The 271,101-nt window shown below is 47.4% G+C and overlaps 8 protein-coding genes across 18 annotated transcripts; 5 read left to right on the forward strand and 3 right to left on the reverse strand.

The window, feature by feature from the left end:
* The first annotated feature begins 4,711 nt into the window (after positions 1-4,711).
* On the forward strand, positions 4,712-17,363 carry LSM14B (LSM family member 14B). Of its 4 annotated transcripts, none has more exons than XM_063350438.1 (10): positions 4,713-4,986; positions 9,533-9,696; positions 10,053-10,188; positions 10,656-10,772; positions 12,584-12,754; positions 12,879-12,959; positions 13,990-14,151; positions 14,331-14,484; positions 15,490-15,669; positions 16,035-17,363. In XM_063350438.1, exons 1-9 carry the CDS (start codon positions 4,866-4,868, stop codon positions 15,659-15,661), a joined length of 1,278 nt encoding a protein of 425 aa, XP_063206508.1. In that variant the 5' UTR covers positions 4,713-4,865; the 3' UTR covers positions 15,662-15,669; positions 16,035-17,363. The 4 variants fall into 4 exon arrangements, with proteins under 4 accessions (XP_063206510.1, XP_063206511.1, XP_063206508.1 ...); XM_063350439.1 differs by having other exon boundaries at positions 12,882-12,959; XM_063350440.1 differs by lacking the exon at positions 10,656-10,772 and having other exon boundaries at positions 4,712-4,986.
* Positions 17,364-19,624: 2,261 nt separating this feature from the next.
* On the reverse strand, positions 19,625-25,782 carry PSMA7 (proteasome 20S subunit alpha 7). Its single transcript, XM_063350444.1, has 7 exons — positions 25,554-25,782; positions 24,015-24,141; positions 22,524-22,648; positions 21,356-21,478; positions 20,822-20,941; positions 20,218-20,280; positions 19,625-19,975 (listed from the first exon to the last, which is right to left on the reverse strand). Exons 1-7 carry the CDS (start codon positions 25,647-25,649, stop codon positions 19,883-19,885), a joined length of 747 nt encoding a protein of 248 aa, XP_063206514.1. The 5' UTR covers positions 25,650-25,782; the 3' UTR covers positions 19,625-19,882.
* A 53-nt stretch (positions 25,783-25,835) lies between these two features.
* Positions 25,836-43,308, forward strand: SS18L1 (SS18L1 subunit of BAF chromatin remodeling complex). Of its 2 annotated transcripts, XM_063350442.1 has the most exons (11): positions 25,836-26,381; positions 29,917-29,993; positions 31,276-31,360; positions 32,178-32,322; positions 35,966-36,163; positions 37,153-37,317; positions 38,231-38,332; positions 38,735-38,827; positions 39,226-39,345; positions 40,841-40,968; positions 41,171-43,308. In XM_063350442.1, the coding sequence occupies exons 1-11, from the start codon at positions 26,313-26,315 to the stop codon at positions 41,195-41,197; spliced, it is 1,209 nt and encodes a 402-aa protein (XP_063206512.1). In that variant the 5' UTR covers positions 25,836-26,312; the 3' UTR covers positions 41,198-43,308. The 2 variants fall into 2 exon arrangements, with proteins under 2 accessions (XP_063206512.1, XP_063206513.1); XM_063350443.1 differs by lacking the exons at positions 29,917-29,993; positions 31,276-31,360.
* Positions 43,309-44,118: 810 nt separating this feature from the next.
* On the forward strand, positions 44,119-55,463 carry MTG2 (mitochondrial ribosome associated GTPase 2). Its single transcript, XM_063350068.1, has 6 exons — positions 44,119-44,406; positions 46,109-46,256; positions 46,886-47,001; positions 47,642-47,860; positions 49,343-49,481; positions 49,857-55,463. The coding sequence occupies exons 1-6, from the start codon at positions 44,149-44,151 to the stop codon at positions 50,249-50,251; spliced, it is 1,275 nt and encodes a 424-aa protein (XP_063206138.1). The 5' UTR covers positions 44,119-44,148; the 3' UTR covers positions 50,252-55,463.
* An 8,309-nt stretch (positions 55,464-63,772) lies between these two features.
* On the reverse strand, positions 63,773-68,051 carry HRH3 (histamine receptor H3). Its single transcript, XM_063350069.1, has 3 exons — positions 67,797-68,051; positions 67,330-67,496; positions 63,773-66,420 (listed from the first exon to the last, which is right to left on the reverse strand). The coding sequence occupies exons 1-3, from the start codon at positions 68,005-68,007 to the stop codon at positions 65,536-65,538; spliced, it is 1,263 nt and encodes a 420-aa protein (XP_063206139.1). The 5' UTR covers positions 68,008-68,051; the 3' UTR covers positions 63,773-65,535.
* Positions 68,052-94,305: 26,254 nt separating this feature from the next.
* OSBPL2 (oxysterol binding protein like 2) lies at positions 94,306-131,952 on the forward strand. 3 transcript variants are annotated; one of them, XM_063350014.1, is made up of 15 exons: positions 94,306-94,384; positions 95,126-95,234; positions 108,369-108,533; positions 115,406-115,553; positions 115,801-115,876; positions 117,609-117,743; positions 118,313-118,410; positions 119,125-119,307; positions 122,118-122,225; positions 123,547-123,636; positions 124,172-124,295; positions 126,198-126,326; positions 127,069-127,192; positions 127,878-127,968; positions 129,197-131,952. In XM_063350014.1, exons 3-15 carry the CDS (start codon positions 108,497-108,499, stop codon positions 129,297-129,299), a joined length of 1,446 nt encoding a protein of 481 aa, XP_063206084.1. In that variant the 5' UTR covers positions 94,306-94,384; positions 95,126-95,234; positions 108,369-108,496; the 3' UTR covers positions 129,300-131,952. The 3 variants fall into 3 exon arrangements, with proteins under 3 accessions (XP_063206084.1, XP_063206086.1, XP_063206085.1); XM_063350015.1 differs by lacking the exon at positions 94,306-94,384 and adding an exon at positions 94,481-94,670; XM_063350016.1 differs by lacking the exon at positions 95,126-95,234 and having other exon boundaries at positions 94,334-94,384.
* A 1,036-nt stretch (positions 131,953-132,988) lies between these two features.
* On the forward strand, positions 132,989-140,671 carry ADRM1 (ADRM1 26S proteasome ubiquitin receptor). 3 transcript variants are annotated; one of them, XM_063350018.1, is made up of 10 exons: positions 132,989-133,089; positions 133,909-134,119; positions 134,374-134,490; positions 134,570-134,693; positions 135,119-135,205; positions 137,444-137,525; positions 137,749-137,978; positions 138,292-138,449; positions 139,389-139,491; positions 140,448-140,671. In XM_063350018.1, exons 2-10 carry the CDS (start codon positions 133,910-133,912, stop codon positions 140,552-140,554), a joined length of 1,218 nt encoding a protein of 405 aa, XP_063206088.1. In that variant the 5' UTR covers positions 132,989-133,089; position 133,909; the 3' UTR covers positions 140,555-140,671. The 3 variants fall into 3 exon arrangements, with proteins under 3 accessions (XP_063206088.1, XP_063206090.1, XP_063206089.1); XM_063350019.1 differs by lacking the exon at positions 132,989-133,089 and adding an exon at positions 133,176-133,800; XM_063350020.1 differs by lacking the exon at positions 135,119-135,205.
* A 652-nt stretch (positions 140,672-141,323) lies between these two features.
* On the reverse strand, positions 141,324-234,433 carry LAMA5 (laminin subunit alpha 5). 3 transcript variants are annotated; one of them, XM_063350011.1, is made up of 81 exons: positions 234,054-234,433; positions 227,855-228,007; positions 193,719-193,836; positions 189,780-189,898; positions 189,360-189,530; positions 188,786-188,883; positions 183,786-183,901; positions 182,733-182,851; positions 181,858-181,948; positions 180,954-181,088; positions 180,433-180,495; positions 179,047-179,187; positions 178,543-178,680; positions 178,158-178,292; positions 177,528-177,662; positions 175,445-175,582; positions 175,189-175,241; positions 174,900-174,999; positions 174,332-174,384; positions 173,815-173,920; positions 173,046-173,145; positions 172,690-172,846; positions 170,840-170,978; positions 167,937-168,079; positions 167,730-167,836; positions 166,858-167,011; positions 166,346-166,506; positions 165,674-165,782; positions 165,058-165,155; positions 164,311-164,512; positions 163,782-163,908; positions 163,454-163,593; positions 162,496-162,611; positions 162,008-162,219; positions 161,580-161,784; positions 161,208-161,352; positions 160,516-160,656; positions 159,962-160,123; positions 159,679-159,780; positions 159,508-159,591; positions 159,024-159,254; positions 158,338-158,451; positions 157,907-158,034; positions 157,596-157,676; positions 156,932-157,146; positions 156,278-156,378; positions 155,626-155,806; positions 155,202-155,345; positions 154,973-155,124; positions 154,781-154,891; positions 153,647-153,758; positions 152,932-153,102; positions 151,854-152,050; positions 151,645-151,761; positions 151,413-151,567; positions 151,042-151,183; positions 150,634-150,736; positions 150,436-150,549; positions 150,136-150,315; positions 149,622-149,764; positions 149,198-149,383; positions 148,775-148,911; positions 148,218-148,371; positions 147,944-148,077; positions 147,657-147,819; positions 147,086-147,217; positions 146,723-146,874; positions 146,211-146,343; positions 145,791-145,931; positions 145,436-145,566; positions 145,186-145,353; positions 144,956-145,088; positions 144,665-144,822; positions 144,359-144,545; positions 143,931-144,083; positions 143,650-143,809; positions 143,412-143,542; positions 143,226-143,316; positions 142,697-142,816; positions 142,413-142,567; positions 141,324-141,855 (listed from the first exon to the last, which is right to left on the reverse strand). In XM_063350011.1, the coding sequence occupies exons 1-80, from the start codon at positions 234,336-234,338 to the stop codon at positions 142,413-142,415; spliced, it is 11,082 nt and encodes a 3,693-aa protein (XP_063206081.1). In that variant the 5' UTR covers positions 234,339-234,433; the 3' UTR covers positions 141,324-141,855. The 3 variants fall into 3 exon arrangements, with proteins under 3 accessions (XP_063206081.1, XP_063206083.1, XP_063206082.1); XM_063350013.1 differs by lacking the exon at positions 170,840-170,978 and adding an exon at positions 170,430-170,559 and having other exon boundaries at positions 141,324-142,567; XM_063350012.1 differs by having other exon boundaries at positions 141,324-142,567; positions 164,311-164,509.
* Positions 234,434-271,101: the final 36,668 nt, after the last annotated feature.

The raw sequence follows: 271,101 nt of genomic DNA on the forward strand, positions 1-271,101 counted from the left end.
CTGTCTTTCCCTGTAGAAAATGATTGATTTATCAGGAAAAAGAGTAAACTGACTACAGTATGAAAAATGGTATTGAATGCATACATGGAACAAGCAAATAAAGATATACTCTTTTAATGTGAGTGTATTTACAATAAAGCTGGTTAAAAAGTATCGATTAAGCGCCTGTTAAATCTCATAGGTAATTCAAAATGTTACTTTTTAAATCCCTATAGGTAAAGCTTAATCTCAGATACTGACACCATATTTTATAATGACTGTGTATCTGTACAAAATAAGTACTTTGTTTTCATCCAAACTCAGGCAAAAATTTCATCCTCTTACATTTATATTTCATACAGTTAGATCATTCAAATAACAAGCAATGCCCATATCGTGGTCTTACTTTGACACTCACAAACTCTGGGGGTCTGGATAAGAAGTTTAAACTCTCTGCCATCGCATCCTTATTGGTAAAATATATTTTATCTTGGCTGTGCAACACACTTGGACTGCTGAGAAATGCAATGGAATAATGCAGATTTATGCCAGTTCCAATAAGTACACAGTTGAGGTACTAATTAAGAAAGCCAATCCCACACAAGCCTAAAACTACGACATTTTATAAAATATTTCATTTAAATCCAGGACTTAAACTGACTTTAAATTTGATATATGGGGGTGGAATGAAAGATGTCAAAATTGAAATGTCTGAGGCATAGACTCAAGACTGAGAAAAAGAGAAAAAGAGAAAGGGGAGAGAGGACAGTATTATATGTGTTAAAATCTCTCTATTTCTGGAATAAAAAAGAAAACAACACCTATTGTTTTGAGGGAATTTCTTTCAGAAGAGATACCCCTTTTCCTGAGATATAAGACAAACTAATGTAATGAAGCACTATTTGTAACATACATCATTGTAACTCTTTTTCTTAGACTGTAGGAAATGGAGAAACTAATTGTATAAAGTACACATTATCTAAATAAAAGTTACTGAATTTTCAGTTTTTTTCTGCTTATTCATGTTTCTTTTTTTTTAATTTCCTTATTTCTTTTTCCTTCCCTCCCTCTTCCTTTTATTTTAGTTTCCTTCAGTTGGCTTTACATATTTTTTTTAATTTTTCTACTTCCTCTGCTTTTCTTTATTTAGAATAAAAACACATAGATGGATTTTTTTTCCCCTTCTCATCTTTCCTGCATCTTTTTAGTTCTTCCATCTTTTTCTATTCCCTCCTTCATTCCTGGGCTCTTTTCTACTACTCATTCCCTGCACCACTATGGAATCACGTTCTGTACTTGGTGACCTTACCCTCCTTCCCTCCAGCTACCACATTTTTCTTTGAAACTACTGGTATGTTTCTAACTTTTCTTCCTCCAGGGCTCACATGTTTCTCTCCCTTCCTTTGTATCATTTATTTGGCTTGCCACACCCAAATTCAAATCTGTTCCACTTTCACCTCCATTTTCCATGCTAGTCTCTCTTCTCTGCTCTTCCCTCTGCCTTTCGAGACCCTAGTCTTCCCTGTGCCACCTCTGGTATTTTTTCCCCCATCCAACTCCTAGAATTTCAATTCAACCACTGCTACCATTAGCTGCCATTTTCCTCAGCAGCTGCACATGTCTCACTAATTCCTACTGCCACCGACTGCAAACATATCCTGCTGTCCCCAGGTGCAAGAGGTGACGATTTAGCAGCCAGTGCCTGGCTCACTTCTTACGACAGTTGGAACTTGTTACAGACATCTTTCCAACAGCTGCCCTCTGCCATTAACTCTGCCAGATGTCACTTCAGCTCACATTGCCATGGACACAGCCATCAGCCACCACATAAGTGCTCTCTCACCATCATTCTCTTCTAACTGCTATGAAATGTCTTTAGATATATCCATGGTGAGCACACCAAATGCCACTAGTAGCACTCCAACTGCCATGGGAGTCGTCTTAGCTCTGGCAACATAGGATTTCCTGTAAATGAACTAGCTAGGTAGTGACATACTCTGACTGTACCCTACCTCCAGTCTCCAAAGACCACGGTGACCAGTGGTCCAAAATGCTGCTCTGTGAAAGCTGTGTCAGCTGCTATCATGAGGTGCAACTCTGCTAAGTTTTTTCCTAGTACCACAACAAACTGCAATCGGCTTCTTCATATGAAGTCAAATATTCCCTCTTCATATGAGGGATGGCCAGGATCGCACACTTGCCATGGATTAACACAGCAAAAGATGCTCTTTCATTCCCCCTTTCAACACTTAATGGATGAAGAACTGTATTTTTTAACAAAGCAAATAACACTAATAGGGCAGTTAAAATGTGAGGTGTCATATTTCTTCTTGCTGATCACTTGTTATCTCTGACTGTTGTCAAACAAAATATATTGAGGAAATTCATTACAATAAGAGGATCTCCCAGAGGCAGGCGGAGTTATGGCTATGATGATTGTAACTAAAATTCCTTATATTTGCGTATCTGTCCTTACCAATGTAGAGTTTATGCCACTCCGGTGTATTCTTCTTTTTCCACATTGCTTTAAGTAGTTTTCTTGCGGGACCCATGCTGCTGTATGGGTACGTGATCATCCCTTATCTTTCCTGGTATTTAAAAAAAAGTGAAAGGATAAAACAATCATAATATGTTTTACTGAATACAGAACAAAATACTGGAACTAGAGGTGCTTATGATTCAGTGACATTTTGATGTGCACAAAAAAAATAAATTAGTTGGACTGAAAAACCTGGAGGACCATCTACCATTTCTAGAAAATATTTTAAGAGTGGACATAAGGAATATCAAGTTAAACATATTGTGGAGCTGGAGAATATAAACAAAAAGAGGAAGCACTGCTTCTCTATCTTTGGTTGCATTGCTTGTACTGACATAATTTTTCCCATTCAAAATAATTATTTGTGACTGCCCCTGAACTGAGCATTTTATTATTATTATTATCATTATTTCTCACCATATTTTTTCTCCATTTGAACTTTTCCACATTCTTAAACTAGATATTCCTCATACAGGGGAGCTAGATGAGCTTTTTTCATCAGGGAAGTTTCTAACCAGTAATTTGCCCACTAAAGGGTACTGTTTACTGCAGGAAAAAAGGAATCTTTTCTTGCTCTGTATAGGTTACACTTAAGCCTGAGCTAAAAATCTAAACAGATTGACTTTAAGGGCTTTCTTATTCAAAAATACTGTTTACCCAATCAATATATATGAAATAAATTATTTTTTTAGCAGCTCTCTCCATGCTAGAACAATGAAAATTTAGCAAGAGAAAGACTGCACTTGTGTGTCCGTAAGAAAGAGTCAGAAGGAAGGCGTCTTCCCTGTTCAGCTAGGGAGATCTGCTCTCCGGGCTGTATAAACAGCATGAAGAGCAGCACCATAAAATACGTAAGGTCACGGGGCAGACAGCTTGGGGCATTTGGAGAACAGCTCTCTGAGCCATGGTGTGCAAGGAAGCAGGTTGTCCTGACACGGGGATAAACCTGTGGACTGCATACCACTGTGTCGCTGTTGTCACTGATGGAACCAAGGCATGGCTGCGTACAGCTCCAGCAAAGCTCTTTACATGTAGACAATAGCTCCTGCTGTATTGTTTTGGTTTTGTATTGTTGTTGTATTGCTTCGTTGTTGTATTGTCGCTGTTGTATCACTGATGGAAGACACGAAACCAAGGCATGGGTGCGTGCAGCTCCTGCAAACCTCTTTACATTTAGACAATGGCTCCTGCTGTACGGTATTGTTGTCCAGCTGCTGGTTTTGAATCTTATTCATTTGCGTCACACACATTAGTGAGATTTGTGCACTCTGACCTGCTGCCCCAAATGTAACGGCCCTGCCTGATCCCCATCCACCCTCAGGTTGGTTAGTGGCTGCACCTCCTGTGACCATGTCTGCCAGATGCTACCGGTTGTCTCTCATTGACCCGCAGATGGCTGGGGAGCTGGGGGAGTCCCAGGAGACGCCGCACTGAAAGATTCATTCTCCAGCTGCGGCCTAGCATTGTGGTGCCTCTGCCGCCATGCGACTGGCCGCCATCGGCGCGCGGGGCACATCCCCTCTTGCCTGCTGAACAAAGGCAGGGTGTGCGCCTCGCCGGGCGGGCCCCAAGGCCTATTCCAGCAGGGAGCCAGGCTCCTCAACCGCCACCGAACCGAAGAGAGAAGGGGCTCGGGCGGGAGGCAGCCATCCCTCTTCTTGTCAGAGCGCTGCCGAGGCGTGAGGCAGGCTGGGAGCTTTGGAGCCGCCTCTGCTGCACACCCTTGGGGGACCGGCGGGGAGCGGGCTGAGGTGAGGCGGCGGGCGGCTCCGGGGGCCAGGAAAGGCCTCCTCAGCGCCCGCCTTGGCGTGGCGGGGGGGCGATCACTCCCCCGACCCCCTCCGCGTTATGTGACAAAACCTCTCCGAACGGGGTGCGCGGCGGTGACACACGGCACGACCCTGTCAGCGGCGCGGCTCCGCCGCCGCCCGCCCCGCCCCGCCCCGCCCCGCTCCCCTCCCCTCCCCTCAGCCGCGACAGCGCGGGAAGGGCGCGAGCGCCCGCCCCGCCCCGCCCCGCCCCGCCCGCAGCGCACGTGGCACCCGCGCCTGGGCTGATCACGTGACGCGGGCTTCCCCCCTCCTCTTCACCCCCCCCTTCCCTCCGCGTCTGACCCCGTCTCCCGTCTGGTCAATAGCGGGCGGCGGCGGCGCATGCGCGGCTGGGTCGCAGCACGCCCCCGCCCTGCCCCCCCCAGCCCGTCTCCCTCCGCCCTATATAAGGCGGGCGCGGCGGGGCTCCCGGCTCCGCAGTGTGCGTGGGCGGGCGCGCGGTTCCGCGCGGCGGTGCGGCCACCCGCGCGGCCTCCTCGTCCCTCCGCCCCTCAGCCCGGCCCAGCGCCGCAGCCATGAGTTCGGGGACCCCCTACATCGGCAGCAAGATCAGCCTGATCTCTAAGGCGCAGATCCGCTATGAGGGCATCCTCTACACCATCGACACCGAGAACTCCACCGTGGCGCTGGCCAAGGGTGAGGCAGCGCGGCGGCGGGGGGGGTGTCGGGCCTAGGCTGGTTCTGGCGCCGCGGGCCGCCGCTCGCTGAGGGGACGCGGGGGGGCCGCCCCGCCGCCTCCCTTCCTTGAACAATGAGCCCGGCCTGTGCGAGCTGCGGCCGGAGCCCGCCCGCCCTGACGGGCCGCGGCGGGGGCCCCGCGGTGCAGCGAGCCGGGTGGCGGCGGGGCCGGAGCCCCTGTGCCTCCGGCGCTGCTGGCTTTCCGTGAGTCAGCACTCGAGAGGCCGCTCCGTGAGGCGGGGACGAGCAGGGGCCGTGGCCGGGACTCGCTGGGCCTCCCCGGCGGGGCGGACAGGGCCTGGGATGCTGAGGAGCCCTTGGCTTTGACGGGACGTTAAGCAGCGCCCTGGAGAGGAATGCTGGCTCCTCTTGCTGTTGTTAGAGCCAGGAAGGTGATGGTCTGCATCCCGGTTCGTGGTTTGGTTCCCTGCTCCGGTCTATCCATGGATGCATGGCGGTGTCTCGGTGCTTGGCTTGAGCGGGGCCGCAGGCCAGCGCTGGGGAAAGCAGAGTTGCTGTTGATGTGTCTTTGTTCTTTTCGTGGTCGATAACTGGACCCTGCGCAGGTAAGGAGGGCGAGGGCTGGTGCAGAGCTGGGGGGTACCTGCACGTGGGGCTGGCGCTCCCCACCTTGCAGGCTGCTCGTCGACGATTTGCATCTTGTTTCCCCGTAGAAATAGTGATCTTTATCTTCTACTTAAATGGTGTCATTTGGATTCAGTTGTCAGCTGTACTGGGAACTCCTGTATTTACTCTCAGAAAAACTTGTCCTGTCTTGTTTAGACTCTCAAATAGGATCTTATTTCTGTACTGCCTTGAATGTCCAGCTTGGCTCCTCCAGCTAATGTGCATCAGCTTTTTCTTTCCCTGCGTTTTGTCCTTCCCTGTTCTGGGAAGTTCACACCTTCTTCATTGCCTTCAGCAACCCATCAGGATTGTCCACAAAACAAACATCTTTTGTTTTGAAAGACTGTCTGCTGGCACGAGACATTGACTTGCCCGATGCTCAATCATCCTCAAGGTATCCTGTGCCACAGTATTTATTCAGTATGATGTTTATGTGATGCTGGACATGAGTATTTGACACCTATTAGTGTGTACTCTAAAATTAAAAATGTGAGTTTCCACAAATTCACTTTTTTCTAGGGGATGTAGTTGTTTATTTAAGTGTACAAATGGAGCTATTTATGTTGGTCTTTCACTCAAAGTAGTTGAGAGGTTGCAGGATAGATGCAACTTCTTTACTGTATGTGCAGGAAGGTCTTTACCCAGCAGCAAGTAGAAATGGTTTTTGACATAATTCTGGCTCCCACATAGCACTTGCTACTTCAGAGCTCGAGTGGTGCGTTTCAGAGGCAGATGTGATTAAAGTGCTTTATGATGTGAGAAAGTACATGCTCCGTATAAGATTTCTGGTTGTTCTTGTATTTATTGGTCTCTTAGTGTTCAGTCTTGATGAACTGGAATGCTTAAGAAGTAGTTGTTACAATAGACAATGTATTTTTCCCTGCTTAAAGTGCTGCTCTATAAACTTTATAGTACAAACCCTGCTTTTCATTTTAGTTCAGAGGATTTTTTAAAATTAGAGACTGTATATCAAAATTAATGTCAGAATTATGAACATAGCAACAATGTTGAAGTTGGTGACAGCAATATCAACCCTGTGCTTAGCGGGCACGGTGGTTTAAAACACTTGATCGCTGAAGTGTTAGAAGAACCATGAATTACTGACATGTAGTTGAAGCTGTCCAGATAGCTAGTAAATTATTATTAAGCCCTAGATGCCACGGTTTAAGGCTCATACAACTTCAGTATGTAATTTAAGTGCTATTCACTTTAGTTTTTGTCATCCAAGTGATATAAAGAAAAATTTAGGTTGAAAGAGACCTCAGGAAGGAATCTGATTCAGGGTCTTACTTGAAGCAGGGCTAACTTCAATTGATTTGTGTTTGGTTGCTGTTAAATCTCAACACATGCACAATACCTTAAATGCTGGATAAGGAGATTCCACGTGCTTAATTAAGCACTGCAAGAAAGTTGTCTGTCTTGTTAGATGCTAAAATTAAATTGCAAACAAAATAATTTTAAACCCATTACTGTCCTGTTGGCAGTGAACACCAGTAACTTACCCTTCAGTAGCAGTCTGAAGAAACTGGAGTTTTTGAGCAAGGAATATCCACATAAGCTCTGCTTTCCAGACATCCAGGCACTCTTGTTAGGCTTCCTGACCCTTCAGAGGTCGAGCTCAACTGAGCCCCACACATGAGTACAAACTGTATTGGAAAGCACCAGCTGCAGTGCCATGTGGGATTGATTTCCTTGTCATCTGTAAACAATAGTCACTGTAACTCTTCATGGGAGACAGTCCTTCGGACCTCCACAGAAACTTAAAGCTGTACTTTGAGATGTGCCAGAAACCATTAAACACTTCAAATGCAGGGGCAGGCATGGTCATCTCGTAGAGCCCTTCCAAATGCCTCACTGATGTTTTGTGTACAACAAGGACATAGTTTTCCAGCTTTTCAGTTAGAAAATTTGGGACCAGCCAACTGAGAGGCTGCCTGGGCAGCTTTGGGTTTTGCAGGTCATGCATTTCTCCATGTGGAAGCTGCCAGGCTGATGCCGGTGCTCAGAGAGGATGTGGTGCCTTCCAAGCCGTGGGATTCTGCAGTAGTCCCTGCATAACTAGTATGTCTTGCCATGAGCTGTGTGCTGTAATAATCTAATCTTGAGCAGGGATATCAGCAGTATGGTTCATGTCTAAAAGGCCACGAGCATTGCCTTCAATTTATAATGTGTTTCTAGTTGACTAGGTTACAGCTGTAATATGATCAAACAGCAGCTGGAGTTCTAAAATAACTTGGAGAGGTTGTATACCCTAGGAACTAATGGAAGACAGTCGTTCAAAGGAAGCGACTGGCAGCTTGTCCTTGCACCAGTTAAGACTCCCTTCCAGTCAGGTATAAGCTGAGGCGCTAAACTTTGATGGGGACAAAGTTTGGCACTGACCTGCTGTACCCAGAGCTTACTGCTCCTCTCAGCTGACAGGCACATTGAGCAGAGGTGAGGACTGCTTGCAGGGCTAACTGCTGCTTGGTGGGAGGAAGCACCTGGACACAGCTTTTCATCTCTAAGATCAGGACTCTTGATGAGTAGCTCATCAATGCTCCTAATAAGTTAGTAGAACTACTAATTATAGTATAGTATACCAGGGATGGTCAGCACTGGGGTTGAGTGGATCCCCTTTTTGCTGCCCTTTTTCTGGAGAAGCTGTGGTGCCCCCTGTCCCCTATCATCCATGTGACAGGGCTGGCTGTGCTCATATCTTTCCAGCTGTGCCGTGGGAGTGGCAGATGGCTGGCACATCACCACAGACTGTGACATGGCAGGTGCTTGTGAAAGGCCTGTTAAGGATGTAATTTGTAAAGGTACTGCAGGAATCGTGGTGTGTCCTGGCAGAGAGACTGAGTACTTCTGTGGTAACTTGTTAGAAATTGATGCAACTATAATACAGAATTCTTCTGTGGCCTGAAAGCATTCATCAAACCAGTATGTGCTGGTGCTTATCTGAACTGGCAAAGATCCACAAAGACAGAAGACAACTAGGCTTGTAAACTTGATGAACTTCTGTAACTTGAAAAAAATCTCTGTGTGTAAACCATGCCCATTCTCTAGCCCATTTCAAGCTTTCACATGTCAGCATCTGATGTAACTGCTACCTGTTTTCCTGCACTAGCAACCCAGTAGGTCTGAGTCTGACCTTTTCCTGTTTAATGGCTCAAATTAATTTATGCTTTTACCTAATAGCTTCCACGCAGTGAATTGCAGCTTTTTTCCCACTCTAAGGTGGAACATCACCGGTTAGTACCAGCTCAAGTGTTGAGATAGCTGGGAGTCAGTAAAGCCTCATTAGGCACTGAGGTTTTGGATTTATCACTAAAAGCTTGTTTTGTAGTCAGTGGATATTAATCATAAAACTAGTGGTGTGCAGTAGAGATAGAATTCTAATTGGAAGTTCTTGTCATTGATAAAACTTTACCTCTATGTCTGTAATAAATATATGAAACCCAAGGTGCAAATTCAAGCTCTAAAGCCTTCTAAGATTTTTTTCCCCTGCTGCTTCAGGGACCTCTCGTGTGGTCTGCTGCAGTGGCAGTTGTCTCAAGCTGAATGCTTACAGAGGACAGGGGCTGGGGAGGGAAGGGGAATATGGCAGTACTGCACTGTGGGGAAGCCCTCAGTTTTGGAGTAGGATTCTTCACTCCAGCTGGTCTATGGTCTTTACCTTCACAGCTTGATGTAAACAAAACTGTTTATGCAGGCTGCTGAAAGAGTTGGCATTTGAGTGAACAGATGTGTGCGCTAAGGAGATTCAGGGTTCTGAAGGTAACCTTTTTTTTGTTGTTACTTTTGGCAAGTATTAGAAGAGTACTTTTTAATTGCGTAAATAACTTCATGCTGCAGTGGTAATACTGGACTAATAGTAATCTTTCCTATACTACAGTGCGATCCTTTGGTACTGAAGACCGGCCCACAGACAGACCTGCTCCTCCGAGAGAAGAAATCTATGAATACATTATTTTTCGAGGGAGTGACATCAAAGACATCACTGTCTGTGAACCTCCAAAAGCTCAACATACTCTGCCACAAGATCCTGCCATTGTTCAAGTAAGTTAGCCTGAAGTGTTGATAGAAAGCTATGATAAAACATTGGTGATGAAAGACTTAATTTTGTTATAAACTTATAAAAACGAAGGCCAGTAAGTGTCATGAGGAATCTTCAGATTGAAGCATCCTGAATCTCATTGTAATGTTTAAAATAGCAGCAGCGTTAAAGACTTCAGTCAACAAAAGCCAGAGCTAGTTTACCTAGCTGAGAATACAGGAAAATCGTAAAGAGGTAAACTAACCCTTCTCAGTATTTACTTAAGCTTTAATAATGCTGTACATGAAGTAGAGAATCTCTGCCAAAGCAAGCTGACTTCGGGACACTGTAAATGGAAATGTACTTTGTCTTGTTACAGTCTTCACTGGGCTCTGCCTCTACATCATCCTTTCAGCCACATGTGCCTTACAGCCCGTTTAGAGGTATGCCACCTTACAGCCAGCTTGCTGCCAGCTCTTTACTTAGCCAGCAGTATGCAGCTTCGTTAGGTTTAGGTAAGTAAAAACTTTACTTGCTAGAATCAAGGTACAGTTCTTGTATGCAACTACTGTGAAACTGAATAACAGTAACTAGTATTGAATTCCTTGCCAAGTGTCAGGCTGCCACAAGCAGTGAATAAGTAGTTAACAACTTTGTGCAATGATCTTGTTGCAAGGAGGCCTGCCTTTCACTTACATGCACACACAGATGCACACACAAGAAAGAAACTAACTAAATAGCTAAAGTTTCTTTCTGCAAGTAATCTGAATACCTAACAGTCAAGGCCAGTTCATTTCTAACCTAACATACCTTACATACAGATCACATGTAAAAAACTTGTATTCCCAGAGAGGACTGTAAATACACTGCTCTAATGCTGTTCCAGAGATTCTTGTATCTCTTTCCAAGTCCTTCAGATGTTTCACTACCTTGTATCTTATCCATATATCTTTGCTTTCTCTTCTTCCCTCTATCTCTTCAGAGAAATTGGTAAGCCCTCCAGCATCAGCAGCTGCTTCCAGCCCTAGTTCTTCTCCGTCTCCACAACCTGTTTCAGAGCCTGACATGTCTTCAGAGCCCCATCAGCTCTCTTCCAAGGGTAACAGCAGTTTGAGGACTCCAAATATTTGGAAGAACTGCATGGCACTTGCAAACACTCTGTTCTTGTTAACCCCTCCTAGAATGATAGTACTTATATGGGTAATGCTAGTAGAATTGGTTTGTTCTCAGCTGGTTTTGCCGTTCGTTACATGAAGTATTCCTCCTGTCCTAGAAGTATCAATTAGAGAGACAGGAGAAAGACAAAGTACAGGACAGCGGATCCTCTTGTGTAAGTATCACGAGAGGGCTGAGTTTTAGGGATGGTGATGCGCTGCATCATATCCAGGACCATGTGTTGCCCTAGAGACTGGGCGAGGAATCAATTAGTCTTTCCTGGAAAGACAAGCACACTGCTAATATTGTGGGTGGCCTTGCTGTTAGAGACATAGGCTAATAGAACATTCAGGAGTATTGCTGTAATTGAGGAAATATCAGGATAGATTTCATGCATGATGGGGCAGAGTACCTTGTCAAGACTCCCAGTTAGTAAAGCATGACTAACGGTAAACAATTTCCGAGTTGTGGTAAGCTGAGATAACAGTTCTGGGTGCTTGCTTCTGTGTGTAAAAACTTTTAAAGGAGGTTGAGTAGAGATACTAGACTGACCATCCTCAGAGCAGAGAGACCAGGTGCAGCCTGCATTTAAACATGGTAATTAGTTTCATCTGTTTTTAACTTAAGCATGTATGCTTGTGTTGGCATGAAACTGTTTTTACTTACTCTCTGGTTTTGGCCATCTATCTGTACATACTTTCTCAATATTCTGGCTAAGCTTTGAAACTTTCTTATGTTAAACTTGCACAGCAGCTTTGTCCTCCTGAATAATCCTTAGGATATGTCTGTCTTCCTTGCAAGTTTTCCAGGTGTACATTAACTGGGAACCTGCATGATGTTACCTACTGGGTATATCTCATGTGGACTTGGGTGACCCAGAAGTGTCAGTGGCTTGGTTTGTGTGTACTCTTCAGCTTTTCACTTTTCTTGCTCTTAAGATATATTCAGTTAAAATTCGCTTCCAAGCAGTTCTTATGCATAACTACATAAACCTGTAGTACTCCAAAACTTCTAATTAAATCTAGAATGCAGTGTTTCTTCTGAGTACTGAAGACTGTCACTTTTTTATATAATTGGTGTAAGGTATACCAAACCATGAAAAGTATTTACATGTTTTGTAGTGTGAATAAATAAGCCTGGATGGAAGAGCAACAGAAGTCTTGGTAACACTTTGGCCTTGACCAAGAAGGAATTTAAAAGGGTAACTTTGAGATCCTGGTCTGGTTTCAGGTTTTCTTTGTCTGCAAGCTAACAATAAGCAATGAAGTTGAAGGACTTCTAAAAGCGGCTTACAAAACGGGATGTAGTTGAGGTGGTTAAGCTTTTGCTGCAAAACTTGTTTGACAAAGTGGGGAATCTTTCTTGAGCAGTTTCAAAACAGTGGATTTTTGCTTCAGATTTAAAGTATCGTGTAAAGTAAAATCCTGCATAACCAAGGATACATCTAGAAATTGGATTTTTGGTATAAATTGTCTTAAGAGACTGACCTGGCTTGCTTATCTAATGTGTGTCTAATTTGGTTTAAGAAATAAATGGGTAAATTTCCTGATTTTAAGGCTCTGGATTTGAGAGCTGAGACTTGTATGGCAGTAGTGCCTTACCTAGTGTATATGCAATTTAAACATAGTGTGTAATGATAAACACTCAAGGCTTTGAGTAATTCCTGACAAAACGGTTTCTCCATAGAAGTGGGTAGGGTTTGAATAGTGTTGGCACATTTTCGGAGAGGCACTTAGTCATTGGGATTTCTTCCAGGTGCTGGCTTTCCTTCTGTGCACCCAGTCCGCAAAAGCCCCATGGTAGAGCAGGCTGTTCAGACTGGCCCAGTTGACAACATGAATTCACAAAAGCCTCCCCCAGTGAAAGTAACTCCAGGGGTTCAGCGCAATGGACGGCAGGTTCCACAGGGCAACAGTAAGACAAATGGTATGTGTGCATCGCTGCTTCTTTAAAGTGCTGCTTGGACGCATCCTTCAAAGATGCATAGCAAGACTACACTGTTCTGGTTTTCTTCTTGTGCTCCTCTAGTAAATTTATCCTTCTTGTTCAGTAGATACAGTTCAGGCAGCACCTGTGCAAACCCAAGGACAGGTGAATGATGAAAACAGAAGACCTCAGAGGAGAAGATCAGGTAGGCTAACCTGACACTCAACAGTCAACTTTGCCTATAAAGGCAAATATTGTACATTTTGGTGAAGGATTATTGGACAGAAGATTGAGAGCAAAGTAAAGCTTGATAAGGCTTTGGGCACCTGGAGATGCTTCCGTAATAAAACAGGTTCTGGAGTCACAGAAGGGGGCGGGGGGGGGCAGAATTCTAGTGTCTTTTCTAGAAACTTAAAGATACGTTATACAAATTGATGCTATGAGTTGGCAGCAGCAGCTAGATTTCTCTGAAACCTGAAGTATTTTTACGGGGAAGGGCAGCCTATTTAAGAATTTCCAGAGCTCTTACAAATGAGAGGAACTGGAGCTCTCGCTTCCATAGAGCCAGAGGTCTTCTCTCGAGACTGCAGTTTAAGCGCAGGTCAAAAGAAAGTGAAATTAAATTCAAACATATTTCTGCCCAAGCAAAATGAGAAAAGGCAGGAAACAACTTCAGGCGCTCAGGTTGTCAAATTCATTTGCCTGAGGGCAGCACTGTAGAAGGGGTTATAGCTTTTCTGAAAAGGAGGTGATAGCTCCTCAGTTGGAAACCAAAAACTTGACAAAGGACAAGCTCCCTTTGTGGGTAGATGAGCCTTGGGCGGATTTTCTGAAACCAGTGACCTGTGCCTCTTTGCCATCGTGACGGGTTTGGAGGCTTATTACAGTAACATGCTTGCAGATGACTAGCAGACAGAAAAGATACTTTTCCCCGCTTCCCTCAGCTTTTCTTGGTACGGTGCTTGTTCTGATTTCCTCTCCTCACACTGGAAGGAACCTTGGGTGTACTCTGTTTAATGGTAAGACTGACATCCAGGAATGCTTTTCAGAAAGGTGAAGTGTTGCTGTAATATTTCTTCTACAGCCACGTTCAGAGGGTACTTTCAAAGAGGTGTGGGCTAACCACAGATGGGAAGCCAGAAACTCCCGAGTTCTAACCCTGGTTTCCTCTGGTCTTGAGCAAGTCATTTAACCTCCCTGTGCGTTACCAAGTGTTTCAACTCTCCTGCTTTCAGGAAACAGGAGAACCAGAAACCGTTCTAGAGGACAAAACAGACCAACTACTGTGAAGGAAAATACAATAAAGTTTGAAGGTGACTTTGACTTTGAAAGTGCAAATGCACAATTCAACAGAGAGGAACTTGATAAAGAATTCAAGAAGAAACTAAACTTTAAAGGTTTGTGACTTCGTTAAATATGAATCGCTGAGCTAGTAGTAAACACTGCATAGACAAACTCGTTCTGAGAAACTGCGTGATTACATGTGGCAGCATCTCAAATCTTGTTTGAGGGAGCAAGAGAACAGATGGCTCTTCAGTATGCATCAAGGAAGTGTAATACGTTTTATTATCTTCAGATGACAAATCAGAGACGGGGGAAGAAAAAGGGGACCCTGGAGTGGCAACTCAAAACAATGACGGTAATGCAGAGGAGGACCTTCTGGGACCCAACTGCTATTATGATAAATCCAAGTCTTTCTTTGACAACATTTCTTCAGAACTGAAATCTAGGTGAGTATTTTCTAAAAGGTTGCTTTTTTTTTTTTCAAATGCAATTCTATGCCTAAAGAATTCAAGATGTAATCTGTCACATGGTTTAATTCTCTTAAAAATATCTTAGAATGCAAGAAAGTCAGCAAAATGGTCTTTAGAAGGGAGTATTGCCACGTATTTGATGGCTCATGAGTGACACTAATCAAGCTTCATGTAGCAGGATCAAACCAAAAGCAAGGATTGTAGCTGATAGCGATACACTTGCCTAAACTGATACAGGAATTTCCAGTTCTGTTTCCCAGTACTGACTTTGAACACATTGATTTTAAACAAATTTCTTATCTCACTTGTGGGAGGAGGCACCGGGGTCATGCTGTGCTGAAGATGGTGCAACTTGCAGACAGGAGTGAGCAAAGCCTGGTGTTTGGGCAGAGAGGAGGTCAGGGCTGTCTGTGGAAATGCATTAAATTAAATGTTGGGAATATTAAAAGAAAGCTTCATCTTCTGCTGCTGACACTGATGTTATCAACTGCCTGGTGAAGGCAGACATCCCTTTCGTGTCAGTATGGGAAATTCCCTTGGTAATGGGAATTTCTGCTTCCCTTTAGCAAGGCTCTCTTCCCAGTGCTGGCTGTACAGCCTCCGGGCAAGGCAGGCTCTGCTGTAGCTGCCTGCTGAGCCTCAGTCGCGACAGGGCTTCCTGGGTTCCTGGAGAGGCTTCACTAAAGCTGGGAGTTCGTAGTTTACAAAAAACAAGACGGGGTTTGAAATGCCACTGTGACCACGTTCAACCCTTTTCTAGCCCTATCTTTAGTTTTCCAGTATGAGGGTAGCTTACAAAAGCCAACAGCTGTCGCTTTCAAATCCATGCTTAGCAGAGGAATTGAGTTGCTGCAGCGTACACATGCTCACTTCGCTCTTGTTGCAGTTTAGTTCACCAAAATAGGGTGCTTGCAACTTCCTACCTAAATGAGTTGGTGGCTATTTAATGTTTCTATTGAATCTGAGTGCGGCCTTGTTCAGTTCTAGGCGTACCACATGGGCTGAAGAAAGGAAGCTCAATACAGAGACATTTGGAGTGTCTGGACGGTTCCTTCGTGGCCGCAGTTTTCGTGGGGGATTTCGAGGTGGAAGGGGTAGCGGAGCAGCGAGGCGAAACCAAACCACTCACAGAGCTGGTACTGGCAGAGTGTAACTTCAGAGGTGAGTTTTTTAGCAAGAATAAATACTGTCTGTGGGCCAGGCTTGTCTCTTATTCCCTGCCTGAACTGTCTTTGCAACCTCTTTTGCTCTCCAGTCTCATGGATATGTAAGAACTGTTCCTTACGGTATCTGGTCTGTCTGTTGAAGTCCGTAGAAGGAAATATGAGTGGTTTTAACGTGTTGATTGTTCTGTGGATTTCTCGGGCTACGCTTCTGCCTGTGAAAGCAAGAGCTGCTTGCCTGAGCTGAGGCTCTAGCTAAACTTCTATCATGTTGATACATGGGTGTGAACTTTGCTGCTTTTCTCTTTCTTGGGGGAAGATCCCCGTGATATCAAACCTAATTCTACCTCTCTTCCTGAATAGGTTCTAACATCTCTCCTGAGAGGATGAAACTGTATATAGAAAGAAAACAACCAACTGCTGCACTAATGTCGGAAAATGGTTCATATTGTTTACTGTCTCAGCTCAAGTGACAGAACTTCATGTACTACTGCTTATATTCTGGACTTATTTTTGGACCAGCAGCTGTCAGCTGGAATATTCTTTGGAAGAGGGAATGTGTTCAGGGGTACCTTCTTCAGGGTGTCTTTTTTGTTTATGTGTTTTTTTTTTTTAAGTGCAGACTAACTTACATGGTTCTTCTTTCTGGGTCTCTCAAAGGCTGCTATAGTCTAAGCTTAAAGTCAGACTCCTTTTCTGAACCCTGAAGAAGATTAATCATGGTATTTTAACATGGAACCAAAGCTCACTTGAAATAAACCAGCTCTAATTTGTTTGTTTGGGTAACCAAATGGATTCTGTGGTGCTGCTGGTCTCACTGGTCTCGGCAGCAGGTGTGAAGTAGCACTTGGTATCTGGAAGGATGGATTCCTGGTGCTGAGGAGTTGTGTATATTGTCACTTGGGAATACTGGATTGTTGATCATGTAGTAGTGTAAATGACTGTACAGCTGTTTGTCGGCTGGCGCTAACGTGGAGGTGCTGAGGCTGGCGCAGAACCGGGGCCCTCCCTTGAGCGGAAGGGTGCTGGGCGTTCCTCGGAGGCCTGGAGTGCCTCACTGGGTCAGGGCGGCGTCGGGGGACAGGAGCGGCAAGTGCTCCCCTCACGCGCTTGGAATAAAGAGTTTTTGGCAGTAGTTGACTGTCTGGGAAGGGGATCCGAAGCTCTGACTTCTTTGCCTCAGCTTGTACCTCGTGTGTCGGTAGTCCCAAAGGCAAACAGTTCTCTGTACACTAGTAGACTGTGGTGGAACACTATGGAATGTTTTCATTAAACTAGGGATGGGAGTCCATGTAATGAAGCTTAACAGATGGGCATGTTTAATTTGTTTCCTCTGTACCCCCCATACTGTAAATAGTTTAGTTGTTTTTTTTCTTTTGTTTTTAAAAATCTGTATGTGGGGAGAGGGGCTGGGAGGGGGGTTTATATTTGTTTGCATGACTAAGTGGGTTAAATTGCTATAGGCATGTGTCCCTTTTTTGGTTGGTAGGGAATTTTGTCAAAAAAGCACCTTGATGACCGAACCCCTTACATAGCTAGAAGTTTTTAGTTATGCATTGACCTAGGTTACTGTAAAAGCTTGGATTTATTTTTGTAGGACTTTATTGCTAAGAATTAGAACATAGCAGTGGGGCTGCTCTTTGGGGTAATGTAAATTGTAATTATAATAAACATGTAAATGTTTGATGTTTCCCTCCTGCTTTGTTCTGTATGTAGCTCACTACCATCAGCCCATACAACTTTTCGGATGCCTGTTCCTCACAGGGCTCAAACTCAAGTCAAGGAAAACTGTGCTGCAGAGTTCTGCCTGGCCTGGGGAGAATCCAGGCACTGAACCCTGAATCCAGACACCGACCCCTCGTCACTGTTACCTGGGTTCTCTGCTCCGGCTCTGGCTGAGGAATCGGCCTTGTGAGTGTTGCCGTTGCCCTGAGCTTACCTCCCTGTGCCCGCCTGGCGCAGCCCCAGTCCCGCAGCTGGCGGGGCTGAACTGGAGCTGGTTTTGGGTGAAACGCTGCTGCTTTGGTAGCCACAAATGCCTTCAGTGTCTGGGCTCATCCCAGCACAACAGGGCGGGTGCTGAAACGGCTTCCCTGGAAGCTGCTGCCAGCCTCTCACTTCTCTGCTGGCAAAACAGCCAGCGGGACGCTAGGTGTGAAGATGGAATTGCACGGCCGGAGTCAGCTGACTTGTCTGGGGCGGCTGTGGCAAAAAGAGAAATCACGGTTAACTGCCGTATAATGATGCTGTTTTATCTATTTTTAAGGCAGTAATTCCCCTTGTTGCTACAGCAAAGCCTCAGCTCTGATACAAGAGACACAGTTGTTGCTGAAGCCACTGTGCTTTGCTGAGCCCTGTCCCCTTCCAGGGGGGAGCTGAGGAACAGGGGGGAACCAAACAGGACTGATAAATGAAACACCCCCCTATTCCAGCAGCTCCCTCTCGAGCTGCTGTGCTCTGAGGCTTTCCTGAGCAGGAGGCGGCAGCGCTGCAGCTTTCCCATCCTTGGTGCCCCAGTGATGCTCTGCCCATGCTGTGCTTTGCTGTAAACAGCACAGTGGTGGCCCTGGAGGCCAGGGAGCGGGTGAGAGTCCCTGCGGGGCTGGAGCTGCTGCCTGGCACAGTCCAGCTGAGGGTGGCTCGGGGGGGTGCGGGATGTCCCAGGGAGGTGACAGAGACACTTTCAGTCCTTGCTCTGCTGCTGGTGGGTCTTGCTTTACACCTGTAAAACCAGGTGTTCTTAATAGCAGAGTGGAGAGCTGCTTTCAGGGGTCAAAGCAGGATAGAAATAGGGAAACGGAGGCTGCTCTGACATGGGGAAAGGCAGCACACCTGGTGAAGTGACCAGCTTCCCCTTTCCCTGGGAGCTGCCCTTAGGAGGACAGAGGGGATGGACAAAGCCTTTTATTGTGCTTAGGGGTTGTACTGAAGAGAAACAAAGTGCCAGGAGCAAAATAAAATAAAAAAAAACAACCATTTTTTTTTGACATGGAGATGGGTAATAAGGGGCTGGTGCCTGCCCTGTGCAGCAGGACCAGCCTCAGCCCCAGACAGGTATCTGGCTCCCACCCCTGTCCCATTCCACCTTCTCGGTGTCACAGGGGCCCCTGGAGCATGGGCTGCTGTCCCCGGAGCACTTGGGAGGGTGACAGCAGACTAATCAGCCGGAGAGAGCTTTTCTATGGGCAAACTGGACACGGGAGATGCCACAATGCATAAAATGCCCTATTCCCAGTCACATCTCCTGGAGGGTAGTTCTAAAGCATTTGAGCAGTTGTCACCTGACACCTTCACATTTGTGTATTTCTAAGTTTATTGTATTGCACATGTTGATGTCTATAGTGAGTTGATGGCACAGGGCAGATCCTGCCTCGAGAGCAACATGACACGGGTGCAGAGCAGGTCTCTACATCCCTCACTGCACCCGAGCCGGCTCCTGCTGAGGAGTGGAGAGAACGGGCTCAGGCCATTGCTGGGATGGGGAGCAGCCAACAGGCTCGACCAGGAACTGAGTTAAACCCGACTCTGATGGGTAAGATGTACAAGAGGGTAAATAGACAAGGAGAAGGTGGAGTAGAGCGTTAGAGTTCAGCTGTGTCATATGTAACATTCATCATAATTATGTTTAGTATTAGGAAGCACTATAAATCCCGCAGTGGGCAATCGCAACAGCAGCACTTCATTCTGAGCCAATGGACGGTGCAGGGTCTGGGGCAGCATTGTGCCGTGACAACACACTGCAACAGGCAGCTCTCCTGTGACATCCCCCCCTGCCACGCACCTGGCCAGGCCCAGCCCCTCACATTTCAAGATGACAGGCAAAAAGCGTAATTCCATATTTGTTATGACGCAACCCTTGAGACATCTACTTCCAAAAAAAAAAAAAAAAAGAGAAAAGAGACACTAACACATGGGAGAGGGTGGAAGAAAATCATTAAACAAACTGAAGTGTCCCAGGAAAAAAATGTAAGTCTCTGTCCTTTAATGGGTCAGCGCTGCTGTTTTGTAGCCAGCCAAATCATCCTAGGCAATTAAAATCTAAGGAACAGACAGATTTTTCTAAAATAACAGTTTTAAAAAAAAAACTCGGTAGGTTTTTATTGTAGGTCTCAAGAGGGCACAGTATGAGTAAGTGGAATGCCTACATGTCTATACAGAACAACCCATCACTTCCATTAAAAAGAAGCAGCTAAGCCATTGAATGAAATCCATCATGATGTCTTCTTCTGTTTTTTCTTTTCGTTTTCTTCCTTTTCTTTTTCAATTTCAGCAACGTACTTCTCAATTTCTTCAGGGTTTAGGATCTAAAACAGAGACACGGGTGACCCTCCATATACTGATACAACTTAAGAGGCTTTTATTTAAGCAATTCTAGTTCTGACGTGGACAAAGTTAAACTGGTGCTTATCCAGGCACAGGCACCTTGTGCAGACACACAACATTCCACAATAAAGACAAGTATCTGTGACACGAAGGGCTGGAAGGTGCTGCACATCAACAGGGACAGTATCAGCGCAAGAGGGGAAAAGCAGAGCCAAGCCCTTACCTTCAGCGGCTGCTCTCGCCTCATCACCGCCAGCTCGATGTTCTTCCCTCCAGACTGCACAACCTTAACAGGAGTCAGACGTAGGCATTAGCAGTGTCTCCATTAATTAATTCTACCAAACCCCTTTCAGGTCTTCTGAGAAGAGATACGGATGAGAGGTATTTTGCTCAGTAGCTCTAAGCTCTCGACTCTCAAAATAAGGGTCTTCCTCCTGGCATCAGCGCGCTCGGTGGCTGGCGAGGAACACCTCGCTTCCACCAGCTGACTTTGGGTATTTTCTGTATCTTACACTTCAATACAGAAGCAAAATATTCTGCATATGGTTTAGCACATCTTTGGTGCGTTTGTTTTAACGGCCAGAACTGAAGTCTGTTTTTCTCCCCAGACAACTGTTAGTAAATTCTGTGTGAGCTGTGGAAACTGTTACTGAAATATTCTGAACCTCGAATTTAATCCTGCACCCCCGGCCTACACTGGCCAGTTTTCATGGATCCTTTCATAGCGCTCTTCTGTGACACGCAGGAAGATCTTCCCGTACTCACGTTTCAGAAGTTAACGCAGAAATACAGTGACAAGTCACACGAGGGATCTGAAACAGACTCACCTCGAGAAGAGCCTTGATGACAAGTTTAATAGTCAGATCATCTGTTTCAATGGCTTCATCAGTATAGTTCTTCTCCAGGAATTCCCGCACAGATTTGGCTCCTCTGCCAATGGCATTAGCCTGGAAACATCGAGGGGGGAAAAAAGGTAACAAATGGAAGTTTAGAAAATACTTCATTTACAGAACAAGTGAGAAATACAAGTTGTGCAATTACAGGATCTGAAACCATTTTGTGATCACCATGTGTTTCTCAGGAGACTGAATGTGGTACTTCCCACACGTCACACAAAAAGACAGTTGTCAGGCACAGGTGGTGGGCTGGGGTTTTTTGGGGGGAAAAGAGGACAAGATTTCCCAAGTAAAGCTGAACTGCAGACTGCCACTCTCAGTAAATTTGATCATTAAGGATCTGTGCAGCTGTGAGCCAGCACCATCTGGGCAGCGAGATCTCATTTCTACACCAGCCCCTCTCTAAAGGGGACGTCAACTCACAAATACTTCATTCCATCTCCACAAGAGAGAGAACCAGCTCACCTTCCATGCGTGGTATGTACCAGAGGGATCGGTCTGGTACAGCCGCGGGGTTCCATCAAAGTCAAATCCCACAATAAGAGCAGAGATACCAAAAGGTCTGCGGCCGTTGCTTTGTGTGTACCTCTGCTCAGAAAGAAGAGACGCTCATTTCAGAAGCAGTTTTTAGAGCGGAAAGCAACCACTGTAGAGATTACAACCAGAAGAGCCACCAGAAATATTTCTAGCAGGCTCTCTTCCCCCCTGAACACAAAGGCAGTTTTCAGCAATGATTTGCAACAATTCCATCCGAAAGCACGGCCTCGGCGGTGGCAAATCCCGTGTTACAGCCCTCTGCTGCCACGGGGTCAGCAGTCGCTGCCACCTCCCGCACCAGAAGCGCCCGGGAACGGGGAGGCCGGCCACCAGCAGCATCCCCGCGGCAGGAGACCGCGCGAGACTCGTGGTTTGTACGTTTTAGAGAAATGGTCAGTGTGCCAGAATGAAAGACCCAAATGTGAGATTACTGTAAAGGAAAAAGCTGAAACTTTGGAACATGGTAGAGTGCTCTGGCAGGCTAGTGACGATTACCAGAACCACACCATTATCATCATCACTGCACTAACACGTGTCTGTGCGTAAGTAAATTAGACTTTTTCTAGTCCCCACGAGTTGCTGAAAATCAGTTTAATACACCGTCAAATTAATAATTTTATCACAGAATGCAGATGGGCATATTTTGACCCTGTAATTCATTTTAAATTCATGAATATCAGATGTAAATACATTAAGTACTGCAGTGATTTGCTCCCCTCTTGCCCCTCCCTGCAATGGCTCAGTAGGAGGGAAAACGAACAGGAGCCACCAAGGTTTTGACAGTAACACAGCACCATTGTTTTGAGAGTGAATTAGAGCTGTAGATTGGCAGAGTGTTCCCGATGGTATCACAAATGTAGTTGTGCAGTCCTTACAAGTAATCATTAATTTCTTCATCATTGGGAAGAAAACCAAACAGTAATCAATCCTCCTTTTCTATTACTACATCCCTATTTCCAGTAAACACCCACAACGTGTTCTGTTATGCTGATTTTTACCACCTGAGTAGAACAAGGCCTGGACAGACGTTTCACAAACAGTTTGAAGCGCTCTTCATCAGGACGTATTTTAAGCCTCTCTGTGTGGTCCAACGTACCTGTTTCAGACTGGCAATGTAGCGCGTGATGTACTCCACGGTGACAGGATCCTCCACGGTAAGTCTGTGGCTTTGACACTCCACACGAGCTCGATTTATAACTATTCTGGCATCAGCTGTCAGCCCTGAAACACCAGTGAATTCTCAGATTCATGCTCTGTACCGTACGCACAAATAAATCAGCTGGTCGTGCCCCAAAAGCCTCACGAGGTCAGTGTCAGCAGCAATGGAAAAAGCATATGAGCAATCACGCTTTCCCAGGTTTGCTGAGCAAGAATAGCATTTTTAAGGCAACAGAAAGAAGCTAATGTACCCAAATAACTACATGGTTTAGTTTCCAGCTTTCACATTTGTGAGGTAGATAGTACACACAATTCTGAACCAGGAATATTCCTGACAGCATTCCATCTAACAGCAAATTAGCAAAGCCATCTCAGCTCTCGCACACGCTGGGCTTATTTCGTGTGCTGCCCCCCCAACCATAAGCCAGCTTTATCTGCACAGCAAATCTTGTCTAGTTGAGGAGGCTGCAGCAGCATGGTATTAGTTAACAAAAATGAGTATGACCCTTTAAAAAAAAATTAAAAGAAACTTATTTCTTATTTTATTTTGTGGCTTATGATGCCATTTTCAGTTTACAGCCTTGTTTCCATTAGAGAACTTTTCTTCGAGCTTGTGAAGCCACCTGCACGTATCGCAACCCTCAGCTAAGGCAGCAAAGCCGCACACTAAATCTAAAATCCATTGGTTTTGCCCGTTGATTCAGCTCTCCCCTTAGAGCACTGACACAAGGATTCTAAACTACTTGGAGAGAGGAGAAACCTTCTGAAATATATTTTCTCTCCACTTACATCTTTCTTTTAACTTTCACGCTTCCCGTTCAAGCTTTGAACAATCAAAATTAAAGCGTTTGGAACAGGAAGAATGTGGAACTAGAATATTTATACTTCAAATCCAGAGATGTTCATTCAGAAAGAGTCTTCTGAACTAGAACAGAAAAGATTTTTCTTTGTTTTATGCAAGACTGCAAAATGTAGCTTTTTTGGCTTGATGCATGTGGAAAAACGTCCCCATAACTGACAAATGTCTCTTACACTCCTATAATATGTATTCATAATATGTATTTTATATATAATATATAAAATGTAAATATTTAATTTTAAATACATAAAATATCTTAAGTAACTTTATATATATATAAGTTTATATATATATTTAAACAGGTGCCAATGAGTTCTCAGTCTTCATCACATTAAACCTAGAGGCCCTTAGTAACTTTAACACGTTATTTCCTCTCATTAGATCATTGTCCCTCTATGTATTTATCCATACAGCAGGCTACTCTTATTTAAAAAAGAATAAGCAACCATGGAAATACACGCCCTCCCTGCAGTCCTCAGCAGTTATGCTAAGAATTTTATGTTCTCAGAATCCATAAACATACCCACAGGTGCTCCAATAACTGCGCAAACCCCTGAAGGAGTCACATACCTGCAAAAGCCATGCAGACATTGTCATCCAGGGCACAGATCTTCCGTACGGTTCTTTCATCCTGAAGTTTTGCCACAGACTTCTTTTCCACACCAAGAACAACAATATCCTTCCCTCTTACTCCAACCTTCAACACATTAAAAGAAGAAAAAAAAAAAAAAAGTTAAGCTAGGCCCAAAAAGACTAGTATCTGCAAACTTCACTGAAATGAGTAAGAAAATACAAACAAACACAAAAACCTCACACTGTAAATATTTTTTCAACTTGAAGTCAATATTTTATTTCCTATTGCCACAACCTGGACAAAGAACTGATGGAACAAAAATTGTGTCAGATTCCAGGGTGCAGTTTCATAATCATAGTACTGCAATTTAAATCCACGTGGCTCCCAAGAGATATATTCCCACTCCTCCTACCAACTGCGTTTCCCCAACTCTCTCCAACTCTAGCATTCGCGTTTCCGCAGCCACAGAAGCAGGATCAACAACAAAACTACCTCTGCAACTACTCCACGGGGATTGCTCAAGTCAGAACTGAAGATCAGACCAAGTAAAACCTAGAAGCAGCCTGTCAGTAGCTTGCTGCCTTAATATCCTAATTCATACTTTGAGTATACCTTTTCCAACATCAGGGGGGAAAAAACTGTTGACCTTTCACACTCATTCCCACTGCTTCTCGTAGGGGGATGGGAATCATCTTTTCTTAGGGGGTGGCCCTGCTCTTAAGTGTGTGACGGGTGTTTCCAAAAAAACTGAGCTCAAACAACTACTCAACAAGAGACAAGACAGATATAGATTACACAGCACATAAGCTCTGCTTTTACAGTGTTTCTGATTTCTGAAAAAAAGAAAAAAAAAGAAAAAAAAAGGGCCTATTTAGCACTAAGTCTTGTTACATTTATTCCCGCCCCAAAGGCAGTAAATTTTCTTCCAGGTACTGTGTTATTTGGGAATTAATAGGTTTTTTTTTTCTCTCCCCCAAAATGAAAACCCCTTAATTGAGCAAAAGCTCGGGACGGCTGGCAGCGAGGAGCCGGGAAGTTGCTTCTACACGGCTTTACCGACGCGGTTCCCGATCCCCTGGGATCCGCACCCGGCCCCGGCGGAGCGAGGCGGCCGAGGGCCACCGCTGTCCCCTCGGGGGACGGACACCCGGGGCCCTGCGGGCCCGCAGCCTGACGGGGCTCCGGCACCCACCGCTGCTGGGCCTCAACGCATCAAACCCCGACATTCCCCCCCAAAACCCACGGTACCGGCCCGAAACGGAGCCCGAGCCGCACAGGCAGCTCGCCACTGGCCCTGAGGAAAGCGGTGCGGCTCCAGACCCGGTGTCCTGCCTCAACACCGCGGCCTCGGGCTCCCCTCCGGCAGCGGGGAGGCTCCCCGCGGCGTGACGAGCCGCCCCGCGCCGCCAGCCCGGCCCCGCGCCTGCCGCGGGCCCGGCCAGCCAGACAGCACGGCGAGGGGCGGGCGCCATGCCGGGCCTTCCCTCAGCCGGCCGCGCCGCCGCCCCCCGGCCGCCCACCCCGCGCTCACTCACCGCGGTGGAGCCCTTCTTCACCGCCTCCTGGGCGTACTCCACCTGGAAGAGGTGCCCGTCCGGCGAGAAGACGGTGATGGCCCGGTCGTAGCTCATGGCTGCCGCCCGTGCGTCCCCACGGGGCCGGAACCAGCCGCCTCCCTCAAAACAGCACACTCATCCCCCGCCCGCCGCTTCCGGCGCCCGCCGCCATTCCGGCCGCACGCCGACGGCGCCCCCTGCGCCAACTCCGTACGCTGCACCCCAGAGCCCGCCGCGGAGGGGCGGGGCCTCACGTACGCTCTTGGCGTACAGAGGCCGCCTTACGCACCCGTCGCACCCACCCCCTTCCCTTGGCGTACAGGGCGGCCGCCCTACGCAATTGGCGCAGCCGGCGCAGCTGGCGGCAGAGGCAGGAGCCGTCGCTCGCCTGCGACAGGAAGCCCCGCGGCCGGGACGCACCATGTGCGGCGGGCGGGGAGAGGCGGCGGGACCGGCAGCGGCCGCCCCCCGCCCGCTTCCCGCCCCCCCCGCCGCCCCGCCCCGAGCCGGCGGAGCGGGGAGGGTGGAGCAGCGGGGCCGGGGCGGGCGGCGGCACGGGGCCGGGGGCCGGCGGCGGGGCGCAGATCGTACCATCTGCGGCGGCTCCCCCCGCGCACTGCGGCGGGGCTGAGCGCGGCCAGAGCGGGCAGATAATAACAATATTATCGCAGCCGGGAACACATATGTGATAGGCACGTTAAAAAAAAAAAAAAAACAAAACAAAAAACCCAAACCACCATGTCGGTTGCCTTTGCTTCTGCTCGCCCAAGAGGCAAAGGGGAGGTCACCCAGCAAACTATCCAGAAGGTAAAAAAGCATGCTTTTCTACCCAGGATTTTGAGGTTTATTCCGCCGCCGGTGCTGCCGCCGGGAGGCCGGGGCGGGCGGAGCGGAGGCGGAATGGCGAGGGCTGCGGAGACGGCCGGCCGGAGAGAGAGAGAGGTGGGGGAAGGAGGAGGAGGAGGAGGAAGTGGAACAAAGCGGAGGTGCGAAGAGAGCGCGGAGGAGCCGGGGCTGAGGCCGCGCTGGCACCTCGTCCCTGCGGGGCGCGGAGGGGAGACGCCGCCCGAGACGCGCCGGGACCCGCAGCCGCACGGTTACCGTGCGGTGGGTGGCATGCCGGCTTCTGCCCCCCCCCCGCCAGATCCAGCCTAAAAAAAAACCGAATTAAAATAAAATCTTGAATTTGCAAGGGTTTTCTTTTGTATCGGGATGCAGAATTTTACTCTCTGCGAAGATAGAGGGAGCACCAGTCGCTGGTGCTGTATTTTTCATACACTGTTATCATCATTATTGTTGATATTTATTGATGTTCAATGGCAAACAAAGGCTTTGAGAGATTTCTCCCCTGTGGGGGCCAAAGCCGGGTTTCCTGGTTGGGAAGGGGTCATTCCAATGGCAAGGACCGTGCACACCCCGATAACCCTTCCTGGCTCCGGCAGAGGGTCGCGGTCAGCGGGGAAGAGGCTGGAAATGTCAATAAAGAACATGCATGTTTTTACTTTGCCCGCTACTTGTCATTTGTACATGGTGTTCTTGCGTGCTCCCCACCGCATGGGTGCTGCGTGTCGTGCGGGGGCAGCGAGGGGTGCATGTTCTCCGTGGCCCCTTCGGAAATAGCGACGGGTGAAGAAGTGCCGTTGCTGGTACCGCAGTTAACCATCATCGGGGGGTTGGAGCCAAACCAGCATCTGGTGCCAATTTATGCCTTCTAGGGAAAAAAAACCCAGTGGCAGACTGTGACAGGACGGAGATTAAGACAGGACAGACCGCTGTAGGAGAGACTGAAGAGATGACCTGAATCTCAGGAGACTGTGGAAACTAATCCCATTTTGTGTAGCTCTTGCAGCACATGTAATATTGTGAACCACTTAATTTTAAATACTAAAATATTTCAGACTCAGTGGGTAAGTTTTTCTCTAGCCTCCGGATTGGTTGAGGTTAGGACAGAATTTCATAATTCATCTACTTTGTACTTAAAACCGTGACTGTATCCACAGACAAAGGGCAGCCAGGGTATCTCCAGTTTGATTTTCAAGGACTCCCCTTTTTGCATATTCATGAACTTTATGGAATCTTCAAAGTGTTATTTCTTTACCAATAACGTGCGGAACCATTTCCCATCGCGGGTGCATTTGCTGGGATGTTGCTTCAGGGCTGTTGGCAGCGGTTTTGGCAGCAGTGATGCCGAGGAAGAGACTTGAGGTGCAGTGACGGGATGGGCTCTGTGGGCACGGATGGCGCTGGGGCAGCGAGGGAAGGAGCAGGGGCTGGGCAAACGACCCAAAAAATCCTCATAAAGTGGGCTTTTTAGAACACGTGCCAATTTCATTGAAAAACAAGATTATTTTTATTTGCATTCATAATATATAGGCAGCTTGTTTTTATTTATTAACTCAATTCTGATAGTCTTTCAAAGCTGTTATTATTCCAGTACCGACTATTCCTCACATGGAGGTGAGGAACTCACGTTAGAACTTCTGACAAGAGAGCAGTGATGGTGGGGCTTTGAGACAGTTCATCAAATAGCATTTGCAGGGCAGGAAACTTCAGTTTCTTCTGTGTAATGGAGATCAGAACTCAGTTCTTTTTCCCAAGTTAGGAAAAGAGCTATTCCCCATTCCTTTTTCAGTAAGTAAAATGTTATTCGGCTAATTGTAGAAGCATATCCCTTTCCTGATGAAGATATCTGTAATATTGCTTGGACTCTTGCTGCTGAGTACACATCTTAACTGAATGTGAAGATACTGTCAGTGGTATCTGTTGTGGAAATAGAAGAGGATGGATTTATATTCTTTGCTAATTCTATATACAGAATTTCCACTGAGACAGGTGAAAATTCTGTACGACAATGAGTACTGAGCATGAAACAAAGAGCTGCACCATGCATCAGGCGGGAGTACTTTCTCTTAAAATTATACGCTGCACCCGGGTTGCCATGTGAGCGTAGGCAGACAGGAGGAACATGGACTCCTGCCTGACAGAGTGGCGACGTCCCCTGCCAGCACTGGAGAGCAGGGGGCCGACATGCCCAGGCAGCCACAGCATCGTCCCCTCTCCTCGGCCCCCCGCCACCGTGGGTCCCACCAGTCAGAGTCTGTCATGGACTGAGGCATCCACAAAGTTCAGACCAACTTGCGAATTCCAAGGCAGAAGCAGGAGAAGCCGAGTTCTCTCAGGGAGTGACTTGCTAGATTGCAGGTGCATCAGAAACACTCTTCTACTCCTTTTTTCCATCATCTAGCCCTTGTTGCTATCTGAATGGGTCAAGAATTTGCTCTGATTAGAACACATACCTACATGGATTAATTCACATTCAACTCATAAACATGTTTCTCAACTCTTTCCTGAAGAGTTCTCTCCTGACAACCCAGTGGCTGAAAGGCCCAATCTTGCAAGCACTTAATAGCAATGGTACCCACAGACTGTACTGTGGAGGGAGTTTTTGCCAGAAGCAAACCTAAATTTGTAAATACTGTTGTTATTTTTCCATTCATTCACCTGCAGAAAGCTTGCCGCATTCACGAGAAAGCTGGGGGAAAGAGACAAACTATTGTATTTGAAATCTGAAAACAAATCAAAGGATATTTTAAGCTTTTAATTGTATTATGAGTCCATTAAACAAAGGTCAGTGGTCATTTTGTCCAGCAGCCCTGATTTCCTTGGAACAAGTCAGTCACTAGAATTTATTGAACGACACTAAGCTAGCAGCCACTGATACACATAAATTAACTGATATATAGTAACTCGGTGTTTTCATTTTAAGTCCTCCATGTATTAGAACTGAACTATCCCAAAGGGCACATTGGGGTATAATTCTCTTTAATGTGGTTTCAGTAGATCCAGTAATGCAAATTTTATACGTCACCAAGCTCGGTAGTCTGCACACACTACTCCTATGCAGGAAAACTAGTAGGTTTAAATTGCTTGCCAGTATAGTTCTTATTTGAAAGTAGGCATGTTAGTAAAATCTGAGGTTTTGGAAAGGGTTGGGCGGTGGTTTTGAATGAGGCGGCGGTATTTCATAGTGAAAGCGTTTTCCTTCTGCAGCATAAAAATCTATCTGCCATTTAAGGAGCAGAAAAGGTAAGTTCATTCGTTCTTCCATATTGCGTATTTCAACTAAGTCCTTTAAAGATAACAGTTCATAAGGGAAAGACTTGAAAAGCACAATCGTGTGGCTCAATAGAGTCACGTGTAGGTACTTTGTAATGTCCCAAGGCAACAAAACTGCACAAAATACCACCCACTGCCAAGAAGGGTGAATGTGGAGTATCACATAAACATGGGACTTAATACGATTCTCATAGTAACGTGTTTTGATCGTATTTCTTTTATGCAGATGCTAGATGAAAATCACCACCTAATACAGTGTATTATGGATTATCAGAGCAAGGGGAAAACTGCAGAATGTACTCAGTGAGTATTGCGAGTTTTGGAGTATGTCAGAAAATCTTGGTGTCCTCAAGAACAGTGCTACGAACAGTTCTGCTCACTGATCACTGAGAAAATAGCTGGACTGTTTTTTTAGATTCACTTGTATTAAGAAATGTATGTTGTTCTTGGCACAGAGGTTTTTTTCTGAAGCATTTGAGTATTTAGTATTTACAATATTTTTAACAGATCATTTATTAAAATAATTACAAACAATTATGGTTATTGGACCACTTGCTCTGTGCAGATTCATTAAATAAAAGTAGAATCAGGTACTAAGGTAATAACGCATTTTCATCAGAAAGTAGTTCAATGTTAAGGATCAGCCATGTGGTTATACATGGTTAAAACACTATGCATGTAGACATAGGAGTTTGTAGCATTGCTTATTATTCCTAATCGTGAAAGCAAGATACTTTTATAAACTCGAGGCATAAAATCTCAGTCAGGAAGAATAGCCAATCTGTCCCATGAAAGATCAGGTTACGGGGCCAAACCTAGAAAGCCGTACTTTCAAAAAAACGGTCTAAACAAGATACCTTTTTTTAGAGAAGTCATGTCACCATTCTAGTTTCATTTTTCCCACTTCCCAGCCATTTTCCCCTTCTCAGAAGAAAACTCATGCTAAAAAGCATCTTTTCTTGCTTTCTTGGAACCCTCCCTGTTTCCAAAAGTTTGACTCTTCCCTTCGCTGAGTAGCGCAGCTGTTTGCTTTTGGATGCCCTCCTGTTCTTTATTAGGAGCTTTTCCAGTTCATCGAGAACTGTGAAGGAGCACAAATGGTTCTGGTGGTGCTTACTTGAGTAAACACTCCAGTTAGAGTACTCTTGAAAAAAACCTTGTTCTTCTCAGCTTGCTGGCAGGGCAAACAGGTTTTGGTTTTTTTGGAGTTCTGGAATTTCATTACTACTAGGATCGTTGTTAAACAGAGGAAGAAGTGGCTAATTGTTCAAGCAGCTGCCCGGGTGTCAGTACTCAAAGAGTGAGGTCCTGGCTTCACAGTTCAAAGTGCTTTCAAAGAGAGTGTATTCCACCTCTCCCTTCCCCCAAGCTTCCCCATTTGTAAAAGAGGTGTTGAACACACCGATCCTTGATGAAAAGTATGACAGCACAGAGACAGGTCATTCCTATTGCTATTTATTATGACAGATGAAAAGTGGGCTAATGTAAGTACTCGTTTTTAAATAGAAAAAAAGAAAAAGATACAGGTTTGGAATTTTCTGTATTGTTAACCCTTTCCAAATAAGCTTTACTCCTTATTCTGTAGATACCAACAAATCTTGCACAGAAACCTGGTTTACTTGGCAACAATAGCAGATTCTAACCAGAATATGCAGTCCTTGCTTCCTGCTGTAAGTACCAGTGCTGCCATCAGATACATTTACTAAGCCAGAGGGAAATGGTCTTTGATTCTGTTACTGATCACTGTCTATAAACCATTTTTTAGTATTATTTTTTAGTAAAACCTTTGGAGCGGTCAAGTAGACCACTAAACAAAGGTTACTTTTACTGTGTTTAAAACACATTATTTGGGACATTTGTGTTAATCTCTGTCTCCATAGCTCAAGTTCTATATACTACAAATGGTGCAGTGGTACAGATACGATTGGGCTCCATTTGTTCCAGATTCATTATTCTTTACCTATTCATTGTATTCTTTACTCAGGAAAAAATGCCACTATTTTATGTCAAAAATCTAATTCAGCATCTGGGCATTGGTTTGTCTTTAAACATTGTGTTATTCTTGCTAAATGGATTGATTTTGGAGGTATCCCATAAAATACAGCAGAGCTTTATGCTTGGCAGAGGTCATTTGTCAACACACTTGTGTATCGTCTTTGCTCATGCATACCCCCTCAGCAGTTAGGTTCTGACCAGCACAAAATGAAATTCATGTAAGTATGGAAGAACGGGCACAGAAGCCAGACTCTATTCTAAGCACAATTTTAAGATCTCCTCTGTGCTGCCTGTCGGCTTCTCAGTGTGGTGCCGACTGTCATTCACGCAGTAGTCACACGAAGAAAGGTTTATGCAAGCAAGCCCAAAAAGTGAAGGAAGCACATATTTAGTTGAGGCAGTTTTTAGTCATAGTCAGGCTAATTTGGGGGTTATTATTTTTCTAATTAAAACCTAACCAAAAATGTGCTTCTCCTCTTTTGTTATTTGCAGCCACCAACGCAAAACATAAACTTGGGCCCCGGAGGAATGACTCAGAGTGCATCCAACCAATCTCTCCATTCACAGAGCAATCTCAGTGATGCCATTGGGACGGGCCTTCCTCCTTCCTCGCTCATGCAGAGTCAGATTAGCAATGGTGAGCTCCGGTCCCCTTTGTGCTGCTTTGCTGTTGCTTGGCAACAAAATCATTAATGCAGAATATACTTACAGAGCTGTAAAAGACCTCTCCTAACTCACCTTTCAGGCATATGGGGATTTCAGGCACATGCTGAAATCATCACAAAATGGCTACAGTCAGTAATGATGTTGGCTTCTGCAAGGACTCCAATCTGCATAGTATTTCTAGGGGAGAAATTAAAAACATTTTTTAAAAAACGCATAATGAAAATCACCAAGTAAAGATGCATCCAAGTTTTTAGTAAGAAAAATTATATATTGTCATATTTTTCTCTTGGAAGTGGTGAGGTTGGCCAGGGTAAAATGGAATTGCTTGCATGACTAACCGCACAACCGAGCCTTTAGATTGCAAAGATCTTCCATGGTACATGCCTTCTTAAAAATAATTTGGTGTTGCATCAGTCTTTGTCCTCTACAGAAGCTTGCAGAGATTGTACTACATAGCCAAAGAGTTTGCACAGAGATTTCATGTGAATAAGATAACACGCTTTGTCTATTTGTTTCTTTTGGTCGTGCAACTGAAAAGAAACTAATTGAAAGACAATTTTTTATTTTTTTTACTCTGTGCATTGTATAGTATGAATAATGTGTTTATTTATTTGGTAGTTCATAGTTATTTTGTCAGTTCTTGTTTCTGTGGGTCTTTCCCAGAGTGACAGAGAGAGAAAACAGTTTCTATAAATAGAAATACCTGATTGTAAAATCACAGACCTTGGTGGGGGGACTCAAGAGCAGATACAAGCCATGAAATTACTTCTGACTTTTTAAAAATCTATTTGTGGTCAAGCTGATAGTACCTTTTAAACTAATGGATGAGGTACCTCCTTTGAACAGTTACAGCTTGTAAAATGAACTTATTAATTTAACTGGGCCTTCTTTCTGAAAGATTTATTACCTAGTATAAGTATTATAATAAGTCAGTCAAAACATTGTTTTGTTTTACTAAGAATCTATATTTTCAGTGTTATTGTTGCTGGTTTCTTATCTGCCCCCTACCCTCCAGTTGTTGATAGTAATGTAGTGCTGATGGAAAGAACCAGACGGGCAGTCCTGAAGACTCGAGTCATGGCAGAACAGGAGCAGCCAGGGCTCTTCCCCTCACGTTGCCCCAGCCCAGTGCTAAAACCCAGCCTGAATTGGGGGGTCTCAGGGTGGTTCACTCTCTGCCCAATCACTGAGACTCTGTCACCTACATAATGCCAGGTATTTTATCATGAAAATGTCAGTCCACTGTAAGCCAGGCTGAGGACACAGCTGCACTTCAAAACGAAGGTGTGACTGAGGACACAGCCTAGGTGACAGCAGCAGTGATGGCATATGCTCCGCTGCCAGTCCCTGCTGTGAGATGGGACCTGCACACTCTGGGGCTTGGGGACGCTCCGTGGTTCCCAGCCTCTGCTGCTACTGTCTCTGTGCCACCCAGAATCAAGTTAGCACAACGATACTAGATGACACTGCAGTCTGGATGTGTAAATAGACTTTGAGACTGAGAAATTATTTCACATCAGTCAACAATTGCTGGACAGTGTTTTTTGGAAATCAGGAGTAAATATGCACAAACAATTCAAATACATATAGGGCTCTAGTGCTTGTGAAAATTTCTCATCTAATGGCAATAGAGATGAAAGTCTGTAATGAACAGGTGCAGCTTTGTAAGAGAGGGAAGAACAGGGAAGAAGCCATAGAAACTACTACATTCTATTCTTTATTGTCCTCAGTCAGGACCTTACAGGCATCACCTCTGCAGGACAGTAGCTAGGTAATTCCCTACACACGCTGTAACTCTCCATAGTGGCAGCTGTCTCAATTGTAATGATAATTCTGTTGATGGGGACAAGCTAAAAAACAACCCAACCCACTGAGATTTCAAGTAGTCCACCATCCACAAGCCAGTGATTCTTCATGGCACAGCCCTGCAGGGAAACCCAATAGATTATTCCATGAACCAACCAGGGAAACTCAGCTGCCTCCAGATAGAATTGGGCCCAACTGAGAATTTTAACTGTTCGGAAATCATGAATGAGGCCTTTCAAAGAATAATCCAACTGCCTTAGGTTCATGAAAGTATGAAAGAGGTTCAGTGCTTTGTATTTATCTTACTGTTTTAGTGTTTTTATCTAAACACTTTTGGTCATGCTTTCATATTTTCCCTTACAAACATAAAGTAGCCGAAGCTTTTTTTTTTTTTTTTTTGCTTTGAAGAAGGCCAAGATTCTCTTAAGTTTTCCCACGCAAACAGGGCAAGGTTTACCAACACTTGCTTCACTCCATCTCTCGCTCAAAGCAGCTGCTAGCTCCATTCAAACACCAGGTGGTCTTGTGTTGCACAAGAAGTATCAGCTTTGCAAGACATACAAAAACTGGAGCAAAACACAGGGCGAGATCTCTGTTCTGGTATATTGACCTGGCTCTGCTGAATTAAGTAGAGCTGACTCTTTATCTCGTGTTGAAAATGCTGCTTGTATCTCTCCATCAGAGGAAAATATAATAATCTACAGCAAATTTTCTCATTTTGATGTCTATAAATACCATTAAGAGTAATTAATGAGGCTTGTACTAAGAGAATTAGACACGTTTTTCAGAGGCTGTAGATACACTTAATAACTGTGAATTAAGATATCATTATCTAAACATCACAACATAATTCCGTGTCTTCTGGAGATTCTGCATGTCTTCCATTCTACCTAAATTAATTTAGATTGACAACAATACAGCTGAATTCAGATAGACAACAATACACATTATCACAATTTAGACAGTAACAATACACAATGAAAACAACTTTCCAAAACTCATTCACAAAAGTATTAACAGCAACAAACAACAAAAAATAAGAGCCAGACTCTCCCCAATTTTAGTTACCCAACAGCAATAGAATTTTAAAAAATAAGCGTACTGACAGGTAAGCAGGCTAATACAAACTCAGAGTATAATTGTAGCAGTCTGATGATTAAATATGGTGATTTTGGAAAGGGAATACAGGGATTATTATGGTAACTTGGAAAATTTATCTTCCGAAAGTCTGAGGAGCCAAGTCAAACTTCAGGAGAGGGAGAGACGAGGTTGTCCTCTGAGGAGAGGGTCCATCGGCACTTCACAAGCCCCAGCTGAGAAGGTTGGTTGGTTATAAAGGAACTGATGGGTGCAGCAATGTGTGAAGTCTCAGTCTTCCCATTGTCACCATCTGTGTGAGGTGGGAAGAGGAATCACCAGCAGGACAGGAGGAAGGAAAGGACAAATTTGCGAAGGCTGGGTTGTTTCCAGAGTCCATGTATTTTCTGAAGTATCTGTAATTACTGGCATTTGTTAATTCTGCTGCCTGCGAGGAACTGGTTGTAGGGTATTGCTGCTGGTTTTGTTCTTCCTGTCTGCAATTCTGTACAGCCTGGATCTGGCTGCCAGGAAGAGGGGGATCACTCTAACTGTGCAGTAGGCAGTTTTAATTTGCCTGTAGATAACAGAGAATTTTAATAATGAGGATTTTTTTTATTTTGTTTTGCCTTATCATAAGGTATTTTAGAAAGGCCGTGAGGGCTTTAATGCTCACTGTACGTTGCCAATAATAGCACAGATTTTCTTGTTGCTCTCTTTAATTTTTCTAGGTCCTAATCACGTGTCTATGCAGCAGTCAGGCCAGAACACTATGCCCACGACCTCTCTGAGTATGACTGTCAGCAGTCATGGAACTGGGCCTGGTTATAGCCATACAGTGCCTGCATCTCAGAATGTGCCAATGCAAGGCCAGGGGTCAATAGGCAATTATGTCTCTCGAACAAACATCAACATGCAGTCTAATCCAGGTAAACTCCCTCTTCCTCCTTCTGGGCCAACTTGACTTTTCAGTGACCTCAGAGGTTTACCACACATGAATTTGTTCTGTAAATATTTTCTGTAGACAGCGACAAACATACAAGAGGAGCAGACAGCTTTAAGACATCTCTGAATTTCAAGGTGCCAGGCACCAGTGTAAGTCAGAACAGTTTCAGACTTGCTTTAATTTACACGGACTTGCTATGGTTAGCGATGAGTTGGGGAAAAGAGAGCTAGCTCAAAGTGCAGCAGCACGATCTGATAGCCCCTGGTAGCAAATCCCTCAGCCGTGGGAGGGATCGGAGAAGCACCTTTATCCTAGCTGAAATGGCCCGCTGAAGAGCATTACACATTTACTCTTTGTACATTACTACCCCTTTTTTGTTATTTTATCGATACTTCACACTGCTTGCAGGGTATAGAGAGACTAGCTGACAACTTGGAATTGATCTCTTAATTTGCAAAAATGTTTGCTACTGAGTATTGAATGGGATGCCCAATGCTTAATAATTCTTTCCGACAATATGAAATTTAGGGATCAAAGAAATCCTAGAATGTCAGTTTATTTAAACTGTGTAATCATCAGGTATATAATAAGATGGAAGTAGAAGAAAGAGTTGATTAGAAAAGAAATGCAGCCAGGAGGTAGAGAGGAACAAGCATCAGTTCTTACGTCTTTCTTTAATCCTACTGTGATAATGATTACATTATTTTAAATAAACTAATAGTAATCAAGTCTAGATGTATTTTTAAATGTGTGACTGAAGCAAATGGCAAGAACTGACCATATAATAACATCCTTTCTGGATTACAGTGCAGAAGAGTTAAATACATGGAGTAGGAAAACATCTCCCCCTGTGGAAAATTCACAGAATTATCAGGATGCATGTTAGTTGAAGGTTTTAACTTGCTTCCAAAGAGAGTAGGGAGAGAACTATCACATCCTTTTAGAAAACAGTGTTTTCCATGTACATTGTAGTCTCCATGATGCACCAGCAAGCAGCAACGTCGCATTACAACTCGGCGCAAGGAGGCAGCCAGCATTACCAGGGGCAGTCCTCCATTGCCATGATGAGCCAGAGCAACCAGGGCAACAGCATGATGGGTCAGCGACCAATGGGCCCTTACAGAGCTTCACAGCAAGGTAAAATCTGTTACTAGATTATTGATGTAATTATTATTAGATTGATGATATGCAGTCTGTCCTGTGGGGTAAGTCAGTCAACAAAATTTCCAAGTCACGTTTATGAGCAGGGAATCTCATCTGGGAACAGAGGAAATCTCGAATGGTGGAAGTATCATGACAATCAGATGAACTTTAATCTATTTTCAAGATTTATCTATTTAATTATTTCAGGTGTTTAGAAAAATAATTCTGTCTAAAAGGGACCATATATCTCTAAAGAAAAGATGAACAATTTGACATACAGCTCACTCAAGCCACTGGGAATCTTTTCAGTTCTTTCAAATGGTATTGGATCAGCCGTAACATGGCACAGTTAACAAGGAACACATTTCTGCAAAGAAGATATAGTTTGCCAGCAATTAGTACGAAAAATTAGGCCAAGGAAAGGAAAACACCAGAGGATAACTACCATGCTCTAAGACCTCTCTGGAAAAAGTTCTAAGAGGTAATAAAGCTGCTAGACTGATTCTAACATAAACTGAATTTTGCTAAGAAAAAATTAATACATTAATTAAAATATATTTAATTCTGTCTGTGCTCTTGAGCATGGAATATATTCCTGTGCTTTCTAATAACTCCAATTAGTAGATGAAATGTAGACATTACTTTCGGTATTGCCGGAGAAGTGAATGGTTTTAGGACATGTTACCAACCGTTGTGTAATTTCAGTTTCAGCCAGCTTGTTCTGAGAATACAAATTTATTTCCTTTTTCTAGTGAGCAAAACATCTTTGAAACTGCTCTCAACATACATAGCTTGTTTACTTATCCTGATGTAAACACTGTTTTCTTTAAAAAAAAATCAGATAAGAAAAAAACATCCCTTAGGAGCGTACGGGCTCAGTTTGCTCTCTCTTGTCTTTGCCTCGCAGGTTCCTCGCAGCAGTACATGGGTCAGGAAGAATATTACAGTGAACAGTACAGTCATGGACAAGGCTCTTCAGAACCTATGAATCAGCAATATTATCCAGATGGTAATTCCTCTGAGCTGTAGTCACTGTAATACTGCTGAAGTGTAGACCAGCATGACTGCCACATGCAAGGACGTGGCAAATCCATTAAGATTCATTTCATTTAAATGCTAGAAAATTCTAATGCCAGGGCATGAGAGCCTGGTACACAAACACACACATCACCACATCCTGCTATCCAAACTGCTTCAAAAGGAGCACAAAGCCAAGTTTGGATTTGTAAATGCAAGAGATTTATTTATAGGTATGGTTTTCCTTGACATGTATTCAACTTTCTATCTAAGGGGTCTGTACTTCCTCTTAGCCTCATCTCTGTGTATAAGCAGCTTCATAATATATGTATTCAACAATATATCTCTAGTAATATTAATAATGTACCTGATAAATCTTTGCAATTCCTTGTAGGACATGGTGATTATGCCTATCAGCAGTCATCCTATACTGAGCAGAGCTATGACAGGTCGTTTGACGACTCTACACAACATTATTATGAAGGAGGTAGGAAAATGCACTGGCAATCTTTGTAAAGCAAAGCTCTAATCCCCTAAAATACTAATGAAATGCTTACAAAAATGTAAAATATGACTTGCAATTTCTCTGCGACTCTGTGTTTTTCTTCTGAAACACTTCTGGGCTAAAAAAAATCCTTTGGGGAACAGGTTGCTTGTTTGCCTGTTTAGTGATGTGTATAAATAAACAACTCTCTCCTGTTCAAAACAACTAAAAATCACTGAAGAAATAAACTCATCATGACAGGCAAAATGTAAACATCTGTTTCTGAAGAGTACTCATCTATGAGTTCCAGACCAAGGCTTCTTTGTTTTCCTATGATTTGCATGTACAGTGAAATACCTGCTTCATCTCTAACCAAACTATTTCAATTTTTCCCTCTTTAGGAAATTCTCAGTACAGCCAGCAGCAGGCAGGGTACCAACAGGGAGCTGCACAACAGCAAACATATTCCCAGCAGCAATACCCAAATCAACAAAGTTACCCAGGACAACAGCAAGGATATGGTAAGAAAACTGTCACTGACCAGTCACGTTTTTGCAATACTTCGTCCTGACGCCTCCATTGCCAAGCTAAAATTACGCTGTAAACTATTTCCTTGATTAACCCTGGACATCCACGTACCAAAACTAGCCACAGAGCATAGCATGAAAGGGGACTCTGGGCAGTAAGATACGTTAGTATAGCACTGCCTTCCATACTGTTATGTTAGCATCTTGCATCCCACTGTCTTTGGAAAGAAAGCCAGAAAGTTAGAAAACACGCTTTTGCCTCATGTTGACTTCCTGTTAAGTGACGGCAAGAGGTGACTGCCTGGATTCTCAGGCCTCCTACACATGTAATAGTTCTGAACTGACATGAAAAAATAACATCAACAATCCAGAGAATCATTACTCTCTCACTTAGATTTCTTGCAACATCATCGGGGTTTTGTTCCTTGGTGAGGGACTGAGGTGAAAGGAAAAAAGTAGAAGTGCTTTGAACAGGCTTTTGAACCCTTCAGGTCACCAGGGGCGGAGTTGCCCACTGTCATCAAAAGAATCTGAGTCTGATGGCTGTCTGAGTTTTCTGACCAATTGGAGGCAGCTTGTATGTATCCTCAGCCTTTAGGAGAAAGAAACCATTTCGGGTTATTTAGTACAAAAACAGGGTCTGGAGAGATTGGAATAATCTGAATCCTAGCTTCAAGGCAAGGGATTTCTGGTGGATTTCCCAGATGTGGTATTGACCTTGAACTGGCAATGTTAACCAAACTTGATAAATTGATGTCGATATAAACAGCAAACGCATTCTCGAAATGTAAGTTCTCGTGAAGTAGAACCTACATGCCTAAAAATTTAATTAAATTATTAACACCTGACTCTGCAGTACTAGTAGTTTGGACTACTCAAACTAGGCATACTCCGTGAAATGAAACACGAAATTCAGTTTATGATGTTAAAATCTGGCCTCCTCTTTTTAAAGGTTCTCCTTCACAAAAATCCACCAATAATGCTAAAAAGTGCACACAGCAGTCTATATACAGTCCCAAATAAAAGGAAATCAATATCCTTGTGCAGTTGTGTGTCTGATTTACATGGGTTTTAAAAGCATCTCTATACGCAAGAAATTGCTTATGTTCTGCCTGGTCAGCAGTGCTTATGGTGGCACAGCCTCAGTAAATAAGTTAAACGTGCAATTGTTACTAAAATAAAGGCCAGGTAGCTTGCATATAGGTAATAATTGAATTGTGCCAATACAGATTTCAGGGAGACAAATCACTTAAAAGTGTATCACATTTTCTGCACAAAGCTTAAAACCTGAAGTTTACACTGCTGCAACTAGATCATTATTAGCATTAACACTTTCTAGTGTAAAGCTTGAGGGGAGGTTGAGGCAAAATTTACTCACAGTTCATACTTGCAGAGCTTACGTTGTTCCTAGCATGTTTTACATTATGTTAACCATAAGAATTCCCCCTAGCAAACCAAGCCTTATTAATAGATTTCACTGCCTTCTCAGGTCCTGCACAGGGAGCCTCTTCACAGTATTCCAGCTACCAACAGGGACAGGGGCAGCAATACGGAAGTTACAGAGCTTCTCAGACAGGCCCATCCGCTCAGCAACAGAGGCCTTATGGCTATGAGCAGGTAAGTTGTCTAAACCTCTGCTATGAAAAAGCAGATTTAGCTGTTAGCTCCACATATAAATCTATCTGATAATTTGGTGGAGGCATATTGGTGATACTTCAGTGGGTCTTTCAAAATTCATAGACCAAAAGAAATTGTCTAACTCATTGTTTGTAAACTCTGATATATTATCCTCCAACATTTTTATTTCTCTTTTTTATAGGGACAATATGGAAATTATCAGCAATAAGAGAATACGATCCTGTGTCAGATTCATTTCAATAGTATCTCCATCTTTTGAACTGGATGTACAGGCAGTTTTGATTAATTGTAATATGTTGGTTACCCCTTAGCACAAAGCAGCGTCTGTATGTGAACAGTGTTCATTTCATGCTGGATATGAAGCAGTGCACTACTGGTAACAAGACAATGCTTTAATGGTTTGATATTTGGTAGTGTGTATAGTACTGTATGTTGATACAATGCAGAAGTTTTTTCATTTACCCCCCACCCCACCCCATTCTTGATGTTTCTAAATAGCTTTAGGATCATTTGATCACAGTTGTGCCCATTCTGGAAAACAGCCAGGTTATTCTGCAGTCTGGCTCAATACAAAGCCATTCAGTCATATCTCAGTCCAGACGAAGTATCCCGTGGTAAGTTATCGATCATTTTTAACTGAATGCATTGAAGATTACCTGCCAGCCTCTGAAATCCATGGCTCTTAACTTTACTTCGTAAGAATAAGGGGATGGATACATTCCTTAGGTGAAGACAGTTCTATGCTGTATGATAAAAAATAAAATTAACTGCAATTTCTGTAATACCTACCTATCTACCCAAGTCTTATAATTCAGTAATCTGCATAAATCCACATTTCTGTTGTAAAAGGTACAGAAAGAGGATCAAAACCTATATTCAAGGAAATGTTAATCACAAGCAGCACCTTTTATATATCCATGTAAACTAAAGTATTTTTATTGTGGAAAGAAAAATAGAAGAGAACTCTGAAATTTGCAGTGTCAGCCTACTAGATGTCAATATTGCTTCATATTGTGCTTAGCTGAGAAAAACATCTGGCAAAACTCGTCTTAAAAACACTACTCCAAATTTTATAACTCACATATACATTTTCATGCCAAATTTTGCAAGCAGGTGGCTGGCATCCTTCTTTATTTCTGATTCTTCCATTGCCCCTGCTCAGATTTTCCAGCAAGCATTGTAACCATAAATATTGTCAAATCTCTTGGTTGACTGTTCTCACAGCTCACCATCACTTTTATTTTTCTCTTGTAGCTTGACAGAAATAGGTCAGAAGTAAAAGGAAAAAAATCCATCTTTATTGCAGATAAGCAAGTAAATTCAGCTTTAATTGTGAAACAATATTATGCATATAGAGAGGGGAACTATTAATGGGGTCAACCAGTGAAAGAATACCTATAGAGGGAGAATTTAGAAATAAAAACTAGTGGTATGTAAAAGCCAGTATGAACAATGTAAGTCACTTCAACTCAGTTTTATATGTTCTTATAAAGTGTTGAAAAAAGCACTTGTAAAGTGCTTATAGAAGTGCTGAACAAAATACGAAACTTCTCTGAGGCAAAAGGCTAGGATGACTATACTCCATAAGCATTTTTTAATACGCGATTAACTGCAAATTTACAATATAGAGTAAATACATCCTCTGTAGGATTTTCTCCTTTTCTTTGTCTGAAATGGTGTATTTATGGGATTTCAAGTTCTAGTACTTTATATTTTGAAAAACCGAGACCACCAGGAAAACAGATCTCTCAATTCATTATTTTTTTTTCTATAGAGGAAAGTCTTTAACTGGACAGATGAAGAGTTTACTATTAAATGTTGTCCAAGCACTGCCCTTGCTACATTAACAATTTAAATTACTGATGAAAATAGAAGACCTTTTTTTTTATCAGTTCACATTTCTCTCATCTTCCCTGCTGGTGTTTTCATATAAGTAAGTACTCTCAAATAGCAAGGAACAGAAAGGAAGTAAGATTGGGTTTTTTTACAATAAATTAATAATACAGGTAGTCAGAAGAATGCAATATTGCTCTTTGCCAGCATAGAATTATGCCTTTTTATGTGGTTTTTGAAAGTGATGAAATACTTTTGAGAGAATATGAACAACACTTAAAATGAAACAGCAACATTACATCAATCTGAAATGTCTTACATTAAGAACTTCTTGAATGTTGTGTATATAATGTATTTGAAAGAGCACTTTGAAATAGTTTGTACATTTATTTCCTAATTTATACATGACTTTTGGTGTTAATATTTATAATTGTTAATAACAAAATGTTTATTTAATGTGTTGTCCATTTTTATGTATTAATGTGGAAACAAAGTGATGCCAGCATTTTGACCTCTTCCATTAGTTGTATCATTTTCTGTTTTGTAATACAGAATGCTTGAAAATTGTTTAGGTTAAAAATTATCTGAAAACAAAGTTGGTGGTACTTTTCTTATGACACGGACTTTTGAATGGAAACAACAGACAAGGGGAGATTCCTTTGAGCTGCACCCTCTCCCCAACTTTTCTGATACATTTCATAGATAATTACATATGATGAAAGCTGGTCTCAGCTTTCCAGTTATTTGATGTGTGAAGATCAGACGCTGTGTGTGCGCAGAGTGGGTGTGTGTACGTAAGAGCTCACCTCACAGCGCGGAGGGGGAGGCATACGGCAGGTGGACTGATGGCACAGGGCTCCTCCAGGGCCGAGGGAGACACCTCAAGGGGCTGAGGGGTAGACTGTCTTCTCAAGCAGCCGAGGGAGACACCTCAAGAGGCAGAGACCCCTGTGGGTCAGTGACAGAGCTCCACGGGCGGCACTGTGTTACCTCAGATGCCGCAGCCAGCTCCAGGCCCAGCTTCGACTTCGAGCGCTGCTAAGACCGCGGCAGGCAGGACACTCAGCAGGCCCCTGAGAGTCAGGGATCCCAAACCCGGCTCCCCGTACCGCTCTTCTACTCATCCCTCGCGGGTACCACAGACTTTGTGCGTACCGCGGCGCCCGGGATCGACGCTAGTCCTGCAGCGGCGGCTGTGAGGCACGACGACGGCCCCGCTGCCTGAGGGGAAGCCGGGCGCAGCTTCCCGCGCTTTCTCCACAGCGACGCGACTGCGCCTGCGCGCGGCCGGGGGCGGGGCGGTCGGTCCCGGCGGCTGCCGGCGCCATGCTGCCGCCGTGCCGGGCCCTGCTGGCCGCCCGGGCCTTGCCGGCTGCTGTCAGCGGCATGTTGCCACTGTGCCGGGCCCTCCCGGCAGCTGCCGGGGCCGTGCGGGGTGGCTGGGCCCCGTGGAGGCCGGCCCTCCTCCATCTCCTCAGGCCGGTGCCGGCGGGGGGCCGGCAGCCGACTTTCTCCACAAGCTGCGCGAAGTTCTCAAAGAACAGGCGGCTGAGGCAAAAAAGAGTCATTTCGGAAAGGAAACTGGTAAGTCCTGAAGTAAACGAGCTGTCGGTGGGCAGCGGGGTTACCTTGCTGGGCGGTAACCTGCCAGGCGCCTCAGAGAACAGCTTACCCGCCCCTTCCTGTGCTCTCCTGACAGCCATCGCGTATGTGCTCCTGATGTGAGGGACTGTTTTTCTAAAATGGGATTAGGTTTGTGAACAGTGAGGAAATAAGTCTGTCGTGTGTCGTTCCCGGTGTTCGGAGAGGCCGTAGGAGCCGTACGGGTGCCCTGAGCCGCGGCTGGAAGCACCCATAGGTCGGGAAAGTAGAGGGTCCTGTGTAGATTTAAAGCTAAAATACCGTTTTGTTTCTCACGGGCTTTATAGTCTTACACAGTAGCCGGCTGCCAAACAGACAGTGCTTTATGTCAGAGAAACTGCAAGGTCCTAGAACTTTTTCTTCATAGTCTTTTTGCGCGTTTAGGGAAAACCTTATTTTCTAATGATCAATAAATTACTTCCCATGTAAAGCGATAGTTTCCTGTCTCGCCGTGTGGGGGTGCCAAATACTTTTCTAAAAGAGGCTTTTTAAGAAATTACTGGCCGTAGTATAACTTTAATAATCAAGAGTTAAGGTTGGTTTGTTTTTTTTTCAGTTTCTCATTTTGGTATCATAATACTAATAAGACTTTTTCTCCCTCCAATACTGTTTGGGCTATTTAATTGAAGTGACCCTTCTCATTCTCATTATGAAGTCCCCTAGTAATTGACAGAATTTGAATGTTACCACAGTCAAGGTCATGCTTTCTCTTTTCATTCTTGATACATAAACAATTTCAGCTGCCTGTATGAATGTATTTCTCTAATACCTTCCCTTGGGGATTTCCTCCCAATTCCTGGAGATAGGTAAATATCATCAAACCTTGCTGACAGAAAAGCTGAAACATAGTGCAGCATAATTAGTTGCCAGAAGTAAGGTATTTAGAAGTTAGTGTCAGAAATAGAGCTAAGATCTGGAATTCTCTTGATACTGTATTTTTTTAGCTCTTGAGCAACAGGTTGTGGCATATGTTAAGAATTCCTGTGCTTACTTTGTTTGCAGATACTTTATATTCTTTGTCTTTAATACTTTTTTTGATTGTTGGAAGGTTGAAGTTTGCCTTGATTTCATCAGCTGTTATAGAAAGTGTGAGTCTGTGTGAGAATATCTCTGCCATACATGTACTATGTCTTTTCTGCAAATTCCAGTTCAATTTAAAGAAGGAAAATGTTTATGTGTATAATTTTTTTAAATTTTTGTTTTCATGAGTAGGAACACAGTTACTGAGAGACTTTTGCTTATCGTGTGGTAGCCCTCTTGAGCTACCTGTCAGCATTATATAAATTTATTAAAAGGATACTTTTCCTGTTATTAGTTCCCTGAATGTGAATTTGGCACTTTAGGCATCTGACCTGCTGCATTAGGTTATATCGACATAGCCTCAGGGAGGTACCTTTAAGGGGGTTCCTAAAAATACTTGAAAAATTAAATCTGTTTTTCTTTAATATTATACTTAGTATGCTGTATTTATGTGATCTGTGAATGACAGCAGAGTTCTGATTTCTTTATTTTTTTTGCGGTTGAATGGAACTCATTGTGATATAGCAGGTCTGCATATTACTGAGTTTTGCATAACAGTCAACTTGTTGGAAGGTGACTCTTGATAAACTGTACTTAAAGGGTACAAAACCCATCCTTGTTACAGACACGCTATTTCGTGGATCACCGTAAAGTGCGTGTGGTTGGAGGACAAGGAGGAGGAGGGGGTCATTCTTTTTATAGTGAACCCAGAAAAATATTTGGAGGTCCTGATGGTGGAAATGGAGGTGATGGGGGTCATGTAATTTTGAAAGGTAAGAGTCACTAAATCTGTTTTGTTTTTTGTTGTTTTATCACTTAGCACCTCACCCCCCAGCAAAAACAATCCCACAGCACACTGTATGTATGGTGGGAACTGGTAAATGTCAAAAATGTTAAAATGGTTCTTTCTGTGTAAGATGTCTTTACTTTTTAAGCTTTGTCCTGAGCTGTGGTAACAGGGACAGAAATGACACTGACAGCCTTAGAAAGCATTTTGAAAATCAAGATATTTTGCAGACATTTTAGTGGCAGGTGCATGACTATGTTGTGATAAGGCTAGGATCTGATCAAATTTTACTCTTGAGATGGATAAAGCTGCGTCTGCCACCACCCTGCTGCAAAATCTTCTAATTTAGCAAATGAATTTTCCAGAGTATTTTGGAATGGTTGATTTTGGAATTACCACATAATGAAGCGCATGGTTAATAAACCTAAGTAAGGGCAGATAAACTTCATCACGACTTACATTAAGATTAGTTTTCCCTGATATGTTATTGTTAGACAGTAAATAGGATATGCATTCATGCAACGTTCAGAAAGGGAAAGAACAGTCAAAAGGTTGTTCTTCTCTGCCTGTTGTACTAACACAATGAGTTTAAAATATGCGTATTTTGCTTTACAGCTGACCGGCAAATGAAATCACTTTCTTCAGTCCTCCCCTTCTATCAGGGTTTTCATGGAGAGAAAGGAAGAAGCAAAAACTGTTACGGAGCTAATGGTGCATACATGTATGTTAAAGTAGGTAAACTTAGGTTGTGTGCTAGTGTGTTAGCTTTGTATTAACATGGCTGATTTTCAAGCTGGATGACCTTATTGTGAGAAAATCTCGTGCTTTTTTTCAGGGAGCCTTGTGTGCTGTCTCTGCTGAGATAGCGCTGGTTGGCACACAGGCAGGTCAAGCTGCTTTAAGTTGTTTGTAAAAGAAAAATTAGACTTCTTTGGAAGGTACATCTTGCCAAAACAAATACAATTCTGATTTGCTTTACTTCTAGGGTTCATATGCCTAGAGCAGTCAGAACACAGAACTTCTCAAATAGGAGCAGACTTTTTTCTTTCATATTTTTTTTTCTTCAACATGCCTGTTTTGGTGCACACCTACAATATTTCTTAGCTCACTACTGTGCTTAGCCTTCTTTGAATAAAAGGAGAGAAAGAGAGTTATAGCACTGTTAACATTTCAATGAAGTGTAAATGTCTGACAGTGCCATTTAGGTCCAGAAACTGAGTCTCATGAAGTCCAGTTCTCTTTTGGGATTCCCCAGATTGAGAATAAAGAGTATTAAATTTCAACAAATCTGCTGGTAAAGGATCTGCTGAAGACAGCTCTGCTGCAGACTTTGGACTGGAGTGTAATGCTTCTGTCTCCCTTCACTTTAAGGTGCCTGTAGGTACATTGGTTAAAGAGGATGGGAAGGTTGTGGCTGACCTCACTCAACATGGTGAAGAGTATGTTGCAGCTTATGGAGGAGCTGGAGGGAAAGGTAATCGCTTTTTTCTTTCCAATGAAAACCGAGCTCCAACATTATTTACTCCAGGAGAGCCGGGTCAGGAAAGGGTCCTACATCTGGAACTCAAGACAACAGCTCATGCGGGATTGGTGAGTGTTGCTGTGGTTCTTCAGGTAATCATTGTAGGATGACACTTGACTGACTGAAGAAATAATGTTTGATAACATTTTTGTTAGCCTTTTGGCTTGCTTGTTTAGAGATGCAACTCAATGCTTTCTTGCTGTTACTTGGTAGAAGGGTGTCCAAAGTGATTTGCAGAGCTGTCACTCTCTTGCTACTTGACGTCATCCTACTTTCGCTAAAATCAACACTATGTATAGGAAAGCGATGTGCAAGATTCATCAGTGATTAATAGACTGACTGATGATGTACAGCAGGCTTTGTCTGCTGGTTCTGCAGATGAACAGTATGGAGAGTTCTTCTAAATTAATTCCTGTTTTCTTGTTTTTTTAAAAAAAGAAAATTGGTAAAATTCAAATTATCTTCTATTTCATCCTTACATTTCTCTTTTTACAGACACTAAACGTTTGACTTTGTTAGTTCTAGATTTAGCATCCTCTGAAATGAAAATACTGTTTAGACATGAATGCTAAGTCAATTTAGGGCTTAAGCTGTTTTCATTTTTAAGTATGGAAATGTTTTAACACCAGCTGGTAAAGCAGTTAAAATTATGCTTTGCTGCAAAGAGTTCTTGCTGTAGTTCAACAACTGCAGAATAACTGTCTGGTCTAGCAGAACTTTGTGAATTTATTTAGCATCTGAGAAAAAAGTTATCATTGGTGGATCAATACACTTAATTCTCTGACCAGCTGGACACTCTGGTTTACTTCTCACATCTTTGGCGCTAATTTGGAAATCTGAGATGAATTTGTTCTGTACTTCACTTCCTCAAGAATTCAGAGTGTCTGACATCAGCAAGTAGGAGAATTTAGGATTTGATCTACTTTCATCTGGGGATTATTGACCATCTATGTAGCTTTCATATATCAACTATTGGATATCCCAGAGTAATTTTATTTCTGAGATAGGTTTGTTTAAATTCTTGCCAGAAGGCCAAGTTTCAATTTAATTCTTTGATGTCAAGGCTATGAAGAGCTGTAAAATCCCAAACTTGTAGGCATTCTTTTTACTTACAGGCCAAACTATGTTACTGAATCGGGGACAAAGCCAATTCTGTATTAATTTGGAAAATAATAAATCAGAGTTAGAGAATACAGATAAAATGGAAAGTGCGGGACAAAGTGTCATAGTATTATTTCAGGGTAAAAGAGATCTTATGGTATTTACACATTTGGCTCTGAACAAAGTAAATACTTAAGATGACACAAAAAAGTTAAGGGGACCCTTCTACATTTGATCTGTTTAACAGTTATGAGAAAATACACATATAAATAAAACAGGGTTTAGGAGAAACAAAAAAGGGAAACCAGGATGCTTTTCAGAACTAAATATGCAAAATTAATGTTCTTATATTCATGCTCGAAGAACCTTGTCACATCTGCAAAAGCTTACAGTGTTTTTTTATTGGAATTAATCTACAACTGTGGCTTTAATGAGTGTTTGTATTCCAGGTGGGCTTTCCCAATGCTGGCAAATCATCACTTTTGAGAGCAATCTCTAATGCAAAGCCAGCAGTGGCTGCGTACCCTTTCACAACCCTAAATCCCCATGTCGGCATTGTCCACTATCAAGACTATGAACAAGTAGCAGGTAAGGATTGTAGTACATTGTGTGTGCCTTGATAGCAATTTGTGTCACCTGTCTTATTCTTTGAAATGCTGCAGAAGTTTAGTAGTTCTGTAGAATTCTTGCTACTTCCAAAGAACTTCAAACAAAACAATGCTGAGAGCCCATTTCAGATTCATTTATATGTGCTCTTAGTATCAAAAGTAGCACTCTGTATTCTGTCCTCACTGGAATAATCTAAATTTAGGGATTTTAAAGGATAATAGCAGCCAAACTTAGCATGAGGTAGGCTTAAATATTGATGCATTGAGATTTAATTCTAAAAGTGTTTGCACTGGCCAGTAAAAGACTGGGGTTTTTTGTTTTGTTGAATTCACTGTGAAATTTCTCTCATTGTAGTTGCCGACATTCCTGGCTTAATCAAAGGAGCTCATCAAAACAGGGGCCTCGGGATGGCCTTCCTAAGGCATATTGAACGCTGCCGCTTTCTCTTATATGTGGTAGATCTCTCTGTGTCTCAGCCATGGATTCAGCTGCAAGACTTAAAATATGAACTGGAGCAATATAAAAAAGGATTGTCTGAGAGGCCTTGTGTTGTCATCGGGAATAAGATTGACCTTGCTCAGTCCAGGATCAATCTGCCACTCCTTAAAGAACAGACAGATGACCGGGTCATCGCACTGTCTGCATTGACAGGAGACAACCTCGAGGAACTCTTATTGCAGTTAAGAGAACTGTATGACACTTATGTGAAGACAGAACAATCGCTAGGGCAGAGCCCGGTCAAGTGGTAGGAACCAGAACTACTGTGAACTGTACTGGAAGGAGAAAAAAAAATGTCGTAATTTGATTAGATGGCATCTGTGTGGTTTTGTTTGGTTTTGGAATTTTTTTTTTTTTTTTTAATGCATGGGCCACAGAATGTGGATTTGTTCTGGACTGTTGCATTGGAAAGATTTGTTTGTTTGTTCATCTTTGAGGTGTCTCAGGTGTTCTACAACAAAAGTTGAAAATTGTAATCATGATGGGTGTTGAATTGGAAACCTGGGTCTTGTTTGGCATTAGGTAGTTAATTATGGACTGAAGAGAATGCTATCTAGTAGAAATGACTGAAATTCAGGATCTGCAGAAGATGCTGGCTTGCTTTCTGAACTGAAGTGACTTCTCAATTTTCACTAATCAAAAATTTTAAAATAAAAATAAGGTTGTGCCACGTTTATCTGTTTTTTATACCATAACCACTTTCATTTGTCTCTTAAACTTTTCTCCTGTTTTGATTGTTTTAGTTTGTTGGTTTTTTTTAATTCTCAGGAGGCACAGCTGCTCAGTGTTTTTAGGGAGGAGGAGTATGAAACAGCTTCAATTAATGATTGAAATTATTTCCTTATTAGTATAAATAAGTAACTATCTTTAAATGCAGGCAGCAGCTAAGTAGCTGTATAAAGTAGCCAGGGAACAGTCATTTGAGACTAACTTCTGAGTTCTTCTCTAGTTTCCTTGAGGAACCTCAAGCAATGTTCTGAGAAATCCAAGGCTTAGCTATTCCAAATAAAAGAAGAATACAGTTCTGTGCCCCCCCCTTTTTTTTTTCCTACATCATTTTGTGGACAATGTTCTTAAATTTTGTTTTCTAGAAGTTCAGAAATCTCCATTTTGAAGAGTGGCTCTTTGCTGTCTCCTCATGCTGAAAGCAGAGCTGCTTCTGTATACTCTGGTTATTTTCTGTGTAAAAGATGGTTATCTTAATAGTGAAAAGTCAAAAGTTATCAAAACATATTATCAAGCTTTTTCATAAGAGACCCTAACAGACTTGTGGAATGCTGAGATACAAATAAATGGTCAAGAGAAACAGTTGTTTGTGAGCCTTTACTTAAGTTTCTTGATTTTTAAAGCGGATTAACTTTCCTTCCAAGACAGCAGCCTGGAATTACAGACCTTACACATACTTTGCCGTATCAATGAAGTACAAAGTAAACTCATTAGCACCATCATAAAATAGAAGATGTGATGTTTGTAAACTTGGCTTTGTTTTTTCAGGAAATACATTAGTTAAGTTTTAAGGACAGTTTGGTGCATTATAAAACACGCACCTATCTCTTGTCTTTGGTTTAGCTTTGTTAGCTTACAAATAAGGATTTCATTATGTTTAAACTAAAATTGACTATTTTCTGCTCTATCAGCAGTAGTAGGAATTACTTGGTGGGTTTAAAAAAAAAAAAATCAGCTGTAGCCTCTAACTACTTACTTCTGTACACTGCAATGAAGGTGATGATTCTCTCTGCTTTTTCCACTGTGCACGTTTTGTTTGATTTAATCTCTAATGCTTCTGAATGGTGCATCCTTAAAAGGCTTCTGAGCAATGGACTGGCTATGGCTAGAACGGGGCAGTCTTGTTCAATTTCTAAATTAAACCTCAGTTCACACCCTCCTGTTCTGTCAGTGTTGGGATCAGCTCTGTGATTATGATTATGAATTAGAACTGGCCTTGCCTATATAAGAAAGAAGGTGCATGCCCCGTGTTATTCTGAAGAGCAGCAGGGGTTTATTCTGGAAAAAGTGCAAGGTCAACTCAAATGCCTGAATTATTAAATAAAAAATATGGGCAAACCAGGTAACCATATTCTGAGAATTTCTTGCTGCGATCAGGTGTGGAAAGTAATCTATGCATTATAAGCAGTGATATTGATATAAATATTATCAGGAAAAAGTGAAAACAAATATTAAATCCCAAAGTCACTCTCATGTTTTGCTTTGTAGTTGCTTCATCCCTGGGATTTACTGAACTGAATTAGGTAGAAGTTAATATTCAGTTCTGCCCTTCTGTTTGGGTTTTGCAGGTTTTTTAGGCTTCACTGTTGTTTTTCCTCAAAAAAACAGAACATTTGATACCTACAAATGTTTCCGCAAATGTTTCTGTTTCTGCAGAACATTTGATATGTACAAATACTTCATGCTCTCTCTGGCTGTATTTTAGTGTTTGGCAGTCTTCGAGAATGACAGATGCTGTTTTAAAAGCCTCTGTACTCACAGGAGCTTTCACCCTTACTTTCTAGTCCTCACGCAACCTCAGTTCTTGGAGCGGAGCGTATTTTATGTAGTGATGTGCAAAAAGCAGAGCAGGTTGCTAGATGGCTTGTTAGAGTGTCCTATTGATCATATAATTGGTTTCTTTGTTCTTAACATTTCGGCCGCCTGTTCTGAGATGACAGTACCAAGTTCCTAACCACATGCTTGGAGGGTTCAAAGAGTCTTTACGGGAGCCCGTACTCCTCCATCTGTTGATGAAAATAGCCAAATAGCTCCAGCTTTAGTGTTGGAACAACTGCTTGTAGGAACTTGAACTTACTGTAGTCAATATACATCTCTACCAAATGAAGTAACCTCGTGCTGGAGGTCCCTGTGTTAATGCTAGAAGGAGCAGCTGTGTGCTCCCAGCACAATCGGAGCTGATAGCCTGGGTCACGTTTCTCCAGTGTGGCAGGAATATCTCTTGCATCCCATTCTAATTATGAGGTGCAGAACTGAGGAGTAACCTCTGTTTCTGCTGAAAAGAAGGTATTTGCAAAGGAAACCTGTTTTACCTCTAGGAACAGAAAAAAAAAAAATCACGTTGAGAGAATGACGAATTATTTCAGAGAAGAATGATACGCTATAGGATTTCTTCCCACTGTTGTTTTGTCTGGGGTTGGGGTGGGCTGGCTTGTTTTCTTTTAGGTTTTGGAGGAGTTTTGATGGCTTTCTTCTGCATGACATTCTTTAACAAGCTTTTGCTTTCCGCTGCTGAAACTTTTGATGTTCTTGATTTTCAGGTTGACAAGATGAAAGAGACGGGGGATTTTATTTCTTATTTTGACAATAACCTTTATTTTAATGTAAATTGAAGTCCAGTCTATTTTATGTTTCCTAGAGAAGCTTCAGCCATAATTTTGTTTAGCGCTTTACAGTTCTAGTACTCATCTTTTGAATACATTTTTTAGTATATGATTACAAGAATATTTTAGTGCTAATTGTGGGGGGTTTTTATATGTTTACTTGCAATTCCCTCCCGCTTTGTAAGTTCTTGGAAAGTGTAGGTGGTATCAATTGAACCAAAAAAGAAAATGAAATGATAATGCAAAAACAAGCATTAAAAAGGATCACACTTTTAAAACATGGATATTGAGGACTCATTGCGGTACATGTTTTAAATAAAACATTGGATCAGTGCATTTAAGCATGGTGTATTTTGCAAGCTGCTTTACTTATATGGTATTGTTAAGCACTTTTTTTTTTTTTGTATTACATAATATGTTTTAAGGTGAATCAGAACGTTTTTGCAATGAATTGATCTGACGGCAATAAAAATGAGGCCCTGGCTGAACTTGTTCTTGGTAGTTCTGCTGGGCTGCAGGACCATGCTGGGAGGAGAGCAAGGGCTGCCACCCCTCCACCCGGTGGGTAGCACTGCTCGGGAGCTTGGCACGGGCGGGAGGTGTAGGACACCACGCCAGATGCTGTGTGATGCCTGCCTGTGTACATTCTGGTAATACGTATGCTTAGGTGTGCGATAGTAAAGTAGTGGTACGTCACCAGTTGCTCAAATGCAATGAAAGGCATTTCATTTCCACAAGTGTCAGTTCTCACTTGGTTTCTTTTTCCATTGCAAGGGAAACTTTTTTCACTATTGTACACGTATTTATTAAGCCTCTTCATAGGGATTTTTATTTTTGAGTAAATTTGTAGTAAGTGAATAGGTACTCTGACTTGAACATGTTTAAAATCTCGTAACCTGTTGTTTTTAAATACTGATTCAAATCACAAAATTAGAGGAATGTCTATGAACCAGAAATGTTACTGCTGGTAGAACGGGACCTTGCCGTAGTTTGCACATGTTTGTACAAGCTACTGGACACAGAACACCAATCTAACTTCTTTGTTGTCTTGTCTTCCACAGGATATTGCTAACGGGGCTCATTGGCTGCCACCTGTAATGTAAGGTTAATGCTGGGAGTGGAGGTTAGGTGTGTTGCAGATGTGTAACTTAATGAGTTATTAATTGAACGGCAGGTGGAACAGACATAGGAGCAGACAGGCTGCTGGAATGCTAATGTTTGTTAACTCTGCAATGGGAATTTAAAGGCAATGAATATAAGCTTTGGCTTAATCTTTCTACAAACACCACTATTGTGTAAAAATGAATTTTTACTAGTAGCAAAATTACCTTTACTTTGGGAGCTCTTATTTTTGGGGACACTGTAACCCATAACCTGGAGTTTGTTGTCTTGCGTACAAGTTCCAAGAGATGAGGCTTCCTGGGAGAGGTAGTACCGTGTGTAGTATGTGTAGGGAGAATGGATAGGTTTGGAGCTCAGCATCTTTTCAATAGGTCTGCAGCCCTGTCGTTCTTGTGGAAGTTATATATTTGGTTTTGGACCACTTCTGTTAATAATGAAGTTCATCGCCATTGTGAAAATAAGGCTGGTATAAATTAAAACTTAATCCTGAAACCGCTAAACTGCATCCTAATATCGATGTGTGCCTGGCCTTTGAAGAACAGCTTTGTTTTCTTCCATTTGTCTTCCATACTGCAGTTTCCAGTGCTGTTCCCCGTTAACAAGTTTCCCCATCTTGTTAAATAGAGATTAATTGTGCCTGCACTACAGAGGTCTGGAAAGACTGAAGTTATTAATATTTGGAGGGGAGGTTATATATGTATGCCAATAATGATAAGGGATGATTTTGCAACTCTTGATAATAGAACAAAGCTACCTTCGGGCTGCACTCCCGAGTTTTCTCTATGCGGTTCTGAAATTTATTATGTGGTATGTGCCCGTTTTTCTGAGACATAAAACATAGCTGGTAGGACAAAGGCAGGGAGATTTTTATCACCTTGTTTTAATATTTAGATTGTGTTTGCCCTTCATTTTCCCACTGAGAGTAATTTTTTCACCTCCTCTTTCCTGATTGAAATAGAATTGTCCAAGGAGGCCTTAACAGCGTCTGATTTCTTATACACAGGTTGTTTTTTTTGTTTTTTTTTTTTGTTTTGTTTTGTTTTGTTTTTTTTATTTCTCTGCCCTTGTTTATATGAAATATGACTTTGACACCTTGAAGTGTGCGTTCCTTGCTTAAGCTCTATTTTTTGCTTATTGCTATACTGTTATGTCACCGAGGTGGAAGTATTTGTGTATTATATTTGTATTTCCTGAGCAATGAGTAAAGACAAAAGACTAGCCATACTACTAAACCGTATAATTATGGTTTAATAACTAACTCATGTCTGCATGCTCAGTTTCAGTAAGAGGTAATGGGTATGGCTGGTTACTTTGTTACAATCCATTTTATTCTGGTAACATTCCATTAATTTTAATTGGAGTCACCCTGGCATAATGCAGTGGTGACCCTGGCCCAAGTCGGGTTTTTTGTGTTGTTTTTTTTTTTTAACCTGAATGTACCATTGCAGTATAGTAAAATGCTGTTATTTTATGTCATCATTATTGGATGAAATAAGGCACAAAACATGAAGAGCCTTGTGCTTATTCACATATGCTGGAAATGTTTTATACAGACTAAATCACCTTTTAAAATAAACACTTTAGAAATGCACTCACATCCAGACTTACTAGCACTGATTGAAAAGCAAGGCTAAAAACTAACTGCAGAACAAATTATCTTTTGTTTTTCAAATCCTCAGCGGGTGCCTTTTTGTCTTTGTAACTGAAGAAATCGATAGTCAATTAATGTGTAGGTAAGAGTCAATATTTTAGAAAACATCTAGGGGTTTGGATTGATTTTAGCATATGGAAAAGCTTGGTCATAGCTTTAAAGATTTTTTTCATTTGAATCTTGACATTTGGTTCCTCGTGCTTAATTATCATTGAGACTGGAACATCACTGTTTTCCAACGACATGTGAGTCCCTCCCTGAACATCCTTTGTAGGTGCACTAATCAGCCATTGATAGAAGTTAGCTATTCACTGGCTAAATCGAGATAAATTAATCTTCCACTAAAATTGGAAAATGCTTATGAAGGAAAATATTTGCATGAGGCCACGTAATTGCTAAAACACTGGTTGTCAAGAAGACATCTGTGATATTACAGATGAAGTATCCATATTTTGATTATCTTATTCATGAAATCGTACTGTTTTGTGGCTATTCATTTCCTGTTGTTTTCCTCTGTTACAAATCAGGAAGATATGTTTGGGCAGCTAGTTTGCTTTGTCCAGACAGGACACACATTTATCACATTTTAAAAAAATACCCTGGTAAAAGGTCACTGTATTAAATCAACATTTTTTTACTGCATTATTTTAGAAAATGTTTATTTTCCTCATTTACCCACCCCCACACCAGACATGTAATGGAAGTTTAGGACAGTAGTTCAAATAAACAATTACTGGGACAGTGAGCTCTGTCTAGAAAAACAAAACCTGGTGACATTAATCACTTCAGTGCCAGAAGTTGTGGTTTTGAAGCTTGCCCGTCTAAGCTATGGATTAAATCCCGTGCTAGCTGGGCAAGGGCTTATGGCCCCTCTAACTATAGATGTAAAAAACGTCGTTTATTTTGGTAAGCTAACTCATCTCTGTTTCTGTACCAACCGAAATTTTCTACCTTCATTAACTAATTTATCGCCATTAGGAAAATGGCTTTGAGGGATGAAAATTTCATGTGTTTTACATCATATCTTCTTCTTTTTTTTTTTTTTTGATATTACAATACCTTATGTTTGAGAGTGATTTATTAACCTTCTCTCACTGGTAGAAACTGGATCACAGAAGGCTGACGTCCAAATCTAGCCCGGCAGGGAAAAGCCTACGTCCCACTGAATTTCAGCAATTTTGAATTTAAATCTGTCTGGATTTGGACGCCAGCATGGTCATGTAGGAACTCTGGCAAGGTGGAAGACCTGGGATGTGGAAAAAATGGAGTGTAGTGCTAGTCCTGTAACACTACTATTTTTAATCTAGGTGTGTTGTACCAGCGTGACTTGCAGCTAACCGCGTATGTCATATTTGCATTTGTAGCTTCAAAGAACTTCACCTAAATGTGTGCAGAGCACGGGAATAGGAGACTCCCTGAAGAGATGCCTGGTTCAGGGTGCTGCTTCGTGTCTGCCCTCCACAAAATCCGCCGATGTCTGTTCTGCCTGTTCGCGGTATCGCAGTTGCCTTTAGCGCTCAGGAACTCTCTGGGAGTGGACTCAAAACAATTCCTGGGGTGGTTTTGAAGGCATTCAGGATTTTTTTTCCACGGTAAATAAAACTTGATTTGTTGGTAGATAAAAAAAATTGCCGCCTGAAACATACAGTTTATTAGCTGATGCTACTAATTCTTATACATTATCACTAATTAAATGCTCTAAAGATAGTAATTTTTGTAATGCTTATTAAATGTATTGAAGTGGCTCGTGAAACTGATCAACACAAACAGTTCTAGAATTGTATAATAAGACTAAATTAAGTTAATGCTGGAGAAGTTAATTTCCTAATGTATTTAGTCTGGAACAAAACCAATAATACATTTAACTAACCAGGTCGCTTGATGAACAGTTGCGCAGTTGGAAATTTGCTTTTAGTGAATATTCCACCTAAAAAATAGTTCTATTCCCACTTTCGTGCTAGTAAAGCCTGAGTGCTGATATATTAATGGAGAAAATAATTGCAGCGGGTCACAAATGTAACTGAATAAAGAAGAAACTTGGTCAGATTTTCTCAAAAAATATTTTATGCTTGTTCTTGTCTTTGATAGTTAATATATCTGTTTTTCTCGGGCAGTTTGGTAGATCCTGTTGGCACACAAATACATCTTCAGAGACTGTAGTACAAGTTACGTTTAGGCTCACTGAAGTTGCTGTTTTATTTGCTTTGGTGTGGAGGCGGCAATTCTGTTGTACTGCCTGCTGATTTGCTAAGTTGTCATGCCATAGTTCTGAGTGATTAATATTGATTAGAAATTTTCTCTATTTATAAGTTGTGATTGAAGGGCACTCTACTGAAAGTAATGCATAGCAAATAGTACGCCGTGAATTAATTGCTGAGGTGAAAACATGTTGATCATAATGACCTTAGATAGTTGATTTCCCTGTTACTTTTCTGTTCACAACTTTAGCTGGGGCAGGCTCTCGAGATGAATGAAGGACGGTTGTATTTCTAGTTTTCTCAAAGGAAATTGCTATAAAACCCATGTTCTTGGAAACAACTTTTGAAGTGGTTGGTTTGACGCAGAGGTCAGGAGCATGTGGGATTTTTGAGGGGGAATTTCTAAGGGATTTCAGCTCTGTCTTTCTGAAATGGATGAACTGTTGTGCATGAGTCTGCATGAGTTCTTCCCACTGAGAACTTCAGAAAGGGTATGTTGGGTGCTTTAGTCCTCTGCTGAGATTTTAATTTATCTTCTTGCTGTATACTCGCAATGGCAGTCGTCCATGCATGTTTGACTTCGGTCTTTCCCTTACTCTAGAATTAGCTATATGTTGACATTCTTCTGTCTATATAGTCCCATAAAGTACTTTGCGACCTCCATTAAAAGTATTAATGGCAACAACAAAGGATCTTCTTACTTGTTACTTTCATGAAAGCTCTTGCATAACAGCTTAATTCCTAGTTCTCCGAGCGCTCTACATAAGCTTCATGCAAGTATACGTGTTATTTTATCCCTCTATATTTTGAATACAAAGCTGTATCAGAGATACTAAACAGTGCTTTAGCTGTAATGGTCTATTAGATTTGTGCTTCTTAGAGTGTAAATTAGTTTCGTAATGGAGGGTAATTGCTCTGCTTTGTCAATCCGTCATCAATTCATGAACGCTGCAGGGCGTACGTGCAACCTCATGTTCAAGGAATTATATATGCAACTCCTGTTATTGTTTGTTGTTCAATAAACAGCTTCTAATGACTAAAGCTGTGTGTGAGTTGTTACTTAACGGCTAAAAAATTTGCCAGAACTGTCATTGCCCTTCTAGCAGAGAGCTGCTTGCTTGTGAATGCTCTGAGATATCTTGACGGAGATTATTAACTACTTTGCAATCAGTTTTCCTTCAGTGTTAATTGTGCTGCGAAACCCTAGGGTATTGTGTTAAAAACCATTCAAAAGTCAGTGTCACGTCACAGATGCATTTTTGTGCTTAAAAGAACAGATGCCTAAGTTGTGGGCACAGTCTGCCTATAGAAACTCTATTTTTGTTATGAATTGTGCATTTACATGCACAGGAGGGACACTTGTGATGTTTGTACACACATGCACCGCAACCGCCTGCCTTCATACCCTTTCCTTGCCATCTCTAATATATAATAACCCTTGTGTGTTATGGCAGGGGGTCTTAGGAATTATTGACAGGTATTTGATGTAGAAGAAAAGCCTTTACAACACAACAAAAAGTCCTGCTTGGTGCATCTGAGTCATTTAAAAAATTGTTACAGGTGGTAGAATTTGACAAATGGAAAAATAACAGTCTTGTTCTCCCCCCACAAATGTGCGTGCGTAGCTCTACCTGTAATGTTTGGTAATTGGATTAAATATTAGTTCCCTTTTGTGCCCAGACTGTGCAAGCAGCTTGTAAATTATGGAGTAAAAATGTGGAGCTTGTGAATACCTAGTAATAAGTAATGCTCATGCATCCTGGACTGTAGCAATAAGAATGGTGCTGATTTAATGAGTCATCAGCATTCCTGAGCTCGCAACGAGAATTTTAGGGACGGACCTGGGTTTTCTTGCCTTTGAGGTGTGTACGCGTCTTCCTCTCCCAGGTAGCAGTTGGGTTTGTTGAAGTGAATGCCAATGATAGTTTTATATCTCAGTAAAACGATGGTACCCGGTTATAGGTAATACCTTTCACCCTGCAGAATTCCTAGTTGCTTTTCTAAACCCCGTAATTCCTTAATGCTGCAAATACAACTATATTGGCAGAAAAGTACGTCGTGCGATGGTAAGGAGGAAAGGAGGTGATTTACATCAAGGTTAAGGGAAGACAGAAGTGCTGTGAGTTCCCCACTGTCCACCAGGACATGTGTGAAATTGTGTGTGAAAGGCTGGCTTTGTGGTGGTAGAAATGGAGAGCGCTTTTCCCTTTTGTGGCGCTCATTCAGGGTGGCTGGTGAAGTGTTTTTATTCTTGCCTGCAATTCCCACATCAGAAGTAAAGATAATAACGCTCCTTATTGTGTTCCATCTATTTGCAGAACGGGCTCTGTGGAGAGGAGGAGGTCTCTTTCAAGATCGGGTCTGTACTGCAAAGTTGGGCTGGTATCGCTGCATGGGAGCTGGGGTTATGAAAAATGAATCCTCCCTCGTAGAAATTGTGTTGTTAAACTTCTTTCTAGCAAGGATGCTAACCTACCGTCTTCCCATCCGAGTTCTGCTGTGAAAATGAGTGTTCATTTACAAACATGGAAGGAAAACCGTTAGCATTCTTTCAAATCAAAATGTAATCACATCTTCCCAATTTCAAAGACCACCCCTGTCGCAAAATCTCATTAATTATTCCAGACAGGTGTTTTTCAACAAAAGCTCCTTCTTGTGTTCTCTCTTCTTCTCTAGCCTCCTGCTTGAGCTAACGAAGCTTTGGTGATGCCCCTGGAACAACGGAGCAATTTGTATAACTCCGGGTTGGGGAGGACAAACAAGGAACAGTAATTGAGGAGGGGTGCTGGGAGCAGAGATCCTCTGTCTGTGTAAAGAGATCTCTCGTTATTGGTGATTAGGGAGGGAGCGTTACAGAGCCACAAAGAAAGTAGCTGTGCTGAAAAATGTTCTTTGACAGTTTATTGATATGCAGGCCCACAGACCTCGTTACGGTGGCCTTTCCATCCTTCAATTAATGGAGTGTGGGTTTATGTTAAGGGAAGGGAACTGGCATTACCTCCGCACAGGTCTTACGGGAAGGCGCTCAGCCCATTTCCTTAAAAAGCTCCTGGGTATGATTTACAGCTGCACCAACTTTGTTTACTAACACTCCATGCATAAATTGCAGACTTCTCTGGAAATAGCCGGGTTTCTTTTCTGTGCGGAAGCCTGTGTGCTTCCACAACTATTTGATGCGTATTCGTAATTCCAGCAAGTCTCCTTTCATGGTTTTGGAAAACAGGTCCTGCCTGCTCGATTTATGTCTAGACAATAGGAATGGGGCATTTCGGGGAGCAGGCATGGTAGCAAAAAATACAGATGTTTTGCTAGGCTAGTGGCCAAGAAGCCCTGCCTTGCCTAATGGTAACGTGTTTTCACAGTTCACGTGTGATTATGCCTAGAAGCTCCCTAGTCCCTGCCTCTTCCAAATGCATACAGACCTTCGCATTCTGAACACTAGAAATCAGCAGAATTCAAATACTCTTTTAAGCATATTTGAATTGGTAATCAGCTGCTCTGAAACTTCAAACTAGCTTATAACATTTTCAGTGTGAAACCCAGGCTCAGGTGTGACCTCATGTCCAGGCATAAGCAGTTATTTTTCTTTTTTATTTGGCAAGGCAAGAGCTCTTCTTTCAGGAAGGAATATAAGTGTATTCCTTGCAAAATCCACCAATGAATAAAATTACTTCCAGCTAAGTTTAGGTAATTCTGCCCATATGGAGGTCAGAGACCATAAAAATGCTGTGCAAAAGGCTCGCGGTGAAATGTATCCATTTCTTTACGCGTTGGGGAAAGGACTTTAAGACCGAAAGCGCATTCTGAAAGCTCAGAGAAAAGTACCATTAGGGTTTTAAATTATACAGAAATATATTGATGTCACTAGAAAGTCTAAGATGATGTCTAAGAAAGTGCGGTGCTTGCACAGATGGCATGTGCTTTTCAGGTACATCGTGGTCTTATGGATCACTGAAAGCAAAACCAATCTCCACCAACTCCCCGTGAGAATTAGGAATTTTGAGAGTCTCCTAAAACTGGGTATTTTGCTTACAGCTTTAGCTCTTTGACTTGTGAACATGTGAAAGGGAGGAATTCCTACCCCATGTGCTTGCAAAGTCACCTTGAAATTTAAAGCTGGTCTCACAGCTGTTGAGCAGAGTCACTGCCTGGGTTTGTAGGGGAAAAACTGCTGATTGCCTTCAGTACACAAATTCTTAACTGTAAGCTGAGAATTTGAGATTGCAGGCTCAGACTATCTGGGAAAAAAGTCACGTTCGGAATTTAAACAGTTGCAAGTCCCTTTTTAAATGGCTGCTTGCTCTGCTTGTGGTGTGCAGGAAAACCAGTTCTGGAGCTCGGAGTGTTGAAGTGTTGGTTTAGTTTTTGTTCTTTTTTTTACAGTTATTTCCATGAATTCAAGCTCTAAAAAGGGAAAATGTCTAGAAAGGTGTGTGTGGGGGGAAAGCCTGCTAAAATAACTCAGTATGTGCTCCCTGTTGCTTAGCTCTGATGTTCTTGCATAATAATGTTTTAACATTCTTGACATGTATTGGAATGTGGAGGAAATAAGAAAAACAACCCACTCTCCTCTGTCATCTTCCTATTTTATTCTACTAGAAAGCCCAATTACTCGTCCCTGCCCAGGCAAATGTCTTGCACAGGAATTGATAAAGTCTTTGTGCATTCGTTTACTCTGAAGTAACAAACCCGCGGTACGGAAGGTATTCTCACGTCTCGTTTATCAGAGATTTAGCTGTTAACACAGAGAGCTGTGAGAGTTTGTTTAGGTGAGCTTTTATCTTTTCTGTTAGGTTTCCTCTCTCTTAAAATAATAGAAAGCGTCTGTGCTAATGAGATTGCTGGGCTTTCCGTTATGTTTAGGGGTATTTCTGTGAAAAAACAAGCCCCCCAAAAAGGGAGAAGGGAAGGAACCCAGCAAGGTGCGTTATGCCGTGATCTTACTCATTTTTGTTAAATAACTGGTATCTGCCTTGAGTTTTCAGTAGCTGCCTGTAGCATCATATTTGTTTTGGTGGCAGTACATGGCATGCAATCAACGTTTATTTGCAAGCATGCCAAGGACTGGTGAAAGAAATCAGGGGACCAGAGGGATGTGTGTCCTACAGGTACAAAAAAGAGACTTTTGTGTCATGTTGGGGCAAAGGAAGCGCTACAGGAGCAAGTGTTGTGGGCACGGCTTCAGAGTCCGAGAAAATCTTCCTGGAGAAAGCTGGCTCTCTGAGTGATGGAACGATGAAACGGGGTCTGTTTCCCTTTTGCAACTGATTTAGTATCACTTTAACAGCTGCTTGGCCTCTGCTGTGGCCAGACTATTAGAGGTAAGAGAAACTCAGCTGTTTGAGGAGCTATTTTTTTGTGGAACGTACAGGCTTTAACTGTCTCCTCAGGCAAATCCATAGATGTTTTGCTTTCAGTTGGATTTTATCATTTCCAGCAACACCCTGTCTACTGTAAAATATTTGGCAAGACTCGTATAAAAATACTTTATTGGGGTTTTCAGAAGGTAGCAGACACAAGGAAAGGTACAGGCAGGCTCAACAGCACGTACTGTCAGTTCTTAGTACACTTACTTCAAAGGATGTATTTTAACCCGTATATAATGGTCTGACTGAACATGTCACAAGACTGAAATATCGTATACACAAAACCAGACATCATTTACAACCTGATTTCAGGTGACAACACTGATCCTACTCAACCAATATCACTGGAATTAAAGTTGGATAGCATTTTCTTTTATTCCTAGCAGCAGCCAAAAAGCAGCGTGCTTACAGCAGCGAAGTGTAATTGGCAATCACAACACCATAAGCTTTTGGGTACTACTTCACAGCATTTGGGTTTCTATTTGTAATTGTAGTTCTCAGATTTATGATCTTGAACTTCCCTGTACAATACTGTTAAATATGAGTGTTTGCCATGGCAACTAATTATGTATTTGTATTACTAGATCACCGAGCGGCGCCAATGGAGATGGGCAGTTGAAGTCTTTCGCTTTATGGTCGTGCTACATCTGTTCCCAAAGAGGTTAGAGAATAGGACAAGGATAACGAAGCCCGTGATGGGAAGCAGAGATAAAATGCCCAAGATTTTATGTTAAGACAGAGGTTAAAGCCCTGCTCTCTTGAATCTGGTGCTCTATCTGTGAAAAGAGTTGACTGCTTTAAAAAATTTTAAAATTAAAAACATTGATGGTGATGTTGCCTGGATCAGCTCAAGCCGGGTCTCCATTCAAATTATTTATTTCAGAAGAAAGCACGCAAGGGTTCTGGGACTTGCTAGAATTAAGAGCTCTGAAAGAAACTTAAAGAAAAAAGGAACACAAGTTTCGCTTTTCCCAGTGCTTGTCGTTCTCTAGCACATTGCCAAAAGAGTATTTTTAAGATGCTGCAGAGGAGATTTTAAAATGTCTTTGGGTCATGGTGAGGGAGGCTGTGGAGCAGCCGATGCCCCGCTGGCACCTTTCCCTCTTCTGGGGGCTGCCCGGGCTCCCGCCCCCCGCTGCTCCTGCTGTGGGAGCCCTGCTCTGCCGGGGCCGGGAACAAAGAAACCCGCTCAGTTTTGAAGCCGGGATCAGGGAATGCCAACAGGGTGCTTCAGGATGCTCGACGCCTCCCAGTCTGGCTGTAGACTCCTTTGGGCAGAGATTTGTCCCTTCTTGGGGAGTGGAAGGGACACGGATTGCACCACATGCAACGGGCATCTAGGCTATGGCTGTGGCTGCTGGGGCAGTAATGAGAAATGAGGTGTTTCCCTGCTGCTTCCTTCTTTTCTTTCTGTGTCATCACACAAGTTTAATATCTTAAGTGTAAGGAAAAAACCCTCCCGTTCATGGGAAAAATCAGGTTTGCAAGCAGGTGAAATGTACTTTAGTCCAGTAGTTTTAGGCTAGATATTTATTTTTGTTAGCTTTTATTTTTCACTTTTCATTTTAACGAAGTGCTGGTGCCACTCTGGCTGACTAGGTGGCAGCAGAGCTCTTTTGTGGCACCTGCAAGCGGAGGACACGGATTTCACTGACTGTGATTAATGTCAAAAAAAAATCCCTTACCCTTCTATTCCGTGTGATTTTGTTGTTGATGGACTAGAACAAATGAATAGTGGTCTCCCTGCTGCCTTCCTCATGTGCCCCAGCCCAGTGCTCCCAGGTTTCTCCAAGGAAGCAAGCTACAGCACTTTTCCGTAACACGGGTGTATTAAAACAAGGCTCCTCTCCTCCGCACACGGGGCTGGCTTCACTTCCAGCAGTTCTGGAGGGGATCGTGAGGTTGAATCTTCAGCTTCTTGGGACAGAGGAGTTTAATAAAAGCTCTTCTGAAGCTGTAGTGGCAGAGAGGGTAGAGGACAGGGTTGACAGCGGAATTGATCCACAGCAGCCAAAAAGAAGTCTCGTACCAGTAGTCAGAGATGCAGTGGCCATGGCAGCCAGCACGGATGATCATCAGAAGAGTGTACGGTGCCCAGCAAATCCCAAAAATGCCCACGATGATTGCCAGTGATTTAGCCACTTTCTTGTCTCTGGAGAGCCTGAAGCGTTGAGTCATGCTCTGGGACACTATCTTCATCCGTTTCTCTAAGGACAGAGTGGATGCTGAATTTTTACAGCTCTTTTTGTTGCAACACTTGGGTTTCCTGGAGCTCTCGGAGCTCGTTGACAGCAGGTCTTTGGCACCCAGGCTGGCCAGGGAGGCTGCTGCTTGAGCTTTGCTCTTAGAGAGGTCGAGGGTTTCAGCTGGCTCCTTCTGCTCCCACTTGCAGCATTTCAAAGAAAGCTTTGCTTCTGGGCTCATTTCCATCTCTTCGGTGAAGGAGTGGTTGTGCACTTCGTGGAAAACATCCAGGCGTATTTTGGTCCGCTTCTGTATGTTCAGGTAAATGCTCAGGTTGAAAAACATTACGCTGATGAAAGGGGTGAAAAACTCCAGCGTAGAGGCTGTCATGAGAAAATACCAGTTGTAGAAAAATTCAGCGTAGCATTCCCCGGTGGGTATGATACTCCGGCCTGATATGTACTCCCAGCTGATAATGGCAGGTCCGTAAAGCAGGAACGCTAGTACCCACACCATCACCATCTTCAGCACCGCTCGCTTGGTGTTGCCTTGCTGGGCTCTGTAGGCGACCTGCAACGGGGAAACCTTTTCTTAAGTATGGCCACACACCCCAACTGGTTGAGGCTCTTCACAAATGAACTGCTAGCGTTCCTGGCAAAGTTGCTAGGCAATATCCCAGCGGTCTAACAAATTCATGTGCCATAGGCGACAGGAGCAATTGCTAGATAAATCACACTCCTGCAGGGAAGACTTAGAACCCTCATCTCGCAGCTCCAAAAGCAGACGTGGCTTCTGCTTAGTGGAAATGTACTGACTGGTTTGGAGCCCAGCAGTCTGCTGCACTCCACCACTTGCCCGAGTTGTCCCCAGCTACTCTCTGCAACCCCGGGCAGACGCACGCCTCCAACTCCTGGACCAGCTCTGGCTCTCCCTGAGCCTTGGACCTAATCCCTGTTGCATTTGGAGTCAGGGAAGACGCAAACAGCCATGGATCTGATCTGCCTGCGAACTGCTCGTTACCTCCTTGTGAAAGGCCGAGCGTTTTCATCTCACCACGCGCCCGGAGACCTCAGGGCTGTGCCCTGCCAAAGGTGGTACTGCAATCTCCTGCCTTGGTAGCCAGGGAGAAGCTGGGAGTCCGACCGCAATCCGCCTGTTTGTCCTGGAGATAATAAGCCCCTGCAAGTTAGTAATAGGTCTGCTTACCTCGCTGACTCACTTGTACACCACTGTCCTGTCATCTGGGAAGGGAACACCTGCACAATGGGGTCTGGACCCTAAATGATTTAATTATGTCAGAAACACTAATCTGCAACCACAGCTGAATTATGTATTTGTGGGTAATTATTGCTTTCCATCACTAGGCTGAAAGATTCCTAATTTCTGGAGGATTCAAAGAGCTTTTAATTATTACAGAGACTATGGAGAATAAAGCAGGAGGAGAGTTATTCCTCCCTCAGCTGCCATGACAGGACTCACCGCTCTTGTCACCGAGAGGAATCTGTCGTAGCTAATCAGCACGATGTTGAAGACCGAGGAGGTGCAGAGCAGGTAATCAACTACCAGCCAGAGTTTGCAGAGGCTTCTCCCGAAGATCCATCTCCCCGTCAGCACATAGGGCACGTACAGGGGGATGCAGAAGGCACCTGCAACCGGAGGGTTCCCTTTGCTTCGCCTGCGGGAGCCCGCTCGGCGGCTGCCCCCGGGGGGAGCTGCGGGACCCGGCCGGGGGGTGACCGCAGGGTGCCCGGAGGGGACCCCGGGGCTGCGGGAGGGTGTCGGGGGGCGGGAGCGGGACACGGCCGGCGGGGACCCGGGGGTGCGGGTGGGGGGACGCGAGAGCAGCGGGGCCGGAGGCAGCCCCCGCCCGCCCCGCCGCCAAGTTGCTGCCGGGGCGCGGAGCCCCGCGGTGGGATGGGGACGACGGGTCGGGGACGGCACTTTACCTACTAGGAAATCCGAGATGGCCAGGTTGAGGAGGAAGAAGTTGTTCTGGGTGCGCAGGCTGGAGTCCGCCACGAAGGCCAGCATCACCAGCGCGTTGCCGGCCACCGTGACGGCGATCAGCAGGGCCATCAGCGCGCCCAGCGCTGCCGTGCCCGCGGCGGCGAAGCGCCCGGCGGCGGCGGAGCCGTTCAGCGCCCCGCCGCTCTCCATGGCCCGCGATCCGCGCCGCGCCGCCGCCGCGGGGCTGCCGCCCCTCCCCGCCCCCGCCCGCCCCGCCTCCCCGCCCCGCCGGGGGCCGCAGCCCCGCGCTGCCCTGCGGCCGGGGGGACCGGCCATCCAGCCCTGAGCGTCCCTGCGGCCACCCGGAACATCCTCGCATCCCTCCAGAGCAGCCCCGAAGCCCCCGAAGCATCCCTAAGTCCCCCCAGAGCAACCCTGAGTCCCCCAAAGCATCCCTAAGTCCCCCCCGAGCAACCCTGCATCCCTCCAGAGCATCCCTGAGTCCCCGCAGAGCAACCCTGCATCCCCTCAGAGCATCCCGGCATTCCTCCAGAGCATCCCTGCATCCCTCCAGAGCACCCCTACATTCCTCCTTCCCTCTCAATCAGGAATGCAGAATCATAGAATTGTCTGGGTAGGAAGAGACCTTTCAGCTCATTGAGTCCAACCATCAACCTAACCCTGACAAAAACCATCACTAAACGTCCTTTAATCCTCCTAGAGTACCCTGTATTCACCCACAGGAACACCCCTGCACCTCCCCAGTGCATCACCCTCCCGACAGAGGCCATGGGGAGCGCTTAGGGTCCCTGCCTCGGTGTCTCTGCTTCAGTGGAGAGCAGTGGAGGTCGAGGCTTAACTTGCCTTTTGCTTGGAGGGCAGGCAGGAGCGCTCTCCGGGCAGGCGGAGCAGGGAGGGTGATGCTCTTGCCCCTGCCCCTTGCTGGCAGCAGGAGGAAGACATAAAGCTGCCTGGGAGCAGGCAACTCTTCACCAAGTGGCCGTGCCACCTGGTCTGCAAACCAAGGAGTCCTTGCCCACAGTGCCCAGCTCCAGGGGGAAGATTAGTGCCTCCTTCTCCCTCCACTTGTTTAGCTTTTCATACCTAAGGAGAGTAACTTTTGTTTGAATACTTTCTTCAGTTGGTGATGCTCCAGGATGGAGTTACCTACCACCGCCACACCCCTGTGTGCAGTGCCTGCTCCAGACCGCAGGAGTGGAAAGGTCTTCATGGGTGTCCCGTCGCCGGGGTAGGGTCAACTCGCCACAACCACCACCCTGGAGAATGGCATGGGGACGTGTAGGGCAGCGGCACTGGAATCCAGGGAGGGATACTGGCTGGAGATCCTGGCAAAGTGCCTTTCTTTCTGGGGAAGTCTGATAAGTTGTGTGCGTCTTTGAAGTACAGCGATTAAAAAAGCAAAGCAAGAAAATTGTGCAAACCCAGAACCATGCATGAAGATAATGCCCAGGGGGGTTGCCGCCTTCTGATTACTCCAAAAGCCATTTTCACATCAGGAACTGTTACAGCCTCGCAGAATTCCTCTTCAAACCCACTACCACAGCCGCTATCTTGATAGCAGATGCTGATCCTGCTGGGAGGAGGCTGAAAGGGCTATTTTAAATCACGCTAAATCATTTCTAGCCAGCACAGCCGGGAGGTGAGAGCACCGCGCAGCGCAGGCAGGGAGCTTGCCAAGCGCTCCCGCAGGGATGGCCTTTGGTGGCACCCGCCGAAGGGCGGCCTCCAGCAAGGACTGGCCTCGTCCTGTCCCTTAACTTGCCCAGCACTGAGGTGACCTGCTGGCTCCACGGTTCGATCCGGGCTTTCTTTTTTACAGGTGCCGTGCAGGGGCAGTGCGGGCAGGCTGTGCTTGACATGGGGCGTTCCCATCCTCAGGAAGACAAGTGTCCCCAGGCCACTCCACGGAAGGCTGGGTCCCCGCTGCTGCTGCGTCCCGACGAAGGATGTCACTGTGGGCTCGTGGGAGCCGCGGGTGGGAGAGCAGACGATGCTGCGGGTAGGAGAAACTCCCGGTCGGTGGGGTCACGGCGGGGGGGTGCGCTGTGCCCGTGGGAGGCTTCCAGGAACTTCACGCGTGGGTTCAGCGCTGGAGAAAGATCAGATTTAACACCAGACCCGAGTGAATTCCCTGCGGGGCGGTGAGCAGCCCGGCTGTGCAGCTGCAGCACGGCCACAGCCCAGAGCACCTGAATTTTGTGCAAATCATCTCAGATGTGACAGAGAAAGGGTTTCTATTATTTCCCCCTGTTTAATGAACCCACAGACCACATTCATTCTGCGACTGTTTGTGATCGGGTGTTATTTGTAATCTCTAGCTATTCAGACAATCATTAGTATTCACTGAAATGTTTACAAATTCCAAATTATTGTGTGCATGTCGCGGCATTATCACTAGGAGCTGTTTGCTGTTTGCCAGCTGTCATTCATTATTCAGAATTCTCACCATCCAGATAGAAAGCAGAAACCGTACTTTGTACCTAAGGTGAATTATGAAGTGATTTGCAAAATGTAACGTGGACAAATCTAAATTATTGTTTATCCAGAGTAATTTGCCAGGATAAATAAGAGATGACAGAGCTTAGCAGACTATAGGTTTCCTGGCTCTGATGTTTCTCTCTTGCTTCAGCAGAAGGACAAATATATTTCTAATATATTTCAGGAAACATGCTATCTTGGCAATAAACAAAGGAAATCACCCAACCTCGAAGGGGCAGGTAAAGCAGATTGCATACAGACACGCAAGCAGATGGTACGATCACTAACGTTTTGGCCTGGCTTACGCTGTACGTTTGCCACAAGTCACTATCCCCATGTCCGTGAGTGCTTATATATGCGCATATCGGGTGTACTGCTGATGTGGGGTGTACTGCTGACGTGGGGTGTACTGCTGACGTGGGGTGTACTGCTGATGTGGGGTGTACTGCTGACGTGGGGTGTACTGCTGATGTGGGGTGTACTGCTCGCCCCGCAGTCAGCCCCTGGGCTGCCCTCCCGCAGCCCCACAGCCCGAGCACCGCTCAGTCCCTGTGCAGACACAGGGGCCGAAACGGGACCTTTGCGGGGGGTCAGAGCTACAGCTCAGCCACAAGCTCTCCTGAGTTTCTCTTTATTCTAAGGTTGTGGCTGAGAAGCAGGGCCTGGGGACGGTCCCAGCCCAGAGCTCCCCCCGAGCCCGCTCTCGGCGGCTTCTCCCCTGCCGCGGGGAGGTCCCAGCCGGCAGCAGCGAGGCGCTGGAAGAGCCACAGCTCCCGGCCTGGGCACCGAGGTAATTCGGCGGTTGCTGAACACACACAAGGCTCAGCTACAGCGGCAGAGAAGCCCTAGAAGCCCCCAGGGAGGGTGAAGAGCGGGGGCAGCCCTGCCACCGCTGCCTGCAAAGCATCCTCTCCTGGGGTATCCTGAGCCAGGGGGCCGGGAGCTCTCCTCCCCTCTCTGCTTCCTTCCCTGCGTTATTTTTGAGAAACATTCAGCTTGAGCATGAATTCTGCAGCCGTTCTATGCCTTTAAAAAGAGGCAAGGGTAATACGTGGCTTTTTAAGGCTGCTTGGTACTGGAAGAGAAGTCTGCACTTGGAAGTTGTTTGGCATTTGAGCAGAGGGTGAGTAAGAAGTGAATAGCCCTCCTGCGAGATGGCTGTTCTGGGGAGCTTCTCTGTGGTGTGCAGCCCTGGGGCTAAGAGACAAACAGCTTCTGCAGCCTCCTGGTGTTTAGGGAAGCGGAGCTTTGGATGTAATTTAGCAGTCGGCCCTGTCCTGGGGCTCGGGCACCGCAAGGCCTGTGTAGCGCCGCAGCACAGAGCGGTGCCTGAGGACCGTCACCTGCTGCCGGCTCTGCTAAGCCTTGCCGGCGACCGCCGCCTCCCCGCTGGGTACTGGTTACTGTGGGGAAACAGGCCACGCTCTGACTCACGGGGTGCTTTGTACATGCTTTGTGTGCATGTGGCTTAGTGCCACTTGCTTCTGTTTCTGCTGGTTATTATTTTAGCTTGAAGGTCCTAGAGGGACCAATTTGGAGTTTCCTTTGCTCAGATGCATTTCCTCTGTTCAGCATCTCATTTCTGTTTTCTCCTGTGACTTGCAGAATCGCACACAGATTTACAAGCTGGACGGAGGAGGTACGGAGAAGTTCTGTCTTCTCCAAGAACTCTCATCCAAATAAATAAAGTTTCTGTGCGGACTGATTATGCTGGCCACCGAAGACACAGTGCTGGGATCCGCTCTTCCCGGGGGGCACCTTCTTCTACAGGCCAGGTTTGATTCTCCTTCTGCCTCAAATTTAGCATCCTATAGTTTTATTAAATCCCCATAGTTCCCATATTATAAAAATACCATAGTTTTATTAAACACCCAGTTCAAGATGTTTTCACTGTTACACTCGAGGGGTTCCTTGAGCTACAAGGCGTATGCTATGGTCCATGTCAAATTAGTGCCTATTATACAGGCATCTGCTTTGTCTTGGACCACTGTCACTCGTTATCTCATGCATTTATTTGCAATTCATGAAAATCTCAAGACAACACAAGCCAAAACACTGGATGTGGAGAACCACGCTACAAAACCAGTTTTCAGCTTCTTAGGAGTGCTGCAGAGGTGCTGAGATTTCGTTACATGATTGTTTAGGTTCCTAGATTTTGTTAGACGCTCCTTCTCTTTCTAATGAACCCAGAAATCCAGATGCAAGGACTTGGATCGCTCCCCGCTCTGGGAGGCACGTCAGTATGTCTGCGATGAGAGAACCTCGTTGGCCTGCTTTGTTATTTTTATCTGATCCACTTAAGTTTTATTCCATGAAATGTCTTTTTATCTCTGAAGAGTACATTAAAGTGTTTCTTAAAGACGGCACCTTCTTGCACGCAGGTAGCTCTTCCATACAGTAAACCCGGAGCTAGGAGGACATTCCTTTTTAGCCGGTTGATTAAATATTGCTACATAATTGACAGCATCTCCCACCTTCAGAGGCTGTGATCCTCTACGAATGACAAAGTGATAATCATGCCTGAGTCATTAAAACAAAAACAAATTTATACTTAATACACACTGTCTCCCTGCGGTTTGTCGCGGAGAATACATGAACCGAAATCGCTTTCACACACATCCCCGTCCAAACCAACCGAGATGGTCGCAGCCAAATTCTACATACAAATGCCCCCAGCTCCAGGAGGCAGCAGATGGCTGAAAAGGCTCCAAAATTTCCTGCCCGTCTCCTCCAGGCACATCTCTGATTCAGTGCCTGTGCTGGTGTGCTTGGCTCCCGCTCAGGAATCACACGCTGCTTCGACACCAGCAGAAGCGTCTCCGTCGCGGGGCACAGCAGACGCGTGGGCGAAGCGTCCCAGCCCGCGCCAGCCCAGCGGCACCAGGGCACACGACTCTCCCGCCGGGGCATTGCCCACCCTTCTTCTTCAAGAAGGGGAGAGATGGAAGCTCCCAGTTCTCCTGGAATGAATCAAATAAAACTGGTAAATTAGGTGCTAACGATGAGGGCGTTATTCATAATCCATAGGGACAGAAGTAACATCCCCTGGATGTCGATCCGAGCCGGCTCCTTCCACCCTCCCTCGGAGGAATTTGCTCTTTGGTACAGGTTTAGATACGCATCATTGCAATTACACAGTGGGGACAGCTGTGTCCCGAAATCAAGAGTTATGGAAATCAGAAGGCGTATTAGCATCGGTAATATTTAACGGGGAAATGAGGGCTTTCTCGACACCTTCTCTCCGATGTGTGCCTGTCCCTGCATTCCCTCGGAGGCGGAGGTTCCGTGCCGAGGAGTTCGCCCTTCCCGGGGCAGGGAGGACGCGCAGGGCTGGAGGCAGTGCAGCTCCAGGAGATATGCTGTTATCGCTATGCACGAACTGTAGTTTTTCCACTGCTTCTTTCCGTCCCATGGAGCCAGCTTGTCTGTGGAACAAACTTTAAAGAAAGCGATGATTAAAAAACCTCTTTGTGTTCACGTATTTACTGATGAAGGTTGAAAGTGCTCTGGCATTCACACAAGTATCTGTCACTATGAAACCCGTCCCTTTGTTTTATTTCCTTTTCTTCTGCCTTTCATCATGGGAAACGTTTATTCAGTTTGGAAAATTCCCTTTTTTGAGATCCCTCGCAAGTTGCCAGCACGCGCGGGTGAGGGTAAGGGCAGTGCGGCAGAGAAAAGAGATCCCAGAGCGGCTGAGGACCAAATCTCTGGAGAAGCCCTTGAGCTGCTGCTTTGCCAGGCATCGAGCTCCTGCACAAAGGGGGAAGCCAACCCCCAGTATGCATTTTTTACATGCAGAATCAGAAGACAGGACACAGAAAACGCCAGGGGAGCATTTCCCATTCTAAAGGTGCCTTTCCAGTGAAATGCTACTCTTTGATATATATTTCTCTTTTAAAAACAAAACCACCAACAACTTGTTTGTCGAACTTGGGGAGTTACTAGGACTGAAAAATAGCAACGCCAATCCAAACCTGGATGGGACATCATGAAATCAGTTGCTGGGTGCGCTTCACCCCGCTGCTCAGCCAGATGTCAAAATGACTTCTGCTGGTGGAAGAAGGCCTTTTCCTTGCTGTATGGCAAGGGACTTAGTTGAGAAAGTTTAATGCTGGAGAAAGACGATGATGATGGGAATAGTCCTCAAAAATGCTTTCAAAAAGGGTAGGAAGAGCATCTCTGCTAACACCTCTGCTCTAAAGCAGCACATGCCGAGAGCCGTACTGCACAGCACCCGCCGCGGGGCCCTGGGGAGGACCACAAACGCTGGAGGGGAATCAGCCCCAACCTGGGCACGGCATGTGTCCATCTGTATTCAAAACAAGTCCAACACCTTTGCACTTCTTTCTTTTCCTTCCTTCTTTCCTCTCCTTCCTCCCTTCTTTCTCCCCGTTCCCAGCTGTAGCTGTAACCTGCAAATCCAAACTCCCAAAGTGTCACAAAATGCATCCTTCAGTGCAGGGACACTGTTCGTGTTTGGACCTGTCCCAAAGTGCCGTGACGTTTTTGGCTTCTTGGGAACTGACTTTTTAAAATTACAAATCACCTTGTCATCAAAGAAAGTCACATTTCTAGTCTTGTGCAAACCGACCGCGCTTTTGTGAGCATGAAAATGCTGAGTTTAGCTGCTCTGGGGGAGGAAAACACAGCAGAGCAGGATGAGTAGCGCCGGTAGTAGCGAAGTAACTGTCTGATCAGAATTAACGCCTGGTTCTTGTCAAGGCCAATTCAATATTGCATTTTGAAATGAAAATTTCAGAGCACAGGGGGAATAAAAACAGAAGTCATCCTGCATCTATCAGCTTGGACCGAGTTGGCAGCTGCTGTTAAGACCAATAGATGTTTTCGGAGAGAGACAGCGGGGTCTGAATAACAAGACATGATACCCGTCCACAGCTGCTACCAACGGCGCGGGAAGCTTTTTGCCATGCGGAGGAGTAAACATTAAATCTCTGTTGAAAACGTATCTGTTAAATTTGGTACTCCGTCAGGGGACACTTTAATAAGCAGGGCCGGGCTTCGTTCCTAATACTCTTAATGGCAGCGAGTGGCGTGGGTTAGGGGCGAAGTGAGGACATTTGAGAAGGACCAAGCAGCTTCTAATTGAAGGCAGTGCTGCTGCCAGGCAGCGGCTGTAGAGAAATGCGCTGGGTTTCTCTGGGCTTTGGTGCAAGCGGCAGCACAGTGTGCTCCTTAACGTCTCGTCAAACTTCATAAAACTTCGTGGCACTGAGCAATTAGAGGGCAGAGTTTAAGCCCACTTATGGAGCCCATGGTTTTCCTCAGAGCTACCCCCAGGTTCTCACGGGAGAAGCCCTACAAATGTCAGCTCTTCGCTTCCCGCTGGCCCGCGGGGCCTGGGGGTGGGGAACCCATTGGTAACCTCATATAATATTTAACAGACTTCCTGGGCTAATTAAGCATATTACTTTATATAGTAACTAACACATCTCTAATATGTATCAAAATTTAATTCAATTTAATTCATTACCGCCACTCAACGTGGGCCCAATTCTCTTCTCCCTCACAAAGACGCAGCCGCGTTAATTCGTTGTGCGTGTCAGGGAGGGCACCGCAGCCCCCGTTCTGCCACATCATTTCCAAGCAGAAATACAAAGGAAACTTTGCTCTTGTCTCTGCACAACTTGGCTGAACCCAGAGAGCTCCTTCAGAGCCGGGCTGGGGAAGCCGAGAGCAGAAGCCGTCCCCAAACGCTCCCATCGGGTCTTCAGTCTCTTACAACCTGGAGGGTCCCTCGGGCACAATATTTGAGAGGCTTTTCTGTAAGTCCAAGCTTGGACTCGCTGTCTGGTACTTACTCCCCAAGCGCATGAGGTGGTAAGAGCACCACAGCACAGAAGGAAAGGTATTTCTCTGAAGAGCAGAAGGCAAACAAGATCTCTGTTGCCGAGATTAGGAAAATCAGCAGTCTAGCTAGCTTTAACTTGTTTATTTGACCATTTGACTTCTGCAAAGCCCCTGATAATGAAGTCTGGTGTCTCCAGGCTGCTGGAAAGTGTCTAGCCAGGAGGGACTGAAGCTTCTTGTTATTCTTTCCCTCTCTGGTGGCTACTGTGAAATGACCCAGCAGCGTCTGCCCAGGTCCTACAGACAGCAGGCTCATTCCCCAGGACACCCTCTGAGGAGAAGTCCCTCTGCCACGCAGACAGGACAACCTCCGCAGCTCCAGGCTGGGAGCAGCTCTTCGGGGTGGGGGATCTCCATCTGAGCCAGCCGCGAGCAGCAGAAGCGGCTCCTGTTCACACGCAGCCCCTGAGAACGGCCCGACGCCGCACTGGCGCTGCTCTGGGATGGGGACATGGCTCTCACCGGTGACCTCCGCGCCGATGGAGACCTCCGTGTGCCGGCTGTCCCTAAGTGGGGACAACAGGAGATTAAAATGAAAAACTCCGCTCTGCTGCGCAGGAGGGCAGGGGGGAGATGCCGGGGGGGTAAGCGGAGGTGCAGGCAGAACCGGCTTGGCTGGACCAAAGCTGTCTCTGCAGAAAGTCGCTGTGGGGTTATGTGCTGTGACCGGCAACTTCCTCAGACCCTGGGGGTACCAGGGTACCCTGGGCTGGCCAGATCCATCCCCAAGGGGTCCTGGGGGTGAAGGGCAGGCAAAAGTCACAGGAGACACCCCTGTTGTCATTCTTAGCAGGGATTTCAGCTGGCTGTGCTGCTAAAAGCACTTGCCAGGGCAATGTGTCAAAGGCTGTAAGGTCCGTCAGCTTCATGGTGACTTACCAAGTGCATCGTCTCCGAAGGAAGGTGCCCTTCCTGGGGAGAGGGGGACACGTCCCTCTGTCCTTCCAGCCCCCAGCTGGGTTCCCCGTCCCACCCCCTGTGAGCCACTGTGACCTTTCTTTTCCGTGTTGGAAGAGGCTGGATTCTGCTCGCAGAGGGATGGATGCTGCTCCCCCGCCTGCCCGTTGCCTCTCGAAGCCTGGACCCCGCTTGCCCACGGTCTCCAGACCCGTCTCGTTTAGAAAGACCTTCATCTGTTCAAGGATTTTCCCTGACTCCTGGCTTTTCTCACAAAACCCCCTGTCTCAGCCCCATCTCTTGCTGCTCGTGACAACGCCAAGCCCACCCTTAGATCTGTCTGACAAAGGCAGACGCAAAATGTATTTCGTATTGAGCCTTGGTGTGCCTAATGTATTCTCTTCTATTAGCTATTGCTCTGGGTCCTGATCTCTGATTCCTCGTCTTTTCAGGCTCCCTTTTGATGTTCGTTATAAGGCAGCAGAGGCTAATAGAGAGTATGTCAGGCATCCGACTACAAAAGCATGGGCAAGAGGGATTAAAAGGGACATGGTGGCAGGAGGAAGACAAAGCATTTAGGAAGCATCAGCTCTCTGCAGGCGAAGCCGCAATGATGCTCAGGATGTTTTTGCCTCTGTTGCTATCTACTGTCCTCCCCTTCCAAGCCCAAACCTATGTTCCTGGAGCTGCCTTGGCCTCTAGACAAGCCGCGCATTTGGAGTCGGATTTGGGCAGAGAGAAAGAGGAGGGGGCAGAGGAGCTCGAGCCCTCCTGGCTCTGGAGAGGAGCTGAACCCCTGGTCTGATTATTGGGCTTTTTGTGATTATTAACACAGCAAACAGCGTTTTAGCAACAAAATCCATCCCACACCAGCCCGGTGTTTGCTGAGGCTTCTGGGCTGTTCCTCTGTAAAGGGAGGGAGTTTGCTGCTGCTGTAAGCAAGAGAATTCTCATTTTCCTGGCTGCGTTTGTGATACTCCTCTTCTGGCGCAGCCGCTGAGCTCAGCCGTCTCGGGGGACCCCCGGTGCCACACAGCTGCTACCGAATGTAACAGTTGCTGTGATCGTAGCCGAGTTCAGAACATCCTGGAACAAATAACAGGGGGGAAAAATGGAAAACCGAAAGTCCTCCTTTCCGCAAGAAGTAACTGTGTCCTGCCAGCGCTGACCTCTGCCGAGGCAGGGCGCAGCCGCGCTGGAGGTGGGAGAAGCCGAGGACAAGGAACAACGTCAGACGCCTCCAGTGTGAATTAGGGGACTGAATCACACAAGAGCTGCAGGAAAACAAGTTGTGCAGGAGCCAGGTCTCCCTTCTGGGGGTGTTTGCTGTCAGCCCCTGGCCCTTGGCTGGTAACACACAGGGCGTCTGATCGGATCCTGCCCCTCCGGGGGACAGCGGTCAACCAGCAATTTGCCTGCAGGAGTGCACGTTATAGGAGTGAGAATTTGGGGGATACCAGGAGCCAGGTCTCCTTTTAGCCTGCAAGACAAACCTACCCGCTTATCCCAAAACCAGCGGCCACAGAAACTCCTCTTCCCCCGTCTCTTCCCACACCTCTCCGCTGCGGAGGCTGTGAATCGTCGCCTGTTAGCAGGGAAGGGAAAGTGAGAAATAATTCCCCACCTGTCTCTTTTGTTCTTCTTCCCTTTCTTTCACAGGGCTTACGAGAGACGGGGAAGCTTGAAAGTGAATGTCAACCAGACACCAAACTCTGCCGTGCAATTTCTGCAGGTGGTATTAGCTGGTGGAGGCTGGGTCGGTGTTGGGCGGGTGGAGGATTCCTCAGTAATTTGCCTGGAAAAGAGAGGAGAGCGGCAAAAATAGGAAGGAGATGCAGACCTGCACCTGGCGTGAGGGCACAGAGAGTCTGGCGGGTACCGGCCTCCCACGGGGTCTCTCTCGGGCCACTCTGGGGTTTCCTTCTTCCCAGCGGATGCTGAAGGAGAGAAAAAGCAGCGATTCCCCGCGGGCAGAGGGTCCTCCCCGGAGCTGCCGCCGGCACTGGGGCTGGCCGGGAAGCACGGTCAGGGCAACTGGGAACGGAGGAGGGCACCGCACTGGTGCCAGTTGCCTTTAGCATTTCCCTGGTGGCTAAAAGCTTTGGCAGAAGGTGAGGAGCTGGGTTATTCCCTTCCCCACCTCTCACCAGTCCTGCCATCCTGCTGCTGCCTCCCAGCCAGGACCCCAGTGCAATTTCTCTTTTAATTTCCCCTCATCGTGCCCCACTTTCACCCTGTGAGTTGGGTGGCTCGCGGCTCTGCCCGGCCCTTCGGATGCTTTGCCCCCTTCTCTTCCCTTTCTGCCGCCCGTCCGCGCTGCCTGCCAGCAGGACACGGCGGGGTACAGAAAGGGAGGGATCGCAGAGCACAGCGATAAATTAATTGCATTTGCTCAGGTACAAGATGAATTGTCCAAATCATTTTGCAAACAATTGCATGCAGAGGCACAGAACGGTTTCCTGAAACAGAGTTAATAATTCCAGTTGTTAATAATGCATCGCACGCAGCTGATGCTGTTCCCAGCGCCCACAGCCGGGCTTTGTGGATCCCACTTGTTTGCAGGCAGGTTGGGAAGGAGCGGCAACTGATTCCGAATAGCATTTCGTGAGACACTTGGCATTTAAGAATATTATGGCATTGTTTTAAAGCACTTCACCAGTTCCAAAGCGACCCCATCTGAGCTTGCATGTATAAAAATGTGCTTATTTGTTCGCGCACGTCGACGTTATACGTGTGATCTCCCTAGGCTGTCACAGCCCTCTTTTGAGCATTGGCACACACTGGCAGGCTTTCACATCCAAATTAACTGTGCAAAGTGCACAGTATTTTGAAAAACAGCTCCTAAATAGATATATGGTTTGATGCAAGAAATGAAAGCGATTGGGAAAGCACATGGGTTGCGATTCACAGCAGCTAGACTTCAAAAAGTTTTAGCAAGTTAGAGGCTCTCTTGAAAGCAAGCTTGAAATATTCCATAATATTCCTCTAATTCAATTATCATGATTAAGGTTCGTTTTTTTTGTTTTTGTTTTTGTTTTTTTTTTTTTTTAATGATGATACCAATTTTAGCAGCTCAGCCCAGCTGAAGTGAACCTCCCCCTCGCTGCCCCGGCCGCGCAGCCCTGCAGAAGCATGGCGGGAAGCGACCGTCAGGGCTGACGGAGCTTCAGGGGATGCGCTTCAAAGAGCTTTTCTATTGCTCTGCTCGTCGCCTTCACGGCTCCGGTCCCTGTGTCAGGCTCGTGGCAAGTGTGGAGCAGCGGAAAAAGCAGCACGAGGACAAGGAGGAGAGAGGATTGTGTGGGTAATTGCTGGCCTGTAATTATCTGCCATTGTGCATGCTCTTCCTGCTTCTCATTAGCATAGAGCGCGGAAAACAGTTAATTGCAACATGGCTCTGTCTATGGCATTATCTGCAAGCCGAGCAGATCGAATCAGCCTGCCTTGTGGGGACGAGGGAGCGATGAGCTTCTGCAGGGCGGCGGGTGCAGCCGATGAAGATCAAGCGGCAGAATACCAATGGCAGGGTGCTGGGCACCAGCCTGCGCTCACACAAGTGCCGCCTGGAGCAGGCTCTTCTCTCCTCTTCTTTCTGCCGATCACTTGGTGGAGGCAGAGTCCCACCTCCCAGCCGAGATCCCAAAGCACTTTGCAACGTGAGGCTGATTTTCCAAAGCAGCCGCTCCAGCTTTCGCACCCGCTGGCCGCGGCGGGCAGCGGGGACAGGGAGTTGCAGCGCGGTGGCTGCTGGAAAGCTGGGGTTGAGGTGGGGACACGCCATGCTGTGCCCCGTCACCGCGTCCCGTGCACGGTCACTGCACGCTGGCACGAAAGCGCAGCCATGGGGCTGCACAACGGCAGGGGCCGGGGGGAACAGAGCTCTGCTGCCGGGAGGCAGTGCCAGGAGCAGGGGGGTGGAAGAGAGCACCAAAATAAAGTCGCGTCTTGAGAGAAAGAGAGTCCGGAACACTGAAACGCAGCCAGTCACAGACTCTAATTTTAATGACGTGCGTGTGATACGGCGTTCAGCCTGAGCTGCTGCACATGCCCCTCTACTCTGCTCTGGTCAGACCCCACCTGGAGTACTGCGTCCAGCTCTGGAGTCCTCAGCACAAGGAGGACATGGACGTGCTGGAGCGGGTCCAGCGGAGGGCCACGAAGATGCTCAGAGGGCTGGAGCCCCTCTGCTGTGAGGACAGGCTGAGAGAGCTGGGGGGGTCCAGCCTGGAGAAGAAAAGGCTCCGGGGACACCTTATAGCAGCCTTCCAGTCCCTAAAGGGGGACTACAGGAAGGATGGGGAGGGACTCTTTGTCAAGGGGTGTAATGATAGGACACAGGGTAACTGCTTCAAACTGAAAGAGGCTAGATTTAGATTGGATGTCAGGAAGAAATTCTTTACTGTGGGGGTGGTGACGCACGGGAACAGGTTGCCCAGAGCAGCTGTGGCTGCCCCATCCCTGGAGGGGTTCAAGGCCAGGCTGGATGGGGCTTTGAGCAGCCCGGTCTAGTGGGAGGTGTCCCTGCCCAGGGCAGGGGGTTGGAACTAGATGATCTTTAAGGTCCCTTCCAACCTGAACCATTCTGTGATTCTATGATTCTATGCAGTGACCACAAGTGGAGGCAAAACTACCTGGATTTCACCTAAGATCTTGTTTCCAGTGCAGTGAGAGATGCTAAACCTGCCCCTTCCTCAGTCCTTGCTCCTCTCGCCTGGGCTGGGAGCTCAGCTCCGGCCCAGTTTGGCCAGGAGGGACCGGTGGCAGTCCTGGGGTGTGGGCTGCAGTGTGCAGGGGGTGGAGGTGTGTGTGGCTTTGTGCCTGCTGAGCTGCCTTCCCAGCACCGTGGTACCCGGGGACCTGAGAGAGAGCTCTGGCAGCACTTTTCCCCACGGTTTGTGCCATGAATTGAGGAGCTGGGTCTCAAACCGATGCTCTCTGCTCCCGGCCACCCCCTTCCCTGCAGGCAAAGGCGTTTATCCATGCTCTGGCTGGATCTGTGCTCACCAGCCGGTCTGATGTGCAAGGGTGGTAATATTGACACGACACCATGGACTCTGACACCGTGACACTCTGGAATATTAGCCCAAATGTCTAAGTCATCACCTGGCTCCGCAGCCACCTGATCTCCGGCGCCGATTCCCACAGCCTCCGCGCTGCCGCTCTGAAACGCTGCCACCAGCGTGAGACATAACAGCAGACTTAATTAAAGGGTGGCAGCCTGCCAGCACCCAAGAGGCAGAGCCAAGCTGGCTGCACTGCTTTCAAAGGGGCATTTTTAAAAAAAAACCTGGGAAATAGCAGGGCAAGCCCTGCCGTGCCGGTGCCAGTGTGGGTCAAGCGTTTGTTCTGCCTCGGGTCCGTCCCCTCGGGGAGAAGTGCCATGCGGGGGCTCGGCTGGTCCCCGATGCTGTGGCTGACCCCGCTCTGGGGATGCTCATGGGGACCCTGCCTGGCGCGGTGTTGAGTCTCGTCCCTGTCCCGCCACGCCGGAGAAGGCGATGGAAAAGTGGGGTTCCCACATTTCTGCCGGCTCGGGTGGAGGTGAGGGGAGCTCGGGGGTTTTCCCCTGCACTGCTCTGTGTGCGACAAGGGGTTGCGGGCGCTGGGCCACGGCCTCGTACTCCAGATGTGCAGAGAGCTGAACGCACAGAGCCTGCCCGGCTCGCCTGCGCCAGCCCCGAGGCAGTCTTGCTAATTCCTCATTTTTTGGAGCCTCGAGTTTATTCACTTCTGTGACAAAACAAGATGAAGCGACATATTTCCATGGCTATCGGGGATCTAAACACCTCCTCCCCAGAGACCCCAGCAGGAGCGAAGGATGGCGAGCACCCGACTGAGGTCCCAGCCCTGCTCTGGAGTTGTCATGGCATCTGCCCTCCCCAGCCCTTCCCGGGCCACGCGATGCTGATGGTGTCAGCGCGATCTTGATGCCGGAGGATCCCCAGGGCTGGGCACACGCTGCCCCTCCGCAGAGGACAGCAGCATCTCTGCATCTGGAACGGAGCGCGAGCAGCCGCACAAAAGCAGGATGGGGACGAAGCAGCTGCGGGCGGAGGAAGGTAAAATCCTCCGGTAGCACTTCGCAGCAGGCAGATCCCCCCGGCACATGTGCTTTGCTGCTCTCGGCAGATAACAGACAATACCCTGATTATGGGAATGCATTTAGCATTGTGCACCAAATTGTGTGAACGCCTGGTTAAAGAATAGCTATTCCAACCAAAAAAGAAGACCAGAGAAAAAGAAATCAGCCTTTGGTTTCTGAGTCATCGCTTCACTTCTCACTCAGGATTTGGTCCACTGTGTGTCCAGAATAATTATTAAGCAAGTTCTGATGGAAGAATTTTATTTACCCAGCCTCAAAAAGGGAAGAAAAAATAAATAGTTGATTAGATCAAAAAAAGCATAATTTGTTTTTCAATAAGTGCTTTAGATGTAAGATCAATGGCTTGAGGTTGACTGATAGGAGCTGTTTGCAAAGACCTTACATCTAATTGTACTCAGGCAATCATACGGACTTTTTCTTTGGCTAATAGTAGACACCATCCCTCTTGTGCAGATGGGGGAGGTACCAGAAAATAGCAATACTTTGCATTGGAGAGTTGCTCAGCGACTGCCCTATATTATTTTTGAGTTGTCCCTGAGTACAGCCTCCTTTCTCTTTGATCTTAGTGTAATTTTTGTTGCTGCTACTTCTCTAAAAAGACAACATTTTAAAAGAATTGCATCTCCATTTGCCACAATTCCTCTCTTTTTTTTTTTCCCCCAAGCACAACGTAAGCCTGATGGCATCAGGGAAAGCAGTGCATTTCTTTGCAGAGAGGAGGCAATGAAGGTCCAGCTACTCTCCTGGAGCCTTTCATGGCTCCTACATGGGCTCCTGCAGAGATTTCCCATCTGTTTCTATACATGGTCCATATATGATATTCAGAGGCAGGATAATGGTGCTTAGCTCTTGTCACCGAGCGGCCACACAGCTGGGTTTGAGCAGACGAGCTGGTACTAAACTCCCATTTTGGCAGCGTCTGATTAAGAAATAGCAACAGGGTGATCTGTCTGGAGAAGAGAGTGCCAGGGCTGGGATTTCTCATCGCACTGTAATCCCAGACGGAGCTTGGCATGGAAGGCATTCCTCCCTGGTCCTGGTTTGGAAGGAGCATCACATCTCGCCAGCCAGTTATTATCAGCCCTGCTGATAAATGCCTTTATGTGATGCAAAGGGTGACCTGCCCCTGCGCTGCTCATCCTGATCCAGTGCTTCTCCCGTGCTCCAGGTGACACAGAGCCCTCGTGGGGCCCAGCAGAAAGGAGCTGCTGGTTATTGTGGCATATCTGATCCGCTTCTCTCTCTCTTTTATTTTCTCTTACTGCCACATTACAAGAGGTTTGCACCGTGTTTTGGTCTCTCCTGGGTACCACATGCAGAAGAAGAGCAAGTAAAACACCAAGTCCCTGCAATAGGAAAAAACCCTCAAAAAAGTTAGAGAGGCAAATAACCAATGAATTTAAATGGCATTTGCAAATAGGAGTCAGGATTATCTTTCCTGAAATCTCTAGACAGCAGCAGTGTACAACTGCCGCCGGCTACATGGACTGAAACGGGAAGGATTCGGGGAGGGTTAGCACAGCCCCTGCCCGAGGAGGACACAAGCAGCTCCTGAGCCAGGCTGCGTCCCAGCCAGAGGATGTCACCAAGGGAAACAACCGATTTCATCATTTCTCTGTGGTCTCAGAGTAACCTCGTTAGGCAATCAATTCCCCGGGCAGGGCTGCAGAGCACCGCGGGGGGTTCCTTCTTCCACTCCTGCCCCAGAGATGGCTGGCAGAAAGTAGCTGGTTTGTTTTGCTGGTGTTTGACCAGGCGCCACCCAAAAGTCTGAAAAACAAAACCCTGAAACTTTTAATGCAGATTAACACCCGGGGCAGCAGAAGGAAGCAAATCTCTACATCTAGTAAAAATTTCAGCTTGAAAGGTCTAAAAATAGACTTTTCTTGCCTTGGGAATTCTAGCCTTGCCTTGTAACTCGTGGTGCTGAAGATTATTGCATTCATAATTTAAATGTTGGATGGGTATAAAATTACTCACGTGGGAGTTATTCAATTTCTGGTAAGTACATTTACATTAAATAGCAGCTGCACATACAAAAGATAGGAAAAAGCCCTTCCCCTTCGGTTTGCCTGAAGCGGTGAGAAGGTGTGCAGCCTCACAAGGCTGCTGTGGTGAGCAGATACATCTTTTTTTTCCTACCGAAAACCTGATAAAGTTCACCGTGGCTGAAAGGGCACTTGTGTCTCCTCGCTGACACTTGGCACGGGGCTGCTCTGGACTAATCCCTCCCTGGGCGAGAGGAACACGCCGTGCTGACCTGAGCGCGGCCAGCGAGGGCTGGTTGTCTGGTTTCCAACCACTGCATTTTGTCACCTCGGTGCCTGCGAAGCCAGAGAGCCCAATTTCACAACATCCCTCTCCCGGGAGCGTATCTATTCCCCTCTACAACCGGATACCAGGTTGGGCTTGCTGGGCATCATCAGGTGGACCGCTGTTGCTTTAATAAATCATTTGTCTTTTTGACTTTGGGAAACTGTCTCCATGAAAGTCTTTTGCAGGGCTCTGAAAGAGGTGAATGCTGAACCGTCTCAGTTCAACCCAAGCGAGGGCTGAGCGGCCGCTCCCGTGCTCACACTTGGTGGGCTGAACTCTCTTCCCTGACTGTCCCCGTCTCTTGCCTGGCTTTCCAGTCACCTCTGCGTGTCTGGTTTCCCCTGTGCTCAGGCAGAGGTGTGCGGGAGACACAGGAAGAAATTTTTTACGCTGAGGGTGGTGAGCCCCTGGCCCAGGTTGCCCAGAGAGGTGGTGGCTGCTCCATCCCTGGAAACATTCCAGGCCAGGCTGGACGGGGCTCTGAGCAACCTGGTCTAGGTGAAGGTGTCCCTGCTGATGGCAGGGGGTTGGACTAGATGGCCTTTAAAGGTCCCTTCCAACCCAATCCATTCTGTGATTCTATTATTAATTCAAGGAAATCGGAGGCTCATTGGTCATTGTTCCTTCCTCACCCCACTCCTTCCTGCCCCAGCCTTCACTCCCTTTGCCTCCACGCTCCCGGAGAAGGGCTGCTTCTGGTCTGTGCAAAGCCACTGATTAAAAACAAGTGGCTGCATCCAGGGAGCCATCGAGGGAGGACAATTGAGCTGAACCCAGCTCGAGCTGCATCAGCATCAGCAGCAGCATCTCCGGCACCACAGCAGCCTGCGAGAAGCCCTGGCCATGCCCACCAGCACAGCAGGGTCACTGGGGCACTTGCTTGCCAGACAGCCTGGAGCTTTCAGTGATTTTTTTTTTTTTTTTTGTGATGCTGTTTTAATTCAGCCAGTGCAAGCCTTCTAATGAATCACATCTTGGTCAATTAGAAGTTTCCTGTGAGTCGTGCCTTCTTGGACATTATTCCCGCCAGTGTAAATGCCATGCTTGGAGCCAAAATTGAGCTCTGTCAGCCAGGGAGAAACCCTCCCTATGTGCAAATGAGGGGAAAGTACCTGCAAAATCTGCTTCCTAGTGACAGGGCTTGAAAAACGCAAGTGTATTTTGCAGCCAGAGTGGCCGAGCGCAGGTAAAGGGCCTTCTCCTCCTCCCTTTCCCAGCTGGGTCCTCATCCCTGGTGACAAGGAATAAATCGGAATGTGGAAGGGGCGCTGGGCAGCAATGCCGGTGGAGCGAGTTCTCACTGCTGAAAACCCTTAGCAGGCAGCCAGCTGGCAGGGCTCCTTCCTGCCACCCGTGGCTGCAGGGACGGACGGACGGACGGACGGACGGATGGATGGATGGATGGATGGACGGATGGGAATGCAGGCGTTCGTGCTCGGCGTTTGGGAAACACCACCAACCCAGCCAGCCAGACCCCCAGGTCTGCCCTTCTCTCCTTACAAAGCTCAGGGGTTGGATTTTCCCCCATGGTGAATACCTTCGCCTCAGCACAGCTCCCCAGGCTGCTTTGGGTCCAGGACATCATTGCTTCTGTGTGGAACTGGGGGCAAGGAGGGATTTTATCCTCCTTTCACTGTCAGGGTGAGGGAACAGCCACTTGCCAGCTGCAATTTCAATCTGCCTTCATCATTAGAGACTTCTAATTTGGCACTTAGCTTAGTTAAGGTAACAAACCCTGTTTTTCCACGGTGCCCAGGCTGAGTCCACCTTACTTTTCTGTTACCAAATATACGCCCGGTAATCAAAATGATTCATGGTACTTTAATGGACAGAGTAATACAGCCCCTTCCTCCACAACAGGGTCCTTTCTTCACTCCTGACAGCCATTCTTCCACCTAATCACTTGTTTTCTCCCCTTTTCTGAAGGAGCTCCCTTGGACAAAAATAACGCTGGACATGTAAGACATCATTGTGAATATCAATGAAGGGTTTTTTTCTTTTCCTTCTGCTCCCAGTTCCTCCTCTGGGCTAAAAGCAAATAGAGTCAGCTGTAGCTGACACAGAAGCTGATGAGGGAGGCACATTAGTTTGTTGGCCTGTCGGGGATTGCTTGTATAGCAGACTTCAGATCCAGAGCCAAACTTCCCAGCTCCATCTGGGACAGGATCTGGGACAGGATCTGATTTTTTTTGTTGCTCATGCTCAAACATCCTACCTATTTTATTCTTTTTTTTTCTATTGGTGGCATTTCATTATAAGACCCTTTTTGTACTTATCTTTAAAACTAATCTGAAAATTAGTATAATTTTTTTCCAGAAAGTTTAGCTGCTAATTTTCAAGCACAGAAGATACTGAGGCAACATAAAATTAACCTGGATCTTATTTCGATGGATGTGTATGAATTTGTAGTTACTAATTAGTTTATTCTAGTGGTTGCCTAGGGACCAGTGAACAGGACTTTGTTACATTCAGTACAGGAGACTGTCCCAGCAAGTAATATGTGCATATAAATATTTGCTGGATCAAAGGTGCTAATTCTACAAAGCTAAAGAAAATTACATGCTGAATTGATTTGGAACAGTCTCTAGTGTATCAGTAGAAAAACCTTACATCTGCAATACCCAGTGTTTTGGGGCTTTTTTTTGCAGGTGTTCCTGGCAACTACAAGCGGTAGGGTTAAAATCCAGAGATTTTTTTATGAAACTGCAGCGCTGAGGTGGCCCGAGCCCATTCCCAGGCTCGGCAGACGCCTGAGCTCCATGCTGCGGTGTGAGGAGGTGGCACCCCAGCTGTGGGGGCAGTTGTCCTCCTGCTGTCACCTCTGGCAGCCCCACGGCTCGTCCCCGTGCTGGGGGGCACAGGGCAGACGGGTCATCAGCAACAGGCGAAAAACACGTGTGGCCGGCACAGGAAACAGCCCTCTGCTGCCTGTTCATCCACAAAGCCAGCGACATGGCGAGGGAACTGGTGCTGATGAGGGGAAACACCGTGCTACTGAATTAATAGCATCTAATTCACTAAATAATGAAACTAATTTACCCGGCATCAGCAACACCACCATACTACCTGGGCAGGCGAAATGAAATCTGTATGACTTTCTGACTCGGCATGGGGAGCATCCGAAGAAAAATACCCTTCATGCTGTGGGCTGTGAGGAGCATCCCTTCCCCCTGCCTGGTGCAGACCCATCCCACGTAGACGCTTGTGACGGCGCGATCCTGGAGACAGAGAGAAGTTACCAAGGAAGCACTCAGACAGGTTAAACCTTACTCGCACGCCAATTCCGATCTTGCATCAATAACTATAATTAGCTTCTATTGACTTCAATTTCCAGAGAGAAAGCATCACACAAGCCATTGAATTAATCTCTGATGTAAGTACTGCCATCCATAGATAGAAATTCGGCCCAAAGAGTTCGAGGTAACTTGCCATGCTGCTGTACACGTAGCTAAACCCAGACATTGTAATTAATTCTAAATAAGATGCTCTTCTGGCCAAGTTTGACAAATAAACATCTATTAGGCTATAAAGCATCATTGATCGTTGGCAGATGAACTGGCGGCAGCACGATGGTGCTTGGGCGCTGGGAAAACAGAGCATCTTCAGGTCTGCTCCTCAAACAGACAGCCCAAGCTCCTTGGATCTCAGTGGGAGCGGGTTCCTAACGTCAGGCTCCATGGGGGCTCTGGTGTCCCCCCACGGTGCCTCCCAAACCCTATATAAGCATGGGGGGGATGGAAGCTGTGAGTCAAAGCTGATCCTTCCCCATATTCCCTGCTCTGGAGATGCAAAAAACCCATGGACTTTCATCCCAGGGAAGATGGGACGGGATATGGAAGCGACCTAGTTTTGTCCGACTATTTTTATCCTGAGCACAACCTCCTGCTCATCTCTGCTCGGCTCCAGGAGCGGGAGTTTGCAGTGCCAAGAGTCATATCTGGAATTAGAAGAATTCAGGATTCAGCAGAGAGTATGTGAGAAAGCATGCTTTTTAAGAAACTTTCTGGCTTACTGCGGAAAGCCCCTTGTGCGCTCCGCATTCGGCTTTTAAGGTTTCACAACTCTGACCATGGAGATTTTCAAACCTTTATTTCACATCGAAGAGAAGTGGCTCAGCCCCCGAGCTGCCCTTGGCTGAACGGGTGCAGCTCCCAGGGAAATTGTCACTGAAGTGGAGGATACAGGCTATTGTGTCTTTTCCTTTCCATGCCACTACAAAGAACACGCTTATTCAGCCTTTTAACAGACTGGCTATTTCTACTTATTCAGCTTTTGCCATGTTCCTCATTATTTACAGATTCCTTTCTCTCTTGAATTGCTTTTCTTTGAGATTCTGGTTAAAATTCATGTGGTTTCAGCATTACCATGTTTTTCACTAAAGCCTTATCAGTGTTACCAATGTCTGCTTTTTTAATGTCTTTTTTATATTAAATAAATTTATGTGACACTTGCTCTCTCACAATATCTTCCCTTTTTCAGCACCAGCAACTCAAAATACATTATTATCGTCAGTAGAATTCATGTCTATCTTGCGAGATGGGACAGGCTACAGGAGGAAACCTTTATTATTCAGATTGTGGGAGAGTCAAATGTTTCCCAGTTTGCAGAGTGGTGTCTGGCTGACTTGTAACTGGACATAGCATCCAGCATCCACTTTCCGTTATTTACCTGAAGTCATGGCTAACTGGGGAGGTCCCAATGGCCTGGAGGGTAGCAAATTTAGCGCCCATCTACAAGAAAGGCATAAAGGAGGATCCGGGAAACTATAGACCTGTCAGTCTGACCTCGGTAGCAGGGAAGGTCATGGAGCAGATCATCTTGAGTGCCATTACAAGTCATATAATGGACAAGCAGGGGATCAGGCCTAGTCAGCATGGGCTTAGGAAAGGCAGGTCCTGCCTGACGAACCTGATCTCCTTCTTTGACAAGACGACCTGGTTATTGGATGAGGGAAAGGCTGTGGATATTGTCTACCTTGACTTTCGAAAAGCATTTGACACTGTTCCCCATAGAATCCTCATGGAAAAACTGGAGGCTCGTGGCCTGGATGAGCGTATGATCTGCTGGATCAAGCACTGGCTGGATGGACGGTCCCAAAGAGTGGTGGTCAATGGAGTTAAATCCAGCTGGTGGCCAGTCACAAGTGGTGTTCCTCAGCGCTCAGTGTTGGGACCATTTCTGTTTAACATCTGTATTGATGACCTTGATAAGGAAGTCGAGTGTATCATCAGTAAGTTTGCAGATGACACCAAGTTAAGTGAGAGTGTTGATCTGCATGAGGATAGGGAGGGTCTACAGAGAGACTTGGGTAGATTGGACCGATGGGCCAATGCTAATGGTATGAGCTTCAACAAGGCCAAGTGCCGGGTCCTGCACTTGGGCCACAACAACCCCATGCATTGCTACAGGCTTGGGGCAGTGTGGCTGGAGAGCTGCCTGGCAGAAAAGGACTTGGGGGTTCTAATTGACAAGGGGCTGAACATGAGCCAGCAGTGTGCCCAGGTGGCCAAGAAGGCCAATGGCCTCCTGGCTTGTATTAGAAATGGCATGACCAGCAGAAGGAGGGAGGTGATTGTCCCCCTGTACTCAGCACTGGTGAGGCCACACCTTGAGTATTGTGTCCAGTTTTGGGCACCTCAATACGAGAGAGATCTCGAGGTGCTGGAGCAAGTGCAGAGGAGGGCAACGAAGCTGGTGAAGGGCCTGGAGAATAAATCTTATAAGGAGCGATTGAAGGAGCTGGGACTGTTTAGTTTGAGGAAGAGGAGGCTGAGGGGAGACCTCATCACTCTCTACAACTACTTGAAAGGACACTGTAGAGAGGTTGGTGCTGGTCTCTTCTCACAGGTAATTAGTGATAGAACAAGAGGGAATGGGTTCAAGCTGAAGCAAGGTAGGTTTAGGCTGGACATTAGGAAAAAATTTTTCACAGAAAGAGTGGTCAGACACTGGAATAGGCTGCCCAGGGAGGTGGTGGAGTCACCATCCCTGAATGTGTTTAAGACTCATTTAGATGTGGTGTTAGGGGATATGGTGTGGGGAAGAACTTTGTAGAGTGGGGCTGATGGTTGGACTCGATGATCCCAAGGGTCTTTTCCAACCTAAATGATTCTATGATCCTCTCACTTGGGAGGAGGGAGACTCTGCTACCGCAAGCTCTCTGAGGCAGAAAGTTTCTTTCCGTTCCCTGTTTGCCCAGCCTCCAGCACGGCATGGCAGGGGTGTGCCGTCTTATAAGAATCACAATTAATATTTAACACAAAACCTGTGGGGAATGGGATGTGAAAAATCACCATCTCCACCTGGGCACGGCACGGTGGTGGGGGCTGGTCCTGCCCCGGGCTGTGAGCTCCTGCCCCATCCCCATGACCTTCTTCTCTCTTGAACACGATTATTTCCCTTCTCCACTGATTTTGCAATTAGTGATGGTATGTTTAATCAATTGTTTTGATTCCTCGGGGTCGGGGGGGGGCTTATCTGCCCAGAGATATTTTGGGATTGCTCCTTTGCTTTTAATTCACACCCTGCCTTAATCCAAATTAGTTTTCAAGCGTGGACAAGCTGCGTACCCCTCTGAGGAGGAGAGAAGAGGCTTTTGTCTCTGCTCACATACCACTGGTGAAAGGCGATCAGTATTTTTGCTGTGAAGTGCCACATTTCCCTGCATTATCACTAGATCACAGACTCAGTGTTTTGTTTTTCCATTTTGCCCTTCCTCATTCTGTCGCAATTCAGGTTTGGTAAATCTGCCGCAGTGACAAGGTTTGCCTGGATCAGTTTTTCTAAGCGGATTGTGTTATTCTGCAGGAGGGGAGCAGTTGGGTTTATTACAGGTGGAGCTGACAGTTACACCTATGCCTCAGACAGTTGCTCAATATTTTCCACTGTAAACCCCCGTTTTAATTAATGTTGCAAAACTTTTGCCAGCAAAGCAAAATTTTCCATGCCCTCTCCTTTAAAAGGTAACTGCTCTCTCCCCTCGTTGCCAACACAGGAAGGAGACAAATACGGAGCTAGACTCTTCTCCCTGTCCAGTTTTGTGGTTTTTGATTTTGGATTACTAGAGAGTAGCCTCTGAATATTTAAAAAAGGAAGAAATTGTCATTAGCCTTGCTTTTGCTAAGCACGGGCATTTAGCTCAAATGCCCACAAAATGCGTGGGAGAAGGGTTTTTGTAGCAGGCTCAGAAGGTTCACACCTTCCATGAAGACCTGAAAAAAACTACACAAATTCAGTATTGCTTGGTCATTGAATCAGTGGATTTCTCTTTCCATGATCCTTTTGGAGAACTCTTCCAGATCAGCTGCCTACTCATGACAAAGGCCTGTTCAGTCAGCAAATCGTTAAATTGACACACACTTACTGTTGTGGGTCTTTGCTTAAAAGCAAAGTGGCTGATCTCCTGATGCACCTTGCTCTGCGCATAGAATCATGGAATTGTTTTGGTTGGAAAAGACCTTTAAGATCGAGTCCAGCCGTTAACCAGCACTGCCCCGTGTCCCTCAGCACCACGTCTGCCCGGCTTTGGAACACCTCCAGGGATGGCGACTCCACCACTGCCCTGGGCAGCCTGTTCCAGTACTTCCATGCTTTGTAATCTTTTTTATTTTTCCCTTTTAAAGTCCTGGTTGCTGGTTCCAATGAGATTGCATTCGATCCTTACCTTTCAGGTATGAAAAGGGAGGGAGGTAGACATTTCAGTGGAAAAAAGTTTCAACTCTGTGATCACGGAAGAAGTCTAAGCATACGTGAAGGAAAACACCTTGCAGACTCAGAAATGAGGAGGTAAACAAAAAGAGCAGAACAGTTGTTATCTGAGAGAAATGTTGAGTCAAATTAATTTGAAACTCCTGACTCACAGTTTTGATACTTCCAGCAACACCTACAAATAGTCTCAATTGCTTTAGCACGCCAGCAGTTACTCTGATGTGAGGGGGATTATTATGAACTTACCTGCCGTTACCTGTTGTGTATGAGTAAGTGCAAGCTCAGGGCTGCAGAAACACAGGCGCCTGCCAGCGAGCAACTCTACGCTGCCAGCCACCAGCCCACGGCTCGGCCGGCCATTTCTCTGGGCTTTCCAGACGTCTGTCTACCCGCTCAGAGCAGCTGGATGGACAGACAGGGGTACCTCAGACACAGACCGGCAGGATACGAAGGATGTTGGGCGTTACTTGGGTGAAGGAATGCCCTGACGTGCGATGCTCTGGTGTCTAGGTGTCACACGCCAAACCTCAGAGCTGACTAAATCGGCTAACGCTCCCAAACTCGCTGAAATCAATACTCATAAACAGGAAAACCACCCGTACAACCCCTCCCCTCCCTACACCCACCTCCGCCTCAAACACACCACTTATAAACGGTATTGTCTCTTCCCCACCCCTCACTAAACACCTTGTCCTACATAGGCTATGGTGAGCCAAGCTTTCGCCCCACAGCTGGCTGCAGTATAGCCGTCCCACAAAGCACGCTGCGGCTGTGCCAGTACAGCACAATCTTGTGCGTTTATGCCCCGGAGACGGCACCGTCCCCCCCCGAAACGCGCCCTCTGAGGCCCCTCTGCGCAGCGGGGGATGCCGGTGCCTCTCTCATCTGCATATCCTCGCCCCTCCGCCGCGCCATTGGCCAGCAGTCACCCCTGCGGTGGTGCGGCCCGCGGCTGTGAGGCTCGGCGCCTGATTAGCATTCGCCCCGCCCCCGGGCAGTTGGGCGGGGAAGCTGGTTGGTCTCTTTGGAGACGGCGGGGCGCGGCCTCCCTCTGCGATTGGCGGAGCGGCGCGTCACTCGGCCCCCGCGAGGGCCGCACTTCCGCCTGGGTGTCAGCGGTGCCGGGGCGGACGCGGGGGGGGAGGGTGGGGGTGTGTGTGTTGCGGAGGGGCCGTCGTGGGAGCGCGGTGCAAGGTAATGCCGCCGGGCCGCGCCGCCACCCCTCCCCTCAGGACGGGCTCGGCTCCCCCCGCCTGAGGGAAGGGCGGGAGCGCCTCCCCTGGGCCCGGCGCGGCGTGGGGGTCCCCTCTCCGGTGGGCCGCTGACGGCTCTCCTCAGCGCCGTGGGCCGTCCTGTCAGCTCAGCCGGAGGCAGGCGGCGGTCAGCGGCTCGGGGGAGCGCCGCCAGCCCGGCGCCGCTCTCCTTTCCCCGGCGGAGGCGGGACCCGTGCCCCGCTGGGGCCGCAGGCCGGTGCAGCCGGGTCGGTGGCGCGTCGGGCTGAAGTGCCGTTGCGCCCCCGAGCCTCAGCGTGGGCGGCGGGCCCCGGGCGGCTCGGGCTGGGCGGCGGGAGCGCTCTCTCAGCCGTGGGGCTGTTCCGCGGGGACAGGGGAGGTGGTGGGGCTGAAGGACGTTGCTGCGCAGAGCGCGGGTTGCAGGCCAGTGGAGCTCTATCTGTCCCAGCGTAGGGACTTTTCCGATTTTCATTTTATTTTGTTTTCCTGCTTGCTTTTGGAGCTGGGTAGTTTAGCAAAAGAGTCTGCGACGCTCCGTTCCCAAGATGAATGTGTTGAGCTCAGCTTCAGCGCAGTACTGGAGCCTCAAGGGGCCTTTTAGGCCACAGCTGGAGCTCAGTGAGCAGTTAGGATTTATTTGAGTTGGGTTTTTTATTTTTTTTTTCCTTCTTCTTCAGTTACCTACTCAATGTTTCTCTTACAGAGCTCCTGAAAGGGAGACAAGCAAGATGGGAAAAATAGCGGGAAAAATAGCAGGAAAAAAGGCTTTTTTTTAAATAACATGCCACCAGAACTTCTGCATGGTAACAAAGGTATAAATTATGTTGCCATTTATTTAATTTGGATATTAATCATGTTTTGCTATCTGTGTCTTTGGATTCAGGACTCCTTTTGGAAGCGGTTTGTTACTCTGCAGCACTTGCAGGCCAGAATTTCAGATGTAGGTTTGAAATCGCCTTCTGGTTTTTAAGTCTGCCACAGCCTTGTGTTTCCCCTCAGAAGTATCTGCCAAAGCATGTTCAATGCAAGCAAATATCGCTTTCATTTACTGTGAATTTTCTCAATTAAAATACATAGTCTTCATTTAAGCTTTCAAAAAGGGAAAAGGAGATGCAGATCTGCAGTGTAGATTAGCATTTCGGTACCACTCCTCTCATAGTGTTTCCTTTTTCCAAGCTTATGCCTGCAAGAAAAAAAAAAGTTGTTTCATTCCAATTTAACCTTCCAAAGTTCAGTAACTCCACGTTCACATTGACATCTGGGGGCAACCACATATATATCATCTTACAAACTTTATACCAGTATGCTCTGGGACTTCTAAAACCTCAGGGCAATTTCTGGAAGCAGTGACTTGGGTAGCTTCCAAACATAAAGCACTGCGCCGTGGGATGGAAGTAGGAGAACTGGCTAAACTAGCATGGAAGCAAGAAATTCCGAGCAGTGATTTTCCCCTAAGTAATCCCCTGGGTTTTCAGTTACTGTAAACATAGCTTTTCTTAAAATAGTTGTCAAGTCATGCAAATGTTTGACCACGTGACAGAAAATTGAGGGCAATCTAGGATAAGTTTGGGAGTGATTCTTAATGTTGTTGTCCTGAACCAACAGCACCTCATAATGAACCTGTAACTTCAGGGACTGCTTGACAGGAAACACTGAGACATCTGCTGTCCAGGAATAAATATGCCATTTTTCTCCAAAACTAGCTCTTCAGCCATGCCAATATAATCTTATAAACAGAAGACGAAAGTTCAAGATGGAAAATTATGATTAGACAACAAACTCTATGCCTGCAAGTTGAAACTAGATAGGTTAAAAGTTTCACTTGATGCAATACTGAAAAGCAGTGCGGTGCATGTAGTAATTTGTTTGCTAACATTTATGCAAATGTGCTTGATTTGGTAACTGATCATGGAGGGTAATTTTCACTCTTGGATGGTTTCTTTAAATCAGTTTTAATAATGTTGCTGCTTTTTATGATACATACTTGCTTAAGCTGACGGGTCTTATGATTGAAATGTATTTCTTGCAGTCTTTCTTCTTGTGAATTCTACTGTGTGAAGTTCACACATGCTGACCTAGAACAAAGGTGGAAAGCTTTGCTTTCTGTTAGTTTAGTGTTGGCTGGAAAACATACCAATTGGGTTTTTTTGCTTTGATAAGGCTATATTATTAAATCACTGTTTGTAGTGACAGTCAGATGATTTTTTTTTTTTTTTTGGTGTTTGAAAGCAAGATTCACATGCAAGTACACTGAATTTTTAAGCAGATAATTCATTAGCTTTGGTACTTGAAGTAACTTGTCCTTGAACAATGCAGTATTACCTTGTGCTACTTGATAACTAGAACTTCTGTTTACAAGTTGGCTTTTTTTCTAGCCCTTCGCTCAGTATCAGTTTTGTCGCCTGAATCATGAAGATATCTGATAAGAAATGTCTGTATTTGACGCTAATATGATGTTTTGAAATGCTTAGCGTTTGGTCTCTTCTCTGTGAAATAACTAAAATATTTGGTTCTCTTACATTTTTTGGAAGAAATGCAGAAAATCAGACGTGCAAAGAATATGCATTAAATACGGAGTGTGCTACATCTTGAATGTTTTTGCTGAGTTTGAATATGTAACTGATCACAGAGGTATCTTCACCTTGCGGAATACATCGGAAAGTGAGAGCAATGGAAAAGAAGGTCACCCTGTATCTGCCACTTTGGAAGATACAGGACTTTGATATGTTTCCTGTTGCAAAAAAAATATAGGTTCTGTGTTATATCAGTTCTTTTATGGTTTTTGTTATTTTATGGAATAGACTACTATAGAACTTGGAATTAAAGAATACATTATCTTGACTCTAGAATTCTTAATAATTACTTTGTAGAAGAACGTATGATGATGTAATTATTTACTTTGTATTCTTAAAGGCTCGTAATAGCAAGTTGCATGAGAGCAGTAAGCAATTAGAATGTGTCAAATGTGGCTTACCATTACTTTCAGTTATACTCTTCAATAATTTATTGTTGTTTCAGTGCACAAAGATAATGTCTTAATTTTCAGGATCAATAAGTTACAAGAATAGACTAAGTTTACTTAAACTTGATTTTTTTTTTTTAATACAGTTACAATTGAAAATTCATTTGCTGGTCTAGACAGATCCTTTGGATTATTACAGTATATTTTATTATGCACAGAATTTAATGAGACGGTTTTCTAGTAAATTACAGCAGCCCTCCATTCAGAAAATGCAGGAGGCTGGATAGCGTTGTCCTCTGATTGTTTATAAATCTGGCGGGAGTGTGCACAAAAGGTGAATTGTGCCTGCAGCTACAGAAATGCAGCTGGACCTTTTAATCTTGGCCCTCTAGGTTTTACGGTCCAAAACTTAAACTGCATATTGCTCTGTTGGACACGTAATGTCTGTGCTGGCATTAGACTGAATGGGAATTTTGATCTATGGCATTCCTGTTTGAGTTCAATTCCTTTGCTGTGCTGTGCAGAGTTTTAGATGAGATACGGGTTGTGGCTGTTGGGGTGCTATGAACCTTTGGGGTGTTACAAAGAAGTTTGCAAGCTTACGATATTGGTCAAGAACTGTGTTTTCATGAATGGATAACTTTGTTGTGTTTTTAGTCTTGTTGTTTTTACTCTTCTGAGTCAGTTTTTTTGGGGGCTCCTGAAAGAATCTATTAATATATCTCATTGGGTTTTGGTTTTAGTGATAGTTAAAAGCAACGATGGAACGGAAAGTTGGAAGATGGTAGGGGAGGCATTTGAATTCTGAGGTGTCCGTGGTTCACGTTGCTCACTTCAGACCTAACCAGCTCTGGCCACTGAGGTGGCAGAGGCCTATGTAGACTCTGTTCCCTCCGATGTGTCAGTGCGATCAAGTGAGAACGAGAATCCTTTTAATAACACTCAATTATAAAACTCGTACATGCGAAGGCTATGGAGAAGTTAGCTCACCAGCCTATTTGTAACAGGCCATTTAGCAGCATGTTTGTTTACTGGACGAAATGAGAACTTTGTTAGAACAGAACTTCTCCTCTGTGCATGTGTTCTTTATAGGTTTTGCACAACGCCTATGAAACTGTTGAACGGTTGTGTAATAGTGAAACAAAAATGCTATCTATATATAGAGATGCAAATAACTTTATTTATATGGCTTTATTTTGTCTTAAATGTAGTTCTAAGGGCTGTGCAACCGTTTTATTATCTGAGTGGGTTAATGTTACCGAGCAGATACATAGGTGGATTCTTTATTAAAACTGAACTTTATTTAGAGATATTTGTCCTGTCTTGGGAAGTCAAAGTTTGTTTTGTTTTGCTTTAATCTCTTGACAAGAGCAAGCATAGTAACACCCTTATACTGGAATTCATTAAGGATCTACTATAAATGTAGCTTTAAAGGAAATTCAGCCAGAGGAGAAACTCTGACTTCCTAAAGCTTTTGCAAATTTGTGATACCATCTTAAAACTCTTTAGCAAATAGTCTGCTAGCTGTGCGCATGAGCTCGTGCTGTGGAATTTCAGTGTATGAGGAATTGCTGATAGGCAGAAAAATAGGGTTTCTTGTGCTGTAGGGCTTTGCACTAGGTTAGTCAGCTGTTGTCATCCTGCGTTATTTGCAATATGATTGCTATCATAATTGTTTAAGAGGCTCCATGAAAATTATTTGTAAGATACCGTTTACAGAATAAATGTAAAACTACACCTACCTGGAGAGAATGGCTCCCCAGAGACAAAGCTTAAAAAGTGCCTTTTACTGGGAAGATCTATAAACTAAACCTGTAACTATTTTTACTGTTCTAGGGGTTTTCTCTAGTGATATTGTATGCTGTAATTGTCTTCACATTCTTAAACTGCAGTGATCAGTTTGTAGGGGTGGTTATGTTATGATGAGATGTATTCAAGCATATTTAATTTTATCTTCAAAGTAATTTTTGGTTCAAAGAGAAGTGCTCATAAATGATTAATTATATATCAATTGACACTTGTGTCCAAAGCCACTGTACTTGGAGTTATTGATTACTTCCCACCTTGTCTCTCTTACAAATAAGATAAAACAAATCCTTCAGGGAACTAGTAAGAAGCAATTAATTTTACAAGACAGTATTGAATTACTGTTTTGTTTTTTTTTTTTTTTTTTTTAACAGTGTGTCTAGAAATGAGCTGGTGTATCAGTCATGATCAAGCCTAGCATTATGCATCATTGGTAGGGATGGCACGTAAACTGGTATTTTGTGATCTTTTATGATTGTGGACAATAAAGTAGTTTCCAAGGGAAGGCTACAAAGTCCAAAGAAGGCTGTACCAGATGCTTTCAGGTGGAAAAGTGTCTCAAATTTTGATGTAGAGTAAAAAAAAGAACATTTACAGAATTCTGTGGGAATTTCAATGAAGTGTTTTGCATCAGAAAACGTTAATCTGCTAGAATCAAGTTTCCTTGGTCTTTGTTCAGTTTGATAGAAGTTCTATGAGCCAGTATCCTTAGCCACAGAACAGAATTTTTGGCTGAAGTGAAACTGGGGATAACCGTTGGTTCCCGTAGGTATTTGATCACTATCCTGCTGGGGTATTTTCTGTTCAGCTTCATCTTTACAATTGTTACATTCAATAAATAATGCTTCTGATAGCAGTGCTGTAGGTTTGTGCTGGGGACAGCACTCGGTGCGTGGGACAATTATTGTGGTTTGTTCTGATGCAGAAACAAATTTTATAGCCTGAACTCAGTTGCAAACCAGGCTCGTAGTGTTTCAGTTGGCTTTAATTCTTGTGAAGTATCACCAAAAAAAAATCTGTATTCCTGAGAGAACAAAATGTGATTCTCTCTGCCATAAATCTGTTTGGCTCGTGTTCAAAGCTAAATTTTCAGATGTTCAGTTTGCCACCACCATTGTTTCAAGTGCTTTAAAAATAAGTTCAGGTAAACTATCAGTTTTGGATGCTTTGCTCTTCGCTCACCCTCTCTGCACTTTGTTTAACAGACTTGAGAAGGAAGTTGCCCTTCTCTTACTGTGGGTGCGGAGGGAGTTTCATCTTGCTAAGGCATTTTGGCGGAGATGCTACTACAAACTTTGGAGTAAGAAACAAATCTAACTTGGTAAATAAAATCCTCTTCTGGATTCTGCCATCTGTGTAGCTGTTCTCTGGTTGAAGAGATTTTAAGTGCATAATAATTACAGTAGGTATCTAAATTGCCAATTAAATTGACTTCTTGGCTAATTTTTATAGATGTTTTAGATCCAGTGCTGTTGGTAACCTAATTTCATGAGTCAATTAAGATTCATCCTTGCTGAAGCTTTCATTCAGAGATGAAACACTGTAGTTTGATGCTTTCAGGAGATGTATATGAAGCAAAAACACATGAATATTTATCTTCTAGTTCAAGCTATTTATTTCTGTCCCTTGAAGTACTACAGATATGTTTCATTTCAGCTGGCAACTCAAGAGAAGGTGGGTCGGGCTCTTATTCACCAGTCATGTTGTAGGACTGTTGGGTTTTTTTGTTCTCCTTTTTTTAATTTATCATTTTTAGTGTCAGTATGAAGGGTGTGTATATTTGATCTTTTGCTGGCTCTTTTGGTATCTCTTTCTGGACAGAAGGTTCATCCTGAACCCAGGATACCAGGCTAATGAAAATATTGCTCTTTATTAACATATGCTCTTAGGTGGATTAAATGGGGCACGGAATGAGTTTTCCTTTGTATCAAGCTAATTTTAAATTCTGTCCATACTATTTCTATTAAATTGAGCTTGTGCCCTTTTGACCCATTAAAAAAAAGCAAAAACCTGAAAATTGAGTGTCTTTTCAGAGTTCATGGGATTTGTCCCCCCCCCCCCCCCCCGTAATAGTCGTGCAGTATTTTTATTATGAGATTTGACAGAAAGTTTTCTTTTCTTTTCTCTCTTTTTTTTTTTCTTTTTTTTTTGTGAGGAAACCCTCACTGACTTTTTTTGCTTTTTTGTTGGGAGCGGGGGAAGGCGGCTGTGGTTTTTTTCATTGCTTGCAAGTATTCTACATTCAAGTTAATAAATAAACTTAATTTGTTTTAAAATTTGCTGTGGCAGCGCACATCCAGCAAAACCTTCCTAGGCATGTGAAAAAGCTGATGAATGTGCTAGTTCATTAATTCTTTGGTGGCACTTTAATTCCAGTGTATTGAACTTCTAACACCCCACCTGCTCATGCTGGGGAATCTCTGTGTTTATTTTCATGACTGCTTACTGTTTCCATTCTTGGGTTTACTTAAATGCTCCTTCATCTCACAAGTAGATTCAATGTATAATGAATGTGGCCTAGTGTTTTGTATATGTCTCGTAGAGGTAGAACATGTGCCTTATGAGCAGAACGACCAGGATTTGTAAAGGTAGCAGGATGGTGTCAACAAAGCAGTGTTTTTCCAGAATTGCTGCATAATATGAAATTTCACTGTCAGGTCTGGAGAATAAGAGGCTGCAGCTGTAGTCAGCCAGGCAGGCTTCAAATCTCATCTGGCTGAACCACATTCCAGTCAAATTAGCTACTCCAGCTGTAAATGCTTACCTTTCTATAGAAATGTAAATGTTTGTTTTAGGAGGAGTAACTTTTGGTTAACCAGCTGGGTCTTTGTTGAGAATTAACATAGAAGAACAAGTTAGTATGGAGTAACTAGTTACGTTGAATTAACTAAGTCATAGTAATTGCATGTTTAAACCCTTACAGGCTGTTTTGAAGAGGTACTAGTGTTTGTTGTTGTTTTTTTTTTAATTGATGTATAAGTTGTGAGGACCTAGGATCTTAGTGACACAAACATAAGGTGTTTTGTTTGGGTGTTTTTCCTTTTTCTTTCCCTCCTTTTTTTCTGTTGAGGAATGGAATTTGAGAAGGAGCAAGCATACATGATGACAAGCGTGAGGGATTACTACCCTATCCAGATAAATGGCATGGCATATTTCAACTTTTAGTACTTGGTAGAGCTGTAAGCGAATGAGATAATGTAACAGACAACTATTAGAGGTCATTTCCACAGCCTCATCTGGCATGTGGGTGTGGAGAGTACAGGTCCAGCTTTCCACTGCTCAGCAGGCAGTGAATCTCCACACCTTTGGATTCAGAGAGAAGCTGTGAAGGTGGAGCCTCTCTGTACAAGGAGTGCCTGCATCTCTCTCCTCGTATAGATGCTGACACGTGTGTCACAGAAAGTGGTGAGCAAATTAGATACTTCATAAAGTGATTTGCAAAGTCTTGTGTTTTTTATTGTCCTGGTTTTAAAAATAAATTCAAGTGGGAGTTTAAAATAGATGGGAACTGTGTGAAGTCTGGGACTGATCTTATTGATACTGTACCTCTGGAAAAGATTTCCCTGTACCTTCTACTGCTGGGGACTGTGAGCTTGTATGGGTCACTCCAATCCACAGAGTTAAGCTTGTGAAAGCAAAGCGTGTTACCGGGAGCCTGATCACCTGGTACGAGTCACTGTGGAGTTACAGGTTCAGTGCAGTGCTTGACAGAACACTTTGTTTGACATTATTCATAGCCAGCTGATTGACGGGTATGGTAAGACTTTGTTCCTTGCTTCATCATGGGACCGTGGCTGTCACCGTAGTGTAGGTGGCATGAATAGTTATATTCTCTGCACCGAGGCCGTAAAGATCGCTGAGAGAAGCGTGTTTTCTCCTGAGAGTGAGCCTCTCGGGATCTGTCTTGTGACACGTTGTGACCATTGGTGTGCCATGCATGGTGACGAACAGCCCTTTCTGTTTGTTCTCTCTGTCTGTGACAGATGGAAAGCAGTATGTCAATCCTAGTCATTCCCTCCTCTCTGTACAACCTACTTCAAGGTGTGCTGTGGATGCGGTGGAGGTATTTTCTAGTGTTTCCACAATATTTATTGCAACTGGCTGCTTTGTTTCATCCCTTGCCTTTGCAAAACATCTTTAGGAAAAGGACTGTCCATCATAATCTGTCATACAGGAATGCGTGAACCTTTTCTGGTAAATTGTGATAATTTAAAGGAGTTTTAATGAGTAACCTGCTTTTGTCTAGTTGTGCAGCACCGATGAGGCCTTTTGATAACAAAAGTACCAAACAGACTTTGTGTCCATGTGACTAGCACTTAGTTATGTTTCTGTCCCTTACCTGTTCAAGTTTTGGGGTTACTTGCGTGGGACCAACGTGGCGTTCTTATTTCAGCATTGTTGTTTGCTGAAACTGGACAGCATAATATCTTGTTTAACCTGTTTGTGGATGGCTTTCAACATCACTAGGGTGCAAAGCTTATTTCAGAGGAACCAAAATGTCCTTTGATTAGAAGATACCCGAAGCACTTACAAGCTTTTGACTTCCGGTGCTATGCTTAGCTTAACTCTTGCTAGTCTGGTTTTGTATATTGTAGGCATTGGCATGCAAATAAGAAAAATGACTAGAAAAGCTAGGTTCTGCCCAAATAACCTGTTCAAGACTTGCTTCAGTAAATTATATTAAACTGTGATGTTTTCTGTTAATTGCTTTGGCACTCACTTTCAGTGTAATTTCGAAGAGTAAAATTGTATTGTGAATATTCTGGACAACCTAGTATGGAGAATTTCTCAGAACAAAATATCTGATAACACAGCCTGCAGTACAGATTTACTAGCCAGTTATGAAGTTGTTCTGTTGTGATGGGTATTATACTTTTTTTCTGATATTTTTATCTGTCGTCTTTCAGTTTGAGCTTCAAAAATAGCATCTCTCCTGGAGGGAAATCCATCTATTACAAAAATAAAAATAAATGTGGCAGTTCTTATTCATGCACATAAATCCCATAGTAAATCCAATTAGTATTATACAAATCCATAGCCTTAAAATATGAGGAAACAGATGAGCTTTGATGCTTATCTTGTAAACCACAAAATCTGGGCTGCCTGTGGTCAGGGGTGCGTTGTCATTTCTAAATTATGAATTTCCAGTTCTCTTAAGATGCCTCTACTTGCAGCTTTTTCCTATTATTTATAAAATGATTTATATACAATCTCTCTTTGGTCATAAATGTGGCAATGCAGCTGGGCTGCAATCCTTGGGCCAAAGCACCTTTCTGAGTGTCTGTGCCTTGAGTACCCTCGCCCAGCCCAGTAACAGGAGCTGGTAAAGTGAAGCCCATCAGGATCATTTTAACCTGTAACCCAGCAAACCTTTATTGCTGCAATAGTGTTCTCTACAACCAAGAGCGAGTGAAGTCCTTTATGGAAAACTGGTTGTTACATTCCTGATGATCGCTATGTATGTAAGAAAATACTAAATATACTTTATATTTCTTTTGCACTGTAGGACTAAAAGGTGTGAACATGATATGATGTTTATGCTTTATGAAAGATTTTCCAGGTTGGCAGTTGGTCCTAACCTCCTAAAGGTCTGTCTGCCACAGGAGCATTGCACCCTTCCTTGATTGGCAGTATTGATAGAAGCTGTTAACTACACTTGCTAGTGTAAGTGCATTCTTTTGGGTACATGACGGACATGGAGGAGGAAATACAGATTACACATGCTGAATATGAAGCAAACAGGATGTTTTTGTCTTCTGGCATTTCAACCTGGTTGAAAGTAACTTTTTGCTGTTGCTTTTGGTAAGAGAAAAGGACTTAATCCTACCTTTTTGGGTCATGAAAGCTAAATGTTGTTATCATTTTGTGTTCAGCTACATGTAAATTTATGTTAATCTGTGATAGATAAAAGAACTGAATGTAAAATAAGCGATATGAGCATTAAGTTATTCCTAGTGTAACTCTGCAAAATATATTACTTTATTATTTTAAAAATGCTCCTAGCGCCTTAGGAGAATTTGCGACTATTACTTAAAGTGACTTCCATTAGTATTTTGTTCTTTGGGTAATAGTTACAAACCTTGTATATAATTTACAGGGATACGACTGAACTTTCATTTTCAAATAACAGTGAGCTTAAGATGTGGCATGAGGTGCATATCAGAATGAGAGCACAGCGTAACTCTTGCTTTCAGTTAACTCAAGTCTCTGATTCTGGTTACTTTACTTGGTGAGTGTTTTTATAGCAAAGCCTCATTGTCTTTGTAGTGAAACTGCATGCTGTGTGATGGAGTTCTGCTTCGCGAGTCCTTTTGTAATGCAATTATTATTGTGCAGGAGGGCTCAGAGGAGAAACTGGCATTCATCTCTATGACCTTGTTTACTCTAAGGCTCTTAAGGATAAGATAACTGACCGTTTTTTAGGTCATAATTTTTATTCCTTGGTGCTTTCTATACAAGACTATAGCATATGGAGTTGCCATTATGAAGCATCTCTGGAGCTTGCAAGCTGATCCATAAGGTGTCTGTGTTTGGGTAGGGACCCTGAGGAAGTGTGTTGTTTGCATTTGAACTGAACGGGGGTGGGTTTTCAAGCAGCTCTTTTTTTCCTTTTTATGTGTTGCAGTGAGATATAAGGCTGTTTCAGAACAGCATCCCACCACATGAGCTGTATGCAACAATAGGATGGTCCTGCTGCAAGAGCTTAAATAAAAAATAGAGACTAAACACAAAAAGGGACGATGAAGAAAAAATGGAGAAAATGAGGGAACTGTAGTGCTGATCATGAGGGCTGTATCTTGCGCGTAGACAAGTTTCCTTCTGGAAATACTGGCTGCTGTTTTGCTAGAAGGATACAATACTTGCAGACAATTGGAACCAAGAATGTCTTGTATCTTCAAGGATACAGTAGCTTGGAGGGTAAAGATGTAACTTCTTTTTGGGCAAACTAGTAGAGTCATTCCAGCATGGTGATAATGGCTTCTGGGGTGAAGAGTTGTCCTGAGATGTTGAGTTCCTGTTTTCTGTAGCAATAGTTTTCTTTGGATTCCCTCTTTCTGTTCTTTTCTGTTTAACGGTTTACATAGTTGCATCCTCAAGGACAGGTTTTCTGCAAAGATATGGCATGTTTGAAGACCTTAGAAGAGATCCTTTTAGATATATTGCTGGTAGGGCTGGAAAGTTTGGAGAAACCATAATATGGACAGCAGCTTTGGTATGAAGAACCATTTTTTTATTATTTTTTTTTCATGTAGTAAAGGCCTGGCTCCCACTGGGCAAGGCAACACGGGGATAGCTACACTGATTTGTACTTACAGTGCAGGTCTAGAACAATGCGATCAGTTCTGCTGTTTAGTTCCCCCAGAAGTCTGAGCTAGCTGCTACTCTTGAACCAACTATTGGTTAAGAGGGTTTCTCCCTTCCTTTGCTTCTGTGGCTGTGTGGTTGCCAGTGGCCCGAAGTGCCTGTGTCTGTCTGAAGTGAAGCTGCTGCTCCTTTGCCTTATGCAGGCAGAGCGCTGGCTGACAGCCGTGCACTGCAAGTCTTCAGACATACGTGTATCGGACTTGTTTTGAGCTATTGCATCCTTGCCTAGGAAAATGCAGCACTTTGACAAAAATAAGTCAGAAACTTGTTGCTGATTAGCAAGAAAGTTGAAGAAGGTTAAAAGGTCTGTGCCTGGAGAACAGCATGGGGGAAAAAGGGAAGGAAACTCTCGTTCAGCTGAGAGCAATTGCAACAGCACTGTAGCAACAGTCAATAGAAGCAGCTGCATAAAGTTTTGTCCTTGTGGAGATGAGGACTTGTAAATAAGAAATTGCAGAAGATTATGTGGAAACTCAAATACGTGCCCTGGTGCAGAGATTGATATAAAATCCTATAATGACAAGCAAAATAGGGAGTTCCTAAGGGAAAAGTGACAAACTGAGATACCTGGCCTTGACAGACGTAACGCTTCAATGCAAACTCTACATTCGTTAACTTAGAGGAGTTCCAAAATAGGCTATTTTAGCTTTTCCTTCTGGATAGCAAATTGGAAGGACTTTGTGTGTGAGACATTCAAATAGCTTTTGTCCTGGGCAATGAGGTAAAAAGACTTGAAATACGAGAGGAATCACACAGTTTGATTTCTTGCAGAGAGGAAGAGAGAAGGAATTGGCTTCAACCATGGCAAGCTCTTCTGCTAGAAGTTGAGTGCGCTTCTGGCTTTGTTTCTCTTAATTGGAATGGAATTGTGCAAATTATAATTACTCCGGAAAAACTACTGTCACAAAAGCAGTGCGATCTTCAAGGATCATAAAAAATTGAGACTGACAGATTGAGGTTGTTTTGGAGGAGATATCGATAGCATTGCCATGCTATCGTTTATCATTGTGTACTTGGCTCGTCATTGGTACCTGATGAATGTTAGTAGGAGTTCAAACTAAATTTTCTCATTATTCTCCTTTGACTAAAAATTGGGTGAAGTAAAAATGTTTATGTTACACTATTGCCAGCCATCTGGAAAAAATCTAATTTAATCTATCCATAAAGTAGAGCTGGAATGCTTCATAAATCTGTAAGTTATTTGCAGTGTGCTTGGCTTTACTGAGAACAAGTTTGTTGTTTTTTTTACACTCTCCCTCTAGAGGGAATACTCTCCAGTTGTCTCTTCAAGAGTTCATAGCAGCAGCCTGACAAAACTTCCCTAATGGTCACTAGATAGTGGCTGCATGATGTACAATGAAGCCCAACATTTTTATGCAACAGTGAGATTTTGAGATCCAAGGTTCTCTTTCTTGTTCCCAGCTTTCTTGGTTAAGGATGTGATAAGGCTTATCCTCTTGCTGAAGAGGAGAATTTTTGTTTTGCCAGCAATCTTTTTCTTCCTTCAGTTCTCTCATCCTTCTAGTTGTACTAGCCTGAAATGTAATTTGCAATAAATAAGGTATATTTTACAGTAATGTATTTCATGTATTCATATAGAGAGAGGAGTGGCATAGTACATCAGCTGTTCTCGTGGTAGGTAGTATTCATCTTCCAAATGACTTTGGTATTAAAGAAGGCTGTACTTATGGATTCTTGTGTTCATCTTTTGCCATGGGAAGAAATAGGAAAATTAGTATTTGTCAGGTGTGCATGTTTGTGCACATAAGAAATGCAGAATTTGCTAATTCTGTTTCCCTCTCTTGTCAAATAGATCATCTAAAGCAGCTGGGTATTTGCAAAAGAAGACTTTGACAGCACGCAGATACTTAATCTCTAAACCAAGTTCAACGATGCGTTAGAGGAAGCTGGATTGGCTGCACAGAGATTTCACACTGAAGGATGAATAGTGAAGAAGAGTTTTATGATGCCGTTACGGGTGAGTGATGGGCACAGTGCCAAAAAAAAAAAAAAGCTGTAAACCGCATTGTGTGTTAAGAAATAAGTAAGTAAAACACTATTGGTAAAACTTATAGTGCTATCTTCTGAAAAGAAGAAAGCAAGAATTACAATTCAGGTTCAGACTTGGAAACAAGTTTGTTTGTTTGTTTGTTTTTTAATTGGAGTTTAATGCTTGCTATCATTTTATCACTATAACAGTCCTTTAGTGGCAAAGTCTTGCTTTCATTTTCAATGAAATGCAGGTAATTTAATAGCAGCTTAAGAAGTAATGCTTTTAACACCCTTTGCAAGGTGAAAGGGATTCAGTGGATTATTTTTATTGTTATTTTATTTGTTTTAATGGAAAACTTATCCGGAAGAATTGAAGTAGAAAATGTTTTTCTAGTCAGAAACAAATTACTGTAAAAGTATGCTTTCAAGATAGGGAGCCAAAAGTCTTTGCAATCCAGTGTTGTTTCTAGAAAAGCAAACATGAATCATTTCACACTTGAGCAGTGTATCAAGTAGTACTTTTCTTTGAACTAATAAGGATGAATGGTTATTTATAAGAGCCTTACATGGTGTTAGTGGTGAAATAAAATGCTTTCAAAGATCTCAAACAAATTTAAAGTCTGCCACTTAAATGTCTCCTCAGAAATGCTGTAATAGAGGTGACATGAGAAATGCTGGCAATACTGAGTGTAGAGTGCTTCATGTAGAATCACAGGAATGAAGAGAGTAGTAATGGGAAGGATGAAAGCTGAAGGAATGGAAGTAGCATGGTAGATACAAGTATGTAACGTAGACTTAGACGTGCTTGGCTGGAAATTTATATGACGAATAAACAGAGGGGGCTGGATGAAGCAACGTGACTGACAGCAGGCTGTATAGGACTTGCCACAATTATGTCATAGAGAAGAGAAGGAAATTTGTAATGCATTCATGCTAACTTGGAGTGATAGTGGCTAGTACTCCAAATTCGTCTGTAAAATCAAATCGTACTGTAAAAATCTTGAAAGCACAGTGGATTGTACCTGTATGTCTTTAGTAATCTTTCAATTCCAAGAGCTCAGGACCACAGGCATAAATGAATTATTTTTTTTTGCCACTGAAAAAGGTGAACAGAAATGTGCCCCAAAGCAAGAGGTCGGTGTCAGCTTTGATATTGATGCATTCCTTTGTCTCTTGCTGCAGAAATACACAGCCCTCGGTGTTTGACTCATCTGCGTTTGAACACTCTGGTTTTGTCCTCTTTCCTCTTCTTTTCCCCCTTTCCTCACCCTCAAAAGGTTGTTTCTCCCTGCAAGTGCTCAAGGTCATAATGACTTCTGAGCGATTATGGATACCTTGCAGTCTTGGCTGGCTCTGCTCAGAAGTGGGATATTGTGCATCAGTTCTGTGAGCGCTCCTTGTCCTTTCCTAATCTTACTCTTCCACAGGAAGGAATGTGATGGCAGGAGAGAAGTTTCTAAGCAAAAGAAGATCCGGTGTCTTTATAGGCTCTCAGCACAGCCGTCTTCTGATGGAGGGTGTTTGGTCTGCAGCAGCCATTCCAGGAATTAAATAAGGTTGAACTTTTCTCCCTTATATTTGTTGCCCTGGAGGGTGCCCCACAGGTACTTGGTTTAAGAGGAGTGCTAAGTTTGGAGTAGTTTTGTTTCAGATTCTTTATCCCTCAGGACTGTCTTTAAAGGCAGGTGCTCAAGCTCTTTCTCCAGCTAGATGCTTTAGAAGATGGTGACGGTTTGATGGATTACTTGCACAAACCTAGTGAAATCTAGATCTAGTTCTTTATAGCTGTATCTTGTCCAAGTCATACATAAATGTGATGCTAAGAACAACTATAAATGGGTCTTTCTGCATTCATGTTCCCCAACTGCCAATGCCTGTAGCAACTCTTCGCTTCTGTTAGTACCATGGACTGTGTAGCTTTCAGACAGTGCTTTGCTGAATTTTTTACGTTCTAATGGATCCTGATGGTGCCCGCCTATCTTAGTTTTTGGATGATCTGGACATGGTAGGTGTAGACCCAGTACTCCCAGGAGATCAAGTTCAGAATTGAGTTCCTTTCTGAGCCAAGGTGAGCTTTCAGATTCCACAGTGAAAGCTTCCTTGGGAGACTCCTCAATCTCTTCTTTCCAAGGATACTCTCCTTGCTTTAGGTCAGATCAGTAGATGGGCAGAAGCCACCTTTAAACATGTGCTTGTTCTGCTCTAAGTCTAGGATTGGAACATGGCTACCAGGAACGAGCACATTCTCCATCTCCATATTGAAATGAAAACAGCATGTACACCATACTCTTCTCCTCTAGCTCCCCCAGAGTCCTGGGCTCTGGTTTCCCCAGAGGGAGCTGCAATGTATTCCCAGAAGTTCACTGACTTTTAGTAATTGGTTACTGTGGTTAGTGGCCTGTAAGTAGCAAACCAGGGTTAGTAGAGCACTTGAACTCCATGGGAGGTTACACTTTAGAATTTTGCAGCAGTCTCAGAAGTAGCCCAAGTGGTATGCTGCCTTCTTTAAGGTACTGTGAGTTCACTCCTTGAGGAAGCCACAACTTTTCTGTAGTTGTTAATTGATGACATCCACTTCTAGAATGGGAATCTACCCTAAAGAGACCCCTGTTTTTTGTTGTGGTGGGTTTCATCTCTTTGGCTGAGAAGTTTCCTGCTTCTAACACTGTCCCCATCACATCCAGAAGACATGCTCATGTGGTGGAATGGTGTGCTGCGTGGTTGGGAATCATCCTCCTGGCAGATGGTTTGACCCTGACTGGATGATGATCATGCCTGTAAACATGCAGGATGGACTGTGCTATAGAGGTGATGAATAGAGTTGGTGACTGGTGAAGAATTTCCATGGAGAGACATTTCTTTGCATTCAGAGGTTATTAGTGTTGCTGATTAGTTGGACACTTGACATCCTTACTTAATGAATGAGTACTGTCCTTGGGAATCTCACTGAAATGTTACCTGTGGTCTCAGTTAATTCGTGACAGCACAGCATCTGCTTTTTCTCTAACACAGGAGCTGGTGTTCTCTGAGACTGGATCAGGTAAAGTGGCCAATCCTTTGACGAATTTCAGTGTCTTTAAAATCTTATGTGAGACAGGGAGCATACAGCTTTGATCTGTTGCCTTTAGCCTATGTCACATTGGGTTTGTTCATCTCGTCGCAGACTTGTTAAAGACTGTATGCCATCAGGTTCTGCTTGTCAGAACTGTATCCTTCATTAATCCTGTCAGCCATATATATGCCAAAGTGCTTTGTGAAAGGATTGTCCCAGAACAGGAAAATGCTTGGCTAGTTACAGGGTAATTTATTTTTGACAAACAAAAATAGTTTAGTTTTGCTTTTTAAAATACTAACCTGCAGTTCCATGGAAATCTGTTCTGTGCCCATGAGGTTCACCCGGCCTGGTGTATTTGTGAGGATATTGCCCTTCTGTTTCCTATTGCTTGGCTGTTCACTGTAAACTATTGCTTTCACTTGGAGAGGAGGAAGCGAGGTGTCTGCTGCCAAATTTATATATTTTCATAATGTCTGGATCAAACTGAATCAGTGGATTCTGCCATGATGTTTAAGAATTGCAGACGTTATGAAAGGCCAGCTTGCCTCCTATCGGAGCTGTGCCATACGGCGTGTTGGGAAGACGGACTTGCTTTGAAACGTGGAGAACAGTGATTCCTGACAAAGAAAAAAATCACCTCTCACTTCACTTGCTATCTACACTTCCAGCATATTTATCCCTGTTCCTTATGCCCTTTTTAGAGCTGAAGGTTCTCAGTACTATGCTATTTTGATTCCCTTTCTGTCTTGAGTGACAAGGCTTAATTAGTATTTAAGGAAGTTGCTGACTGTACGAAAGGGGCAGTCTTGTGTCTTTTGTCTGTGACTCACAGAAGAGTGTGCCTCTGCTCCCTCGTGGGTGGATGTACAGCATAGTCTGAGCGGACTTGTGTCGTTTGCAGGATGTGGAAGAGGAAGGCTAAGAAAACTAGAGTTACTGGCAAGTGACTTTTCTTTAAGCTCTTGAAATAGATTGATGTTGGCACCCAATTTAAGTATTTGACTTTGAAAATGTAAAACTTTTAAAAAACTTTTGCTTCACCCTTAACACATGTAAGTTGAGACTTTTGCTTAAGCTAATTTTTGACATTTTATTTCTGTGTGTGGTCCCCTATCCCCCTTTTAAATCCTCATTTTAATCCTCACTCCCAGTGGCTCTTCACTGTAAAAACCGTCCTGTAAGTAAAACTTATTTACTGAGTTTTGCAAGTTCAGGGCTTTAATGGCAGCAGAAGAAAGGCTCTTCTTGTAACTTAGAAAAACTACAACAAATCATTCCAGTAAACTGCTTTTTTCCAGGTAAGTACTTCCTCTGTGAAGAACGTTCTCTGGATAGTTCTTCACAGCACTATAAGACTTATAACTACATTGAGAATGGCTTTTCAAACTTTCTCAATGGGCTTGTGGGAGACAAGCCAGCTGATACTTAAGTGTTGAAAGTGTAGTTGAAAGTCTAGTGATTATCTAGCTGTCTAACCTAGTTTGTTGGGGCTTTTTTTGGTGTTTTTTAAAAAAGAAATTAGGTGGAGACGCACTCTAATAAAGCAGACTTTACTTCTACATTTAGGTGTGTTTATCTCATTGAAGCACCCATTAAATGTGATGCTGTTCCTTATGTTGTGTGCGCTTGATCAGCTTTCCGTGTGAGGGCACGCGTACCTGAAAGCTCATCTGTTTTTTCCAACTTCATTAGTCAAGCTAATAAAAGTTGTGGTGTTATGCCCTACAGTACTTGTCTTTTCCATCTCCTTGTACTGTAATAGGTTCCAAAAAAAGGTAATATGTGATTAGAAATGCCATTTCGAATCGATAAATATTTTGCTGTGGGTTAACTGAAGATAGGCCTGTGTTTTTTAATACAGGTGTTTCAGGGTAGTCTTCATTTTAGTGACCTGAATATATATATGACTATCATACTTTCCAATTAAGTACTAAGACCTGCTAAGGTGTGGTTATTGCTGTGTAATTACATGCTTGTGACATCAAAATGCAGGAGACAGTTTAATACATGACATCACCCATTACAGCTGCTGTTTACCAAATAAGATCATATTGATGGTACTTCCTTCTGCAGTTTTGAATGTTATTGTCATGGTCTTGGTCCCTGCAAGAACTGTAGCTTTCTGTTTCTGAATGTGTGCCTTTTCATTGCTCTAATTGCTCTAATAAAGCATAGGCACCCTATTGGAGATGTAAACAAAACCAAATAAAGTCCTACTTATGATAGATACTCTTTAAGAAGTTAATGACAGAGCATCACAACGTTTTACTCTGCTTAAAATTGAAATAATCTTTGTCAAGACTGATTTCTTTACTCCATTAGAGTCTTGACATGCTTTGTAATATTTCGGAATCTTTCTGTACCCACAGCTGGACTTTGGGACAGGCTGTAGCTGAGTGCGATGGTAACTGTCAGCTCATAGACAAGTGGTTGCCCAGGTTGCGATAGCTGGAATGAAAGGAGTACAAATATTATGTTGGTGTATTCCTTCAACCAGTGGCAAGATTGCATGCCAGCAAATACGCATATTTTCCTGTTGGTTTTGGATTCTAACTCTGAAGTTGGAAGCTGGAAACTAAAGCCACCTTGTGGTTCTTAATGAGGAATTGACCCTTGTGGTGCTCAGAAAGGATTTAATGCTCTTTGAATTATTTTTCAACAAAAATATTTCTTTATTACACTGAATGATCAGCAGTGCTCTCCATTGTGGTACCGTGGCAGTTGTGAAGGTTGTGACTGTATTAATGCATCATTTCAGGGTGCTCTGAATCGATGCTGCAGCTGATCCTTATTTGTCGTTTGGTTCCTGCAGTCAGTCTGTGTGGCAGCGTTGACAAGAGGCCTGTCGATGGTGACTGTGTGTGTGTGCACAAAATGTTTTTTACAGTGTTATTATTTAAAGGCATATGCAAAAATAAATTGTTATTCTAAGTATGTGGGGGGAGGTAGTGTGACTTAAAATCATTAGACTAAAATCTTGGATTGTTGGTTTAGTCCAACTTGTACGTAAGACTCTCTGATTACAGAAGCTTGTGTTCCTGTAGATTCCTGCTGGTTTAACTTTTTTTATGGTTAAAGCTGTTGAAAGCATGTTGTTATTGGGGGTGCTGGCATTTAGTTACAATGGTGTTTCCAGTAGCTTTCTACCCGAGAGCATGGAACTGGGTCATAGGAAATGGAGCTGCTGACGGTAGGTCATGCTCTGGGTGCTCGTAGAGCTCAGGGAGTGACTCCTCTTGGTGTCCGCAGGTTCTTGCTGTCACCATTAGGGAAGTGTTAGATGGTTTGTACACGTGGGTGGCAAAAAGAAGTTAGATAGCCTATGTTTCTGTCCGTTGGTAGTCTGGATGCTTGCTGTTGGGTTGTGAAATGGCCATTGTATCTTTTTTTTTTTTTTTCCTCCTTGCCTGTTAGCAGTATAAGTAGGCTACATTAAATTTTTTTAAGGTCCTTGAAGAAAACTACATAACTGAATAAAATTACTGTAATCATGCTGCAGCTCTGAAGAAGAGACAATACCACTAATCTGATTAGGAGCTACGGAAGAATTTATAACATTCTAAATTGGTTTTATATTCAGCAGTGTAAAAAATTAGTTGAGAATGCTTTATTCTAATGCAATACTTGGTTCTAAATACTCTTGGAAATTAGGTCACTTAATAAAGGGTTTTCACTCCGATATTCTTTAAAATAAAATAACCTCATATAAGTGCACTTATGCTGTGAGACTTACAAAATGTGAGTGGCACTCTGTGGCATAATAAGGTTCCTAAGAAAACTATTGCCTTATGGTTTTTATACAGGCTTTGATTCTGACAATTCTTCAGGAGACTTTTCAGAAGCAAATCATAAAGTTGCAGAAATGCTGGATCTAGATCCACACCAAAGCAATAGGACTGGAGAGCATAATGGAGAGACAGAGATCCAAGAAAATGGGATTAAGAGACACAGGTAAGCACATAGTACTACATAGTAAATGAGAAGCGAGTATGTGCTGGCTCTTTATCTTTTGGGCCATTACTGTTATCATTGGAAGAGGTTAATTCTCTGGAACTGAAAAGACATTTCACTTGTCTGCTTCCTGTGTCAACGCTAGGTTAATGCTTTGCTTCCTTTATATATTACTTCAATATGTACAAATGAAAACGTCTTGTTGTTTAAGGGGCTGATAACGACAGTTGTTTTTTTCCAATTACAGGACATCATTACCTGCCCCGATGTTTTCTAGAAGTGATTTTAGTGTGTGGAGCATATTAAAAAAATGCATTGGACTGGTGAGTTGGCTTGGATGAAATACGCTGATGTTAGGTCTCCTGACTTCAACTGGTTAATTTTATTGATTAAACCTTAAGACATAGAATAATACCTGGTGCCTTTTCATTTTTTCTCTATAGGGAACATCATCTTAAACTGCAGCTCTCTAAATCTCAACATCCATTTCATAACAGTACTATTTCCTCACTGCTTTAGCTATTGGAGTATGTGGATTGGTGTTCCTAATGCTGTCCTATAAGAATCACACTAAAGCCATTAGAAATATAATCAAATATGGTTTGAGTAACAAAACACAATGCTCTCTTCTCTGTTTTGTTTTGTTTGTTTTTTTTTTTTATTATTATTATTATTCTTTACTTACCAAATGTGATTTAGGGCTTTATTTTGGGGGGTGGGTGGTGGATTTTTTTTTCCCCTTCCATAATTTAAGCAGTTTGTGCCAAAAAAAAATTTACTTTCATCTTATTGATGGGATAGAAAAGTTTGGGATCTCTTAGAGTTTCTTAGAGAGCCCAGTGCAGGCTTGCGGTATTAATGGTGTGATGTAATTGGATCATAAGATTTATTCTTGGACGTGGAAACACAGACCTTTACATCGTTCTGTGTTGTTAAAGGACCCCGATGCTTGCATGGTTATTGGCCATCACTGCTGTTTTCTTTTAGTCCTTTAAGAATTCAGTTACATGTTTGATTACTTCATTCTTATTAGGAATGAAAATGATGTTCTACACTGGAGGGCATTGCTGCCATAGCTGCTTTTCAGAAGCATTAAGCAATTACAGTCTAGGTCTGCCAGTACGGTCCTTTGTGAATGCAACAGACAAGTCAGTGAGCCCTTCTGCTAGCTTAAATTATCTCATCTAGGAGATGCAGCTGTACTGTCAAAACTCCTTTTGTTAGGATGAGTGACCTATCTACTGGAATGCTTTGCTTGGACCAAATCAATTTAAGTTAGTTAGGGGTAACTGTGGTTTATTTTTTTTCCTTACTGCCTGTGACAATGTGAGGAAAATGTTCCATTAACTTCATCTGGTAGCATTCTCCTTTCCACTAAGTTCTAACCACTGAAATGATACTTTATTGCTCAGCCACGAGTGCAACTTTTTAATTAAACAGCCAAATTTGCTTGGATATAGTAGAAGACCTGCGGAATTGGAAATCTCTCTGTGAACTTCACGTCTGTCTTGTATCCACAAGCAAAATGAGAAACATTCTGACGCAAATAACACGTTGCTTAAATAAAGCCACTAAAATTTGTTAGAGCAATTCAAATCCTATTCTTTATGTAACTGTTCCTTTTGAAAAATAATTTGTGGTTACTGCAGTAAAATAGATTTTATGCAAAAAGATATGTGAGGATTTCAAAGGAATGCGTGGTACTTAAATATCGGTAGTGAGCTGGTTGGCACGTTATTGCTGCTATCTATGGAAATTTTAACCTCTTCTGTTTTATGTGGACCACAGAATAGAAGGTAACATTTTTCTTGAATTCAGTGGGTTAGCTGGATCAAGTCTTGAAGGTGTTTACTCTTTCAGATTGCTAGTAGCACCCTGCGGTGCTCCTAGCCCCTTTCAGCTGTAGCACTTAAAGGTCTACGATAGGCTTGCCAAATGTCTTTTGAAGAATGCTACAGATAAACTAACCCACAACTTATTTTCAAAATTCTTGTTGTTGTCAGTTTTTAACTTAGTGTTATGCTCAAGAAATTAACTTACCCTTTTGTTACCTAGGAGCTGTCTAAGATTACAATGCCTATTGTCTTCAACGAGCCATTGAGTTTCCTTCAACGGATAACAGAATACATGGAACATATATACCTCATTAATAAGGCTTGTAGTCACGCAGACCCCCTGGAAAGAATGCAGGTAACTAACAGCTACCACCTTCTGCTTAGTTCAGAAGAATTTCTTCTCTTCTGGACTATTTCATTTTAAGACAGTTTCTCACTTGAGTGTATTTCTTTCTCTGGAGCTATCATCAGAATGCCTGTATTTGTCTAGACAAGTTTCTCGTTTCCTAGTGGCTGTATCAGGTATTTGTGACACTTTCACACTTGATCCTGTGCAGAGTTTGAGCCAAAAGTCTGGTGCAGGAGAGTGCCACAACCGATGATGCCCAAGGCCCTGAACCTTTTCAGGACTGCTTTAACTGTGACTCTTTTTGTGTTTTTATGTGTCGTGAAGATGAGATCTTGGCTTTAAGTCAGCCTAAATTGATTAGTTGAGTGGCTCCGTGATTTTTAAGTTACTGGATGAAAAATTATTGTGACAGAGACAAGCTTTATCACTCTTTTCTCCTCCAAAACTGGCTGAATATATAGTACTTTCTTTTTGGAAGAATAATGAAATACTGTAATGTGCAACAAATATAACATATTAAACTCTGAGCTTTAATGTACTGTTCTCATAACAATATGTTCTTAATTTGATTATAGGCTGTAGCTGCTTTTGCAGTTTCTGCTGTAGCTTCTCAGTGGGAGAGAACTGGCAAACCATTTAACCCACTGTTAGGAGAAACCTATGAATTAACCAGGTAATAATTACTTTAAATTGGGAGCTGGGGCTATTCGTGTTCTCTTGGGTTAGCAGACTTATACTAGTTTGGTTGTTTATTCAGTGAAATAAATAAAAAAATCTACTAAAATATATTTCTGACTGTAGCTAAAATTCTTTTCCCCACACAATCTCAAAATCTTTAAGAAATTGTTAGATAATAACTTAATTTCTAGGTTTAGTCAGAGTATTCTTTGAATTATTCAGAGAAAAATCGGTCTGTGTTCTTTCACCAACGACATTTTCTGACCAGAGACTGTTAATTAATTTAAATAGCATTTTGCTGATCATGTCAGATAGAGGAGTTAGTCTGAAGGACTCCCACCCCTAAATGGATGATACGTATGCAGTGGAGAAAAGAATTTTCAGTAAGACCTGCTGCTGCTCCCCAAAGAGGTTCAGTATTTTCAAGAGTTATTTCAGTGAAACGTCTTCAAAAGCCTTTCTGGCTAGAAAGTCATTTAGGTGTTTGAATGTGGGTTGGTTTGGGGTATGAAGAGAAAAGGTGTTCAGAGTACAATTTCTTTCATTTCATGAACTGTAAATGTGTCATGGGACTAGAGAAGGAAAAGTCTCACCTTCAGTTTAATTTAAAAATCCTCCAAACTTTTTTAAAGTATCAAGTAACTCTTTTCTCTTGTAACATTTTAAAAAATATTTACTGTTTAATGCTTTTTTTTGTTGTTGTTGCTAGGGAGGATTTAGGATTTAGGTTTATATCTGAGCAAGTCAGCCACCACCCACCTATTAGTGCATTTTATTCTGAAGGCCTCAATAAGGACTTTATTTTTCATGGATCAATCTATCCCAAACTAAAATTCTGGGGAAAGAGCATAGAAGCGGAGCCTCGGGGAACAATTACTTTGGAGCTTCTGAAGTGAGTATGAGAAGTAAATACCTTTCTGTGTTGGTCTCCTTACCATTTACTTGGATAAATAAATAGGTGGTAATCATCTTATCGACTCTTCATAGGGGATTGTCTAAAAACCTCTGGCTGATGAGGTTTGAAGAGTTTATTTACAAGTTAATTTTCACTGCTTAATTTCATGGTTTTTTAAGTTGTGCCATGCTTGTATAGCTGTGGCAATTTGACCCATTTTTTCCACTATGAAAATCAGCATTTCTGAAAAACTGAATGCTACTGAAAGCTAGTTGTGAAGGCATGTAAAATTTAAAGAGAGAGAAAATTCTATTGCCAGGCTATTCAAGCTCATCTCGCTTTTAAATATTGTTGTTGGTTTTGATTATTTGTGTGGAAAGAACTGGGTCTTCAGAATAGCTGTTCTGTGTGATAAAGGAACATGAGAAACCTTGCCTTGTCACCTATTTAACGCTTCCTGTGTATGATCACCTTCCCGTTAAAATCCAGAATGGCTCTCCACATTACTCCTAGGCTTGTCTCTAATTGTGTATGTCTCATAATTTACATGACTTCCCGTAAGTTGTTTTGTGCCCTGGTGGCACAAAGACTCTTGAGCTTTCCCAAGTAGGACACAAACACGCGCTGGATAATAGTTGCAGAAAAGTATTCTGCAATTGAACACTTAAAGGTGCTTTTATAAAAGCTTTCTTCAGGCGTAACTTTGAGGTTGTTTTGAAATATCTGCTTATGAAACTTTTCGACACTTGGTTTGAATAAAGAGTCAATTTGCCTGACATATCAAGCATTGACTTCTTCTATAGTTTCTTTTGAAAGTATAGTTTATTTGTCGAGCTGCTGGCATCTAATCTTACAAAGCTTATAAAAGTAGGAACTGCTCTTGGATATAAATGGTGATGAAAATAGAGGAAATGTCTTCTGAATATAGACGGAACTATGAATGTTAGTCTAGAACGCAGACGTGACAAAAATAAAGTTTGTTGCGGGACAGAGAGTCTTTATTTAGAAGACTATTAAAATTCCTGCTCTGCCCAATCAAATTACCAGGCACAGATTTAAACTGAAGTATAAATGATTAAAGCATTTCTTTTAAATAATTGCTTCAAGTTAGCAGCAGAAGTTGAAATAAAATTTTGAGCCTCTGTGTTGTGAGTCATACCGTTCCGTTGGGTTGAGTACTTTGAGAACTGCTCAGGGCCTGGGTGAACAAGCAACTGTTTAGGAAGCAAAATTGCAAGACAGGGTTAAGTACTGCGTTTATGTTAACCATGACTATGTTTTCAATACATGCATTAGAAAACACACTTCTTCCTCACTTCTCCAGCACAAATAAGTGTTTCGATTTATCAGCACTGGCCATGAGTGTCTTGCGTTTTGTTTTACGCTATACAGCTTTTGGTGTCAAGTAGTTCATGAATAAAAATGAGTGCTAAGGCTGGTGGGATGAATTTGGGGGGTTTTGGTATTTTTTCCCCACTTGAAGATTAGTCATTGTTCTAAAGTATGCTTGAAGACAATTTACTGTGGAAATTTCTTCAATAGTCTGGTTTTGTTCTGTACTGGAAAATGACAGACCAGTTGGAAACATTAAGTAGAAGTACAAGGCATTTGTTACAGAGGGGACACTGCTTGTTTCTGTATTTTCTGTATTAGAATAGAATTTGCCAGCTTTCCTAAGGTGGATTGATTGCCATCCAGGTAACTTCAGTATTTCTTTTACCAGCACGAGTGAGAAGAGATGGCTTTGACTCTGCCAAGCTAGTGAGAATAGCAATCCCGTTGTTTAACATTTTGACGACACTTAGAATAATGCCTTTTAAAGATTTACAGTCTCTTAACTCATCTTTGTAAAGCTTTTCACAAAACATTAAAACCAAAATGAAACTAAATGGAAAATTTTTCAATTCTAGGACTTTTCCTCCTTCTTAGTAAAACTTTGGGGAAAGTGTGAAATTGAGTAATAAATTGGATTTTTAAATGTCATGTTTATGAAGCTTGAATATAGTGCTATCGTGTCCCACTGATGTCGGACAACCAAAAAAAAATGCCCAAAATTGCCTTCAGTGCCACTGGAGCAGGCCTCGTATACCCGTGTGGAAACTTGTGGCATATTTGTGCAAATGACTTATGCAGTTTGCTGACTCGTATTGCTCTCTTCAGGCTCAAAAGCCTTTACCACGCAGTGTTTGTAAAATAAAAATTGTTCAAGTGGGTTAATCTGACCGACTCCCGACCAACCCTTTACAGCAAAGCTTACTCAGAACTGGTAGTGACTAACCTCTCTGCTGGAAGTCTCCCATATTGATGTTCAGTGCTTTTTTATCACAAAAGGTACTCTCTAAATTATGATAGAGGTTTACACGAAAGAGCTTTAGGAAGAGGTTGGCAGTGCTGCTGCAATAGTTGAATAGAAGACACTATTAGGTGTTAGCTTGTCAGTCTGGTTCTCCTGTGAATATTAGGTTTTACCACATACAGCTTTAAAACAGTGAATGAAAATGATGAATTGCTGGACGGCTGTTTATGTTGGGCTGGAATTTGTAATCAAAGGCACAGCAACTGTAAAACTTACTATTTCAACTCTGTGAGAAGGAATAAGAATATAGGGGATATCTCTTGCACTGGTGTTTAGATACAATACATTGTTGGCTTATAAAGAACAGTCTGTTTCTTTTCTGTGTTGAAGTTAACTGCTGGCTGGTCACAGGAGTGCTAAATATTTTGCGCTGCCATGAAGAGAATTGAAAACAGGCTTACATTCCATCTCAAACTCAAGAAAATTATTTACTTTTCTATTTTCTTTACAGACATAATGAAGCTTACACATGGACAAATCCAACCTGTTGTGTACATAATGTAATTATTGGTAAACTGTGGTTAGAACAATACGGAACGGTAGAAATTGTAAATCACAGGTAATGCTAATCATGACACTGAGGCTTGGCTTATAGGGACTGCTGCATGGGCACCTTCGTTACAAAGCAGAGAGGTGTGATTTTTGTCATTATACAGGAGGCTTTCTTTTGTAGGTCCAAAGTCTTGTCTTTTTTTTTTTTCCTTTTTTTTTTTTTCCTTCTGAAAAATTCATACTAGTCATTGGACTGGGTTTAGTATCTTAATAATGTTAATGAAAAGGCACGGGGCTAGATCACTTATGGGACACAAAGATTTTATGTTTGTGAGTTACTCATTCAAATTCAACCCTATCGACAGAGAACAGAAATTAAATTGAACTCCAGAACCATTAAATGGAATAATTGGAGGCTTGCAGTTGACCTCCATCATGTTGATTGTGATTTGGCCCTCTCTTTAGTTTCGAAAATAGAGAATGTCATAAATTAAGGGTACGGCACAGAAAAATTACTGCAGACGAGGATAATGTGAACTTCGAGCGTGTCAGTTGCTCTGCCAACTGCCTATATAAAAGCTTTTTACCTTATATAAAATAAATTACCTCCTGTAATGACAAGGGAGAGAATTTATGAAAACTGTATTACTTCTGCACATGTTTTTCTGTCCTAAGTGGGAGCTTTAAACCAAGAGGGCTGCTGCTTTGATACTTGTCATAGCATCTGATCTAGTGTCTTCTCTTATATATTGGCTAGTCTCTGTATGCCTTGTGCTTGAGATAGAAACTTGGCTTGATACCTCACCGGGAGAGATTATTTACATATATGTACATCTCCGTGCAAGGGAGATGCTGAAATATAATGCTGCTTTATGTTTGTAAAATGTTTAGTTCAGAATTTTTGATACACAATTTACAGGTAACTTTGGAATGCACTTAACTAGATTTTCCTGCATAGGTCATTTGTAAAAGTTATTTCTCATTACAGTTAGCTGTAAATATATATTGATCTGAAATGCGGTGTATTAATAGTGGGGGTTAAGTAGTATGCAAGACTGCATTGTGTTTTATTCCTAGTACTTTTGGTAAATTTTGGATATACATGAAACTCAGAAGTATGGTCATGTTTTCAGTTGGCTTTCACAGGCTGATGTTTTCATGCGCACATTGATTTCTTTTTTGTCCTTTTTGTGTAACTTTGAAATTTGCGTGCCTTTTTTAATGCCCTGGTCAGATAATAAACCACAGTTAAAGAAAACTAATGATACAAATAACTACCCCTCAGCTAATTGTAAATATATGAAAATAGTTAAATAAGGTAAAAAAGTAAACTTACTAATGTATGTAGGGGGTTGCTTCTTTTAAGTATGTACTTATTTCCTCTACAGTACTGGAGATAAATGTGTCCTTAACTTTAAACCGTGTGGATTGTTTGGGAAAGAGCTTCACAGAGTAGAGGGATACATTCAGGACAAAAAGTAAGTGCTAAAAGCCTCCTGACCTCTCTGTTTGAGCAGTCTGACATTTCTTCAGTGCTGGCATAGTGACCACAATTGACATGACTGCAAAGTTGGTAGCAATGCAGATTGTAACCCAGTTCTGTTCCCCGTGTCAGTGTTATTAGAAAAACTCTCTAGTCCAGTCTTTGGAAATGAAGGTATCCAGGGAAGATGCAGAGTGTTTGCAACTGATATTACTGTTGTGCAGTCACAATTCTAGTCTTCTATGTTGTAAACTATTGGCTTTATTGTACCCACACTCATTTCAACAGTGGCAAAAGCATGCGACTAAGTCATGAAGATGTGTTTTGCAGGACTGAATGCCAGAAAGACTGGACGGAGCTGAAACCTTTTCTTTGTATTATTAAATATCTGACTTCTAAGAAATCTGCAAAGAAACGTAAAATACAACAAAATAGGAAGCTGGGTATTTAATATTGATCAGAATCGGCATGAATTGGCTTAGAAGGCTTTATAAGAAACAAAAGCTAAGTCTCCTTTGCTTTCTCTGCAGCAGAAAGAAGCTGTGTGTGATCTATGGCAAGTGGACAGAATGCTTGTGGTGCACTGATCCCACTACGTATGAGACTTACAGAAAGAACGAAAAGAGAGGTGGTGAGCAGAAGAAATTGAAGCCGGTAAGGCTAAGGATTCTTTAGGGAGAAAAGAAATATAAGAAGTGAAAACATAATCTTTACAGAAATGGTCCGAAGTGGTGGTGAATGGAGGGTTAAACCAGTCCGTCTTTCGGTGGGGGTCAGAGATGGGCAGTGTTAGTCCTGTGAGCAGGTGTTGCGCTTTGAACTTGTGTAGACAGACTTTACTGTGAGCTGGTCGAATCGAAGAGAGCTTATAGAAATGGTGTTTGGTAGAGATTTGTCAAAGAGAAGTCATCAAATATCAACCCCCAAGCTGATGTTGCTCAGGCCTTGAATGAGGAGAGTGTCTCTGCAGCCAACTCCAGATGTAGTAATACTAGGATTCGGGCATTAAAAAAAACTGTAAAAAAAAAAATAATGCATGTTCTTAAAATCAGTTATGCTTTTTGGTGATTCAGCTTTTCATAATTTATGACATAGACAGCCTTGACAACAAGGGGGTCTGGAAAATGCAGGTTTTTTTCATCATGCGTCAGCAGTGTCAGGTAAGTTACCACCAAAGCCTCGGACTTAGATGGAAAATGTTGTATGGTGCAGCAGAGGACTGTTGGGTTTCCTGATACCAACAGGATCTTGCAGACCCTAGTTGCTCATTGAAAATGATAAGTTAAACAGAAGCTAATCATTCTAAACGTTAAGAGGCTCAAACTTCTTTTAAAAAGTATTCACATCAGAAGAACCTAGAGCAACAACAGGCCTTGCTTTTAGCTCTGGATTCCGTCATGGTACAGGCGTATGTTTTGACTTTTTAAAAAAAAAAAAAAAGATTATGTTCATCTTATGAAAAATCAACTCTTTCTTTCCTTCCTTCCCGTTGAATCTATATTTAGATGGGGAGCTGTCTAACAGTAAACCAGATGTTGACATGGAAAGTAGTCTAAAAGAGTCTTTTAAAATAATGAATACTCAAACCAAATAATTGAAATTAGACTCTTAACCATATGGAGCTGTTTTCTAGTGTATAAAACAGGCCTTGTTTAACTTAATAGGGTATTCTTGAATAAAATAAATGAGCCATGTCAGAAGGGACAGAAAGAAAATAGAAAGGAGGTGGGAGCGAGGGAAGGGAAGAAAACTGATACTATCACTCTGTGATGTTATTGCCTCAAACTTCCCTTCTGGTTGTTGTGGTTTTAAAAAGTTTCTCATGGTGAAATCCTCTGAAATTCCACAGTGTAGCTGTCTGTGTTCTACAACAGTCAGATTCTCTCAGATTCTGAGAGCAGCTTCTTGAAGAATACTGCATTTGATTTTATACCTACATTATAGCAGCGCAGCTGATAACAAAGGAATGTGGAAGGAAAGACACATTAAGTACACAGTCTTCATAGTGAGAAAATTGGCAGTGATGATAGTTACTAGAATCTGGATTATAGGAGATCAGATTGAAACAAGTGCGTATCTGTTTTTTAATCGCACAGCCAAATCTTTTGCAAACGATGAAGCAATATCCAAAAGCAGGCATGCCCTATTTGTCTGTCTGAAGCCATTATGGGAACTGGTTTAAATTGCAGTCTTGGCTCAGTTCAGCCTGAAGAGGTAATAGTCAAGTTAGGTGAAACTAAGCTATGGTTGGGATGGAAGGGAAGCTAGAGAAAAAATTCTGAATGACGTTAACTCACTACTATTAATTTTTTTTAAACAGACTTTCAAGTTGTATATAGGTGATGGGAGACTATTCAGAGCTATCAGGAGCGAGACGATAAAACCAAGAGGAACAGTATACAGAGTGAGGAAAAGCAAACATTGAGGGGTGAGGCAGAAGTACAAGAGTGTTTAATATCTCAAATTTGAACAGATTCTTCAACAGTCAGTGTAGAACTCTAGGTGAAACTGTCCAATTTCCCTTTGTTCCCCTGACAAGAGTTATCTCTGTTTCAGAGTGAAGATGTTATTAAATCTGAAAATGATGAGGCTGATGATATGCCAGAGGTTCAAGACACGGTGCAGTTCATACCAGGCAGTAAATTGCTTTGGAGAATAAATTGTAGGCCACCAAACTCATCGCAGGTAACTGTTTCACTCAGTCTGTGCATTGCTATCGCTAGTGACTTATCCATGGGAACATGAGTAATGTTCAAGAGAAACCCCACAGAAGTGTTTGTCCTTAGCATGCGTATTGTCAGGCTCTGGCAGTTCTTGCAGCAGTAGAATTATATTACAGCAAGCTCTCTGCTTCGTTCCTGTGCTGAAAGCATCGCTGCTGCGTCCAAGCTGGTGGAGAGAATGCCTGCTCTGACTGCAGCTGCTTCAGTGTGAGCCTGGTGTCTTGGGTTAACCTGGCTGCGAGATCTTTGCACTTAGAGTAGCTAAAGTATGGACACACGTTCCCTTCTGCTGATCCTGCTGTTGGAAGACAGGCTTCTGAAAAAATACAGTAACTGGGCAGCTGGGTATTAACTTCAATAGTTTCGACAAGACTTCTTAGTCTTCTAGGTGTGGGTAATTTTTTCATAAAAGTCATGATGTTAAATGTCACATCTGGAGGAAAATCTGTCTTGATCCTCTGAAGCAAAGACTGCTTAAAAAAATGAAAGGTGCGATTTGCATCCCCTTTTGCCTTTCCTTGTCCCTCCCCTCCAACAAAAAAAAAAATAGTTTGTATGAATCTAACCTTGCTTTCAGGGTAGCCAGTGGGAGAAGGTTTGACTTGGTTATTTCTCTTGCAAGTTCTGTTGTATCCATTTGGTACAGGGAACTCAGTGTCACTTTGCCAAAATAACTTGTATGTTATCTTTACTTTGCTTTTAAGATGTACAATTTTACCAGTTTTGCTGTGAGTCTCAATGAGCTAGAAAAAGGCATGGAAGCAATATTAGCTCCCACTGACTGTCGGCTACGTCCAGATATCAGAAACATGGAAAATGGAAACATGGGTACGTGTTTGCTGGAGGAAATATTTTCCTATTAGTAAATTTGGAGAGGGATGGCTGAAGGGAGGCTGGCTGATACATGAACACTGCCTTCAGTTTCTCATTCCCAGAGCAGCCTTAACTCTTTCTCATCCCGTGTTAATGAATGTGGTTTTGAACAAGGTATGATGTCTGTTTTCTCCCAGCAAAGTCTGGGAGAGCAAATGTGTCCAAGGTGGATCCCTAGACTGCTGACCTATGTTATGGTGTGTTTGCGTGTTTGTTACCTTGGGGAGAACTGCCAGACATGCTCCCGTGCTCTGGAGTTTGCCTGGAAAGACATGTGCTGAACAGACATGCTCTGTTGCTCTGGTGTTTGTCAGAAAAAACACATGGCCAAACAGTGAAAAAAAAAATCACTCTATTATGCTTAATTTAAGTTCTTTCCTGCTGTCTGGGTGCAGTGTTTCTGACAGATAAAACAGCAAAATTTCAGTTTCGACTCAGTGTTTGTAGTAGCAACTTTTCTGAGATGCCAGTTTTATTTTTTTGTTGCCTGAGATTTTCATTGTTCAGTGAGATTGTGTGCAGCAAATGCTTTCTCTTGCTTAAATGAACTATGTTTCATTTCTCTGCAGTCTTTTCTGTGTTTCCTGCGGTTTTGTTTCTGTTTTGCTAAGTAACCAATATCTCTTGAAATGTTTGTTAGATGTGGCAAGCAAAGAAAAAGAGAGACTAGAGGAGAAACAAAGAGCTGCTCGCAAGGAGCGTGCAAAAGATGAAGTGGAGTGGCAGACACGGTAAGGGGGAAGAAGTTGGGCACTCGTTTAATGCTCGGAACAGTTTGGAATACTGCTTAAATTGGTTTTATTCAAGACAGCCTTTGTTTGATTTCCTGCATGACAGCACAATTTGTGGTGTCACTTAAAGCATTTGCTGGGTCAACAATTAAATAATGTAGCTGGAAGCCAGAATTGCTGATAACTTTGTCCTGGAGAAATTATCTAATAATAAATGCTGAAACCTGTCATGATTAACTACTGTGGTAATGCTGGATTTTTTTGGTTTTTGTTTTTTAAACCCACATAGGTCAAACTTTTGTTAGAATGAATAAAATGTTAGGTCTCATCTCTCCTTTAACCAATTTCTGTCCAGCTTTTGGCAGTTAAGACAGACGTTGTGGTCCTCTAGGGCCTTTTATTTTCGCACTCTTAGGACTTCTTGGCTTGGATACTTCAGAAATTGCTTTTTTGATAGCGTGTTCAAGTGACATCTCGGTTGTAGAATGCATCATGGAGTAATGTGTGATTTGGCTCCTACTCCCACTGGCTGCTTTTCACAGATGCCAGTGCTGTGCAGTCAGTGTACGCTCAGGGCCAGTTTCTGCAGGTGCTTCCTTCAAAGGCAAGAACTTTGGGATGCTCCCATGATTTCATGCAATTCAGAAGAGAAAGCATTCTCTTCCCAAAGCCTGGAGGAGCAGCTACAGACTAATTCCAGTTAATGCCTTTGAAAATCTCTTCCAGAGAACATAAAATTGTTTTCAGTCAACGTGGCTAAAAAGGGAGCATCTGTTAATGTTCTGTGCAAAGTACAGCTCTGCAGAACAAAACCGTTTCCTGTTTGGACAGGTTTACAAAAAGGATTGTGTAACTGATTTGGCATTCTTTTAAAGTACAAATTAATATATATAACCTATATATAATCTAGAGTATCAATGTTATTTTTATTTGGAATAGGATGGCAATTTTAAAATGCATTTCATACTTCTTGACTTGATGTAAAAAAAAAATTAAAAAAGATGCTTTACAAGGTGGTGATAATTGTGTAGGAAGTTTAATGCCTTATTTTTCATGGTCAGAATATTTCCTAAGAATTTTTTTCTGATAAGAAATACCAATGTGTTTTTACAATGTTTTGTGAAAGAAGCAAAGTTGTGTTTTTTCCCTGTTAATAACTGTTCACTCTGTTTACTTTTTTCTTTGATTGTTTCTTTTCTTTCCTTTTTTTTTTTTTTTTTTTTTACAGATGGTTTCATCAAGGCACTAACCCATACACTGGGACTTCAGATTGGCTGTACTCAGGTGGCTATTTTGATAGAAATTTCTCAGACTGTCCAGACATATACTGAAATTACGGAACCAATTGCTCATCTCATCTGGACATCTAGTTACTAGATTTCATTCCAAGCCAGTTACTCTGGTTTTGTTGAAAGCAAAAACCAGCTTTTCTAAGTAAATTTTAACAAAAATTCTATCTGTCAACAATCAAGGATTTAATTATCACTAACGTTGGATTGCCAAATATTTAAATACTGTTGTGTTCTTTCCATAAAGCTGCACCTGAAATCATTCTTTCAATCACTTTTTCACTAATTTTCAAAGGGACCTTTGGTTCTTCATTTTTCTCCCTAGTTTCTTTGTCAGGAAGATACGCTGTATACGGTAGAGCACATAAACTACGTAACTTAAAATAGAGATAATATCCTTGTTACTTAGTACAATAGTGAAGAATCTGAAGTTTTTGGAACTTGGAGCAGGGATGAAAAGCTAATATGGTACCACCAGGATCAAATCTAGTACTGCGGATACTCCCCGTGAAGAGATGCATGTGAATTCCGTACGGTATGTAGCACTACGTGGGGGCTGGAGCGCCCAGCCCCCCCTCTCTCAATACGATTCAATAATTCAGAGACTCGGGGAAACAAAAACCCAACCTGAGCTGCTCAAACTGTAGTTGTCTGTTACAGAGCATTCACAACGTTTGGACACTGTGAGCATTAAACTGTATACCTGTGATAAAATTACATAAAGCATACGTCAGGAGAAGGGTGTGTTAAAAAGCGTGCTTTTTCTGAAGTCAAATGCTGTTCTTAAAATACCAGAATCTTTGGAAGCAATTGCAGGGATGTAGAGGTGGTTACAATGTACAATATATTGCTTGCTACCACTCGGAGGCTTAAATCCTCCGCACTACCTTTGGCAGCTTTGGCACTATGTATGCTTGTAGACTAAACTTTTATTTGGAAGCACTTTGGTATGTATATCCACACAGGGTCCTATTTTGGGGAAGTTTTTGTTTGCATGTTTTTCATTATTAGGCCATGTCTGGTTTGTATGTTGTGAAAAAGCAGAATCAATTTAAAGCTTTGGCAGAGTTATACCTATTACAAGTTTTCTGTGAGCACGTGATGTCAAAAAGTGGGATTTTTTTGTTCCATATCAAACCATTGAAGCCATATAATACTGGAAATAATCAATTACTGAATTGACGCATTCATTTTCTTTCAAGCGGTACACTTTGGGGGGGTAAAGAGGGAGAGAAGCTTGGAAAATTAGGTCCAGTAATTAAAATTAATCCTACTGTTGCGTCTTCTTTTAGGAAAGCTTTTAATTGAGTAATCAGGCAAAAATGGAGAGCGGCTGCACTGCTGTTAAGTTTACAGTAATTCAGAAATTGCTGGTGTTACGCATCAGCAACTTGAAGAATTTATGGAAGAACTGGTCTGATGGATATTAAAACATGTTTGTGGTTTCATCCAAAGAGTAGATTTTTGAAGTGCTTCTCTTCCAGACACAGGATTAAAAAGCAAAAGAAAATGAACATAGTGATGGAGAAACATTTTTGTATCGAATCATGCATCTAATGATTGGATTAACTTTATATTTTTGGGAAACTTAGTTGTTGTCTTCATCGGAAAAATAAGAGAAGCTGTAAAACTTCAAGGCAGTCAGTAAGGTCCTAATCTGAAACGTGCTCATGGCAACTTTATTCTGTTGCCAGAAATGGTACTTTGTGCTGATTGCCAGTTTTTAGGACTTACAAGCCGGACTCGGCAATATGGTGCAGACAGTAGGGTTGTGTTGGGTCCCAGTGAGTGCAGAGACCCTTGACTTTTTTAAAAAGACATTGCTGATCCATATGGAAGCATAAAAATACTTTCTATAAAAAAAAAAAAAAAAGAACTCTAATGACAGTGCCAGGCACTATAACCCCCTTTCCAAACTCGCTGGAAGCAGTTTAGGGAAGCCTTTGTTAGGTGAGGATTGAAAGGATTCACGTATTAAGCCAGTTTAACATCTCATGGGAGTTTAAAACTTGCTTAAACTAAATAGTATGTTTAATGCTGGAGTAGTGCTTTTACAACAATACATATAAATAGAAATTGCCTTAATGGAAAAACTGTAGAATAACTGCTAAAGAAATATGCTGTTTATAAGAAGTGTACAGGTTAGCATCCCTCTCTTCTAAGTTATGATTTAAATTCAAAGACCTACAGCCTTGTGATTATGTGAATGCATGAAAAAATTCTAACAACGTGTTTAATCCAAACTTCAGTATAGAATCTTCATGGTATTTAAAAAGAAACTGGGAACATTTCTAAAGTAAGAACACTTCATTAGTTTTGTCTCTACCCCCTTCTCCCCTTCCTTTAGTGTAAAGTTTTTAGTAAAATTTCAGTTGAGTTCCAAAACCATTTTTTTTTTTTTAATTTATTGTTCTTCATTGACAACACTTACAAAATACTTTCCCCTCAGTGCTGACACATCTGTGCTTGGCTAGCCATGGGACTCCTAATGCTCTGAAAGTGAAAAAGTTTTATTTTCGATGCAGATCTCGCCTCAGTAGTTTACGTGTCAAAACGTTAATAACTTTGCACCTTTTGAAAGAATGTCACTTTTATAACTTGATTAAACACTGTATATAAGATAACTGTGTTAGTATATGTTAATACAGCTATATAGAGAAACCATCTAGAAAGAAATTAAAACAAATACTTAATACCCTTTGGGCCTCCAGATGGTGACAGAGAGATTTTTGATTTTGGTACGAGGGCAGCTGTCTGGTGGGGCCGGAGGGCAGCTGTCTGGTGGGGCCAGAGGGCAGCTGGAGGTGGCTCGGGCTTGGTTCAGCCATCTCCGGGGCTCGGCTTTGGTTCAAAGATGATTTAAATTGGCCCTTTGAACACCTCCTGGCATGCCATCGAGGCTTTCTCCCAGCGCCCTGGGTTCTGTAGCAGCCTGTTGCCCTGTGGGGTGACAGGGCATATCCCAGAGTAGTGATGGCGGGGGGATAGCGATGGCTGGGCGCTGTGGAGGCCGGGCTGGGGATGGAAGGGGAACGGACTGAGTGCTCCCTGGGCCGGGCCTGGCGCTGGGGCAACAGCGGAGGGGCCGAGGGGGGACGGGGGCAAGTGGACAATTACCTGTACGGCTGAGGCAGTGTCGGGTTGTAGCTCAGGAGCAGATTGTTCAGACACCAGGATTTGTATAATTATCAGCATCCAGATTAATGAGGACAGGAAGCACCTACACTAAATTAGCCAGAAAAAAACAGAATTAATGAAGAGTATTTATTCTTGTTTAATAATAAAAAATAATTTCTCAGTACATTTTTTGCTGAAAAATGTTTTTAAAAAAACAGATGAAGCCTCTTCCCTCGGGAAACGGGGGCTATGCTGCGGCTCCTTGAAACGCCCGGGATTTGGGTCATCACCACTTCAGCTGTGTGAGGGCAACGGGCCCTCAGCCCCCCTGCCCCTCAGGAGACGCCTCACTGAAATGCATTTATTTTTGTAATATTTAATAACGGCCGGCCCCTCCCTCTGTTGACAGGCCTGCTCTGTACAGGTCTGCGGACGCAACCGTTGCGCTGTAAAGCTGTAAATGGCAATAAAGGTGGTTTTGGAGACGCGCCGGCTGCGGCCTCTGCTTGGCGGGTGGGCGGGAGCGCCGCCATCTTGCGCCGCCGTGACACAGCAGGGCGCTCGGGGCCACCGCCCCTGACTGACAGCCGCGCCGGCCAATCGCGCGGGGCCGCGGGCGCTCGCGCACCGCCTTGCCCCGCCCCGCGCCGAGCGGGCTTCCGGCGCGCGGGGCAGGAAGAGCGGGGCGGCGCGGGGCCTGCGGCGGTGGCGGCAGGTACCGGCGGGACGGGGCCGCTTGGGCCCTCGCGGGGGCCGGCTGCCCCAGCGCCCTCCGATCGCCTCCGCGCTCGCCGGGGGCCGCCGGCCGCGCCCCACGCCAGGCAGTGGCGTCTCCTGCCGGGGGAGGCCTGGGGGGACGCGGCGCGGCGGCCTCGGGGGGCCCGGCTGGAGATGGCGGCCTGCGGGTGGGCGGGGGGCGCCGGGGGCCGCTACGGGCCGGACTGAGCCGTGCCGGGTGTCCCGGCGCCTCGTTGCCGGCTCTGCGTGAGGGGCCGGGGCCCGGCTCCCCGCGGCGGTGCTGGGCTGGGGCGGCGCGGGGGGGGCGGCGGTATCGCGAGCCTAAAACCAAGTGCAGAGTCACGCAGGCCGAGCGGCTGCTGGGCCCGGCCTGCCCGGCCGGCCGGTGCCCGCCCCGGGGGGACGGGGCCGCCGGGGGTGATGAGGCCGGGCACCAGTGGCTCTCTGCGGGGTGCAGGAGCGGGAGCAGGGAGATCGGCGTTACCGCAGCGGCTTCTCGGGGTTAAAAGGTCCCTGACCCTGTGAGCCGTGATGACAACCGAAGAAGGAAGCGCTGGGGGGAGGTGGTTTCGTTTTCAGGTGCCTTTAGCACGTAGGCTCCTTGTCATTAGCGCAGATCTGTGGAGCGTCCTGTCTTCATCCTGGGTTCGCTGTAGCTCTTCTGGATCACCCTGAAATCCTGCAGGCAGTGAGACAGATGGTTTTTGTGTAGATTGCTTGATAAAGACTGAATTTGGATATTGAGAGAACATGGGAAGGCTTTTCATCGCATCTGCTGCTCTTTCTCTGTTTCCAGGATGTCTTCAGGTGCGTTATTTCCAAGCCTGGTGCCAGGCTCCAGGGGCTCTTCAAGCAAATACCTGGTGGAATTTCGGGCAGGGAAGATGTCCCTGAAAGGCAGCACTGTAACCCCAGACAAGAGAAAAGGCCTTGTGTACATCCAGCAGACTGACGACTCCCTCATTCACTTCTGCTGGAAGGACAGGACTTCGGGCAACGTCGAGGATGTGAGTATGGTTTTGGGTTTCAATGCTGAGGCAGTAAGTCATGGTCTGTCTTGTTCTTCCACTGGCACTGCTGAAAGAGCTTCTCCAAGGCAAATTAGGACGAGAATGCCACTGTGGCCTGACTTCCTAATCCTCTCTGCTCTGAGGAGCAGGTGGAAGAAGGTTTGGGGAGGAGGGCAGAGGTCTTTGGGGGAGGCTAAAAGGAATATGAATGTATTTCCTCAAACACTTGTTTCTACTGCCGTGTTTTCCAGGATTTGATTATTTTTCCTGATGACTGTGAATTCAAGAGGGTACCTCAGTGCACTACTGGCCGAGTGTATGTATTGAAGTTCAAGGCAGGATCAAAACGACTCTTCTTCTGGATGCAGGTTTGTGGCAAGCTAGTAATAAAGATCTTGGAACAAAATATTTCCAGTTTGCCTCGTACCAAGAGCAACTTTCTTGCAGGAGCCGAAGACAGACAAGGATGAAGAACACTGCCGTAAAGTGAACGAGTATCTCAACAATCCACCAATGCCTGGGGCTTTGGGTGGAAACGCCAGCGGAGGCCACGAGCTCTCGGCATTAGGAGGTACAGTCCATTCTCTGCTCCTTCACGTGAGAGGCTTTTTTAAAAAAAATTATTTTTAGAATAAGCAGTTACAGTTTCCTAGGAAGAAATTCCTGATGGCTTTGGAGGGTGAGTTGGGGACAGTGTTAATACCAGCAGTGTAAACGTGCTTTTAGCAAAATAAACTGCGCTGTTATAATAGGTGCAGGCTGAAAGTTAAGACTGACAGAAGAATCTCTCTTTGTTTGCAGTAGATTCTCTGGAGTCTTACCTCTTTATGAAAGCAAGTTGCATTTATCTTTTATGAGCATCATGAATCAGTAAACACTTGAAACTGTTTTTTCCATACAGAATGTGATGCCAATTAATCTCCTGCTGTTTGAGCCGGAGTACTGTGAAAAAAACCTATGTGAATATGTTGTGTTTCAGAATGTTTTTGTTTTTAGGTGAGGGTGGCTTGCAAAGCCTTCTTGGAAACATGAGCCATAACCAGCTCATGCAGCTGATCGGACCAACGGGCTTAGGAGGACTTGGTAAAATGCTTTAATATCTTTATGCCAAAATGGTATTTTCTCCTGCCAGGTTAAATCTTACCTGACGATATTTTCAAGTAGTGCTATTGTTTTGAATAGCGCTTCTTTCACCTGAGAAAGCAAGGCCCTGCCTCAAAGATGAGCTAAGGGGCAAAAAAAGGATGCAGGAAATGAAGGGTACCAGATTCTACACGGCACTCCTCTTAGGGCTTGACCTGCGAGGAACATTGGTTCTGCTCCTTGTTCCACTGAATCTTCTGCCTTTTTTTCCCCTCCTTTTTTCTACCTTTCCTCTTCCTCCTAAATACTCACTGGAGCAGGGACTGAAAACCAGGGCTGTCTTCCTGGTGAATGTCCCAGTTGCCAAGCTGCGGAGCTGCTCATGTGTCTCTGATCCAGTGAATATTTGTGTGCAGAGTAGGAAGAGTTGGAGAGGGAGGCTGGAGCGTCCCCACCCCACAGCACTCTCTGGTGAGAGCAGTGAGGCTCAGGTTTTAGGCCCTTCTCTCCTGGGCCACGCTGGGGAGAGTCTGAATCACCGCACTCTTTTTCTGAAGGGGATGAGAGGTGTCGGAGTCCCTGCTGTGGGCCGTTCTGAACGCTATCTGTGCTCCTAGCCCAGTAGAGAGCATTTTCTGAGAGGTCGGACCCTTGAGTGGAAGTGGGCAAAGGAATGTTTGGCAGGTGGCGGTGATTAAGGTTCTGTGCTTAAGCTCCGAGGTCTGTTTTTGTGGATCTAGCTCGTGTCTTTTTAGCTTCAGATGCAAATCTCACGTTGGTGGGATGTTCAGATGCAAATCTCATGTTAGTGTTGGAAGATTCTGGCTTTTTAGGATGTGTTTGGAAAAGATCTTCCTTCTTGAAGCTTCACATGACTCCTGAGACTATCTTCCTCTTCTTCTCAACACTTTCTCAGCAGCTCTTCGTTCTTTGCCTTTACATCTAGCCATAAGACAGATTGACATGGAGTTCACGCCTGTAACGCAGAGAGCACCATCTGCTTGCCTCTGCAAACGGTGGTTGTGGTGAATCCGTGTGGATCTCTTCCCCCATTAGTGTCTTGTTCTTTTGCATCTGGTTTGCATCTCTTGGGACTCTGACTTTTTTGCAGAGCTTCTGCAACAAAGGAGCTTTCTTGCTCCTGGGTAAATGTTCCTAGCAAGGACAAGCCGAGTAGAGTGGCGTGTGGTACGGCCTGGTCGGCGTCTCCCTGCGGTTCCTGCTGCTGTGGAAGCTCTGTGGTTAGTGAACAGAAGCATTTTGGGCACGGCTCCGTAGGAGCGGGTCCTGCACTGAGGAGGGAGCTGGTGTCTGGCTCTGACCTCCAGTGTTCAGCTTCAGTTCGTCACGTTTTTGCTAATGGAGCGCTGTTGTTCTGTCCTCTGCTTGCAGATAGTTCCCGGAAAGTGGGTGATGAATGCAGGTGGTTGTGTAGGGCTGTGGATTTATCAGATGCGATACAAGAACCACTGGATGGGAAGCGTGTGGCAGATGGAGCGTTTGGTTGATGTGGCTCAAAGGAACTGTAGGGGGACAATGGGTCACTGACAAGGCCAGTGGACCCGGAAACTGCGATAAGTCCTTGCTAGTTGGGATGTGTGGGTAAGGGAGGCTGATTCTGATTTCTTTTGCGTACGGCAGTTGGCTCAAAGGCCAAGTGTCGGTTTCCTGCTGTGTTTCCTGATCGCTGCTCCACTGGGAGCACTTTGCTTGTGCATGGGATTGTCCTGACTTTGAAGTGTTTAAGGACTCTCATTCTGCTGCTGCATCTCTGCGTTAGGTTTGAAGCTGCAAATCCCGGGTGTATGGGCAGACAGCAGCGGTGACTCGAAGGCTGCCTCTGTGATCCTCTGCGGAGGGCCTTGGCTTTAAGGTTTAGAGAAAAGTTGGATTTTTGGAAATGAATAGGTAATAGGAGAGGGCTGTGTTACAATGATCGTGTACGTACAGCACAAACCAAAGTCACTTTATCGTTGTGTACATCTAGAAATTGAGTCATTTCTAAAATGCACAACTCTCTCTAAGGCAGTTTTCTAATAGGGATGCAAGATCAGGAAACAAGAGCTGTTAATACACAGAAAAGGGCGGGGGGGTTGGTCTGGGCTCTTTCACCCCCTCCTCCTTTATTTTAGCAAATAAAACCTTTCAGGTACAAGAGTGACCTCTCTAGAGCAGGGAGGTGCAAAAACCCCAAAGAAATACATTTCTGAACTTGTTCTTCCTTTATGTTTACGGAAGGTGGGCTGGGGGCGCTGACGGGTCCTGGGCTGGCCAGTCTGCTTGGAAGTGGGGGACCCCCGACCAGCAGTTCGTCGTCCAGGTAGGGATCCCGTCTGGTCTGGGGCCGTGGTCGTTCTGTAACGTAAATTTGCCACTTCTGTGGGAGGAGTCGTGGCCTACTGAAGGCATTCAGGCTGCTTGTTACCTCTCTAAAATGAGGTAGGAGCTCTTCATATTGTAAGGGCTTGAAAAGAAGCTTTACAAAATACGAGGGGCAAAGCTGTTTTTTGCAGGGAATTAATTATACTAATTATCTTCTCCAGCTCTCGCAGCCAATCGGCTGCTGTGACGCCATCTTCCACGACTTCTTCTACACGTGTAACGCCTGCCCCGTCCGTTCCTGCGGCTGCATCGGTGACCAGTCCGAGCCCCGTACCAAGTTCGGGTAATGGAACCAGCTCAGCCACGAGCCCAACCCAGCCCATTCAATTGAGTGACCTTCAGAACATTTTAGCTACTATGAATGTGCCATCTGGAGCAGGAGGACAGCAAGGTAACGGTGTTCTGACCAGACAGCTGGATCCAGGAGTCCTTTGGAGCTGTTTTACTGTCCTGTCCTGTTCCAAATTGGTTTGAAAGGTCTCTTACATTTTTTTTTTGGGTTCTTTTTTTCATTTGAGTGCTGCTTTCATTTCTTTGCTGCTTGAAGAGTCTTCTTCTCACTCCAGAACTGAGAGAAGGAGAAAGGATGATAGCAGTGTGCTAACCGTGTTTTGGTTCTTCTCTGACTAGATCATGTAGTTTACGTGACAAAAACCTGGGGTTTTGTACATAGTCTGACAGCCCACTGTTTATTTTTGTCGTAGTTGACCTGGCAACTGTTCTGACTCCCGAGATAATGGCTCCCATCCTGGCCAACGCTGAAGTTCAAGAACGGTTGATGCCTTACCTCCCCTCAGGGGAATCTCTGCCGCAGACTGCAGAAGAGATTCAGAACACCCTGACGTCTCCTCAGTTTCAGCAGGTACGTGCCTCGCTGTCACGGGAAGAGCCGTTCTTCCCTCCGCCCCCGTGCATCATGAATCGCCTTGCGCTGCTTTTTTCGGGTTCCTGACGCTGTTCAGAGGAGGGGGTTGCCCTGTGGAAGCGGAAGGGAGGAGGGATGGGATTTCACGAGCGCTAGTTCTTCCTTCCCACTGTCACCCAGGGGCAGATCAGGTATTTTTTTTTAACCTTTTTCTTTTGAAATTGGGCTTTACCTTTCTCTTTATTATAAATACTCTCTGGCAAATGACAGGGCTAGTAGCAAATTTGTTATTGCCTGTGAAAGTGGCTTGTCAGCAATCTCCTTAAGGGTCATTTCAGGTGACCAAGGGGAAGAGATGGTCGTGTTCACAGCGCCACATCCCCTGTTTCTCTTGAAACACGAGTACTTAATGCCAGGACTGTGTGTGCTGAAAGCTGGTGTATTCCAGGCCAGTTTGAAATAGTTAGTTATACTGATTGATTGAAATTTGTCAAGCTGCAAAATTTCCATGGCTGTTCTTAGTTTAAACTATGGCAGCTCTTCTGTGCAGACAAGACTTGGAAATGAGGGCTGTTTGTAACTGGTGATTTGATAGAGTATCTGCATCCAGATAAAGATGTAGGCTGTCCATGCACTAAACCACCTGGAGGTTCCGTCGCTGTGGTTTGGTGTTGCTCCGTCCGCGGGGCTTGGCAGGTTGTGCTCGCTGCCGTCTGGCTGGCGAGGAGCAAACGTTCCTGAGCGCGGGATCTGCGGGGGGCACAGCGAAGCCGTCCCGCGGGGCTGTGCTCGCTAAAGGAGAGTGGCTGGACCCAGGTGGCCCCACTGCTGGGTCCCCGTGCCCAAAAGGGCCTGTGCGGCTACTGCCCAGCAGCACCTGGTGCTGGAGAAACATAACGCAAACATTTATTTGATGCTGTTAACTCTGATTCGCAGGCCTTGAGCATGTTCAGTGCTGCCTTAGCTTCAGGACAGCTTGGCCCACTCATGAGTCAGTTTGGCTTACCCGCGGAGGCCGTAGATGCAGCAAATAAAGGGGGTAAGTTTTCACAGAATCTTCATGTTTGGAAAGGACCCTTAAGATCATCGAGTCCAACCAAACCCCTACAATCTCTGCCACTAGAGCATGCCCTGAAGTGCCACATCTAGACGTTTCTTAAACACCTCCAGGGACGGTGACTCAACCCCCTCCCTGGGCAGGCTGTTCAGTGCCTGACCACTCTTTCAGTAAAGTCATTCTTCCCAATATCTAACCTAAACCTCCCCTGACACAACTTCAGACCATTCCTCTGGTCCTGTCATTATTCACCGGGGAGAAGAGGCCAACACCCACCGCTCTACACCCTCCTTTCAGGTAGTGCTGGAAGGAGGTTTTTGCTTTTGGTGCTGTTGGGAACACAAAGTGCTTTGTTGGGGTGGGGTTTGGTTTTTTTAAATTCTATTTTATGTTTTTCGCACCGCACACAGCCATTGGATGCGGAATGTGATGATGCGCTTCTGTGTAACTGTCAGAAGCCGACTCCTGCACTGTTCTTTTTACATTGAAAAGGCGCGTGTGTTCCCCAGCAGCCAGCGTCCCGTCAGCCACACGTTTAGCGAAGCTGGGGTCCTGCAAAAAGAGGGGCTGAGCCTTGGCCTTGTTTTTGGTGGGAGTTTTTCATGATTCATCTGAAATGAGTGAATGCAGTAGGGGCCTATAGCACTGGGTATCAGTTTTCCAATTTCCCTAACGAGCTTTTAGCATCCATTCCATTACTGAAGTAATCGTGGTCTGAGGCTGCCTGTGCACAGTTAAAGTGCAGAAAATGCTGCTTGCAGCAGAGGGATCCAAATGCGTGTTATGTAGTGAATGAGTGTTAAAACTTTCTTCCCTGCTAATAGAATCTTACTAAAGCAACGGTTTGCTTTCCAAGTAATGACGCTTAACCTCACGGGGACAACGAGCTGCGTCCCAGAAAGTGCAAAGTTAACTAACTAATGTGTTTTAACTTGTAGATGTAGAAGCGTTTGCCAAAGCAATGCAGAACAGTGTCAAGTCAGACCAAAAGGAAGGAGACTCTAAGGACAAGAAAGACGAAGAGGAAGATATGAGTTTAGATTAAGTTATTTGCTCTTCCTTACAGATATTCCTAGATACTAACTTAAGCAACTGCAGTAGGATTACTAACTTCATATTATGCTTATATAAATCTACAAGTAAAGGAATTTTCTTTATCTGCCATACTGTTCTTTCTCAGTCTGTTACACGTGCGTGCTGGAAGCCGTACTCGCTCTGTATTTGCTTGCTGGTCACTTTGGATGCTTTTGCCATCAGGCTAGACCGATTCCTCCGCGGCCCTTGCGATGAAGGGCTGAGCCCCGTGACGCTCTGAGTAACCGGCGTCTCAAGGGCGCGTTGCTGACTGCCATCCACTTCTGCGCCCACCAGCTTGTGATCTGCCGTTGTCCCCCCCGTTCTGCTGCAAGGGGCGTCCTGCCTGGGGTGCAGCACTTCACCTCTGCGGAGGAGGAGGTTTCCTTTCGTGAACACCAGAGCGTGACGCGACCCCTGCGGCTGCTGTGCTCGTGGGGGGGCTGCTTACGGCAAATACAACTGTAACGTCCCCGTTGTGCCACGCTGGAGCTGGTGGTTATTCCTCTTCCTGTTCTACATCAGCCTTATACTTGCTCTTCACCAGTAAAGAGAAAGAGTAACATAAAACTTTATTCGACTCCGAAGTATGTACCAGTGATTTACAAAGACCATCTTTAATACTACAACTTAAAAAACAGGTCATAATTACATTTGTTTAAGATGGACATGTTAAAAACCCATTTTACAATATTTACCCCTCATAAAAAAAACACCCCACAATATACTGATATAAGTTATAAGTCCATTTCAGAAGCAAGATTTTGTCCCCAGGTGGCTAAATATATATATACACACACACAAATATATATATGACGTGTAAGTGCACGAGTGAAGTAGGTGTCTGGAGAGAAAGCGTTTTCAGGTGCAGCCCGCGCGGCACCGGGCAGGAGCGGGGCTGGGCAGAAGGCGGCTGCTGGCGGGGGGTGAGGGATGGGACACCTCGCCCCCGGCCAGACTCAGAGGTAACCGGTCCCGCGTCTTCCCTGTCAAGCAACAGTCTCTTGCTGCGCGCAACAGGACGTTTGTCAGTGTATCTGCCAGCGCTGAATGCGACTGCGGAGTCAGAGTGGCGTTTGTGTCTCTCTGCTTTCCCTCGGCAGCTCTCCCAGCCCGTTTTGTTCCTTTGTTTTGATTCTTATAAATTAATCTGATAAGAAGATGCTAATTCTGTGAACAGAATTTTGTCCGAGTTCCCCCTTGCAGAGCTTTTTGCGTAGCGGTGGCAGGTGAACCGAGACTGACCTTGGGAGGAGGTTAAATGCGTCCTTGCTTATAAAAACACAAAAGTGACGGAATTAATCCAGTTTGCCCTAATTGCATTTATTATAAACCAGAAACTGCCTACAGCCTTTAGCAGAAGACAGTCTGTGACTGTTATTAATAGCCTCAAGTGTTCTGTGAACTAAATCTATGTGCGTTGTGAGTGTGGGGTGAAGGGAACAGGATTTAGGACACGCTGCTGAGCTTCAGCCCACGTGCTGCAGAGGACGGACACTCTTACGACGAGCCATGTGCCAGCATAAGGCCTGGTCCAGACACTTGACCACCGGGGAAGGACTCAGCCCTGTCTCCACATCCCGCTCCAACTTTTTGGTTATATTTGTGAAAAATGTCCCCGAAGTGCCCCCTTCTCCCCACCTTTCTCCCCTGCCCTCCTTCCCCTTGGATTCCTGGCCCCTCTCTGGTTTTGGCCCCAGACTTGCACCTGCAGCCACTGGAGATCAAGCATGTTTGACCACGGTTAATGCTATCGAGTAGGTGACGTCCGGGGCCCGGGGAGCGGTGCAGCTTTCTGGCGGTCAGGCTGTACACGGAGGTGCACTTACTTATAGCACGGGGCAACCCTTAAGGCCAACGGAGCCCCTGACAGTCCCGGCTCGCGGCAGGTCCACGTGGCGCCGGTTAATCACCAGGTTCCTGATACAGCCCACGTAATGAGGGAGGGGGGGTAACGGTGACACTGGGCTGGCCTCGTCTGGCTCTGCAGGAGGAGGAAGTCAGAGCAAGCATTAGTCTGGCTAATAACAGGGCAGGGGAGTACGTACCTCTGTCTTGCACCTGGAATGGTCTCTCTCTCTTGGCTTTGGGGAGAGCATCGTTCCCAACTCACCTGGGAGCCCTCCCACGGAGAAGGTGCCCCTTGCGCTGGGTGCAGGAGGCTGGCTGGGTCCCACCGTGTAGTTGCCGTCCGTGTCCACGTCAACCTGGATTATGTTTTTCCATTTGGTAACTTCGAAAGAAAACAAGAGTCAGTGCCGCTTCCTCACCCAGAGAGCAAGTCCGCCTCCGCTCCCCGGCCCGGGACCAGTACTGGAGCGGAGCAAAACTACTAGGAGGGTCCGCGGACCTGGCCTGGCTCCTGGGAAACAGTTTCAAGAGCTGCCCCAAAATCTGTCCTTTGGCCACAGCAGCCACCCATAAAACACCAGGTCTTTCTCTAGTGCTAAGGGCTTACTAATTAGGAAATTACTTAATGGCAACTACAATCTCTCAAATTAAGTGCAGGTGGGAGCTGGCAATTAATACAGGTGGGAGCTGGGGTTTAAATACCCAGGGAAGGGCCCCAGGCTCTCCCCAGGAGCTGGAGGCTGAGCAGCAGGAGTGGAGCAGCATCCCCGAGCCAAGTGCCGTCACCTCACCTGCGATGGTGTGCCACTGCCCGTCGCAGAGAGATGGGCACGTCACCGACGCGGAGAACTCATCAGCCCCAACATTCGCTCTCACAGTGACCTGGTGTGTGAGACAAACCCATTAGAGGCCCAGTGCGCTGGGCAGAAGATGGCCACTGCCTCTGAAAACCTGGCGGGAGGCTACCCTCCCACTACCTTCGTCTCCTCCATGTACAGGAGAAGATGGTGGCTTCTCCTCGTGCCGACGTGGAAGATGAGGCCAGAGGCACTGCGGGGACGGACCTCCAGTGTCACCTCCAAGTCCTGCTCGGTCACAACCCCATCAGCTGGAAGAGAAATGCCACTGGTGAGCAGAGGGACAAGGGACCTCTGACCAGTCACGTCCCTCCCAGTCCCAGGGCGGTGGGAGCCAGCCCAGGCTGCCGTGGGGTACCGAGGATGATGGACCCGCCATCCGCAGCGAAGAAGACCCCGCTCTCCAGTGCACCCTCGTAGCATGGCGTCACCCCAAAGGTGCGTGAGGGGGGACCCAGGGGCCTCCCGTCCAGCTGTGGGTTCCTCAAGCAGCCATCAAAGCTGGAGGCCAACGTGACCTGCAGAGAGAAGCCACGGGAGTAAGCGCAGAGCGCCCAAAAACCCGCAGGCGTGGCCCGATGCCTCAGGACTAGGAACTAGCAGAGAGAGGACGATGCCATAGGACCACTAAGCCCTTACCGGTATGTGAGCCTTGGCTTTTCCAGCTGGGACACCCCCAACGTACAAGGGGGTCTGGGCCACAAAGAGCCCCGCGGTGGCCACTGCAGCACCCTGGGCTCGTAGCCCATCAATGACCAGCTGGGCTCGGCTCTGGTCTCTGCTGAAGAAGACCTGCAAGGACGAAAGGTCAGTGCTAGGGCTGGGGGTTTCCCGGGTTGGGAGGAGCCCCAGGGCTGTGCCCAGGGAAGGGAGACTCAGCTCGGAGGTTCAGCCAGCCCTGGCTGTGGTTTTGCTGTCCCCTTTGGACACCCTGTTGGTGTCCCATTGAATTTGGAAGTGATGCCCAGAGCAGGGCTGCACGGAGCTAACCCCTGCATGGGCACCTGGCGATGGCGGGGAGCGATGTAGTTCAGGGAGGTCCCGCTGAGCCCCAACCCTCTGCTCACCGTGTGCCACCGCCGGTCCCGGTACTTGTCTTTGCTGCGGATGCGCAGTCGGCGCCCGCCGACATCCACCAGGAAGACAAAGCGCCCGTTGGAGACAAAAAGAGCCATGAAGGTGCCCTGCTCGCCCGCCACGTAGAAAAGCAGCCCACTGGAGGAGTTCAGCTTCACCTCCAAGGAGAAATGGGACCTGTGGGGACAGGGCGGTGACGGGAGCACCCTGCTCTCCCACAACTGCAAGGGACACCTGCTCTCCAAGCGATGGTGCCCGGGGCTGAGCTTGTGTGGGGAGCACAGGGTGAGCCTCACCTCTGGCCAAAGGAGGCTGGGATCTCCTCGAACTCCCAGCGACTGCTCGGGGCACCCCCGAAGCGGAAGGTGCCCCCGGCTGCATGGGGCTGTGGGTGCAGCCAGCAGAGCCCGTCCCAGTCGTGGCGGCGGCCCTTTGAGGCGGGCTTGCCTGGCACCTACACCAGATACACCAAGGAACGGAGTGAGGGGAGCACCCTTATGGGTGTCACGGGGTAGATGTGGTCAGCAAAAGCATAATGGTGGCATCTGAGGAGGATGGAGGGGGAGAGGATGCACAGCAGCTGGTACCTTGGGTTTCCGTCTGTCCTTCTTTGGAGTGACCCTGAGCTGCTGCGGCTGCTCACCCCAGGGACAGCTCATGGTGACGTTGATGCTCTCCACGTTCTGCTGCAGGTCCACCACCATCTGTGGCTCTGTCACCCTACACACACAGGGAGAAGAGGTGCATGTCACCAGGCCAGCTGGGAGGTGAGAAGGGGCTGAGCCTTGCTCTCTGGAAGTGGCACGGAGATGCTCACCGCTTGACAAAGACATTCCCGATGCAGCCGGTGAGGTTGCTGAGGGCACCTGGCTCTGGTGAACCCCCGAGCTGGAAGAGCAGCCGCCCATCCTGCCGTCGCTGCCGCCGGCTGGGCCCAGCACCTGCAGCAGTGTCCTGCAGCTCGTCGTCCACGTACAGCCGGACCCTGCAGGGGATGAGCAGCGTAGGCTGAGCGGGCCCCCGTGGTCATCGGCATGACATCACCCATGCACCGCCAGGACACGTACCCACGGGCATCGCTGTAGAAGGCCACGTAGTGGGTCCTGTCATCCGCATACGCATTTTCAGTGGTGACTTCGGTTTCCAGCAAGTTCAAGGCCAGCTGTCCCCTCTGGAGGGACACCCGGCACGTCCCCTCCTGCAGAAAGCATCACCCCATTATTCCTCAGCAGCTGAGCCCCAGGGAAGGGCCCGTTTCCCCACTGCCCTCCAGGAGCTCAGGGCACAGACCTCACTGCGGATTCAGCCCCTGGCCCCACCAAAATCCCTCCCTTTCCCAAGAGGGAGCAGCACCATCCCCAAAGCAGGAGCCGATGTTTCTGCCCCACTTCCAGGACACCCAGGGGGACTGCAGGTGCCCACCTGGCTGCTGTGGAGGTAGAGCAGCCCCTCGTGCTGGCTTGTCCGGAAGCTGAAGCCGCTGTAGAAGTCCCGCAGTCCCGGCACGTCCTTCAGGGCCAGGGTCAGGTAGCCACGGCCGTGGACACTGACTGAGCGAGCCACCTGTGAGGGACACCATGGAGGTGAGGTTAGAGCCTGGCCCTGGCATTGCAGGGGTGCTGAGAGGATGACCGAGGTGCTCAGGGTCTGGCTGGTGCTATGGCCAGCTATGGCTATGAGGAGCACCTCACCATCACCCCTTGCACCGAGGACCTGAGGGTTTTATGCTTGTTTCTGTGTGAACGAGGGGAGGTTGGGCCTGTCCTGGGGGTCCTGCGCTCCCTTTCCCCAACAGACTCTTTCCCCCGCATGCTGGCCAGGCTGCCGGAGATTTGTGCTTACCAGAAGGTCCGAGGTGCACCCATAGCTCACGCCGACGGTGCTCATGCGCTTCAGGTCGACATACTTGCCAAGAGCCTTCAAGCCCTTCATGCAGCCCCGGATGGGCCCACCCGTGGGGAAGAGGGCTTTCAAACTGTGGGAGAAGCAGACACTGTCACGAGGCCAGCCCCAGGCAGCACCCAGCACCGCAGCCCTTCAAATAGAGTGCTTGGGAAGGACCCACGATGGCCACGTGTATCTCCAGTGCCTCAGGCACAAGGTTGCTCCAAGGTACCCAGCATAGCAAAGGAGGACTCGGTGACACGCACCAAGCATCATATCCCTCACCAGAGATGGAGACATCCCATACTCAAGCCCATGATCACGGGCAGGAAAAGGAAAGTCCCACCCTGGAGCTTCAGCAGGGCCCCAACATCCCTGGATTTGGCTGAGAAAGGGCCAGGGCCACTCCCAGGGACACTGGAGAGGAAGATGTGGACTGTCCCCCCCCCAGCACTGCGGGCTGGACCCACCTGGGGGGCAGCACAGCTGGGGGCACACCACCCAGGTAGTAGGAGACAGCGTTCTCCAGGGAGTTCTCCTGCTCCACCATGAAGATGGTGAGACGCTCCAGCCGCACCAGGATGCGCTTCTTGTTATTCATTTTGAGGAGGAAAATCTGGATCTGGAGACAGAGGAGAAAAAATGATCCACCAGCCTGGGGCAATCAGGTCCATCACAGAGGGCAGCATGAGGTGTCTGGTTCATGGCTCTAGTCAAAGACCTTCTTGCAGGTCCTCCCTGCCCTCCCCCAAAACAAGGGTCCAGGTGCCCCCCCTGCCCTCTGGATGAGGAGCCCCCCCAAGCGAGCCGGGCAGGCGGCCGCTCCCTCTTACCGCTTTGTTTGTGGTGCTGCTGATGGTCAGGGAGGAGGAGTTGCTGCTGGGTTTTGCCATTTCCAGGCCAGTGCTGAAATCATAGTAAAGCACCAGCTTCCCATCCCGGATGGCCAGGCACAGGAACTGACCCTGGGGGCGGCAGGAGGGACACTCAGCCCCATGTCCCGGCGCCCAGCATGCAGCCCCACCCGCCCTTTAGCACCAGCGGGAGCAGGTCTCACAACCAGCACCTTGAGGCGTAACTGCGACGATTATGGGGGATTTATCTGCTCGGGGTGGCACTGCCTGTCCCTGGGAACCCTGGCCCAGCTCAGAGGGTCTGTTCACGGGTGCTCTCAGAGTTCAGAGGAGTCTCTCTGGCACCAGACAAGTGATTGCCTCTGCTGGGAGGTCTGGGTCCAGCCCTCTTCTGGCTTTTATGAAATACTGCTCAGAGCAGCGCTGCCATCTCCAAAGCCCTCTTCTACCCGGTGCCCTGAACTGGGAATGCCTGCAAGCGGAGCTGGGATTGCCCCAGCCCACCAGCTGTGGGGTTGGATGAAGCCTCCCCAGGGCAGCAAGCACCTGCCTGGTTCTCCAGAAAGAAGATGATGCCGTTGTAGGAGACCACACGGATCTCCTGCTCGAAGCGCTTGGTTGTGCCAAACTGGCTCTCAAACTTGATCTCCGCATAACCAGTGCCATCAAAGTAGGAGCCATCGGTCAACCAGGGATCTCCTGTGGACTTGGACCTGAGCCACGCAAGAAGAGACCAAAGGTATCACTCCAAAGTCAACTGCAATGCTCTGGGGCAGTCAAGGGACAGGGTAAGTGCCATGGACCAGAGCTGCCCCCAGCCTTGGTGCAGTGCCCTACCTCGCACAGGGCTTCTCGGCGGTAGTATCCAGCTGGAAGGTGTGTTGGAAGTTGTACAGGCTCACCACCTCCTCGTTCAGTGTGTCCAGCTCCAGGCACCCACGGTAGTTGGGATAGCGCAAAGTGGGAGGAGGCTGGGAATGAAACCGGACAGTTAGGGCAAGTTTGATCCTGGCTTTCCCCTGAAATCAAGGGCTTTCCCCTCCATGAAGCTCCAAAGGTATCACTGGTACCTCCCAGAAAACCGGGCCTCCCTCCCTGCTGGCTGTCTCACCGTGAAGCTGGAAGGGTAGCCACCCACGTAGAAGACCACGTTGCGCGGGTCGAGGTTGAGCAGCCCCTGCTCCCCCTTGGCCACGCTGTCTCCCTTGGTCTCGTGCACCGTTTGCCTCTCCACGATGACTGACATCTGCCCATACTGCAGGATCCTGCAGCAGGGAGGGGTGGTCAAGACAAGGGAGAACCCCAAAGAGGAGAAAACCCCTGAGCCTCCCAACAGCCCTACTAAAGAGGGGTGCATCTCCCACCGAGGAGCCCCACAGCAGCAGTGCATCGAAAGGACTCAGCACTCATGTTATCAGCACTGCCACAAGGCTGAACAGACCCTCCGTGAGGAGCTTCATCTTTCCTCTCCTGCAGGCACCCCCAGACCCTCCATGACATGGGAAGACACCATCTCCCTGCTAGTTTTTTTGGTGTATCTCAGTGTTGATCATTTAGGCATAACTGGATGATGGGCCTGCCTGGGCTTGAGCATAGCACTACCATGCATCCTCTGCAGGGACAGTCTCCTGCTGAACTTCCTCGGCATGTGCCCCATCAGTCTCCTACCTGTTGATGCTGATGGTGGCAAACTGCTCTCCAATATCCTCATCGACGGTTAGGGAGGCTGGCTCCTCATCGCCCAGTTTGTACACCCAATGCACTTTGTGGTCCTTGAGCACGATGCCCAGGTAGTCTCCAGTGGCCTGAATACAGGGAGAGACAAGGCCACATGTTGGCATTCAGGACAGGCAGGAGCATCAAGCAATGCTCCCCCTGATGCTCGCAGGGCTGCGCTGGCCAAGCACCCCAATTCGCACGGCTCTCCCCATCCACCTCCAGCCAGGCTGATGGCTGCACCCAGGGCCTGTTCGTGCTCCCTGCAGAGACACCCAGGGAGCAGGCGAAGGGCAAGGGGCTGACATCCAGGTGTGATCCCCCATTAACGGGGGATCAACATGGGCTCCCACTGCCCTCCTGGCCCCATCTCACCTCCCGGCTGCCCAGGTACAACACGAACCGCCCCTCCTCTACTCCGTCCTGCTGTCGCTGCCGGCTCCTGGGCTCAGGGTTTTGGATGTAGAATTTGAGGGATGTATAGGCTGCCAAATCCTGCAGGTTGCTGGGCATCCGGACCTGCACACCCGAGCTGCCGTTGAACTTCATGGGGACTTTCACCTGGAGGGAGAGAAATCCAGACCCGTGGCACTGAAACCACTGCTGCTGCCTCTCTCATCACTGGCAGCTTTACCAAGTCAAAGCGTTTTCTGGAGTCTTCCCACGAGGAAGGGACCTTGCCTGGTGGCCCCAGAGCTCTTCTTGATACCCCTCCCACTTGTATACTACCCTTAGGTAAGCCCTCATTCACCCCAACCCCCGACACCCTGTGCACAGCTCTCACCCTCCCGTGACCAACCTTGCTGGCGGCATTCCTCGCCTGCGTGATGAGCTGTCGGATCCGCACAATGTTCTCTGACACGGTGGCGTTCTTGTTCCTCCTGTTCTCCAGGCTGCTCAGCTTCCCCAGCAGCAGCGGGATGGTGCTTTCCAGGCTGGACACTGGGGTTGGGGAGGAGCCAGGGGTTTTGAAGGTTAGTGAGGAGAGAAGTGAAGCTCAGGTAATTTTGAGACATGCAAGTCAAAGCAGCAGCAGCTGGGAGCAGAGTCACAGAATGATCCCCCAAATCCAGCAGCCTTGATAGGGGGGTTGTGCAAATGCTCTAGTGCATGCAGTCTCCTACAGTAAAGATATAGGTGACATCGACAGTGCAGGGAGAGAAAAAAAATAAAGGGCCAGAACTTAAAGCACCCAGTATTGGCTGCTACCTCCCTCTACTCTTAGCCTGGAGCTGCAAAGCATGGAGCTCTCTGGGGACATCTGTCCATGCACTGGCTCATGCCAGACTGCGCCCTGGCAGCCCAACACTCACCAGATTTCCTGGCGTCCTGGACTGCCTGGTTCAGGTCTTCATTTCGAAGGCCTCCATACTGGTCTTTCCACTCGTCCAGGTTCTTCTTCATGGTGCTCAGGGTATCTTCCACTCTCGCAGCTGTTTCATTGGCCTCAGCAGCTGCTGCTTTGGCATTCTGGATCGTCTCTTTTGTGTCCTCTGGAAAGAAAGGATAAAAATCTCTGGGATGGCCAGGAGTGAGGAGGAAGCACCCTTGGATCACAGCCTGGACACAAGGAAGGGAGCAGAGAGAACCAGCCTAGCTACCCTAGGACAAACCTTGGTCCCTGCCCAGCATGTCCTGCACAGACTGGAGCTGGCTCAGGAGCTGCTCCTTCTTCACACGGAGGTCAGCCAGCTTGTCCTTTGCTGTCTGCAGAGTGCCTTTAATAGCTGCAATTAAAGAAACACATATGTTGTGTGTTGGAGCTCAGTCCAGCCTGAAGGACATCACACCTTGCAAGAGGCTTCTCTCACCCCCGTTGAGTTTTCTCTGCCCTCTCCTCACAGCCTCCTCCAGGTTGCTGCTGTTCCTCTTCAGCTCTTTAGAGATAGCCCCAAGATTTTCCGATATGACATTCTGTAAAACAAACATTCGCTGCCTAGGACTCTGAAGAGGAATTCAAGCCTCTGGCCCTGACTGCACACAAAATTGCTCATTCAGGCAACCACAGTGGGGTGTGCTGCTGGGGCATGATGGGGAGACCCAAATCCTCTGAGTCTGGCCCCAGCCGTGGCAGAGGCTCTGCTCTCTAGCACAGAACAAAGTGCTCAAGTGCCAGAGGGAAGAGGCAGCAGAGCCCTACGTGTGGGTGTGAAGAGCTGGAGGACTGTCAAGGGCGTTTGGCTTTTGCTCATCTTCATGGGGCTCCCCACAATACGTACCATCAAAGCCTCGCCGGCTGCCTCATCAGCATCGTGGGCTGCTCGCTCAGCTTTTTTCACAGCCTCAATGATGCTGGCATAGGCATTGGAGGCATCGATCGCCCGCTGGATAAAGCCATCCTGGTTTGTGCCCTGGATAATGCTGTGTTGGAAGATGAAGCCATCAAGACCACGGAGATTGCTCACGCTGGGCTCTCGCCCATGGTCCTACAGACAGAACCCTTGGGGCTCCTCATCTCAACACGTGCTCCAGGATAAAACTTTGGAGATGGTCCCTGCTGCTCCCCTGCCATGGTGTGGCGCTGCAGTTGCCCACCCACAGCTCTGGTAGGAGATGGTCTGACTAGTGAGTGTCAGGCCCAGTGCCTCACCTGGATAGGTTCCTTGCAAGCTCATCCAGGAGCCGGGCATGCTCCTCCGCCTGCTCCACAATGGGGATCTTGCTGCTGGCTGGGGAGAACTTCTTGACCCGCTCGGTCAGGGGCAGCTTCGCCCCATCCAGCAGGGCTGCCAGCTTCTCGTACGCCTGCAAGGACACATGTCACTCCTGAGGGCTGCCACCCCCTCACGCTCTGCCCATGCCGAAGCACCTCCATCACCCACCTCCTTTGCACTCTCCATCTTCTGCAGGAAGTCGGAGACCTGGGCCAGGGAGTCCTTGGCCATCCTCAGGGTCTCCTGCACCAGTGCATACTGCTTTTGGAGTTCACGGCTCTTTTGCTAGACACACAGACGCAGGGTTAGACACCGGCGGGGCTGGGGTCACCACCCCTCGCTGCATGGCAGCACGGGACCACTGGGTGAAGCTCTACCTGACTCTCCTCCAGGTTGTTGCGGTTCAGGCTGTTCAAGTCCTCTGTCTGCCTGGTTTTGTTCACAGCCTCGTTGAGGGCGTCGCGGAGATCCATCAGCTGGGAGCTGTGCTGCGCCAGCCGGTCCCGGATGCTGCTCACCAGGTCCTGGTTGGACTCCCAGCGGGCATGCAGCTCACTCTTCACCCGGTGCAGCACTGAGGATGGAGGAGATGAGAACTGCTGTAATTCATCCTCCTGTGTTAAAGGGCTCTTTCTGTGCTTGGCTGTGGAAAAGCCTTGTTCTGGTCTCATTTGGTAGGTATCAAGGCCAGAAGTGACCATCTTCCATCCCTCCTCCCTCTTTCAAGCTTGGATAGCACAGGACCTTGTCCAAGTTATCTCCAAACCCTCAGTGCTGGTGAGCAGGATGGGATTTCTTTCAGAAAAACACCCATTCATGCCTGAAAGGCTCCAGATGATGGAGAAAGCCCACCTGAGGCCCATTCCAGTGCTTGATTACTCCCACTGTGAATAAACTACTTATACCTAGCAAGAGCCAGTTTATAATTCCAGCTTTCAGCTGTTGAACTATGTTTTGTCACTGCCTGTGAGTCAGGAGGACTGGCTGCCTGCAGAGCCAGCGTGCCTAGTTATGCAGCGGGGTCGGTGTGGGAGCACAATCCCAGCCCTTGCCCCTGCAAGGGACGCCCTCAGGAGGGCAGAGCTGCTGAGGGTGCTGGGCTGCTGGTTGTTACGCTGAACCCCTTTCCTAGGACAACGAATAGGAACAAACAGGGGGTGACTTAGTCACAGCCACAACAATGGTAACTCCTGGTTCTAAAGGTTATCGCTTTTGGTCACCAAACAGAACTACCCAGCATGTACAATCTGTTCTAAAATTCACCTTAAGGGAAAAGGAATCAAAAATAGAGTGTCACAGGGGACCCTAAAACTACTGTAAAACTTGTTAGGGGGGCCTGTTTATTAAGAGCACTCTCCAAACGTGACCACGATGTGTAGTGTCCACGTGGGCTCCGAGCCAGGCTACCAGGAATGGCTAGACCCAGCAGGATCTGTGCCACTGAGTCAGACTCACGCTTCTGAGCCTCCTCGTGCTCGCGCCTTGCCAGCTCCTCCTGGCTGCCCAGACTCCTCTCCTTCATCTCCCGCAGCATTCTTTCCACCTCGGCCATCTTCTGCCGAAACTCCTCGGTGGAGGTGGTGCTGGCGTTTGCTGCCCCAAGCCTGGCCATCTGCCGCACCAGGTCTGTAGAGAAATCCAGATCCCCTGTTAGCATCGACCGACCCAGGTCCTTCACAAGGCCCTGAGATCTTTCCTCTCTTACAGCACCCTCAACAAACTGCAGCCAACTTCCATGCAGTACTCAGGCAGCCGAATTGCTTGGGATCACTCAGAGGTATTGCCCCTCGTTTCTGCCTCCTTGGCCACCACCCAAGCATTGTTTTGTGGCTTTTCCTCCTTCTCCTAGATCCAGTCACTCCCTGTTTTGCTAAATCTCTGCTGAAGCTGTAGTGCAGATTGCCCCAGTTTTATACGTTTATGCATTTTAACAACATCTGTGCAATTTTAATTTTTTTTTTTTTTTTTTTTTTTCAAAGATTGCGTTGAGCCAAACAGCTGGGACTCACAATAAGCCTGGTCAGAACAAAAGTCAGAATTCTGCAGGGATCTCCATCGTGTCTTTATTTCCCCTTGTTTTCTCTAAGTGATGCAGTACTTAGTGCGGTTTGAAAGCAAGAGTGTGGCATTCCCAACAGGAAAAAACCCAGAGAGACCCTTCTTTACCTACCTGTAATGCCCTTCTGAATGCTTTGGATATTTAGCAGGACCTGCTCCCCCCTCTGGTAAGTCTCTCTCGTGTGCTGCTCAATCCGGTTCGCTTCTCTGTGAGTCATTGTCATCTACAACAAAACCCACCAGCTTAGCTGAAGTTTGAGATTATGTTTTATATGAATCGTCAGTGGGGAAGATGTTCCCAAAAGGCACACAAGGCTTAGGAATGTGCAGCTTTTGAGGTTCTTGAACTATACCTCCTCCAACAGCCTGCCCTGTGCTGCTCACCTACAATGAATTTAGTGATGGTCTTATTTAGCACCTTTGGAGAAGCACAAGCAATAAATGCAGCTCCAGCGCAGTAGGCTCTGGATCCTGAAACAGTCCTAAGACCACAGAGGACAGCACTGTCCTCTTAACGCAGGAAAAGCCCCATAGCCTGGAGCCAGGCCCATCCGGGTCCTGACCAGGACACAAGCAGAGACAGAGGGCTGCAGTTCGGAGCGCAGGTGTGTGCAGACATACGCATACACACAGGCAGTCTGTCCCTGCGGCTGCCCAGGGACGTACGTCAAGCGGAGAATCTTCCCTCTCCCTCAGATTAGGAGCAAGAAATTTATAAATCAAATCAAGTCAAATCAAATCAAATCTTGCTCAGTTTTTAAGTTCTCTGAAGACACAATGGGTGTTTTTTAGACTGTAAACAGACTGCATCTGGCAAAAGGTGTTGCTGTACCGAGGCCTCCAAGGACTATTACAGCTAAAAGGGTTCGCTCATTTGCTGACAGAGGCCAGGCTCTCCCTGCCACAGCACGGATACATCCAGGACTGACCTAGATGTTTACGTTCCTTCTTCATATGTTCCTTCTATAAACAACTTTTTATTGAATTTATTTTTACTGGGTGAAGTTGGAGCTGCTACAAAAGCAAGTAATAAATCAAGAAACAACCATCAATATCACCAGATATTTAACAGCCCTCCAAGGAAGGAATGCAGGTAATCTAGCTTGGGCATCTAAGTAAGAGATCCCAAAACTCAAGCCTACTGCTGGCTGGGCAGGAGATCCAGCCTGCCTGAACTAGGCTCCTCACAGCCTCCAAAGCCCTAGGGACTCGTGCTCTGGAAAAGGAAGATAGAGAAATACCCTACTTTGTGCTGCAGCGCGTTCAGGTCCTGCGTGAGGTCCACGTTCTCATCCTCCAGCTCATCAGCCCTTTGCCTGACCTTGTTCATGGCTCTCAGGTACTCACGGAGCTGATTCTGGAAAAAAAAAAAAGAGATGAAATCAGGCCAACAGGACAGGTAACATGGGCAGAAAGTGATGTTAAACCTTCCACGTACAGCGACAGCCACCATAGTGCTGTTGAGACCATGGAGGCGAGCCCAGGCGATGGAGCTGGCGTTGAGGTTGACCAGCTGACCACGAATGGAGGGGAAGGACCTCTCAATGCTCTGCAGATCCTCCAGCAGCAGCAGGACACAGCTGTCACACACTGCCAGGGGAACGAAATGGTCAGCGCAAGTCCTGGGGCTTCCCTCACCCCTTTCCCCAGGACCGCAGGATACAGACCTTCACACCTCATGTTGTCCGGGCCGTTTGCCACCGGGATCTCATACTCGTGCATGCAGACGTCGCACTGCTTCCCTGTCAGCCCGTTGGAGCAAGTGCACTCCCCAGTGCGTGGGTCGCAGGAGCCCCCTCTGCACTCGCACCCTGCCGAGTTCAATAACAGGGAAATGCCTGTGGCATCATTTTGTGCCGTTACCACTCAGAGAGAGGGGAAGGAGCGGTTTTATTCCAGCTGTGCAATTGCACCTCTGCTTATCCACATGCTGCTGCAGGGGGTCTCCCTGGGCAACCTAGCAACACGCCCAGGACCTCAGATAGTAGGTAGTTGTTTTCCACCTTTAACGGTTTGACAAGCACAAGCGCCACCAGAGCCTTGTCCCATTCCTCCATGTGCAGGACCCAGCACCCGGGAAGCAGGACTCACGTGTACAGCCCCTCTCGCTGAAGCCCCAGTAGCCCAGGGCACACTGCTGGCAGCGCGAGCCGCTGACGCCAGGCAGGCAGCTGCACTGGCCCGTCTGCGCGTGGCAGCTGCTCCCCACAGCACCGACGTCGCAGTCACACCTCCGGCAGCCGGAGCATCCCTCGAAGCCGTAGTATCCCTCCTGGGGAAAAGCAGGACAGTGGGTGCCCTGTTCAGCAAGAGGGCACGTGTGCTTCCCTCCTGGGGCAGGCTGAGGTCATGTGGGACCCCAGCCTTGATTTCTAGGAGCGTTCTGAACACCATAAAACTCGTGTCAACACGGCAAAGATGTGGAGCTGCAGTAAGAACCCAGACCTGCCCTGCCAACCTGCCCTTGCCCTGCAAGGCCCACGCTGGATGCATACAGCAATAAGGGGTTTACTGCAGCTTCCCAAAGGAATTACTGCCCAGGCTGCAGCTGAACGTTGCCTCCATCACTTGCTGCCAGATCTTTAACAGGCTTTCACCACGTATAGGCAGATCATGCAAACCCAGCCTTAACCACGTGGCTGCCGGCACCGCTCTGCTCACAGGCCTGGGGACGACACATCGGGGCTGCCCCTCAACCCCGTGCTAAGGACCGGCACCATCCCAGTATGCAGGCGGCCCTTACCTCGCAGCGGTCGCAGTGCTGGCCTGTCACTCCAGTCTTGCAGAAGCACTGGCCAGTTCGCGGATGGCATGAATCAGTCCCACAAGGTGAACAGCTGCACTCTGCCAGGGAAAAATACACCCAGTTATACACTGAAGAGCCTGCTCAGCCAGACACAAACCTTATTCCCAACAGGGAATCCTATTTCCCCCTTATCTATCACAGTCAGAGTAAAGACAGAGCCTCTCTCCTCTTGGATTTGCTCCCCCCAACAACTTATTCCCATGACAGCTCCCTTCTGTGAGCTGCAATTTGGCTGCTGCTCCTCAGGGGGAGATGAGCAGCGCTGGGAGGGGGCTGTGCAAAGCCCCACTCCGGAGGGAGCGCCAGCACCGCTGCTGCAGGAGCTGCTCGGGGCAAGACAGTTCCAGCCTAGGGGAGGTTTGGCGGCTCACATTCAGGGGCGGATTGGAGGTTATGGAGTTGTGATGCTGGAGGGCAGGTTTTTGGAGTTGGTTTTTTTCTTATTATCATCTTTAGAGGATGCTGGCAACGTATGCAACCAAGTGTGTGACTCACTGGGGCGATGCACAGCCCGGCTAAGGTGCTAAACACGTCCACGGCCAGTCTGTCCACCTTCCCCCACCGCCAGGCCTTGCTACCTGCCCCACTCACGTGTGCAGTTCTTGGCTACCACCGCATCCCCGTAGTAGCCCGGGGCGCAGACCTCGCACCGCGCGCCGGCCGTGTGGTGCATGCACCCTGTGCAGGCGCCCGTCAGGGAGTCGCAGCTGCTGAACAGCATGTTGGGATCTGTGTTCCCGCTGCAGTCGCAGGGCTGGCATGAGCTGCCAATCACCAAGGGATTGCCATAGTATCCTGGGGCACACCTGGAGAAATACGGCAAGTTAAAACACAGTCAGGGCACCGGGGGGATCCCTGCAGCTCATGCCTGCACCATGCTTGGGTTATGCAATTGTAGCAGCACAAGCATCCAACACCTTTAACTGCTGTAGCCCTCAGGGATCTCAAAGCGTTGTCCCAAAAAGCACTTTATGTTTTGCCTCATGATACCTCAGAAAGGCGCTTTTATCACAGACTGCAAGTTAAGGCAAAGCACAGCTAAGGAATACACCCGCGGTAACACAACATATCAGCAACAGGGCATTTGCAGGCTGAAAAGGATTGAAAGAAATCCTGCCAGAGCTAAGCACAGTGGGAGCAGAGCCAACCATTTCGTCTGCGGTCTTTACTAGGACAACTTCTCTTCTGCCACAGCAGTGGCTGCATGGGACCAGTGTGTCTGAGGCCCCTGAAACACGGGTGCCATCGCCCTTACCGCTCACAGTTGGGTCCAGCGTAGCCAGGCTTGCAGAGGCACTGCATGTTGGAGCCCTTGTGGACACAACCGACAGCAAAACTGAAACGATAAGGGGAAAAGAGGAAGGTCATTCACCCCTGATGTGGTGCCAGGGGAGCTGATCACTTGGTGCGTGCTGCTGGGGCCTTGGGTAAGAGGCCATGGACATGGTTTGGGGCCATGGACAAGGCTGGCATTGGGACGCCCACCAGTGCCCCAATGTGGCTCAGCACGGTTCCCAGCAGTTAAGCAGTGAGGCCAAACAGGCAATCCCATCCAAGGGTGCTTACTTGTTGGAGGCAACTGAAAGAGGGCACGGACATCCAACACACTGCAGGGGTTCTTCGGCAGAGTGGCTGCCCACGTAGCCATCCTTGCATCGCTCACAGTGGTCCCCCTCGGTGTTGTGCTGGCAGTTCTGCAAGGAAAAGGCAAGCTGCGGGCTCAGCACTGACAGCGAGAAATGGTGTGTCACCCAAAGAATTCCTCACCAGATAGCTGGATGCTTGGCTCCTTCCTCTTTCCCAGAAACATGTGTCACCCTAAGCTGACCCTGAGCGGGACCACCCCTGGAGTGGCACCACCCCTGGAGTGGCACATACAGCTAATGCTCCAATTCAGGCACGGTTCTGCCAGCTCACTTAGTGTGTGAAGAGCTTTTTAATTGCATGCTACAGACCCTACAACTCCAAAATATCACAGTGTTTCACTGTTTACTTACAAGGCATATCCCGGAGCCCGGCAGACACTGATCTGAGTGGCCGTTGCAATGACATGGGATGCATTTTCCCAGAAAGAGCCCCTTGGTGTCCCTGTAGTAACCTGGAGCACATTCCTGAGGAGAGAGAAAAAGACGGAAGTCTGAAAAACAGCCTGATAGCCTGATACATTCAGGCAAAAAGACTAATTGCGTTTCCATAACAGAATTCCCACAGGGCTGTACTGATGGAGAAGAGATTAAAAGCAACAACAAAGATTTTTCAGTGCAGTTTCTTCCTGTTCCTTGTCAGTAGGAGATAACTGGCCAGACAGAAGGACCTACTCTTCCAAGGCACGGCATGCACTTCATTTTGGTCTGCAAAACCTGAATGATTTCCCCATCGTGCCTCTCCAAGATGCAGCTAATCCACCTCTCCCAGGCGCCCTGGGCAGGAGGGGAGCTGGGAGCAGGCTAGTGTGGGGGAGCCTGGGAGATGTTCTTCCTTCCTCCGACACAACCTGAGCTGTAATTTCAACTGGAGCCCTCAGGGCTCAGCTTAGAAGCTGGTACTCTGGCACTACTGCTTTGTACGAGCATCCAAACCCCATGGCTGCCACCCGCACCAAGCACAAGAGGTGGCTGAGGCCCCAGACGGCGGCTGTTTGACCTCTCTCCGCGTGAAGTAGCACGTCCCCTTTCCCCCCTACCTGGCAGGAGTCCCCCTGGTAGTTAGCTGGGCAAAAGCACAGCTCCACGTTGCTGGCACGGATGCCCGTAGCTGTATCTGTTGCCATCTCCAGCACCACGCGGCGCAGGGACACGGAGGAAGAGAGCTGGGAGAAGAGCGCCCGGATCTGCAGCTGTTCCAGGTTTGCCAGCACCATCATGAGCTCCTCTCTGGACACAGGGTTGTGAGTCTCCGTGTGCCTGAAGTTGCTCTAGTGGGAGAAGACCTGACATTACTGGCAGGAAGCACAGGCACCTGAACATCCAGCCCAGCCTTCACCTCCCTGCTGCTGGGATGTCTCCCCTTTGCGCAGGTGTAACAGCCCTGGTTCTTCACAGCCAGTTGTGCTGCAATAGGCAGCACCTAAAATACTGAGCTCAAAGCAATGTCTCCTGTCTACACGCTAGTCTGTCCTTTCAGGGGCATCTGAGCACTTACCTTGGTACACACTTGTGTGTACTCACCTCCACCAGCTGCAGCTGGCCTTCATGGACCTCCCCTGGGGATGGGTAGGTGCCTTCCAGAAACATGATGCTCATTTGATTTCCCTGGGAAAAGCAAGGAAGGTGTCAGTCACCACCTCATCCTGCTCAGGCATTAGCAGAAAAGGCACCAGGAAATTTCTCATACTGCACCTTCAGGATCACGTCCGGGCGAGACTCCATGGGAATGAACACGTCCCCCCTCCGCGGGTCGGAGTGCAGCTCATAGCGCAGGTGCCCACCATAGGAGGAAACCTAATGGAGAGACAAATTGCGTATGTTGCTGCAAGTCCACGCCACTGAGGTGAGTCAGAGCTGGCCACGTTTGGCTGGAGCGCGAGCAATGCCTGCACGTCAGTGGGCATGCTGCTGGCACACATGTTGGTGCGGTCAGGCATGCGCATGACTGTTGGTCCAGCTGCCACCACGCTCTTACCTGGTCCCCAAGGTAGGAGCTGGGTGCAACCCAGTAGAGCTCCTGGTAGGCATCTGGGAGGTTCTTGAGATCAGCACGGACAAGCTGCTCCCGCAGGCTCAGAGTTGTCGGCACTTCCTGGCGGTCGCTGCTCAACAAGAGCCACCCGTTCATGTCGACAAACTGCGGGGGAAGAGCAACCACAGATCTTCTAGTGGAGCTACAGAAAGTATTCGAGTGCTGATGCTCCAGGAGAGCAAGTCCCAGAGCAGCAGAAAGGATAACAGGCTCACAGCCTCACATGCATCCTGATGAAGCCACCGGAAAGCTGAGCACCACCCCTGCCTTGCGCCAGAACAGTCCCCCCCGACCCTGACTTTCCACCCTATGAGATCCCAGACACCAGGAAAAGGGTCTGAAAGTGGGACATGGGCACAGGGAGACAAAGATAACCCTCCTCACAGTGTATCTTCCAGAGGGGTAGGATTAATGCAGGACAGAGACCTGAGGGCAGCAGGGAGCCAGGCGGACGGGAACACAACTGCACTGCTCTGGTGGCCCCCGGCCCCTCTCACCTCAGCTCGGTGCTTCTCAGCACTGCGGCAGCGATCGGTCGCACCAAAGCAGAAACACTTGGTGCAGCCCTTTGGGTTACTGGCGTCCAAAGAAAACGTCCCCAGGCGGCATTGGTCACACCTCGGGCCCTCCACATTTTCCTGGAAGACAAGCAAAGCTCAACAGCGTCAGCAGCTTCTCGGAGGCCTTCGTGGAGGACAGAGACGGCTGCACAAGTGATCAGAGCGCTGTGATGTGATGCTGAAAGACGATTAAGCAGACCCTGAACACGTTTGCTTGCACAGCAGCCATCAAACATTAAGTTCACCTGGAGAAAGCACTTGTGAGCCCTGCAAAGGGGCTGCAGCAGGCAGCTCAGCAGCAGGTTGAGTTACTCTGCTGCCATGCAGGAGCAGGAGTTAACAGGGCTGACAGCTTTATCTGCAGTGGGCTCTGACACGGGGCTGGACCCAGACTGCCCATCACCCCAGTGACAGCCCACAGAGTAAGCCTTCATGGCCAGGAAAGATGGGGAGAAGGAGCCTTTCAGGGTGCTCTGAACCCAGCACCCCATGGGGCAGGCTGGCTGCAGCTCAGGCACGCAGACACTCTCCTCCAGCCCAGCTCCCTCCCGGCACACAGACACCCCCGGCCAGAGCAGGAGAGTCCAGCCAAGGAGAAAGGCACCGCATGAAGGCATTGAAGGACTGACCTTGCAGTGACACTGCCCTGTGACCGGGTCACACACACTTGCTTCGGTGCCAGCCTGGTGGCAGTCACACCGCCGGCAGTTGGGGTAGTGGTAGTAGCCAGGGGCACAGAGGTCGCACTGTCGCCCGATGATGTTGGGTTTGCACCTGGATGGGACGCAAGAGCTGCAGCATTAGAAACCTCTGTGCCGCGCTGCTGTGCAGGGAGCAGCCAGGCTTTCGGAGCTTCACCCATGCTGGCACTGACACAATGTTGATGAGGATTTCCTCATCCTGCACATTGCCTCCCTGCAGCCTGCCGGCGTGTCCTATCACTCCAGCAGGAACCAGGGATGCTGCCAGGTGAGCCCAGTGCCAGGACAGGGCTCCCTCACCTGCACTGCCCGCTGTCCACATCGCAGCCTGGCTCCGTCAGCTCCTGCACACCGGGCCGAGAGCAATTGCAGTCCTCGCAGCCGATGAGGGGGTGGCAGCCGAAGGTCTGGGGCTCGCAGACAACACACTCTGGCTTCAGGGTATGCGGAGGGCAGATGCACTGCCCCGTCACTTCGTCGCAGAGACGTGTCCCGCAGTCGCAGGCTGGAAGGGGCAGAAAAGGGGCTGCGTTTGGGGGAGCAAGACCCAGGGGAGCATGAGGCAATGGACGCAGAGCTCAACTGCTCTGCGGGCAGCTGGGCTGTCTTCATGCAAGTGAAGCCATTGCAGGGCTGGAAAATGCAGCCATTTCCCAGATCAGCCTCAGCCCTGTAAGAGGCAAAAGAGCAAGTGCTGGGAAAGCAAAGTGGGAGACAGGACAACTCACGCCTACAGTTGGGGAAGCCCCAGTAGCCGGTGGCACAGCGGGAGCACTCTCGCCCGATGACGTTGGACTTGCAGGGACACTGCCCGCCGAAGGGCTCGCACTGGCTGCCCCGCGCCCCTGCCTCGTGGCACCGGCAGGGTTGGGCCCCGTTGTTGTAGAAGAGGGAGAGCGAGATGGCGGAGTCACGGCAGAACCTCGATGATGTGCTGGGGCTGTAAGGGAAGGCAGGAGGAGTCACCGCGCTGCACACCCCCCCAGCTTCCTCACCACCCCAAAATCCAGCAGGATCTCCTGCAGCAACGGGTACTGACTTAGGCAGAGCCCTGTGACACCGAGATCCCCCAAATACCCACAGGTTTGGTCGTTAGATCAGGAAAGCCTTAACCAGATCCCTCCCCTGCCACACATGAAAGGAATGGGTTTTTGCTCCTTAAGGGGTGTGCAGCCTGTGGACAAGTGGAGAAGCCCCCCAAAGTCAAGGGTCTCACTTGATGTAGAAGCTGTTGACACCACAGCTGCTGATGAAATCATAGGACTTGTCCAGGGGTTCCTCCTGCAGGTACTGAGAGCTGTAGCTGTCCTCAGGCACCACCAGGATGTAATCCTGCAAAGCAAGGACAAGATGGGTGAGACAGGCTCCTTAGCTGAGCCAGCCAAATGCAGTCCAAAATGAGCTCACTCAGAAGCCCAAACGCGCCCGTAACTTCTCATCAGCTCCTCCCTTGCTGGGACAGAACACAACAAACAAAGTGCCCAAGCACTGGAAAGACCCGGGGCTGCCTCTCTATTTGGGTCTATCCATCAGGTTCCATCTAATCTAATGGTCCACATGAGCATCAGATTAGATGGTGGGTCAGGAGTGGCGCAAATTCACTGATGTAAAAAAAGGCAGAATACCTGAAAAGGGCAGCCCTGGCTGTGCTTCAGCAGAGAGGCAGGCAGTCACTGCCACCTTAAACTTCTAGACATAAAGGCACCTGGGTTCCAATTCTGTCTTTCAGCCATTTACCCAAATTTTGGTCAATCTTCTAGTCCTGTTGCCTGAGAATAACAATGGCTACCTGCTCCCATGATGAGACCTGCCTGGACAGTGGTATGCAGGTGCAAAATATTGCTGGGGCAGGAATAAGACTTATTCTGGATTATCACAAGCTATGTATGCAAAGCAACTGGTGCAATTTCTGCCTTGTTTTGGGATCAAAACCACACAGTGAAGGATAACCATCATATACAGGTGCTGTCTCTGTGAATTCTGCCCTCAATTCTACACCACCAAGGCTGGAGATCGCAACCTTCTAGGATAGTTCAGAAACTGAGCGATGGTGGGAAACATCCCTGCGGTCACACAGTGACAAAAATCCTTCAGGACAAAGTACAGCTCCACTGGAGCCGTGTGGCTGGAGCCTGGTCCCGCAGGCCCCAGGAGCTTCCCGGAGAGAGACTCACCAGCCACAGCCGCTTGCCCTCTGGAACTCGAACAACCACAGTCAGATCATTATCGGTAACGTCCAGGACAATCTGGTCCTCAGAAACTACCAGGCTCCGGCACCCGTAGCCATGGGGGCAGAAAGGAGCAGTGGTCTGTCCTGAAAAGACAACAAACCTATTGGTCCCATATTTCCCTTGGAGTCCCCATCACACCCTCCCGGTCTGGAACAGATAAGCCTGTCTTGTTTCATCTTTGCACTCCTCAGTGAGCCCACAGTTTTCCTCTGGCACCCATTCCAAGGCTTCTGCCTAACGGCAGCTTCCCCCAGGCCCCGGCTCTTCTCACCTTGCCAGATGCGCCCACCGTTGATTAACACTTCCACAGGGAAGCTGGGATGGCTGGGCTGGTAGTAATGCAGGATGAAAGCGTAGCGTCCCAGGGTCTGGATCCGACTGTTAAACACAACCGCAGCCTGGCCCAAAATGGGAGAACAAAGAGAGAAAAAAACATATCTGACACCTGCACTCACAACTGGGATATTTTTTTATTATTGCACAAATTGTGCTCTTGTTGCACAACTGCCAGGTCTTGAGACTTTTGGTGAATCAACCCCCCCATGTCTCCACACTCCCCCCTCTAACGGTGCCACCTGCAAAGCTTTTCCTGGGAGCCCAGAGAACCAAGCAGGGCTGGATGGAGCTAAGAGAGGAGAGTCCAGGGGAATTACAGGTTCAGGGATAAATTAATGTCCAGATTAAATTCTGAAAATCCTAATTGCTAAAGCTGCTCAATAGAGAAGGAAAATTTCTCTGTGCCCCAGGTGCCCGGTGTCACAGCACCAGCAAACCAGCCCAGCCCGCACCCATGCCACTACCTGTGGTGGCTGCAGGAGGATGAGCTCTGCAGCGGGGTCCATTGCCGTGGGAGGCCGAGGGGCAGGTTCCACCGGGACCCCAGCTGGAGCCACATGGACGGCCTGAGCCAGGGGGACATCAGGGGCGATGGGCAGAGCCTGAGCCCCCTCCAAAACGATCGACTGGGAAAGCTTCAGGAACCTCGAGGGAACACAGGAGCTGCTGCAAAACAAGGAGAAAACGGCATGTAAGGATCTGAGTCAAAGAAAGAGAGAGGCTACGGGGGTCCTGGCAGGACAAGCACGGCCTGTAACACGCGGCAGATTACAAAGCATGCCTGCCGAGGGACAGCTTTCTACCAGGGTCCCTGGGGCTCTGGGACACAGGCTCAGCAGGAAGAACAGGAACCCTCCACAGGCTAATTCCGGTGCAAATATTTATTCAAAGTGGTGTCAAAAATTTTTATACAGCGAGTGTCTCTTGCTGTATGTGAGCATGCACAGGAAAACCTCATCAGGCTGACGCTTGAGTGCCTGCCACAGGAGGCAGTGCGGTGTTCAGAGAAAGGACAAGCAGCCTGACTTCCAGCCCTCACTCCATCGCTGCCTGCTCGGTGGACATGGGCAAGGTGCTCTACCTCAGCCACAGATTTCTTTCTGCTGTGTCAAGAACTGAAAGGACTCCAAACTTGAGGGAAGTGAGGGAAGCAACTGCTTTTGGAAACAGCCATGTTCATGCTAAAACCCCGAGGGACCCGAGACTCTTACCTGTTGGATGAGAACGTGCCATGGACGCTGATACAATGCACCTTTGGCTCGATGAACTCCATGGTGAACTCTGCAGCGGGTATGAGGTACACTTTGTGCTGCCGCACGGGAAAGAGAGAGACGCCCGGTTACATGACAGCCTCTGCCACGGGAAGCCCACGGCAGTTTTTGTGCCCACCAGTGATCAGGCTGACCACATCAAGCACCTCCGTATCAGACACTTCAGCTAATGCATGGCAGGTCACACCTCTGTTCACTGCCCCTTCTTCCTTGGCACAAGCATTTAGGACTCCCACATATTTATGGGATTCTTCTATTCTTAACTAAGCAACTATGAATGCCTTCAAGGTAAAATAGGAAAAGGCACTGCCAAACTCCCACAGGGCTCCCTCTGCAAAGAGCAGCTTCTTCTCCCCATGTTCTCCCAAATCCCAGTCCCATGATCTACTTCAAAACACACCACTGGCCACATTCTCCACCTTGGACTGCTCATGATGTAGTCTAAGATCTAGTATCCAGGCGAAACAGGACTAGAAAACCCTTCTACAGGCTAGGTATAGCTCCTGCCTCTCCTCCTCCAACCCGCCAACAGAGCTGCCCCTGCAGGGAGCCTTACCAGGAAGAAGTCAGCCAGATCAGAGGTGAACTGAATGGTGGCCTCTGAGGTAAGTTCAAAAGTTGCCATGCGGCTCTGGGAATCTACAGCAATCCCACGACAAAGGAAGCTGTAAGAGGAACACAGATTTTGAAGCTAGCCTTGAGCAGGGTCATGACCCATTTCTTGTCTTGCCAACTATATGTCCTGAAGGTATTTATACAAAGTCCCCGTGAATCTTTTGATGCCTTTTCTGGCAAGTCCTAAGAGTGAAGTTTCCCAAGGACACCCCAGACATTTGTTTCCTATTGCAAAGGTTGCAGTCTGAAGTCAGACGCTTCTACAGTAAGGCACAGGGTTTGACCTGCACCAACAGCTTCAATAAACCTGCCTGCAGGCCATTCCCTAAATCAGGGCACCTACCAATCTACCCAGCTGTAAACAGCAGCAACAGATTATCTCCTGGCAGAGGCATTAGAGGACTACGTTGACAGAGGTATGCATTTCCCAAGGATTGCTAATCACTAAAATCCACGTCCAGCTAGGAGGAGTTCGGACATGCACAGCTTAGATGTACAAAGCTGAGGCATTGCTTTGTTCATGTGATAAAGCAGACAAGCTCAACTGGGCAGGGGTCTGTCCTTGCCGTGTCAGGAGGACCCAACCCTTTCTGCTTCTCAGAGATGGCCATACCTGTAGACACACGGGTAGAAGATGAATGTGCCCTGCTGCATGGCCAAGTGCGGTGAGCTCACAGCAACACCCACTGTCTGCAAAGCATTGGTGTTGGCGTACTCCACCACCAGCACGTATTTCCCAGGCTGGGGAACGGGCAGGGACAGCTGGACTTCCACCTGGAGGAGAGAGAGACGACTGAGCAGGGGTCTCCTGTCCCACTGCCCATAGTGAGCGCATGCAGGGTGCCCGTGCTACAAACCAGCCTCCTCTGCTGCTGAGGGGAAAACAGGCCAACTCTTACCACATACCACACGTGTCCTTGCAAGCCCTTTGCATGCGAGACACTGCCTTGAACAACAGGGCGTGCAAGCATACAGCTGCAAGTCTGAGGGGGCAACAGTGGGGTCTACGTGGGCGAAAAGCCCTTTCGGTAACCTGCCCAGGTGCAGATAAAGCACCAGCTGGTGGGAGCAGAGGGATGAGTGCCGCAGTGCCCATGCGAGGGATGAAGCAGAAGTGCCACTCACATCACTGCCGCTGCATGTCGCCATCCGTGGATGGGAGGGGGTGAGCTGCTCCGTGGGACACACTCTGGGTAACCGGTTGTCCAGCCTGCACACCGCGTCCACCCCTGGCGCAGCAGGGAAGCCATCCACAGACAGGTACTTATACAAGAGGCAGCTAAAATCATTAAGAAAAAAAATTGCAAAGTACAGCTGTTACAACCTGATTCTAAGAGTCAAGAGCACCTGCGCAGCCCGATCCCAGATGATTTGCAAAAGGCTTTGGTCCAACATGAGGGTTCCACTGCCCAAAGGAGCACGTCTGGTTCGTGTGGAGCCGGAGATTGTGTACTATAGGACCAGTGAGGGCAGTAACAAAAACAAGCTTCCTCCCTCGCAATGTGCTTTATTCCAGGGACCACTGCTATAGCGGACAACTGGTGTCGAGAGCCCAACCAGCCTTCTGGCCAACATGGACAGAGAGCTCCTGGCAGAGCAAGCAGAGGCACTGAGATGCTCTAAGCACTACCAGACTCCGCTCATTCATTTTAACTAGTCCAGCAAGACCTAAGTCATTGTAGCCATTTTCCAGGACTGTTGACTGACATACAACCCAGCACTGGGAACCCAGCCTAGCAGAGGAGAGGACTATGGTCTTACGGGATGAGCTGGCCCTCCAGGGTCCATGAGAACACACAGACTGACTGTGCCATGGATGACGCGATCTATGTGTTGGTGCAGGTTCAGCAGGCTTTATCAACCATAGCAAAGTGCTCCATTAAAAAGGTTTACTGCACCCAGACCCTCACAGAGAGCGGGCTGTACATATTTTTTAACACCAGGACAAGAGGAGCTGAGTAGGTCTCACAGAGCACAAAGATATGGAGAATCCTTACTTCTGGGTGGCTTGTTCAGGAGCTGGCTGGTAGGTACATGGCTCCGTCACCTTTAGTTGCAGTATTGGAGCTTCATAGTATGAGCTGGGTAGCAAAACCAGATAGTCCTAGAAGCAGAGATGGGAGAGTTGGTTATGTTTGAGACGCTTCCCCCAGGGGGCTGCTGAAGCCCCCTGTGGTGGATGGAGCACGGGGGCCGGTCCTTACCAGCAGCACACCCTCTGCTTCAACAACCAGAGACCAAGTGTTGGGGTTGAGTACGAAGGGCTCCCCAAAGCTGTTCTGGGGGACGGTGACAAAGGCTGGCTCCGTGCTGGGAGCAAAGACAATCTGCTTGGTCTGCTCTGTACCTAGAGCGGGAGGGATAAGAGGCTGTGAAGGGACTGGGATGGAAAACCTGGAGCTGCAAATAGGAGGCTACGCTCAGGAAAGCAGCTCTGTAGTGCAGCGGGGAGTCCCAGGCTCCTGCTCACTCGACGCTGCCGTAGCAGATGCACCACAATCCCACACTGTCCCGTAAGAAAGGCATCCATTCTGAATCTGCTCAGTAGCTTAATGGGAGAAAAAAAAACAAATCACTGCAATCCTTAATGCTAATCCACAGCTGTCAGCGTGCTCTGCATCCCTGGACTGCAAAGCACAGAGTACTGCACGCCAGGGAGCGTTTTGCCAGCTAGAGAAGGAAGGAACTCATCTGTGAAGAATTTATTCTGAGACAGACAAAAAGAATTGCCCAGATACGTTCTTCCTGAGGGATATTCTGACCCCAGCTCCACAGGTGAGATACTCGTCTTCTGGCAAACTCTCAGACCCCCAAGCTGTGCTCCTGTCTTTCCTGCCAGCCACCGACTCTGCACCCGAGATTTAGACATTCATTTTAACTGACAGGACAGAACGGGTTTAAGGCCTGATCCTGCTGCTGTTGAACAGCTCTGTGGCTCAGCAGACACAGTCCCATAACCTTTGAATTCATTAACTTTGGATGCAATAACGACACAGCACCTCGAAGCAGCCTGTCCGCCTGTCTAGCCGTCTCAGGAGTGTTTTGAAGAGCGCAGGTGAGAGGGATTCACTGAGTACGGCTGCTCGGTGAGCAGATGAGATGAGGAAGGAAGTGGGGAATGTGGCACGCTGACTGTCCTTGTGTGGTACATGGACATCAAGGCATAATGCAGAGGGCCAGAAGCTAAAGCAAAGGCTTGTGCTACTGCTGGGATGGGGCAGCCCCCTCCCGTGCGTGCTGGCGCTGCGGCATGCCTGGCGTCAGCTGGGGACGAGCCCTCACTTTCTCAGACGGGACGCAGAGGTGCGGATGCAAGGAATGAAGAGATTTCCCTGAACAGGCAATGGAGTTTCACATCCCTTTGAGATGATGCACAACTCAAACTGAGATGGCTTCTGGAGGGGGGGTGGGAGAAACCGGTTCTGCAAATCATATACTTGGAAAAGGCTTCCCTTTTTGCAAGCCACATCTTCCAACTTTTCTTCTTCCCAGGCTGCTTGTCCTTTACCATGTGAAGCCCAGGCCACCCGGGCAGAAGGTGGCTCAGCATTTCTGGAGCCGATCTGGCCTACGAAGGAAGCTGCCCTCCCGGATCCCGTTGCTGCTGTGTCTGTCTGGCAACTTGCCTTCAGCACTATTAAAAATCACACGTTGCTCCTGAGCAAGGAGGGAAGCACATTATAAGGCAAACGAGCTCTGCTGCTGGGAAGGACAGATTAAATACTTCCTGACCTGTGGTGGGATCCTAAAGCACGAGCACGGCTCATGCTTCCCTTGTCTTTCTGCTGCGTAACACGACTGGCCATAAAAATAACCAGCTATTTTTCTCCTCAAAAAAAAGTAGAAAAATAATATCTTGGCATTTCAACTCATTAAAGGTAGAACACCTTCTATGTCAATTCAAGACAGAGGAGAGAACTTGACACACTGAAAAATTAGGTAGCTGGTGTCGACAGCCTTGTGCTGTGCATGTATGATCTGGAAGAAGAGCTTCAGCAGCACGATGTGGCTGTAGCATCAGAAGGGGTAAAACAATCAGCCACTCGCTAGGGCAGTTGCGTGGCCTCAGGTCTGTCCCATGCAGTCTTGCTCATATTCATTCCCAGAATATTTGCTGTCCAGGTCTCTAGGCTTGTTCAGCCTTCTTTTGGTGGCTCTTCTTCTTCTCCAGCAGCTCATGGCTTGATGAGAAGACATTGCACCAGAGTGCAATGCCTATATAACATGTGCAATTCCATGCCGCTTCCAAACCCCACGCCACGTGTGGAACCAGCAGCCTGGTCTGGGAGAAGCACAAGGCAAGGGCAGGACTGCCACATGAGGGCACCTGTGAAATAAAACCATCTCCATCTGCCACAGTTTGGATCCAGTTTGGTTTTGTGGAGTTCTGCCTGGGGCACCGGGGTGATCTTGTCCTGTGCTGAGAAGGCTGTATGGAATCCCACAGCAGCCTCGTCTCACACCAGCCTGGCTGCTAACAGTCCTCAGTGCGCGGCTGCAGGACCGGGGGCCAGCTTGCTGCTGCTTTGTTAAATAAGGGGGGCTGCAAACTCATATCAGCCTTTCAATTGGAAGGGCAGAACTAATGGAATAAAGCCATATGGAAGCGTCTTCTGGAAAGGATGATGCAGAAGGCTGCCTGGGATGGGGAGGAGGTGGCGATGGTGCAGGGGAGCAGAGCAGTCTGGGATCCTTACCTCTCCTTCGTGGCTGATAAGCTGTAATTTTGCCATACACAGTGGCCCCTCCTGAATTAATATACCTCAGGATGACATGGAACAGATAGAGCTCTGCCTCCTTCACGTCTACAGTGACTCTGATTTTATTCTGCAAAAAGCAAAAAAGCACACGGGGCACACATCACTGGGGGGCCAGCTCCTGGTCGCTCACCCGCTCTGCAGGAGAGCCTCACCCGCCTGCCTACCTGCCTGCCTGCCTGCCTGCTTCTCTTCCCCCCACCTCGACATCCCCTGGCACGGCTCTGGCCGGCCACCTGAGATGATGGGCACACCTGGGATGGGCACAGCTGGGGCAGGAGAAGGGGCAGAGGAGCAGTGTCACAGCGTGGGATGCTCCGAGTTAGTCTAGAAGTGAAAAATGCACTTACAGTTGCCACAAACATTAAACTTTCCTTCCTCAACGACCGAGACCCTCCCTTCCACACTGGCGGGCCCCCGGCTGACGTAGCGGAAGACGAGGCGGAAGAGGTCGGGGGAGGTCACATTGAGAGTCACCACTACCTTGGGCTGGTGGGAGAGAGAAAGGGGAGAGAAGCAGAGCACACCTTCAATTACCTCCACCGCCGACAGCTACCAGCCCAAGCGCAGCCGCTCGGCTCACTGCTCCCAAAGCAACATGCCATAGCGCAAGGAGGAGACAAGCACACCTGCCCTACTGCACAGTCACGGCATGGGCGCCTCGCGACACCGTCCCTTCGGGGCCAGCCACCCAGGGAGCAACCTGTCTGCGGGAAGGGGGTGGAAAGGCTCTGCCCACATCTGGAAGATGCTCTGGCCCAGCAGGGTGGTTCGGCTATCCCTGGGGCACACGCCATGCCAGAGGAAAGGCTTTGAGAACTTCTTGCTTTTGTTATCGGCATGTTGCTTTTGGGCTTTGTGCTGTAACCAGCCAGCAGATACTAAGCGCTGAAGCCCCTGCCCTTGTGTTTAGAGGGCTCTGCCCAGATGCCTACAGAGGAAGCTGCAAATTGAGCTGGTGCCTCGCCCTCGGAAACCTGCAATGCTAAGGACTGGTGGTACTAAGGGGGTGTGCCACTGGTGGGGGCGTCAGCCCTCCACCTGCCTGGACCAAGTTCAGGAAGACCTCAGTTAAGCCGATGCTTGAGTCCGACCCAGATCTAAGCACGTGCTTAAACACCCTCCTGCCTTCAGGGCAAAGCAGGCGTCTGCCCAGGGAGACTCCTAATGAGGGCTCTGTGTTCCTCAAAGCTCCAGTTACACCATCTTCCCTCTGGAGAGCAAACTGGAAGGATCTTGCAGAGACCAAACTACAGGTGAGACCTGCCAGCAGAAAGCCACGTGCTAGCCCTTCTATCAAGGCCTATTTCTATCTCAGATGCCAACACTGGATGCAAAACAAAAGCCATGAGCTTGGGCATGAGCTCCATCCTTAAGCTTTAAGGCTGGGGTTTTCTCCAAAGGAGCCTACAGAAATTTGTTGCTTAGCTCCTATGTACAAATTCAACGGGAAATGACTAACACACTAGGCCCTTCTGTTATTTCACCTAAGCATGAAAAAAGTGAAGAAAATTGAAGGTACCACACCAGAATAAAGTACACTTTACATGGGACAAGACTGTCAGAGAATCGCTGCCCTGCACCCCATCCCCAAACACACACACAGGCGACACTTCTGCAGGGGCCATGCAGAAGAAGAATCCACCAAGGAGAAAAAAGGGTCAACAGATGAAATAGCTTCACTTACAGGGCTTAGACAACTCCAGGTTAGTGTAAACCATCGTTACAGCAAACCATCTAACAGCAAGAGCGGAGGCAGAACGGTAACAAGAGGTCCAAGCTGAACATGGCAGCTAAGGAGGAGCTAATTTATTTTTGGAAAAGGGAGGGAAGGTTATGCAGAGAGTTGCAGGAAAGAGCGGAGTCAGATGAAAGAGCCGCAAGAAAACCCAGAGACAGTGTTTATAGACATCCCTGTAAGTAATCACCAAGCTACCACCTTTGTCTAACCGGATTAGGATGTCAGGGGATTCCCAATTTAGGATCTTTCCCCTCATCAGTCTATGCCGTCCCCAGCCCCGCAGGAAGTATCTGTGCAAACAGGCTATATATACACTGTGCTGTTTATGTTGGCCATCATGTGACTTGGGGGGTTTGAGAAGCACTTGGGGCGAAAAGTGTGTGCCAAAAGCACGTCTGTCCTCCACCGGCCGCATCCTCCCCAGGGGGAGCCGGGCTGGGATGGAGGCACCAGGCGTACCTGGATGGAGGACATCTGTGCGTATCCTCGCCAGCTGAAGCCCTCAAACTCCAGGGGGTTGTAGCCGAAGCGCACAGCCCGGCCGGCCGGCGTGGTGCCTTCCTCCAGCTCGAATTTCAAGTGGTGAAGATCAGGGAAATAATGGTCCCGTGCGGGTCTGGGGAAGAGAGGGAGCACCGTTACCTGCCAGGCTATCTGGAGGGAGAGGCAATAGGACACCTCTGCCAGGCACGCGGCTGATGCAGCAGCAGCCCAGATGATGAGGTCCCCATCCTCACAGTTGCCAAGGTCACCTTTCCCGAGGGAGCGAACAGGAGGTGCAGCACCCCAAGGTGCATCTCCCGTTCGCAGCTTACTGGGTGCAGGTGGGGCCACGTGTGCTCTGCCGGCAGCGACAAGCTCCACTCCGCTCCTCGCAGGATGGCCCCAGCGACCCGCCGACATCGCACCGGCAGCCTGCGGGCAGGAAGCGCCTGTTTACATTCCCGCCGCACTAACGAGCTCCTGGTCACTAATCAAAGGCGCGCCCCAGCGGGCGGGGAGGCTGGGGCCCTATTTTTATTCCATTGTATCCGTTTTCATATTGGCCCCAGCCCACTTGGATCAGCTCCTCTTCCACCTCAGCACTGAGCTATTTCCAGACGGCTGCAAGAGGAACAAGGTCTGCAAACCCTCAGGCACAGCCCTGCCGCCAGCCGCAGCCTTGCTCCCTCTTCCCAGCCCTGCCAGGACCGTGTGGGCTGGCTGAGAGCGGCCAGATCTCCTCCTTTCCCTCTTCTTCCCATGGGCACGATGGAGAGCAGCCAGCCCCAACGTGTCCATGCTCACTTGCTCCCAACAGGAAGGAGCAGAGCTGCAAGGACATGGTCAATTAATGGTTAAAACCCAACAGTTTCTGGCACCCCAGGGGGCACCTTTCCTGGCCTTTCATTCCGCAACCCGATGGATCTGTGCCCAACAGTGGCAAAAGCACGAACTCAGGTCTCCAGATCCACAGCAAGACCCAGTCCCCGCTCCGGGGCATGGTATGATCAAAAGCAAGAGGTGGGACATCTCCTGCCCCTTCTCTTCAAGAGCTGCTTGTCGCCCCTCTCCTTGACACAACACATCACGACAGGGACTCACCTTGACAGCCAAAGTAATTTGCGTTCTGCATATTGAAGTAGCCGTCTTTGCACGTTGAGCAGAACTGGCCGCAGATGTTGGGTTTGCAGAAACACTGCCCGTCGCCCTAGGAGAGAGCAGGCATGGAAGCTCATTCCCTCCCATCGCTCGTTAGGGCTAAGCTGTTTCTCAGTTATTTGGGTCTTAGTCTGAGACGCTGGAGAAGCATTTTGAGCTTCATACTCTACATTGCTTCCTGCGCGTGGGTGGGCCAGATAAGGGCCAGATAAATTAAATTATCCAACAATACAGGCAAACAAAAATCCAGGCATCCTGGGCCAGACCCAGAAATATTTAGGTGCCTAATTTATGACAGGTCTTAATCCTATGTTCTCAAGCAAACCCAGATTGTGGTGCAACGTTCGAGAGCTCAGCATCAGGACAGGCGTCTCCGGCAGCTGCTGGGAGAGACGGAGCTGAAACGCTCCCAACACAGGACACACTCGGGGTGCTGGGAGGCAGAGAGGAGCAAACCCACCTGCTGGCACTCCGCGATTCCGCTGATGGTGCCCCTGGTATCACACTTACAGCCTGGAGAGAGGGAGATGAACAAGAAATCCAGAAGATCAATCAGCCTCTGAGAAGAAGCCCGATGGAGGACAGTACCCAGCACACCAGAGGACACCGTCTGGGATAAGAGGAGCTGAGAACTGGTCAAGTAGAGGGCAGGGCTGCACAAGGGCTCTCTTTTCATTTTGGACAGTTAGTGTTGAGGCCACAACTACCAAAGACATTTGCCTTTTCTGCACATTTGGCCATGAAAAATTAAGTATGCGGTCTGCAGGGAGGGCTGAGAATGACACAACTCATTGCATGAGCCCTGTGTTTTATCCCAAGCAAAAAGCTGCAGGCTTCCAGCCTTACCCCTCCTCCAAGCAGGGGTTACTCAGACCACTCCAGCTCTGACATGTCACTTCAGGGTGAAGAAGAATGGAAGGGCATCACTTCCATCCAGCAGTGATGGTCCCTGCTGGCTTGGGTTTGGGTCTTGCACCACTACAGCACAGAGGGGACTTTTTGGGGCTGTGTAAATGCCATTTCCTTACTTATGCAGCCGTAGGGGTTCTCTGGAGTCAGGTTCCAGTACAAGGGCTTGCATCTGTCGCAAGCTGGGCCTTCAACGTACGCCCGACACGCGCAGGACCCCTGGGGAGAGGGATGGGGAGAAAAGAGCAAGTGAGAATTTGCAGCGCGGTGGCTGAACGTGGTGTATGCTACTCCGGTGTGGGTAATGGCTGCTTTCAGGCTGTGCTTAAGAAAGGACTTGGCCCAGAGTGAGTAACGGGGATCACACAGGAAAGACCTGCAGGGGTTGGTGGTTCATTTGATACTCACCGGGGCCAGTGAGGGATCTGCAGTCACCAACCCTGCTGGGTTACAGGAGCCCACTAGAAAAGAGAGGCACAAGGAGGCGTTGATGAAGAGACAGCTCACACCCCAGCTGTTCCTAAAGGGGGTTATTTCTTCCTTACAAAGCTCTTGGGGGATGATAAGCCCATTCCAACCCAACCTATTCTATGATTTACCAGCACCGTACCACTATTCCCCAAGACACCGGAGATCCCCCCATCAGGGAGGAGAAGGAGGGTACCTTCGCAGTGTGGAAATCCGTAGGCGCCCGGCACGCAGCTATCGCAGTGCAGCCCCGTCACTTTGGGGCGGCAGCTGCACTGCCCCGTTTCCTGGTGGCAGGTGCTATGCAGGGAGCCCTCCCGCGAGCACTGGCACGCTGCAAGAGAGGGGACAGCAACTGCTGGAGCTGCAGGACACAGCAACTCCCGCGTTCAACCCTTCCCACCAGCAACCTCTTTGTCTGCCTGACCTTCATCACCACCAAAGCAGCCAGAAACACGGGTTATAAATAACATACACACTCATTCTTTGCTTTTGGTTAAAGACTTCCCAGCTTTTTACAAAAACAATAGAAGCTGCAATGTTTATCACACCTATTCACATACATTTATGCATGTTTTGGGACAGGGGGAGAAGTTTTGTTTATGGAAAGGGGAATGTGTGATCTCAATCCCCAAAAGGTCAGCAACCAGTGACAGATCAGACCCTACAAAAGCCCGTTTTGCATCCAAGCACCCAAGAGCTGCGTTTGGCCATCAGGGTGCCTTGCGGACGTAGTGTGCGAGCAGCAGGCCGACACCACAGCAATGGCACTGCCGGCAGCGGAGGGCAAGGGCAGGGCAATGGCTCTGCGGCTTCCTGCACGCCTTGCCTCCTGCGAACGCACGCAGCCATCCTGCTGCCCTATCGCATCAAAGGTCAGCGAGCTGCCCATGCCCTCCTCGCCCAGCCAGCATTCCTCAAATCCCTGCCAAAGGGGACGTTTTGGGCTGACACCCCCAGACTGGCTAACAGCAAAACATTGTCCGTAAAACAACAGATTTAAAAAAAAATAAAATCAGGTTCCCCTCTTCTTTCCTTGCTGTGACTCCTCTACAGCTCTGCAATTTGGATGCTGCTTTATGAGGAAGAAAAAAAAAAAGAAAAAAGTAGTGACTACTGAACTCCTGTGAGACCATTTCATCTGTGCCTCCCGCCTCTTCAAAGGCATATTGCCGGCATCAGCATTTGCGAGCAGCGCGCTGCCAGCTGGCCGCGGCTCAGGCGTCTACATTTAGTGTGGTGCAAGAGGGTGATGATGCTCTTTTGTTGCTTCAGGGAAATTGTATCGCAGATTATTTTTTAATGAGCAGTAAATTCTTGCTGGGAGACATCAGAGTACATCTGGCTTCCAGTCGGACTGCCGACAGGGAGGGAGATGGGGACACTCTGCCCAGAGCTGGGGAGAGCTATTCAGGGCTATTCATCTGGGGCCACAGGCACCTGCCACAGGCATTGCTCAGCCCTGGCACCCGCAGCTCTGCTCCAGGAGCGATGCAGTGCCCGGGGAAGCGGACGCAAAGCTCCCACCATGCCAGCAGACACCTTGAATTCGGGGCTGACATGGAACCCCAAATCCCGATCCTCGTTGTTCACCCTGTTGTACAACCACCCTCCCGCTGGTTTCAGCACAGTTGCTTCTCCCGTGCAATGGCATGAACCAAGGTGGAGTGAGCCCCGAAGAGCCAGGACGTGTCACGTGAGCCACATCCGAGCATCTCATGGCACCAGGGTATAATCTGAACATGTGGTTTGAGACTTTGCTTACCCCACTCGGAGCCCTGCTCTCTCTGGCTGCAGGCACTCGAGCCTGAGGACAGGCAGATGCAATTCAGCACATGTTTTATGTGCATCTGCACACAACGCTTTCGGAAAGAGAGTCTGAACCACAGCTGCTCCCCAAGCCGTACTCTGTAGGTCTGTGTCTTAATAGGTTGTGTCCTGGTCTAGATTAAGCGGCCATATGTGCAGACTGGGGTTTTTTTCCAAACCAAGCAGGCAGACCCAAGCTCCTGCTGTTAGCGACAGTGAATGAACTGGGGGAGACAAACCACACGGCCTTTGGGGAAGCATTTCTTCAAAATGTTTATACTCGTTACAGTGCGTGCCTGTCAGATGAGATAGCCAGGTGAACTGTGCACAGGAAAACTGATTCTTGCTGCAAGAGCCAACTATATTCATATACACCCCTGGGAGACGGGCTAGGAAAAGGAAAGCCATTACAAAGCCAGCAGCAGCAACTATTCCCTTCCCTCCCCTGAGGCCCGACGGTGGTTACTCACGTGTGCAGCTGGGGTACCCATAGAAGCCCAGGGCACACTGGTTGCAGGTGTGTCCCGCAAAATTCACGTGGCATCGGCACTGGCCAGCTGGGCTGCAGTTGTTGTCCACCGCACCCCGGGAGTCGCAGGAGCAAGCTGTAAGAGCAGGACTCTCAATAGTCTGATGAAACGCATGTTCCGTGGCCAACTTCTGCTGGTCTGAACTGTCATTCAGCCCCATAGGAATTAGACATTTCCCTCAGAACTAAATTAATTTCTTAATCCCCTGGAAAGACCGGCAATATTTTCAGCTAGAGTCATGGCCCTACCAGGAAAATGACACTGAGGGTTTTTTACAGCCCATTCAATGTTTCTCAGCAGTTTAGTAGGTTAATGCACTAAAAAGACAGACAAAAAAAGCCGTAGGCTGAGACAGCAGGTCACAGCAGGGTTGTCATGAGGAAGTGTGACCGATAAAAACTGCTTTGTCTTCCAGGCTTTGGCATGATCCATGATCTCCAGAACAAGTCTGCCAAATTCACAGTGCAAACCACATGGGTTTTGATTTTGAGAGACACCAAAGTCTTGCAAAAATAGGCATGTTTTTCAGAAGGTGACAGGCCAGCAGGAACTGGACGTTCAGGCCCTTACCGTAGCAGTGGGGGTAGGAGTGGTGCCCAGGACTGCACTGCTCGCACCGCGGCCCAGCAAACTCGGGTCTGCAGAAACACCTCCCAGCGGAGTCGCAGCCTCCCGGCAGCGTCCCGACCACGCTGCAGCCGCACACTGCAACAGAGAGAAAGCGTTTGCTTTGTACGGGGAGCGTGGGGCAAGGCTCATGGCAATATGGTTTTTTTCCTGAGGTTCTCAGATAGGCATTTATGTGATGCTCTAAGTATTCAAACTGTCGATCTCTGCTCATTGCATATACCCTCTAAAACACCCACAAACCCCTTCCCAGTCCTCCTTCAAAACCCTGCCAGAAGACTCTGGCTTTGTGCGGACCCAGCCAGGCCCAGGGAGGACAGATACGCACGCTGGCACAGAGGGTAGTTGAAGTAGCCGGGAGCGCACTGGTTACACAAGTGCCCTTCAAATCCCGTTCGACACAGACATTGCCCTGTCTCGCTGTCACAGGTGCCATCATACTGACCGGGGCCGGAGCACTGGCAGGCTGGAAAGCAACAAGGGCACCAGTAAATAAACAGCTTCTTCGTCTTGCCCATTCCTAGGAAAGGAACTGGAGCATCTCTTCCTCTGGGCTAGAAATGCAGTCACTGGAGAAACCACGTGGGACACAGCTGACAGCAAACATGCCTGGCCCATAGCTCACATCCATGGGGAATTTCTCAAGAGCCCCCCCAGAAGCCGGGAGGGTTGGGTGGAAAATACCAGCAAAAGTCATGGGAATTTGTCACTTAAAAGTGGGGCTGGAGAATTCCTCCTCCCCAGCACGAGTGGAGGACGGGGAGAGGCACGCTCCTCCCCAGCAGGGAGGCGATCAGGGCGAGCTTGGGGCCGCTAACCCCGAGTCACTCACGCTGGCAGCTGGGGCCATAGTGGCCTGGGGCGCACTGGTCACAGTGTGTTCCCTGGAAGTTGGGTTTGCAGACGCACATCCCCACCCGAGGGTCTTTGCGACAGGCGTTGCCTTCCGTGCCACCGGCGTAGCAATCGCAGTCTGGAGCAGGGACACACAACAAACACCACCAGACATGGCTGTCAGTTGATCTATGCTGCTGGGCAGAGGTCCCATAAGGACAGGGAAGGAGTTGCCATGAGAGGCAACAGCACAAGCATTTGCCTCCTAATTAACCTTCGTAGAAACACATGCAAATGTTTTAACCAAACCCTGCTCGGGCGACCAGCACGCCTGGCTCGTGGGGTCACAGGGCGGCTGGGAGACCTCAGCACCGTGCTGCCGTGCAAGGTGGGCAGCAGGGCCATGCACAGAGCAGGCAAATGCTGCCTGCACAAGCCCAGACAGAGCTGATTCGGTGCAGCATCGCCCAAGAGCTGTGTGGGAATAACCAGAGCGGGGTTTGGGCTTTCTCTCTGGTCACTCCATGATCAGCTGCACCCAAGACCTTCGTGCTGCCAGGGCAGGTGGGTGCTGTGAGCGAGCAGTGCTGAGACCCTCGGCCAGCCCTGCCTTCACCCACAGCAATAGCGTGGGGTGCTGGGCTGGGAGAGGGAAGGGCAAAAATCATCCAAGAACCAGAGGGAGGGGGAGGTGGGGAAACGAGAAGGGAAGTGAGAAATTCCAGCTCAGGAAAAAAAAAACCTTTTTGGAAGATACAGAAGGAAGGAAAAGGTTATCTGGAGCACACTGGGGAGCATGAGACAGGGGAGGATTCGGTGGGAAAAGAGACCAAAAAAAAGCAGAAGGGAGGAGATGAACCCAGAGGAACAAGCATCAGAGAGGAGGGAGGCGGAGGGGAGCAGGGATGAAGGCACGAGTGAGCTTTGAAAACAGGGAAAGCCACAAAGAGCAAGTGGCTGGCTGTGCGCGCTCCCCAGGCGCCCGCAGCAGGGCAGGGGACCCGCTGTGCTGCCCAGCAGATGGAACACGCAGGGCATGCAGGTGTGGCAGAAGGACAGGCTTGTATCTACCCCGAAGACAGATGGGGGGTTTCTTACAGGGAGGCCAGAAGGAATGTCCCCACATGGCCTGGACACCAGTCAAAACACACAATCGCACGGCCACTCTGGGCTAGAGTTTTCCTGTCTATAAAAAGGGGATCATAAAACTTCCTTTCCCCCACCCCTCAGCTGCCTCCTCTCTCAGACCCACTCTGTGTTAGGGCTGTCTCTTACAAGGTACGTGCCTAGTAAGCTGAAGACGTGACCTTGCATTGGGTGGTGAGATATAACAGCAATAAAGCATGGTGATTGCCAAAGCAGCAAGGAAAATTGCACTGCTTACTTATTATCTGTCCCGCAGGGAGCACCTGTTCTCCAGTATCGTTGTGAGCAAAAGCTGGAACAGCTACGCAGAGAAAGAGACATTGCACAGGTCATCACACACGCTCAAAGAAATCCTGTCGGGATATCAATGGGTTGGCAGTCCCAAAGCTGAACAGGCCGAATGAAAACGTTAAACGTGGAACGAAGTGCAGAATCCCACTAAACAAAGATCCATTACAACAATTTTTAAACCTGCACTCTGGAAAGATGTCTTTCACAGAAAGTGAGAGATGAGACACCAGCCAAATGGACTCCAGGGAGCCAGGTCCAGCCCAGCTCAGCTCTGGTCCAGCTTCCTCCGAAGCCAAAAGCAGGCTTGTCCCCACCTGCAGGAACTCTTCCTGGGACAGGAGTGCCATGTGGCATGGGGAGAAGGCACCTGGAGAGCTGCCCCAACTGGAGCTGTTGGCCCATCCTGCCCACGCTGGGTCTGTGCGGTCCCAGACCCGGCCACCCCACGGCCCTGCAGCCCCCACTTACGGTAGCAGTGGGGGAAGTTGAGGTATCCCTCGGCACAGGCATCACAGTGCTCCCCAGTGTAATTGGGCTTGCAGTAACAGCGGCCGGTGAGGTCCTCGCAGGTGCCATCGGTGAAGTCAGACTCACAGTTACAGCCTGCAGAGAGGGACAAGCCGGCGGTGGTTGTCACTAACCGACAGTCGCTTGGCCAGCCACGAGTACCACAGAAGCATCACCGTGATACAGAGCCTCTATAAGACACCCCGCCATCTGCTGTAAATTCTCTCCAAAACTAAAAAGTGCAATTTTGCCTCTTCAAAAGGGGTCTGGCTTAGACGAACCGCTGCCACTGCGCTTGTCCCACTGCAGGGACCCAAGTAAAGCAGCACAGCCCCAGTTTGCTTCTCCAGGAGATCCCAGTTTCCCTGGAGAGGTGGCAGTGGCACACTGCAGCGAGGGCACGGTCCAGAACAGCCGATGTGTCACAGCAACCAGACCGAGCTGGGCTCCCCGGCATTACAGATATAGCCCACTGCTGCTTAGAAATCCCTGTCTTGGCGTGTGGAGAACAATGGCCTGCAAGTGCCAGCTGAAAGGGCACAGAGATGACAGCTAAGACTGGACTGCCCTGCAGGCAACAGCAGGCCTTTTTACATCAACAATGCTTTTTTGGTTCATTCCAGCCATAGAACGAGCCACCATTTCTGATTTCACAGATTCTGCAGACACACGTACTGTCTGCAGGCACACACACATTTCCATGGGCAATGCCAGCTGCAGCAGGAACCACCCACATGGCCACATCCCTTACAGCGCTGGGGTCCCTACATCAGAAAAATCTCTCAGCCCAGTCCTTCAGACCACCCTCCCCAGCACCATCAAGTCCGAGCAGGCATCTACAGCCTGCAGAGGAAATCACACTCACGATAGCAAATGTACGGAGAGTCGATCGGGTGGTCAGGGGACCGGTAGTATCCTGGGATGCACCTCTCACAGTTAATGCCAGTGGTGTGATGCTGAAAGACAGTGGGTTACAGGGGCATCAGTTCCTCTGCCCGCAGGATTCATGTTCATCGGCCAGATTTATTAACAGCTTCAGGGGCCAGAGGGAGCAATTCAGAAGTGTCCACACACAGAAGACCTAAATCTGCTCAAAATTCCACATACACCGATTTGAAAACAAAGCATTTCCTGCAAGCTGTGTATTCTCCCGTAAGGCCAGTCTGACCTTCAGGTTCATATCCGACCTCAAGCCCATTGCACTTACTTCAGATGGGAAAATGTCCTGAGCACTTTGTGTTAGGACCAGAGCAATCTGTTTCCTCCCAGCAAGAAAGCACAGATGAAAGTTTCATGCTACTGCATGAAACCAGCTCATGGTCACCTTGGAAGAGCTACTTTCCCACTTTAATTGGGGACTTCAGAGACTGAGATTGGCATTTTGGTGATCAGAAGAGATCCAGATGGCGGCACCCGAGCCCTGCAAACTAGGCAGGGACTTCCCAATGTGTTCAGCACCAACCTGTCCCTCCCAGTGCTCAGTGCCTCAGCAGAGCTCACCCTAAAGCATCGGAAAGGTAATGGTACTACCCAGGGGACAGACAGGAACCCAGGTGCTGTGTTCATTACTGGTGCACACCCCTTTAAACTGCTGCAAAGAGACTAACTTTCCAGCAAGAAACCTAATTAAGATAACGGAGGGTGCGTGAGGGGTTGGCGGAGCTGCCAGCAGGGCTGAACTCCAGGCTGACAGCGGAAACAAACACAAAAATCTTTTCCGCAGGAGCTCTTCAGGCCTACCTGACAGTCAATGCAAACACCTCCCCCTTCAAACTTGTCTTCACGACTTTTGCTGGCTTTGTGGCGATCCACCTCTGGGTCGTAGTAGCAGTCGTAGGCATGGCCATTGCAATTGCAGGCTGAAAACACAAAAAGAGGTTAGCTAAGCCACCGGCCCATGGAGGTCCTTCAGTCACCAGCTGGATCTCAAGATATGAACTCTTCCTCGTGGGTTTGACACTGGATGGGTTACTTTTCAACGAGGAAAGATGCTTGAATGCATCTGGGGGATTACACGATCACCCAAGCTCCCAGAAGTCTTCCAGTTCAAACGCGCAGCAGCAGCAACTCTTTCGCAAAGTCTAGTCTAGTCTGCAACTGGAGAAACGCAGCAGGCACAAAATCAGAAGTAAAATATGTGCAGGCATGTATAGACGAGAAAAAGAAATTACCCAACTTTAGGGCCTCAGGTAGTCTGGTTTAGAGGGCAACATTCTTGCCGCTCTTATCCCATCCGGGCTGGAGGTGAGCTGTAAAGTTCAGCACCCGGCGAGGGTGCTCTTTACAAACCCACAGGACTAAGATCCAACTGTCCTTTGCCGCCCTGTGTTTATAAGAGATGGTGTGATGTAGCTGTGCTCCGTGCTCTGCATTCCCAGTGCAGCATAAATTCCACTGTCGGCATTTACTAAAGGTTTCGCTAGACAAATAAAGATGTCCTGTATGTAAACACATCCAAACGCAATTCATCTTGGAGACAGAATTGAGCAACGAGTCTTGCCTGCGTGAACCCTTGGACACAGAGGAGGAACTGGAACGTAAGCGGAATCAAAGTCCCGTACCGACCCAGTGGGCCTCCCTGTGCGAGCCTCGACTGAACCCGATTCACCGCTGTGCAAACTGCCCTCTCACAGTGCCACTGATCTCCACTTCACCCAGTGCCACACACCATAAACCCCCCCATTCCAGTGAATGGCTTCTCTGCACTGCGCCATCAAGGGGCTGGCGAAGCACGGTCTAGCTGGGCTTTGCAAAACAGCTGGAAAAGGAAGGGAAAACCCAACTTCAACTTACGCTGGCATTCGTTTGCGCTGTTGGCAGTGGCGGGCTTCCACGGGAACTGGTTGAAGCCGGGGCAGCAGCGATCGCAGGACCCGCCGCAGGTGTTGTGCTGGCAGTCACACTGCAGCCTGCAAGGGAGAGGAAGGAGGTACAGCCAAACCAGCGGCGATGACAGGGATGTGTGGGATGGGGACCCACCACATAACCCTGCTGTGCATAACTATCACTAGTCAGAGTGACGTTTTTTAACCCAAATATTCTGCAAAAGAGAATTCTAAGGCATTTTTTTTTTAACTTTTGAATTGCTGATATTTTTTTTTTCTGAGCCAAACACCAGACTTTGCTGTTCCAGTGCCAGTTTCTTCCTTCCTTCTCCTCCACCATCACTCCCCTTTTCTTCACGGGGAGACAAGGATTGGAGCAAAATCAGTGTGCCACTGCCTAGTCAGCTCTGCAGACAGTAAAACGTGAAGTGGTCGGAGGCGGCAGTGGTAGAAACCTGAGCTGAAGCAAAGGACTTAAGAGGGAGTAGTGTGGTGCAGGGACACGACGTCCCCACCGCTGTGCAGGGGCAGCGTGAAAGGAATAAATAATAGTCCAGAGCTGGAGAGGGATGGGGCCACCCAGGTCCCATCCGTTCCTCCAGGTATACCTGTGCCACAGAGAGGAACGCCATGAAATTTGAATGAAGTCTCTTAGCAGAGGCTGGCCCCACGCTCCCCGTGAAATGCACCTCCTGCTTTTCTCCGCTGGCACAGGCAGGGCTGTGCTGGGTAAACAGGCGGCTCCGGAGGCGCCAGGCAAGAAATCTCGACAGTCGACTGACGGATCTCGTCCCTGCTCAACCGCAACGGTGATTCATTAACATCAGTGACATCATCTCCAAAACTTCCACTTAGCAGAAGGCGATTCCCATCCAACACAAACGCTTTCTGTTGTATTAGACTTATGGATAATACAGCATGTTCCAGCTTTTATCTGTGCAATTACTCATTTCCCCTCAGGGTCGGTCTGCCACTCCCATCTCTCCCTCCTCCAATGCGTTTCCATTCAAAAGCAGTGTTTAAAAATAAATGTAATTTTTTAAAACATTAGAAACAAATGGAGTAGTCATTCTTGGTGAAACGCAGGAGTGCAGACACGCGCTTGCATGCGGGCAGTGAGCTGAGTGTCATGGTTTTCACCTACATGTATTTTTAAGATGTGGGACCTGCAAGTGTATGTATAGCGAACAGCCAGACAGAGGCAGCAGCATGGGACAAGTGAACTCATTTTACTGAAATACGGGATGATCTGAAAGTTTGGAAGAACGCGGGCAGGATCTGCACTCAGCAGGCGCTCCTCCCCTTGCAGGTACCCTGAAACACTTGGCTGCCGTCAGCTCTTTGAGCACTTGTGATGCCTCATCCCTACCCGCGTTCCCAGGCTGGGCTGCAGCTGGCAGAGTCCAGGCACGAAACCGAGCCCCGGAGAGGTTGGCTGGAGCCTAGGTGACAGAAATGAGCCCTGAAACATTCACCGGGAACTCTGTTCTCCCCATGTTTTGCAGAGCCAAGGGGGAGACTCAGTGAGGGGCAAACCTCGGCCACGTCACCCGCAGACCTCTCACCTGGCTGACTATCACTCAGCACTTCCAAGGAAACACAATTTTATGGGTTTTTTCCATGGCAGCAGCTGGAGATCAAGATTAACATCCATATGCACATGTGTGGAGAAAGATGGTCACTGAATCAGGGAACTTCGAAACCCACTGAGCAGTGTTAATCTCCCTGGCTGGAGGACGTGACTCCAGCCACGCACCCCGGCTCTTTAATGTTCGAAGTGTTTGAATCGCGCTGGTTCCGTTCCCAGAATGCAAAAAGGTGGCACTCAATGAGCAAAGATGCACATTTCAGATGGAGAAGGAGCTATTTATTTAGTCTCTGCTGTCCAGACTTAGCAATGACCTCTCCGAGAGCTCATCTATCACAGCAGCTTTACCGTGCCTTGTGCCGAGTCCATGCTGCTAATGAATTATGGACAAATGTGCATAAGCTACAATATTTACATGTTTCATTGATTGAATATATACAAGGAAGAAGAGGGAGCGGCTGTGTTCACATAGCACATATTTCCTGGTCCTCCTGCTGTAAAAAAATAAAACCACAGTCTTCCCACTGGAACTGACGCTCAATAACAGTTTCCAGGGAGCAGCTGTGTCGGAGCCGAGAGCGGTACACAAGCACTACAGCATCTGGATTTAGCCAGGACATCCGAGTAGCACAATCAAGAAAAAAAAAAAGCCCCTTCCTCTAACTGCTTCTGACTGTACCGAGGGGAAACCACCTGCAAAAGGGACTCACGGTCAGCACAAATCTACCAGCACATATGGTGCTTTCCCTTACAGAATGGGAAAGAGCAAGCTAGTGAACAGGATCCAGCAGGAAAGCATCCTTGATCTCCTGTTGATCCACTTCTGAGCAGCCAGGCTGCGGTTGTCTTGCTGGTTGTCTTCAGCATCAGGCACAGAAGCAGCAGCTGGACGCTCTGGTTGGCTCCTCTCTTGCTTGTGGCATCCGTGATGGGGCAGTGAACCCACGGAAACAGTTGCTCTTGTCAGACAGATGCCGAGCTCTTGCAGGGTTCTCCTGAGCTCACATCAACAGCAGCCGCGTGTTAACACACGATTCCTGTCTGAGCTCTCCGTCTGCAACGTGCCAGCTCCCCGCTGATGCTTATCTCACTGCTCACAGGGTTTGCCAGCAGAAAGGTTTGTGCCTGATCCTGCTGGTGTTCACCTTTAACCAGGAGAACTTTCCTTCCCCTCTGCTTAATTCAGGCCATTTGCTCTTGAGGCAAAGACAGACAGTTGTGAAAAGTGCAAAGGACCCTTGAGGAGGCTCTATCTGCCCACACGCTGTAGCCGCTGCACATACACGCTCACACGGGGACCAGACGTGCTGCCAACTTCACACAGCTGGATGTGCAGCCTCCGTAACTTGGCACTTCAAAGAAGCTTTCCAAAGCTGGATAAACATCATCATTTATGGCCAGGAAGTCAGCTCACGAACATGCTCCGTCACGTCCTAAAGTCTTTGCCAAGATTTCTTGCTCACCTCAACTCTATCAAAGTGCTCATCCCGCCTTTCTGGGCAACAGGCTCAAGAAACACAGGCATGTGTAGAAGAGAGAAGTTAAAATGAGAAGCGGAGACCTCCCAGACAGGCTGAGACACAACTGGGATTTTTAATAGGGCTGGGCCAATTCACATTCCTTGTCTCCCTCTATTTGCATTTCCTTGCCCTGTTGCTGTCACACGTCACCATCTGAAGCGGCAGGACATGTGCAGAGGGACACACTGCAGCTCCTGCTCAGACGGGTCACACATTCGGAATAAATGATGTATTTCTCACAGCTGGGGCCCATGACATGAAGGGACATTGTGTCCAAGTCCCACCTGCCTCTACAAAGCCTCTTGTCATGCAGCGTTATGGCAGGTATCGCCGTGCTGGCTCCGTGCTCCGTCAGGGCAGGAGGGCTGGGACGACCGCCCAGCAGTGCCCGCTTCGGTGGGAAGGCTGGACACAGCTGCTGCTGGAGCCTTGGAGAATGGCAGCGTTTCACCGATTACTCATTTTCTCAACTGAAAGTATCATATTTCTGCTGACTTCTACATGCTCCTGGGCTTGCTAATTGGGTACAGCAATGTCATGAGAAGTTCTTCTATTTACCAGCATCTTTGTCCTGATGTATCCCAAAGGACTTTACAGATGTTACGTGCTGACTGTATGAAGCACCCAAGTAGGAAATGTTTTCTCCTGCCGGCAAGCGCGATCTGCTCTGGGTGAAATGCAACAGCTGCTGACGAACATGTGCTGCAACATTAGAGCACACCCTGGGGCCAAGAGCGAAGATGCCAAACGCATCCAAATCAGAGTGGAGGAGGGGAATTCTGGGAGGCAGAGAGTTGTCAGCAGAAGTGGCATTGAACAAAGTTCCCAACACATCTCTCCTCCCTCAACTTTCCCTCCCTTCCTGGAGAGCCCTGAGCCGTCGATATACCCAAGAAACGTCAGGACGCTTCTATATTAAAGAATCACTTTGCACCATGAAGTCCTTTTGTCCTGGTACAGGGGTGCACTGTGCATCCAGCGACACCGAAGTCTAAAACAAAACCAAGGACCTGTACATTCAAATATGTGTGAACTTCCCTCTGCCAGAGAGCTAGGCACACTAACGCACACTTGCTTTTCAATACATCTTTGTTTTAACACTTAGCAGCTTTTAGCCTTGGCTGGGACTCACTGGAATTTTATTTTAGAAGATCCAAAAGCTCTACATGATCCTGATGAGAAAGAAATATAAACTTCCCTCGTCCAGCTGAATCTACCCATCCCTTTCATAAAGGCAACATTCAGGCTGCAAACAGATGGCTAAAAAGCAACACTTTCATGGTTTGAAGCAGCTCTTTGGCATTTCAAGTTGCCAAGGCGGATGGGAAGTGTCCCATGAGCCAAATGTAACCGGTTTGTATGCTCTCATATTTTGCAAAGAGTAGTTTAGCTATGTACATAACCAATCTCTGGTTCTTATGAGTAGAAGAGGACAATGGAGTCTGGTTTCTCAGGATACCATCTATTTACGAGAGCACTGTCCCAGTTCGTAAGAGACTTCTCTCAACAAGTTCAGAAACCAGCCCTGGGCTTTGATGAGAAACTTCCATGTCCAACACCAATATTGGCTTTGCACACCTACCCTCCCATTCCCGCACTCTGCTCCCATGGGGATGGCGAAGTTGTGGGCAGGGAAACCAGACCAGGGAGCTGATCTGGCTGAAAAACAGCCTGACAAAACATTTGGGTTTTGCTACTTTGGCGGGACCAGTTTCTGGTTCATTCTCAGGGCAGAGCCATGAACAACAGTGCTGGCACAGTTACAAGCTCAGGACAGGACACAACCCACACCGGCATCTTTCATTCTTAGCAAAACAATTCAAATGCTTTTACACAGAACTGGGACTTTGAAAAACATACCTGTAAGGGTCACTAGGGTCTTTGGCATCACAGACATCTGCATGGCCATGGCAGACACAGCGCCCTCCAATGCTGATATCCTTGATGCTGTAGTAGTACTGGAGAGAACAACAAAGTTTGGCCATCAATATCTTTATGAATAAGCTTCACACATAATCCCTGCTTGGAATTCATCAGGACTTTATCTTGTAAAATGATGTGTTGGAACATTTCCCTTACAGTCACAAGCTCGACCTCGTAGGCTGCAATATCTGCCTATGGTAAGACCCGCCACCACTAACAGAGCCCTTTAATTACAAGCTGGGTCTCCCAGCACAGCCAGGAAGCCACAGGTGACACAGGAGGTGTTTCCCAGTTTCACATTGTTGGTGCTAAGCACAGCTCTTCCCAAGCAGCCTCCAGCTCCAGCCACGGCAGCAGTGGCATCCGCTGCAGACGCCTTCCTCTTGGGGAGTGTAAGTACAGAGAGAGGAAATCCCCACGGGCAACATCCAGGGATGTCTCCTCCCCAGAGGTGGCACGCACAGCCCTCAAACACTTCCACCTTAGCAAGAGGTATCAAGGCCTGTCTTACCCTCCTTGTCACTGTAGGGTCCCTCAAGGCTTTGCCCATCAGGTGCCCGAGCAGAGTGTTTGTCTGCAGGAAGCGCAGTCTGATGTTGGTGGCTTTCGTGAAATTCCGCAGGAGAGGAGAGTAGGAGAAGTTCATGGCTCCTGGGCGCCCATTTACCAGAGAGACAACAATCTGTGAATGCAAGGAGGGAAAACAAATCTGCGTAATCCTCTCAAGTGGGAAGAAATTAATCTCTCCCACAGCCAAACTCAATCTTTACCTCCCCGCAAGACGACTGAATCAGTTCCCTGTCAGTCTCATTTGTTTTAACGGAGAAATTCAGGTGGCACCCAAAAGTCAAGAGGGAACTAATTAATAAGAGTACCTACAGTCACGAGAAACCCTGGAAACTCCAGGGGACGAAAATGTGCAACTGCTCACCTCCCCATTTTCTAAAGGCACGATCCGGGAGTATTCAGTAGTGCAGATGGCATGGTCATCCTTGGTGATACGATCCACAGTTTGCAGTCCAAACTTCTCAATGCAGTCCCTCTTGGAAGCTGTTCAACAACCAGAGATGAGAGTAGTAAGAGAAAGGGGATAATTCAGAGCCCTGTATTGATTTTCCCACGCTGACCAACAGGAGAGAAGGGTCTATACTCTTTATTAAGCATTCACTATATACAGATTGCTTTGTATCATAAACTCTGTCCTTGCTAATATACACACACTCCACTAAGGGAGGGAGTCACTATGACAGTAACACGCACAGTCAGAAAATCCCCCAAACACTTCCTTCCAGTAAATGAGGAAAGTAAGAACAGCCACTGTGACCACCTGCGGGGAAACCCACCCCTTAATTTTGCCATTAAAGCTTACGGTTTAACCAGCTTGAGCCCAAACCCTGAATTTGTTGTCTTACTGGCGCTGTATTTGCTACCCTGCTTCTGCTGAACTGAGGAAGGGCTATTTGCCACTGGAGCTCTGCTCCTGATGTAGAAGCCTCAACGTCTTGTGTAGCTCCTGAAGAGTGAGCCAGCACAGAACCGCACGACGAGAGCAACCACAAGCCATGGCCACCGCTGCGCCATCTCCCATCAGGCAGGTGGACACACAGGGGTGGGGAGGGTGCTTCGTGGTGTTTGGGAGAAGCAGAGCGACTGCCTGCAGGACATCGCCTCCTCCCACCTTACTCTGAACTCTGCAACTGCTCTTAACCAAACGCTACACAATAGAAATGGCGAAGCGGCCCAGAACCACCCCTTGGGGACAGCAATCGAGGGCTCCTGCCACTAAGTGGCAATGCAAGGCTGGCTAAAGCCAGGGGACAAGCATGGCCAGGCAGGCACACTGCTGGCCCTGCAACCTGCTTTGGGGACGCTGCACGCCAAGAGCCTCCTTGCAGCTGTAAGAACGTCCTGGTTCCCTGCGCAGCTGCTCCTGCAAGTCCAGCACCCTCATCCCCAGGACGTCTGACATCCCTGTGCCAGTAGAGCCAACCAAACCCCAGTGAACGTGCTGGGGCAGTTCAGGACCTGATTGTGCAGGGTGGGGAGCACCCACCTCCACCCATGCAAAAGCCTTCACGGGGCCACTCTCTGGGGCTGTTTCCCCTTGGCTGTTTCCCCTTGCTTCCCCCCGGCTGCTGCTCCTTCCCACTCCCGTTTCACCCACGCCAGGAGCTCTCAGCAGTGTGTGCCGAAGGACACATCGCTGCAACGCTCCTGAGGGTGTTTCCACGGGGAGAAGAGGGAGGAAAATGCAGCCAACACAACCTGCTGCTCCTGCCAGCGCTGCTCAGCTCATGCAGGTTGCTGGTGGGGAAACGTTAGCCTAATTTATGGGAATAATACTCCAAAATCTGTTGCAATGTGCCTCCAGGAGGCATGCTCCTCACTCCACGTGCTGTGCTGGTAGACTAAGCCAGGCAGGAGGAAGAGGAAGGGGGGAGCACAGAGAGCTTCTGCCTCCCCTGCCTTCACCTCTGGCTTGCACCCGCCCACGCCTCATCTCCAGCAACGTGGCCTCGCTCCATGAAACACTGTTCTGGCAACAGCAGGAGCTCAGTTGCATCCACAGGAAGATGGTGTGGAAACATTTAACATCGGGTCTCTGGCTGCCAAGCTTTGCTTCACCAGGTGCTTTTTTAAAGGCAATTTATTCTCAAGCCCCAGGCGAGGAGCCTGTCACCACTGCCTTGAGATGATTGATTTCCAGAGCACTGCCATGGATGGGCATGGAGAGAGGATGCTCAGCAAGAGCAGCTACTCGGGAAAATCAAAAATCTCCTCTAGTTATTGCGAATCTATAGAAGGAGCCAGGCACTCTGTAAGCTAAAACAGAGTAACCCATCAGCCTTAAACTACAGACTGGGGCAGCCTACCCTCAGTGCGGAAAAGGACGGAGCTCGCTCTGACTATGGCTGCCTTCCCCTCCGCAGTGGCACTGCCCAGCAAAGCGAGATGAAACGGGCTAATCCTGCGCAGACGCTGAGCTGGGGCAGGCAAGGCTCCACGGGGATGGACGGACAGCTGGGACCGGGCATCTTTCATGTCCTGTCCCCATTTGTAACGCTGTGTGGGGAACCCTTCGTGTGGATAAACACCAGCATAAATCTCTCCCCAGCGCTCCCGCTTCTCCTTTGGTGGCTGAGGAAAGCGCGGTGCCTCCCCACCGCGGTGCAGGGAGGATTCGCATTGCCACGGTCCCTCCAGCCCCTTCTCCCCCAGAGAGCCCATCAGCCGCACTGAGAGATGCTTTCCACGACAGTCATTTCTTCCCTCCTCCTGCAGAGCTAAGCCCAAAAGCATTCCGGCAGCCTGGCTGGAGGGCTCGGGGCAGCCTGGGGAACCGGACACCTCCCACAACGAGCGGGGCTCCAGGGGCAGCACGGGGACGGTGTCACCCAGGGCAAGGCTTGCTGGCGTCCCTGGAGAACGCTTACATTTCTGCTGTCTGCTTTTAACCCTCTTACTGAACTGACCAGTGTTTTTATTAGACCACCTACAGAATTCCCCATGCCAAAAATAAACCTCCGCAAAGGACTTCTTGTGCTAGCAAATCTGGCAGGTTTTGGAGCAGCCACCTCTTTATTTCCATGGGAATTTTCCACTGGGCTGTGTCACTGCATGTCACTTCTGAAGGGGGGGTGGTAACAGGGCTGATGTTGCGGGTGGGAAGAGGACTCCAGGCGTTGCAGTGTTGGCACTACAGGCAGGAACAAGCAATTGGGGCAAGAGCTTCCCGCTCAGCCCCAGACGGGGCAATAAAGTGACCGCAATGGGCCCCATAAGACGCTACAGAGCTGGAAGGGAAATTCTCAGAGAAGATATAAAAAAAAGGCAAAGCAGGCACTTTGACAGCAGTAATTCCCCACCAGCACAGAGCAGAGGGGAAAACATCCACACTGGAGAGGAGCTACCACACTAAGGCAACAGAGTGGGTAAAATATCTGCAGCTCCTTCTTGCACGAAAGGTAAAGCACAGGCTGACGGGGGAGCCAGAAATACGAGCCTTTAGAGGCAGACCAGGGCTGAGGCCTCTAAGTGCTCCCAGGTCCTTCCTTGCCAGGTTTTAAGCTCTGGCTGTAGATCTTAACTCACATCTTCTCCCAATTACTGCTGCTGCTTCTGGGAGAGGCTGGTGGTTAACAGGTTTCTCAGCATCTGGCTACCCCATAGAGCCTTTGGGAGAAGAGTGTTGTAGAACCAGCTGTTTCTGAAGGGATCAGGCTTTCATCAGAGAATGGGGAAGTCAAATGCACAGCCTGGCTCTCTGCAGTCACCCTTTCCAGCTGTTTCTGATCCCACCTTGCACAGCAGCGGGACAGCCCCCACACAGGCTGTATCCGATCTCCAATACTGGTAAGTGCAAGGAGACTGTTTTCTACCTCCGGACTTTTCTGTTACAGCAGCCACTTGGAAGCGAGCTGCTGGTTTGCTTCTAGAGGAGCTGAAATGTGCCAGTCCGCATACGGTCCAGGGCAGACAGACAGAGAGAGGAGGGCAGGGAGGAGACCATAAGAGATCTCTTGTTCCAGACCTAGATCAGCGATGCCCAACCATTGACGCTGGTGCCAACTTTGGCATCCACAGAGATTCGTGTGGGCACCAATGATAATACTTCAAAAAATACAGGTAGTCCCAGAGAGCATGCAAGTTCTCCTGCTCTGAGGAGCACCACAATGTCACCCAGCTCTGATCCGAGCTTCAGCTCCTGCAGCATTGTTGGGCAGAAGAAACAGAGGACACGTACCACATCACAGCAATGACACAGAAACAACTCCAAACCCAGCCCAGGACTTGCACAAAGAGCCGTCTTCACTGTGGCCTCGCTGCCTGGCACTAAGCTGCAGCTCTCTTGTAACACTGGAATACTTACAGGCAAAGTACTGCCAGGGCTCGTAGGTAAGGCCAAAGTCGGTAGATCGCTCAAGCACCCAGAGGTCAGGACGCGGGGAATTGGCAAATTTGATGAGGACATATGCCACGTGGAAGAGCTGAAAGAAAGGAACACAGAGTTAGTTGGCTCCTCAAGGCATCATAAAAACCAGGGAGAGCTTAGTGGTATTCAAGCCGAATAAACGAGCTGGCGCTTTGCAGATCCTGCTGCTCACAAAGCAGCTTGCGGAGCAAAATCCTCCGTATCTAAAAGGATCGTGATAAAACGCGGCTGCTGGAGAGAGACAGATTAGGGAGCTCAGCTCTTACCGGTCCAAACGCAAACAAAACACAGACTTTGTGGCTCTGGGCTGTACTCGGGAGGTTGTGCTGGGCAACACCTTCGACTTAGCCTCGGCCCGAGCAGGCACCACTATAAACCAGTGCCGCTGCCCTACCAAAGCCCTGCCGAGGGAATCTTATCCTGGCTTGGCAAGGCAAAGGCTTGGCCCCCACCACCAAGCTCTGCAAGGTCATCCTGAAAAGCTGCTAAGTGCTACGAACCTGTTCTGGGGGACTTGGTTTTTTGGGCTGTTCTTGGGGTAACGGGTGACACCCCGGACTTTATACATAGGCCAGCCTGGGAACATCCAACTGCACCTTGCACACAATATCACAAAATCCTTGTTTGTTGTTTCTCGTTTTTAAAGGCTCTCTACATGGCAGCCCTGCTTCACCCACGCAACCTGTATTTTTAAGTTGGTTGCAGAAAATCCCCAGCACAGCTCCTCTTCCCCAGGTGGCTCCGGGAGGGGAGAGCAGAAGACCCACTTGGCTTCAGCACAGCTCTCACACTGGGCTGCTCCCATTTGTCTGCACGCCGACGTGTGCACATGCACCCTTGCCAAGAATAAAATAAACGCACTTTTTAAAAGAGCTAAAATGTCAGTGCTACAGAGAAACAAAAGCCCCAGCAGAATTTCCCTTCCCCGGCTGGCACGGGCTCGCTCCAAGAATCCCCACTCCATCATCCTGTCACAAAGTGATATTTAAAGGCAAATAAAGTTCTCTTATCAGAGAAAATTCCTAACGTCAAAAACAACCCAAAAGGGAGTTTAGTGCTTGAAAAGCAGAGATTTATAGCTCAGGAGTGCCTCCTCATACAAAGCTGGTGCTGTACAGGCATACAGCCCCCAAAGACTAACAGGTTCCCAGAGGGACACTTCTGCCAGGGGAGGAAAAGCGGGGTTCCGTGCCCGTCTCAGCCCGCCCGCCCCAGCAATAACCAACTGCGGGAGGGCCAGAACAGCAGCCTGCACCTCGGCCCTGCCCCAGCCACACACCTCGGCGAGCCAGAGGGCGAGTATTAATAACAAAATAGCCCTGACAATCAAAAGGAGACTTTTTAAGGGCAAAAAAAGGCAAGGAAGAGGCATTTAAAATCACCAAGACATCCATAAAGCCCACGTCTTGCTATGCTCAGCCAGACGAAGGGGCTGAGCGCTGCTGTGTGGGTCTGGAGCAAGAGGACGGGTGCAGCCCTGCGGCGTGGCACCAGCTCAGGCTCCTCCTCAGCAGGACACACAGACAAAGACTTCCTCAGGCTCCTGCCGGACGCTCCTCAGGCTCCTGCCGGACGCTCCTCTGGCTGCGGGGCAGCCTCTCCTCCACGCATTGGGAATCGCGCTAGTTCCCACCACAGGCTGGTGGCACCCGGACTTACACCTAAGTGTAGGCTAAGGGGGTTTGGAGAGGGATGCTCGGGGAGGAGTGAACTAGATCCAGCTGGGAAATCTGCGTGATCCTGAAGTACAGCAGGTCAGAGGCCATTCTCCAGCTGTGAAGGGGCAGGAGGATGGGATTTGTCACCACTCTCAGGGTTTGCACTGGTAAGGACTGGTGCCATCCAGAATTAAGAAATCAAAGCAGTCACCTACCACAGTTCCCTGCTGCCAAAAGATTTGTGCACCCAATCAAGGGGTGAACTGACATAATTTTCAAGTTGCTAAAACCTGAGGAAAAACAGACCTAAATGCTGCCTTAATTCCCCTTTGCAACCTACGTGTTGTCAAGGCAGACGAGACTCGGCTTTTTTGGAGGAGCAGCATTTTCTGCCCGCTTACCCTCTCAGCGGAGCTGTTATTTGTTAGTGAAGCACAAGAGGCTTCAGCTCCGGGCAGCTGCTTTCTCTGCAGGACCAGTTCTCACAGCTTAACATCTGCTGCTTGGCATGGGAACAGGGCTGAGTACCAGCCAGTGAAGTTACACCTTCCCTCCACTGTAAATCCTCCTCCGGCTTTATTCTACAGGGAATAAATTAATGCTCCTGCTGGAATTGGCACAGCCTTCAGCTGGACAAAATGCACTGCGACTCCAGCGTTACCTGCATGTGTTCTGGTCTCAGGCACTGGGAGAGTCTGAATGAACAGCAACAACAAAAATAAAATTAGAAATCCAAGGCATATCCCTATCTTCTGCGTTTATCTTTTTGCAGAGCCAGCTACGAGTTTACAGTCAGTAAATCCCACGGAGCTCCTGGGTGATCCTCCTCACTGTCCAGTTTGAGCTGGAAAGAAATGTTCCTAAGTAAATGGCCTCGAGTCTAAACTCCTCACGCGTTTCTAGCTCTCAGAAGTCCCCTGCCTCTGGAGATGTGGGTTACGATCCAGTAAAATTGGTGCATGGCGAGAGTCGGTTTTTGCACAAACACTGAAGCTTGATGCAAAACCAAGCCTAGGGCTCAGAGCTTTATAAAATGAAAATAACAGCCAAAAAAAGGACTAGAGCTGCTGGTTGCAAGCCCTGGGACAGGGGGGTGGCGGGGTCGGGCAGCACACAGGCTCCTGACCTGACAGAGCCCTCTCTAGCTGAAAGATGACGATGTAGCTGGTTTCAGCACATTTTAGGTCATGGAAGATGCGGGTTTGTGCATGTCGACACACGTACCCACACTGGGCACTGGGGAGAACTCCCATGCTTACTGGGAGCTCTCAGAAAGGCCAGTCCCACCCCCACTGGCAGAGTTAAATATCCAAGACCAGGGCTAACACGCTGACTTTTTATCCTTTATTGCTGCTTTTCACAGGATAGAACAAGAACCTCTGGGTTCTTGCTGGATATTGCTGGATCCGCTGCAGTATTGCAGCTGAAGCCCAGTTCGGATATCCCTATCCCGCTTTCAAAGCCAAACACAACCCATCGCTGGCACTGCTGCGCGCTGTTAGGCTGCTGCTGAGTTTTATTCCCGTCATGACCGCAATTTTGGGACACAAAGCAACCAGCCAATATTGCATACCCCCTCCCCTCCAGCACGTAGGGTTAGGGTCATTCCTACATGGAGCACAGAAACCAGTCAGGAGTCTGTGACCGCAGCGAACCCGATGCTGGAACAGGACCTGCATCCTGGTATTCAGAGGAATTTTTGTCACATTCGGTGAGTCCCCTGCCCCTCCATGCACAATCCTTATCTTGCAGAATATCACAGCCTGCCGGAATAAATAAAGGCAAATTGCCTGCTTCAAGTGCATATGCTGAGAAAACTCAGAGAGATACAAAGACGGAGCAGTAGCTCTAAAAATAGAGCTGGCAGAAAAGCCAGACTTTTCATTCCATGTTTAGTTCCAGTACAGTTCTGCCCAACCAATATTGCAAGAGAAATGGTTGGGTTTTTTTCCAAAGCCTTTATTTAGCTCCTATTATCAGGCAGATGAATAAAAACCTCTATGCTCCCGGCCTTCTAGGCAATTTTTTTCCCTTCTTCACGGAGGAAGGAGGTGAAGCAGCACATTTGATGCACGCACTTGTCTCCTGGCAGATCCCTCGCTCTCACCACCTCTGAAAGTGTGCCAGGTACAACTCAACCCCCCACCATCGCCTGGGATTTCACGAAACGAGTTTTCAGCCAGGAAATTCTGACTGGAGTATTTTAATTAGCAACCAACTTTCTTTGAAAATAGTAACATCCCTGCATCTAGCTGACATTGCTGTCAGTGGTTTTGAAGCACGTTTCCTTAGTAACGATCACTTGTGGCTGCCCCAGTGCCTGGAAGGATGGAGCAAGTCCCGGAGTCAGGAGACAAAGATGGAGACGAGGGCATTTCCTCCATCTCCCACCCACTCCGTCCCTTTGCATGGCTGGTTGGTGGACAGCTGTATCCAGCACCAAAATCCCAGGAAAATATAATTCTGATTACTGCCCAGTGTGGCAGTGCACAGATTTGAAGAGTAAAACCAAGACAGAGAGAGGGAAGAGAAGCTCGGCTGCTTTTGGAGCAGCACTTTCTCTGTCTGTCCATCCATCTGTCCTCCCACACAAGCAGCACGCAATGGCAAACTTGCACATTCCTCCTCTATTCCCTCCCTTGAGAGACTGATTTCAGTTTTCCAGCTCTGGGAGGCACATGTGGAAACAAGACAGCAAGCTGGACCCAGCCACATCCCGTGTTCCTTTGGTGAGGAATTTTCGGTGAAGCCTCACTGATAATCCCCCAAGGTGCCACAAAGCCATACAGTAGCATTCAATAAGCAAAATGAATCTTCACATTGTTGTAATATTGGCGACTACATTTTGATAAAAAGCAAGAGAGGTCCTTTTTTGCTCCTCTGACAGCAAGGTACAGGCAGGCTATGTTGGCCAGGAGCAGTGCACGGCTCTACTCCCATCCCCGGAGTGCGCAGGAGTAGTTTATATAGTAAACCACTCTCTAATTTTCTGTAGGACAGATTTATTACCTTTGGCGTTGACTTATTAAAATAGCACCACGTGAAAACAAAGCAGTTCATCTCTTCCTAACCGCTGCTAAATATCCCCGTGGAGCGTGCGTGTGGATATAGCATTACCAGCGCTGCCCTATTCCTGCTTGGGAATTCCTGGAAGGAGCGGATGGACCGGGTGAGCAGGTGCTGCTCAACGGCACGGCACACGGGCAATAAATCCCACTCCTTAGGGGCACACGAGGCCGCCTGGATACGTGCAGCATGGCCGGGAGCGGTGGCCAGCCCAAAGGGCTTCAGCACAGGCAGAGCGGGCACCTGTGGCATTTTGGGGCATAGTGCACCCCAGTTTGGGCCACTGCACAGCAGCTCCAGATATCCGCAAAACCTAGACATAAGCAGGGAAAGCAGAGAAAATCCAGATGGACCATTTCAGGACCACTGTGGAAAGTGGTGTTTCGCTTTTTTTTAACTTTTCCCTGATGTTTTTGCTTCCTCCCAAGCCCATCCATCCCCAGGCACTGCCTTAGTCCAACACTGCAGCCCACCTGGAAGAGGTGGCAGGGGCCAGCGCCTGGATGGGGCTATTGGTCTCCAGCCCCAGGGAAAAGCAGCTCCCTGGGAGCACAGGTCACCTCCGTCCGCAGCCCCCGCGGACACCAGCGCTGAGGGAAGCGGCTGCCCAGCTCCCGTGGGCACAGTGAGCGCTCCTCAGGCTTGGAAACGCTCGGCAGCGCTGGCACCGCATCCGCTCTTCCCAGCAGTAGCAGAAACTAAAGCTAATAAAGCGATCAAGCCTCTTCGCGCACCTCGCAAACAAGGATGTGGAAGGTGAAAAAGCCTTGGAAAACCAGAGAGCTTCTGACTGGCTTTGAATTTCTCTAGGTCAGTGATCTCCCCCCTTTGCACCCTTCGCCTGTAATCATTTATTCTCATTGAAGAAATGGCTTTACTCATTAACAGCCTGACTGTCCCCCGCTGAGCTTCTGCTGTCTTACAGCAGATTTATTTCTTCCTAGCCCATACATCAGAATCCTTTATTAAAATCTCTCACATTTAGCTGCTGGTAAGTATGTGCCTGCCTTTTATTTCCAATCACACAAGAACTATTTCAACCCTTCTAGGCAGTAAAAAAAGGCACTTCCCCTCCAAGGAGGCATGGCTTTTTATCCAGTCACTTTTTATAAAATACTCAAGTCCTTGAGACCAAACAAAGCCCCCGCAAAAAAGGCACAAAAGTCAATGTTTGAAAGATGGGTGTGTAGCAAAACCACCCACTTTGCCCCGTTTCCCTCTCTTGCTCCCAGCACCTCCTGCCTGTTTTTCATCTGTATGTGTGTCAAGACCTCACTCCTAAAAATGAAGGGTTTTTTCCAAATTATTCATGCAGGGTTACAGGGTTCTGAATGGGATGTTCCCATATACTTGTATCCCAACATTTTGATAGCCAAATTTCAGAAACAACCACCCATCCCCTTACACCATCTGCAGAGTCTGTTGCAACTCATCACACCCATGCTCAGAAACCCTTCAGGGTGCCCCACGCCTCCCAGAGAGAAACCAGAGCTGCCTGCCCCAGTAGCCAGGTTAGCTCTTATCTTCCTCCAGAAAGGCTGGGGCAAGGCAGAGTCTCGGGGGCAGCTGCTGCAGGAGGTGACAGCCAGCCCCTGGTGTCATGCACCAGAGAGCCAGAGCCCTGCGTGGACCCAAGCCCGAGACAGCCGGAGGAGAGGACAAAACTGCAAAGCTGTAATTATTCAAACATCTCTGCAGGGCTGGGGAGGGAGGCGAGTGCCGAGACTCGAGGAAAGGGAAGGGACTGAGTTTTGCACCAACCCGTTCTCAATTTATTTTTTTTTTCCTCAAAAATCAAGAGTTTTATTGAGGGAGATCAAAGAAAACCCTCTCCTGGAAACTGAGGATTCAGAACTACCAGCCAGCGTGAAACCTGCTCAGTGTCATATCTAACAGCAGCAGCAACCCAACACTTTACAATATTATTTTCTAAACTGTGCCTGTTCCCTAAGCAGCTTGGCTTTCGTGAATGGCTGATAAAGCATTTTCCACGAAGGATTTTTTCTTTAAACACCACTTCTGAGAAGGATTTGGCTCATTCACTAATTTCACACACAGCCCCACTTTACCTTCAGAGCATCCTCCTGTGCGAGTTGTCCCTCCCCAGCCAGCGCCATACATGCCTCCTGCCAAAAGTCCTCGGGGGACCAAATTCCCCACTTGGCGCAAGCCAGGACAGAGCAGGGCCATCGCTTGTGGCTCGGCATGTCTGGATGGTGCTGCATTGAAGATTTGGGTAGCCAAATTTTAGAAGTGACCACCAACAGGGGAGCAGCAAGAGCCTGATACGCAGCAGGTTCAGCCAGCTGATGCTAAGGAGGAGAAAGGCACGGAGGGGTCTGGGCAGGACACGGCATCTGGGGAGAATCCCATTAAAAACGTGCCTGCCTGGCACTGCAAACAGCAAGTGCCACACAGCTACGGGTGCAGCGTTCAGGGGGTGCTGACACACCAACCTCTACACACTCAAAAACAAGGTTAAACCCCAGCAAGTGGGGGCTCCTCTGAATTGAGAATCAGCCCTTTCTGTGTTGGCCCAACCGCCACCAAGCGTCACTTACTGAAGCCAGTCGTACCCAGGGTGGGTGCAGGTACCCAGAGGTGTCACAGCAGAGCAAAACACAGCCAGCACAGAAGGGATGGCTGGAATTCCTCGGGATGAGGCTTTAGTCACTTACAGATAAGGACTTCGCCCACACTAGGCTCTCACTGTGCATTAGGAGATATCCTGCACTTGGCTGAGACGGCCTTTGCACTTTCTAGGTTGCTGGGAGAAACGTAAAGTAACCCCTTAGAGACAAAACTTAAATATTTGTCTTTTAGCCCAAACTTGAACTAGCACACCCTCAGGGAGGGGCTAAGTGGGCTCTCCTGCCACCACAACGTGGACAGCCTTGGGCAGCCCACAAAGAGGGACAAGGCTCCCAGCCCGGGGGCAGCCTGAGGCCATAGAAGTGGAGAGGAGCGGGTGCCCCAACCCCGAGGACTGTGACCCTCCCCAGCTGCTTTAATCCCCTTGCAAACACCAGCAGAAGCCCAGCACGATGGTGGCCGTAAAGATGCCCTTAAAACTTCCTAATGCTTCAGAGATAAGACATGGTACCTATATTCAGGATTTCAGAGTCTCAGAGTATTTACCTTGAGGTGTCAATTGTCTCTGACTGTTAAATGCTTCTAGGAAGCTTCTGGGAATGTTTTCTGGGAGTCAGGTGTTCTGGGAAAATACCAGCATCGTAATAAGTCGCTGGCAGGATTAGCGGCTGTTCATAACAGGTTCTTCCAAAGGGCTGTGTTCCTCCCAGTAAAATAAGGCATTACTTGAAAAGAGGGGTAAGGAAGAAAGCGGCTGAAAGAAGAAAACTGGAAAATGAGCTTCAGCCTCTGGGCTCATGGAGGCACAAGGGCACCAACAGACAGGGAGGCTTCCACAGCCCCAGCTGTGAAATACCGTGTGCTTGTGCCGTGCTGCCTGACGTGCAGGAGCGAAGAAGCCAAACTGCCCACAAGCAGCTTCATGTAGCTAGGTGAGCGATGAGCAGATGCTCCGGAAAGACTTGGTATTGTAGAGGAATTTAACTGGAAGCCACTCAAATCCAGACAGCTAAATAAATCTAGCCACCTACATGATGATGGCTTTGAGCAGGGAAAAACCCCACGTTGTTCTTGGGGCTGATTTTCAAAGTCCCTCGGTGCATTGCCTTAATTCTCCTCCCTTGAACTAACAGGGGTTTGCAACTAATTTTAGCAAAACAAAAACTATACCAGCAAAGACTCTAGTAATCCCAAAACATACAGAAAAATGTGCTTTTCTATAAATAGAAAAATGAGGGAGTTCCTGCTTGTTAATACTAACTGGTGTGCTTGCATCCTAACTCTGAAATTGCTAAGAAAAAGCATGACTTGAGGGGTTCAATCTGACAGCGGTTACTCGAGACAGCAAGAAGCAGCAGCCTCTGCAGGCAGCCGGCAGTTCTCACACAGGCAGAGAATTATATTTTTTTTTTTTTAACTCTGCAAAACCTAACCTACCTCTTTACCACATTATTCTTTAAAGTTTTTCTTTATGAATTTCAGCACATTTCTAAAACAGCATCTTGCATGTAAAATCCGTTAGCTAGTAGAATTCGGGGCATCTATTTTGCATTATATGTAGTAGTAAATGAATGAAAACAATAGGCTATAAAATGAGATCTCTGAGGGAAAGTCTTTTTGAGCTATTACTTCAAAATGGTGACTAATAGACAACCAGCCTCCTCTTATTTTTCTATGTCATGGCAACAGCTGGAAGCCAAAACCAATTTATAATCCAAGTAAAGAACGGCAATAGAGGACCCAACGGGCAGATCCAGTTTTATTTGTGCCCCACAAGTCTCAGAGATTTACTTTTCCCAATGGGAAAAAACTAACTCAGTTTTTAATGCCAGCTAGACTTGAAGAGGCTAAAAAAAAGTCTCCTTGGAGCATCCCAGGCTACTGCGGCAAATTTTAGACAATAAGCACATGCCCGACCTGGAAGGACATGGCCGGCCCCTGTGCCCAGGGTGAAGGACTCAGTGCCTCACGGTGAGCTCCAGCATGGCACTGCTCTGCAAGTAAACCTTTCAAGTCCACTCCACTCTGCACCCATCTGGGTCATCCTCCGATGCTCCTGTCCACACAGACAGCCTCCCTCAAGAGCAGCTCACCCCGACGCCACCTTTGCTGAGGGAGCACTCTTACACCAATATATGAAGAACATCAACCGGTTGCTTTGCAAAGGAAGACTCGAACAACAGACAATACGCACGTACGAAGGAGAAGATGACACAGGATTGTTGCCATGACCTCTCCCCACATGGCTAAAACACCCCATCTATCCGTTACTTCTTGCTGTGCAGAGGGGAGAAGGTCCAGCTTCAGAGAAAAACCTGTCCCTCTTTTCTTCCCCAGTGACTGACCATCTCTGCAGACAAAGCTCTAGCAGGGCTGGAGGAGAGCCCGGCCCAGCCCCTACCTGCTGCCAGACTGTCCCAGAGCTGAGGATACAGCCTGTCAGGCCTCCCTGGGCATCCACTCCCGGGACAGAGAAAGAACAGGCTTGAAGTCAAGAGCTGTAATACTTTTAATAACGATGGCCCTGCCTGGTACCTCCTCCTCTATCAACATGCAGTCTAACAGCATAGAAACTATGACCTTGACCACAGGGAAAAGAAAGGATTCCATTAAAAGACCACGTTCGTCCCTCTACCAGCCAAGGATGACATCACCATGAGAGGATTTCACCAAGACTTTGCCAGTCAGAGCTCAGCACGGCTCCCGATCTTTCTCATTTCCTCCAAGTATAATTTAACAGCTCTCAGTTAATTTGGTTAACTGTCCACCTGGCTGCATGCGTGCTGGGATGTAGAGAATAAAGCACCCAGTCATGGATTGTTTGCTTTTAAAACATATAGAAGGAATCCGTGACTTTGGCAGCAATCGTGACGAAAGCAAGTCATTAAAACATGGCACATTCCAGAGCCAGATGTATGGGCACAGCTGGGAGACAGCGCAGGTCCAGGGTCCAGCCCAGCAGAGCTCAAAGCCTCTGGGGGTCTCGGGTCCTCCGGGCTCTGCCCAGGCTGCAGCCCCTTCTCCATGAACCTTCCTGGGAGGAGGCCCGGGAGAGACGAGGGGCTCTTCTGATCCCCGCTCTTGCAAGCCACCACCAGTCTGGGCAGACACAACACAGTTTGCTGTGTCCTTATAAATAAAAGCCAAGGCGAAGCTCAACGGATTTGCGAGCGGAGCTGCCTCCCCCGATCCAAGGGCTCCCACACAACCAGGCAGGAATTTCAGCGTGCATTGGGCCAAAATTCTTCAACTTCCTCCAAACAGCTCCTTGCTAAGAAATCTGGGCTGACCTTTCATACCGCTTCATTTCTTCTGCTCTGCAATTAAAAAGCGGCAGCAGCACAACACGGCCATCAAGTTTTGCACAACTTCTGTATGGGAACAGTGCGGGTCACTGACAATCAGCTTGGGAGTGCCGAAGTAAATCACTGTGTAGCATAGTATACGGTACCTACATCGTACTGCTGATGTCCAAACTCAGCAAACACCATTTACGGTTAAATTACACTCCAATAAAGACGGGGTGCCTACCAACGCAGTATCCCTGAAGGCACTTCAAGCCAAGCAAAGAAATTGGCACAGTCGGAAAGGAGAGCCCACCTGGTTCTCAGTTTGGGTCCAAACTGAGCAGGAAGGTAGATAGCCCGAGCCGTCTCTCAAGCTCCTATCGGGTGTAACGCTTCACGATTTTCAAAACCATCCTTCAAGACAGGATTTTGGCCTGGAAGTGTCTTAAACCCCCTGGAGCCAGCACGACCCTGCCAACAGTTCCTATAGCTCCTGGTATCTCCCCGTCATCCCTCTGCCTTCAACACCTCCCGAACTCGGGCAGTTAGAGAAAGAAACCTGCAACACAGACAGGCAGGAGACCTCTCTCCATTGGGTTAACAAATCCCCAACGATACAACGCTGACTTCCCAACAAGCTGGGGTGGGAGGGTAGAAAATCAAGACTAAATGCACCATGATGAATTTCTCCTCTTTGTAGAGGTGTCAGACATCACAAGATGGATTCATGGAACAAGAATGCAGGGGAGGAAAAGCTAAGGAGGGTACATGGGAGACTTCGTGGTTTATCCCAGGGATAAAAGCAAAATCCTTTAAATGGACTAAGATTTAAAAAATAAAAGTCCAGTGAAGTAATATACATGATGTCATACAGTTCTGAACATAATGAACTCGTATCTAACAGGTGGTCCAAGTTAAACTAGAAGCTGTTTCAGGTACACCACAAGCTAAGCTGGCTGTGCAGAGTGGTTGGTGAGAAAAATAAGCATCCTGACTGGCAAGAAGTTTAGATTTCCTTGAACTTTCCAGTCTGCCAGTTCACCCGTATTCTCTGAAGTGCATTATCTCTGCTTACAGGGTTTACTCCAGCCTTTTATTGTCATCTTATCTCCAGCCTCTTCCTGCCCTAGCTTCAAAAAGAACATTTAACATCACAGAGCAATATGAATCAGCTAAGAAAAAAAAAAAAGGTATATATATACACCAGTCTAAACTCTTCGGCAACCTGGCTATGCAGCACACTTGCAGAGGCAGGACGAGGTTTCACACACAGCTTGGTGACGCGCTGGTCGAACCAGGCAGACCTATCTGCAGCCCATCGCTAACCTCAAGCTAGGCAGCATCCACCGGGTTCATGGGAGGAGGAGAAAAGGCAAATACATCTCAGCTACCTTTGTGCCAGGACCATAAAACATGGTCTGCTCTTGGGTATGATGGACTAATCAAGCAGCCTATCTGCCATCCATGGGGCACAACTGTAGCAGTTAATTCCTGCAGTTGTATTTGGGAGGCTGCACTGGAAAGTGTTTCCCAGGAGCTGGAGAAAACAACCCTCTCTCCCCTAGAGAAGATATTGCCTGTGGACAATATGCATTCAGGACTACTGGGAGAAATCGCTATGCCTGTCAGTCCAGCAAGAGGGATCCCAGGCGGCGGGCAGCCCTCTCCCCTGACAGCACAGCAAGATGGACCCATTTGCCATGGGCCCAGAGCAGCAGGCACCACCAAGATGCCTCGAGAAGCACCTGAGATACCCTGCTCAGCAACGTGCAGGACAAGCAGCCCTGAGGCTCCTGTGCCAGCTCTAATTAAATAAATAAGAACCAAAAAAGCCCAAACTCCCTGGTCCCAGCAGCTCCCACACAGGCCAGGGCTTATGAGTCACAGCCTCAACCAGAGCCCAGGCTGCTGCTCTGGGATTTTTGCGCAAGCCTCTATCTGCCCAGGAAGAGCGCCGTTATGACACCAGAGGCTCCATTCGAGACAAACGTAATCTCCCAAGATAAGGCTTGTCTGTGGTGAAAGGAAATTGGCTGCTTTGTTTCAAACCAGACCTCCGTTGAAAGTACCTTTTTGCATACGCTTGCATCTCCTCGGCTAAGCTGCTCGGCCCGTGGGTCAGCACTGGGGCTCCTGCAATAGCAGAGCCCAAGAATAAATCACTGCAGCGGGCTCCCCTCCAGCACAGCCGCGGCAGCGAGGGCTGCAGCCTTCTGTGAAACAGCCCTCCCTGGGACTGGCTCAATTGGACCCTTTAGACTCGCTTCACATTTCCAAAAGAGGCCACCGTCCTCCATCGCTCTTTCCTCATTGCAGAAGCAAACCCAGGAGCCCTATCCATCAAAGCCTGATGCTACCGGAGACCGGTAAACAATTAGCAACCCCCCCGACAGCCTCATCAGGGGTTTCTGAAACCTAGATGTGCTGCAGGGTGTTCACCTACTCTGGCTACACTGCAAGTCTCCTGCAAGGCAGCTTCGAGGTCATCCGGGCTATTCAAGTTTTGCGTTATTTTTAGGGCTCCAAATTATGCAGGGATATCCGGGAAGACTTCACAGATCCAGTCCAATTCCCATAGAGTTCAAGACCAGATTGCTCACAAACTCATTTTATCCTCAGGGGTTTTTTCTTAATGTTTGGGTTATGCCCTCCTGCTTCTACTGGTATTTTAATTCTTTTTAAAAAATGTTATTAAACATTATTTTAAAGGGAAAAATATGCTGCAGTCTTTGTGGGCAAAACAGATATTTTAAAGCATTTCCCACATTGGGAATGAAGGCCTAGAACGTGTGAAAAGTCCGTTCACATCCTGCCTTTCCCGTTAGCTTCAGGCTGTTGCCACTGAAAACAGGGAAGAGAGAAAAAGGATGGAGATACTTTTAAAGGTACATAGGCAGGAGAGAGCACGATGGGTGATTTAAGCTTCAAGTTAGTCTTTGCGAAGATGGCATTTACAACACAAACATTTGGTAACTCGCCCCAGTCTGCGGGCAGCGCTCAGGTCCATTCCCAGGTGGGTATCCGTATGCCTCCTCACATCCCAAACACCACAGGGGCTGCGTGAGCACTGCCCATCCCAGCTGCGGAACAGGGAGCGCATCAGAGACCTGGGAGAAACCTCAGCTCTGTGGGTCAACCACCTTCCCCCCCACTGGGTGACTCCTGCCTTTCCTGCCTGAGAAACACTTCAGTTCCGTTTTCCAGCTCTCTTTCTCTTTCAACCGTCTCATCTCCCAGTTGGAGCTTATGCTGGCTCATACTCCTTTGAATGTCAATTAGCCCATAACAAAATTTTCAGTGGTTTTTTTCCTTCTTCTCACACCACAAATTACCATCTACAGCATAAGCCACTGCTGTTCTGCTCCAAGGGCTTGTTCGTGGAGGCACCCTGACTACAACACCACTTTCATGAGCTGATTTAGATCATGGATTGCTGTTAACCATTGATGACCACCCTCTCTCTCCATCCCTCTGCCTTTCCAAGAAGACCCGCTGAGATCTAGATGCTGCCAACGCAGTCCCTGGCATCACCAGCTCTGTGGGAGCCCCAGCAGGATGCAGTGACTACCGACAGCAATGCTCGCAGATGCCTGAATTTATCTCCTCTAACTCCATGCACCTTCTTGACCAAAGAGGGAAACTATGTGCCAAACTTCAGCAGCTTCATTACCCAAGATTAGCTGGAATAAGTGCCAGGCGGTGTCCTGCAACCCTCTATTTGTGGAGTGCCCCGGCCACACTGGGCTGGCCAAGATGACTAGAAGCATGCAAGCTGGAGCATCCTTGCTATGAGCAAAGCCAATGCTGGCAGAGGAGGGAATACTCCACCAAGCTGGAATTCACCCCTCCTCCTCTTAATCCAAAATAGCCCCTTTGCTGGCTCATCGGGCTCACTCCAGAGCTCCGGGGTCAGGCAAGGAGAACGGAACTATAGGCTGGAGATGCGGTGTGAAGGCAGCAGCGTGTTTGCTGAAAGCGCAGTGCTGGAATGATAATGCAAAAGGGCTGCTAAGGATTGCTAATGATTTCTGCTTCGGTTTTGGAGGCATTGGAGTTTGTGGGGTTCTTTTTTTGGTGTTGGGGGTTTTTTTTGGGTTTGTTTTTTTTGTTTTTAATTAATGCAAATCTGCCTGAAGGCAGAACCAGGCACCTGGTTATTGAATCTATACCCAAATAAAGTGACTCTTCATGGCCTGGGGACAGCTGATATATTAAGGCGAGAGCACAGCGACTCCCCAGCCTGTTCATCACACCGGTGTTCGCTCCCCACTGCAGCCAGCTCGGCTTGCTGCACGCTGCTGTGCGGAAAACAAATGATAGTAACTCACTTGTCTACAGCATATTATGCTTTGAAATATTTATTGCCACCCCAATCGGAAAAAAGAAACATTTCTCTCTTGGACATAATGAAGAACACATTTCCAGTACTTAGCAGCTGGAAGCTGGAAAGGTGGCCAAAGAAAATCCCTAACTATTTTTTTTTTTCCCCTTTAAAGTAAGCATCTGGAAAACTCATTTGCTGGGGAAGAGGAACCCTCCCAAACCAACCCAGGGAAAGAGTCAATTAAACTTGGTCACAATTCGCAGGCAGAAGCTGATAAGATCATATTGTGAGTGTGATATCAACAACGTGTTTGCTGTCTGCCCCTGGCAGCTCGACTCCAGTAGGATGAAAAGAAGCTGCTTTCATTTAACGAAATGCAGCAACTCCCCCAGGCAGAGATTTTCAGTATGGTTTCGATCAGCCACTGAAATATCAGGGAATTCTTTAATCTTCACCCCACATCACTTCAGCTGATACACTCCGGGCGATCCTCCTGGGATGCCAAGAGAGCCCCCCTCCACCCGCTCAGCTTCAGGCTGTCCCTGGGACCAGCTCCTCCGGCCCGGGTGGGCACAGATGCAGCAGAGGAATGACAACCAGCACACGTGCCTGCAAGCACAACACTGCTTTGTCCAGGCCAGCCCTCACCCTAACCCTTCCAAAAGGCCAGGGAACCCCTATTCCTTTCCTTCCACCGTTACACCATTCCTCTCTGTGCCTTGAGCACATCCCAAGGTCTGGAGCCCATCATTGATCAGAAGGCAAGGAGTAGTGAGAAGGAGCAGGGCTACATATTATTTGCCAATGCCCATCCGTGCCCTTCATCATGTCTGAATCACAACAACTTCAAGCCGGTGCCAGGCTGCCCAAACCTTCCTCCACCTTAGGCACCTCTGCCGGGGGGGGGGGGCGGTTATGGCAGGTCCTGCCCGATGGGTGCTCCCCGGGACAGCGCTTCTTGCCCCCACACCCCCAGGAAAGCTGCGCAATCGGATGTGCCAATTGCTATTCCCAGAAGCTGATGAGAACAGAAACACTCTGCTTTGGACAAGCTGTCTGGGAAAAATGTTTCTCCTCTAAATTTCATGACAGGTTTGAATTCTTTTGGAGGGAGGACTAATGTGGGGTTGTTTTTAAATAAAAGCTGTGTTATTGTAACTAATAACAGGAAATTAATGGCTCGCCATGTGGTGGGACAGAAGGCAGTCCCTCCGGGGCAGGCTGCTGACTGTCCCCACCATGGCCGTACCCTGCGTGCCGCCTGTCACTGCTGGCTGTGTAGCAGAGGACTCCCGAAAGCACCAGACACCCCTCCCAGGACCAGCAGCAGATACAGGGGAAGAGGGAAGACACGTTCCCGAGCCAAAGCCTTCCTGTGCACCCCATCCGATGTGCCTCATAGCCGCGGGGCAACTAGAGCCTAAAGCTTTTGTTTGGATCTATTTATCTACCCTGGACTCCAACGGCACATCCAATATGAAGTGTGCCACCTCCCCTGCCTTGGGGACACACGAAGAGGCTCCACGCTCCCTCACTGAGTCCCTGGCTGCCACTTACCAGCCACTGGGAGAAAAGCTGCTTCTGGCAAAGGCAAGCCATTTCTTTTTGAGAAACAGAATTAGCTCACGCTGTTTTCCAGCATTCAGTTATCTATCTCAGCAGGCAATCGGGCTTTGCCAGAACAAACAGGACATCAAATAAACAACGCATTAAGACGAAGCACGCTGCGGACACGTGCGGTCACTCTGGTCTCGAGCCACAGTGGCTCCCGTGGCTCAGACATCTGCAGCTGCTTTGCTGTGCTCGCCACAGAGCCCTGCTTTTCCCTGGGCCGCCCCAGGGCTGCCCTGGAGGTATTTTGCTGCAGAAGGCGGGTCTCACTGCTGACAGACAAGCCCAGCTCAAAGGCAATAGCTTCGCTTAGCTGAGGACTGATGCTTTCAACACACCTCCAGCCATCCTGCTCAGAAAGGTCTCAGCACACAGAGGCCAACTGCGAACAACATTCCTCCTGTAAGTGCTTCTGCTCAGACAGCACCAGAAGCAGCGCTATCCACCTGCTCACCGTTTTAACACGGAATTCCTGGCCGATGAGACACGCACGGTGCCCAGCAGCCAGGGACCGGAGGAAGAAGCGCAGCCCAAAACTTCTCAAGCCCAGCGGTGCGTTCCAGGTCACGGTTCTGACCTAGTTTCAGATCCGGGGGGTTTCTATTCACAGGGAGCGGCACGGCGGCGCCCGGCCGTGCTGCCGGCCATGCACCTGTCAGCCCCTCTCCCTTTCAGCAACCCGAGCCAGGGCAGCTACGCCACGGACGCGCTCGCATCCTGCCCTGGCCCTGGGGACACCGAGGCACGCGGGACAGGAACACTCAACCGCACCAGGTCTCACTGCTGACGTGAGATGCAGACATTGGGACAATTAACTCCAAAGCCTTTCCAACACTGGCACCAAAGAGCGTCCTGGTCTGCACAGCAACCATCTCACATTTCCCCCTTCCCAGTGGTGTCGGTACGTGGTAACTGATCAGTTCCACCAGCGCAGAAATCCAAGCCCTTATCCCCACTCCCTGCCCAGAAAATAGCATTCCCAGGGGGATTTACTATCCCTCAACACAAGAAAACAGGACAGCAATTCAAGTACTAGTTATGGACCCAGCGTAAGCATGGGATTACAAACTCCGTGTGTCCCGAATGTCCGTCCCGTGTCCTCACTGGAGAGGCGTGGGACCAGCAGCCCCGCAGCTCACCTCCACCAGGCCGCAGGACTCGCTCTGCCGCTGGGGCAGGGACAGCGAGCGGGGCAGCACGCGGCAGGGCGGTCACGCTACCCCCACTGCTGCTGGTCACCGCCTGCATCCCTGCTGCTCCGCTGAGACACAGAGCAAGAAGGAAGGACACGAGGCTGTTATTTTGGAAGCAGCAGTAGCATTGCTGTAGCCCATCATGCTACTATGAGATTAACGAGAAGCTTTTAACGACCTGGTGTGAATATCCCAAAACACCTTTAGAGCAGCCACAGAGAGCAACCGTTTAACTTCTGCCCTTTGCTGAATACTTGTGGTTCTTCTAGTGGCAGGGACCTTGCGAGCGCAGTTTAGCCTTGAATACAGCCGCGCGTACAGCAGTGATATAAACACGGCGGGGTCAGTAAGAAGTGGCTGTCGGGAAGAAGCAGCATCCCTTGACAGGACGCACGCTAACCTGGGCGGGTTTGGCTCTCAAGCTGTACTTTGCAGTGCAAGGGAGGCCACTGTACGGCTCTGCTCCCACGGGGAGATTTATAAATATTTTCCATGATAAACATTTGTAAATAGTGTCTTTCAACTCATCCGAGAACAGATTCTTGATCTCCTGTTTTCAAAGACAATCATCATCTTCAAAGGAGGGAGGCAAAGCCATTCACGCAAACAGCATAGCTACAAGCAATCCACACTGTTTGGCACTCGTCTCCAAAGCTGTTGTGGTGGGTGTTTGTATTAGATGGTGTGTGTGTCTACCAGCGCAGGCAAAGCCGCCCCTGCGATGCCTCCCAGCACCATTCCCAGGCGCAGGGTACATCGCCCTGATGGCCTCCAGAAATCGGATCTGCCTGGGGAAACGTGATCACCTCCACAGCTCTGCTGCTGAGGGACAGGGGCCGCATTCTGCTAAGATCACAGCAAAGCAGACTGGCATCTGCCTCTGAGCCTCACGGTTCATGAAATCAATATACAGGCTGTGGTAGTAATTCTGCCTCCTCTGCTCTTTGAAGAGTTCCCTCCCTTCCCCCTCTGTTGGCCATGAAACCAGACTCTGGGTGGTCCCTTCCAAGACTGTAAATTGGCTTGTTGAAAGCCTTAGCAAAAGAAAGGTCAGATGCCTTATAAACTGCGCAAAACCGATAGTGCTATACAACTATCTGCACATTATTCAAAGGACATGCACATCCACACAGCTGCCTGCACCACAGCAAGCATCACACCTCACCCAGATACACCCACATTGCACAGGTTTCCCCCAAAACAGCCTGTGAAGATACAACTCTTAGCGCCATACCCCAAGCCTTCAGCGCTGGCTATAGAACGGGGCGACGGTGGGGCGAGCTGTGGAGTTACTGCCCTTCGCTGTGGATAGAGAAAACAAACCTTTTGGGAAGCAGAGCTTGGACTCTGTGCTCTCCAACTCAAAGGGTCAACAAGCCAGTAAGATGTCCTTGCAAGGAGCAGCCATAAAACCCAGAATCTTTTCTGCAGGTTCAACCACAAGAGGGCAACAGCATATACACACATACACACCTGCACGCACACACCTGCACATACACACAAGGTTGATCCAGAGCCTGGGGGCTGCCAGGAGGTGAGCGCATGCTGCGAAGCCGCTGCTGAATGCTTACTGTAGGAAAGGGAAGGAAAACATGGAAGCAACCACAATACTTCTCATCAGACACAGTAATTTCGTGAGCTGGGCAGGACAGTGGCCGCGCGGACAGCGTTACGTGTGACCGACAGGCAGAGCGGAGCACGTGGGGCTGCCCAGCCCTCGTCTGGATGGAGCCACAGACTGCACGGACAGCAGAGTCCTGCCCCAGCGCCCGCAGCACACCAGGCTGCGAAAGTTCAGATGCTCACTGGTCCCACAGCCTGCCTGGAATTACTGAAAGCACTTCCCAGGACTTCACAGTATCCTTATTCTGATGGCTGGAAAGGACAAGGCAGAGACAAGTGGACAGACAGAAGAGACAAGACCATAGAGACACGACAGTGACCTTCAAGCCAGTTTTCAGCCCCTTTCCACAACCTGACATCCACATGAGAAACTGCAACTTTGTGCTGCACCAACATGCTGCAAATCCTACTGCCTCAGACCCCAAATAAGAAAAAAAAAAAAAAGAAAAAAAGAATTGCCTTGCAGAAACCCCAACTGCGCAGCAATTCAGAAAAACCCAACCTTCCTCTGGGTGCTCCTGCTGCTCCCAGTCCTGCCTGTCACTGTAAGCCATACAACATCATCGCAGGGCAAACGCGCATTTACAGCTTGCTCGGCCCCTCCTGCTTCCCTGCTCCCACTGCCCAGCCCTGGGAAGGAACAGAGATAAGGGGAGTGCTACAGAAAACACAAGGGCTTAAGAAAGCTGTGATTTAGTGGAGATAAAAGGTCTGGGTGTGTAAGCATACACCACGGAGAGAAAGACCACTGCTGGAAGAAGGGAGGGCTTGTGCGATGGCATGTGTCCAGGGTGGGGGCACAGCACAGGTATGTCATTTACGTGGGAGGTTAAAAACAAGTTTTTAAGCAATAGCTGCATTTTCATTCTTCTGGCACCCCAGTCTGATGAAATATGGCCTGCCATGGAAGTGGCTCTCTGCAGGCGGCTCGCGGATGTCAGGGCAGCCCAGCGTGGTGCAGGGAGGGGCCCCACAGCTCAAACCAGTGCTCTGCTCCTCTGCCCCAAGGCCAGGGGTAACCATCGAGCTTTTCAGGCAAAAATCAGGAAAGGGGGAAGAAAAGCCCTTGGGTCTTGCTGCAGCACCCACCTACCCTCCCTGGAAGCAGCCCTGCCTCTCTGCTGGGTGGGCTACAGCATTCGTCAGTGCGGGAGATCTGGATCTGACCTTTCCTCACACTAAAGGTGGCACACAACTGACTGGCGATTTCTTTGTGCAGTCGGATCGCCTCCAGCAAACAGTCTCCAGTGCTCCTGCTCATGGTGTGAATTTAAGCCGCGGTCTGTACCACGGACACAGTGGTAGAGATCAGGTGCTAGACCAGGGGAAGGCGAGGATGCTGCTCTACACCCTCTGTTTTATACCAGCGCTCCTCTGGCTCACGTTGCCGGTGTTATGAACCCAGACCCACTGAAAGCTCCCAGCCTGCTGTTCTAACAGGCACCCCTCTGCAAAGACCCACTCCCAAAATTGTGTGAGATCACCTTCTTCAGCCAATGAGCCCAGTTAATGACAAAGTGGTGGGGGAATAAAATAAGGAATTAACTGGATAGAAAAATAACGTCTCCAGGCAACATGGGACTTGCTGTTTTGGTAGGTGATCCCATCTCTGTACCAAGCTCAGAGAGACGGAGGGAGCGTGATAGAAAGGAAACTGCAACGACTGGGGCTTTGCAGAGCCCAGACCAGCTCCAATCTCCTACCCAGTCAATCTGAACCACGCGTTTCAGCTGCCAGCCGCAAGGATAACGTAAGCCAGGAATAGTGTTTCCGTGTAGCCTGTACTCTGAGCACACAATTCCCTGGGCTCCTTAATAAGGCATATTAATTTTTCACACTGTTAAGGCGAAAGCAAACAGTTTAGGCATTTCTGTTCCTACATTAGGCTCTCAAGCACATTTGCTGCATATCTTATCAGCATAGCTTAGCAGCCTTTCTAAGCTGTTTCAAGACTTTGGCCTTCAGGAACCTGGAGAGGGGGGTGGAAAAACCCCCTATTCATACTTACCAAAGCACAGCGCATTTTCAAGAGGACGTTCCTACCATCCAGAGCAAACAAATGTTCCCAACTGTACATTCTGTGTGTTGCTTAAGTTGCAGTAACACCAAGCCAGGTTCACCGTGCAAGACAATTTAAATATTTTTAGGAGTTTCTGCACCAGTTTACAACTGAAATGGAGACGCCAGACAACAGAATACTTGTCTCTGCTTCGGAGACCTTGCAGGATGGTTTACACCTAGAGTTTTACAAGCACAGCGATGTCAGCTAGGACCACAAGCTTGTTGGGACAGGCTCTCCAGAGCGTGCTAGGAGCTGCACAAATCCGGGACCTGCTCCATGACCTTCTTCTATTCTAGGTCCTGCAGTACTAAAAATAAAAAAAATACTATAAAAGCTATAGTAAGACCCCTTTTCAGTACTGACAAAGCCTTGCTGATTTGCTAAGTTTATTCAGGAAGTCCTTGGCCAAATCATAGACTGAAAAAAGAAACGAGTTCCCTTCCATAGGATACAAATAGGATTTTGTGCTTTAGGCACTAGATGAGATTTGCAACAGCTTCTGCTCTTTTTGTGGCCAACAGTGCTTAGACGTCTGTGAAGTTCCCAGAGCTTTCTGGGGGGCCTGGGGTGGCGATATAACGATCCCACCACAACACAGCATGTACACAGATAAATGTCACCTGATTGACTATGAGAAACAGAAGTCAAATCTCCTCTCTTGCGGGGGACAGCGGGCAGAGGAAGGCGTCAGAGCATCAGCCCAGGCGCCAGCCCCCCGCACTACCTGCTTCACTGAGGAAGAGCTGTCTCACCCTCTCCATACAGCCCATAACCCCATCACCCCACAGCCCCGGACTTCGTCGCTTTGATCACACCAAGGAGTTAAAACCTAGACACCGCAACCCACTGCTTTTCTTACCACCATCATTACAGCTCTGGATTTGCTACAAAAAGGCCTTCTGCAATCACGGCAGGGCTTGGGTGTCACCAAGAAGAGCCTCCACCTACAACACGCTGAATGGTGCGGGGGCAACCATCTTTTAACGACACAACTAAGTTCTTCTAGAAACCCAGGCCTGTCGCGAGCTCAGCTCTTAATTATTCACCTAAAAAAACCCCAAGACTGATTTTAACCTTGACAAGGCACAACTTGTATGGCTGTGACGCAGCAATTTCCCATCAAAGAGAGGATTTCAGACCCAGCCTGCCTGAAGCCCACCCAAGTCTTCTCTTCCCTTGCATTTATGGGATTAAAAAAAAAAACCCAACAAAAAAACCCCCCCAATGTCATGCATTTAACTTCCAGAGCTGCAGGAAATCCACTCCAAGTCGCATGCCAGCTTCAGCTCCGAGGGTTTCCTTGGGCTGTCCTTTCAGTGACAAGGAGAACAAAGCAACCTTGGCAACTGGCCGCGCTCCAAGCAAATATTTCCCCCATTCCCTTGAATGGAGTGGATATCCTGTTGCAAACCTGCACGCATGGGAAGGGCGAGGAGGGGACGGAAACGGAAGAGGATGAATTAGCTAAAAATTGGCACAGAGTGAGAGGTCTCAGCTTGCCACCAAAGCCACTGAAAGGCTTTTCATTACAGGTGACCAAATGCCAAAGATGAATGACTCTCACAAACCTCAGAGGAGTCCCAAGCCCTCTGGCATGCAAGACCAGTATCCCTAAAGCCTTCCTCCATTGGATTTCGAAGATGATATGGAAGCTCCAGCTCTGATACCTTATTTCTGTCTGCTTCTGACCCCAGATTTAGGAGGTTGCAAAGGCCATTTCCTCTCTGCTCTCCACTCCCTGTCTTCCTTACTTCCACCTTGTCCATTTCCAGGGCCAAGCCGTGGTTTTGGAAGGTTCTGGACCATGGTCAGGCAGCAGCTCCAGGCCCCAGCATGTACAGAGAAGGGCTCCAACAAGAAATTCTCCCCCTTGCACCATGTATTAGGTCCCTGCACCAAAACCAACTGAACCAAGCTTCCAGATGCTTCGGCAACATCGCTCTTCTGTAATTCTTCCGCGTGGTTCCTGCAAGCCTTGACAACACTGGGTTTAAAGCTATAGTTGTTAGCAGATTTCAACAAAGCCAAACCCAACACGTGCGAGCAGGTTTATTCTTCTAAAAATCTGCGTTATAGCCATGCACTATGTTAGCATTTGTCAGCAAGTTTCCCCACCATGACGCTGCCATTCAGAGTCAGGTTAGCTGACCCAAGAGCAGCGCATACCAGGGCCACAGCAGGATTAACATTCCCAATGCCATTGCTAACACCAGCAGAGATCTGCAGCTACAGCGTTTGCGCGGCAGTTCTTGCTGCTGTTCGGACATACAAGGCTCACAAGAACACAGGTTCTGTACTCATGATCCCCCAAGAACGTATTTACAGTGCCATTTACAGAGACTTGAAGTAAGCCTACTCCAAGGCAGAAAGCAATGACTGGTAAAGAAAGAAAAAAACCAAAACCCATCTTGGAGTCCAGCCAAAAATCTTTGTGCCCACTAAGTTTGAGTAGATGCAGACTTTGCAAAAGCCTGGAAAAGGATTAAGCAACAGCTTTAGCAAACAGCCAGGACAACAACAGTGAAGTCATGATGAAGCCAGTGATACAGATTTCTGTTTGCAGTCATGAGTCTGTGTTTACAGTTTGCAACTATGTGCAAATACCAGAAAGCCATTCTTTTCCCCTTCCCACCAGGGCTTGGCATCATATGCATTTAACTAGATCCAAGAGATGCCTACAGCAGCATGCCGACTGCTTTTTGGTCGCAGGGCATGCTCCGATCCAGTGACGGGAACTTGCAAGAACCCATAAATAGAGCTCAGCTGAGCATGTGTGCGAGGGAGAGCTCTGTATCAAAGCGGGCAAAGAAAGAAATGGGAAAGAGCAACTAAACGCATGTGTGAAAAATTGTGGCAACTCTCAAGGTTTGGCTGTTTGCTTGTCACTGCAGGAGTTGTGCAAACAATCACTGAAAAGGCTCAGGATGCCAAGCAGAAGACGCAAAATTATTCTTGGGCAGAGCACACCAACTAGAGCAGAATTATACGCGCAGGCTTTGCCAGTAAACCTGCTCCATCAAAGATGTGGGTTTCAGCATACACAGGTACAATGGTGAAATCGATTATAGGTAAACCTTCTAGGATAAAGACAACTTGTTCTAAGGGAAACTGTTCTAACTTCCAGATAACCACGTACACCATGCAACACAGACACACGCATCCTTGCAACAGGATCAGCTCATTTAACCCTGCTGGCAGAGTCACAGCTCCTCAAGGTGGATGTGGCTGGGAACAAAAGGTATGATGCTTCCCACCACATCCAGGAGACACACATCTCCCATGAACATTTTGTTGTTCGACAGAGGGAAGGACAAGACAGTCAAACTACCATCCCAACACCGTCCTCCAGGAGCACTGACTGACAAGCCCCAGCAAGTCTTGTTGCAGCAGCAATTGCTGACCCCCGTTACCTGCTCGTCCTCACCGCCAGAGGCCGTCGCCCCTGAGCAGACCTGTCAGGAAGGAGCACATCCCCAACCCTGCTGCTCCGGAGCATCGTACCAGTGACACCACCATGCCAGCAGGCAGCTTGCCACACACCCTTGCTGACATCAAGGAGGTGATACGCAGTCCACCTGGAGCACATAACCTTCTACAGAGCACAAAATAACATCATTTCTGCCATCCTTGTCAGAGTCTCTGGTGACCAAGCCCCAAACCAGTATGCCATATGCCATCCTCACCTTGTGCAGAGTCATCCATCTGCCACTCTCAAGCCCTTGTCCTCCTCCCTGGACCTCCCAGTATGACAAAGCCCTGTTCCAACCTCTCCCCTGTAACCATCCCCTCAGCACACCTCCAGAAGCAAAAACTCAGTTATCAGGACCGTGTGAATAGGCCGCATTCCCCTAATGAGCTGACACTGACCTTGACTCTATTCATAAGCCATTTAGAAAGACTCTTCTGACCCACCAAACCAGGCACGCACCTCTCACCTTGTGTCTTCCTACTGGTCTCCCTTTTATTTTATATCAAATGGGAAGCAATGTACTATTTCTTGCACTGCTTGGCATCGTGCATAGGAGGGAAGGTCTGGAATTTGAAGAGCACTGAATCCAGAAAACAGGAAACGGCTGAGGATCAAGGTTGGGCACAGCCTGGAGGCCCACATTTATGACTATAATAAAAGGATAAGGCAGAGATGAAAGCAGGGCTGAGACAGGCTTGGTAAAGCATCAAAAGAAAGGTGCGGGGGGCTAGAGCAGGCTTGAAAGAGCCGAGAAGCTGACTAGGCAGATGATCAGAAGTGTATTTAGCATCCTCCCTGCCAGCCCGGTGGATCTGAGCCAGGACATAGCTGTGCCGGAGCTGCGGAGGGCAAGTACGGCTCCCAGAAACCTGCCCTGGGAAGCAGGAACAGCCCACTTGAGGGGCTTCTCATCGCGATAAGGATGAGCATCAAGAACTGAACCAACTGTGCAACAGCACAGGATGAGCATGCCTGCCAGCCCACGCCTGGGTCACAGGAAGAGCAGGGCTGGCGGCACCTCCAGGCTCACAGCCCTCCCCTTCAGCAGCGTGCATTCGCGTGTGCGTTCAAGGCACGAGTTCGTGGACAGCCACGCACCCCCCGCAGCGGTGGGGGATGCTGACACTTGCTGGAGGAAGACAATGGACAGAGAGAAGAGCTGCACAGGGCCAAGCCAAGAGCTCTCCTGGAGGCTTAACTCAAGAAATTCTCTTCTGTAAGCCACTTTGTGCTTGTTGGTCTGGTGCTGGGCAGGATCCAGCCTGCACACACAAAATGATGATGATAGATGCAGTATTCCCCTTTTGGAGATGGGACAAACTAAAGTGCAGAAGACACTAACCCACCTACTCAGGTGCCAGCACGCTCCATGTCAGAGCTGTGAACCTCTCCGGTTCCACTGGGTGTACTGACCTTCACAAAACGCTCCCTGTAACATCTGTCTGAGTAGGAAAACACAACTCTCCAGTAAACAGAGGCCTGACCTAGACAGTTCTTGTCTGTTTTGACTTGCCAGGTACACCCACGAGCAGGCCGGACAAAGCTGACCCCTGGAGCACGCCTATCTGCACACATTCACACCGACTCAAGGCACGCTCCCCGTTACCAGCCCAGCCAAGCAGACACTTTCCAGGAGAACAGCAAGAAATTACAAGGCTTGCCTTCCAGCTATTCATTACGAACTAAAGCCCCTATACGCCAGCTCGAAGCTCGCCGGACCCCTCCCCAGCTCCTGCTCGCCCTGAGGCTGTCTCCTAATCTTTGAAGAATCCCTGGGAGTGGAGCAGGAGCTGGCAGCCTGGCGGGGAGAGGGAGCTCCACGGCAGGAGACCTCACCATCAGCCTCCTCATTTCTCATCACACCAAAATTAAAAATAGGCAACAATATTGAAGGAGAAATTACAGTGGAAATCTTGCACGCGCTTTTTAGAAACAGAGTAATTATCCTTTCATCAGTTGTTACCTGGAGCTGTTCTGCGGGGGGAGGCTGAGGCTTATTTTAACACCTGAATTCTCCGGAGCTGGTTCAGGTCTAGGCAGAGCAAGCGCAGCCTCTGGGAAGATTAAGCCGTGGAAGCACAAGGGTCATTTGTACAAGAAGCAGAGGACAGGTGGAAACACCCTCCCCGGAGGCCACAAAGGTGCCACGATGCTGAGTGATGTGCCCAGAGCATCCTGCTCCCCTGGGAGCCTGCTCTTCTCTGGGCTCACAGCCTGGGAGACGTGAGGCATGGCAGGTCTTTTGGGAATCAAACATTGTAAGCGAAATACCATCTACTCACTGCAGTCCTAGAAAATTGATTTTAAGCAGTACTGGTTCATGACATAAGTAAACATAACATATAATTAAAATTCACATGTCATCCATGATTTACCTAAAGTGATATTCTGCACATCTTTTCCCTTCCAGCAACCACCACCAGCACTAACAAAGAGGAAAGAAATCTCAGCCTTGGCTGTTGTGGATTCTGGAAAGGGGAACTTGGCACCCGACTTGGCAAGGCAGTCTGAAAAGGAGAAGATGGGTCTGCTCTTGCTGCCAGAGGAGACAGATCCCCACTTGATTAACAATCAGGCACTCCCTTCCCGCTCACCTGAGTGGGAATCTGGTGGGAGCTGGCAGAAAGCACAGAAAGGTTGAGAAAGGCCAAGCAAAGGCAAAAAGCTCCCCTTATCAGCACACACACAAAAAAAAAAGCAGCTGTTGGTCCGGGTCAGGGGAACTGCAACTTTGAAGAAAACAGAACAGCCTTCGCAAGCTAAGTTATTTCAAACAGTAAAGGGGAAAATATATCAGAGAAGATCCATCCACCTGGGCTCAGCGCCAGCTCCCATCGCTGTGCACTCTCACAGTCACACCTTTTCTGCTTTTCCCAGAGAAGCATTACAAATATGCACCCGCTTCCACTTGACAGTCATGTTAAAATACAGCAGCACTGAACAGGCTCCGTAGTTAAAGGGGAGCCACAGGCTATTTCGCATGGGGGAACTGAGATTCTGATGCCTGTAAACGAACAAATAGAGATCTTGATCTACTTTTGGAGGATTTTATGGCAATTGCAGAGGACTCTACACAGGAGATGCGACTGTAGGCTCAGCTGTTGAAAGCAAAAAGGATTTCTGCTCAGCCTGCTTAACGTGCTTTATTTTTAATACTGCTTTTCCTCCAAGAGCCAGCAAACAATTTGGAGAAAGAATGTCTTTGTTAGAGACTTTACGCCACAGCCCCCTACTTAAGGTGCAAAAGCTTACAATAAATGTCACTAAGCCCTCCTACCCCTTTCCCACAGTGGTGCCCCAGCACAGCTAAGACCAAGTAGACCTTACAGGATGAGAAATTAAGAAAAGGTAAAAACTAAGTACAAAAAAAAAAATCTTCAATCTTCACCCATTCTTGCAATGAAAAACATGAAAAACATGCCAGGCAGATAAGGCAGCCTGTGGCCCCAGGCTGTGCAGTTCCCAGGGATGTGTGCTGGGGAAAAGGATGCAGAAAACATCCCCAAGGGGAAGGAAAGGCAGAGACTTGTTCCAAGCCTCCCCCTGTGGGTAGCAAGAACGAACAGGATGCCTCGGAGGGCAATGTAGGCAGCAGCTACATCACTCGGAGGCAGGTAAGAGCTCTTACAACTGAAATGAAGGTGCAAAAGGAAGAAGGTGAAAGAAGGGAGAGGTTTTCAGCTGAAAATTCCCATCACCCATATCCCATCCCAGGCTTAGGGAAAGCAGCCACTAGAACATCTCCATTCAAGAATAACCATGAGCTTTCTCTTGGGATTTCATGAATTTTCTCATCAAGAAGGTTTTTTTAAATTAGTTAAGCCAGAGAATAAACATCAGACTCATCTGTGTGCTGAAGGCTTTTGCTGGGGACAGGGAGGTAAGCCCCAGCCCATCAGTTCATGAGGCTTTCCTTCCAGCTGCCTTTCAAAGAGGGCTGCTGAAGATCTCCACCAGCAGCTTACGTTACTATTTCAATTAAATGAAAATAAATGGGAGGCTAGAAACTGAGGTGAAAGAAAATTTCAGAGCACCGCGACACACAGGGTACTAGGCTCTGAATCAGTGGTGTTTCTTCAGCTTTAGGCCAGGTGGCATTTTCACCTACGGAACCCAGCCCAGATCTACCAATGATGAACAGGAATTTAATATTCATTAACAAGAAATCAGTTTGCACGAAGAGGACTGACTTGTTCATGCAAGTCAGGCATTCAGCCACATACCCAGAACCTGAAAGCGTCCTGCACGTCTAACTGTTGTGCAAAGCCAGTTCCGAGGGGCCACGTTTGCAGTGGAAGAGGGAAAGGAAGGAGGTTTATGCCCTGGAAATGTACCACGGGAAAAACACCCACCTCCTCTTGAGAGAAGTTTCACACTGAAAGAACAGCAGCCTGTTGGCCAAGGGCTGGAGTTGTGTGTGTGTGGAGTGTGTGTTGTGTCAACGAACACCTTTACTTTGGAGCTAGAAGCGCCTGGCAAGCTTAAGTCAATCAGCGCAACAGACGCCAGAAAAAATGGTAACTTTGGCAGATCCCGTTGTAATTACTAGAAAACTCAAGAGGTGCTTCTCAAGGCACCTGGTAAGCTATTGATCTACTCCTGTGCCTAGACACATCTTAGAGTGACTACAAAACACACCTTCGGAGTGGCCTGGGCACTCAGCTCACAATGCTTTTCATTTTCTTTCCGTCTTCATGAGTTACCAATGAATGCAACTCTTTTTTTTTTTTTTTTTTTTTTCTTTTTTAGCCCTAAAAGGACCTGCATTTTAAGCAGTAACAGCCAGAGCTCTCCAAAGGAGGAGGTTTCTGGTCTCTCCCTGGTGGCAGAGGTGAATGGACATAGATGTTTCTTGCCAGTGACGGGCGTTTAGGGGAGGCTGCGTGCCCTCTGTGCAGTACTGCTGAATTAAATACCTTTGGGGTGTAAATCAAAACTCCCTGCAAAGCTTCAGCCTGAAATTCTGCTGTTCTCCAGTGTCACCGGGGCCAGCAGACTCCGGGGGTGGGGAAGAGACGGGGGATGCTATCCAGCCACCTTCTCACTGCAGTAATTAACCTCGAGCAAGCACTGGCACGAAGCTCCTGCTCTTGCATGACTGCGAGCATTCCTCTCCACAGAGTTTATCATAAAGCACCAACTATCCATAAACATCTCTGGGAAGGGCTGGCCTGGGTTCACCTTCATGCAAGGAAGATGTCAGGCCCTGGCAGGGCGCCAGCCATTCATGTTTCTTTAAGCCTCCTGATTTTTGTCAGCTCTGACTCAAATGACCTTCTTGGGGGGGAGGAGGAAAAAAAAAAAAAAAAAAAAGAGAATCCTCCATCACACCCTTTCCTCCCCTCCACCCACTGCGGCACTTAATCACAGCAGGATCACAGGGGACAATTCCCATGGTGGCAGTGAGTCATGGTCTCCTGTCCCTCTGCTCCCTCCACAGCCCCTTTGCGGCAGAGGCACTTTCCCATTTCCAGCGGGTCTGGAGGCTCTGGGCAGGAGAGGAAAGAGCTCGGAGCTAAGCAGCAATGGGGCAAGCTGAGGAGCCTCTGTCACAACGTGGGCCTTTGCCCTCCGAGCCAGGCAGGATGGCCAGTTTTGGGGACAAGTCCAGATTGTCCAGCAGTACCAGAACACACAATGGTGCCCTTCCAGCACCCAGCACCCTTCAGTTCTTCCACCCTGCAAAACCTGAACTGTGCTTCGTCATGGTGCCATGATGTATTTTGCAGCAAATCCATACAGTGGCCCCACCATTCATTCTAAATATGCTAAACTTTGAAGCACAAGGTCATGACTAAAAGCAAGAAAAAAAGTAATTCCCTCTTCATACTCCCCTCCCCAGCAGCTGCTAAAATCCATTTAACTTTCCTCCTTGGAGCTCTTTGCCACATTTCTGGCGCTCAGACCCGGGTCTGACATGGGAACCCTCAAGTGACTATTCCTCCTCTTCCAGCTTTTCTCCCCACCGATTCTGAAAAGAAAAATTACTCCTCCCCAAGGCGGCAGGAACAGACACAGGAGCAACTCAGGTTCGAGGAGCCCAGCAGATCATCAGTCACAATCTCTTCCCATGCTGGGGTGGGAGCTCTGATCCGCCTTGCTGATGAAGCCGTTAAGATTAGGCCACTGCTGGCACTAAGATGACATGATGTGAGTGTTTAATATACTCGCACCAACTGGGTGGCCAGCCTGAGCCGTTCTTTAACTTATTTCCTGGCTGTGAATATTCCTCCCTCTCTCCTTCCCATAGGATTTTAACATCCCTGTGAGGAGAGCAAGCTCCCAGGCAGCGAAAGCAAAGACCAACAGGCTGCTTAATTAACTGCCCCTCTCCCAGTTGCCACAGCCTTGCCAGATGCTGGAGAAACCCGATTCCAGCTGGTAATTAAGCCCTTACAGCTGGAGAGGGATGAAGACAGCAGGGAAGCACAGCATTAAGGGAGGGGGCTGGCACCATAGCCTCCTGCGCCTGCCCCTGCTGTGCCCCCGCCAAAGCACCATGCCATCAGCACCGGCACTCATGATCCCCCAAAGGGACAATAGCTTTTAGTAGCCGTCTGTCCCTTAAATTAAATCTTAATTGATCCAAGAGCTCCCTAATTGGTTACAGAGAGCAAGGAGAGGCCTTGTTTGCCAGCCAAAAAAAGCCCGGCTCTCAGACATGCCTTTGGGGGTGTTACCTGCGCTGTTTCACAGGTATCCAAGGAATTTGCAAAGCCTTTGGCTGCCAGGTATGCCGGCCTGATCCGGCACTCGCCCTGCAGACCCTACTGGGTCCAAGAACTTCTCTTTTTATCTTCCATCCTTTCAACCAGCCTCAACTTCAAAAGGAGGAAATTAGCGATATTGTAACATTTCATCTTGTTTCTATTGCCCGACCTACCAAAACAAAGGAGGGAAAGGCAAAGAACTGACTCTCACCAGGAGTATAAACAGGTTATTAGGGCAATTACATATAATAAGGGCATGTATAAAGAGGAAGCCACGAAAAATGGGCTGAAGCTTTAGGTCTGTGCTCCTGTCGAGACCCGCTGGGCAACCGCTTACTTTGCGAAGGGAGGGAAGAGGAGCATCCGTGAGCCCAGCGAATCTCCCCACCAGGGGAAGCAACTGCAGCCAGCAGCACGCGGGCAAGTTCTGCCACCAACCCTGCAGAGCCGATGGTGCAATCCCACCCCCCAGGGTACCGAGAACAAATTAGACTCACAGAATCTTTTTGACTGGAAAAGGCTTGGGAGAGGAGGGCAGGAGAGTTTCAATAGTAGCTTGAGCAGTACTGCAGCCCCCCCAACAAATTATTCCCAGCTCCGGCTGCCAGCACCACATCTCTGAAGACTGCAAATCCCCAGGTGAGCCAAAGGCAGCAGCCTGCGAGCACACAGCACAGCTGGGGTCATTCTGGCCTGAAGCCAGGACGTTGCCACAGAGAATGACAAAGAGGAGGAGAAGCTCCATAGTAAAGCTGGTCTTTGAAAATCCCTTTGCTGAGCAGCAGCGAGCCATCGGAAAGCCGCTTGCAGGCTGGCCCTTGGTCAGAGGAGGGAGCGCAAGCCATCCACCCACTCAGCACCCCCCTGCCAGCTGGGACATTTCTAAGAGAGACAGCAGATGCCACCTACGTTGGCTAACGGGATCAGCACACTGTGTGCGGCCCCAGGAGGCTTTGCCCACACAGCTATTATGCGATGCACGATGTGCCCCGGGCGTTAGGAGATATTTGCTGGTGCTGTGTATAGCACAGCTTTAGATAGCTGGAACTCATGGGAGAGAAAAAATTTGTGGAGTGTGTTTGAGAGGCTCCAAGCAAGTGCTACAGCAGGGCAGGGAGCAGATCAGAGACAATCCTGGGAACTAAAACGTGTGTTTGGAGCATCTAACAGAGGGTATTGTCATCAATACGTCCCAGGTATCTATAGCTGTAAATTTGGAGCCAGAGGCCTTACAGACAGCGGTGATAAATGAGCCTTAACTCCACCAGAGAGGCTGAAGAAGCCACCTACAAGATCAGTGCGAAGCTTTGGTGCCCTGACAAGGCTTGAAATCACTGCACTCAGTGCAAAAGCCCAGCTAGAGGGGCAGCGCACTCAGCCCCCGAAAGGCTGCCTGAGCAATCACAGCAGCCACATCTCCTAGGTGAGAGGTGACCTGTCCACAGCTGCGCAACTGCCCCATCCCACAGCCTTCCAGCCAAGGAGGACCCGAACTTGGCCTGTGGAGCTGCAGGGCTGGTAGCAGAGGTCAGGAAAGTGCAGCAGAAGAGGCGAAAGTCCACCCCTACCTGTTGGCAGGGGCACTTCAGTAGTTAACTGCTAAACTGTCATAGACTCCCAAGCAAATGCCCCAAATCCTCAATTATGAGGGTGACTGGCTGCCAGAGACGAGGCTGCACGGCACTGCAGAGGAAGGGGGGGTCTCATGCACCCCCTGCCCTGGGCCCAAGACTGAGGAGTTCCCCCATCCTACAGCTGGAGCAACAGCCCCATCCCAGAACACAGACCCACATCCCACAGCCCTTCAGGCTTATAATACCTTCCTGCCTCTTCAGCTTCAGCCAGGACATCTTTGCTGCTGCTTTCCTCTAAGCTGAGGAAAGTCTAAGAGAATAACCCACTTCCAGAGGGATGTTTTCGTGGATGAATAGGAGCAGCAGAGGAGGTGGTGGGGGCTGGCAGCCCTCGCTATTACAATGTTAATTCCCTTTGACTGGCCAGCATTAGAGACCAAACACACCCACTGTCATTCTTTGTCTTCTATAGGAAGATCTTCAGCAAGGACTTGCTGGTTTTAGATTTTAAAACACACCAGTTAAGGAATTTAAGGTTGTGCTGTAAAACTTAGGACTGTATTTTTGTGTTCTAGAGTGAAACCTTGCTAACCAGCCCCCTTCGAGAGGCAGGTACCCTCTTTAGGGGAATGGCACCTGCATAGTGTGGTAGGTTTCCATGAGTGACTTGACTTTAAGGGAGAACCTAAATAATAACAGCAAATAGTGCAGACTGCAATTAATACAACAAACAGACAGATAAGAGGTTTTCCCTTCCATATTTTAACCACAGCCTCCTGCCCTGTCATTAAATGAGCAGGTTTTGTCTCACCCTGCCAGCAAGGACAACTGCAGGACTTCAGAAGCAGAGGGGGAGGTCCTTGTCAGCATCATCTACAACACAACCAAGAAGGATTTGGGTTACCTGTCCAAGGTCCAAAGTGACGTTGACCTGGTTGAACTCCAGCCCCCGGGAGAGAGGGGGGCTCTGCCACCAGCGCTCTGTCCCATCAATGGCATTTGTTATGGGGTGGGCCTTGTTGCTGTTTGCAGAGGAGCAGATGTCGCAGTACTGGCCCTGTGGGAAAGTACAAAAATAACATTTAACTGTAGCCAGAAAAATATGGCACAAAGCAGACAGGTACCACAACAATTCAGAAAATACAAGGTGTACACCTGCTAATACAAATCAGTATATAAACATTTTTTTTGCAACAATTTATAGCATGGATGGAAAAAGGAACAAGAAAAAGCTCAAAAACTCCACAACAACAACAAACCTGTGTAGAATTTGTACTGCTCTAAGAAGCATCCCTTCTGTACTTCAGATAAGCACCGAGCGTTGGCAAAGGGACCCAGACACAGAGACCTGGTTGCCAGATGCAGACGCGTAGGCAGAGGGAGAAGCCACGCTGCAATGGAGAGCAGTAGCTCAAGCTCCAGGGTCACCAGCTCCTCTGCCGAGGCTGCCACTCACCCCTGCTGACACCCGGGGATCCTGACCCGGACCATTCAGTCACTCCTATGGACCCAGACTGGCAGTTCTTCTGCCCAGCTCCCTGCAATCCGTTTCTTGTCAACCTATTCATTTCACAAGTATAGTCCTTTCAGCTACATTTTCAAGCTGAATAGTCTAGCAGCCAAGTTCCTTTCGCTGGCGATGCTGCAATGCAAGGCCAGAAAGGGACAGTCCCCGCTGTCAGCTGGCCAGGGACCCAGCTGCAATCACTTTTCTGCCTTGCTTTTGTGGCGCGGGTGGCTTTGTCAGCTCCATGGACACGCTGCCAGAGAAAACAGCTCTGCAACTTTAACAGCACCTCCTGAGCAGGATCAGACAAAGACCTAAGCTGTTCGGGGCAATTCTTTCTTTCCCATTTAATGCACAAATGAATCTGACCCACTCTTAGGGAAACCTGCAAATAGCCCTGAAAATTGGCAAGTTATTTCTTTTGTGCAGCCACAGTTCTGTCACTTGAATTGCTGCTACAAACAGCCTAGAAGGGAACTCTGTTACAGGCAGTTTTCCTTTTAAAGGCGCAGTTATGCCCAGGCAAGCAAACTGCCCTTGCCTGTCCCGGCTGAAGCCAGCTCTAATATTGTATCAGGTACATGATCTCAAAGACAGGCAACCTCCTTCCTGCTTACTCCATCTGCATCCCGACAAGGACTGAGGCAAGACAGAGCCACCACAGAGCGTGTGATTTTCCAGACGCCCCAAACTCAGAAGGAATCTCAGTGCAAAGAAAACTGAGATTTCACAGCATTCTTCCCCACAGCCATGTGCTATGCTATTTGCAGGCAATTATGCAAGGCAAATTGTCCTGAACATGAACACCGTTTAATTAACTCCTCTAGAGATATGAAAATAGCAGACGGGCAAGCACAAGGCCAAAGAAAAGGGCAGCTGAAAGCATTCAGGTAGCCCTGATGCCCATTGAGGGAGCTCCCGCTGTACAGAGAGGTCAGGACAAGGCTCGTTGGAACACGCACCGAGCGAGAAGGGAGAGCAGACCAGGTAAAACTGACCCAACTCTTCAGCTCAAACCTTTAACAGGAACCGGTGCAACAGGTTGTGTGGAAATTTCTCCTGCACAATACACAACACTCAGGCGGGGAGAGAAGCAAGGCAAAGTTACAAAATGGGGAATAAATAACAAAAACAAAGTGCTTTCATACTTTAAATTCTTGCCACAGATGGGAAAACCATTTTGAACTCAAAGTTCACACTGATGGGCAACAGTCAATTCAAGTTTAGTAAGAGGGGACTGAAAATTAGGATCAGCTGTGCCACATTTGTAATGCTGCTGTTATCCCCCCCCACTGCCGAGCAGCCTGCGTGCAGTAGCTGCCACTGGGCTGGTAACACGTCAACAGCTGAACTAAGTTTCCCATTAAAAGTGCAATTAGCCCCTCTGATGCACCAGTTGCTCATTAGTTATTTCATTAGAGACAGACCTAAACCTGATGAGAATCATTTCCAGCTTTTCCTATTTTAGAGCAACCCGGGCTCCTGCACAGCACATCAGATCTCTCCAGGGAAGAGAGAAGTTCTGACATCAGCAGAGGATTTTAATTAAAAAGCAATTGTGACCCACAGGCTTAGTGGAGACTCCAGACTGCCAGAGCAGGAGAAGCATGGACATCACCAAGGTACACCAAAGAAAACTTCAGCAGCGCAAGGAGTTGCAAGGCAGCTTAGAGAACATAACACTGCCACTATCAGAGCAAACCGCAAAGGGAGAGAGATAAGGAGGAGGTCTGAATGGAGGGCAGCTTCCAGAGACCTGCAAGGCCTGATCCTGTTCCCGCTCACATCAATGGGAACTTTGAAGTTTCCCCTAAGCATAAAGACCAGCCTGGCACCCCGCTGGCATGGCTTGCCTGGGGACAGCAGATGGCTTTGTCCCGCTTTATCTGGCCCTGCCATGACCCAACCTCAGCTCAGCTCTCCTCACCTAATTTATCAGAAAACCACAGGGAGCATGACCCAGCCTGGGCCACTGGGGATGAGGTAAGAAGGGCAGGAAATGGGGAGCAAAAAGTAATATTTCAGACAAGGAAAGTGCACGTTTGCAAGCTGTTAGCGGGGCTGTCCCGGCAGATCAAGTAACTGCTCATATGGAGTTAAGCAGGTGCTGTCTCACCAGGTGTCTTTTCTACAGGCAACAGCAGCTTCCTCTAAAAACTACATGTCTTCAGCAGCAGTTAAACCACTGGAATCCAATGCTATCATGTATGTTAACACAGAAGAGACACATACAGAGAGGTACAACACCAACTGCCACCCAAACCACAGAGAGCCCCGGGCTGAGCCAGGTCCCTCTGCCCCGCAGCACCATGCACAGGAGACACTATGGGATAACGAAGAACCAGGCCAGGTGGTCACAGACGACTGCAGGATGTCAAAAGAGAAAGCCACTTAATTCAGAGACATTCAGGTACGAAACAGCTTCAGACCTCATCTCTTACCAACACCTGGAAGAGCGAGAGGACAAGACCTCTGGTAAGCACCAACACTGCTCACTCAGGCAAGTGTAGCTCAGCGCTGCAATTCAACATGCCAACAAAGCAAAAGGAGCACTGATTTGAAATCAGTGAGGTTTGTTTCACATTTTTAAATTCTGAGGTCTATAATTGCTTCAGTTAATGCTAGTAACTTCCCTTATTGTTACACAACTAATCTCCTGAAATAAAGCAATCATCTACAGCCCTGCCTCGCTCCCGGAGCGGCGTACAATCCCTCCGGCTTTGGCAGGTCTCTGGAACAGCCCCCAGGCAGCTGGGTGGGATGGGGAACACGAGCACAGGGCTATGCCTTTGCAGAGCTGTCTCTGTCTTGGAAGACAGATAGCTATAAGCCTCTTCAGTAAAGTTGATCAGAAAAATAAACCTATAGTATCTCTTTTGCCGCACCTTCAAGACTTTATCATTAAGGTAGGATTACCCACGCTGATTAGCGAGTGGGACAAGGGAAGCAAACCTGCACGGTGAGTCCCTTTCAGCGCACCTCAGCATCGCTGTGCATCCCAGCCCTGCAGACTGAAAAGTCCCCCCAGTTAGAAATGCTGTCTTCTGTCAGAGCCCTGAATAAAGCAAAGGAAACTCCTTGAGACTCCTTGAAAAGGTTGAGAGCCTTCCCACAAGCTGTGCCAAAATCCCTGCAAGTGTCTTTAGGACAGCATTATTTCAGAAAGCTTAACGATTATTGACATTTTAAGACTATCACATTTTAAAGTAAATGATCTCCCTTTGCTGAAAGTCTTCTACAATGTCAAATGAAAACAAGCAGAAAACAGAGAACTGACTGAACTCATTGACCAGACGATTGTATTAAGGTTTATGCAAGGTCTTCAGTCACGCAAACATCCCCTCACCACCACAGCATGTGGAAATCTCTTCGAGGGTCCCAAGAGACATTCTTCCAGAATTCCTGACCAAAAAAAACCCCTTCACGCCACAGCCACACCGTGCGCAAGCAGCACTGAACAGGTGAACAGAGAAGGAAAGGGACCCACCTGGTGGGACACGGAGGCAGCGAGGACATGCATGTGGAGTTCATTATTGTCATTTCAGTCTGCTCAAATTGAACACTTCCCTCCTGCCTCCCTCATTGCTTTAGTCACCGGGTGGTGCCGAAACCCCTACAGGGGATGAATTGGGAACTCTGACCTCTGCTCTCACGCCTCCTGTTTCCTCCCCTCCCTTTTAGGTGCTGCCCGTGGTCATGGAAAGGAGCCACCACAAAAGGATTTTTCTAAAGCTTTCAGACTGACCAAAGACCACTGGCCTGGGAAGTGGTGCTCAGATCAAAGCGACCCTGAGCCAGAGCTGCAGAGGGGATGGGAGGGGGTGACTGCAGAAATCCGCAGCTGAGGAGCAGGGAAGCCAGGAGGATGTGCACACCCTGCGGTGCCAGGAAAGGGCTGTGCTTGAAGGACGAGTTACAACTGTCTGCAAAGCTGGTACAAGCCTGGAGGGTTTATTTTAGTCACCAGCATCCTTAGCACAGTGTGTCATGCTAAGCTAACAGCGTGGCCGCAAGGCGGGTGGACAGATGTAGAGTAATAAGCGCGTACCCGCAATCGCCAGCTTTTCCAAGCAATCTTATCTTTCCAGTTTTGCTCGGCAGATCATTCACATTTGTTTGCGATTGCACGTAGTAGCAGCTACTTCTTTACCTTTCCTAACCACCTTTGCCTCACTGTAGGCACAATTACTACATCGAGGTCTCTATAAGTCTTCTGCTACTAGTACTTAAAGCAAAACTTCTTCAAGTTACATTATCTTACAGTGCAGTAAAGTGAAACAGATCACTTCAAGAGGTGGCAAAACTCTGAGGAGGGGATGTCAGCTTTTTGCCATCCAGTAACAATTCAACAATTTCTACTCCACACGGAGCAAAATTCCACATCATAACTACACAATAGCCAGAAAATTCCTTGTACAGCACTAACTCAGGAGAATGCGGACAGAATGAGAAAAATGCTTCAGAGATCATCTTATACCAAAGGCAGCCCAAAAGGCTCCAGCCGAGAAACTGACAGTTATCCCTTGCTCTTCCTCACTGTTACATACAGCACGGACAACTCTATCATTCCATTGCAACAGGTGAACTGGCACCGTGACCCTCACGAGCAACAAGCAGCACACGCTGGCGGCTCCGCGGAGGCTTGAGGCTGCAAAGCATTTCAAACCAGAGCTGCTCTTCCCAGCTTGGGCTGCCCTGAGGGGGGCAGTGGGTCTGGAGTTCCTGCCACTAAAACTAGTGTTTTACAAGCCCGTTTACAACTGTTCTTTCCTCTTTTCAAGAGAGCCATAGCTGTTAAACAGCACAGCAGTTTTTACCATCTACATTCCTGGCTGCAAGCTCCCTCTGCTCCGCTTAAAATGGGACCCCTGAGATGAGTCACCTGACATTGGCTTGTAAAATTCACCCTCTTAACTTTCTCCTCTGCTCATCCCAATACCCCACTGAACACATAGGGAACGGCGGAGTTAAGACTTATAAAGGTAAATATTATCACATTTATCATAATAAGCCCCTGGCTGGCAGAGGAATTTAGGAGCTGGTTTGCCCAGGAGTTTGTAAACGTAAAGAAACGGTAACTTTAAAAATAACGCCATGGGAACCGAGCGAGCGGCGTTTCACGTGTGCCGCTTCGGGCAAGGCGGGGAGAGCGAGAGCACGTGCGTCCCACCGCCCCGCTGCCCCGGGGGGCTTCCGACGGGCCCCCGCCGGCGGGCCCCGGGCTTGGGCAGGGGAGGATGCCCCGGGACCACCCCTGCCTGCCCTCTGCCCCCGCCCAGGGCACCCCACCACCGGCCCCCCAGCCAGCTGGCGGACACCAGCTCCGGCTGAGAGCGGGGAAAACGCGGGGGGCAGCGGCGGCCCTGCACGCCGCTCGCCCCGCCAGCTCTGAGCCGCCCCCGGCGAGACCGGGCGCAGCCTCTGCTCCCACCGACGGTTGGAAAACGGGGGTGGCATGAGGGAGGGATGGCCGGGGCAGCACAAAGCAAGGCTCAGACCTTTCTGCCATCCCCCCCACCAGGCCAGGAGGCGGCTTTGCCACCCCGGCGAGGCTCCGCAAACTGCCCGTGTGCGGGTACCCCCCCGCCGGCCGTACCTGGATGGTCTGGTTGGGGTCCCCCCCGGCCACCGGCCCCCCGACCAGCTTGCAGTAGAGGTCCTCCACGGCGCGGCGGCTACCGGCGCCCACCGCCTCCTCACCGCAGGTGGCGGTGGCGGAGATGCGGGTGCCCTCGGCCAGGTTGAAGTAGGGCGGGTGGAGGCTGTGCCCGTTCACATCGCTGGGGAAGGAGGCGGGCGGGCGGGAGGCGGCGGGCAGCACCAGGAGCCCCAGCAGCAGCAGCCCCAGCCGCGCACCGCCCCGCTCCGCCGCCCTCGCCATCTTCACGGAGGCTGCCGGAGCGGCGGGGGCGGGCAGCGGCACCGGCCTCCCCCGTCCCGCCGCCTCGGCACTGCCCTCCGCGCTGCCGCCGCCGCGCTACTTCTGCCGCCGCGGCGGGGAGGGGCCGCCCGCCCCTGCGCGGCCCCGCCGCCATTAACCCCTTCGTTCAGCGCCGGGGCCTTCGGCAACCCCCGGCACCCCCCCGGCACCCGCAGCCTTCGGGGAGGAGAAGCCAAGTGGGGTGAAGCGATTCCCCCCTCCCCTTCCCAAATAAAAGGGGGACGGGATCCTCCGGGAACAATGCGCCCATTGTAGCTGCGCTGCCTTGGTCGCTTGCTGGTGGTTTAGTACGTTAAACTCCATTAACCAATAGATCAGTTTATCTCACGGAAAAACTCTATTACTAATTAACAAACCACTAAAAGGCTCCACAAAACCCACGTTACTCCCCTGCTGTTGGTTTTCATTAAGTTTGGACAGTGAAAATCCACTCTCCCCAGCAAGGCTGGATTTCAGGAAAAGCTTTGCTTTCTCACCTAAGGGGGAAAAGCAGCTCAGGATAACCCGACCTTCTCCCCATCCCTCCATGACCCACCAACAGTCCCTCTGTGCTGGGACTCACAAGGACACACACACTGTCAGGTCTTTACGTACTACTGGGGGGAAGACACTTTAGGGATAAGAAACTGAACACGTTACCAGAAGTTATATATAACAATACATAAATTAACTCATCAGAACACTACTTTGATTTTCTAGCACAGACAGATTTTTTTTAAATGCAAGAATTGAACACAAAATGTTGTGCCTGAACTGGCCAATAGTGTTTCTTTAAGCTAAGATACAGAACAGACCAAGAGAGATCGGGTCCGACTCCATGCAGCTGGATTGCACAGTATTTGAACCCCACAGGAAACAAAACAAGCTCTTAAGCGTGTCCAGGTCTTCACCAGCCGCTGCTGGGCATTTGCTCATTGCCTCACATCATCCTCTTTGTTTCTCTTTCATGAAGAGCCGTGCAGGAACCAGCACTCTTGGAAAAGTTACTGTCTTAAATATGAGAAGCTCTTTAAAAAAAACCCCATTGTGTTGTGTGTAGTTCAGATACATAGCTCCACAGACTGCATTTGCGTATGCACGTCCCTGGCACACTATGCAATTACACTCGTTTCAGCGCTTTCAAGGACCTTTGAAAGATCCCTTTTCCTGTGTCTAAAGCACTGTACGTGGCCCATCATCTAGCGATATATCGTAAGATTACCGTAGGGTGAGTGAGAGTGGAGCCCTGGTCACCGCAGCGCTCGCTGCTGCAGGCGGTCGGACACTCGCAGGCCTCCGGCCAGGTGCTGCTTGGGAAAGCTGGTGGGTCCCAACATCAGGAGGCGGAGGAGCGCAGGGCCACATGCCATCACGACCCAGGGAGCCATCCAGTGCCAGCTGTTTCTCTCCTGGCACTGCGCAGTGCGGAGATCGCATTAGCATGACATCAGGGCGCTGAGAGGTGCCTGGTTCCACATGGCGAGGAAGCACTGAAGCAGAGCCGCCAAGCCCATTCACTCAGAAAGACTTCCTAAAGGGCTTTCAGGCATCTTTTAACCCCTTCCTGCTTGTCCGTCCCTTTGGACATCTTTCCCCTGGTTTCCCCACTTAATGTAAGAACTTATCACTCAGCAGATGAATATTTCCTTTAAAAGCTAAATTAACCTTTTAAAACAAATTCTTATAAAGAGAACAGGCAGTCTTTGCCCTTTAAACTGTGCTTGAAAATGGGTAGCTTGCTCTGGGGAAACTGGAACAGCCACCTTTGAAAATACTTGTGCTCTGCAGTAATGGTTAACTAATATGTTTGCGTATGGGAGACCAATACTCCACAGGACAGGAATTAAAGCTTCCTTAAACTTTATCAAATGCCATATTTAATTAGCTGCTTATACCCCATGACACCTGTGAATATGTAAAAAGAGTTAACAAGGAAAGCAGAGCACAGATTAAGAAAATAACTTTTTCCCACCCCCACAAGAAAGTTACAAGTCAAAACACTCCGCCGGTCTAATACCCGTAATCCCTCTAGTGGTAACGTTGTTGCACGTAATTAATCACCCCTCCAAAATGCAATTAAGGAAAGTGAACAATCCACCCCGAGTGAAATCACAGCTAACAGTGGGTTTCGTGGCACGGACTCAGCAGCACCATGCAGAAAAAATGACCCTTCTGCAGCCTGAACTGGGCTCTGGTCACCCGCCGAGCTACTTCGCAAAGGCAGTTTGAAGACTGAAAACATTCTTCGGCTACCTATACTGAGGGGATCTGAAGTTTTCCAAGAAGCATCGGAACGGTTCAAAGAAAGAGGATTCTGGGTTTTTTTTTCCAGCACAGGAAGAAAGGGGCAGAGGGTTGATAACATAGCTAAACATCCAATTTAGAGGTTAACCAAAAAGTTGAGGTTAACAGTTTGAACTCGTATCCTGATGCCATCTCTGGTCAGCCACACTAGGGAAAACCAGACATATGTGCTAATCTGGACTGAACACAAGTCCCATCTAGTCCAACATCTCATCCGAAAGCCACCAACAGCAAATATTTCAGGTGAAAACCCCCGCAGGGTTTCAACAGCCCTGGACATTTACCATTTGTGTTATTACCTGCTCTGATCCCTCTCTCAATTTTACTAGTTTCTTGAGCCTAGCAGTGGTGCTTTCGGCTCAGCTTCACAGAGTTACTGGTCGTAGTGACACACTCTCAAATAGGAGGTGTGGCAGCAGAAGAGACTTTTCTGTTGAAAACCGATCCAGTACCAGTGAATGGAGAAAGAACTGTGGAAAACAATCCAGCCTGTGGCAATCCTCCTCCCATCTTCTCTGAACCTCCATGTAGCACAACACGACTTCAGCCATGCTGCTGTCCATCTGCAACCGTTAAGGGCATCTGAGTGCCACCGAAGATTTTACTTTTGCCTCCCTAAAAACTGCAGGACCATGAGGATCTTGGCAGAAACTGCCATCAGAAACCACAAGCTCTTTCTTCAAGGAAGATGTTTTGGGGAGTGTAGAGGGACAGAAGAGCTTAAAAAAGGTCCGAGAACAATTCAATGTTTGGGCTCCCAACAGCTTACCTTGATGAGAGAACCCAGTTCCTAAATCTGAACAAAGATTCAGCAAATTACAAGCAGGAGTTTTTCTATCTGCACAGACCCTTTTAACTTACTGCAGAAGTGCAGGGAAGTGTCCCACAGACAGAAGCAAGGCCTGCCGAGTAATTCAGTGGCAATGCAGACACGTTCTGCTTGCTGTGAATAAATTCTCTGATTTTGCATTGTCTATTACATAGAGAAATGAAAGAAGCGCTCCTCACTCTGGGAAAACCAACATGTGGCCAATGGAAAAAGAACGGTTGCCTTCACATGCAGCGTTTCCTAGCGAGGTACCACCACAGCCAGAGCCATCAGTAAAAGCAGTGCCCGAGCCAAGAGAAATAAGTGAGCATATGGTTCTTGTACCCTGTACTGTATAGGGTCAGGAACGTGTTATCTTACGGAAGATTTAATTACTTTTCTACTACCCTTCTGCAAGTGGTGTGAAGAAACGTGTTTCCTGAGCTTTGCTCAGTGGTGACCTAAGAACATTATACCAAGATCCCCATTTTCATAAGCATGTCACATCTTGACACAAGTGCGTCAAGAACAGCTACTAGAAGCTAAGAACTAATTCCACATGAGCTGGAGTTGAACCAACGAGCCAGAAGAGCAATCAATATCCTTCAAGCACATCTCCAGCTTTATAATTTTACAAGCCTCACAGGCTGTACCTGAGAAGACTGTAAAACAAAATAAAAAAGACATAAGCAGGTTTCAAGTGAGACTTGCATTGAGTTTGCAAGGAGGCACAGAAAGGAGTTCCCCCCCGGTCACACAGACCCCTGCACACTTGCACACACAGACAGTTCCGCAAACAGCCCACAGAGACCCAAAGTACATTTCCCCTGTTTGTTCTTCAAACTGACAGCTCAATTACAGCTTTTTAAACCCTTCTGCATGTGGGGAGCGAGGGCACGGTTTGAATTTACAGTGAGAAATGACTGAAGACTTTTGTGGAAGGCATGAGGAATTTGACCAGGATCTGCCTCACTTTCTCAGACTGGGTCTTATGAACACATAAAGCCAATGCCCAGGATCACACTACCTCATCTGCTGTCTCCTACAGGCCATAAACTTCTGCCCCGCAGTGCTATAACCGGCACAGCTCTGCTTCTATTAAAATAATCCCCATGCTGTTTTATAGTGTTAACAGCAATAGTTAAAAACTGGACAAACCAGACCAGACTGATAAGGTGATGCAACAGGAAGCAACTCTAGGAAACAGCGCATCCTTTATGTCTTTTCAGAATTGAATTACATTACGTGAAAATGCAAAACCTAAAACTGAAAAGCACCAAATGAGCATTAGCAAGATCTGAATTAAGAGACATCTGGAATTAGCAGTAATTTTTCCCCCTCTGTAAAATTACTTTAATGTGTCTTATCTTTGTTTCCTTCAAGATCTGAATTAGGAGACATCTGGAATTAACAGTTATTTCCCCCCCAACTCTGTAACATTACTTTAATGTGTCTTATCTTTGTTTTCTTTATAGGTACCCCCTTTAACATTTATTCAGATTTGAAAAAGACTGTTTTGGTACACAGCTGGTCAATTTGCCATGCCCGGGCAGCACCTTTTAGTTAAAAACAAAAGAAGGCTTGCCTCTGTGTTTTGTCTGCTCCAGATATTTTCGCGAAGAGATCAAGAAGTTTCGTAATGTAGCAGGACATGTTACTCTACACCAGAGAATTCAATTCACTTTAAGGTCAGCCTGTACCTTCCCTGTAATCAAACGGTTCCAAAACCTTCCCAAAGCCAGAACAGGTGTTTCATTCATACTGTCTGTCTACCTGGCAAGGACCCAAATACTTTCTTTTAAAGGCTGAAGTCTGTATTATTCTGAGGCGCACTGAAAACGTACATACGTGCTGTCTCCTAGGCATGCTTCAGGCTTGGTCATCATTAGCTACATGTTTTCCCTTGCACAAATCAAACAGGAACACAGCTGCTTTTATGTTAATAACTAAATCATGCTTTAAATTTATGCCACACAGCTCTCCCTTCAGCCAGAAGGGCCCTGCAGATTTAACGAGCTGACATGTCAACAGAGATCAGTTCACCCACCAGAAAAGTGCGGCTACTTCTCGGGTGAGACATGGTAGCTGTTTAGCTCTGCAGGAGAAGGACGGCCGCTGTGTCAAGTTGAAGCCACAGAGGCAGCAGGGGGATGAGCAAATGTGCTCGGGACGAAAACCGGTGCAATGATGGGAGGTAATGCACCCACTGGAGTGTGAAAGAGCGGTGGGGCAAGCTAGAGACACGCAGACGGAACATGCTTTTACTTCTTGTCTGAAAGGTGGGAGGCATCCAGCACTGCAAATGGGAGACTGACTCAAGCCTGACTCAGAGAACAGGATTTTTCCTACTCTGTCATTGTAACTTCTTTGAATACCAGGAAGTTCATTCTCCCACAGATTACTTCACCCGGTTTGTTTCTGTACGCTGTGGCCATGTGCACAAATATTCTTCGGGCATGGGGTCACGACAGACCCTTGCTGGCTTCCACAAACACCACATCACATCCAATTTTTCCAAATCTAGGTGGAAATTGTCAGTGGCAAGGAACTTCAGAGATGTCAGAACAAAGCAGTTAGCACTTCTAACACAAATACACACATTTCTTTGAAGGAGGGGAAGGAATGATTCATGCGAATAAGGAAGGATTGCTCGAGTTAAATCATCCACTGCGTTTCCATTCAAGGGATTTCATTCTCCTTGCTATTCTTGAGAGCTGGTGCTAATGTCACAAATAACTCTGAAAACAATAGGTCCTGGAGAAAGCTCATAGCTAACATGGCAAAAGGCAGATCTCACCCAGCTCAGAAAGGCAGGACACCAGCTGACGGCTGCAGGGTGCCTCTGCCCGCCCTGCCCCTGCCATTGCGTTTTCATTCATTGTGCATCTGTTCAGCTGGAAAGGTGCAGGTTCGCTTAGATCAGAGAATTGCTCTGATTTCATTAGCGTGACTAAACCAGCACAAAATGGAGCTTGCGTGCTGTGTTTGGTAGGTAACACGGCTGTCTGCAGGAAACACGGCGCTGATACAGATATACCTCCCTCCCAGGCAAGCACAGGGCTCCTACTATGAAAACAACTTCTACCTTCTAACTGGTCTTTTGTCGGTAACTTTTATCACTTACATTTAGGGACTCTAAGGTCAGACTTCTCCTTTCCTGTAATCAGATTGATCCAAATCTTCTGTTCTGGTTTTGCATGGGAAATCTTTCTACTTACAATCTAGATTTAACTGGAGTCATGAGATGGTGGGGCATGCACTCAAATACCCAGTATGAACGTAAACGGTTCCTGTTAGTGCTGATTACACTATCATACATAGAGCCAATTTCCCCAGGACTGATGAGACCTAAACCATGCCTTGAAGACCCTCCACTATCAATTTCTAGTATGTGGACTTCATGGAGAGACTATCTTCTCTGCCATACAGGATGGTAGTATTGGCATTTTCCTATTAAGTCCTGCTTCTTTAATGAGAAATGATACATAGTGAATTAAAAGTGTAATTAGGAACAAGCAACAGAGCCCAGCAACATTACAAATGCCAAGCTGGCGCCAGAGGAAGGATCATCTCAACAAATATCCCATACCAGCAAATGTCCTTTGGTTTTCACGTGTGTTTTGCCAGGTGAAGGGGATGCCCAGTCCAACACCCAGTGGCTCCCCAAAGGAATCGGCAACAACTCTCATGTCAGTCACAAGGAATACAGAGAGAGGAAGAGGCAGAGACCCAGCAACCCAACGGACCTGTTGGACTTAGCAGAACAAACATTCAAATTTGGAATTTCCCTGTTACCTCCAATCTGCGGTTTAACTTGATATTTAAAAATGCACAAAACTGAATGAAGCAGCAGAGACACATTCCAGCCATAAAGCTGTAGTTTTTGCTGTTCCCCAACAGCTTTTCTAATTGTGCTGCACATGTTTTCCCAGATGAAGAGAGAACTGTGGGTCGTATGAAGAGTGCCAGCTGGTAAAGAGGTTAGATGCAAAGTTTGGGGGAAAAAAATGTTAAAAACGGAGGGTTCCTTCCCTCATCCCTTTCAAAGTGTTTTTTGAACGTGGGAAATAACCTCATTTCCCATGTCCACGAAGCTGAATGGCCAATACCAGCAGCACTGGTACCATGAGTACGTGGGGCCTCTGCCAGACGGTCTGTGCCACGCAGGCTGTGCTGCCGTCACCAACCAGGCACAGGCTTTGGCTGCAAGGCGGGGAGCAGCGACCGGCCATTCGCCCCCCTGCCTTGGGCGTCGCTTGTCAGAATTATAGACTAAGACCAGTACTGGAACCTTCTGCTTACAAGCTGTCAAGGCAAAAACTAGTCTCAATACACAGGTTTTGCGTTTTCTTCTCACTTCAGACAGGGCAAAGGCAACAAAAGCTGAGGGAGAAGGTAACTCACCTGGAGTAACAAAGATTGATGCAGCCAAACAGCAGGAGCTGGTATCCTAGGTATGCACCATCGACATTAAACACCCTCATGTTTGCATTATTTGATTTAGGCACATTAGGAGGTATAAATGCGATACCATTAACTCTGCCCAGTAGGCCCCATCCTTCACCAGAGTAGACGCTGCAATGCAAAGGAAAAAAAGACAGCAGACATTTGCGTGCAATGCCTCAGCTCCCATGGCCGGGGAAGGTCAAACAGCCTCTGCTTGCCGTACCCCCGCACGCTGGCACTGGGGACACGACTGCAGCAAACACTGCTGGCTCATCCGGAGCAAGCTGGGGTTTCTGTTTGAGGGCACCAGCTTGAACTGGTGCAAGCTGTGCCGCTGCCGCTCTGAATGGAACCTGGCACGGCACTGCTGCTGGATGTCAGCATCACCTCAACACAGAGGAGGATGAGTTCATACCTGTGTTTTCAACTTATTTCAGAGCTGGAAAAGGGAGATTAGTTACTACCCAAGACTCTCCACAGGGCACAAGGCAGTGCTGGATGACAGAGTTTAGCTCCAGCTGTGCATTGTGGGCTCTGCCTATGGGGAACGCTTTACTTTTTCTTTTTTTTCTCTTCTTTTTTTTTCCTGGGATACACTCAATCCAAGCACAATATTGACAATAAACTCTTCTTTCTGAGATTCTCAGTCCTAATCCGTGGGACTTGCAGAAGGCGAAAGCATTGTAATGAAATATTAGCAAGAGTTGCCTTGGTAACTGCCCAGATGAAGCCCTCTTATATTCACTGAAGTTCTCCCAGCGTGACTAATACCTCCTGGGCTATAGTTACACCACTCTGAACGTCCTGAATGCATGACCAAGTCAGCAGAGCAAACACTCTCAAGCCCCATTTATACAGTTATGGCTTAATCTGATTATTTGTAGTTTGACCGAGTGCAAGAGAAATTTGTGGAGCTCCACTCTGCAATCATTAGCTCCTCACTTTCATCTTGCTCCTCTCGCTTATTCAAGCTAGGATTTCCCATTCTGTGTTTCCTAAAACAGAAAAAGCAGCAGCCTAACAGCTGAGTGCAAATCGCAGTCATCTGTTAAAATGCATTTGGTAACATTTTCTTTATCCTGTTAACCTTATCAGTGAGCGTAACACAGGGGGAATGTGGAGGGCCTTCACTCAATGTGAAGCAAACAGCACTCCATGCACAGGCCTTGCCAGCCCCTCTGCCACAAAATCCAGGTCACAATTTTCAGCAACTTAAAACGGTGCGTGTGAGAGAAAACCAGCAGAACCACGGGACACAGGGAAAGGCACTGGCAGGGATCCTCACCTGACCTGGACAAGCCTTCTCCCCCATCGCTTTCCTCCTCACAGCCTCCCTGGCACTGCACGCACACCATTCCCCTTCTGCTGGGTGGAATCTGAATTGCTCAGGTACATGCCCTCGACCATGTACAGCTTAAGGCTTGCACAGAAGAGAGATTTTCTTCTGCTTGAGCAGAGCCCTTCAAAGAAAGCCCTAGACAGCAGTGCTGCTGTCCCCAGGAAGGCTGGCACCATCCTGCCCACAGGACTGTGACAGCAGAGGAAACTTAAGTGGTTCCTTTGTAAGCTGCAGCTGACAGCAGCAGAGTACTGTCATTACTCCAAACTTGGGCTCAGTCCTTGAGCTGGCTCTCTCCATCCCAGCTGTCCACCCAGCCCTTAATTTTCCTTTTGCAAAGCTCCTTTCGCTGCCAGGACTGAGGATTTATAGGTCCCAGAGAGAACAACTCTGTGCCCTTATCCTCCCTACGTCTACTCTTGCTCTTATTTCTAGGAGTACATGTTTGACAATTCATTTCCCTGAGTGGGATCAGGGGCAGAGCACCGGCAAGAGGGGAAGATTTGCAAGATCAAGAGTTCTCATCTATTTAAAACTTTTTGGAAATGCACAAAATAATGTCCTCTGTCAAGATAATCTCAGAATTCAGACCCCCCTATTTCTGTCCAGCACACCAAGCTCCCAAGCCTCCTGCTTTAGATGTGAGAGAGGACAATTTGCCATACCAGAGACAGAGAAGGTTAGGGTGACAATGTGCACTCTGGTGTTTTCTCTCCAGTTAAATGAGGGGGGATGCTAGTAGATGCCCAAGCATTTGAGCTAATAGACTGAGGACAGGTCAGTGAGCACCACGTAGCTCCTGCAAGGTAACCACTGGGCTACATCTTATTGTGGCTACAAGATCGCTTGGTTCTCCACACCAGCCTCTGGGCTTTCATCTCCAAGGCGGACATGAGCCATTACCATATCCTCTGTGGGGATTAGCCTCAGCCAGCTCAGGCCTCACTTTCCTGGTGAAAGCAAAAAGGTCACAGCAGATTTGGATCTCCTTCCTACAGCTCAAGATTCATAGCAAAGGGCTGCTGCAAGTCTGTGGCTGTGGCTCCTGCAGACGTATCTGGCTTAACTCTGAAACAAGCAGCACCAGATTCGCTAAGAGAACAGCTGCTGTGGGGCTGAGATCCTTTCAGGCTGCACTATCTGCCTAACTGGCTTGTGAAAACTGGGACAGCTGCACTGCATGGGGTACTCGAAGCTCCTGGTGCCTGTCCCGGACTCCGATCAGCATAGCGTATTCCTGAGAAAAGGCTTCTTTAACAACAAGGAAAAACATACACGTAGCAGCAAAATCTCTCCTGGCACTGGGGACTCATGGTTTGGTTTTGTGCTGCACTAAACTGCATGCAAACCAGCTTTTAAGAGTCAATTTACAGGCGATAAAGGAAAACATATTATTGCCCATTCTTAAGCGCTTGGGCAGTACCAGCTGACTCACCTTCTAAATGCACACCGCAGTCTGGGTGCGCTGTGGTAATGGGGATATTTATGCCTTTCACTAGCATTTGTCCCTTGCGTTCAGCACAAGTGAGTTTTCACACCTGTGTCCGCCATAGATAAGAACTAGCCATGGTCGGGCTCCATATCAGGAAAAGATTTTACATATTTCTATTGTCACAGCCATTAATCTGAAATCTAAATTACTTCCTATTTGGGAAAGCATCTGAGTTTTTTCCATGCAGATTATTCCTACAGTAGTTTAATAGGAACAGCTAGCTATTTTGCACTTAAAAATAACTCCTCCCAGTAGAAGAAAATTGGAAAATAGCTGCTTTCTCCAAAACAGAATTGCCACGAGCCTCGGCTGCGGCTGAGGCTCACATCCCTTCTCTACTGGTTTCCTGCATGACCTTGGACACATCACTTAACTTTCTCTTTGCTTCTCTTCATCAACTCAAAATGAAAAGAAGTAGCAGTCATGGGATATGATGAGAACAAAAGCTGCGAGATGCTAGACCATCAAGTGCTGGTGCATTTTTAAGTTTGTAAAAAATGGATTTAACAGCTAAGCCTGCTTGATTTTGTAGGTCCAATAAATTTCAGTGAAAATCCCACGCGCTCTGCACAGCCTCTCCATTTCGCCTTCCAGGAGATTAAACAGCAAGCACTAAACCCCACAGGTTTGTCAGGATTTACACAATTCAGAAACACAGCGGTCCCTAAAGTCAGCTCCAAGGGCTGGCGAATGGAGAAGCCATCGCCAGCTCTCGTACACACGGCAGCCCGCGAGATTCTCCGAGGCCCTGAGCTCAGGAAGTCCCGGCGGGGTGTTACAGCAGCCTCTCTACAAACTGCCCTGCTAAACTTCAGAATTTCGGTTCACCCCAGAGGACGAGCTGGTGTGCAGCATGGCTGCGTCCCCGGAGGTCAGAAACCCTTGTTTATGCGCACGGGGAAGCACTTTGGGACCCTTCAGTGCAAAATGTTGAGTGTTACGGTTTTCCAGCCATAACACTTCAAATAAGGTAGCTGGAAACATAACAGTAGTCCTGGGTTTGTTCTTTGACTACTGGTTTTCAGTAGTCAAAACCTCCGATTTCCTCAGCACTTTAAGAAAGGTTTCTATTGTGCATAACATTTGTACAGTCAATCCAGGTAACCAAAGAAATCTTCTTAAACTCAGAATGGCTGGTTTGCTGGGATAGATCCTGTTGCTGCTTTTAAATACTTCACATTAATATCAAGGATAATATTTTAAATAAAGAAAAAAGAAACCTCATAACCACAGCTGGGCTATTTGTGGGAGGTTTCTCCTCAGTTTTCAAAGATCCTTGAAAAACTGGCAAGGAAACCAAAAGCTATTTACATTCTTTAGGAACACTAAAGGGAAAAAGGTACTTTGTGGATTACGAGATTAAAATTACAAATACACTATCTGGTAATTTTATAGTAATTAAAGTAATTAACTCGATTGTATACTGCCATTTCAGATAGTTTGGGCTTTTAGAATTTTATTTAAAGGAGCCACATTATTAAAGAGCTTGAGATGTGGAATTACTGCTGAAAGGTACCCACTCTGGACTGATCCATAGCTCTGAACTTTTAAGGACTCCCAAGATGAAAGCCATTTGGAAACTCCTTACGTGATTTATGCATATAGTGCCTGACATCCTCGTCTTCATGCTAGGGGATTTATTCCTTCCCTAATGAGGTGAAGGTCAGGCATGCCACGCTCGGTCTGGAAACGGAGAGGGTATGGGCGTGTGCCCATTGGCATTCTTGCCTTGAGCTCTGCACTTCAAGCATGAGGTATGAATAAAGGAATTTAATTAGTTCTTGCCTGCTTCTATTAAACCTCTCTAGAGGGAGGGATGCAGAGACAGTGTAATAAAGAGGGTATGTGATTTGCATGCTAATAAAGGCACATACACTTTCTCTGGACAAGCCTTGACTTGATACCGAGATTAGAACTTGCACTAAACCCAGCTTTGTTCCAAAGCGAGCCTGCCACACACAGCAGCACGAGTTTCACGGCGTTTTAAAGTTAATTACCATCTATTCTGCTTTTGCTGTTTTATGTCTCTCTGGCTGTTCCCTGGCCTGCAGCTCACTGAAAAAAAGCAGATTAAGTGCTCTGGGGTGTTTATCAAATTCTTATTATTACAGGCATTCGCTGGCTTTGGGAGAGGAAGCGTCAGATTCTCTTTTGCTGTTTGTGGATCGTGTTTAGGGCTGGAGAGAACGGAGGAGACCTGCTCCCGTCACAGGAGGGACTGAGGCCGCGGTTTGACAACATGTTGTCTTTGGCAGCGGTGCCGACCTAATCTGTTTCTGCCCTCCTTCCCCTCCTGGTTGTGCCAACAGAACCATTTGTGGAACCAGGCTGTGAAGCAGAATAGGGAACTGACCCAGCTACAAAAAGGGGTGTAAACAATTTTTTTACAGTTTATTTTTTTAAGCTATCTTAAGCCATTATAGGAACAGCCCTCCCTGCGAGACTGCACAAGTCGGACATCTGGAAGCACAACTATTTCTGGACGAGGCTGTTAACACAGGTAAGCACTAGCAGTTGTGGAAAGAGACATCCAGCTCTTGCTGATTTAAGACAGAAATTCCCAATATTAAGAGCAATGATGTATAGCAAAGTGGAGTGTCACTAGGCCAGAACTGAAAGTGATCCATCCATTTCACGGAAGACAGGTCAATGCTCCCATAGCAGAGTTTTTAATTCTTGGAGCACGGGTAAGTTGTGCTGTTTCAGCTAGTCTTACAGATCTTGTTAGGGCAAAATCCAAAATGTTTTGCTGAAGTAGTCTCCAGCCAAATCCAGATTTGCAAAAGGGAGAGCAGAGTTAGTCAGGAAAGATAAATCAGTTGCAGTAATCAGCAGCAAAAGAGAAAACCCCAAAATATTTTAAGTGCTTATCCGGGTGCTGGATTGAGTCTTTGATTTTCAGGAGTTTCCTACATGGTCTTGGAAGACTTGCTTGTCTGCACCCCAGTTTCCCAGCTACAAGACAAATACAAGAGCACTGCGGATACAGTGGAGGAGATGCTAGGCACTGGGTTAAAACACTCTCCTAGGATAACTGAAAAAAAAAAAAGACACATAACAGCACATGGAACCTGCGGAGGGCAGGCAGCTTGTACCCACTGCAGGAACAAAATGGCAATGGGATCTCCTGACAGGAATTTCCAAGCACAGCCACGTTCTCAGGCAGAGATCTGGGTGGTCTCCGATGCAGCTCACTCTGGTAATTTGCAATAAAACACCATCTTGGCAACATACCACAAACACCTTCCTACTAAATGAAAGCCCAACTTTGTCCCTGGAGCGTACTGTTCACCCTGACACAGCTGCTCTGAACACAGTCCAAAGGCCCTGTAGAGGGTGGGAGGTGCATGGGAAAACCCTGCCGAAGTGTAGGTGAAACTACCTCCTCATTTCCCCCAAATCCCTCAGCTTACAGCCCAGGCATGGCTTCTGCATTGGCGGTTTAACCACACCACAGCTGCTCGATGGGTTGGTTCCCAGCAGATCTTCCCTGCCCCATTGAACCGCCTGCACCAGCTGGACTTGGGACCTTCACCCCCCCCCACCCCATCCCATCCCATCCCAAAGGCTGGGAGCATCTCTCTTGTTGAGCTGCATCCAAAGCCTCCCCAAAGCAGAGCTCTGGGAAATGACAAGCTTGGTGAGATGCTGCTGGCGATTCGCCCAGGACCCCCATTGAGCTCGGGGGTTTGCAGCCGGGGAACAGGAAGCAGGAGCCAGCCAGAGGTGTAGCTCTTCTGCTTTACCGCCCGCTGTGCATTAGCAATCAATCAGTAACCTCCTCCAATCTGTCACCAACCTCCGCATACACTGTTACAGGTGGATCTCAAGACCAACAATATCCTAACGCAGAGGTGTGCGTAAAGACTAATTTAAATGCATTTCCACCTCCTCCAAATTACATTACTATCACCAGTTAGCAGGAACTTATTTCAAATATAACAAATCCCCCACATATGCAATGGGCTGGATTTTTCAACGGCTGCAGCTGTCATAACCCAGTTCCCAACTATTCAGTTTTTGAGAAGATCCACCTTTACACTTTTTAATCCCAGACTATTACACGAGGTGTACTAAAGGACTAAGGTTTTTTTGGTGGGGAGAGATGTGAGTTGCAATCCAAATTTGTACACTGTAAAATGGTTACATTTTAAGGTAAACCATGAATTTGTGGAAATCAGACGTGCTTCACCAGACACTCAAGATCAATAGCTGTGTTCAGAAGTGCTGCCTTGCATGCAAAAGATTAGAAGAAAAGGATCCCACATGAATACGCTGAAATGCATAGAACGACAGAGGGCTGCTGTTCTGCTGCGTAACATCGATGCTTCACTGTCAGACTCCTTCCCTGCGAGCAGCACAGCACCATCCCAGCCAGCAGTAAATCCCCAAATTCTTTGACAAGTACATGCATCCTGTTACCCTGCTTTACAACTGCAGAAATTAAGACAAACAAGTCATGTAATTCACACTGGGTTACAGTAAGTCTATGCCGAATTTCTGTAAAAATAGTTGAAAATCCTCCATGAACATCTCCACTGTCTCCAGACAGTAAGTTTGAAAGGAGATGAGCTGGGGAATAGCACAAGCTCCCCCAAAGAAAAGGAATCCCTGCAGAATTCCTCAGGAATGCAGAAAAACCTTACAACTCTTCCCAATATCTTTTCTACTCTCTTGGTAATTACTAATCTTTATGGAGTTTACATTCCATCTATCATTTTTATAACCAGAGATCACAAAGGGATTACGACTGGGGGCTGCAAGCTATTCACACAGGGACCCTGTTTATCTAAGCAAAGAGAGCAGCTCTTCTCCTTTAACCATTTATGTGGTGGCAGAAACATTTCCATCTGGGACACGTGCAAAGCTAATTTGCTGTCCTACACCAGTAATTTAGGTGGTGCAGTTTCTATCAGCAGAAACATCTCTAAATACATAGCAGTCACAAATAACAAGCGCAGACCCCAAGCAGATTGTCGTTTTTACACCCAGTTTACATCCAGCTTTTTTTGAAATGAATATCAATAATGACATCCCTTCTCCCACACTGCTGGGAGTGCGCTGGGAGCTGGAAGTGCTCTGACGATAGAGCGCTGTGACCCGAAGACCTCTGGCAGGCATAATTTAGAAAAGTCATAGCGCCGATCTAAATTCATACTGAAGGTCAAATCATCCCCTGGGGGCTCGCTGGGGCCAAAGCTCAGCTACAAGAACTGGGCTGCCCAAATTGACCAGAAAGTAACTGAAGTCCAGCCCACGCTGCTGGATTTAGTGTAGCTCAATCACCAATGCCTACTCCCTTGGATGAAAAGGCTGGATATTTAAGACGCGGCTGCCACCTCTTAACGGTAGCAAACTATGACATTTGAAAGGGCTCCTTTGATCCTCAGCGACCATTGCAGCCCTGATATCAGAAATACTGTAGCTTGTCTTTTGAAGCAATAAGTGACGTCACCCGGCTTCCACTTCCCTTTGAGCTGGAAGGTTAAAAGAAAAAAAAAACAAAACAAAAAATTCCAAAATAAAAGGAGCAAGACCTTAAAAAAAACGCAATAAAATATCTGTAAATATTCAGTGGCTAAGAAATGAAATTGATTCCTTGATGCATGACAACATCTTCTTAAATATCAGGAAGACAGCATCTGCTTTAATCTAGAAAGTTACACGTAACAAGAACAAAGCAACAGATGAAGCGAAGGAAAAGGGAGCTCAGGAGACCTTTTTGGAGCAGGAAGGTGTTCCAGGTTATGGCAAAAAGGGACAGTCGGGGATTTAATACTTGTAAAGTCATATTGCAAACTTCCCAGGGAGTGGATTCTCCCCTAATATTTGCTAGCAGAGTGCCCCAATACCCTTGAAGTACTATATAAATTATACAATAACCAGAAAGATTGGGACTTACTGGCCTGACAGACCTTTACCCTGGTTTAAAGACCACTCCCTCTATACGCGTAACATTGCATCTTACTTCAAAAAAAGCTGGCGTCCACTCATTTTTCCTACCAGGTGTGTTTTTCATCTCCTGTCTAACTACTCTCTTTCCTAGCATATTGCAGCTCCTATCCTCAGCAAACACAAAGCCCGGACGGCCCAGCGTCACTCCGACGGGCTGGCTGGCAGCTGTCCTGCCTGTGCACAGCCGGGGAACGGGCACAGGACTCTTCTTTTGTGCTTTGCTGTAAGACAAGCCACACAGACTAAGCTGCTATAACATCAGGAAACTAGCATTAAAAAGAAAATCTGAATATGCACACTCAGGGTTTTAGTTGATGGGAAGAGGAAGAGTTAGTTCAACACAAAACCTGTCAACCCCAATCTTTAGAGAGGAGCTGTCTGCTTGTAGTCAGTCAGGTCTGGGAGGTGCTCTGCATCCCAGAAAGGTGACCAGCATCTTCTGAAGCAGCTCTCAACCACCCTCAGCATGAGCAAATCCAGCACTAGGGATCCTTCCCCAAAAATGAATCCTCTGTAGGTTTGGTTCCAGCTAACGCTGGGACTCCCGGGGCAGCGATGGGCTGTGCTGCGGCCCACTGTAACAGGAGGGAGCCCCTCCGGCCGCAGCACAGCCCCGCAGCAGAGGAGCCCAGGCTTTCCAGGGCACTCTCCGCACGCTTCCCTGCTCCCACCCCTGCAGGTGTGAGCACCCACTGAAATCCCCAGCCCCTCCCCGCCTCCCCCACAGCCTATTGTTGCATTTGCAGTCAAAAGCAAGCCTTGGGGACAACCGCAGACAGCTCTGGGAGGCAAAGGTTACAGGTGTGCCCTGCGCTCCCTCCTGGGTCAACCAACGGCGGCAGAATGATCTCCAGGCCCCGGGGTGACAGCTTGACGAATGACATGCCACATCAAGGCTGGCAGCTTCTTTCCCTGGGAGGAGCAGAGAGGTTCATGAGCATTTTTCTCCTCTGAAATCATTCCCCTGCCTGACTGCCATTTCTAGCCCCACTAGATCATTTTTTTCCCCTAAAAAATTGCTTTAAAGATAAAAAGTACCAGGAGAAGATCCTCTCCTTAAGGTGAAGACAGTCTGCACTCCAGGGATGTCCATGCTTCATGGCTGGTGGTTTTCTCAGTCACCTCCTGGCATTACAAGGCAGCTGTGGCAAAGGGGATGACTGCCACAGGGGACCTGGCACCATCCTCTCACCCGTTTCACAACTCTGCAATGTGGAGAGACAGGACAGATCCTCATCCCACAGGTCACTGCTGGTTCTTCAGAGCACTGTAGTTAGTGGGAATCTCCTTTGTCTTCTTCCCAGCTTGGACACTAGCTCTGAAGAGAAGCCTCAGGAGTTGTTCTGGAGGCTGGTGACTACCCTTTTATTTCCAGAACTGGTGGGAGCAGAAATCACCAAAGCACAAACCATTAACTCCAGTCATTTGCTTATTTCAGGCAAAGCAGAGAGATGCTGCCTTATTAAAATAGAGCCCTACAGAGTCCCTTCCCGCTGTGGACACAGGCACTGTAATGTCAGCAAGAGACTCCACAGCCACGTTGGCAGCTGTGGATCAAACCCAGAGATCTGTTCTGCAGCCCATGCTGCAGCTCTATCAGCGCTGGGTCCTGCCCTGCGTGCAGTGCAGTGCCATCACAACACAAGCACCCCACAGCACCACCATGCAGCCTCACGGTTCCTCACCTTAACTCCCCTGCTCAGCAAAAAATTTGCAGAAAAAGCCAAGTCTATATAGAAAAATAACTTTTTTTTCTTTTTTAAACTGAAGATGTAAAATAAGCAAGACTGCATAATTCTTTTTACTAAAGGAAAGTAGACAAGGCAAGAAACACCGGGGAAGAGCCTAGACACATGAAGCTCCAGGCATCGCTCAGATGGCTGTATTGTAGCATGGACACCAAATGGGTGGGAAAGTTCTACTTGCAGCTCTGCCACGTCCAGGAAGGGCCAGGGCCCATCCCCCTCTGTTTCGGCAGTTTGAAGTGACATATCCGACCATGGCTCATAAATCTCAGCTAACCAGGGCATTTCCTTAGGCCCCCGTATCTTTGTTTAATCACTTTCTCTAGACCATGCTGACTTTCCAGATCTTGCATGCAGTAGCTCAGCAGTTCCAGCAAGTGACATGAACAAACGCGTCGGCCTGAGGTACCACCCCCACAGCTCAGGCTGTTGCCGCCTCCGCTCAGGCACAAGAACAGGAATCTGCAACCTCCCTGCGAGCTTCGGTAGGGCCGTTTCACAGCAGTGCCCCACACCAAGGGCTGGCCTGGACAAAGGTTTACTGTTAGATATGTCGGCTTGTGTGGTTTTACATGCACCATCTACCATGCTGACAAAGATTAAATGAGTCATCCTTTAGCAAGTGTTCGGCTGGCCAAACTCAATCTCGTGGGGATCTCTGACTGTAACTCAAGCTACTTAAATCTGTTCTACATTAGACTCCCGTCAGCCAAAATGGCTTAATTTAAAACATATGTTGGGGTGTAATCACACCTTTCAAAGCAGACTTGATAAAACCCAAAGGTGCTTGAAAACCCAATGTGGTACAAATGACTTCTCATGAAAGTCTCCTAAAACTGTAAGCCAAGGAGTCTGCTCTTCTGTGAGAGCAGGAATCTGACTCAAAATGCACCTCGGTTAGGTCATGTCTCTGGCTGATACTGATCCATGGGAAAAAGTTGGTATTAGTACGTACTAAGACACAGTAGCAAAGAGTTTAAATTGTCCATGTCTGGGGACTGTTCTTTGAGTTTTCAGTGAACGCCTGCTATTAAAATCCTTGTGCTGTAAATAGTCCAAAATCAACTATAATTTTAGCCTGTGACTCAGGCAGAATTTAAAAAAACTATTTTAAAAGCAAAACAAAAGATGCTTCACTTTCATTTCTGAGTTACAAACCAGCTGAGTTTGGGTTGGGGGAGGGGACAGTAATTCACCTACAGAAACAAAGAAAGAGACAGTAAGTTATATTTCATAGAGTTTTAAAAACTTTGGCCAGAAAACTCCAGGGAATACAGTGTCCTATGCATCCTGGCACTTTCCATCATCAGAAGATTCTGGCCTAACATTTAAAAACTAGAGGTTAGTATTTGCATGCGATAATAGTTTAATCTTTTTAACAATGAAACTGCCAGGCTGGCAGCGGTGGTGAGGATTAGGTATTAAGATGCGTTTTTATAAATGGGGACAATCAGTCAAAGCTGTCAGGATGGCTTTCGTTAGGATTACCACAGTAATATCCAGAAGAGAAGGTGTTGGTAGGAAACCAGATGCCTAACATAGCAGTGCTTTGCAGCGCAGCAATTAGCAAAGACGTAAAGACTCATTACAAAAGAGACTCCCCGTGTGCGTACATAGATGCGCAAATATTTGCAAACAGAAAAGAACCCTCATGAAATATACTGTCCTAATGACGCTTTCAGAAAGCATCTAGCCCAGATCTCACACTTGTCCCAATCCCACTGACTGCCGTAACCCACGCTGAATATTTACACCAACATAAAGCCGTTAAAAATGCTGCCCTGTGTCTTAAACGCCACACTATGACGTGGTGAGCTACTGCTACATGCAAAGGACTCCTCTTTGGGCAATGAACTGCGTAGGCAGTTGTACCACGTTTGCCTCCACACTTGCTCCTCCCTTGAGCGAATGTGCTTGGAAGGGGCAGTGCCATGGGCAGCAGTCTCAGCCAAGCCCCAGCCATAGCAGGGTGAGGTGGAGAAGCTTTTGGACTCTAATATTTCCGAACGGTGTCCCCTAGATCAGTTCCTGAAGCTGGCATGAATTCCCATGGGCATCTCTCCACTTAGTACAAAGACATCAGACTTCTCTGAGCACAAGTTAATCTTTCAGAACACTTGGGGAAAAAACCCCGCCACAGATGGTACAAAAGGGATATTCTCACTTGCCTCCATACCAAACACTGCAGCTAAAGCATAGAAACACATGAATAGGGTGAAGTCAGCGTACACAGGCAGTCACTGTCTGTCATCAGCAGAGCAAATGGCCCCTACAATTAAGAGCACAGGATCTGTCTGGTTTTGGCATCATTCATTTCTAACGACTGCTGCCATATAATATACAGATGCTGTAGGTGAAATTGAACCTGGAATACTAGCACAATATATCATTTTTATCCCGATATCTGAAGTGAAAGGTATGCTTATGCTGGAATGTGACAATTTAAGTGTTGTTCCTGTCAATCTTCAAAAGCATTTGCAGTCAAATTGAGCTGCCCAAACTACTTTACTCCATTTGAAAAATTATGAGTAATAAAAATAGTGTTAGATGATGAGCATAGTAGACAGGTGATGCTGAAATGAAGTAGCATGTAAAGGCTTGGGGACTTATCTCTATCTCCTCACCCTGCAAGAAGCCGATCCTTATAATATTTTGATATATGTGATCTTGGTTCACGAGAACAGAGGCAAGTGGAAACAGTAGGAAAAAAAGCGGTGTCTGAGCAAGTCTATGTCCAAACAGTGGGAAACATTGGGGTGGAGGCAGGGAAGAGAACATCTTCTGTAGTGGAGAACCTGATCCCTGGGGGGCTTCCCCGATGGGTGACACGCAGGGCCTCTCCTCTACAGCGCTGGAAACCGAACATTCCCATTACGCAGATGAGTGACTTTTCCTTCCCTCACCATTGCCCCGATCGGCCTGGGCGGTGCAAGCAGCAGAGAGCACACTGTTCACAGCCGTACGCGCTCCCATCCCCACACACCCTTTTTCCACGTGGGAAGCCTGAGGGAGGCCAAACAAAGAGATTTTTCAATTTTCACGTACCGTAAGTACTATAGCTACGAACATGATAAAAACAGGACCCAGCCTCTTTCTCCACTCAAAAACCACTACTGCAGAGGCACTGCCTGTGCCAGTACAGTTGCACGTCCTTTATCTTTGCAAACAGCGTCCTCGGCTCCCCATTCAGCCTGCTACATCTAACACAGGATTTAGTTAATCATATACAGCAAGAACACAGCCCTCTTTGTCAGAGCCCTGCAAGCGTAAAAGACTATTCAGGCAACGGGTGGGCATCGCTTGAAATTATGACACTAATGAGGGTCAAACACTCCTTGTTTCCCTTCCATTAGTCACATGGAGCCTGTGTAACACAGCAGAAAACCTGTATCTGCCCATCTCCGCACACTGAGCAGGCCAGTGCCCGTAGACGGGTCCATACCAACACCAGGGCAGGTCTCCAGATGTGAGCAGGCTGGGAGCAGTGGTGTGTGGATGAACACATGGTGGCTACAGCTCTCTTCCTCAGCCAGGGGAACCTGTGCATGGCACCGGGAGGCTATGAGAGAGCTACTTGTCCATCAGGCACTTCCAGTACATTTGTCTTGGAAGGTAACTTAATGCATCTGTTGCCAATGCTACTGAGACTGGCTGTCACTGAAGCTTGTGTGTCGGGCATACAAAAGTCTGCACGTGCCTGTGCCCGGCAGCCTCCCTCCGGTGCAGAGGAGACGGAGCAGTTTGGATTCCTACCACAAGCTGTCATGCAAACCGCAGCAAGCTATTTCATCCCTCGCCTTCCTACTCTATGTATGGCCTCCCTGCCTTTGGGATGGGGCTTGAATGCTTCAGTAACCTCCCATAAACCAACTACATCGTGACATCTCAGCTCCTTAGCTCAATGTCTGCTTGAAAACTTAATGGATTTGATCTGCTCAAGTGTCAGCAACTCAAGCAACAGTTTCTAGAAGTGCCTCTGTTGGAACTGAACTTCAAAACAGCCAAAACCGCCCCACACATGCACCCACTTGTGTTCAACCACAAAGCTGATGGGGAAAGCCCAAGTCATGATTGCCTGAGGTAAGCCCAAAGTGGACACGGTGACCAAAAGTTCTGTTCCTTACACTCCCACAATGGTGTTTTTAAAATCAAAAAAATAGGAATGATGTTATGTTGGCTTGGGCTGGTAAATGGTGACAGGCTGCCCTGTGTGGGCTGACCTACTGTCATCCCAGGACCTACAACAGCCAAAAGAAATGTGCGTGGGCAGAATTCCTGAGTTCACAACTGGCCTCAAAAGTGAGATAATATCATGGGAAAACACAGGGATGACCCCTTGTATCCCCAACAGCCTTCTTGAGAGCAACTCTAAAACCGTCTTCACTGTACACAATGCCATTAGTTTCTGTAACTGCAGTAAATGCCTAGTTGTTTGAGAGCTAATTACCAAACACGCTGCCTAGATCTGAGCAATTAAAAAAAAATAAAGTATACTCTACCAGCCAACTGTTAAATTATCAAGGATATTAAGCACAGCATGCAACTAGAAAAGCTTTAGATTTTCAGAACAAGCTATTTTCTCTGCTCTGTTTATTGGAAAGAATCAGAGTACATAACAGGACGTCAGTGCGATCCATTCCCGTTGGTACAACTCATACTGTGGGCTGCGATGGAAATGCCACAGGTCTGGGTACACGCTCCCAAGGGTATGCTCCCAAGGGAAAGAGTGGACTGAACTCCTTTTAAGAATCAGGCAAGATTCCCATTATGGAGACAATTCCCTTGGTAGGTTTGTACCACCCCGCTACCATAGTTGGCTTTATGTCATCTCTCTGACCCGCCTGATCTGCAAGAGAGAGTTTTTGGTGGTCTGGAAGAGGGCAGTGCTGAGCCCTCCCGTTTCTGGGGGATCTCACACTCCTCTGGCACTGGAAGCTCTCCAGGGAGATAATGCTGTCACTGAGCGATGAGCCCGCTAGGACTGCTGACACAGCTTTTCTTTTCAAATGTAAACAGTTGTTCATGGTCCAAGAAAGCACTTCACACTGCCCAGCCCAAACATTTAAAAAAACCCCTCCTCTCCCTGAGTCTTGTTTAAGAACTTCAATGTAATTTTCGTTGTTAATGAACTCTAGTGTTTTTTATTTGTCTTTTAGTTTCTGGACCATCTTTGGGGTGTACTTCAAATTTTTCCCTACAGACTTCATGAGTAGAAATGCAGTTTTTTAAAAAATGCGGTCAGAAAAGGAAGCTGCAAGTAAAACATCTGATATTGCAAGACATGATAAAATCACAGGAGCTGGCAGAACTGGCAGGCTGCCCTCTCCTCCTCCATCCACGGCCCGTGTCCCTTTGTGAATTGGCCTTTGTTTGCTCCAGATTCACTCTAGCGGTTTCTCACACCAGAAATTAAGCCCTATTTTAGCCAAATCTGGCCCAGAGGGCCTTTGGCTCCTAGCCAGAACATACATAGCATTTCTTTTTATTTGCTCTTCCTTTCTCAGTTTCTCTCCCTTCAGGGTCCTGTTATTATTTAAAAAAAAAAAAAATCATGGATTTTACTGATTAAAGTGCTTACTTTCATGTTGATATATTTGTTTTGTACTGCCTTTGGGGTCATAAGGAAGTACAAATTATTTTGTATTTAAAGGGGGCTGGGAGAAAGCTGAGAAGAAAAAGGGATATTATCAAGCATTCCTTTGGTACTGAGACACAGGCACTGATATTAGCCTGGTGACGATTCATGACTGGGGAGGGAAACGGTATTTGGATAAAATGAGACGGCCTGTGATGTGCCTGTAAGGGGCTGAGGGAACACGCTGTTATCAGCAGGGCCGTGTCAAAGGACGTGCTGCGAGTGTGGTGGGACATGGGGCCCTGTCGCAGCTTGTGCTGGGCTGGACGCAGGCAGCACGCCTGGGAAAAGGCATCCAAGATGGAGTGCATCGCAGTCCAGTGTCTCAGCTGGGGCTGCGTTCCCTGAGTCCACCACAATACATCCTGCCATAGCTTTAAAATTACAGGGAAAATAGCAGTGAACAAGCTGGTGTCTGCACAAGCCCTGCATTCCAGAAGGGAGACAGATGCCTGACAGCAGCGACAGTCACTCCAGACCATGCCTCTGCCAGATGTAATTGCATCTGGCACACATGTGCAGCCAGGCTTCTTGTCCTACCTGGATGTGTCCATGCTGCAAGCTGCTTCCCGCGGCTCCTCTCCTGCTGCAGGACGTTGGATTCTTGGCTTTGCTCCCAGTGGACTTCTAGGCTGCTGCTGCACAGCACCACCTTCCCCGAGGCAGGCATGGAGTCCTTCGCTGTTTTGCTGCTGCCCTGAGAGTTAAGAAAGCATCAGGTGAGGAACCTCTACATAGAGACTGTCTGAGCAAAGCTAAACCTGCCCTCTCATCTGGGTATAAATCTAAGTGGCTTCACAGTGGGATGGCAATTTGCATCTGAGAGCCAACAAATTCTGCCACTCCTCCAAGTGTGGAAGTCTGAGATCAGAGACCTTTCTGGTGCGCAACTCACAGATGCTGCCACCTTCCTAATTCCCAAGGTTTGGGGAATGCAGTGACAGTGGAATCATGAGCATCCTGGAAGTCACTTACTGTCCCCTGCACACTCACCCCATACAAGCATCTGTGCTCCTCAGGGATGCCAGCACCTTGCTCTGACTCTGGCCTATCTTTCCATCTCTGGTTGCTCTCAGAGACCCACAAGACATAGGGTGGAATCTCTGAGGTGGGGATAACGACCAGAATCAAATGGGGAAATATTAGAGGATTGTAGGACAAGAAAGGTTTTCTTGAAGACTTACTGGTCTTCCTTCCCATCTTCTTCATACCTGCTCAGTTCCTTCTTTGTATCTAGTTACAATTTCCACTTTCGAGTTCTCTTTCCTGGTCCTAGAGATCTGCAGGCCGCTTCCAACAGATAACTAGCTCCTACCTAACTCTGACCTAGCCCATTTCTTTCCTTCTCTCCTGCCCATGAGATGAGACCTTGAGCAATTGTCTGGATGCTCCCCCTAAGGGCTGGCTGTACCACCTCGCCTTTGTCTGATAAGACCTGGACGCTGTAAGCATTTGCTGAAAAGCATGGAAAAAATAGCTACCTCTACAAAGACCTCAAGCAGACTAGAGAATGGGATCTTTATCTGAATCTGGCCTCAATTGTCTTTTAAAGTCAATTTAAACTGAAATAAGATCCACTCCTCCCTTGTTCCCTCTCCAAAAATCAGCTGTAATCACAGGGTACTCTCAGTCTGGAAAAGGCTGGAGACCAGAATGCGCCTCTGACACAAGTACTGGGCAATTTATCACAGGAGATTACACCCAGGGAGAGTGCTCATGTGATTGGGATTTAACAGTCAATTAAATAACACCGACATTTCTAACAAAGAAGCCAGGATTAAGGAAGGACTCCCAAATGACTCCTTTTCCTTCCTGACTCTGATGCCAGCCTTGGGAATCTCCCTGTTATTAACCCAGATGTTCAATTAAAGCCAACCGGAACAAATAAAATTGCTTCTGAAATGTCACTACAATGGGAATCAGATGGTCAGGTCTGCCCTCGAGGCAGCCAGGCCGTTAGGAAGGCGCGCATAGGAAGCTGTCCTGTGTCTTGGACCTTATCAAAAGGATTCCAGCCATGTGTTTAGTGCAAGTGATTACGCTGTTGCTGCTCAGGTCATTTCTAACGAGCAGACAGGGAAGTACTGAAGATTAACCGCTACCAGACAGTGCAGATGAATGCGGCTCTGCTGCTTAGGGAGTACACATTCAGCTGTGATTGCCCACGCGTTTACAAAGAACATGTGGCAGTGCAGTGCTTGCACAGTGATCTGAACGGGCCTCATATAGCATATAAATGCACAAAACCTCTCCCTTCCCGATCTCTTCCAGCAGGCAGCAGTACCTCCCTCCAGATCTCAGTGTGGTTTTCCTTGAAATTTTCCCCAAGTCATGAGCACTGAGCACCTCTCAGTCTTGTCAGCTGCTCACTCCTGCCTCACCCGCTCCTCCTGCCCAAATGTATCCATTGCTCCTGCATTTATCCCGCTTTATTCCTCCTTACAAGCAGGGCTGGCCAGGCATGGGGTATCAGTAGAACCGCTCCAGATGCTCAGCAGGTCTCCCTGTTCTGATGGCATCAGCTCCAGTTTTGTGGCTTCCCTGCTCTTTATCCAACTACCAAGCCACTCTGTCTCTCTTCACATCTCCCCTCTTGTCTTCTGTTATGGCCCATTTGCCCTCCCTTCTTGGCCATGAGAGAGGGTTACATCCAGCTGTAAAACATCTCATTCACCCAGCGCAATACTCCTCAGAACTGCGCGGGAAGAAATGCATGTCACTGTACTGTCACTTCCAGACCGTGTCGTGCTGTATTGGGATGGTTTTTAAAGCAAGATCACAGGCTCAGCATTTAGGCAAGCAGCTCCTTTCAGGACACTAAAAAGAGCTTGCGGCCCAACCTGTATTCACCTTTCACTAACCACAAAACATTTCCATCTCCTCCTTTCTTTAAAGAACTTCTTACAATAATAAAAAAGAAAAAAAAAAAAGATGATTGTGTCACCGTTTTCTTATTGCATCATTTCTTCCCCTACGTGCTACTCCCCAGAGCTGTTTTTTGGGAATACCACTTTGCGCTGTGTCACCCCTGGTGCCAGAGCTGTTACAGCACTGGGTGTCAGCATACAGCTACTGGTCTACTTAGGCACAAACAGCCTATTCAGAAGTTACCTGGAATAGAAGGATGCAGCTTTTGTCACCCAAGTTTCCTCACCACAGAAGTCATGGAGGTGATATTACACCTGATTGTGAAGGTAACCAAGATGCTGAACTTCATGTGGCAGAAGAACCAACCTTCTCCTTCCCGTACCCCACATACACTGCAGGCTGCCATAGAGATTCTTGATCTGCTTGATCGACACCAAGTCCTGCATGTTCATACCTCTCTTTCCACTCTGTGGGGTGTGTCCAGAGTCTTGTTTTATAGGTTCATCCAAAATGTCAGAGTTATTCCCAGTATCCTGTTCTGGACAACTCATCCCAGCAGTGTATGACATGGGGTTTTCCTAAAAGAGTATTTTATGAGGTCACTTCATCATTTAGTCCTTGCTCTGTGAGGTCATTTAAAAGTCATGATAGTGGAGGCAAAATCCCCTTATGCTCCTCTTGGTGTGTTGGAAACTACAGAACTGTTTGCTGGAAGAGACAAAACGTGGGTGAAATAAATCCACAGAATTCCCCCTAATAGAGTTGCTAGAATAATAACAAGGTCACGACTCCCTCTTGCTCCTTATAATTGCTGTGGCACATCCTTAAAAGGGATGGCTGACCACAATACAAAATTTTTTTTTTTTTTTTCCACATAGCAGGAAGGAGTTCTTGAGAAATCACTTGGACAACATAAGAATCAGCCTAACACTGTACATGGGACCAACTACATGGCAGGGTTGCTCATGTTCCCACATCTACATCATCCTTTAACAGCAAATCCAGATTTTTCCATAACAAAGCTGTAGGGGTTTTTTTCCAACAGTAAATGTAAATTTTTTCCCAAAGGAGAAAATGCCTCATTTTTATTAAGCCATAGTACCTCAAAATAAATGCTCAAGACAAAACCTGAGTTAAGATACATAGATTACCATGGTGTGGTCTGATGTCCTTCTCCTCAAGTAATCTTCATCTGCCAAGATGCAGGGCAGCTCTGCAAGCGCAGTGATGACGCCACAAGTGTGACAGTGACACAGTGAAGGTGTTGCCAACAGCGTGTTCATGCTTCAAGAAGAATGGGGTCATTACGTGTCTAACTACAAGTCCCAGGAGACGCACTGGCACTGTGTCTTAATGAAGACTTTTTGTATTCCAACAGACACTGCGGATCAGAAACCAGGTCCCAAAGTCAACATTTAAACAATCTCCATACTGCTGGCATGCTGGTTTTGCCGATATATGTTGTTTTACTCATTAGTGCATTTTCCAGCCACCCGAGTGACAGCCAAACAGCAATTTGGGGCTGTTTATTGGAACAGTAACATGTTCTGCTCCTTCTCCCTAAGGCCACACACTCAGAACTAGCACCCCCCCAAACATTTTCCAGGAAGCAGTGACTTTTGGGAACCCAAAAGATAGAATGCAAGTCGTTGATCAGAACAAGCAGCTGTAGATCCCTTGGGGGGACACACAATGCAGAACGGGATGCTGCCTGACACTCTGTTTAAATTGGGTGGATTTATGAGCTTCTCTGATACCAAGTATTATCTGGAGCTAGAATCAGTTACCGCCCCCTTTGCTGGAATTTATCTTGGTTTATTCTTTTCCCAGCTCTGAGCACTTCTGGAGAGTGTTTGGTGTAGCTTTGTCTTTTGCAGATTCATGAAGATGGGAATCTAAGTCTGATGGTATCCTGTAAATTTGCATTAAAGGCTCCACTGACCTCAAGAGATCCAAGAAGTCTTTAGCCTAGGACGGAGCAGTAGGAGCAAACATCGCAGCTACCACTGTGTGCCTTGGAGCAGCAGTGGATTGTACAATGATCCGTCCTTTGTGCCATTCGTGACTCTGGGGTCCCAGCTACTGGTACAAGAAATGGGTAACCGAGAACAGGCTCCCCATGAGCATTGCTTTTTGCATTTTGGAGTTCCCAAATACCAGAGGCATTATCTCAAACTGCAGAGCGTTGTAAATCAGAGTCACTCTTCCCAGCAATCAACTTTATTATGATGCTCCCTCTCATTATCCACCCCCTAAGGGAAGAAAAAACACTCAAACGGTCCTACCCCCATAAGTGGTCCTGGATTCAAAAAGAGAAGAAAAATACCTGGATTATTTTATTTGCATGTCCAGAAAGTTAGTGGTGTAAAATTTCCCTGCTGAACAGAGGATAAAACCCAAGCTTAAAATAGTAAATTAGGACACCTGCCTCTGGCTCAACTCTACCGAGTTTACTGCAGATCTTCTTTAAAGTATATATTCCTTGTATAACAGTTATTTAAAGAACTGTGCCACCTCATATTGCATTTTCTGAGCACTCCTCAGATTCAGTTCGATTCAAAGCTTCCTACTTTTTTCATCACATTCATTTTAGAGATGGGTAAATTCTAGTATAGGATGTAGCAGTCGACACGTCTTGCTCAGAACAAACGTCACTGTCAGAAGCAGAAACTAGGTCTCCCGAGCCTTGGCCCCAGTGCTCCAGTTTTTCTGAATGCCTGTGATGCACACTTCATGGGAAGCATGCCAGGAACAGCTCTCTGCTCGGCAGAAACCAACAGCACTTTTTTATCCTTTCTTTCTTTTTTTTCTTAAAGGCACTGTAGTCAATGAGGGTTGAGTAAGAACAACGAGCCACAAGATACCTGATGAAGTGACATAGTTTGAGATTTTTACATAACCGCATGGAAAGCTGTTATACATATATGTGTATGAGACTTTCCTGAATATTTTAAGTTTTCAGGGAATTAAGACTTATGGCAGTGAGTCAGCACTGGTTCCAACTGAGGTGAGGATGAAGTCTGCTGTCAGGATAGTCTCAAACCAGCTTGAAAAAGAAAAACCACGGAGATATGTGACAAACACCACATTTTGGAAAATAAAAAAGCTGCATCTGGGGCCTTAAGACCAAACCAGATCTGCTATCAACCATTCAGTAGCCACGACCAGAAGTGAATGCTGGCCGCAGCGTCACTGGTAGGACACTGCCACCTGTCCCACACCTGCAAAGCCTCCCGTTCCCTAGACAAGTGCAGCGTTTGGCAAAAGGTCAAAACAATCTTATAAAACTGCCTCCCTTTACCCTGAAAGGGTTTGTGCCTGAAGTGGTCACACTTGTATCACTCGGCAACAAGGCGACTGCTGAGATCACATACTCTGTGATCAAAAGACCTGAAGCTTGGCGCCGTTATCTTCCGCAGGAGGACACAGGCTCTCCAAAGGCAGTGCTGTGTCAAGATGTGCTGGGTTTCCAGAAATATGAGCTCTGTGCTACAGTGATCAAGCTCCCTCTCAGGTAATATACTTTGCAGCCTGAAAGCTGCTTCCTTAATCTGCCTTTTGTAGTTCATGTTTTAATCAGCACCATCTGCGATTATCTTCCTTTTATTTACTTATTTTTGGGTACAGGCAGTCTTAGATCCTCAGATTTTGGTCAGCCTGCCTGGAAACAGGTTTGAGATGACCAGCTAATGTACTGAACTCCGGGGTGATGGTTCCAGGCACTTGCGAGCAGATACAAGACAGCAAGCAGCAAAAGTGACCCATCAGCAGGCACTGAATTTAACGGCAGCGTCGACTTTTTAAGGTCGTTGTTTCCTCCGCACAGCTGGCTCGTGGGCTGTACAGTCACAGATCCGCTCCTGCGCTTGGCTGAGTGATCAAGCGCAGATGACCCCATTTTCCCAGGAATGCAGAGGGAGTCCTCTGCGAGCATGGCTCCATCGGCCAGAACAGAAATCAGGCGTGTAAATCCCTTTCTTTTAGCCTCAAACTAGTCAAAGGGAGAATTAAACCCCCAGCCTTTCTAGCCCTTGTAAGAGGAAAGAGCTGAATGAACCAGGGGCAAGCTGCAAGTAATAATCTCTGCCACCTCCCCGGTGCACTACCCAATTTATTTTGAAGTGCTATTTTTATTCAGCCTCAGACATTTGAAACACTTTGCCTCGAGCATGAACTATCACATTTCCCAGCTCAATGAGCAACCCACATAGAGTTGTGCTAAATGCTTTACGAAAATACTGTCTTGTGAAATAAAACACACGCTATCTTAGCATCTTTGCTCCACCTTACTTACCTGGCAGGCACTGCAGCTCATGAGAGTGGGGGACTGAGTAACTTCACACCAGGACGCCAGCCTCTTGGTATGCATCGATAGATGGGTCAAGGTGCTCCTCAGGACCCTGGTGCCCTCTGAAAGCAGTGAAAAGATTATTGCATTTAGAGCCAGACAAACAACAGCTTAATTTTGATATACGTGGTGTGTCCTAGCGCATAGCTTACAATCGGCTCATCAAAAGGCGAAGCATGACTTTTCCTTCCCATCCCTGCAATAACCCCCAATGGAGGCCCAGCACGCCTGGCCTCCCGGCACAAGGATCGTCCTCCATCCTCTCAGAAGAACATCTGCCATGGGTTAACAGATAATACATGCGCAGCTCCGGGGCTCCTGAAATCTGCATTTTAATCCTGGCGCTATCAGATGTCTGACAGATGGCCATACCTCGCTTTCGGACCGCCATTGCTTTCCCAGGTGTGAAACATGGATAAACATACACCCGTCCCCACGAAGCTGGTGGAGATCTGCCGCAGGAGCAGTGCAACACACACACGCCAGGCTTTGCTGAAGCCCACCACCACTGGTAGCACCAAAGGGTTTTATTTTAACTCCCTGTCGATGGGGACGGGTGTGGGTGCCCAGGCGGTGGCAGGAGGAGCTCTGTGAGGAGAGGCAGGGCCGCCTCATGCCAGACACAGCCGGTTCCAGCCGGTTCCGGCTGCCCACCGCAGGGCAGAGCTGGGCCCCTCAGCGACGCTGGGAAAACGCGTGTAAGAACGGGCAAAATGGTGAGATAAAAAAAATATAAAATCATGAAATAAAATCATATAAAATCATGCAGGCACTGGGGCCGGGGGAGGACAGGGAGCTCTGGGCACCAGAGCGGGGAAAAAGAACGTGGGGTCGGGGGGGGAAGGTGTTTAAATCTTTGTTTCTTACTATCCAACCCCCTTTTAATAGGCAATAAATTAATTTTCCTGTTCTGCCCATGATGGGAATTAATAAGCGATCTCCTTGCCTTCACCCCTGAGCGTCTACATCTCATGTCGTGTCCCGTTGAGGAGGGACAGCGAGGGGGAGCTGGGCGAGCGCCAGGCCACGGTCAGCCAAAACCAGCAGGATTCTGCTAACGGGAACGCTCTGCTCTCAAACGGGGGGGTCCCGAACCCTTGGCAGAAAAGGCAGGTATTTGCTTTTCTTCCCAGTCCAGTAGAAAGAGGAGGATTTCTGGACAGACTAAAGCTCAGGTACGTACGCTGCAGAACAATCCACTTGGTTCAGCCTGGCCGCGTTTGTTTTTACTTGCTATCAGCTATCCGAGAACAGACGTTTACACCCTTTTTTCATCATAATACATTAAAAAAATCCCACATTGACCTTATTAATAGTTTTTAATTCTTAAAATCTCGGTACCTGCAGTTCCTATTGAGGATTTAGCCAAGGAGAACTCCTGCCTAATATTAAACAATAGTGTATTTTCCAGCAGGAAAAAAAAAATAATCCTAATTAGTTTTCTATGGTTTTTTTGCCATCGCTGATTAATCCAACATACGTATGGGGAAGCCTTCTCTGGGATGCCTCAACACAAATTGTCATCAATGAATTAACTAAAATCAAAAGCTCCCTTAGCTTATTCAAAGTGGTATTTGCAGCAGAGGTGTTTTTACCTCTGTGTATCACTGAGCGACAGCAACGGAACAAAAGAGGAGGTGGGAATAGAGAGCCCTCCCTAACATCCAACTGAAAAACAAAATCGGTGCCAAATCCAGTGTAATCCAGGTAGGCTTTCAGCAGCCTGCAGCACCACAACATGCTTTAGGAAAATAGAGCGTATCCCTCGCAAGCTGTCCCAGCTTCCTTCTGAGGGAGCACTGGTGGGACAGCCTCTGCCCCACACACCCCTCGGCAGCTGCAGCCAGGAAGGGGACAGCAGCAGGAACGGACATCCATGAAGGCAAAAGACTCTCTTGGCCCCTTATATTCCTCTTCTGAGTCACAGTTTTTTCTGCCGTAAAGCACAAGCCATGCCAGGGGAGCACGTTGCCTCTTGTCTTCTCCCAGCCTTGGCAGTGTTCTGCCTGTTTGGCACCTTGCAAGCGAGGGTGATGTTATCAAAGCTGCTAATTCTGTGCTCCCAGCAACAGAAGATGCAGTGGCCTCCTAACCCCAGACCTCTGATCACAACACACTTACAGCTGAGATTGACTAAAACAGCTTTTCAACACCATGTAGTTCATTAAAATAATGTCAAGGCTTAAAGGAAACCAAATCAGCTTTAAGACATCTACAAGCTCCTACCAACAAACAAGGTGTTTTAAGGAGTAGACAGGCTCTGCCTGAGCATCAGAATTTTAGCCAAAGCCACTAAAATAGCCCCAGCTAAATCAGCTGTCTTTCGGATGCCACTGCCAAGTGCTCGTAAGTAACAGAAAAGAATTTCACGACTTGGTGCAATGTAACCATGTAAGGGCAACTCTGTCCATCTTGTACAGTACAAGTACAGTTCATTCCCTTTCATGGCTCTACATGATCTGAACTATTCCTGTCCCGGGAAAACAAAGAACATTTTACATCACAATACTAGAAAATGCAACTCAGAATTGATTTTTAAAGGGACACATGTCTTCCCTTGTTAGGATTCTGCCGAAATTTTTAGAAGCCCTCACGTGCTATGCAGTCTCACTGGTGACGACGCTGAGAACTGCAGGAAGCCTTTAGCACAGCGCTAAACCATCTCCAATTGAACTACACTTTAGGATAAGGCAACATAACATTTCATAAGCTTATTTTGACAAGAAATTAATAGAAAAAGGTTTTTTGCAATTTTTAAAAATTCTGAAAACCAAACAGCAACACTCAGTATTACAAAGCCAAGAAAGTTTTAAATTACGACATAATTCTTAAATACGTAATCAGTACAGAAGGGTAAATTTGGTTTAGCTGGATGCTAATGGAGGCATCTGAGAGACACCAAGTTCATCTTGAACTTTTAAGCTGTCAGTTCACTTTGCCTTACGGAGGAATTCCACTGAAATCCACAGGGATGAACAGAGTCCCAGGGGATTAGAAGCAAGTCAACAATATTTAAACTCTTTGGTAAACTAGGCATTTATCAGCAGTAAACAGTTACTGGTTGTATTTAAAGTTCTAACCTAACGCTAAGGCAGAAGCAGCTAATTTAAGATATGTCAGAAAGAAACATCAAGTCCAGTGAAAACTTACCTCCTTTTACTGCGTACAAAGGAAAGTGATGAGGATTGGACATAAGCCAAGCAGAAATCTCTCCAGTTGCAGACTGTATTTGTCTTTCCAGAAAGTGTTTTCAGAGATTTATCTGCTGGAAAAATGAATTATTTCCAGGAGAATCGCAACTAACAGTTGTGTGTGTGTGTGTGTGTGTCCCTGCCTTTTTTTTTTTAATGCATCCTTCATGGTTGACTCACATGTCAGAAAAAAATAGCTCAAAAATAAAGTGTGGATTAATTTTTTTTGTCCTGCTTGTGGTATTTAAAAGGTCTCTCTCTTTCGCTACTTTCTCTATTATTAAGTTCAACATGAATTCAACACAAAGCCTTTTTTTGGTCTTTTTAGCCAAGCTCCCCCTTGCTTGAAACATCCAGGAGTTTATCTTTTAAAAGTTCTATCAGCTTGGAGGAGGACCGGTAAATTCAAGCGATATCAGCAGGAAGACAGAATGAGCAAGCAAAGATGTTTTAGTTTCTAGCCATGCTAAGAAGGGCTAACAGCCTGTAGAGTTCGGTCTTCTCTGCTGAATTTGCTTCTGAAACAAAGGTTTAGTTCGTAGTTCATTATATCCATACAGCGGCTTACACTTGAAATCCTAATTCACTTTATGATTTAAAAAAACCCAAATGATTCAGATAAAAAAAACATAACCACACTGCAACTACACATCAACATGGTCTGATTTGCTATGCCTATATTCAATAGATATCCACGGTGTCAAGACAGGATTTTCCAAAGAAACGTGCTGTATTTTGACATGTCTGAGAAGAAAAGCACAGATAAGAAGACAGCACACTTGGGTAGTTCAGCCATCCTCCTCCTTAGTTCAGAGGCGGCAGCATCCCTGTTACGGGCTCTCCAGAGGGAAGCCTGAGGCTTAAGTTTCCCACACCCCCAGGGCATCCGCAGCAAACAGGTCAGAAACAAGCCACACGGTAACCAGCTCTACACAGAGGCAGCCTACAGCATCAACAGGAAAGCACCACCAAAACAGTTTCTCTCACTTGAGAAGACTTTGACAGAGGGCCTATGCAGAGACTCGAGTAAGGACAACCGCAACCATCACCCTAGAGATGATCACACAGGAGTGAACGCGGTACAATCTGGATATAACCTCCCGCAGTAATTCTTGAGAATGCATGACCTGAAGGACAGCCTGTGTATAGCCGCAGATATGAAACTGGTAAAATGTTGCTGACAGTGGAAGTTTTCACTACTAGTCATATCACACTGCCATGTTTTGAAACTACCAAAACCATATATGACATTCTATTTTAAGTGATAAGCACCAACTGACAAATAAAGCTACTACGCACAAACAAAATCTATTGAAGACAAAAGCAGCACCTGGAAGGAAGGATACAGCCTTTTCTTGTGTCCCTCCTGCAAAACAGAAATCTGAGGGATGTTATAGCACTAGAAAAGACATCATGCTTTTAAGTCCTTCTGTAATTACAGCCAAAGTAAATCAGAAATCTCTTTTCCCCATAGAGGTACTATTAAGACAAAAAGCATAAAGCGTCAGCTCTTCTCTGAACACCTGTTCTTGCCCCTTTCTCACGCCCATCTCAGTGCCAGCAGTTGCTTCTGTCTTAGCACTTACTGCAATTCCAATTCTCAATTTCTGCAGACAGTACAGGGAAAAAACATAGCAGAGAGCTTTTGCAATTTAATACAGTGCTTAACGCTGCTAAGACATAATGAAGCCATAATACTGCCAAAAGCTCTGCGGCCCATTAGAATGGCACGCGAGATCCCAGAAGTTCATTAGTGCAGTTACAGCACCTTAAGCATCGCACTTTCCAAACGCAATACCAAAGCCCAACGTGAAGAGCTGATCAAAACAAAAAAGACCATGAAGCAACGTTTCTGGTGTGTTTTGGCAGATAAAGCAGAAGCAAGTTCAGAGGTGTCAGAATGTAGTACTGCAAGCTCAGGATGATTGTAGATTTTTTTAAATGCTTCAGTTTGAGAGCCCATTTACGATCTCAGCCCTGCAGGATAACCAACCCTATTTCTAAGATACTGCCTGTATCTGAAGTTAATACCTAACAGTAACTCAGCAAAGCTTGTGGTTTGAGTATCAGTGCAGTCTGGGCTACCAAGTATTTTTCTTTCACAATAACTGCTTCAGAAGCTTTACATTTACAACCAACCAGTTCAGCTAAAACTAAACACCTGAAGTACAACAGATAAAACCTTGAAGCAACTCTTTCCAACTAAACTATAAAAACTTCTGTGTGTGTGAGAAGTGTGAAGTGATGGAAATTAGACAGAGACAGGGAACCGACAGATAAGGAGATAATTTCAGCAGATGTAGAATCATTCAAACTGCTAGCATCCTCCCTTGGTTCCGCTAGTAGGATAGCTAAAAAAACCCAACCCGCATCAGCAGGTAGAAAACCTATCTAGCCATTAAAGGGCTATTAAGTAATTTATTAAAATATTGCCAAATATTCAGATTTCTTTATCTTTAAATTATTTCCCTGCTTTTCGACATCAAGGCCTTATATAAGAGTAAAAAGGTAGAACTTTTAAGTCTCTCTCACATGACAATCACTCTGCTAGCACGCCAAGAAGTGTTTCTGAGAAGACATTTCCATAATTCCA

The sequence above is a fragment of the Chroicocephalus ridibundus genome, chromosome 12 (genome assembly GCF_963924245.1).
Source record: "Chroicocephalus ridibundus chromosome 12, bChrRid1.1, whole genome shotgun sequence".
Classification (NCBI taxonomy): domain Eukaryota; kingdom Metazoa; phylum Chordata; class Aves; order Charadriiformes; family Laridae; genus Chroicocephalus; species Chroicocephalus ridibundus.

Coding starts and splice junctions, on each gene's coding strand:
- LSM14B (XM_063350438.1), top strand. CDS start 4,866: ATGAGTTCGGGGACCCCCTACATCGGCAGCAAGATCAGCCTGATCTCT. Junction 14,152..14,330: donor GAAGAAACTAAACTTTAAAG/GTTTGTGACTTC, acceptor TATTATCTTCAG/ATGACAAATCAGAGACGGGG. Junction 14,485..15,489: donor TCTTCAGAACTGAAATCTAG/GTGAGTATTTTC, acceptor GGCCTTGTTCAG/TTCTAGGCGTACCACATGGG.
- PSMA7 (XM_063350444.1), bottom strand. CDS start 25,649: ATGAGCTACGACCGGGCCATCACCGTCTTCTCGCCGGACGGGCACCTC. Junction 24,142..25,553: donor TGAAGAAGGGCTCCACCGCG/GTGAGTGAGCGC, acceptor AATGTGTTGAAG/GTTGGAGTAAGAGGGAAGGA. Junction 20,942..21,355: donor GTACATACCACGCATGGAAG/GTGAGCTGGTTC, acceptor CGATGTTTCCAG/GCTAATGCCATTGGCAGAGG.
- SS18L1 (XM_063350442.1), top strand. CDS start 26,313: ATGTCGGTTGCCTTTGCTTCTGCTCGCCCAAGAGGCAAAGGGGAGGTC. Junction 36,164..37,152: donor CAACATGCAGTCTAATCCAG/GTAAACTCCCTC, acceptor TGTACATTGTAG/TCTCCATGATGCACCAGCAA. Junction 39,346..40,840: donor AGGACAACAGCAAGGATATG/GTAAGAAAACTG, acceptor CTGCCTTCTCAG/GTCCTGCACAGGGAGCCTCT.
- MTG2 (XM_063350068.1), top strand. CDS start 44,149: ATGCTGCCGCCGTGCCGGGCCCTGCTGGCCGCCCGGGCCTTGCCGGCT. Junction 47,002..47,641: donor GTGCATACATGTATGTTAAA/GTAGGTAAACTT, acceptor CTTCACTTTAAG/GTGCCTGTAGGTACATTGGT. Junction 49,482..49,856: donor AGACTATGAACAAGTAGCAG/GTAAGGATTGTA, acceptor CTCTCATTGTAG/TTGCCGACATTCCTGGCTTA.
- HRH3 (XM_063350069.1), bottom strand. CDS start 68,007: ATGGAGAGCGGCGGGGCGCTGAACGGCTCCGCCGCCGCCGGGCGCTTC. Junction 67,497..67,796: donor CATCTCGGATTTCCTAGTAG/GTAAAGTGCCGT, acceptor CTCCGGTTGCAG/GTGCCTTCTGCATCCCCCTG. Junction 66,421..67,329: donor TCCTCTCGGTGACAAGAGCG/GTGAGTCCTGTC, acceptor TCCCCGTTGCAG/GTCGCCTACAGAGCCCAGCA.
- OSBPL2 (XM_063350014.1), top strand. CDS start 108,497: ATGAATAGTGAAGAAGAGTTTTATGATGCCGTTACGG. Junction 115,554..115,800: donor AATGGGATTAAGAGACACAG/GTAAGCACATAG, acceptor TTCCAATTACAG/GACATCATTACCTGCCCCGA. Junction 127,193..127,877: donor CATGGAAAATGGAAACATGG/GTACGTGTTTGC, acceptor AATGTTTGTTAG/ATGTGGCAAGCAAAGAAAAA.
- ADRM1 (XM_063350018.1), top strand. CDS start 133,910: ATGTCTTCAGGTGCGTTATTTCCAAGCCTGGTGCCAGGCTCCAGGGGC. Junction 134,120..134,373: donor CTTCGGGCAACGTCGAGGAT/GTGAGTATGGTT, acceptor CGTGTTTTCCAG/GATTTGATTATTTTTCCTGA. Junction 137,979..138,291: donor TGGAGCAGGAGGACAGCAAG/GTAACGGTGTTC, acceptor TTTTTGTCGTAG/TTGACCTGGCAACTGTTCTG.
- LAMA5 (XM_063350011.1), bottom strand. CDS start 234,338: ATGGCGAGGGCGGCGGAGCGGGGCGGTGCGCGGCTGGGGCTGCTGCTG. Junction 228,008..234,053: donor ACCCCAACCAGACCATCCAG/GTACGGCCGGCG, acceptor ACTTTCCCACAG/GGCCAGTACTGCGACATCTG. Junction 164,513..165,057: donor GGCACGTTCTCATCCAACAG/GTAAGAGTCTCG, acceptor CTTGTTTTGCAG/CAGCTCCTGTGTTCCCTCGA.